The sequence below is a fragment of the Motacilla alba genome, chromosome 5, assembly GCF_015832195.1.
Source record: "Motacilla alba alba isolate MOTALB_02 chromosome 5, Motacilla_alba_V1.0_pri, whole genome shotgun sequence".
Classification (NCBI taxonomy): Eukaryota; Metazoa; Chordata; class Aves; order Passeriformes; family Motacillidae; genus Motacilla; species Motacilla alba.
In genome coordinates, this window is record NC_052020.1 from 851,745 (window position 1) to 1,140,102 (window position 288,358).

The 288,358-nt window shown below is 41.5% G+C and overlaps 2 protein-coding genes across 5 annotated transcripts in view; both read left to right on the forward strand.

Moving 5' to 3' along the window:
- Positions 1 to 20,070: 20,070 nt before the first annotated feature.
- GALNT18 (polypeptide N-acetylgalactosaminyltransferase 18) lies at positions 20,071 to 231,007 on the forward strand. 4 transcript variants are annotated; one of them, XM_038139173.1, is made up of 12 exons: positions 20,072 to 20,172; positions 21,063 to 21,328; positions 113,318 to 113,510; positions 124,764 to 124,930; positions 156,098 to 156,281; positions 157,197 to 157,394; positions 160,176 to 160,290; positions 174,671 to 174,856; positions 179,185 to 179,322; positions 184,401 to 184,496; positions 212,385 to 212,549; positions 230,529 to 231,007. In XM_038139173.1, the coding sequence occupies exons 2-12, from the start codon at positions 21,094 to 21,096 to the stop codon at positions 230,673 to 230,675; spliced, it is 1,824 nt and encodes a 607-aa protein (XP_037995101.1). In that variant the 5' UTR covers positions 20,072 to 20,172; positions 21,063 to 21,093; the 3' UTR covers positions 230,676 to 231,007. The 4 variants fall into 4 exon arrangements, with proteins under 4 accessions (XP_037995103.1, XP_037995101.1, XP_037995104.1 ...); XM_038139174.1 differs by lacking the exon at positions 20,072 to 20,172 and adding an exon at positions 20,649 to 20,920; XM_038139175.1 differs by lacking the exon at positions 212,385 to 212,549 and having other exon boundaries at positions 20,071 to 20,172.
- A 41,511-nt stretch (positions 231,008 to 272,518) lies between these two features.
- LOC119702133 overlaps positions 272,519 to 288,358 on the forward strand; it is a 38,971-nt gene continuing 23,131 nt past the window's right edge. Inside the window, exon 1 of the mRNA XM_038139664.1 lies at positions 272,519 to 272,569. The gene's annotated coding sequence lies outside the window, so the exon portion shown is untranslated. The remainder of the gene's footprint in view (positions 272,570 to 288,358) is intronic.

The window sequence follows — 288,358 nt, forward strand, 5'->3', positions numbered from 1 at the left end:
CATTGCCTGCAGAGGCTGAGGGTCTGCGGCGCTGCTCCTGCAAGACACAGAAGAAGGAGGGCAGGGCATGAGCCCCGTGGCTCTGGCTGCGGCCTCTGCGGGGTTGAGGCGCGCCTGGCCGGGCTGGGGCGGGCAGGGGCCGCAGGAAGGAGAGGCGCGCCCGCGGCTCCCCGGGGCTCAGCGTGGGCCCCGTTGGTGCGCAGGGGCTGAGCCCCCCTGCGCCTCGGGGCCTGGGCCAAAGGGCCGGGCAGGAGGCCCAGGAGCCCCGGGGCCTGCCCGGCTCTGCGGCCCCGTGCCAGCTCTCGGGCCTGGCCCCCACAGGCACCTTGGCCCCAGGCTTCGGGGGCTCCTGGCCCCAGCTGCCCCAGCCCGTCGCTCACCTCTGCCGAGCGTCTCCTGAGCCCCCTGCCAAGCCAGCGTGCCAGCAGCACGGCGCTCAGCAGCGTGGTCAGGGCGGAGCAGGTGCAGCAGAGCAGCCGCAGGCCATGCCAGGGGCTGGGCTCTGGGCCCGCGAGCTGCTGCTCCAGCTCCTCGGGAAGGACAGCGTCCCCCTCGAGACGGCTGGAAGGGTCGAGTCTTCCAGCCAGGAGCAGGAGCACGGAGAGCTGCAGGAGCCTGGAGAAGCCTGGGCCGGCCATGCTGCTGCTGTGGGACCAGCTGCCGCCTCTGCACACTCTTGCCACCTCGCTGCCTCCCGCGTTCAGCCCGCGCTCTGGCCTCGGCCACGGGCCCGGGGACGGTTGCCAGCCACCGGGCTGGCCCCAAAGGCTGTGATGTCACAAAAGCACCCATCCATGGGCTTGCAAGGGCCTTCTGAGGTCACAGGCTCCAGCCTGGGGCCCACGCCCAGCATGGCACCCTCCTGGAGCTGAGCGCTGAGTGCCACGCCCAGGCTTGCCTTGAGCCCCTCCCCCTGACATGGGCAGCCTGTTCCAAAACCCGATTCCCCTTTCTGGGAAAAAGGTCTTCCTAATGTCCAACCAAACCATCCCCTGGCACACCTTGAAACCTCTTTGCTTTGCTTCTGCTCTCCCTTGCCCTTGCCTGAAGAGGGTCCCACGGAGAGTCGTCCGAGTAACGACTATCAAACCAATATGACTCCATGTCTTTCTACTTTTTTCAGCAATTTTGGCATATTTATGCTTCTCTGTACTCTGTTTCAGGCCACCACTGCTTAATGCTCATTGGTTAAATGACTTCATTCACATATACGTGGTATTGACTGATTGATTGTCACGCTCTAGGCATTTTTAGTTGCAATTCTCATATCATGTTTGGCATCTGGCTTCATCCTTGCACAACACTCATTCCTACTTGTTGTATCTCTTAGAGGACAGTATATGGTCTGTCTTGTTCCGAGGACAGTACATGGTCATCAAAGTAACTCTGTAATCTGCAGGCCCGGGTTGTCCACTTCTTGTAAGTGTACAGCATGCCCTTGTTCTGCCAAAAAGTCTTTGAAACTTGCCCTCCTGGCAGAAGTCGGGCACTGACGTGCCGGCAGCAGAGGAGGCTGTGCCAATGAGTGCTGCTCAACCTTTAGCACATCCTGAGGGGCTCCTCTCCTGGTTCTTTCTGTCTGTCCATTACAGAAGAAAGCAGCAGCTCGGCAAAGACCTGCCGGTTCATGTCACAGCCAGTTGGTCCAAGGGGAAAAGGTCAAGAAATAGAGCGGGAAATGAACTTAGGCTGGAAAGTTGAAGAGGATTTCTTCTGGGAGAGCTTTTCAGGATGCACAGCCTTGTTTTTGAAGATGCACTGGGAGCAGAAGACGCAAGGCACTTCTAGGCTGGGGCTGCTGTGGCAGCAGGACAATCGGCAGGCTCCCTCCAGTCCTTGAGCCCTCAAAGCAGAGGAGAATGGCACTGAAAGCAGACAGAACTTGTCTCTGAATGTTACGATAAAAGAGGCGACTGCATACAAAAGGAACTCTATTGCTGCTGCTGCTCTTGCACAACTTTGAGCAGCCCTGTGATGGAAGGGGTGCGCACAATTTGTTCTGCTGAGGAGCAGAGAGCATGGGTATCCCAGGGAAGGATTTGCAAGGAGTGTGAGAGTTGCACGGCAGAAGACTATGTGCATGGCACTGCCATGTACAGCACTGGGCATATTGTTCTTTAGGAAGGAAAGAGTCTGCTTGTAACTGCATGGGAGATTTAAAAAGAAATAATATTTTGGTTTGGTTTTTTTTTTTTTTGGTGAGTGCAAGGCTTTATTTGAAATAGACCTCAATAATTAGTTTCAAGCTTTTGCCTTGAAATATTCTCCTCAGCACTAGTAAAATATGGACTTCTATGTGATCCAAGAAATTTGTGAATTCCGAATGGGGAGATCTCCACTTGCTGGTACTTTGCTGGTTTTTGAAGAAACTCTCAGCTCTCATCCAAGGCTTCCTCTGAGGACTTCCTTTTCTGTTCTTGTGAGACCTTTTCTATGTGCCTCATTATATTTTGTAAACCAAAGGCAAGTCTTTTGGAAGGAGCAATATGTTTGTGCACGAGTGCTGGTGTGGAGCTCTCGAGCAAACCCATCAATCGCTCCATCCCGTCTCGTGTGGAACAGCGAAAGACCACGGCAATGCATGGAAAACCTGAGCTTTATTGAACTCTAAGACTCTTAAAAGCTACAACTAAGGGCGGACGCCACTGCCTAACTACACCTAACTACTAGGAACCCGTTTCCTAACTCCCAAAAACTTTCTAAACCTTGAAAACCTACAACTTCTAAGTAAAAACATTCCTAAAAATAACAACTAAAAAAGAGGGGCTTTAGCACAGCCATGGTGGGGAACGTCCCAGTGCCTGGCGTGGGCCCTGGTCACGCATTCCCCGGCACGTGCCGCTAGCCCAGAGCGGGGCTGGAGCCTGAGAGCCGAGGTCGAGGGCAGAAGCGGACTCTCCTGCCCTTCCAAAGGGCACATCTCCTCTGGCTGCTCTCTCTGGGCAGTGCCTTGTGCGCAGGGCGGTGCTGCAGGCACAGCTCCATCAGGGCACGGTTGTCCCTGAGCAGCCGCAGCAGGCGCTGGCAGCCGCAGCGGCCCCGGCAGCCATTGCCTGCAGAGGCTGAGGGTCTGCGGCGCTGCTCCTGCAAGACACAGAAGAAGGAGGGCAGGGCATGAGCCCCGTGGCTCTGGCTGCGGCCTCTGCGGGGTTGAGGCGCGCCTGGCCGGGCTGGGGCGGGCAGGGGCCGCAGGAAGGAGAGGCGCGCCGGCGGCTCCCCGGGGCTCAGCGTGGGCCCCGTTGGTGCGCAGGGGCTGAGCCCCCTGCGCCTCGGGGCCTGGGCCAAAGGGCCGGGCAGGAGGCCCAGGAGCCCCGGGGCCTGCCCGGCTTTGCGGCCCCGTGCCGGCTCTCGGGCCTGGCCCCACAGCACCTTGGCCCCAGGCTTCGGGGGCTCCTGGCCCCAGCTGCCCGAGCCCGTCGCTCACCTCTGCCGAGCGTCTCCTGAGCCCCCTGCCAAGCCAGCGTGCCAGCAGCACGGCGCTCAGCAGCGTGGTCAGGGCGGAGCAGGTGCAGCAGAGCAGCTGCAGGCCATGCCAGGGGCTGGGCTCTGGGCCTGCGAGCTGCTGCTCCAGCTCCTCGGGAAGGACAGCGTCCCCCTCGAGACGGCTGGAAGGGTCGAGTCTTCCAGCCAGGAGCAGGAGCACGGAGAGCTGCAGGAGCCTGGAGAAGCCTGGGCCGGCCATGCTGCTGCTGTGGGACCAGCTGCCGCCTCTGCACACTCTTGCCACCTGGCTGCCTCCCGCGTTCAGCCCGCGCTCTGGCCTCGGCCACGGGCCCGGGGACGGTTGCCAGCCACCGGGCTGGCCCCAAAGGCTGTGATGTCACAAGAGCACCCATCCATGGGCTTGCAAGGGCCTTCTGAGGTCACAGGCTCCAGCCTGGGGCCCACGCCCAGCATGGCACCCTCCTGGAGCTGAGCGCTGAGTGCCACGCCCAGGCTTGCCTTGAGCCCCTCCCCCTGACATGGGCAGCCTGTTCCAAAACCCGATTCCTCCTTCTGGGAAAAAGGTCTTCCTAATGTCCAACCAAACCATCCCCTGGCACACCTTGAAACCTCTTTGCTTTGCTTCTGCTCTCCCTTGCCCTTGCCTGAAGAGGGTCCCCTGGGGAGTCGTCCGAGTAACGACTATCAAACCAATATGACTCCATGTCTTTCTACTTTTTTCAGCAATTTTGGCATATTTATGCTTCTCTGTACTCTGTTTCAGGCCACCACTGCTTAATGCTCATTGGTTAAATAACTTTATTCACATATACGTGTTATTGACTGATTGATTGTCACGCTCTAGGCATTTTTAGTTGCAATTCTCATATCATGTTTGGCATCTGGCTTCATCCTTGCACAACACTCATTCCTACTTGTTGTATCTCTTAGAGGACAGTATATGGTCTGTCTTGTTCCGAGGACAGTACATGGTCATCAAAGTAACTCTGTAATCTGCAGGCCCGGGTTGTCCAATTCTTGTAAGTGTACAGCATGCCCTTGTTCTGCCAAAAAGTCTTTGAAACTTGCCCTCCTGGCAGAAGTCTGGCACTGATGTGCCGGCAGCAGAGGAGGCTGTGCCAATGAGTGCTGCTCAACCTTTAGCACATCCTGAGGGGCTCCTCTCCTGGTTCTTTCTGTCTGTCCATTACAGAAGAAAGCAGCGGCTCGGCAAAGACCTGCCGGTTCATGTCACAGCCAGTTGGTCCAAGGGGAAAAGGTCAAGAAATAGGGCGGGAAATGAACTTAGGCTGGAAAGTTGAAGAGGATTTCTTCTGGGAGAGCTTTTCAGGATGCACAGCCTTGTTTTTGAAGATGCACTGGGAGCAGCAGACGCAAGGCACTTCTAGGCTGGGGCTGCTGTGGCAGCAGGACAATCGGCAGGCTCCCTCCAGTCCTTGAGCCCTCAAAGCAGAGGAGAATGGCACTGAAACCAGACAGAACTTGTCTCTGAATGTTACGATAAAAGAGGCGACTGCATACAAAAGGAACTCTATTGCTGCTGCTGCTCTTGCACAACTTTGAGCAGCCCTGTGATGGAAGGGATGCGCACGATTTGTTCTGCTGAGGAGCAGAGAGCATGGGTATCCCAGGGAAGGAATTGCAAGGAGTGTGAGAGTTGCACGGCAGAAGACTATGTGCATGGCACTCCCATGTACAGCACTGGGCATATTGTTCTTTAGGAAGGAAATAGTCTGCTTGTAACTGCATGGGAGATTTAAAAACAAATAATATTTTGGTTTGGTTTTTTTTTTTTTTGGTGAGTGCAAGGCTTTATTTGAAATAGACCTCAATAATTAGTTTCAAGCTTTTGCCTTGAAATATTCTCCTCAGCACTAGTAAATTATGGACTTCTATGTGATCCAAGAAATTTGTGAATTCCGAATGGGGAGATCTCCACTTGCTGGTACTTTGCTGGTTTTTGAAGAAACTCTTAGCTCTCATCCAAGGCTTCCTCTGAGGGCTTCCTTTTCTGTTCTTGTGAGACCTTTTCTAAGTGCCTCATTTTAGTTTGTAAACCAAAGGCAAGTCTATTGGAAGGAGCAATATGTTGGTGCACGAGTGCTGGTGTGGAGCTCTCGAGCAAACCCATCAATCGCTCCATCCCGTCACCTGTGGAACAGCGAAAGACCATGGCAATGCATGGAAAACCTGAGCTTTATTGAACTCTAAGACTCTTAAAAGCTACAACTAACGGCGGACGCCACTGCCTAACTACACCTAACTACTAGGAACCCGTTTTCTAACTCCCAAAAACTTTCTAAACCTTGAAAACCTACAACATCTAAGTAAAAACTTTCCTAAAAACAACAACTAAAAAAGAGGGGCTTTAGCACAGCCATGGTGGGGAACGTCCCAGTGCCTGGCGTGGGCCCTGGTCACGCATTCCCTGGCACGTGCCGCTAGCCCAGAGCGGGGCTGGAGCCTGAGAGCCGAGGTCGAGGGCAGAAGCGGACTCTCCTGCCCTTCCAAAGGGCACATCTCCTCTGGCTGCTCTCTCTGGGCAGTGCCTTGTGCACAGGGCGGTGCTGCAGGCACAGCTCCATCAGGGCACGGTTGTCCCTGAGCAGCCGCAGCAGGCGCTGGCAGCCGCAGCGGCCCCGGCAGCCATTGCCTGCAGAGGCTGAGGGTCTGCGGCGCTGCTCCTGCAAGACACAGAAGAAGGAGGGCAGGGCATGAGCCCCGTGGCTCTGGCTGCGGCCTCTGCGGGGTTGAGGCGCGCCTGGCCGGGCTGGGGCGGGCAGGGGCCGCAGGAAGGAGAGGCGCGCCCGCGGCTCCCCGGGGCTCCGCGTGGGCCCCGTTGGTGCGCAGGGGCTGAGCCCCCTGTGCCTCGGGGCCTGGGCCAAAGGGCCGGGCAGGAGGCCCAGGAGCCCCGGGGCCTGCCCGGCTTTGCGGCCCCGTGCCGGCTCTCGGGCCTGGCCCCACAGCACCTTGGCCCCAGGCTTCGGGGGCTCCTGGCCCCAGCTGCCCCAGCCCGTCGCTCACCTCTGCCGAGCGTCTCCTGAGCCCCCTGCCAAGCCAGCATGCCAGCAGCACGGCGCTCAGCAGCGTGGTCAGGGCGGAGCAGGTGCAGCAGAGCAGCTGCAGGCCATGCCAGGGGCTGGGCTCTGGGCCCGCGAGCTGCTGCTCCAGCTCCTCGGGAAGGACAGCGTCCCCCTCGAGACGGCTGGAAGGGTCGAGTCTTCCAGCCAGGAGCAGGAGCACGGAGAGCTGCAGGAGCCTGGGGAAGCCTGGGCCGGCCATGCTGCTGCTGTGGGACCAGCTGCCGCCTCTGCACACTCTTGCCACCTCGCTGCCTCCCGCGTTCAGCCCGCGCTCTGGCCTCAGCCACGGGCCCGGGGACAGTTGCCAGCCACCGGGCTGGCCCCAAAGGCTGTGATGTCACAAAAGCACCCATCCATGGGCTTGCAAGGGCCTTCTGAGGTCACAGGCTCCAGCCTGGGGCCCACGCCCAGCATGGCACCCTCCTGGAGCTGAGCGCTGAGTGCCACGCCCAGGCTTGCCTTGAGCCCCTCCCCCTGACATGGGTAGCTTATTCCGAAACCTTATAAGCTTTTCTAGGAAAAAGGTCTTCCTAATGTCCAACTAAAACCTTTTTTGGCACACCCTCAATTTTCTCTGCTGTGCATCTGCTCTCCCTTGTCCCTGCGCACCCGGCAGAAGTCTGGCACTGAGGTGCCGGCAGCAGAGGAGGCTGTGCCAATGAGTGCTGCTGAAACTTTCGGACATCTTGAGGGGCTCCTCTCCTCATTCTTTCTATCTGTCCATTACAGAAGAAAGCAGCAGCTTGGCAAAGACCTGCTGGTTCATGTCACAGCCAGTTGGTCCCAGGGGAAAAGGTCAAAAATAGAGCGGGAAAAAGACTGAGGCTGGAAAGTTGAAGAGGATTTCTTCTGGGAGAGCTTTTCAGGATGCACAGCCTTGTTTTTGAAGATGCACTGGGAGCAGCAGACACAAGGCACTTCTAGGCTGGGGCTGCTGTGGCAGCAGGACAATCTGCAGGCTCCCTCCAGTCCTAGAGCCCTCAAAGCAGAGGAGAATGGCACTGAAAGCAGACAGAACTTGTCTCTAAATGTTACGATAAAAGAGGTGACTGCATACAAAAGAAATTCTATTGCTGCTGCTCTTTGAGTCATCACTTGCACAACTTTGAGCAGCCCTGTGATGGAAGGGGTGCTCACGATTTGTTCTGCTGAGGAGCAGACAGCATGGGTATCCCAGAGAAGGAATTGCAAGGAGTGTGAGAGTTGCACGGCAGAAGACTATGTGCATGGTACTGCCATGTACAGCACTGGGCATATTGTTCTTTAGGAAGGAAAGAGTCTGCTTGTAACTGCATGGGAGATTTAAAAACAAATAATATTTAGGTTTGGTTGTTTTTTTTGGTAAGTACAAGGCTTTATTTGAAATAGACCTCAATAATTAATTTCAAGCTTTTGCCTTGAAATATTCTCCTCAGCACTTCTAAAATCTGGAGTACTACTCAATTCAAGACATACCAAGAAATTTGTGAATTCGGAATTGCACGATCTCCACTTGCTGGTACCATAGTGCTTTTGGAAGAAACTCTTGGCTCTCATCCAAGGCTTCCTCTGAGGGCTTTCATTCCTATTCCTGTGATAAGTTCCATAACCACCTCATTTTAGTTTGTAAACCAAAGGCAAGCGTTTTAGAAGGAGCAATATGTTGGTGCATGAGTGCTGGTGTGGAGCTCTCGAGCAAACCCATCAATCGCTCCATCCCGTCACGTGTGGAACAGCGAAAGACCACGGCAATGTATGGAAAACCTGAGCTTTATTGAACTCTAAGACTCTTAAAAGCTACAACTAACGGCGGACGCCACTGCCTAACTACACCTAACTACTAGGAACCCGTTTCCTAAAACACATCTACTTTCTAAACCTTGAAAGCCTACAACATCTAAGTAAAAACTTTCCTAAAAACAACAACTAAAAAAGAGGGGCTTTAGCACAGCCATGGTGGGGAACGTCCCAGTGCCTGGCGTGGGCCCTGGTCACGCATTCCCCGGCACGTGCCGCTAGCCCAGAGCGGGGCTGGAGCCTGAGAGCCGAGGTCGAGGGCAGAAGCGGACTCTCCTGCCCTTCCAAAGGGCACATCTCCTCTGGCTGCTCTCTCTAGGCAGTGCCTTGTGCGCAGGGCGGTGCTGCAGGCACAGCTACATCAGGGCACGGTTGTCCCTGAGCAGCCGCAGCAGGCGCTGGCAGCCGCAGCGGCCCCGGCAGCCATTGCCTGCAGAGGCTGAGGGTCTGCGGCGCTGCTCCTGCAAGACACAGAAGAAGGAGGGCAGGGCATGAGCCCCGTGGCTCTGGCTGCGGCCTCTGCGGGGTTGAGGCGTGCCTGGCCGGGCTGGGGCGGGCAGGGGCCGCAGGAAGGAGAGGCGCGCCCGCGGCTCCCCGGGGCTCAGCGTGGGCCCCGTTGGTGCGCAGGGGCTGAGCCCCCTGCGCCTCGGGGCCTGGGACAAAGGGCCGGGCAGGAGGCCCAGGAGCCCCGGGGCCTGCCCGGCTCTGCGGCCCCGTGCCGGCTCTCGGGCCTGGCCCCACAGCACCTTGGCCCCAGGCTTCGGGGGCTCCTGGCCCCAGCTGCCCGAGCCCGTCGCTCACCTCTGCCGAGCGTCTCCTGAGCCCCCTGCCAAGCCAGCGTGCCAGCAGCACGGCGCTCAGCAGCGTGGTCAGGGCGGAGCAGGTGCAGCAGAGCAGCTGCAGGCCATGCCAGGGGCTGGGCTCTGGGCCCGCGAGCTGCTGCTCCAGCTCCTCGGGAAGGACAGCGTCCCCCTCGAGACGGCTGGAAGGGTCGAGTCTTCCAGCCAGGAGCAGGAGCACGGAGAGCTGCAGGAGCCTGGAGAAGCCTGGGCCGGCCATGCTGCTGCTGTGGGACCAGCTGCCGCCTCTGCACACTCTTGCCACCTGGCTGCCTCCCGCGTTCAGCCCGCGCTCTGGCCTCGGCCACGGGCCTGGGGACGGTTGCCAGCCACCGGGCTGGCCCCAAAGGCTGTGATGTCACAAAAGCACCCATCCATGGGCTTGCAAGGGCCTTCTGAGGTCACAGGCTCCAGCCTGGGGCCCACGCCCAGCATGGCACCCTCCTGGAGCTGAGCGCTGAGTGCCACGCCCAGGCTTGCCTTGAGCCCCTCCCCCTGACATGGGCAGCCTGTTCCAAAACCCGATTCCCCTTTCTGGGAAAAAGGTCTTCCTAATGTCCAACCAAACCATCCCCTGGCACACCTTAAAACCTCTTTGGTTTGCATTGTCGTGTATGGACATATGATGACAGTCATAGAAAAAGGGAAGCTTCCCAATAGTTGGTCTTTACAATGCTGTGAAGTGTATGCTTTATTAAAGGGGATAAAATGTCTTGATCAAAAGTGTGGTACCATATTCTCTGATTCGAAATATGCTTTTGGGGTAGTACATACTTTTGGGCGAATCTGGGCAGAGAGGATTTGTCAACTCAAAGGAAATAACCCTAATTCCTGAGGGCCTCTTAAGGGCAGTGTTAGAAGCCTTAAAAGGACTTAAAAGAAATTGCAGTGGTACATATAAAGGGACATCAAAAAGGCAATTCCAGGGAAATGAGAGGAAACAATCTAGCAGATATAGATGCAAAAAGGGCGGCTATAGAAACTTCAGAAAAGATCTTCAAGTTAAAGGAAATGGGAAACGAGGACGATGAAGATAAGGGAAGAGATTCCTATATTCAATGCGAAAGAACAGGAGGAATTACAAAAACATGGTGCAACCCAGAATGAAAAATGGGAATGGAGAATGCCAGATGGTAGGCAAGTGTTAAGCAAAGCCTTAACCAGGAAGGGCCCCCAATGTTGTGATGAACATGAACGAGGCCAGTCCTTCTCAGGAGAAAGAGGCTCTTGTATATTTAAATAGCTACAAGGAAGGGAGTGAGTCACTGACGCAGCGACTCAAAACCACAACAGTGTGTTATCCCCAAACGGACTGGGTTCTCCCCAGAAAACAAGTTTCAAAAAACAAGAGAACCAAGCCCAATGAAACCTGCCCCTTTTATAGCCCCCTTCGAGTCCAGGATTGGTGGATTTTGGATCCTCGCAGTGATTGGTCCATTTCCAGGCTTCTCATTGGTCTTTAACGCTGTTCATTCTTGACCAATCATTTCTCCAGGGCGTCAAACGATTGGTCAGATCTCCTGTCCAATCTTCTTCAACCTCACTCTGCCCCACTGGAGTGTCCTCCACCAAACCCTGGACCCTTCCTCCAGAACATTCCAACAACTCCAACTCTCAACATAACACAATAAATACAATATAATTGAACACTACTCTAACATTACGTGAGTTTTACTTATAACAGCATCTGCTCTCCCTTGTCCCTGCGCACCCGGCAGAAGTCTGGCACTGACGTGCCGGCAGCAGAGGAGGCTGTGCCAATGAGTGCTGCTCAACCTTTAGCACATCCTGAGGGGCTCCTCTCCTGGTTCTTTCTGTCTGTCCATTACAGAAGAAAGCAGCAACTTGGCAAAGACCTGCCGGTTCATGTCACAGCCAGTTGGTCCAAGGGGAAAAGGTCAAGAAATAGAGCGGGAAATGAACTTAGGCTGGAAAGTTGAAGAGGATTTCTTCTGGGAGAGCTTTTCAGGATGCACAGCCTTGTTTTTGAAGATGCACTGGGAGCAGCAGACGCAAGGCACTTCTAGGCTGGGGCTGCTGTGGCAGCAGGACAATCGGCAGCCTCTCTCCAGTCCTTGAGCCCTCAAAGCAGAGGAGAATGGAATTTCTTAATAACAGATGTTGTGTTTGCTTTCTATATTGTATACATGTATAGAGTACAATGACAGAGAGAGAATGAGCTCATAGAGTCAGCTGAGACACTTCTTAAGGAATTTTTCAGGCATGGAACACACACTTTGATATGGCTCCACACACTCTCTATCCTCCTGAGAGAAATCATTTACACAGGAGTTCAACCAACATAGGAGTATAACAATCCCCGTGAGTTTACTATCTGGAGTTGGATTTGGAGTGCAGTAGTTTTGGGCCAAGATCTAGGAATTGGTGCTCTGTGAAGTATGGCCCTGCCTGAGGCTGCCCCGCAATGGCAGGGATTTGCCCAGTGCTTGTGGCAGCAACTGCTGGAGCGAGTGTCACTGGCAGAGGAGGAACATTGAGCTGGACACAGAGCCCAGTGGGAAGGACAGAGCTTCCCAAGGTTGTGGCTGTGTGGAGTACATGCTGTGTTTTAGGCACTGAGCCAGGAGCGGAGCAGGCTGTGGTACTCTGGGAAACTGTATGAAGAGTGGCTGAGGGGACTTGGTCTGTTCAGCTGGAGGAGAGGAGACTGAGGGGAGACCTCAGTATGAGATCAAAATTATATAGACAAAATTGTATGTTTACATTTGTCTTGAAATCTGTGGCAACATAAGGGCAAACGAATCCACAAAACCATGAGGTGCAGGGGTGTATCCCTTGGCCTTGGCTGGATGGCAGGTGCCCACTAAGTCACTCTATCCCTCCCTTTCCCAATAGGACAGGGGAGAGAGTAATATGAAGGACAGCCATCAGTGTGAGGTAAGAAAGAAAGCAATTAGCAAGAATCTGTGTGTGCATAAACGAAGGACAAAAAGGCTATCTTTACTTCCCATTGCAGTGATGTTTGGACCCTTCCAAAAGCAGGGCCCCGGCATGCGTAACGGTTTCTCCGAGAGGCAAAGGTTGAGGAATCACGAATGCCGCCTCTTCCTCCTCTCTCCCATAGCTTATATATCTGAGCTGAACTCATAGGGTGTGGAATATCCCTTTGGCTAATTTGGGTCAGTGCTGTTTGGCAGTAGCCAAAACAACAGTCTGTTATCAACACCTGTCCAGCTACTAATGCAAAGCACAGCACTGAGAGGGCTGTGGGCTTTACCTCAGTCAGAGCCAGTACAGTACAAGGGGTTATAGAAACCTGAACTGTCAGCATTACAAGACCATTCCCTCTGCAGTTCATCAGAGCACCTCTGCAGCAGGGCACAGGTGTTTTGTTAGACATTCTTGGAGCAGTGGGATATATTCCAGGCCAAACCAAATAAAACCTTCAGTCTCCTCTCATACCATGAGTGCTGTTAAAATACCGAACTGGACTGGAAGCTTTCTTGCTGGGGAATCAGTTTTGTTTAAAAATGACACAAGGGCATTCTTTTGTGTTTCAGTGTGGTGGTGGTAATTGTGGTTTTTATGCAGCAAACAGATCAGAGAAAAGATAACTTCTGGATGTCAGCAAATCCTTTAAAAACCAACCAAACAAAAGCACACCCAAAGCCTTTTCATCTGCCTGAGAAAAAGTAGAATTATTTGTTACTAACATACTCTAGGTATTTTAAGGTGAATTGTTCATTTGCTTAAGCTGTGGCTGCAGTATCTGATGAAAGGTGTCATACAGAAAATCATTCCAGCAGTCTCAAATTGTAGAAACTCATGTTTCAGCTAAATTACATATTTGGATGTAAATTTGGCAAAAGAGCATTAACAGAGGCTTTTGTGCATTTACTCTAATCACTGGCTGAAGGACAGCTGGTCAAATCTCATCTTTAACATGATTTGGATAATGTTGGTTGGGAAATGGAAGAGTTAAACCAATTTCAATGGTGTCTGTCCTACCTTACATTAAACCAGTAAAGCAGAATCATACGATTTTTTATAATTTCTGGTTGAACAATAAACTGAACCTACAGAAGTAATTAATTCTTTATAACCAACAATTTGAATTAAAAAGGACAATTACTTTTATGTTCCATTTTCTCTGATCTCCGTTTTGAATTTACAGTCACTTCTGAAGTTCTACCTTTCTAATCCTTAGTAGTGGTTTCATTAACGCTCTTTACTCTGGCATAATGCTCTTGAATGCTTCAGTGTCAATTCCTGTGAAACAGTATGAAGGTCCAAGCCTTCAGAAAAGAAAGAATTTGGAAGAAATAATCACCCCCTGTCTTGCAGAAATGGGAGGAAATGGAGTATAGAAGATTCTTAGGCTTCTTCTAAGGAATTTCTTTCTAGAAAAGTAATTATCTAATGAGCAATTGAAGGAGGTCACTTTCCATCTATTTACAGATTTTTTTTTTAGACATCAGACAACATGGATAATGATGACAGTTGATGTTGGATTTAATTGGTGCTTGGGCTGCAAAGCCTTCCTAGGAGTTTGTTCTCCATTATGCTTAAGGAGAAGCTCCATTCATGCATTAAAAACTGATTAAGACAGAAAGGACAAAGAATAGGAAGAAATCATCTGTTTCCCAAGAGAAGACAGTCATGGGCAGGGGAGGTTGGGATCTGCATTGTTCAGCATACGCAGATGTGATCAGACAGGCATGTAAACACTGAGGGCACCATAGCCTTAATAACTTCTAAAGCCAGCTGCAAAAGGTGGGAGAAGCCATGACCCTGACTGACAAGTTGATGAAACAGCAAAATTACAAAAATTAATTGAAGTATGGAGTTCCTGTCATGTGAGAAGGGGCTGCATTTATGAGACTCACATTGGCCAAGAGCCATCTAAGAAGGGGGTCTGTGATAGGCCTGCTCAGTATGTTCATGTCTCTTTGGACTGTGAGAAAGTACCAGTTCAGAACTTTGTGAATTTGTGATTGCTTGCACAGCTAGTGTAACCAATCACTTGCAATCACTGACACAGACAGCCTTTAAGCCATTAAATTTGTTGAAGCTTTTCCAGGCAAAGCCTGGCAAGAGGACTGTTCTTGTCCCTCAATACTCAGAGCCTGACAATATTTAGAAATAGGATATTTGGCTGCCTCAGTTCTTGTTTGACATAGTACAATGATTTGTATTACTATAGTTAAAGATAGAAATAAAACAGCATTGAGGAATTGTTTGAGAAAACCAAGATTTCTAGATGTTAAAAATTATTTTGCATTTACTCTTTTTTATTTATTTATTTATCTATTTATTTTTTTAATCTGAATTTAGAAAGATTCAGAAATTGAGTGAACTGCAATCTCTGGAAATCTGTTTCAGTTGTTTCCAAAGTTTAACACCCCAGAATGAAGAGACTTAAAGTTGCTTAGGGACAAGGTTGTTATCGGAGGGGTAGGGTGTAGACACATGACAGCTTTGAGGAGAACGGAACATAATGCTTCTCTGAGAAACTGTAGACATGCGACTCACAAAGGACCATATGTTGCATCTTTTACTCCTGCTGGTGAATTGCTGGTCACACATGAGTCACTTGAGATGGATTAACTGAAAGTTTTGAGGCAAGGAAACTGTAAAGTGTAATGCTGCCAGAAAAAAATAAATCACACCAGCGCATAAAAGTAGCTAATACAGCAGCATAGCAGAGATCAATTGCAGAATGAAGTAATTTTTGATGGTTTTGATAGAAAAACATTTTGGAAAGACAAATGGACAAGACAAGCTTGGCAAACACTGAGAATGGAAAATGCCATCTGAAAAGAGAAAATACAGACATAAATTTTATATCAGCTGTATCAGGGAGATGGAAAATGCCTTCTAAGCCATGAATCTGGTGATGGAGAAGACAACACTCACCCATGTGCTCCTAGCTCTTGGAGGTTGCTTTTTAGTCTAATCGTCCATAGATGTTTCAATGTTCTTTCTGGCCCTATTCCGTTCCTTTGCATGAAGTGTTTGCCTAATGTGCGGTGAGAGCTCAGTCCAGAAGACAGGATACAGTTCACTTTCCCCCTTGAAACAGTGTCAGCACTCTTTTGTTTCTGTATCTTCTGTTATGTTAAATCTCTTCCTTTCTGTGCGCAGTGGATGGTTTTGAAATGGTGGAGCCCATGGCTTGGACAGGTGCACTCTAGGCTGGGTTAAGAACTGGACAGCCAGGCCCAGAGAGTGCCAGTGCGTGGTGCCACATCCAGCTGGGGACAGTCACCAGTGGGGTTCCCCAGGGCTCAGTGTTGTGGTTGGTCCTGTTTAATATCTTTATTGATGATCCAGTCATGAGCATTGTGGGCTCCCTCAGTAAATTTGTGGATGATAGTAAGTTGGGTGGGAGTTTTGATCTGCTGGAGGGAGGAAGGCCCTGCAGAGGGATCTGGGCAGGCTGGAGGGATGGGCTGAGGCCAGTGGTGTGAGATTCAACAAGTCCAAGCATCAGGTCCTGTCCTTGTGTCACAACAACCCCATGCACTGCTACAGGCTGAAGGAGGAGGGCTGAGAAGGGACCAATGGAAAAGCACCTGGGGGTGCTGGTCAAGAGCTGCTGAAAATGAGCCAGGGTGTGTCCAGGTAGAGAGTGACACCCTGGCCTGTATCAGCAAGAGTGTGGCCAGCAGGAGCAGGGCAGTGCCTGTCCCGCTGGACTGGGCACTGGTGAGGCCACGCCTCGAGTGCTGCGTCCAGTTCTGGGTCCCTCAGTTCCAGAAGGACATTGAGGGGCTGGAATGGATCCAGAGAAGGGCAGTGGAGCTGGGAGGGTCTGGAGGGTAAAAGCCCTGTGAGAAGCAGGTGAGGGAGCTGGGGGCGTTCCGCCTGCAGAAAAGGAGGCTCAGGGGTGGCTTTATCACTCTCTAGAGCTGCCTGACAGGAGGGTGCAGCCCGGTGGGGATCGGCCTCTCCTGCCAGGCAGCCGGTGACAGGATGAGAGGACACGGCCTCCAGCTGCACCAGGGGAGGTCCAGGTTGGACACCAGCAGGAATTGCTTCACAGAAAGGGTTGTCCAGCATTGGAAGGGGCTGCCCAGGGAGGTGGTGGAATCCTTTTCCCTGCAGGTGTCCAAGAAAGAGCTGGACGTGGCACTTGGTGCTATGGCCAAGTTGACATGGTGCCATTCAAAGGCTGGAATGGACGATCTTGGAGGTCTTTTCCAACCTCAGTGCTTCTGTGACTCATGGATGTTAGTTATGTGGAGCTGCGTTTTGCTGTAGTTGGTGCTTTGCTGAGCAGTCTCTGCAAAGCAGTGAAAAATGAGCAGTCCTGTGTGAGCTACATGAACTGGTGATTGCTAAAAATGTTATGAAGGGCGATGTGCAACAGAACTAGTGTAAACTTAAATGAGGTGATTTTTAAATGAGGAATGGAAAAGATGACAGGAAATAATAGTAAAGGGACAGAGTAGATATGGACCTGAAGAAGGCAAGAGAGAGACAAAGAAAAAATGCCAGAGGAATAATGAGATGAGAATGTGTCCCAGCATAGCAAGGAAAAGTAGTTTTTGTTTTTCTCTTGTCTTTCTCCATCCTACTTTTCATTCATTCAGCTTTTTTTTCCAAGTTTTCTTCCTTTCTTTTTGTTTTGCATTCAGTTCCTATTCATTATCTTACAACATCCACTTACCAAATCCCTTACTCCAAAACCCAGCTCCAGAAAATGCAAAGGCATCTTTGCAATTCCTGCATATGTATTTTTATGGTTTAATAGAAGTTTAAGATCAGTTTAAAATTAGTGTTAGTGATGACTAGGGACAATAGATTCCAAAGATCATCAGATCACTTCCTTGGGAACTGAACACCTGACCTTTATCTTCAAAATACAGAAAGCTGCATCTTTTGAAGAGCTAAAACCCCAGTTTTGTATTTTGAATTGTTGGGAAGATCTCATGTGCAGAAGGGGTAATCTCTGCTTGAGATGTACAGGTCTTGATTTGTGTGTGCAGGCTCAGACATCAGAGCTTCCAAAAAAATTACCTTCCCAGAGTAATTCAGACTTTCCTAAATTTATTTAGTCATCTCTCTCAACAATGTAAAATGCTGTGTTGCTTAGTGAGTGTCTTTGGAATTTTTTATCACCTTTCCAAGCAAAAGCTGTGATAATCATGGGTGAGAGGGAAGAAATAATAGAAGAAAATCTCCTCAGACTAGATAACAATGAAGATTATATCTCCACAAACTAATAGGATTTCAGCTAAGAATCTGAATAGAATGTGATAAAAATAAAGTTTAAAAGTTAAGCTTTTCCACTGATTTCTAACAAGGTGTAAGAAACTTGTTCTTATAAAATGGGGTAAGCATTTTTGGTTCTGATGTTTCCAGCACCATCTTACACGTAAAAATGTTTTGCCTGCATCAAAATGCTGCAATAAAAATACAGTTCTTAAACATTTCACTCCCATGAACTGTAATGATAAGTAAGAAATACTAACTGAATTACTTATAGGTCACTTTACAGCTGCCACTTATCTTGCATTATTTACTAGATTGTGAGGTTAATATTTCCTCAGCACCGTTTGAAATGGTGCTCTATTATAGCAGTGTAGTTGGGGGAAATCCACATTCAAACCTGTAATACATACCTGTTTTAAGAAATGTGAAATAATTATGTGAAATAATTTGCATAGCATGACACAGCACAGTGGTATCAGGACAAGGATAAAATCAAGACACATATTTTAATAACCTGCACAGTAGATTGTACTGCCTCAAGCTTAAATACCTGAAGCAGAAAACACCACTTTCATTGAAGTGAAAATATTTCATAGACCTTGTGTTCCCCTACAATTTAAATGTTCAAAAAAGAAACATTTCAAGGTTTTACCACCTAATTTTCTCCCTGATTATAACGTGAGGCTGGCAGCATTTCTATTCTTCTATTGTTCCTTTTCCTGTTTTTGTTCCCATTAAATTATTAAAGTGACTGCTTATGTATTTATGTAATATGTCACACGAAGGGGTCTCATCTGGACTGTAATACTAAACAATAAATCAAAATTACAAAACCAACCAATTTCTAAATGGCATACACTTAGATACCTCCAACTTTGTATAAACCCATAAAAGAAGACTTTTAAAGAGACCTGTCTAGAATATTATTACCAGAGGCATGAAAGCAAGCACTTTTTTTTTTTTTTTGTGTATCAAAGCATCTGGAGGTTTTGCTATGAAGTCAATTTTAAGAGTAGCTTCAGTAAAATCAAGGCTCAAGTTAGGAGACTAGAGTGCAGCTTTGGCAGTAGGAGAATGTAGTTATAAATGAAAATATATTTTAAACATGATCAGAGAGCTGATGGGAACAAAAGGCTGATGAACTATTAATAGTTACTGTAGGTTAATCAATTATCAACTGTAATAAGCAACCTATTAAGGCTGTGAGACACATTATCCATCTTTTTCCAAATGCTTGTATCACTTATGGATGTGCTTACAGTCATCAGTAACAAGTACTGTTCATGTTTGTTTGTAAAAGCAGTTAGTGCTTAGTTTTTTTATACATTTCCATGGCAATTATCACTTACTAATGCTTGTTACTCATCCCTTACCTGGACTGATTTCAGATCAGTTGTGCTTTGAATTGAGAAGTCCCAGGCTAAGTCCTGGATTCTGCCTAAATTGCTGAAGAATTTGTAGTTTGTGACTGCAGGCAGGGTTTACAAAGATTAAAGGAAGTCTAGGTAACACTATTATTAAAGGCCTCAGCCATAGCACTCAGTTGCTACCAGGAGCAAAGCTGTAACACTGAAGTGTTACACAAAGATAGGAAATAGGAAAATAAATGATGGTGTAGACAAACCTTTATTGCAGACCAAGTGGATTAACTGACTTACAGGGTGGAACTGTTCTGATATATTCTGCCAGTGTTTTGTCTTTTACAAAGCTTGAACTTCTTCATTGACTGCTTTGTCCAGCAAACTTCCCTTAATTATTGAAAATATTTTTTCTTAAAATGTAAATATTGTTTTCTCATTCAAACACCTTGTGTTATATATTCTAATTTCCAAGGGAGTTCTCTTGGGCTCATCTTTTCTAGTGTTACCACAGGGGAAGTATTTTTAAACTGGCCAAAATTTCAGTTTTCAGAGAGGCTCAGAAGACTGAGGGGGCAGTTTGTTTTTTCAGCTTTGTTGGCAGAGTTGGCTGCAGCTTCTCTTGGTGCTGGTTTGTATGTGTCTGAGTACTCGTCATTTTTACTGTTTCTATGGAGTACCAACTGATGGAAAAGAAAAAGTCATTCTGCCTTTTGGCAGGACAGTTGCCCGCCTTCTCTCTTGAATACTGTGTCCTGCTTGCAAATTATTTAAAAATAACAACCTGAAGACCTAAGACAAATCACCTTTTACTTCTCTTAAGATGTTGCAATGTACGTTGGAGCTGTTGAAGGGTTTGGACACTCACATGTTTATGCTTCAGAGCAGTAAGTCCTGGCACCTTGCTGGGCTTTCTGCACACTGGCAAACCCCGGTGGCAGGATCAGTTCTGGAGCGTGACTACAGAGTGCAGTCAATCCACAACATTTGATATTCCTGCTTTCATTGGGTAAGTATTTTAAATAATTTTAGAATGTTAATTAACACGTGCCTCATTGTTTCTAATACTGGATATGCTGGTTACATTTCTGTCTTGAAACTATCAAAAGAAAATGATCTCATATAGTACAAAAGTCCCTATTTAATAGGAATGGAAAAGATTAATCATGTGCCTTCTCTCAAATCCGTGAGATTTCATATTGAGAGGAATTTGCCTTTTGAATGTGTTTTCAAAAATAATGTAAAATGGGAGGTGAAGAGAGGAAAGCAGCAGGGTATGTTGAACTAAATAGTGAGTTACTGATCCTGCCCCTGATACTGAAGCTAATTCTGGATGTTCTCGGATGGAGCGTATCCCGACGGAGGCGGGGGAGGCGATGAACGGATGGACACGGGGCTCGCCGGTGCGGATGCGAGCAACCACTCGGTATTCCCGGCCCAGCCTCGGCGGGGAGCGGGCACGCCGAGAGGCTCAAAGCCGAACGCATCGCAGTGGTGGGTGGTCGCTGGGAGCCCAGGGCACGTCTCCGGTTTCACCCTCCGGGAAATGGACGCCTTTGGGTGCGAGCGGCGGCACCGCGGCTCTCTGAGCCCGGCCGCACAGCGAACGGCACCGGCGGCTGCCGCCTCTGCTTCTCCAGGCTGGGGATCCTTCGCAGGGAGGCGGAGAGGCAGGCGGGCAGGCAGGCAGGGAGGCAGGCAGGGAGGAGGGCAAGCAGACAGGGAAGCAGGCAGGGAGGCAGGCAGGCGGGCAGGCAGGCAGGGAGTCAGGCAGGCAGGCGGGCAGGCAGGCAGGGAGTCAGGCAGGCAGGGAGGCAGGCAGGCGGGCAGGCAGGCAGGGAGGCGCCGGGCTCTCGGTGCGGAGCGAGGAGCAGGTGGGTCCCGCCGCATCCCCGCCCCGCAGCCCCGCGCAGCGCCGCTGCCATTGGAGCCGGGCGCTGTCAGTCTGTCCCGGGCGAGCCCCGCTCCCCGGCAGGCTCTCCCGGCGCTGGGGCTCCGCCGCGGCCGGTGGCGATGGCAAGCGGCGGCGCGGGGAACAAAGTTTGCCACGCTCGGGCGCTGGGCTGCCCGCGTCCGTGATGCCCGGGGCCGGGGGCGCTGCCTGAGCGCAGCGGGCAGCCGGGCGGCGGGCACGCCTCGCTGTCTGCCGAAGGCGCTGCCATCGCAAACTTTCGGCGATTTTCATGTACTCAAAGCCAGGATTCTAATTCTCAGCCCTCCCCGCCCCCACTTCTCCTTCTAGGTAGGCGACAATTATTTTTTGTTCTGTGGATTAGAGAACTTTTTGCATGGAAATTTACTGACTTTCGAGTGGTCTCCGCTTCGGGGAAAGGGGGAAAAGGATTTATATTCATCGCGGCTTATTTTTGTTTTCTGGATCACAGGATTTCTGGAGCTATATGGAGGGATCTCAGGATGGTGTGCACCAGGAAAACCAAAACTTTAGTGTCCACTTGCGTGATTTTGAGTGGAATGACTAACATCGTCTGCCTGCTGTACGTGGGCTGGGTCACCAACTACATTGCCAGTGTTTACGTGAAAGTGCAGGAGCCGATCTCAGAAAAAAAGTTAGAGGAAGACAAAGGGGACACTTTAAGGATTATAGAAAGGCTGGACCATTTGGAAAATGTCATCAAGCAGCACATCCAAGGTACCACCTCACCCCCGCTTGCTCGCCCTCCTCCTCCTCTCCCCTCTCCGCCCGCCGCTCGCCGTGGGCAGCTCCATCCCCTCCCGCCGCGGGTGTGCTGTGTGTGCGTCTGTCGTGTCTGTCGTGTCTGTCGCGTCTGTCGCGATCGGCGGAGCCGTGGCCAGCCCGGAAGAGCCGGGGCTGCGCGGGGCGTGCGGGGCGGCCGGAGGAGCCCTCCCCGAGCCCGGCCGGGCAGCGGCGGGGCCGGGGGCCGTGCGGGAGCCGCCCCCACCCGCGGGGCTCGGCCTGGGGCTGGAGCGAGCCTCAGCGCCCTGCCTTGCCTTCCCCGAGGAGGGGTGCGCGGGGGGGGCTCGGAGCCAAGACCCGCTTCCCATCTCGCTGTTTATGTGTTTTTTTTTTTCTTTTTCTTTTTTTTTTTTTTATTTTTTTTTAATTTCTATGTGTTATTTTTCAAAATGGTTTGATGCTAGTGGAATTCTTGTTGTCCTCCTCCTTTAAGCCCGACTCTGCTAATCCGTGCTGAGTCTCTGTGTTCCTTGGGATGATGGAGGTTTTCCCTTAGTGCCGCTATAGTGCCGGGAGCCTCTTGGGATTATAACTGGGGCGATCTCTCTTTATGTAATGCCTTTTAATTTGATTGCCCTTTAATGGGTACCCTGGGAGAAGGGTTGAAGTGGGGAGGCACTGGGAAAGAATATGATTATTTCCTGTGAGTTTGGGATTTTACATGGCTTATGCTTTACTGGGGGATCTTTAGTGTCTTCCTTTATACTTTCACCATCTGCATGGCATCATACTGCCACTCTCTCAGCCTGCCAGGTGAATTGGATGGTGAGGAGGCTTGGGGGTAGGTGAGAACTTGTACAAAATCTTGAGGAGGAACCATCTTTCTCTACTTTTGCATAACCTCCACCAAATACTCAAACCCCAGTTCTAGTCTCTCCTAAACCTGAAGAAGAAGAGTAGACCATGTGATGAAGGATACCTATCACCAGTGCAAAAAACCTTGCTCACTTCCAAGCAGCTTTGACCAACTGGTCTTCTGGGAATATGAAGCAAATGGAGCGAGCAGGGTGGGTAGCCCCGTATGTGCTGGGCTTCCCTGCTTGTCAATACATGTAACTTTGTGGTGCTATTACAGCCCAGCTACTTTGCTTTGACTTGTGTTAATATCTTTCTAAATATGGCGTATCATCATTCATTTTGTACATGCACTCATTTCTCAAATAGTCTTGTCATCTTGCTCAAAGGACTAAAATGCTGCTTTTAATAATTTTCCCCTCTTTCTTCTCTGGAGAATGGGTTATAGCAGCTTCTTCAAGTTTTAAGATCTATCATACAATCCTTAAGTTTTTCTTGATTCCTGAAATGGATTTTTAAAAGCAAATGTATTCTTGTCTGTGTGCCAGTGGAGTGCACTGTGGAAGCATATATGAAGGCAGGGATTTTCCAAAAGGCTCTGGCTAAGAGCGAGATACACAAAGTTAATTGACTTCCCTTATGAGGCTGGAGCATAACTGCTTAAGGTTTCTTGTTGTGAAACTCAAATAGCCTTGTTTATTTGCAAGGAAACTAACTGTTTTCAGGGAAACTAACCACATTGGTGCCTTTGGTCACTAGTTCTTAGAGAAGTAGAGAATAGGTTCCCTTAAATCAGGGGAGGATATAGCATGGATTAAAGCATAAGCTTTTTTTTTTTTTTGATGACTATCCATAAGCCAAACCAGATGTTTTTTTTTTTTTTCCCTCAAATAATGCTTCTTTTAAATTTGAAGAGGGTCTTCCAAAATTAACTAAGTGAACGGTTTGGTGATAAGTACTAAAGTATTAGGGCATTAAAATAAAAGTTTTGCAAGCTTCTCATGTCTTATTGAAACTACTTAGTCTTTAAGATAAATAAATGAATAAAATAAAAATCACAGATCCTTAGCTCAAAGTGGATTTTCTGTACTTTTATTTGCCAAATAATTATAACGGGTTCTCACAGGAACTCCTGTGGCAGATACTGCAGAATAGGGTCTTACTTTATTCAGATTTTGTTTAGAACTGTGAAATACTGTAAATTCTGGTCACGGTGCAAAACTCACTGAAGTTATTGAAAGAAATATCCCAAGCTTGACTGGGTTTGATTTGAAGGCCAGCTTTAAGAAATTACATAATTGAGAGTTGTTGCCAGAAATTGAGTAAATCAGCTGCTGTAATGGTTCTAGACATAGTTATAAGGGTTTTCTGTAGTTTGCTATTAAACTTTTCCTTGGACCACTTCTTTTTTGTGTCGGACAGAGGTCTGAATAGCTCAGATGTTCTGCAATGCTGAACTGGCATGAAGTTAGCACAGGTAATAGAATTACCTTCCACAGGATACCCTGCAAGTGCCAGAGAGCTATAGCTGCTGCATTTTACGCATGGGGTTACACTAATATTTCATTTTAATTTGCTTTCTGATTGTTTAATTAGATGCCAGCTGGGAATTCCTTTAGTACATAAATTGCAAGCTTGTAATATTTAATCAAGTGTCCTGGAAATGAGAAGAAATAAGAGATGCCTTCATATAAAACCCTTTTAAAAGTATGTATTTTAAAAAGGCATTTTCATGGCAAGAAAAGTATCAGACTGAAAAGAGATTTCCAGATAACAGAGGTTCAGAGGGAATCAGAGCTGGTTTGCCTTGTGTTTGGAAAGAATGATATGGACAGGGAAATCCCAGGCCACAGAAAGAAGAAGCTTGTGGAGCTAAAGCTTGATGCTGAAACTTGAGCTGCCTGAGACCTGGGAATCCTGAGTTCCTGGCTTGTGGCCAGACACAGCTCACAAGATGGTTTTGGTCAAGTGACTTTATCTTTTTGCAGTGATGGCAGCCTGCAGGATTTTCTGTGGCAGGGTGTTGTGGGATTGTGGTGTTAATCACATCTGAATGCTCCGCAGCCAGTACCAAGGAGATTCTCTCCCCCAGCCCAGCTCTTCAGTAGGAGGCATATGCTCCATGCTAGCAGGCAGCCCGCTGAGAGAAACTTTTAGTTCCCACCTCCTTTGGAGGTTGCCGACAGGATGGTGTCTTTGTGGAGATTAATTGTGTGTATGTGTTTATGAGTATGAAAGAAACTGAGTAAAGGACCAGATGGGTAGCTTGATGCAAAATGCAGCCCTTTTCCTGCCTGACAGAGGTGTGTGGCACATGGACTCTGCAGTAGCACTAAGCTTTATTCCCAGAAATGATACTTTAGAGGGCTGAGGTTAACAAGTGTTAAATGGGGTAGAAAAACTGTGTTCTGTTGAGTTCACAAACACCAAAGTGGCTGAAGAAACCCCAGACGCTCTCAGGTTATTAAAATCAATACGAGAGTGCTTCAGACAGATCACAACATATCCTTCATCTTAATAATGCATCATGCATTGGCTCTGACACCAAAAACTCGCCCTAAATCATATGTGCAGTTGGAAGATCAGGGGAGTGAGCAGGCTGCTCTTAATCTGATACTGAGTTTGTATCAGTGACAAAGTGAAAAACACCAGCCAAAAGGGAGAAATGTGTTGTTTTCTACAGCCTCACTTTAGGCCATCATAGTTCATAGTTTAATTTTCCTTGAAAAACTAAGCTATGATTAAACCTGTATCACTCAGAACACCACTGCACATCATCCTGTCTTATTACTCAATGTCATTTTAGTATTTTTCAGCCTTCTTAGTTTTAATCAGATGATGTTTTTATTACGGAATTATCTTAAAAGATTACAGACTATGAAGTCTATGACATGAACTTGCTTCCTTGCCCTCACCAATTCTTCCTCCCAGTCCCTTGGACCTAAACAGATTTACTAAACAGTTAAGACAGAAGCTAGATCTAAATTGAAGTTGTAACACACAGTTCATTTCTGGACTAGCTGAATTTTTAGTTAAGGTTGATGGATGGTTACTAAGATGTCTGTGTCCTAGTAGGACTTTGGTCTTCCATCCTTGCAAGCTGTTGTATCTGTTCTTACCAGTGGAATATCAGGCACTGTGTGGACTTGGGAAAATTTGTGAGAGAAGAGCTGTTTACATTGTGTTTCATTCTGCTGCTTAGAATGATTTGCTGTGTGGATTTACATGAGCTAAAATTAGCTATCCCACAATTGGATATCTGATCACTGTCTGTGGTCAGCTGGGCGAGGGAGAGGTCTCCAGTGTGGGATTCACTCAGTCCCTGTGTCAGGTGTTAGGATGAAATGATTTGCTCTCAGAAACTGCATATTTTGAGCTTGGGAACTAGGTCAACCCACATTCTTAATTTTAGCCTGGGAAAGATATGAGTAAGTAAATGTTGTGTTTCTTATCTACCCTTTATTTCTTGATCTCAAACACAAAGAAGGATGTCTTCTGTCTTTTGCAGCTTGGCTAACTAACTCTAGCTGGGTTCCATAAAGTCAGCTCACCAGGATTCAAATGGCCACTCCACCATGTCTCTTACTCCTGAGGTACTGCCCTTTTGGGAATAATTAATGGCTAAATCCCCTCAGCTTATTTCCCTCAAGCTCAAAAGCAATTAGGCATGTTTATCACTCGTTGCAGCATGTTTATTCTACTGAGAAACAAATGAGCACCAGGCAGCAGCCCTGGGAGCACTCAGCTCTTGCTCCACTGCAGAGGGCTCTGTATTCCCTGTCTCTAACAAGCGCACAGATCTGCTGTCCCAATGCAGTTAATTGCAGTGGAAGCAACTACTTGCATATGTAAGAGAGACAGGATTAATCCCATTATTTTTCCTCTTTAGACTGTGACTTCTCAAGTCATTCTAGATGGCTGCATGTCAGTGCAGATTAATTGGGATTTAACTTTCATGTTCTTCCATGCTTAGGGATGAGCACACTAAAGAAACCTTAATACAGTTATTTCAACTGGAAGACTTAATTTGCTGTAAATTTTCAAGCAACACTGGAGGTGTAGGTATTTCAAGGACAATCTACTGAAGGCTTAATGTTGTTGATTCTGTTGACTACACCTTGATCGTGTATTGTTACTGTTATTAAAATGAACTTTTTTGTGCTTTGAATATCTTCAGCTCCCTTCTAATGATATTCTTGCCAGTTCTTCCACTGAGGATTTATGTCACTGGAGTTATGTCACTGAGGAGTGCTAGTTTGGCCTTACTAAGGTAACTGGATTTCATTGCTGGAAATTGAATGATTCTTTTTTCTTCAGAATGAGGTTTCTTTTTAAAATTTATTTTCCATTTTCCTGATTGTCATCTAGATTGCTCTGTTTCTTCAGGTTTGTACAATGGGAATGGCATGGCAGATTTGAGATCGTTTCTTTTGACAGAAACCAGGAAAGTTTTATTTGGCCATGGAGTGAGAGTGAATGATAGCTTTGTAGTTGGGAAGGGAATTGACCTGGATTCCTTTTCCTTCAGTCCTAACAATTTCTGTAGTACACATGAAAGAAGTCTTCAACAGAAGGTTAAAAAAATCAGTCAGGAGCGGGGCTGTGACTTCCATGCCCTCCACAAATTCCCTCATTGCTGAGCTAGAAAAGTTTGCCTTTTTCTCTGAAAAAGATAATTTTTGTTGACATTTGTTATCTCTGCATAATGTCACAGCCTTTGTGGAGGGAGGGGGGTTTTTAGGGCTGCGTTTGAGCAGAGGATGTATGGGCTGAGCAGGGATGGAGAGAGCTGTTCTGCTCCAGGTTCTGCACTCAGTGCTTCATTTGTGCCACTCTGGTGTCACTCTGGGCTCTGTTGCTCAGGTTGGCACAAGCAGCCTGCAGCTGTGCAGGGGTTCCAGCTGAGGTCTTTCCTGCCAGCTTGTTATGCCCACTTCAGTACTAACGAGTGATTTTTATCTGTGTGACCAGAATAGAGGTAAATACATCTGAAAAGAAACATAAAGCAAGACCTACACAGCTGCTGGGAATTGTGTGTAATGTGTGAGATCAGCTTGGTGCTGGACTCTCTCTGTCTGGCATCGCATGAGGCAGTTTTTGCTTGTCTCCACCTAACATTGCTCTCTCGCCTGTGACAAGACACAGAAGCAGTTTCCTTTAATTCTGCCTTCAACAGAAAGGTCTTGTCATCAAGGTTACACTGTGAAAGTCTACCTAAGTGTGGGGAGTGGTGGAATAAGCTGATGCTGTCTATTTGAATGTTAGACATGATGTGTAAAGAAAATCTATGGTGATTTAAAGGAGCAAATATTGGGCTCAAATCTTGAGACAGCGGTGGCAGTTTGAAGATGGCTTAGCTGCCTCCTGAGGGTGATGGAGGGTCCTTGTTTGTCTTTGGAACAGCCCAGGAACTTGATTCTCAGCTATTAATACATGATGGAATGTGGAAAGGGACACAATGGGACATGAATCCTCTCTAGCTGGTTAATGGCTGTGGTTAATGGCTGTCCTTATTTCATGCAGCCATAAGATTATGTTGTCAGCCACACTTGGCCTGGAGATTGGAGACTGGGCTCTGTGGTGTCTTGGGATTGTCCCTGAGTCCAGAGCAGTGAGGGGATCTACTGGTCCATAGTTAACAAAATTAATGAAGTTTAATTTCTGACTAATGCAAAAGTGACAACTAACTTCATGTTGTAAAAACTAACTTAATTCCTCTGAGGCAAATCCCTTTTTATTCATCTGCTATATGATTTTCCATTTAACTATCTCCAGAGGTATCTTTCTGTGCTGCCCTTGGCCTTGCAGTGCTAGCTCTAGAGCCTCTTCAGAAACTTCTGGGCTCCTTCCTTTGAGGAGCCTGATAAACAGCTCACTAACAAGCTGTTGGATTAGTGTGGACCGATACTCTGCATGGACACTGAAATTCTCAGGTACATGAGGCTTAATGCTTTGACTTCATGGTGCTGTTATGTATACCTAAATCTATTCTACAGTTGAGCACTGCAGATGAATTCTCTGTGAAACAACATTTTGTTTCTGTTTTCTACACAGTTTTTCTCTGCTCAGCTGGTGTTTTCTACTTCAGGTTCTGTTTTTAACATGATATCCTCAGTTTTCTGAGGGAAAGGCAGAGATGTTTAGGAGCTGAAACCCTGGTTGTTATTACAGTTCTCCAGCGTCTCCTTTGCTTGGCTTTGAAAATTAACAAATGAGAACATTCTGATTTCTGATTTAGGATATGAAGGTGGAAGGTCCAAGCTGCTGCCTTGAAGTGTTCTGTCTTTAAAATGCCAATGTGTCTTCTCAAGTCTGTGAGGGATTCTTGCTATATTGGCTGCTTCAGTTGTGTTTTAAAGACATGAGATTTAAAAAAATGTATTATTTCTATGACAACAAGGCTGTGGCAGCTGGCAGGAATCCCAGCTGTCCTGTGATCTGTGCCATATGAATGTGCAGTGGAAGCCCTGACTCGGAGCCTTCATCCCTCTGGATAAGGTCTGCAGGAGCAGGGCAGAGAGCTGCTGTGGCCCCACTTTTACAGACTGCTGGTGGCAGATTTGACTGCTGGAGCTGCTCAGAAGAATCAGACACCAGGTCCCTTCTCCCCCCAGGAAGAGTGTTGAGCCCTGCAGTAGCCAGGTGCTGAGGTGTGCTGCAGTAGCCACACCTGTTGTCCAGAGCCACAGATTTGGGGCTGACATGAACCCTGAAGTATGAGCTTAGATAGCTCTCCCAACATGCAGGTTTTAATTAGCCCTCCTTAAATACCACACAACTGCCTAAATCTCTGCTTGTATGCTGAAAATTCAGCAGCTCAGTGACCTTGTGTTAGTAATGTCAGTAGGAGTGTGGAAATCCTGTTGCGGTTTTGGTTTTGACATTTCCTATCTCCTAAATCAAGCCCCATATTTTAAATGTGAATGTTTGAATTTTCCTTTTATTAGAGCTGTCACAGGTGATCTCTGAGAAAATAGGATTTCTATAAGCAGCTTTCTGAAGAGTATAAGAAAATGATAGTATTTCTGTGGGTTTTTTCCTTCACAGATAAATGATCATTCCAGCCTTCATTTTAGGGAGATAATACAGATTTTTAGACTGTTACTTGCTCATATGTAATCTGAATCTAGCTAAAGATCTCTTTCATGAATCATCCAACTAATGCAGAGAATTACCTGTCCCCGCTTTCATGGTGGATTCAAATTGCTTTGAAGCTTTTCTTTTTGCATCAAGTCATGACTTGCCAGAGGCTTTGGAAGAAGATTTGGCATGCTGGAGGTAAAAGTAGAACTTGTCAGATAAACTTTTCAAGCACTGCAGACTCAGTGAGTCTGTACTTATCCATTACAGGATTATCATTGCATTGAAATGATGGCTGGAGAAAACATCTTCTGGGATTTCTCTGTGCACAGAATAAAAAGGGCTTGCAGAACCGAGCACAGAATCATTTTTAAAATAACTTTGTTCTGTGTATTTGTCTTTCTCTGAGGTATTTGTAATTTTACCAGCTGTATATGGAATAATCATATTATGGCCATATTTCCCTCTCCTACTTGTGCTAACAGGAATATTTTGAGTTGCTCAAGTGAAGGGTGTGGGAGTAGTATGCTGTAATTTCTGTGGAATTTCTGATTAGAAGACGTGTTCACATTTAACAGTTTGAAGGACAAGGAGGGTCAAGGAGGAGAAAAGTACAGCAAAAGCTACAGGCTGCACAAGGATACTTGAATGTTGTATCCTTTCTTAGTTGATATGAAATTGCAGTTATTGAGTAGAAACTCTGGATTCTCCACTGGTTTTACTGAAACTGGTGAAACTAGTGCTAGTGGGTTTCCGTGGAGTGGAAAGAAGCGATGCACTGTTTTTGATTCTCTTCTGCCACTTTCCTGCCACTCTGAAAACAGATTTCACATCTAGTGGACTGCTAAAAATATTTTCTTGTTAATTAGCCCCAAATCTTCAAAAATTGAAGACTTTAATCTATTTGCTTTAGATTATATGGATCTTATACATGTGGAGCACCTTTAATGAAGTAAGATTTTTTTTTTTTCCTGCATACAGCCAGACTATCGTAAGCAAAATACTTGGCCTGGAACCAAAATTGTGATGCTATTGGTCTTAAATATTATAATTGTGTGTTGTTGTTTTGATCCTGCTTTTTCAGAGTTAGAACTCTGACTTTACAACCTGATGTCAGCCATAAAGGATTATGACACCATTAAACTTAGATGTAACAGAACGAGGTATTTCAGCTAATGTTTAGCTAATGTTTTCACGTGGCGGTAAAGCTGTACAAGTTTAAAATGAATGTAAAGCTGTTAGACATAAACCAAACGAACCAGCAATAGAAAAACCCAAACACAAGTTCCACAGGGGTGTGTAAACTTAAACACAATGCCAACCAATATCACCGGTGAATTTAGGCATGAAAGCAGCAAAACCAGGAAAAGCTGTAACAAAATGACAAGAGAAGACTTACGTTTGGGTACATATCATTCCCACTTGCTCTCATTGTAACAGGAATGCTTTTGGTATAGAAATATTTAAATCTCATTGGTTCATTGTTGAACTTCCTATAAGTGCAATTCTAACACACATGGGTTTTCAGCACAGCTTATGTCTTTCTTACATAAAAAGACACGAAATTTGTTTAAAGCACCTTCACAGTGCTGATTCTATTACTCTCATTTAAATACTGAGACAAAATTTTGCATGCAAATGAATATGGAAATATTAAATATCTAAAATATTTTCTATATGATATCTCTCTCTGAAAATATGGTTGAGCTAAGGGTCCATATGTCTCGTCTGGAAGGTGGGAACGAGCTTCACCATTGCCTGACAGGGGCTTACATGAAAGAGTTTGTGAGTGGTAATGCCAGCACCAAAGCAAGAGCTTGCTTAGAGCACGTGGGAGTGTGTTTGCAAAATCTCAGTGTGGCAGCAGCAGCAGCAGGCTCCTGCAGCCTGGCAGTGCAGAGGATGGAAGCATTGCCTGAAGAGTGTTGGAATCGGCTTTTCAGACAGCTGTCAGTGCTCTCTGCAGTAACTGAGGCATAGCTGGTGGCTAGGCTGATCCCTGCCCATTTTGCCTCTTTTCCTGGATGACTGCAGGTGCAGGTGGAATACTGGCCCTCAGAGGGAATGGGGAACCACACCACTGATTTCTTGTTCAAAGAAGTAAGCTGAGGTAAAGCTTTGTGGGCACTGCCAGCTCTTTAGGGTAGGTTTTTAATTGGTCAGCCCTGGATCCATTTTTTCTTAATTAAGCTGCTCTTGGAGAATTTCAAAAATTATGACAGGGTAAAATTCCTTGTTATGAGGAAACCTGGAGATTTGAAAACACGTAAAACAAAATTTAGTGTTGTAATGTGGGAAACATTCCTCAGCTCCTTGCAGTAACAACTTGTCAATATATTTTTGTCTGCTTGACAATATGTAAGAAATGCCTTTGATTTTGTAAAATTGCTTGTAATTTCTCAACATTTCTTTTGATTCTATTGATTAAAGCTTTTCTGCCTGCCTAGAGACATTAAATGGCAAACCGTCTGCTAAAAGTGAACTGGCAACATTCCTGAAAATTAACATTTAAAAAAAAAGTTTAGTCTAAATATATTTCAAAGACTGTTTCTATTTGTGTTCTGAGATGAAGAGGAAAACAAAAGCTTCTGTTAGAGTCTGGCAAAAGGTTGCGATACCTGGTGAAATACCGGTATTGTCTTCACACTGTGGGGAGAGAGGTGTTGTCTGGCAGAAAAGCAGAGAGGTACGAGGAGATGTGGTGCAGAAGTGTAATTACAAGCACTGTCCCACGTGGCTGTGTGTTCACGGTCTGTATCCCTTTTCTCGGGACTGAAGGATAAGCAGCCACTCAGCCCAAAGCACCCTGTGTGTGCCTGTCAGCAGGGAAATGCACACCCTACCTGCAGTCACTAACTCCAGCGGTTAAGTGTAGGTTACAGAGTAATCCCCAAGCCCCAAGCGTTGCTAAAATAGTGAGGTGGTAAATACAAAACTGGGGCAGTCATGGAAAGTGATTTTTTTTTTTGGATTATGCTGAGTTCTACTCACCAGTGATTTTCTGATTCCTGTTTTTTACAAAGATCCTTGTGTGAGCAGCTTTTGGGCTGAGTGGCTATCCTGAAGTTCAGAACAGAATGCTTACAGGAACAAGAACTCTCAGAGTGTTTGAAGTGTTGGGTCACCCACAGGGAATGTTTCTTGGCAGGTTAAGGCAAAAACCTTGTGCATTTAGCCTGGCTTTTGCCAGGTAAGAATGCCATGTAACTTTCTTGAAAAAATTCTTGATCTGTTTAGGGAAAGAAAGAACAGAGAGAAGGAATTATTCAGTGTGCTCTTTGTGCCAGCACAGATTCAGTGGAAGATAATTCTGGGCACTTGCTTCTCCAGCAATTGGATTATAATTTCTGACTGTCCAGTTAAGACCAATTTTAAGTAGTAAAGTCACCTCTGAAGGCACTGTGCCTTTACACTCTTTCTTTTACTGAAAAAAAGATACAAGGTTTTTATTTGAAAATGAGAACAAGGAAGTCCTGGGAGTGACTGTTCTAAGATTTTTTCCTTACCTTTAAAACATTAAGATATTGATAGATATTAAATTATTTTTTAGGCTGCATTCTTCCCACAGAAAGAATGTAACAGAGAGCCCCTGGACTGAGTTCTCAGACAGAGTGATTGCACTCAAAATTGTGACATTCACATTCTCTGAAAAAACCCCTTCACCCAGGATTTTCTTCTGGGAAGCTGAGGAGCCGCAGAGAAAAAAGAAAACAATTCTTATCTCATTTGCTTCTCCTGTGTTGTGCTCATGTGGAATGTGTTTGGAGATTGTTTACCCACAGGTGATTGTTTCATTGGGTTCTGGTGTGAGTTGTTTTCACTCTTTGGCCAATCAGTGCCAAGCTGTGTCGGGGCTCTGGAGAGAGTCACGAGTTTTCATTATTAGCTTTTTAGCCTTCTGTAAGTATCCTTTCTGTACTCTTTAGTATAGTTTAGTATAGCATTATTTAATATAACATAGTATCATAAAATAATAAATCAGCCTTCTGAGAGCATGGAGTCAGATTCATCATTCCTCCCTGCCACGGGGCTCCCTGCAAATACAACACAAAGTCCTTGCTCTAAAATCTTATCTCTGTTGGACTCCCATAAATTGCTGTCGTGGCCATGCTGCAGTAGTTCGTGGATCTGAGGCACTGTGGGGCTGGGGAGGGAGCAGAATGATCTGTCAGAGCAGTATGAAAAGCAGGGACTCGCTCTCTGTGCACTCTGCTGCCCCAGAATCCTGCCCTGGATTACCCCATGGTTCATGTGTGGAGGCTCTTCCTCACCTCACGTCTGTGGAGTTGCTTTTTTCCTTATCTCCATGTAAGCCCTGGGTCTGAAGCATGAAGATGGGCAAGGGAAAGAAGAATCGAAGTATTCACTAGCATAAAAGATAATGTGATTATTATAGGAGTGACATAAATACTGTGTGAAGTTCCAGGCAGTGGCAAATGTTAACCAGTGTGCTCTCTGCTGCCTGTGTGTTTTTAAGGCTTGTGCTGAGCTGGCAGCCAGGCTGTTCCTGTGTGGCAGTGAGTGCCATGGCACTGTCTGGCTGTTTTTACTGTGAATGTGATGCAGAGAGTGGGAGGGGTTTAGCCACAATGGCAACTTGTGACTGTGAGAGGGATGACAGGACAAAAATGATAAAACAACAGCGTAGGATGTAGCCATTTTGCTTTGCTACATTCAGCTAAGAAAAAAGCGTATTTTTACTTAAAAAAATATTTTTAATGTATCTGTTTTGCTCTCTGTTCAGTGTTTATGCTACACATTTATTAAGAGTGACTCTGAATTTGCTTTTCTGCTCTTTGATGAGAACAGATGTTATTTTCTCCCAACTTCTTGACACCTGTAACTGTCAAAATTCCCCATGCTCATTCTACTATCATCCAGCAAGAAGGATTTATCCAAGCAATTTACCTAGAAGGGCCAATTCAAAACAAGATACCCTTTTCACTGCTATTAAAATAAACTCAAGAAGTCCTGTTTATTTCATTAATTGGAATGGTGAGCTCTGTCTTTTAGATTAAAAAAATGAAAATAAAAATGCAATTTCATGGAGTCACCTAAGACAGCAGTGATAACAGTGGGAGTAGAAAGCCCAGCCTGAGGGAATTGGCACGTTTACATTTCCCATCTTTCAGTTCCAGTATTTTAAAGGGAAGTCTTGCATCCCCCTTAAGTGGACAAACATAATTTTCCTACAGGTAACTCTTGCTATTGATACTTGAGACCTGAGCATGGTGTTTTAGCCACATTCCTTTTCCCAGCTCTGAGCAGGACATGCTTTCAAGTTCTCTCATGTCTAGCAATGTTTTTGTTTTAGCTTGCCTTTGCAGCTCCAAACCCAGAATGTGAACTAAAATGGATTGACTGGAGATACGAGGAGGTTGCAGGCAAGCAGTTAGAATTTGGTTGCAGATTTAAATAGTTTAAATTTGGTTTGGTTGCAAATTTAAATAGCTTTTAAACCGCTGCAGCAGTGTCTTGTGGCAGAATGTGCCTGAGGCCCCGTGCAGAGCATGATGACTTTTTCCCCTCTCCTTTTTTCTCCCTGTTATCTAGTTAATATCTTGTGTTTTCTAGGACTCATTTCCTGCCTCTCCCATCGTTACCCTGATTATTTATAACTTGTGCCCCAGTGTTGTAACGAGATAGGAGTTTTCAGTTGGTGGACTTTGGGAACTTATAGATAAAAATGGTGAGGAAAAGATGAGTTTTGCCATGGGATGTCTGCTACAAATGTGCAGGGACTCCCATGCTGCCTGTCTCTTGGAAAGAGATTTTTGAAAACCAAGTGACTGCTGAAAAGGTCTTTGCTAAACTCTGTAAGAAGCCAAATTTCAGTGAGTACTTAGAGTGCAAAATAGCATAAGGGGGAATGAAAATTCATTTTTCTCTAGCAATGTGATCCACTTTACTAAAAAGCCACAGAAGGTAAGGTTAGTCTCCTCCTGTTCTTGTTACAACTTGTTTTCCAGAAATGTGGAAGCAGCCAGTTGGCCAGCATGCTTGCTTTCTATTTTCTCAAGAATGCCATTCTTTGACTGCCTCAGCCTTGGATCCCCACGTAGAATTGTAAGAAGGGCTCCAGGGTCTGAATGCAAGTTATTTCCAGTTGTTCAGTGTGGGCAGCTTCTTGAATGACTTTGTTTGTTGATATATACATTTTAAATTGGCTCGTGATTGCTGTGACATGGTTTGGGCACTGCCTCTTACCTGACACAAAAAGTGCAGTCAAATCATTAGTGTGAGTAAAAACCTTAAAATTAGAAATGATGACAAAACACACAGCTATCAGAGGAGCAGAATTTCAGTAAAATGTTTTTGAAAAACTTTCAAGTCCCATTTCTATAGGTCTCTTAGATTTTTTTTTCTGTGAGTTAATTTGAGGCCTCCAGTGCTCAATCTCCTTTAGTGTGTATTACCTTTCCAAGAAAAAAAAATTAAATTGCTTGAGGCATACCTCAGAATTTTCCCACAGGGAACTGCAGGTAAAACACCAGCTAATAGAAATTCTGAGGAATTCACACAATACATTTTAGTTATTATGTAATTGCTTAAAATTATTACCAGTAATGTTGGCATTAAAAGGAGGAATCAAGATACCTGCTGGGTTATCTCATAAGCTTTCAGGTTTGTATTTCTGAATCTGAATTATTAAGAAAGCAATCTGTCTACCTTTCTAGTAGCTTTGGAACCTAGCAGTCAAATAATCAGAGGTTAAAAATCTTGGAAATAACTATATCCAGATAAGTCTCCTCCAGCTAATAGAGGGAGACACTGTAGGTACTCTCTTGTGCCAGCTGAAAAGCTGCATTTATTAATATTCACTGTCAGACAATGTGCATGGGAAAGAACACTCACTCGTTCCCAGTAATTTCCTGAACATTGCAAAATTTTCAAAAGTGCTTGATTAACCCCAGAACCAAGTCCAAAGGAAAACTGGCATTATCTGCTCTTGTTCTCAGTGATCTGATATATTTAATCATGTCCTAGGCCCTTCCTAAGCTTTTGGGAAGCATTTCTGAGCAGAAATGAGTCTATTTGTTCTGCTAAGCTGACTGCCAGGTCCTGGTCTGTGCTGCGGCGTGTTTCCTTTCCCATCATGGAAACTGAATCCTGATTGCAGATGGATGAGAAACTGGGACACAGCAAAATTAGCAGCAGTATTAGTAAATGAGACAGAAAGTGTACTTTGCTATTTCCAGATCTTGTGCAGAAGATCATCTGAGCTGGCTGTCCATTTGCTCAGCTTGATGGGGTCACATGGGCTTTCAGGGCTGGGAGAAGGAAACAGAGCAGCTGTTGGAATGCAGCATCTCTGGGAGTGGGACAGTGAAACATGAGGATGAGGCTTCACCACTCCAGTCTTAATTTCAGGAGGCAATTGTCCCATTTGCAAGGATAAGAGAATGTAAAAATAAGTGAAAACTAGATGGACAAGTGCCAGGTTGCATGTGCACAGAGCTTGGGAGCCTCAGTCAGTGGGAAGGGCTGAGCTTTTGACACGTTCTGGTCTTTTTTATTACAAGCTCAGCAATGTCAAAACGTACACCATCCCAGTGGGACAGATAAAGTTTTCAATGTTTGAGGAGGGTATTTTCTGTCAGTATCTGAAGATTTTTCCTGTTTGCTCAGCATGTGTGGTATCCTCCTAAAAGAAATTAGCATTTTACAGCAGAGGGTGGTGGTTTTGCATCCTTCAGAGCACTGGCTTCACCGCTTCAGTTAGCCAGTTGATTTTTACATAATCATTTGCCCTTCTGGAGGAACCTGAACTTGAAAACAAATCATCAGTAAAGTTCTTTGCCTCTGAGAAGCAGGAGATAAGAATGTCAGTAAGATCTGCTGGTGGCCAAGCTGCAGTTAAGAATTTTGGTGAACTGTTCCCTGGCATCTGTGTTTTCTAATTATTCTTAAACTAAAGGCAGATTGCCGAGACATAAGATACTCTCAGTGTAGTGAGAGTATCAGTGTAGTGAGCACTGTCTTCACTCTGTATTCAGGGGCAGACAGGCCCCTGAGCCCATCTGTAGGGAATTGCAGAAAGCTCTCCCAGATTTCCATTTGGACCTCTGCAGCCATTGGGGCAGGATCATTATTGCTACTGGGATGATCAGTTACAGGAAAGGTGAGTGTCTGGTGAAAACCTGCCTGTTGGAATAGCTGGGGTCCAGAGTAATTCTTTCAGTGAGTGGTGCTGCCTCCTTGGGATGTTACTGGTGGCTGTTCTGTTACTGGTGGGGATGATTTTTCTTCCATTCTGGCACAGGTGACACATTGAACTTGCCGAGCTGATTAATATCCCTAAACAAAAGCTTCAGTGTTTGCTGTTCTAGAAGGAGGCTTGTCAAATTCAATCAGTCATTATATTTACATGACAAATTGTTTTTGGGATATATCACCATCAGCCTGTGTATGAATATTTTTCTGAAACAAAGCACAGAAACTTAACGCTGTTTGGGACCCTTTGCAATGAAGAAGATGGCTAAAAGAATGCTTGCAGCAGGAAGATAAATGTTGTTACATTTTTAATAAGTGTGGTTTTTTTTCTTCCATAATGAAAATTCTTCTGCTGTTTTTGTTGGGAATCTTCTTTGTCAGAGGACATATTTATCTCCTCTTGTTGAGGCTCAATTTATATGCTAACTGCTTTGGTTAAATGCCAACTGACCTTGTGACAATTTTGTACACATTGGGACTGGGGTCCTTGTGGTGTTTGTTTCTGTCACTAGTTTGGATGCAATTCCTTTTCTTGCTTTGCACTGCACAGGGAATGCTGCCTATACTCTTACATTTGTGAAGAAGGAATAGAGATGTGCAAGGAAGGCACTGTGTTTCTTTTTGGGAACAGATTTTTGTGGTGCAGATATAGTTTCCAGGCCCCTTTTTGAAATGGTGTGCTGTTTCAAGGTGGCAGAGCAGGCACATTTGCAGGTTTACCATGTTCATTTCAGGAAGAAAAAAAGAAAAAAAGTGCAGTTTGACCTAGCAAGGGAGATTCTGATAGTCCATCAGTTGTTGGTGCTGTCAGCTCTGTACCTTATATTACCTTGGCAAAATTTCAGCTAGCAGGCTTTTGTAGAGTTATGGACTGTCTTTACAATGACAGAAACTTGTAAAAAAATCTTATTTGATGGCTACAGCATGGTTGCTTTGTAAAGCATGTATTTTCTCTGGTTTTCTGTAATGTAATTTAGTGCTGTAGCATATGTTTTATTCCTTGTTAGGAGAACTTCCCCAAATGAAGTATGAAAATTTACTGTAGAGGCAACAAAGCCATTAGAAACTGCAGTAGTGCTATACATGAACAAGAATTCCTGTCCATTATGGTGAACTGATACTTTGACAGTAAAACCTGCTTTAATTCATGCCTTAGTAAGAGCTGCCTAGCAGCTCACTGACAGAAGCCAGTTGTTTTTCTTTTCAAGTTTCACTTTCATGAAGTTCTTTACACATGGATTACAAAAACCCCTCAAACAACAAAACCAAACCACAACCCTCAAAGCAATGTAATCACTTAAATCTTTCTGTGGAAGAACAATGAAGACAATTCTGCTAGGTAACTAGGAGTATTTTGTGAATTATTACAAGCTTTAAACACAACACTGTAAGGAACTACAGTGTAGAAATTCACGAGTTTAGCATTAATTTGATAGAATAATGACAGATAGGAGTGATATAAATAGGGTAATGACAGATAGGAGTGATATAAATAGAAATTCTTGTGTGTGAATACAAAACCTCTGAAACCCCACATTTGCCATTTTTTAAGGAATATCTGATCTTAATGTATGTTATTGATTGGTTTTTCCACCCAGAAGCTCTGTTTAATTATTAATACATCTCTCTCCAGGAATCTCCAGTTTCTAATGTGTGTTTAGAAGCAGAACCTGTTCCCTTCCTCCCCCTGCCTCTGAAAGCCCTGAAACGCTGGCCCTTGTGCCTTAGCCTGCCTAAGCTGGTGTTTGCTCAGAGCTGCAGTACAGCCTATAGAAGAGCTGGGTTGCCATTTACTCTGTTAATATCTTAATTTCATTAGGCATGTGCAAATGGCCTCAGTGCCGTGAACACTTTCCTTCTAGTGGAGCTATTGATTCTTGGGCTGGCTTCATTGCCAGCCTTAAGGGACAAACCCAGGTGGGGGCAGCTCTTTGTTCTGCAGGTTTGCTCCAGAGGTGCTTCTGGACGGGTCAGGAAAAGGATTCCAAGGCAAGCTGCCTACCCCTAAGTTTCACTGAGTTTTAGGTGCTCAGCAATTTCAATAAGGAGGCTTTACTGAGGCAGGAGTTTGAGTAATGGAAATGCACATTTTCTACATCCATTTCCTCTTCCACACAGATTTTCCCATAATGACTCTTTAGAATAGAAGCATCCAAGGTTTGCATGTTTGATTTTTCTGATCTTGAGAATATGTGCTGCCTTAGATTAATTAACCTCCCAATTGCCTTCTAAAAGTTACTTAATTATTTTTTTTCCTTCTTTTGGAGCTGGAGGTTTTCCTGACAAAATATTATATTTTCTGAATTGCATAGTGGTCTACTCTTTTTTCTTAATCCTAATGACTCCTGCAATCCTACTGGCTTGGTCTGCAAAGCCACAGTCAGCATGAGTGACACGGATAATCTGCTTCACTATGCATTTTGATAGAAATTAATTCCACCCTGACCCTGTTGTTTTTCCAGACCAATCTGTAGCCTGTTCCTTGACCAGTTTTTGAAAACTATGGCTGGAGCAGTTGCTGTTGAGTTTTTACGAGTACAGAAAAGCCCAAGTGGTTCATTCTGTATATTCCAGACTGTTACGAACATGGAGTATTTTCTTCTTACAAGTTTTTTGGATTTTTTTTTTTTTTTTGCTCAGTCATATAAGAGTAAGAAAATGTGTGTGCGGAACATCAAAATTTATTATGGCAGTCAAATTGATGAGTTCAGCTTATCCCTGTGTGCCAGTTAAGATGGAGAGGGCAAATGTTAGTTATTCACCTCGGGAAAAATGCATTTATTCCCTTGCAAAAAAAGTCCAAGGTAAACTTTGAAAAACATTTTTATGAAATAACCATCTTGAGAGAGAATTTCAGTGCAGCTTTTCTATATCTTTATTTACTTGAGCAGCTGAGAGGAAGAAGGGGGAAACAAATCCCCCACACAAACGTATTTGTACAACAAAACAGAGAATAACATATACTAGAAGCTTGCTTTCTTCCTAGTACATTTACTGATTCAGTAGTTTTACTGTGATAACTTCTAGAATTTTGCCTGGGGTTTTTCTGTTGATCACAACTTGAGGGGAAAAAATAAACCCACACCAAATGCACAAACTTGGCCAAGAGTCTGCTCTCTTGGACTTGTGGTGGAGGGGCAGGATTTATTTTAAAAGCATGCTTAGTCTGGGGGGCTGGCTGTGACCTGAACTTGTGCCTGGAGTGCGTGTGGCAGGGTCGCTGTCTGTAGCTGCCCAGAGCAGGGTGCTGGGCATGACATGCCCTGCACATTTCCCCTTCGTTTCTTGTGCACGAGGTTCACGGGGTTTGCTGTTGCCGGCAAATGCTGAATTAAGATCATCAGCAATTAAACTGAGTAATTAATTATCTCAATGTCTACATCTTGTGGTGTGTCCAGAAAGAGGGAGGACAGGGAAGCCTCAGTGTTGCAGAGGGTCTCCTGTTCCTCTTACATTTCTTCCTGGAAGTTTCTGTGAGACTGAAACCTGTCTTAGAGCCACTCTTTGTAATAATGCTCCAGTGATAATTCAATGTATTTGGGTCTCTTGCTAATTCCTTGTGCAAGAATGCTATCCTAAGTGGCTTGATTTTGCATGAAAGCATAGAAGATGAGGAAAAGTCATAAAAATGATTAAAAAATTATTGTTTTCAAAGAAAAACAAAAAGCCAAGAACTTAATTTTTAAAGAAAGGGTATTCTTCACTGTTTCAAATTAATTCTGATGTAATTTTGATTGGCAGTTTGGGTGACTTGGTGCCTCACTAACATTTGACTATTTTGCTTCACTTGGGTAGCTATCTTGCATGATAATTTAAAATTGCTTATTTTAAATCAGTGCTTTACAGGAACTCTTCTGAAACATTCTTTCCTCTGCAGAATGACAAAGAGCAGAAGCATGCACAAAGTGCATACTTTCAGTGAAGATATTCACAGGTCTGGTGTGAGATCTGCTTATCTTTCTTCCTGCTCAGAGATGCCTTTGTTCATAATGAAAAAGGACTGCACTTTATTGAATTGTTTTGCCTTAAATCTTGAGCAACACTCTGGTTTTCACTTCCTTTCCCTATTGTGACCTTTATAGAGAATGGGAGAGGGATTTATCTGATGGAAAGGTTGTGTCAAGGCTCCCTGTAAAGGAAGAGGCTCCACTCAGCCCAGTCTAGAACATTCCATTTCTCCATGGAAGCACCTGCTTCTCTCCACAAACAGTAGAGGGACTGAAGCTTAACAACCCACATGCAGATCCTGCTGTAAAAGGAGCTTCAGCTGACTCACCCACATGCAGATATCCACCCTGCAAGTATTTACAGTCAGATGAGATCAGCCCCACTTTCAAGGTTTGTCAGTCTAAATCTCTGGAAATCAGTGGAGTTAATTATGCGAGTGAGGTTGGCCAGTTTTAAGCTATGTATTTTAGCAAGCAAAAAAGCCTTGCTTTTCTTCTCTGTTAAACCAATATTTTGTTGTGTGTCATCTTAGACATTCATTCTTCTTACGAGGTGCTGTGGCCCTTTTAGGTTGGCTGTGTCAGCCATGTATGAGGTTAAAACGTACTGTTAAAATCAATGCAGTCCCAAGATGTTTATCTCAGTATTTTAGCACGAATAGCATCGTCTGTTGTATTTGTGAATATATACATAAATACATTGACATACTGGCTCTTTGTTCTGGTTGCATCTGTAATAATCCCCTATTTCACTGGTAGTTAAATCTTCATTGTATTGAGCCTTTTACTGGGGCTGCCCAGGCTCATTCAAATAAAACAGTAGACTTAGGATGTATTGTGCACAGTTATAGCAATGCTGCAGAATCTCAGCCAGAAATTAATAGATAAGGCAGGAGGCTAGTAAGCAAACAAGGTATTTCTGTGCAGACCGAAGAGATTAATTTATATATACAAATTCAGGAAATTATTTCTGCTGCCATTTGGGAATTTTGAGTGACAAGCCATTATGAGTACTAAAAACCAATTTATAGCAGTGCTTCAGTTCTAGCTTTTCCTTCAGGCTGCTGCTTCCACTGGGGACTGGGAATATGAGACTGGGTTCTTTTGTTTTGTGCAGATTTCAGTGCAGCATCACAGAGATAACACATCATGTGTAAGGCACAAGTTCTGACTTTTTTTTTTCTGTTTTCCTCTTTATCTTGAAGTATTACAGCAGTGCCAGGGTCACCTCAGCATACCCTGTTACAAGCTTGCAGTTGGGTTACAGCTTATCTTAAAAAAATCCTACTATTATAAAGAAGCAGTCGTGCACAGGAAGGATTTGTTGTGTTTTGTTCTTTCTTGTGGAAGTTACAAGAACAGGAAGGGTTTTGCCTGTGGTGCAGCAGGACCTGCTGCACTTTGTGGCTTGGAGCTGAAGGGCATTTCCCAAACCAAGGGGATAATTTCTCCTGGTCAGGAAAGTACCTTCTCTGATAGTGTGGGAAAAGTGAAAATGGAAAGCACAAGGGATTGAGACCCTTGGCTTCAGTGGGAAGTGGATGCTGGCTTTTGGGGTGTCCTCGGTGCAACTTGGGTGGTTGCCAGCCTCTGTTTATCTAACGGGAAAAGGAAGCCACACACTCTGAAAACAGTTTAATTAGACTTGGTTCTCCAGGGCTGCTGATCTGGTGCCTGTCACAAACACTAAAAGATTTCTTCATTTCATTAAAAAGTGAAGGCAGGGAAATAATAAAAATGGGAGCAAAAAGAATACTTTCAAATGCTGCCAGTTAGAAGGAATTTGTCAGGTAAAGGTTATGGTATGTTTTTAAAGACTTTATCTTAAGTCCAAGATTTGAAAAAAAAAAGTTGAAGTATGAACTGTTTCACAGGTAACCTGAACCTCTTTTAAGGTCATTTTAATATTTTGTGTGTCATCCCTTATCCACTGGAGATCCAAAAGGGCATCTGTTCTTAGAGCCAGTGCCATATGCCAGCATTTGAATGTGCATATTGGTTTTTAGGGAGGATAAGCCCCCACAAAACAAAGATGAACTAGAAGCAGCTGTGATAGCATAGTTTGAAATTCTTTAAATAGTCTCCAGCTCTCTTGAGATCAAGCGAGAAATAGATTTGAGTCTCGGTAGCTGAGGACACGCCGTGCTCGGTGCATTGGGCACCAGGGGCTGTGCTGTGCTGCCCTGTGCCTGGACTCACCAGAGCCACCCCTGCCCCTGCTCCTCCAGCCGTGCCCTGTGCTGTACCAGCCCTTCACAGCCAGGGTGGGCTTCTCTGCTGGCTTTAAATGCTCCTTCAGATCCGTGCAGGAAGGGTGGTTCTGGCTGTTACACTGCCACTGGGGGAGCCTGGGTTTAATGCGAGCCCCTGGGTACCGCTGTGCTCTTCATCTGCACACAAAACAACCTAATGAGCTGGACTGGGTAATGACAAGATGAATATAAATAGCCCTGTGCTTCAGAATAGCATAGTGTTATGCATGGTTGTCACAACTTGTTACCTGTCTTGGCGATGTCACACTACAGGTTTTGATGTGTTCATGACAGGAGAGAGTCTGAGGGTCATGCAGGTCTCATCTCAGTGCTTTTTTATTAAATATTTACCTTTCATATTTTTCTTCTTATTTCTCTGAGGATACCTTTTAAAGTTTTTTTTCTGTGTCAAATTAATTTTGTTCAGTATATTTATTTGCTTCTAGAAGGGCACGGCATAAAAAGGGAAGATTCAAGGCAAAGAAGAAAAAAGGCAAACGAGCAGAAGACTCGTGCACATTGTGCATCTTGAAGTTAAATGGATGCATAATTTGAGGCATCAGGCAAATTAAAGCTGGTTGGTTCTGTCCACTTAACTGTGGTTGTGTACAAAGAGTTCAACAGTTGCTGCTCATTATATGTAAGTTACTAATTAGGGTGCTTAAAATGTGTGTGAAACAACATATGGTATGTTATCTCATAAAGGAGGTTTTTTCTGGTTATAGGATTCATTCATTATCTGATAAGAATATTTAATTTATGGACATCACAAAATGATGTAATTCAAATTAATTTTTAGACTCTTCTACAAGCTTTTTATATGTGTCTGCAGGGCAGGTGATTATCCAGTGATTGTCATCTAAAGTTCAGTCTAAAACTTTTGTGAGTTTGCAGCCTTCGACATTTTTTTTTTCTTCAGTACAGGATTAGTTCAGTTCATGGTGTTCCAAACTCTTAACACTATTAGATCAGTCATGATGGTTAGGAGTGAACTATATTGTTTAAATTCTACTTCTGATAAAGGAGCATTTGTTGAATTTCTTGGTTTGGCGGGGCTGGAGCAGCACAGGGTCTTCCTGAGCTCTGAGTGGAAGAAAGTGGTAGTAGAAGGCTTTTTGTCCAGAAATATATTATGCCCTTTGCATATGGAATTGAGGAAGAATAGCTCTTCACCTATGTGGCCATAGATGACAGAATAAAATTGTCTCAAAATGTGACAGGGACTCCTGAGAGTATTGTGATACAAGTAAACAGCTTGTGTTAAAAAGTTAATCGGCACAGTTGGGGCTTTTCTAGGAAAATCTTGTTGAATTGCCAAGTTTTGGTAGACATTTCAAGGCAACAGCTGTTTCTGGTTTTTTTTTTTTTTGAGGCTGGTAACTGCAGTTGTCTGGGACATTCCAAGAGCTGCTTATCACAAAGTGTTTTACCTTCTGCCAGCCATAAAAGTTGTTACTGAAATGAAAGATGTTACCAAGATTCATCAGGAGATTTACAGGGCTCTGACTTTATTGAATTTCTCACCTCAGGCAGACAGTGACCGATGTACTGACCTTGTCTCGTGGGATTTTCTGTAGATTAATGTCTTCTGCACTTCTCCTCCTGCTTTTGTTCTTCACCCTTCCCGTAAGTCCTGCTGGCTGGCTGTCAGTGCCTGCAGGTATTCATGGATGATAAGCCCTTGAAAGTTTTATCCCAGCAGCACCTGAAAAACAAGTACAAATTCTGAGTTTCCAGCTGATGTTCAAATCGAATGAATGCCCCTATGGACCAAGTAAAAGCAGTGTTAGCTTGAAACCCGTGCCCTTTCCAGACCCCTCACTTAATTAAACAAGCAAGGCATGAGCTGAGAAAATCAGGTTTATTTAGATGCCACAGTTTTGGCGGACTGTAAAATCAAATCCTTCCCATTTGCAGAATGGGCTTGGGAAGGGTGTGGCTTCTCTAAGGAAATAATTCAAAGCTTGAGAGGTGTGAATCCTTCAATGGCATTGATTATTAATGAAGCCAAGGGGAAGAAAACTATGACTACATATATTTTTTTAAAGGAAACTTGATTGCAAAATGTCACCACTATTCTTACTAACTGAATTGGCACTTTTCTTCTGGCAGCTAAGACTGTCTGCACAAAAATAAAACCTGAGTCCTAATCGTGCTTCTAATAAAACAAATGTCCCCAGTCAGTGTCTGCCAAAAGTTGGTATTGCTGGAGTGCAAATCAGTTAAATCTCTACATGCTGCAATATATAGATTATATGCAAGGCTCCAGGCTCTTACTTCAGTAACAGCCAGGACTTAGCAATGACAGTTTTCTTTAAACCCTGCATTTTCCTGTCTTTGTGCATGGTCTTCTTATAGAGTCTGGTCTTGCAAGTCTTTCAATTAAAGTATCGCTGTCATCCCCAAAGACTGATCTTTTAATTTGTAGTTTTAAAGCAGTCTCTTTTAATGAAGTAATAGGAAATTGCATATAAATATGAGTATCTTTTTGTATAACTGGGATGATGTACAGCACTAAACCTAACAAATGTTTCCCTTTGTACAGACTACATGAATATTTTATTTATGAACATTCAAAACAGAATGATCTTGAATTTATTAAGCAGTGAACAATTAAAGGAAATAAGCGCAGATTAAATGTAGGTTAAGTGATTTGAATTGTAAAGCAGAAGAAAGAAATTCAAGGTAGTATAAAGTTTGAGTTGAGGATCCTTTCCTGTCATATGCACACATTGAATTTGGGAGCATAAGTTCATGTTGAGTCACATGTAAATTAAGGCTGACATTATATTGTCCTGTCTGGCATCTCTGAATAATTAACAGGGGAAAGAAAGAATTGTACAGTAGATCTTCTGTTTGGAATTCCCTAAATTTAAATATCTACTTCTGGATATCTCACTGAACATTCCACTTCCTCTCAGTCTCCTTACAAATCCTCTTACATCTGGTCACCACCACATAAAATTTGTATTTTCACGTAACCCTACTCTACAAGCAATAGAGTGAAACTCCCTTAAATTTAAATGCTTAGCAAATAATTTTGTTTCACAGGAATCACAGAGTAAATTGCAGGGCAAAATTAAAAAAAATCAGTTTGTCTGTATTGTATAACATTAGTCCATGGAATTGTTCTAAATTTTACAGTGGGTGCAGAAACTTGTTATTCAAAATATGTTAATGTATAGGTGTACAGATATATTTTTCATTGTGATGGCATCAGGTGGGACCTTTCTGGAAGCAGCCCAGCCTGGTAGGGAAATGTATCTGGGCTGTGAGAGTCTGTCCCTGATGCAGCTGGAGCAGAGTGCAGGCTCCTCTTCCTGCTTTGGAAGTCCTGACTCAAAGCTCCAGGACTAATCCACCTCTCAGTGGGAGATCTCTCTCAGCTGCAGTACAGCTCCACATCTTACTGTCTTGAAAGTAAACTCTGAATCTCAGCAAAAGAGGCTGGAAAGTGGAGCATCCTCCTGGTCTTAGGGGACAGATCTGCAGTGGGAACTTGTAAAAAAGCTACAGTGAACAGAAGCATAGCACATCACTCTTACTGCATCTGCTCTCCAGAACTTTTATATGAAACATTATTTTGTTTTAAAATGTCCCTTATTTCGGCCAGAATAATCTCTTTAAAATAAGGAGGGTTAAAGAATTGGGGCTAGACAAACTTTTGTTCTGCAGTGGCAGTAGCTGCTGAGTTTTGCACTGCAGCCAGGAGCTGCTGACAGCTGTAGTGTCAAACATTTTAGTCATTCTTCATTCGAATTCATTAGAATTTTTTTATTCAGTGAAAAATACTATTTCAGCCTAACAGTCAGTCTGAGGTGAAAACAAATCATATTTGTGAGATAAACAGTGTTTACAGAAAAAGCAATTACTGTATGAACCATGTTTAGTTATCAGTACCTACCTGAAAGGTGGAAAGAGACAGCTTAGATGAGAAAGCTGCTCAGTAATTGAGAGAAATTTAACTTGCAAGACTGTTAGTTTTGGGGTTTGGTTTCTTTTTGTTGGTCATAAAAAAACCGCAGGCTTTGCCTCTGAGAGGTATGGAAAGCTTTATGTCAAAAATCTTCTGTAGGAATTAGCACAGAGGCCTTGAACAAAATTTTAAAGGAGTGATGTCTTCAATGGCAAGTGATCCCTTTGTCTGGTCTTGGTTTGCTACAAAAGAGTGTGCACTGGAGTTTGCCAGTGCTAGGAGGATGTATTTAGCTTGTATTCAGCCAGCAATCCATTTCGAGATACAGATGGCTAAAGGACATGCTAATTCAGTGCTATTTGTCAAAAATGTGTACTGTACCATTTTTTTCAGGCCTGTCTTTGAATTTACTGAGATATTAGATCTTGAGGGAAAATGACAAAGTTGAGAAGACCTAGTGGTTCATTTCATGTAATTGGAATCTATTTAAGGCTCTTCATTTTCTCAGCCAGCTCTGGTAGAGATGTACCTTCTTTGGAGTGCATAATGCCTGTTAAATCACCAAGACTTCTGCTCCTTACAAATGAATACATTGGAGCTTTAAAAAGTGAGCTGCTCCTTGAAAATGCTGCATAGTCTTATGCATGGGTTTTTCTGCTGCATGATCTCTACTCTGCTTAAATTACCTTTTAAAAGTTTCTAACTTACATTGAATTTCAGTCATCAAGAATTTTTATTCAAGAATGAAAAGAATTCTTCTGTGTGGTTCAACAGGTGCTGGATCAGATCTTAGACATGCCAATTCTGCCACTGACTTCTGGGTTTGCTACTTATTAGCAAGAAAAGCTTTTAGGTGCCTTGTAGGAAAGTGATAATTAGGAAAAAAACCCCAGGTGTGGAACAATACTGTTTATAAATCAGACCCTTAACACCTTTTGCAGTTCCTGTGGTGAAGCAGAAGTTTCAGGTGGTTGTGGTTTCGTTGTGGAGTTCTTTGAGGCAAGTTGATCTAGAGTTGTGCCTTTTGGGGATGTTTTATTGCAGCAGTGCCGTTCATACTGATGGGCAGCTCCTCTGACAGTCCCTCAGGCGTTTGCAAGCAGTGCCTGAGTTGAGAGCTCGGAGCAGGGCAGAGCTGGGGCAGAGCAGAGTTCCAGGGCTTCCAGAGAGCAGCTCTGCCTGATCTCCCTCCTGCACCGATTTGCATTTTCATTTGCCAAAGTCCTTTGGTTTCAGGGATTACTGGGGTGACTGCTCTGTGTAATTAGGACATCACATGCCTATTTTTCCAGAGTTTTGATTTGAAACGTGCTAGCTGTTAGGGAATCATCAATATATTGCCTCTGAGATCTCTTCACATGCAAATTTAAATCTCACACGTGTCTGCAGTAATTTGAAAAAGAAGTGTCAGTATTTGACTTTTCCAGAAGTATTACCTCCTTTTCCTAACCTGTGTTGGAATTTGATGCAGTTGTTCTCTTAGTGCAGGTTTTCAGTTTCTAATGAGAAAAGGCGGGTGAAAAAGGCGTTTAATGTAGCAGGCTTCATAGTAGCTATATCATCAGATATCTGTGAGTGGCTTTGAGAAAAAAAGTCATACGTTCCATAAGTATATGAGTGGGGTGGTTTTTGTTTCCCATTGAAATCTTGGTGTTTTCCATTGTATTTGTTCCATTATTCCACACCACCAGTGAAGGGTGGGAAGGAGCCATCAAAGGAAAATATCTTTCACTAGTAGGTAAGACAGGATCCTTGAAAAGGATTTTGACCTTGTTCCTGTTGGGTAACTCCTAAAAAGCCTTTAACAGGTATTAAATATGCACTCCCGTAGGCTTGCAGACTGACTGAAGGGACAATGCAGGAAGATTCGTGTCACTTCTGGGTGACAAGCTTTCCTGGCATCTGTCAGCAGCAAGTGCAGCTGTGCTTGCTCTACCACGTTCAGGTTAGCTGAAAGGAGACGGGGCTGTGTTCTGGAAGGGCAGCTTTGGAGGCAGTAGCTGAAGCAGTAATGGTCCCTGACTGCTGTGGAAGTCACTCTGCCTTCAGCAGGGATGGGGGAGGAGAGGATATCTCCAGAGCTGAGAAACCCAGGCTCTGTGGGGCAGCAAGGGCTGGCAGAGGAACATGGCAAACAGCTGGCTCTCTCAGGAGTGTGTATATATATATATATATATATAATATATGTATATTTAAAACCACCTCATGTCTGTGAGATGGTTATACTCCTCTGCAGGGGGACTGGCCAGAGGAGTTCAGGTGATGCTGGAGACTTGGACCATGTGGAATTGTGCCCTGTTTTTCGAGGCACGGTGCTGCTCAGCTGTTGGAGGTGCGGGAAGGAGAGGAGCCGTGTGTGCACAAGCTCAGCCCTGGCTCTTCTGCCAGCGCTGGGATGTGTTTGCTCCCTCTGCTGTGGTGTCTGGGCGCCTCAGTGTTTGCAGTGTGTTTATCCTCACAGCCCTGCCCTGGAATGGGAAGTGCTGTTCATCTGATGGGGAGCAGAGATGGATGGGGCAGATGTGTGCCTGAGGGTGTCTGTGAAAGTGCTGCAAATTGAATCTGAGTCTCTGCACTCTGGGGTTGATACATTTAATTGCTGTCACATTCCTCCGCCTTAGAGCTATCCTGTGTTGTGAAACCATAATTGTACCGAAGTGGGCTTGTTTTGCTATTGCTTTCTAAATCTCCTGCATGTATCTGAGCATTGCTGAAGTACTCTCAGTCAAAGAAATGATTCATGCCAAGGTGAGTTATCTGATTTTCCACTTTTTTCCTGAGAACCTAACCTTGAAATGCACCGTTTGCACTGAGCTGAGAATTTTTTTTATGAACTTCATAGATTCCTACTAAACTGCAGAACTTCTGACTGGTGAAATTCCATTTTTTTTCCTGGGATGTAACTTATGTCTTCACCTGCTTTATCTTCCCAGTTGTCAATTTAGACTTGTATTTGTTTATATCAACTTGTAAGAGGTTTTGGGGGGATTTTTTAAAATTAGGATTTTAGCCTATTACTGTAAATGGAGGAAGCTTCTCAAAGTAATGTCTGAGCAACCAATCTTCTGCTTGGGTGTGTGAAGCTGCATCGATATTAAAAAAGAAAAAAATATTTCCATAGCAACCTGTTAGAAGCACGGGATGTTTTTGCTGTTAGGGTTTTTATAGTTGAAGTTGTTACACCCTTACAGTGGATATTTTTGACTGCTGTAACCAAGCCATATGAAAGTAGCCAGTAATAGCACAGCAACATTTGTTTTTCTATTTAGGACTTTGTTCTGCATATATACTTTTATAAATAAATGTAAGCTGTTATTAATGACATTATCTCAGGTTTCTAAACCAGCTGCATGTTTTCCCCACATTATCCAGCATTTCTTTTGAGTCCTGATGTACCAGAATCAACAAACCTGCAGAGCAGGCGATGAGAAAGCAAAAGGAAATTACCCATCCTGTACCACAGACATGTTTAAACAGCTGGATGAGCTGTTTTCTGTTTCCCCAAAGAAGAGCCATGCTTTGGCATTTATTTTCATTAAGGGGTGGATGTGTGCCCCACTGTAGCTGTGCTAGAGTACCTCAGGATAATGGTGTGAGCCTAAATGTTCAGCTTCTGCTTTGGTTACATAAGGGAGTTGCACATTCCCTCCAGGACAGCCCTGTTTAGTCCTTTTTGGGTGCTGTTCCAGGGAATTTGCTGTCATTATGGGTGGGCAGGAATAACAAGGAAGGCTCCAGACTTTTCCAGTCCTGCTTTTTTATGTTGCCAGATTAAATAAAGTCAGCAACTATACTGCACTCACCTTCATAAGCAGAGTGACAAAACACTGCTGCCCCTTGTTTCATGTCCATGTTGGTTAGGATTCCTGATGCATGATGAGGAACTTCTTTTGCCAGCTGGTGGGCTGAAGGCTAGGAGGGAGGGAGGGTTTCAGGCTACTCAGTCTTTATTATTATTATTATTATTATTATTATTATTATTATTATTATTATTATTATTATTATTATTATTATTATTATTTCTGCATTTAAATGTCTGTGTCATAGAGGAATCCAAGAAAACTCTTCTGGGTTTTTTAAGCATCTTTTCTGAGAAATTCCATATCTGCTCAGCATTGTCTCTTGCTTGTTCCCATGTTAAGAAATCCTTTGTTTCCTGTCTTGCACCTCTTTGCAGTGTCCCAGTATCACTGCAATGACTGGATTTACATCTCTTTGCATCCATAGAGACGTGGTTTAGTTGTGGACTTGGCAGTGTTAGGTTGGGCTCAATCTAATGGTTTTTACAATCTAAATGATATGAGGGAATAATGAAGAAACAGAAGAGGCAGTATGTAATTCAGAAGCTTGATTTGTTTCAACAGATACACAAAATGGCATTTATTTGGCTTAAAGACATTATTTCTTTGTACATTCATCTTACTTTGGTAGTAATTTCTGGAATACTTGAATTTTGCCCCGGGACCTTGCAGCTGATCTCTCTGCTGCCCTCTAACCCTTTTACCTTTGTCAAACTTAATAGCTTTGACTAAATATTGAAGTAGATAGTGAGTGGTGCCTCAGAAAAGTGTTGATTGAAGAAGTGGGGCCTCATTTTACCTGTGGTGAAGGAACTGATTAGCAAAGAGGATTAGAGGGTAGGGGCTGCTGCCTTAATCCTGTCACTTCCATGTTATGATTTTATAGACTTGCTCATTTAGTTCAAACTGATCTGTTTTTTTTTTTTTTTTTTATTTAATGTGATGTCACTGTTTATCTAGTTAAAAATGCTAAGGGGAAGTTCAGAACAGTTGGATTCACTGCATGGGAATGTGCCTGTTTTGCACCAATTTACTCAGTACCACTGAAAGGTTGTTAATTTGTGTTGCGCACTTCTCTGTGGATTCACAGGCTGGTAAATTTTGAGACTGATACAGGAAATCCATACCTGTCACTGCTTAGCTTGGCAGTAATGTCACACCTCTGGGATCAACCAAGTGACACCACATTTGTGTGCCTGTTTGCTTAGGAAAGCCATGGTGATTGTGGAGGCTGCTGATGTGGCAGTAACATTGTGGTGCCTGTGTCCTCACTGCTGTTTGCATACTGCTGTGGCTGACAAGATGCCTGCATTAATTACATTTAGAATGTGATTTGGAGGGTCTTACTGAGTTTATGTGAAAAATTGCTTGCAAACTGCAGGAATTTGGTCGTGTATAATTTGCTTTCCTGAGCCTTGTGGACAGTGAGCCTTCAGGCTGAGAGAGGTAGCTCTTCTGGTCAATTTGTGAACCTCCAGCTTAACTCAGCTGCTGTGGCTCTTGTGGGATTGGTGTCCAGAGGCCTCTTGGAAGAGCTGTCAGTTTGCCTGGCAGGTGTTTATTCTGCAGTGCTGTTATCTCTGGGCACTGCTGATCCCTCTTTCAAAATAGCTGTGACACCAGTAAGCACTGAGGCTAACATTTCTGAGAGTAACTTCAAATGGCTTGATCCTAAAGGCTGCACTGTTGAAGGGAAAACCTGACTTCTGGTAGCTTAATGAATGGCTGCCATGCCCCAGAACTCCATCATCCACAGTTCAGTGATCATCTCCCATTTACTTGTAAGGCTTCTTCTGCCAGAAATCCTGGTATCCTAAAGCTGCCATCAACATTGTGTCATGCTGAGAAACATATTTTCTTATTTCTGAAAGAAGAGTTTACTTTCCCAACTCTTTAATCTGAAGATTTTTTTTTCCTTCCCAACACTTCTCTCATGGTTACTTGCTACTAACAGATTTCTTTTATTATGCTTTTTAGCACTGGAGTGGTTTGTTGCTAATAAGCTGCATCTTATAGCTGGAGTATGTCCATGTGCCTGACCCCACAGGTCATAGAGGAATATTGAAATTAAAATGCAGTCAAAGCTTTGTTCCTCTCTGAAGAGATTTTACTCATGTTTTGAGCACATTAGTTTTTTCAAGGTGTTACTCTCCTTTTGTGCTACCTTTCAAGGCAGTGAAAATGTGTTAAAACTGAGTAGACAGTGTACAGATATAATTTCAAAAAATGGCATTGCTTTATAGATTAAGCACCTGAACTTCATCCCATGGTGAAATGCACACTTAGAGAGATTTGAAGTGAGCAGAAACCAATTTCCATGGCTTTGCAGTTCAGTTAGTGTAGCATTTCATTACAGTGACTGGGAACCCTCTCCCTTCTTTCCTCTGAGTTAAATCCAGACTCTTCTAAGGCTCAAAGTGATGTGTACTTTTTCTTGTTTTATCTTTATTCTCAGGCTTTGCTAATACTCCCACAGCTGCCTTACAAGTCATTCTGTTTTCCTCAGAGGTATCCAGGCAATTCCCCCTTTCTTCCCCTGTGCTCTGAAGAATTTCAAAGACCCAAAAACAGAACCCCAAAGATTGGTTCAAGAGATGACAGAAAGAATATGTTCAGGTTTGCGTGCGTGTTCTGCTACGAACTCTTGAAGTCCTTGATCCCTCTGCCTGAAATCCCCACCTGTGCAACTCTGGCTTGTTTCATGAGAGAATGCTAAATTCTTATGTGATACCCTGAAGGGACTCACTGGTGTGCCATTACTTTGGTTAGCTGCTGCCTCTCCCCTCAGTTCTGTGTTTTCACACTGCCACTCAGACCCTCAAGCCTCCTGGCTGCTCAGAAGTCTCTTAAATCTGGTTTTGGTTGGAAAAGAGCAGGAAAGATGTAATGACTAAACAGGATTTTGCTGCATGCTACAGGCAAATCTCTTTGTGGTTATCAGGAGCTGTGTTATGACCACTACTGGGGAGTGAAAGAGTTTATTTGTAATTACAAAGTCTACTATGTGAATATTGATTCACCTACAGTTAAAAAAAAATAAATTGTCTTTTACATTTTGAGGAAGAATCCTCAAGAGCCCTGTTGTGAATGTGTTGTGTTGATGCATTTTGTAAGAGTGAGCGTGTTCCCGCAGCATATCCCACCCCAAATAAGAGACATGCCAGGTTGTTTTTCATGCCTGTCAGTTATTGGAATGTAGCAGATGTGAAACTTGAAGGCAGACTGCTGTGAGCAGCTCCTGTCCTGCCCAGCACTCTGTGTTGGTTAATGATTCCTGTGTCTTCCACAGGTGTGTGAAAATGAGTAGAGCACCAGCAGCACTTGGAAGTATCTAGAAATAGCAGTGCTGGGTGTTTCAGATGTGCCAAAGGTTGGAGGTATTTGAATCCTGATTCAGCTCCTATAGTTTGAATGGATATAAATGATATTTTCAGGTATAGATTTTTTTACTTCTAACAGAACCTGCTTAACAAAATTCTGCTCCAGATGTCTCTCCCATCAGGCAAACCCTGTGAGTATGAGTCAATTGTACATAAAACAGCACAAGTACTCCTCTCCTAGTCCAAATGGCTTTTAAACAACCTATGTGAGACAGAATTATGGATTTGAATATTTATATCTATTGAGTATCACAGTTATTTGGCTCAACACTGTATCTCACCTAATTCTGAAAGGTTTATCCAAAGCTCTTGTCTGTTTCCTTGTCTGTGTAACTCAGCACAGGCAGAATCCAGCTTCTGGAATAAACAGGATCTTGAACAAGTGAGAGATGGAGAACTTGAAATGCTGAGTTTAGTCATACAAAGTCCAGTAACACATGCTGAAGTTGAGATTGATCCTTCTCCCACTCAGTGGTGATGAGACAGCTTTTCTGTGGGCTAGTAGGTATGTTAAAGGATGTTAAAGAAGGAGAGCTGGCCAGCAGATCTTAACGGCTGAGTCCAGAGCTTTTCCTCAGATGCTTTTTGCTTAGTTGCACGCTCCTAAACCTTGCAAACCAATGCAAGCTGAGGATATCATAGGGGTTCTTTGTTCCTCATGCTTCTTTAATCAATAAGTTGCTTGAGATGCTTCTGTGGTTTAAGGTGACTGGCCAGTTATTGCAGAATTTTATAGCAGCTCTAGCTAAAACCTTTACAAAGTTATGCTGCATGACCCCTTCATTTCAGTCAACAGGGCAGTTGCTGACATCTCTTGGGGAAGCAGCATGTGCGTTTTTTTTTCCCCACAGTGAGTTTGGGAGGGTTCCCTTCCTCACCATCTGTGGTGTGTCAGCAGGAACCCCAGCTCGTCCCCATTGCTGGTCTCCTTTGGGAGCTTTGCCTGCACAGTGGGCATCGCTTGTCTCTGTCCTAATTCCCGTCTGACTGCAAACGAAACAGGAACATTTGCAAAGAATAAACCTTTTCAGTGTATTGACAAAGCTGCTTCCGTAATTGTGTTAGCTGAAGCAGAGGATGAGCTGAAATCCTTTGTGAATTAGGGTTTATGTAACTCTAACCCAGTTCCTGGCTAAGCCTTGCAGCTCATCCACAGCAGCGAGCACTGACAGCTCGTGGGTTTTGCTGCAGTCTGAAAGGTGTGCCTAACACACTCCAGCTGAGGCTGGAATTGTTCAGTCTGCTTCTTCAGCTTGGGTCTGCCCTGCTTCACAGTCACTTCCCTGTGGCAGTGTCACCTGGAAAGAAGGAGAAGAGGCTCAGTTGTAGCCAGGGGTGTAGTCATTTCCAAGCAGAGCAGGTTGGGATGCGGGGAGGAAGCCAAAGGAATGTGGCTGGCTGTTGGAGCAGCTTGGTTGTTGCTGCCTGCAGAAGCTCCGCGTGGACAGGGCCAGGCTGGCCTGGAAAGGCACAGTCCACTCCAGCATGCCTTTGTCTGAAAGCACTTCCTGCGAGCACAGGGTGCCTGCCTGGAAGGATGGAGGGGTCTCACCTCTCACAGGTCTCTTACAGACTCAGGAGTGAGGGACAGGTGGCATAGGTAAAGAGCTGGAAATTCTGTGTGTTCTTCTATAACTATTTAAGGTGCTATATGGAGTGAAGGCACAACCAAGTTCATTGGAAGCCATAATTACGCCGTGTTTCAAACCAAAACTATGATCAAAAGAAGTCCTTCCAGGCCTGCACTGGATATTAGAAAAGAGGAATTGGTGGATGACACCAAAATCTTAATGGGAGTGCAAACAAGTAGCACATATTATACCAATTATTTGAGTTTTGTGCTAGATAAAGATATTTAATAAGAGGCAAAAAGAAAAAAAAGCTTTCAGAAAGACAATCCTGACAAATCTGTGTTCTGCATTTTATAGACTTAGACATGTGTAATTAAAAAAAAAATTAAATGATCAGGCCATTTTTTAGTTTTCAACATCTGTAAAGGAGTAGTAGTTAGGACACTGGATTCTTCCTACTGTATTTATTTGGAAATATTACATGGTAGACTTTGAAGTTAGAGTAAAAAAAGGAACTTCATGCAAAACAGGTGATATTTTTCTTGCCAGACATTACTATTTAACTTTCTTCAGTTCTGGATCATGAAAATTTCAGTACAAAGCAAAAAAACCCAAAACTATTCAGCTTCTATAAAAATGTTAGCACAAATCCAGTGGCATTAGGTTTTGGACAAAATTTCTGGTAAGTAATTAGTAAGATGAAAATCAGCTTATTTTTTCACTCAAATAATATTTGACTCTCAACTAAAGATGAGAGAGCTCCCAAAAGCTCCCATAGTCTGCATTTGAAGACTAGTAGTAAACTCCCTATTGGATTATGATGGTGGCTTTTCAGCTTCTGAGGAAAGAGGGGATTAATTGAAAATGTCACGTTGGGTTTGTTGGGTTTTTGAGGGGGTGGTGGAAGGGTGACAGGGTCTTTTCATTTCCTCCCACAGTTCCAGAGATGAGAGTCTTCCCAGATATGAGTGTAAATTTGGAGCGGTGTTCAAACTGATCCTTGAGATTTACATGCATAAAAGATTTTCTCAGAAGTCATTCAGAAGTCTTTGGAGTTGAATGAGGTTCTAACGGGAATTAAACTGGCCATGCTGGGCAGCACCTACTGGCAAGATACTGCTCAGGGAGAAAATGGAATGGAAAACTCCACCTGGACTCCTGAACAGTTTTATCCTGTGGTGACTGAATCTGTACTTTGAGCTTGAGGCTGATGATGTTTTGTGATAAGCATTAGGAAAAATACTTATATATTCACATTGGAGGCTTAAAGAAGGGATGTTTAGTTTATTTTTTAAAATCTTTTTTCATTTATTAGATATTCTGATGAATTACTCTCTAATCCTTTTGACTTGCTGGAAAGCTGACTGTCTCAGACTTTGAGTTGCAAAAAGAGGTGCTGTAAGCATGTTTCCCAAAGGTTTACAGTGGGGTTAGGTAAAATATAGCCAGTCTCTGACAGGGCTGGGGAAGACAAGTCAGTCCTTGTTTTCGGTGGTGCTGGACACTGACAGCTGAATGTCTGTGTTAATACAAGGAGCTGCAGCTCTACTCCATGTGCCTGACAGTCTGTCCCCATTGTTTTGACAAAAATTATTGATTTCCATATTCAACCTTTTCTTTATTTGCAGTTTTTCACACTGCTAATCAAATGTGATGGTGTGAAAAAATGTACTGGTTCTTTCTTTAAGACTTCTTGGGGCTTGGTGCCTTTTACCTGCTAGGCTTTTGCCTAGAAAACAACTGTTTGTAACACTGCAATTTCACATCAATTTTCATCATGCTACCCACAGGTTTTATTTATATTTAATATATAATGCACCTATGTATGGTGTATCTCTAAATATTTACATCTAATTTTAATATATATATTGCATGATTGTACTATACAGATATTAGATTATATTTGTATAAACATATGATGTTTTTTCCCATAATAGGCACATTTTGTCATGTATTTCCTTGAGTTTCTTTGCATTTGTGGAGATGTATACATAATTTCTATGAAAAATGACAATTGTTATGCATTCTACTCTTGAGTTGCTCTGTAAAGAGTATCCAGAAAAATTACCATCTATATGGAGTATTTCCCAATAGTAATTTACTCTGTAGTGTATAGCCTGCTGGGACTTATTATGCAAATGCTATATTTGTTGGCTCAACCCCATATTTTTCTGAAAGAATGGTTTTTTCATTGCTTTGGGAAAGAAATTTTGACAAGGTCAGTATTCAGTTCTTTCCTCACCTGTTATCCCTGTCCTTCCCTTTCAAAAAATTAAAGCAGATTACCTCCTGTTGGTTGTATAAATATGTCCTAATTGCTTCATGCCCGTGAAAGCACTGAATGCCCACATGCAGACAGAATAAGACACTTGCTGTGGGGATGAAAAAAGCCCTGCAGAGGTAGCCCTGAGTTTGAAAACAACTTTGGAGTTCTCATTACAAGGTCTGATGCTTCATTCCTTGGCAGCAGTCAGCTGGAGACAGAAACATGGGAGACAGAAACATGGATCTAAGCATGCCTCTAAGCTGAGGCACGCTTAGATCCACGTCCTTTGGTCATGTGCATTGTTTTGCTTTGGAGGAGCTGCAGCACAAATATCTGAAATACAGAAGGAGATGCTGCTGATGAAATAGGAGGCTGAGGAAAGTTTCTATCTTCCAATATTTTCAAATTACAAAATATGTGGACTAATACTGCTCAAGATTATATTGTAGGCAACAAATGAGTCTTAAAATTACCCTAAACCATGAGACTTTTCCCTTCTAAGTTTCATAATAATTTCTTGTTATCACTTTTTAGTTTCAAGCTGAGGAGCTCAAGAGCAGCTGCTTCAAGTAAATGCAGTTACTGTGATCTTGGATTTTTTTTGTGGCTTCATTATGCTCCAAATTCATTCTTGATTTCTGTATTGTCATAAGGATTTTGTGGAACTCGCCCTTTTCCCAGTGTATCCACACACAGGGCTAATAGAGTCTGTTTGTAAATTCACAACTCCCTAGCAGGGGCACCATTCCTGTTTGTTAAAGTGCTTTGTGCTGCTGAAGAGATGTGTAAATGCCCAGGGATTTCTTTATCTCTCTGTATTTGAGTGTGACCAGCCACTGGGACTGGTGTTGGGGTATTGTATTTGCAGGGAGCCCCGTGGCAGGGAGGAATGATGAATCTGACTCCATGCTCTCAGAAGGCTAGTTTATTATTTTATGATACTATATTAAATAATGCTATACTAAACTATACTAAAGAGTACAGAAAGGATACTTACGGAAGGCTAAAAACATAATAATGAAAACTCGTGACTCTCTCCAGAGTCTCAACACAGCTTGGCACTGATTGGCCAAAGAGTGAAAACAACTCCCAGCAGAACCCAATGAAACAATCACCCGTGGGTAAACAATCTCCAAACACATTCCACATGAGCAAAACACAGGAGAAGCAAATGAGATAATAGTTGTTTCCCTTTTTCTCTGAGGCTTCTCAGCTTCCCAGGAGAAAAATCCTGGGAGAAGGGATTTTTCAGGGAATGTGGATGCCACGTCGGGGCAGCCACAGGGTTTGACATGCAGGTGTGAGATCTGTCATAGTGCCTCAGCTGTGCAAAGCCCCTGCCAGGGGGGAGAGCAGGAGCAGGGCTGGCACAGAGGCTCAGGCCACGGCTGGTGCCAAAGGAGGTGAATCCTGCTGGGCTCAGCTGCTGCTCGGGTGTGGCTGGGTCCTGCAGTGCCCGCCAGGTGGGACACGTGGGTCCTGTGGCTCCCAGCCTGGCTGCAGTGGCAGCTCAGCTTCTGCAGGGGCACAGCCAGAGGCGCCAGCTCCAGGGCTGGCACTCTGCTCTCCCAGGGCATCCTTCCCGAGGAACAATTCCCTGCCTCGGGGGTGTTTTCCTCTGGCCCAGGAACCAGGTACTGCTTTGGCTCCCCTGAACTCTGTGTTTGTAAAAAGGGAAGTGCAGGAATGTGACCCCTGTTGACAGAGTGACCAAACTATCCTTTGTCTCCTGAAAAAGGAAAAAAGCCCAGAAGCTTCTCTCCTCAACAGGGTAAAAAGACACCTCATAGGACCTGGGGGACTTCACCTCAAACTTTCGGATAGCCAATTGGACAGGAGCCAAAAAGTCCCACCTGAGCAATTCACTAGAAAAAGAAGAGAACAAAGGAGCTAATGACTGTTGTGAGGTGTTTTACCAGGAGCAGGAGCCTCTTGCCCTGGCTCGGGTTTTCTCTGTAAAGAGCTTTGTTATTTTGCCTTTTATAAAAACTTTTCTGTTTCCAACACTGTCACAGAAGCCATCCTGCTGATTTTATGCCTTGTAAGGTAGCTGGGCTATCTCGGATGTGATACAGGTCTCCAAGAGCTCGTAAGACCTGGCTCGAGGAGACCCTTATTTCAGGGAAGGGGAGGGAGGGAGGATGAAAGCTGAGTGCGAAGTTTGGTTTATTTTTTATTGTATTTGGTCATGGGTGGCACTAAGTGAAGTGAGATGAGGAATTTTCTTTTGGAAATACTGATAACCTTCAAGCTGTCAGTGTTATCTAGAATCCACTGACCTTTTTCTGGTTTTAAGCCTCTTGCAGTCCTTTTCCCTCTGATTGAAGCATTCTGGGGCTTTAATGAGGCTGCTTTCAAAGCTTTGTGTCTGTCATTTTCTTCATGTGGCACACAACTCTTCTCATTGTAGTAGCCAGTTTTTCATAAACAAATATTGCTTAGTTTCACCACGTAGGTGCTTCTTGCTTTCCAACAGCAGACATCTCCTTTTACTTTTAAAATACTTTTTTTTCCCTTTAAGTGTTAAAAAATGACAATATGGCAGAGGATAGACTAGAGATCTGAAAAGGAGCCAATTTTTTCCTTCTGTGGTTTCTTGCACTTACTTCAGGCAGGTGTATGGAGGATATTCAGAAAAGGAAGAGAAAGTTAAAAACTGGCAATAATGAACAGGCCATGTAATATTCCCCTTTCTGCTCACTTAATTATTTAAAAGTATGCTAAAAATTCAATGTATGACAGAAGAAGATGTACTCACTTTTATGCTGCTGGAAAGAAAAAGTTTTGTGTGGAACTGGAGTGGGCGTGAAGAAAAACAAGAGCACATTGTGTTTGGGAGGCAAATCAGACAAGTTCTCTTTAGCCATGTTATTTTTCAGCCCTTGTGTGCTGGAGGATTGGTGAATGGTTTTCTGGGGGATCTGCTCCAAAAGATTATTTGTACACACATCTCAGAGTTAGAAAGACAAAGGGAATATGATTTTTTGTTGTTGTTGCACTGAGAGCCTAATTCCCCTCTGCTGTGCAGCTCTCACTTGATTTCACTGGAGAGTAGGGTCAGTAACACCAGTTCTGGGAACATTTTGTGATGATACATTAATGTAAAGCTGTTGGAATCTGATTCTGCTTGATAATATCCTAGTGATACAGCACAGATGAGATGTGAAGAATAATGAGGACCAGAAACTTAATGAAATTTTGAAAATATTCCTAAGAAAATCTGTTCAGAAATCTGAGAGCTATATGAGAGAGCAGTACTGAGTTGTAAGTCAGATTTAGTCAGCGTGAATTGATGTTGTTTCACAAAGACAGATGAGGTTAAAGGAGTCCTTATTTTTTGCCCTGGTATATAGGAAATTAGGCAAATTGGCAACATCTCTAACATTCTAAGAATATCACCAAAGCAAGTGGAGATGTGGCATCAGCAGTGTTGTTGAAGTAGCTAAATTTTGAACGGTGTTACTTTGCATCTTTGGTATATTATGCTGAAAACCAAGACATGTGGCAGGAAGATTTTCTTTTTCCTTAGCCCCTGAAAACGCAGCTTTGCTGTGATGTGCTTTAAGGGATACCACCACAGTGTTTCTACTGTAAATTGTCTTTTAGCATTCTGATCAGAGACACAACAGTGTTGTTCCCTAGCTGATATTTTTACCTATTTCTCGGGATATAAAAATGCCAACCCAGAGCGAGATCTGAGGGAACACAAAACCTGGACTTTTCTGTGAGCAGTCAAGCAAACTGTAGAATACTGGAGTTAGAAGTGCTGTGAACACAAGGCTACCAAAAGGAAAAGAATCCTCATTTGAAGCCAGTGGCAGCAAAGCTCCCCATTTGTTAGGGTGATTCCCTGTTCCAGTTTCATTGCCTTTGTACACTAATATGAATTAAAATGAATTAACGCTGCCTCAGGTCTACAGTTTCCTTTATAGATGGAAATAGGAGAGCCCTTTTCATGGATCTACTGTATTCAGGTAGCTGAAGCCAAAGTGGATCAACAAGAGACATGGGAGAGAGAAGCAAACCGGAGGAAAATGGGGATGTTGCTGGAGATGATGAGCATTCAGTTTAAAATGAAAGCCAGACTTGGACTTTTAATGCAGTTGATACTTGTTACTATAGAATAAGTGAAGCTGCAGAGCATGAACAAATTGCCTTTCGGAGAAAGTGAATTTTAAGGAAGGACTGGAATGTGAGCCATGTAGCCATGTGTCAGAGGCAGAATCCTCCTGCGCTGCTGGTCCTGCTGCTGCTCACTGTAGGTCTGGTGCTGCTCTCGGAGAATTGACATTACTAACATGCCCTTGCCCTCAGCTGCTCTCCTGTCTCACTTCCCACCATTTCTGTTTGGGTGGAGGCCAGGGGCTTGCAGGGAATGCTCCCTGCCGTGTGGAGCCCTGTCAGTCAGGGTTCTCACCCTGAACGATTTGCACTGCAGCAATCATGGTATGCAAGTGAAACCAGCAAGTGGATGGGCAGGAGGACACAAAAGAATGTAGACAAAATTAGAGACTGCTTTATTATTGGTCTGACTGTGTGCACAATTCCTCTCAGCAATCCCTTTAGCCCACAGAACACTCTTATCTGTCGCTTCAGATGGTGACAGACTGAGGCCAGTTGAGGTTTGTCATGTTGCCACCCAGTTTCACTAGGTGTGGAAGTGAATTTTAATCAGATGTTGTTTTCCACGTGGATTGTGCTTTCAGTAGGCAGTGGTATGGAGGTCTTTGTAGCATCTCTCCAGTCTGTTTTCCTGTTACACCACTTCTTATTACCTGACAGTACTGGGTCAAATAAGTGATGTCCTGTCTTGAGCAGCAGCCATAAACAAGAGCAGGGCAAGAATGCATGATAATATTTTCCATTCCCTTCTGAAACATCAAGCATTTTCACCCCATGGATTTATGGAGGTAGGTGAGGTCTCAGTGTTTAATGTTCCCTGTGGTTTTCCACGCCAATCCCTCCATTTCCCCTTCCATCAGTATGATCTTCTGCTCCTTACCACGCTGGACAAACACTTCCAAAGCTAAGCATTCCTTCTGCCAGGTCTTTTTCTTGGAATCTGTGATGTATGGTACAGATCTGATAGCCTGACTAGCAGACAGTAAAAATGCACATCACTGATCTAGTTCACATTAACTTGTGAAAATGGCTGAGGTAGAAACAGTTTTATCTGGGCTTTTCTGGTCACTCTTCCATCCCTGTGACATGTGCATCTGACCTGTACCTATCCACATTTTGCTCAGAGACACTAATTTAAATGAATTTCCTAATTATATCTTTATTTATATAACCAATGGTAGCATTGATAGCTAAAGATAGCAAAATAGGGTGACTCACTCATCAGTGTGACTTTTTTGATGATGCTTTATTTTACATAAAAATTATATTCTTGTTTCAGTGGCTCTTGAATACATACTGAGTACTCTGAATTTCTCTGTCAGAATTGTGTGTCTCAAATGTCTTTAAAGCTTAGGAGTGAAGAGTAAATGAAGTTAAGATGCAGACTCTCCGAGGTGTTGTTAGACTGTAATTTAAAATTACTATTTTATGGCTTTAGTTTTTAGGATTCATTGTTTCTCAAAATTGCATTTCTTCACATACTGTTTTCATATAACCTGCACTCTGACACAAAGATTGAAAATATATTTGCTAAAAAGGTCAGCCAGAAAACTAATAAAACGGGGTTTTTTTTTGTTTGGTGTGGGATTTTTTGATTTGTTTATTAGGGTTTTTTCCTGGTTTTTTTTTTTTTTTGGAGGAGGGTTTTGTGGTTTTTTAATTTAAAATTGTTGTTGTTGTTGTTCTGTTGGGTTTTTTTTGGTGAGATTTCACTACAGAGGGGAAGATAAAGCTCCATGCACCTAAAAGGTTTCCTGTAGGGAAGATGAATGCCTGTGCAGGAGGCACAGCCTGCTTGAGATTTTGCTGTGTGATGCCCTCATACATATTTCATCTAAATGTACATAAAATTTTACAAATAACAGCAAAGCGAGTAACAAGTAGGGTGATTGAGGAGCCAGGCAGGTCTGCAGGAGGAGGCAGGTGGTGTCATGCCACTTGCCTTAGGCTGGTGTTAGTAATGTGCTGCCCTTCGTTCATGGAAATGAATGAAGGTGGAAGCCTGGGAGCACTGGCTGTGTGACTCTGGGGGTCACAGGGGCCGTGCAGCCTCTGCACTCAGAGCTGTGTCTCACTGCTGCTGTAGCAGTGCCAGCTTTGCTCTCCTCCTGCTCATGGGGGATCTGTTTTCATTAAGTATGGGCGCCTGTGAAGGAAGACAACGCTGGCTCTTGGCCTGTAGATGTGTTAGCCTGGGAGGAAAGGGTGTCACGGTTCTTGGAAAAACCCCCAAGCATTATTGTGGCTCTCCAGTGACTGTCATCTGATATCCCAGGTGAGATAAGAGAGATGTTGGAAAACATTAGAAAACCTTCAAACCCATATAGTGGAACACCTCCAGATGAGCCTTCCAACAAAACCTGTGGCTCTTCTCCCAGAGTGGAGAACCTGGGCAACCTCTGGCAGCAGCACTGCAGAGAGTAACTGGTTATAGATATTGAAGTAAAGGCGTTTGAATAATTAGCTTTGATCTAGGCCTGCCTTGATCTAGTAAAATATTTAATGATTTTCATTCTGAGATAGAGCTGAGCACATTTGGTGACTTTAACTGTGTGAGCAGCTTATGAAATGAGGCTGCTATTGAAGAGCTTTATGGACAGGCCTAGGCAACAATGAATGAACAGCATTTATTAATTTAGTGTGTAACTGCTGCTCTCTGGTCTCGCTAATTACCCTTGTGCTGTATGTGATTTGCTTTGTGGCTTTCCCCCATTCTAAGGAGTTAAGAACAAATTTTCTGAACAGTGCTAACTGCAGCAACGTGCACAAGGCTCATCCATGTCTGTCAGTGTCTGCAGGGAGCTGTCAGAGCACGGCCCAGGCTCTGTTTGGTCGTGCTGAGCAAGGGCACAAGAGGCAGGGGCAGAAACTGCTGCCCAGGAAGTTCCACCTGACCATGAGGAAGAACTTCTTGCTGTGCACTGATCGTGCCCTGGAACAGGCTGCCCAGAGAGGGTGTGGAGGTTCCCTCAGTGGAGATACTCCAGAACCTTGTGTTCACAGTCCTGTGCGCTGGGATGGCCCTGCTTGAGCAGGGAGGTTGGAGCAGATGATCCTCCCCTGTGGTCCCTTCCAGCCTGCCCCAGTCTGTGATTCTATGCATACCGAGTGCTACTTAAAAACTGGCTTCTTTTAATAATGGGGAACAATCATTTGAGCAATTATGTGTTACTGAAATCTCCTCAGTCTGGGAAGTCACAAGAAATAGCATAAGATCTGCTATAAGCTCAGCACATGCCTTCCTTTCTCTCTCTGTTTCATTATCCTTTCCTGCAAGTCCTTGTCAGTGATTTGGCGGCAATGTTAGAAGTGGAAAAATCAGCTAAGAGTAACTGTCACTAAGAAAAAGCAGCTTGTAACATGAAGTGGCTACTCAAAATACGTATTTTTATTGCTTTTTTTAACGCATTCCACATTTTTGTTGCCTTTCTGGATTAACGGGTTACATGGAATGCAAACATGAGAAACCGTGTGGGCAGATCCCTACAAGTGATGAGAGCTGTGTGAGAAGGACACCCTGAGGACAGTGACCTCTGAAATGCTCATGAACTGCAGGAGATGTAGTACTCAAGTGTTGTGATTCACAGCACAGGCTGACAGACCAGATTGTTTCTATTTCACGCCCCTACTCAGCTCCTACAAAATGTACTTGAATGGGGGGCTTAAGAGGGTCTTCAGGATTTATTTATGGTGCCTCTCGTAGTAAAACTTATTTTTAGCTTACAAAAGAGCAGAGTGCATTTTCCAACAATGTCATCTCTCTGTCATTGTTAACTGTTTCTAACCAGACCTAGATTAAAACAAGGATTACACTAATCTCAAGGACCATGAAAAATGTAGCCAAAGAGTTTTGAGGAAGAGTGAACTTCTTGTACTTTGAATATACCCTTTTTTTCCTGCTTGTTGTTCTGAAATTTCTACGCTTTCAGCATAAATATAGAAACGACATTCCTTACTAAGGATGGAGCTCAGGGACCCTCAGGTGCCCAGTGAGTGGTGATGGAAATGCTGGGAGCAGATTGCAGCCACCCGTACCCAGGTGAGCATCCCTGGCTGCAGTAAGCTGAGGGGAAGGGGAGCAGTGCAGGACCTGTTCTTCACCCAGCAGCACCGTGTGCTCTCAGCAGGAAAACTTTCTGTGCTAAGTACCCACCAATCTTCCTGGTCAGAGTTCCCTTGCAGTTCCCTGGGTATCATGCAGGCTGGGCTTTGCTGTGATCAGCAGGGTGTACCCCTGCGTGGAGACACCTTTCATAGCAGAACAGGTTAGACCTAAAACACTGTAATGATATTTCATGGTGGTCTGTGGGAATGGTTCAAATTCAGAGTCAAATGATGATCTAGCAGTGGCATGGCAAGTCGAAACACTTTTAATTTATTCTCTTTTCTAATAAAATATAAACAGTCTTGGGTTTAGGTTGGGCTGAGTAGGTACAGGAGTTACCACTGTACAAGCAGGGCTGTCAAATCTAGTGTGCATATGTAGACTTACTCATTTAATATTGAATCCTCCATTGCCCTTTGTAAATGCTCTTAAAAATAGACAGTGATCACATCTCACAGGTCAAGCTAGCTGCATTTATTCCTGTTTCACACAGTCTCGCACAAATGCACACCCACTCTTTTATTTTCTGTGCATTACAGAATTAATTCATGCAGGGGCTGCAGTGGAAGCTTTGCATTTAAGCTGTTGCCGAGTGGCCTTTTTAAATTGACAGAGATTTCTGTCACTGGTGGCTATGCAACTCTCCTGCTTCCCTTCTCTGTTTGCACTGCAGCAAATCTATTTGCTTCCTGGCATACTTAGCGGAGGGGAAGAAACTGGCTTTCTGATTTTATGACTTTGTTTTGTGTTCTCAGCACACTGCTGTCAGCTCGGTGGCTGAGCTGTGCATTTTCGCAGGTGGGGTCTCAGGTGTGGGACCCCCAGTGCTGCAGGAGTGAGGAGTGCAGCAGGAATGAGTTCGAGGATTGTCTCTTTGTTAGAGACAGCTGGGAGCGTGTGCATCGTAACCACTGGTTTTGTGACATGCAGCCTAACAGGTGTAATGACCCTTAAAGTTAGGCTCGTGTTTATTTCAGAAGTTGTGTCAAAATGTCTGAGCTTCTCTTTAACTTTTTTCCCTCTTTTCCTCTTGCTTTCCAAAAGGAGTGTTGCTAATGAGTGCTCCTTTCAGCAGCTTGGTTCTGGGCTTTTCTTGGAGGTTTCTGATGCCAGGGGAGTTGCTCACACGATGAGTGCTATGTCCATATTCTCGAGCAGCCCACAGGAAAGACGTCTGGCAAAGCTGGAATGCAAAATACAACAACAAAGTCTAAAATTGTAATCATTATTCCCATTAAATCATGTTATCAAACAGTTCTTTACAATTAGTTTCCCTTGACGGCTCTTCCCAGGAAAAAAAAAACAAATCCTCAAGATTCCTATCCACTGAACCCAATCCCAGTGCAATTATTCCCATGTGATGGTAGTGAAAGGAGTATGACTGCAGAGATAAAACCTGAAAGCAAAATCTGTCTCCATGGTTTTGGTCCAGAACTGAGGAAAGTGAGGGCAATTAGTTGACCTGGAGAGGGTTTACACTCAGTCCTAATCTGGTTTTTGGTGTCTGCTGCAAAACAGTCCTGAAACCTGATTCATTTACAAGCACAGGTAATGAGCAGGCTGGAATTCTAAAGTGTGCTCGTGAGAGCTCCCTGTAGCAGCCTGGGTTCCTGCCCACAGGCAGTCAGTCTGGGATTAAAATGTCCTTCTGCTTTCTTGTTATTGTTTGTATTGTGAACATGGGGCGGAAATGCCACTCATCACTTAATCTGTGTGCTAGCTCCCCTTGTATTCAGCTGCTGCAAAGAATCTCACTGTTTTTAAGATGCACAAATTGGCAAAAGGTTGTGGCTCTTACCCCAGCTGATGGATCTTTACAGAGGTCCCCCAGACACTTCCTATAGAAAAGAAATGCTGCAGAGAGGGAGATATTTATGATGCAGTTTCAGGAGGCTCATTAACTTCCACAACATGGATGAACTTCAGGTAAAATAAACATTTAAAGGGCAGCCTAACATTTTAAGGGACAGGTGGCAGGAATAATTTGTATCTGCGGTAGTATTTATAAACATGGCATTTAAGAATCCTCCGATGCTGTACAAAAGATTGTCACTATTTGGTTGGTTACTGAACAGGAGGAAAAATTGTTAGTAATGAAACCATGTGAAAATAAGAGATACCTAATGTCCTACCTGAGGAACAGAAATGGATTGTTTGTTTCCCAGGTCAGGGTAAAACCAACAATAACAGCAAAAGGACGTTTCTTTACTTTCCTTCCTTAGGTTTTGACTTTAATTTTCTCACATTAGGATGAGAAATCCTACAAGCAAAGTGGGATATTTTTGAATTGCTAGGAAGAGATTTTGGTGGGTTTCATTGCCAATGCTGACTGTGCAGTGGGAATATCCACATTCCTGTAAACTGAAGATGATAGTGATACTGGGTTACTTTTTAATTTAATTTTTGCTCAAGTTAGTTCTGCATCATTACATCTGTGACTTTAAAACAGGTACTGGGTTAATACCTTTGCAGGTGCTGCCAGTTGTTCCTTTTAGGAAGAGAAATCATCAGCTGTTGACACTGATGTCCTTGATTAAAGTTAAAAAGCAGCTGCTGACAAAGGCCAGCAGTCTGGTTTGTTTCAGGTGAGGTGATTCTTTGTTTCTGCCTTGGTGTCCCCCCAGTGTAAATGCTCAGTGATAAAAATCTAGTTATCTGTTTTACTGAAGAAACATTGGTCAGTAGAGAATTCAGTTTGTTTTCTCTTTCCAGCACTGGCATTGGCTTTGGAATGCTAGCAGGGAAAAATAAATCCAAGTCAGGCTTTTCATTTAATCTTGTTTTCTCCTAATCCATGCTGTCAGGCCAGTGACACATGAGCAGCTGTGTACTTGCTATGCGAGCTATTGTTTGTGAAGCTTTTTTCTGCAGGGTGAACCTGTGAGATCAAGGTTGGTTTCTGTCAAATGTTTTTGTTTGCTCTGTTGATGTCCCAGGTTACCGAGGGGTTAGACACTGTGACTAGCAATGTCTCTTCAAGTCAGAGACTTGAAGTCTATTTTTTAATTAAAAAACCCCCAAAAACAGATTAAAAGCTGGTTTTGCTGTCCTTTGCCTGTGTTTAATGAGTGAGGAGTAATTGTATGTTCGTTAGATAGAAACATAGCAAGATGCAAAGGTTTTAACCTTAGAGTCAGTAAATTCAGATTGAAGACTAATTTTTAGTGATCAAGTTAAATGACAGAAGTGGGTTTTTTAAAATTCAAATTTAGTCCTTAATGCTTTCTGTTCTAAAGCAAAGCCTGACATAGTTGAATCATTGAGTTTGATGTGGAATTTACAAACCTAATCTGGATTAAATTTTGGAAAGACTTGTGTGAACTGTGAGTTACTGGGGTAGAACTGGGTGAGGTTAGAGAGCTCCTGTGTGGGAGGTGCAATGTCAGGAGCAGTGGGGCTTTCTGCCCTTAGCCTGTAGATGCAAAGAACTCCTAAAAAATTCCTTTGGGCATGAAATTGAAGTGTAATGTATTGCAGGTATAGGGGGGTTTGGGTCAGTGTAAGGTCATCAGTTACATTGTACCAAGTAAGTTAAATGTTGGAATAATATCATAAATTAAAGTTACTGCCTTGTTGTCCTTCCATGAAGAAGTTGAATGAGGAAATTCATTTGTGGTGAATTTAATGTCTGGCTAGCCATTAGAATGGCTCCAGTGCAATTACTTTCATACATTGTAATAGTCTTGAAAAGTAAATAGTTTAAAAAAGCAAAAACCTTGAAGGGAATTACAGAAGGCATAATGGATTTTTGAGAGGCATGCCTTTGCATCCATATATGCTTTTTTTAAAATCCAACAAAATTAAATTGGTCTGTTAGTTATTTCTGCAATATTTCTTTGTCTCCTGCAATCCAGAAAATCATTAATGAGTGTTTTTCCAGTCAGACAGTGGGTATCTTGATTGTCAGAATGTCTGTTGGAGGGGAGGAGGGTGTCCTCAAAGACTTTTTTTATTCTCCTCTTTTTTTTTTTAATGTAACAAGAATTTTAAAAGAGGAAAAAAAGAAGGTTAAATAAAAGTCGTTCTCTGCTTGCAGTTGCTATGGCTGAAGGGCCCCCACTTTTGTCATTTCTGGAGGCATCAGAATTGTCACTGGCTTTGTCCCCACTGCAGGCAGTGACAAGGGGTGAAAAGGTACCACATCCTCTTTCACAGAATTGGGTGCAATGAGCTGTAGTTGCAAAAGATGCACCTCTGAGATCTCCACAAGCTTTTTTTCCTGTGTGCCCTCACTTTTCCTTTTTGCAGTATGATTTATGGCTCATTCTCTTAACCACCTTGTTTTCCCTTTGTTCTCCCGTGACTCTCTTGCTCTTCCCATGTTCTCGGTTCTCCCTGCGCTTTTCTGGCACGCTGATCTCACTTGCTGAGGCAGAATCATGAGTTTCCTCTCTCTCTGGGAGAAGATTATCCAGACAACTGGCATGGGAAGTGTGAAAAACACCAACCACTTGTTTTTAGAATTTTAAAAGTCTAATGGTAATAAAATGGTCATAAAAAATAGCAATATCATTAGAGTAATAAAAATTTGAACAATTGGGATTAGGACAATGAGAGACAATAAAAACAAAGAGTTATGGACAGTCCAGGTACCTTTTCTGGGCAAAGTAAGCCCGAAAAAGGACACAGGTTAACAGAGGATTAACCCTTAAAAACAATAGCCTGTTGCATATTCACACACCTCATACATGATGCATAAATTCCATTCAAACAAAGGATTCTGTCTGGGCAGTGTCAGCTTCTTCCTCTGAATCCTGATGGCATCTTCAGGGCTGAGTGAGGTGGGAAGAAGTTAGTTTCTTCTGATAATGGAGCAATAAATTCTTTTTCTCTGAAAGATTTAGGTGTCCTCTGGCTGCTGTCTGGTGCGAGTCCTCTCTTTAAAAAAAAGTATCTTACATGGCATAGTTTCTATTTTAACATTGTTAAAACCTAAAACTATATTTAACACATTACTTAAGAGAATTAAGCATAACTTTCTAACATAACACATACAATATTCGTGTTAATATTTGTGAAAAGCCAATCATGAAATGGGCATTTTTCACCTGAAGTGTCTCTGGAAGGTGGGGTGCCCAGAACATTCACCAGCTCTGGTACTCAAAAGTTAGCTGTCACCACCTCAGCTGACCCTGAAAACCTTGTTTGATCCTGGATCCCAGCTCCTCTGAACCAGATGTGTCTGGGTACTGCTTCTGCCCTTACCTGTCAGCCTCAAACTGCTCGTGATGCCCCGAGTCCCAGCTCCCCTCAAGTTTTCACACAGCTGCTGTTTAATCTGCGAAGCTGAGAGGGACAGTGGGGGAAGGCAAATCCATAAGAGGTGCTTAAATGTCTCTAGGAAAACAGGCATGTTGCTCTTACAGAACTTTTGGGATACAATTTTTAGGGTTTGGCTATTCCCAGCTGTGATATAAGATATTTCAGGGTGGGTTGGATGATGTGGATAGTAACTCTCAAAATGTGGATGATGGGTGGAGCACAAGACCAAACAGAGCTTGTACATTCTGGTCTTTTCCCCAGGCTTTCCTTTCGTGTGACCTTCTCATGACCTGCATCTTACCTTGCTCCGTGTGCCATTAGCACATGCTTTATAGCTTTATGTTCCTTGTAACAGCAAATTCAGCTTGCTGTGGGGAGCCTTGGATATTATAATAACAAACAGGAGTGGGTAATGCACTGCAGAGATTAGTGTAGAGACTTGGCCTCACTCCACAAATCACCCACCCATTTATGTGCTGGCTGTTGTAATATTTATGTGAAGGTGCTGTATGAATGTATTTGAGCATTTTTATGTCTGTGCATCTCCCCATAATCCATTCTTCAGTCCACATGGGAAAGAAGCCTTCCAACTTGGGTGAAATCCAAGGGAAGAGTCAGTGTGTTAATCAGTCTGCTGGATTACAAGGATTGTCAAAAAACCATCTGATTATTTTAAACTTGTAATTTGAAGAGATTTCCACTCTCTGTGAAGCTGGAGAACTGAACGTGGGAAGATGTATGTAAATCCACTGTTGAAACAATGTGCCTTGTGAGACCCCAGCTTTCCGTGAGAGGCACAGGGACCCTCCAATGCTCACCCAGCAGCACGATGTGTGCTAAAGCTCCTCAGCCAAATCTGTATTTCTAGACCTGTTCTGTTGTTCAGAACAGTAACTGGCTTTCAGTGGGGCTTCTTGCTGGGGCCACTGGTACTGGGAAACAAAATGAGAGCAATTTTCCTTAGCACCTTGATGTGGCTGTTTTGGTTCATGATTGTGTTCTTTAGATTGCATCATGATTCCTCTAAGCTGTGACCTCCACCAGACCTGTTAATCCTTGAAAAGGCTGCTTGAAAGTATTCAGCATTTCACTTCTGTGAGGCACATAATATCACACTTAGGAAGAGTATATGCACTGGAGATTAACTGTGGAGGAAGTGTGTTATTCCCAGTGTTGAGAGAGTAATTAATCCTCGAATGAGTCAATTTATCAAGCTTTGTAAGTCCATAATGGAGATGTTTTAGCATCCAAGGCATGCCAACAAGAATGCCTTTTCAAGGCTTTGGCCAAGTAAATGTTTAAAGTTATGGTGACTTTGGTGAAACTGTAATTTTTTTTCTTGCCTCTACCAATACAAAAGATGGAACAATTCTGTTTCCTTAGATGCACAGAAGCTATATTTCTGTAATGCTTTTCATACTGAACAAACTGACAGTATTTCCTTGAATAACTGCAGTATTTCCATGTAATGAGCTGGATGAATGAAAAGATTTAAAAAAAAAATCATAAAATGGGCAGTCTGTTTTTCATCCCTTTGGCAGGTCACAGTATTATAAAAGGTCATTGACTCTTACTGCAGCCAGTTTTCAGATGGCAGTTAGAGTTGTGTACAGACATCAGATTTCAAGTTCTAGTTACTCTTAAAAGGACAACTTCTGTTCCTGTCCATGCAAGAAATAGATTTTATGGAAACAAATAAAAATCTATATTCCAAAAGCCTGTGAACCTCTTAATGTGGTGTTTGCTGTCCAGTCAGGAGTCACATTTAAAACCACACTACTTATAAAGTTAGGACTGTCCTTTTTCCTGATACGGATGTAAACTAAGGAAATGCTTATTTATTTGGTGTGCAGATAATACAGAGATGTGGTGCAATTTTTGGAAGACAAGATGCGTTTCTTGAGTGTTTTTAACTCCATCAAAATAGTGGAATAATTGATTTGTGCTGCAGATAGGCAATTCTGTGATCTGTTTGTAAATTTGAAAGTAATAAAGTATTTTGGGATTGAAAACCCACAGTAAGACATGTTTAGGCAATAGAAGTAAACAGGGAGAGATGCAGGGCTGCCTCCATTGTAATACATGGAATCTTTCTATAGCTTTCTATTAATTTTTTTTTTTTTTAACAGTAGAAGGTGCAGCAAACAACCTCTGGAAAGCTCTTGCTTTTTTCTCTTGTGCTTGGCTGGTCTGAGTGTTGGTTGGCTTAATGCATGTGCTGAGGATGTGTGGCTGGACTGCCTGTGTACCTGCCCTGGCCTCTCACAATGACTGACTTCCTTTAAAAGCAGTGTAAGTCAATCAGAACCCTCTGGAAAAGGTGATTATACCCCCAGTTATCACTAATGCTTCAGCAGCTCTTTTCTCCCCTGCTCCAAACTCTTCTGTGTGCAGGCTTCTTCAGCTGAGCACAAACTTAGAGTTTAGTGGTTCTGTTTGTTCCATAGTCCAGCTATCCTCTTGGTGGACAGAAGAAAATTTGCCTGCTGGCTTCAAGGCTGATACTCTTTGGAAATAATGTGCTGTGTTCAGCCTTGATCTAGGACAAGATGTCCCTTAAGCAAGGTTGGGGTTTTCTTTCTTTCCTTGTGTTTTGCTTATTTTAATTTTGAAATGCTGATATTTGCATTGTAGTTTAACCATTATTAAATAATGCTTAATTACCATGAAAAGAGCAGACCTAATGATTTCTGCAAGTGTACTGATACAGCCTTCTCTTAAATACTGACATATATTTTGTTGTGTGAGATAAAAGCTTGCATTGCTTTCTGTTATACTGGTACGTTGCTTTTAGCAATGCTCATTTGTAGCTGTATTTTAGTGGTTTTATCCAGGTGTAGCTCAAATGCCTAACAACATCGTTGTTGTTTTACAGGCTATAGAGTGTGTGGAAATTCCCTGTGTGTCACTGGGGGAGTCTTGTCCTCTGTGCACACAGGCTGCCTGGATTCCTACAGAATGGGTAGGGTGGCGTTGCAGATGTACCTGTGGGGTGCGCAGGCTGGATTTTGGGGCTGCTGTGCAGGAGCTTCTCTGTGGGGTGTTGGAAAGATGGCAGACAGGGTGTGTAAGTCCTCTGAGCCCAGGGCCAGCCACCGCTTGGATGTGCCAGGAATGTGTGACAGAGGGGATCAGGCAGGGCAGTCCCCAGCACGGGTGCCTTTCCTCTCTTTGGGCTCTGTTGTTGTCATTGCTGAGGCAGTGGCTCCCATTAGCAGAGGCAGTAATTCATGGAGGGCAGGAGTTACTTACAGCACAGCTGTGCCGCTCTGCTGGTGCCATCTGCCATCCATGGGTGGGAGCCAGCTTCCTGCAGGCTGCACATTCCAAGAGAAACTTCCCTTAGGACACCCAGGCGTGCAGGGAGCCTGCACGCCCCAGAAAACGTGGGAGCAGAGGAACCTGGGGAGCTTAGCTGAGATCTGCATCTTCAGACTGTGGTGCTAGGATCTGAAATAATTGTGTCTAATTGAGGTGGAATTATCAGAAGCAACCCTGCTGGCCAGTTTTCATTTTCTCTCCTTTTGGATGAACTGCCTAATTCAGCTTTGTAAGGTGCAGCCAGCCATGTCTGTCAGGGCGCAGCTAGAAGAGTGAAATTACAAATTGCCATCTAAAGAGATCACCCTCTTAATTGGAGGAGGCCTTAATTCACATTCCATGGGTGTATTTTTGCATTATTGCTTAATGGAAAAGCTACTGGAGCCAGATATTTTGGTGGCTGTACCTGTGTCCCAGATCTCTGCTGGTGTTTGCTGTGTTGCTGTGAGGTTTTCCAGCTCTGTTAAGGGAGGCAGTGCTGCCAGCTCCTGTGTCCCAGCAGCTCCCTGTGTGCAGGGCAGGCAGAGCTGGAGAGGAATTTGCCTTTTGCTGGGCCAGTGGGAGCTGGGGACGTGAAAGCACCTGCTTGATTGATGCTGCCCTGTGCACTGGGGAGTGAAAATCTTACTGGAGCCAGAGGGCAGTGCTGATCAGAGTCACACATCACACCAGCACAGAGGGGAGCTGGGGGCTGTGACGTGCTGACTTTGCAGCAGAATAGGGGACTGTGCTCCAGAGGGTAGATCTCAGAGACCTCTTGAGCTATACAAATCAAGGGAGATGTTTGGACATAACCTAATGTACAAAGCAAGTGAAAACTTGCCTGGTCTAATACATGGGAAAATAATGGGAAAGTAAGTTCTGCCCAAGTCTGTGTTTCAGAGAAAGCTAATGAATGTTTTTATGTTTTTAATAAAACTGTGCTAAGTACTACTTTAATTCATTCCTTATTTAAAAAGAAAATAGATTATTTTAAGAAAGTTATATCTCATTTTCTGCACTTAGAGTACTGAGAGTTTTCCTCATAATTTGGCAATGCTTTCCTGGCTTTTTCTGTCAGCCGGTATTTGCTGAGCAGGATTGAACTAGGTAGGAAAGTTTTCTCTGAAAAGAGCTGATTGATGAGTTTTGCTCTAAGTACCGTTCACTTTTTTTTTAATGCATTTTTTTCATTTTTAATGGATTTTAATGTATTTTAGCCTCTTAGCTATAACATTGCCCACTTTGCTCTTATTTTGGACTTAGTGCACCCCATGCACAGCGTGCAGAAGGGCACAGTGCCTGGTCTCAGGAATGATGGTATATCCTTGCATGGTACACCTGCCTTCTCCAAATCACTGCAGTTGCAGAGCTTTCCCAGTGGAATGACATTCTGTCTGTGGAGAGAAATCAGCACAGGGAGTAGTGACAATTCAACTGGAGGCCACTTAGGTACACTTCAGATGAGCACTGGTTTTCTTCCTAAGAGTGTCTTTGCTGTGGCTGGAGCTGTTCTGAGCATGGCAACTCCTTCAGGCTTTTTTTTTTTTTTTTTTTTTTTGTAATATTCAATAATAATCCTGACACTTGTGTGAGAGCCATGTCAGTTTATAGTGACAATCGACGTCATTAATAAATGGCAGCTATTTGCCATCTGTCCCTTATATCTGAATCCATATGCAACTTGGTTGAGTGGATTAACTTTCTCTTAATATTTTTGCAGTAGCGAGCAACTCGTTGTTCCAGTTTAGTTTCATGATTCTTTTTTCTCCAGATGTGCTGCTTTTATGAGAAAAAAGAAAAAAAAAACCCATAAAAAAGGTGGACACCAAGCATGTGAGCTGTGTTGATGACTTCAGTGGGACTGTTCATTTTCCAAAGCAAAGGGCTGTGGTTGTCCAAGACGGTGAGGAGGGGAACAAATGAGACTCCTGTTTCCAGTTTACTGTCCTGTTTGGCAGTAAAACACAAATTCCCACAAAATTTGTGTGGAATGGGGACTACTGAGGTTGCTTGCCACTGAGTGACTCCAGAATGGCAATTCAGCTGTTATGGAACAGCTGTTGGGAATCTGAAAACAGCTCAGAGGCATCAGACCTCTGATTTCCATAGAAAGTTTTGATTCCCTTAGTTCAGTGAGTTGCAAACCTATTTTGGATGGCCTCTGTCTTGGGTGTCACATGCCAGACTGCTTTTCCTGGAGCTCTGAACCACTTCCAGGGCTGATTAGGCACTGCCTCCTCAGCAGTGTGATTGCAGTGGCTCGGGATTAGGGAAGGAAGCGCAGCTGAATCCTTCCCAGAAACCCTGACACACAACGCCCTGGGATAGCTGGGAGGTGGGCACAGCTGGCTTTGAGGCTGCAGCTGATGCCTCACCCCAGTGATCTTTCCAAAAGGAGACTGGTCCCACATGGCCACCCAGGAGCCCTCTTCAAACACGAGCAGCAGCCCAGCTTAGAGCAGAGCTCAGTGTCCCTGTGGGCACTTGTGGGGATTTCAGCAAGCAGAAATGGGTATAAGAAGCAGTTATGATAATGGATGGAGCTCTGTTTAAACAGAGTGGAGATAATTGAGGTGTGGCTGTATTTATGCACATAGGGATATCAGAAAGCAGTGTTTTATTCAGTCTTCAAGGGCTCCAGCCTGCACTGCTGGTGTTAGCTGTTCATCACTTGCCCGAAGCTTGGCATTGCTTAGCCTGGTGGTCTCTGAGCAGCATCAACTGAAATGGAATTGCTGTGCTGGGTAAGTTTTAGAATAGATTTCTGTGAGAAAACGGAAGGAAAAGAAATTCTGCTTTAAAAAAACACCCCTAAACTTGCTCAGTTGCATAAATGCAAGGGACAAAGTAGTGTTTTTCATGCAAAAAGTATTGTGGTATGTCAGCACGTTGGCACTGATGGTGAATAAGCTGTTTTAAGTATACATCCCAGAAACAGGAAATATGCTGTGATATATCAGTCTGGGAACCTATCTTAAATGGAGGAAAAAGGACACAAAATGTTATCATATAGTTGGAATTCTGGACATTATTGAGAAGTAGATAAAAAGTGATTGTGAACTCTCTCTGTAGGCAGCTGTTAAGCAAGTAAGTTTTTAAATATTTCCAAAAAAATTTTGACTAGAAAAGCAGCACACTGTGGCAGTAAGAGTTTCAATGTCAAACTTTATGCATGAATAAATGTATAGATATATTTTAATGGCATTTCTGAGGTTGATGTTGTAATAGCTGCCTTCATTAATGATCTGTCAAAGCCGAGTGAAGGCATTGTTACAGAGATTAAATCAGTCTCCAACAGCACAAAGGTAATACATAGGTGCTGGATTTGGAAGGCTGTTTTGGAGAGAGACCACCAAACAGTTCTTGGAGATGGTTGTAAAAATTTTGTAGACTTAGAAGATGATTTCCACTGTGTCTGACTGCTTTCCAAGCAAGCATAAATGTCTTGTCAGAATCAACCTTGCTGGAAGCAGGAGGCTGAAAGTTAGGGGAGGAATTAATTCTGTAATATTTGTTCCTGAGAAGGAAAATAGAAACAGAGAAAGTGGCCCTGTCTCCTGTGAAAACCTTTTGTTGTCCAAGGTGAAAGCTGCGAACATTTTGAGGCTTTTTCCTCCTTTCTTTGTTTTTTGTTCCTGGTGCCATTCTCTTTCCCCCAGCAGCACTCAGAGACTCTGTGATATGAATCTTGCTATTTGTCCATAATAGCTGGGTTGCCACTAACAGCATCAAGCTGTTAAACAGGGAGAGAGAGGGCCTTTTCTCCTTGGCTCTTAGCTCTGGTGCTTAATTCTGATTAAGAGGACAGACCAGAGTAGTGTCCAACACAACGTAAATGCATGCACATTAATTTAGTCAGGGAACAGGCTTCTTGGGAAATCAAATTAATTGCCCACTAGATATTAACAGCTACGATTTTGCAGAGTAATTTAGCACTTCTGTATGACTGAGATTTATCAATGGGATGTAATGTATAAACTAAACTGCACATTCCTGCCTTTTCAACAAGCACATTCTCCAGGCTGTGTTTGAGAAATATTAAAAGAAGTTAAATTAGAAAGTATGATAACACAGGTCACTGTTTAAACTATTTTAAAGTTTTTATTGTAATGAATAAAAGCAAAGTAATTGTTTTTAAGCATATTTAATTTTTGTGAGAATAGGTACTCAATTACTCTTGTTTTAGATGGTGTAGAAATGTATTGCTGTTTCATAGGAAGTGCAGAACTGTTGGAATATTTATGTTATGACTACTCAAATCTCCTGTCTTATGAGGGAGTGAAACCTGGGCCAATTTCCTGAGCAACTTCAAGAGGGACATTAAGCTTTATTGAAAGAAGTAATGTTTGTAAACATTGAAATTGTGACATTCCTTAGGAGTGGTTGTCTGCAAGTTGTGTTGTTTTCTTTCATGTAAAAACTGCCCTTGAAATACAAAAATTGCACATTTTGAAATACAGAGCTGTTTCCAGTGTTTTGGCTAATACTTGTGGGTTCCAAAGCAAGGAAATGCAGCATGAGATGCTGCAGTATGAGCTGGATTGTCAGGCCTGCTGTTTGTCGTGAGTTTTGGATAGATTAGTTTTTCTTTCCTGAAAGTTATTTCAAGGTCTGTAATTTGTGCTGATTTTCATTCCTGGTGGCTCTCATCAAACCAGTCTTTGGTTGGGAAAGGATTCTACCTGGCTGATGCATCCAAGAATAAATAAAAATGTGTTTTACCTTCCCACTCTCCCCCACCAGCTGTGGTTTCAGTGGGAAGGTAATTGATAAATTCAAGAGTAGCAGGAATGAAAATGATTTTGCAAGGAAAGACAGAAGTTTTCACAGTAGCACGTTCAGAGATGCAGTGTTTTTACAAGCACAGCTGTAAAATGAGTATGAACAAATGAGCTGTTTTTTTCCTCTATCACAGCAACACACATTCTCAGTAAATACCAGGAAGGAGAGCATTACCAGACAAAACTACCATGCTGAAGTTCACCCTAGGGATTTACTTATGTTCTGCTTTAATTATGGAGAGATTTTCAGTTTTGAAGTTGATTTTCAATTCTCACTAGATGCATTTCTATAGATGGAATAATCCTTCCTTCATGAAATAGAATTATTAAAAATATGTTAATAATGCAAACTGAAGAATCTTGACATGCAAATGTTCCTAATAAAAAGAACTCTGCGCAGAGTTTAGTTAGCAGAGAATTCAGCTTCAGAGTTTAGTCTTGCTCTGGAGTGCAGTTATCTGAAAGTAAAATGTATGAAAACAATCAAATACAAATATGATATTTTAGGCTTTTGGGGGAGTTTTTGTGAAGTCGGGCAACTTAAGTGGGAATATTTTAATTAATTTTTTGCAAAACCACTCATTAAGACTTGTAAGTGCTTAACTTAACAAAACCTTAATAGAAAGTGTCAGAAGTGATCCGTGGCTGCATTGCAATTTTCTTCTTTATGCATCATTTCCTTTGCCATTTAGTTGGACACCAACCACTGCTCTGACCTATCAGTTCAGACACAAAATGTTCACCCTGGTTTCTTTGTGCTCTGTAAAAAGAGTTAGAATAGGCTTAGATTGAAAAAGATGGGAACTTTCTTGGTTGGGTTCTTTTCTAGAGAAGCATCAGTGTTCTGATCAAGTGGCCACAGGACAGTTCCATGGAGGCAAAAGGCTATATTCCATGTATACTCTTTGTATCCTTGAGTCTGATTTATTATTAAAACATCTCTTTATGAAGGGTGAAAAGTACTTTCACCTGCCTCTGACAACAGCTTTGTTAAATCCAGATGTCTGTTGTAAAATGGATGACACAAAATCCTTAACTGGCATAGATAAAGATAGTAATCTAATCAACTGGTATTGTTTTTAATTAATTTCAACCAGTGTATCTTAATTACTATTACATAGATTTTTGTGTACAGGATAAATAGTTCTCAAAAAAAAAGTTATTTTTGATGAATTTTTGAAGTGCTACTCACTTTGTGAATTTATGTAGCAAGAGTCATTTCTAAACTCACTTTGGGTAAATGCATTTAAAACCTTTTACTCCACAGTAATTTGCTGCTGACTTAGAATGGGCTCTCACCATGCTCTGTGCAGTTTTCCAGATTTAGGTTCTGCTCTGTGCCAGGTAAGGATCTGCACTCACAGCAGCAGAGCAGCCACACAGGCCCAAGAGAAGGGTTTTTCCCCAGAAATCCAGGCCTCTGAGAACACTGATGGAAGCTGACCTTCTCTCCCATTATGCTTGTGGAGAAATGGTACATAGGAATATAAGAAGCTGTTGAGTAATCCAGTTTATTGAATACATTCTTGGGGCTTTCTGGGCCTTGATGCCTTCCTCTGAATCAGCGGTATATCTTATGATTGTCTTGCAGCCCACATGGCAACACCAGGGCAAAGCTGATTTTAGCAGTTCCAGAAGGAGTACAAGAAGTTCTTGTGTGCCTTAGAGGCAGTCAGGCAAGCTTGCCCTGTGTTCACCTGAGCTACTTTGCTCTGTAATGGTTAAAATTAGGTGTGAAAAGTTTCTTTCTTTGAGATACCAGCAGGCAAGACAAGTCCTCACAACCCAGGAGAGGAAATTTATCTGTTGTATCCTCACCCTGCTCTGCTTATCAAAATGTTTTCAAAGACACATTCAGATATAAGGGTACTTTAAAGGGAATTCCCCTGAGTCTTGGCCCCAGGTAGTCTTTCTCAGGGCAGTATAGGATTCATCTGTCCTATGAAGTTGACAGTTCTGTCAGTTTACATCTTCTGTTCTGAAGTCCCTCTGTGTTTTAAAGACAAAAAATGCACGATCATCTTTCACAGAAAAAAAAAACCCAAACCTTTCTGGTTGTCTCTGCAGTGAGAGGCAAAGAATAAGTTTTGAAAAAAATATAATAATGGGAATCTAGGCTAGCAGGGGAGATTCCACTATGGTATTTTACTGGGAAGTGTGGAAATCAAAGGTTTGAACCTGAACAGAATGCGAGTTAATTTCAGCCCTTTTAACCCCAGTGGTTCATCAGGTGTCTGTTCTCATCAATTAATACAATCCTCCATTTGTCCTCAGACATGGTCCTGTACCACACAAAATCCTGGACTGTCAGAGGCACTGAGAAATTAACGCCAACCACAGTAAACACTAGATCCAGCTCTCTTTGCAAATTGTGACTCTTACAACAAATGTCATCTGGACTAAAAATAAACCCCACTGGAATATGGGATCCAAGGAACTCGGATCCTAGAGAAAACTGAATATAGAAAAGCACTGTGTAGTTGGATTTCTTTTAGAGGGAGGTTGGTGAGTGCAGAAAAAAAAAAAGAAAGCTCAGATCAGTAATTTCACATTCTGGCAGGAAGATGTGTGTAATAAAGTCCCTGGGCTATAAAGTGTTTGGCATGTGGAGTCCCATGAAAAAACCTGATAGTCATCTCTGTTTGCCTGAGAGAAAACAACCTTTAATGTATAAACCAAGCCTAAACTGGGAAATGAAGCATATTGCAGGAATATAAACTGGGTTTTATGACTGTTTTTAATGGCACTGAATGGAAAGCTATTTATACAACTCAAGCAGCACATTTGTGTGTGTGACTGCCCTTCCTTGAGGTTTTTGGCTCTGTGTATTTCTTAGCTCATGGAGGCGGGGCAGGTTCACTGACACGCCACCTCTGAAGGGTGCTGCTGTTGGTTCAGCAACGGCCTTGGGGTTGCCACAATGCAATTTATTCATGAGAGTCCTCCAGTGGGCTGCTATCCAAGTAGGAGGTGAGAGTTCCCTCGGAAAACAAGAGGTATCTCACATTTGCATCCTTAAGAGGTTGTTACTGAACTTCTCTTTGGACCCAGGGAATGTTGTGTGCAGCAAGGCACAACAGCGAGTCGCTGCTGGCTCATGCTGAGTGCTAGCACACCAAAGTGACACAGAAATTCAGTAAGATGTACTGGCTTGGAAATCTATCCTATTTATGCTGTCAGTGGCACTCCTTGTGAGGTGATGAGCTGTGCTGAGTGCCTCTCCCCTGCCTCCTGAGGAAGCATTAATCTGCAGGAGCCCCACGATGACCGTTCTGGGTGTCACGTGGCGGAGTCACTGCAGGCAGGTCACTCAGATTAATGTAATCTGTGTTGATCTCAAACACCACAGCTCGTACTGCACATGAGTTCCTCACTCCCAGATTACAGCTGACCTCTTTTTCTGACATGCCCTTACGTTTTACCTTACAAAGAATGTAAGGCACAAAGAAGTGTTGTATTAATTTCCCTCTTTAATGCCTGTCATGCTTTCACCTTTTGGCAAAGGCTCACCAAGAAAGAGATCCAAAAGGATATCTTGTGTAAAACTGGAAAGAGATCTGCTTGTTTTGCTTTGTTACTAAGGCTCCCATCAATAAATATCTCACTGTTATGAATAGTTCATCCTTTCCTTCTCACTAAAATTCAGAATAACAGAGGTACTGCTACATTTAATGCAATGTAGTAACTCATTTCTTCAACATTCCACACCAACAGCTCTCCCATTTCAGATAAAGTGGTGGAAGCATGTGCATTTTTATTCAGCCTCTTTCAGGCCATTGCACAAAACTAGAAGGTTACTTTTCTGAATTAAGTCCTGCAAATACCTGCAAGTGATGTGTTTCATTCCTGCATGACCAGCATGACATGAGAAACAAAGGGGCTTGTGTTTCTCTGGCCAGACCTTCTCTTGGTGAAAATATTGTTCTGGGACTTCAGCTGCAGATTTTGCATATCTGACCCTTGGAGTCAAAAAATGTGTTGATTACCAAGCAGAAGCAGAACAAGTTTCTTTTCCCAAGTTTCTTTTTATTCTCTTACTTTTTAAAAACGCCTAATCCCACATACTTCATAGGATCAGTTTGCTGCATGGATTTTTGGTTAATAAGTTACATTGCATAATTACCTGCTTGAGGAACTGTCACTGTGTTATATAGGACATGTGTTGTGTAATGAGCAGCGCACTGTATGGTGCATAATTCATGGTATAACGTGTGTATTATATAATGAATATAGAGCTACTCAGAGGAATGTTTTTCTGCTACGTTGTCCTGTCTCTGGCAGCAGCCTGCATATGGAGGAAAGAAAAAAAAGAGGTGTTGAACATCAGCTTCCCTTAAATATTCTCCTGGCCTTCAGCAATTAGTACCTCAAGGAATTGCAGAGATGGTTATCATTCCAGAGTGAAAATAAACCCTCAGTGATCCTGGAACTGTCTTCTGCTGGTGAATCCATGTCTACTGTGTGTCTAAAGCAGCCTGTGAAATGAGCTGTAGGACACAGGTTACACTGCCCTGGCACTGATGCAGCTCACTGGGCAGGAAAATAGCAATAAATAGGTAAAGCAGGGCCACCTGTTCCTTACTGAATGATCCCACAGGGCAGTGGGATGCACACCGTGTGCTTTATATCACATGCAGTAATTTGGTCAGCATCGTCAAGAATCTTAAACTTGTGCAAATTAATTTCTTCAAAATTATAGAGGAAGAAGGTAAGTAAGTTTGGAAGTTTTCTCATCGAGTTTCGAGTTGCAGTTTTGAAATCAAAATAAATAAGCTTTCCAGTAGACTGGTCACAGTGCACCAAATACTGGTAAGTGTATTTTATGTGGCAGGCATGCTCTTCATTATTAGAGTCCCATAGGATCTTCCTCACACGGATTTAGATGTTGGGCAATAATATAGTTGTATGGAAGTTTCAGAGTCCTCAGGCTACTGTAATAGATATCCCCAGTTCCTTGCAGAAAAAAACAAACAAACAACAAAACAACAAAAACCAAGGCAAGACTTTGTATGTTTCATTTAAAATTAGGCAGACTCCTTCAAATGGATTACTGCAGTAATAAACAGAGGAAAATGTAAAATTTTAAGCTTTTAAATTGGTAATATCAATTATCTGCTGATGTTATGGGAAAAGAAAATGAAGTAATCGTGTTTTAACTTCATTTTAGTGCTAGTGTTTTCCCTTCCTTTTCAGGTCACAGATACTTTTCTTACACTTTTAATATTTTATCTAGAAATATGTCAAAGAAAACCTATGAGTTTAATTCATGTTTTCAGGAGTTTATTCCAGTATTGTCTCTTTCCCAAGTGGTAGAGAGATCTCCCTTTTTGTTTAGACATTTGGGAAAGAGGAGGAAGAAATAAAAAAGATTCAAAATGGGAAAATGAAAAACACTAATGAAATAAATATGTGATTATGCAGAGAAACAAAAGCTATAGAAAAGAAATTAATTTGTGAAAGTACCTGTCTCTCCAGGTATAAATTTATAAATATCTACTTTATCACAGAAGCAGTGTTTTGAAAATCTGTTCCCCTTTTCTTGTTTTGTCAATACTTTAATCCATACGTATGTATCTGTACTGTTCATGCTGACTGAAAATGAGATTTTTTTTTTTACTGAAAGGTTTAGAGAACCCCTTATATTCTGATTTCTTGAGATTACAGATTCCTTTGAAGCAAAACAGTTACATTTAGAACTGAATGCAGACGTTTGATTCACTTGAGTGTTCACTACGAGGATCTTCCTTTCTCCCATCTTTCTAGCTAGGATTTAAGGTACAGGTGTGATACGGCAGAGTCTGTATAAGTTTCCGCAATGACAGTGAAATTCCATTAGTTCTCTCCCAGTTGCTGTTCCCCAGAAGTGTAATTTTGGCTGTGAGGGGATGTTCTCTCGCCCTGCAGTCAGCGGGTTTGGTGTCTCACCCAGCGCAGCTGGGATTTGCTCTGGCAAACCAGCAGAGAGGGGCTGACTTGTGATGGTGGTCAGGGCTGTGCGATTGAAATGATGCCCTGTTGGTGAAAAGGCTGTGTGAGTCGTGGCTCTGAATAATGGCAGCGTGGTGTGGATTAATTTATTTGATCATGCAACTGTGAAGCTGCTGGCAAAAGAAGACTACGTGCGTTCGGGAAGCAGAAGAAGAGCTGTCGTTGTTGTATTAAACTGCAAAGGCAGCAGCCAGGCTGCCTGAATAGAAATTCGTCTTTCAAATGGAAGTAAAGCCTACATTCAATGGAATCTTACGTTCAGGGGGCTGGTTCACAGCTGGGCTGCAAGGTGCAACTCAGAATTTGCCTGAGGAGCTGAGCTTTGTAGGGCGTGACTGTGGTGACAAATCCTGCCTTGCAGTGTCAGCAGGGTGTCAGCTGGTAATCCAGAGCATCCAGAGATGGCACCTGGTGGGTTTTTACCTGAAGAGAGCTCATGCATTCACACCTTGCATTGCTCTCAGGACTCAACCCCTCCTAAGAAATTTCCCAAGACTTTCAGTGGGATTTGGATCCAGTCATCCTCTATGATGCAACACTCTGATGTTCAGATCAGGGACTTTTTAACCTCTACGAATCCTTAGTAAGACAAAGGACTAAGGCAGTACATACTCAATATGAATTGTAAACAGTCATCCACAGGTATACATTAGAGCTATATTACAGACAAAGAATTAACCTGTTGTGGTATGCTTGGATGAATATTTGTGTACCTTTCAAGGAGAGCCTTGCTGCTTCTCCTGGGTAATTGGAAAGGTGCTGGTGTTTAACAGACTTCCTAAATTGATTTATGCTACTCATGAGCACCCTGTAGCAGTGTTTTCCATGCTTTGGAAAGTAGATAATAATTGCTAAATTAAGTAATTCTATCAAATCTGACCTGGAGGGATCAGGTGTTATGTATTGCCAGAAAATTTACAGAAATTCTGCTTTAGGTCCTCAGAAAATTTGAGATTAGAAGAAAAGCAGGCTCTGAGCAAGAGTTCTGTGAAACTACTGTGATTTGCCTTTTGTAACTATCTCATAAAGTTAGATAGTTCCCTCTCCTCAAGCAATTAAACTTAATTTCTTTATATTAATTTTTATTCTTATTCAGAGAGTTTTATCTCTTCATTACATACTCTAGCTCTAATTTAGCTTTTAAAGCATTGCTGATTAAAAAGAGATTCATTTCACTGAGCTAAACATTATTTTAAAATGGATATAGAGGTATCTGCTAGCACACCTCCCTCTGAATATTGTTAATTATATGAGCAGAGCTATCTAGAAGTCAATTTTGTCATTATCAGATGCTTTCAGGGATTGTAAAGTTTTTCATTTAATGACTTCCAAAGAGTTTTTGCCATTTATCATTAAAAAGGGACTGGAGAATAGGTTGATTCTTCCAGTGGTAACCAATCAGTAGTCAAAGTGCTCATGTGGGATGAGACTTTGAATCTCTGATCTTTCTTTTTCAATTCTTCCAGTTGAAGGTTTAAATAGCTTTTTGGCACTGTGGAAAATTTGACTTCTAGAGCTCAGGATTCACCCTTGACAGAGTGACATGACTGAATATATTTCAGCAAGATATTTACTTCTTTCTGGTGACTCATTGTTGTCTTACAGTAATTTTAAATTTTCTGATAGGCCAGAGTTACAGGTAGAATAGCAGCTTATTTATTTGCTAGACTGCTTTAAATATTGCATGAAAAAAGAAACTCCACAGATGTGCCTTTCACTTCAGGAGTATTAATGGCTTACATTTATTTTTTATTTTAACTTCTTTTGTGTGTGTGGTGCATTAAACGGTCTTTGTGTTTCATGTTCACATTTTGGAAAGATCAAATTAATCGGAGACTTGGCATTTAGAAAAGGAAAATGGATGCAACATAGATGTAGCCTGAAGGTTTGTTTCATTTATGTAGTCCTTGGGGAGGGTGGTCAAATCAGGAAAACCAATCCAAGCTGCATAGTCTGTAACAATTTATAAAATTAAAAAATTGACAAGGCTGGATTTCCTTATGATGTCTGCCTCAAAAAACTTGGTGTGCAACATGAAATTTAGCACTTGGCTATGAACCTGTGGAGAGCATCAAAACTGAGTTAAAATGAAAACTGAACTGCCAGGTATGTAGTTGAAATTCTAGACTTTTATAGGAAAACTTTTTGATTACTTGAATATATCCAGTATCTTACTCTTTTGATAAAATGTTGAATTTTAGCATTAAGAAATCCCCTTGCATGACAGCAAGATGAATCAGTAAAACAAGTAATGCTATTATCCATGAGGAGTGTCAATAAATATCTATTTGTACCTCCATCTCTATGATTACCATGCTTCGAATATAAATCTACCACAATGCCTTGTTATATATGCTGGAAAACTACCCATGGAAGATTTTTTAATGAAGAATTATTTTGTCTTGTTAGAAGATATATCTGCGGATCATTTCCTTTATAAGGGAAAATGAAAGGTAATTAAAATGAGCACTTTACTAACAATATGTCATCACAGTGGTTTGGTATCTTCTCTTGTGCTTTAAGGCCAGTTCTGTCTCTGAAAATGAACAAAGTAAAGCATTTTATCATATCTTGAGCTAAGCTGTGTGATGGCAAGTGATTCTGCATCAATCATGCAATGGCCACCTTTTCTTCCCAATTTATCAAGTCCAGAAAGAAAAAAAAGGCATATTGTGTGGAACCCCGGAGAAAAATCATAAGCTGTTGAGCGAGCTCATGGCTACGAAGCAGAAGAAGCGCAAGGTGAAATATTGCCTTGTTTACAGACTCAGTGTCTCTGCTGGAACACTTGTGTGACTGTTACCAAAAAGACATTACTGAAGGCTTGGGGAGCCCTTAGTGCTGCTCTCTACATCTTGGGCCAGGTTTAGCTCCCGTTGCTCGGATTGGAATGCTGTGAAACATCCTGTTTGGTTGGAATGTTTGAGTTTGGGAATCACAGAATCATTAAGGTTGGAAAAGAGCACTGGGTCCAACCTTTGACAGAGTAGCACAGTGCCTGCTCGACCACACTGTGAAGGGCCACGTCCACTCATTTTTTAAACACATCCAGGGATGGTGACTCCCCCACTTCCCTGGGGAGCTTGTTCCAATGCTCAGCCGCTCTTTTAGTGAAGTCCTTTGTCCTAATACCCAACCTGAATCTCCTGTGGCCCAACTCGAGACCATTTCTTCTTGTCACTGGTGACTCTGTATCACACCACACTGCACAAGTGCAAGGAGCTCTTTAAACCAGAAAGCTGTGGAGAATCTGGTACAAAGCTAAAATCCAGTGGGATACCTTTGGTTTACTTGCCACGATGGTGTATGAGTCACTAGTAGAATGTTATCTCCTCAAAGACAGTCTGTCCTGTGCGTCCAGAACTGCTTGTCCTACTGCGTCCCCAATGACAAAGAACCAGGTGGAAAATCGCTGTGTTCTCTTCAAATGAGCACACAAGTATTGACTAAAATGAAATGGGGACTGGCAGAGAGGAGAAAAAGATTATTGCAGTCTTGATCTTGCCACAGGATGCCCTCTGTGCTTATCCTGAGGTAGGAGATAGGGCTAAAGAGAGGGCTGGCGCTGCTGGGGACGAGCAGGGGAGAATGAGGCAATTGTGGAGACACACTGAAGTTTGTTTCTTTGAAGCAAACCTGTCATGGATAAATGAGTAAATAGTCAAAATGACAACATGTGATGTTTGCAGTTAGCAAAACTTGTTTGTTACATTCATGCTCTTGTTTAAAAAAATGAATTACTTTCTCTCGAAGGAGGAAAGGGACTGCTTCACATCCCAGTAATGGCACATTAATGCTGAGTACTGTGCTAAAAGCTAAAAGTGGCTTCTGGAAGGAGTATAGTTAAATTTTATTTCTTTACAACCTATAATAAAATTTGATATTAAAGTGTAAGCACTTTGTGTGCCAAAATGAAATACTCTAATTAAGAAATACAGCATTATCAAGTCTAAGCATTTTTAACTCAAATACCTGAATCACAAAATTGGCCAAGAGAGGTGTAATTTAAAAATACTGAGTTTCCATGATGCATTTCAATTTTTTAACCTCATTTTAGGGCTTGCAGATTTGTTCTGCAGTCAGAGTGGTCGAAATTTTATTTTCTTAAGGAAAGCTGGAGTTGTCAATTTAAGTGTTTGTGGCTAAAAGAAACATTGGTAAGAAACAGAAAGCTAAAACCAACAAGAATGGGTTTTGTTATATATCATACATTGCATGCATGTGAAGCACTCCATATGCTCCATTTCCAAGCTGGAGTGGAAGCTATCCCCAAGGAGTATGTCAGCTGTCACACTTCACTGTCATCTGTGATGTGCAGGGGTCACGTTATCTGTAGAATTATTGGGAATTGGGCTGTTTCTGGTGCTGGAGAAGTGGCAGTTTCCAGCAGATGAGAACCCACAGGTGTGGTTTTCCAGTCTGTAACTTTTGTATGACTGTATTAACAAAGGGTTACCTGTAGAGATGGGGTGGTTTGACAGCCCTCTGAACGGGTCAGATCCTTGTTTCAGGCATCTGTGCTCTTTTGCTTCTCTGGAAATCTGCTGTAGATCACATTACTTGGTTGTAATTAATTTTTGACACTTAGAAAATAAAAACAGTTGAAGGGAATTGCTTCTGGGACATAATTCTATCAGCTGTTACCAGTAACATAAATAAAAAAGTCTTCTGGAATCAGTTGTGTGCTCCCAGTTCAGGTGAGTCAACCAAATTCTCTTTTTTGTCATAGCTCAGTGAATTCAAAGTGCTTTGCACTTAAGCCCTGCTGCCAACCCCTGTGAAGTCCTCTACTTGAGGGAGTTCTGCTGCCAGTTGAAAAACATCTGAACAGTTCCCCTGGGGTAAAAGGTTTCTGAGCTGGAGTGTAGAGGTCCTTTCTTTCAGAACCCTCTTAGCCATTATGCACTGGTGCTTTGCCTTTCCTTCCTCACTGGGTTGCTTCTGTGCAGGAATTTTTAACTGAGAACTCATCACCCCATTTTGAGAGAGAGACACTGTCAATCAGCAGCATCCCCTGACCCTTTCCCATCAAGTCTCATGATGAGCTTGTGCCAGAAGATTTAGCTGGGAGAGCTGTCACGACTCACTCACTTTGCAGTGATCGTTCTTGGGGAAGTTACAAACTGCAGCTCAGTGGAATGCCACAGTTTGATTTTGTGTGTTGAGAGAAAAACAGCTGTGAAACTTGGTGAAAGACCCTTAGGAAAAAAATTTTTTCCCCCGCCCTTTCTTCTTGCTTCATCTTGCCAGTGGGAAGGAGTATAAGCAAGTGGCTTGCATGATAATTAAGTGCCAGATCTGGAACTAACTTCTGGTCCCTGGAAAACCTCAAGTATCAAAGGAAAAGAAGAAGTCTGAGTTTTAAGTGTCAGGCAGAACTCCACTGAAGGGCTGCAGATTTATTGAGTGTTAAATGTCAGTACCAATGTAATAAAGATGGTACACAGTTGGTGATGAGAACTTTTATGAAGAAAAATCCTTTTCAATAAGTTGTCAACATGTCTGGAGTTGTGAATGGTTATTAAAAACCAAAAAGACAGGTAGGGAGACAATGGAAGCACCTTCTGAGCTGCTCAGATTTCAGAGGCATTTCTGCAAGCTTAGTCCTACATTTGTTATTTTAGAGCATTGATCTGTTTTGATAATGAACTGCTTTGGGAGGGGGCATATCTTATGTCTGTCATGCTTCACAGGTGCTTCTGTTCCTGACCACAGAGGCCTGGGTGAAGCACAGTTGGAGCAGAATGCAAGGCTGTGTGTATAATGTGGTCCTTATTAAGCAACACTGTCTTGTTCAAAGAGCGCTCGAAGCGCTTTTTCTATGGTATGGTCTGAAGAAAATCACAGCAGAAAATTCTGTTGTGTTCTCCTGGGGATGGGAAGTTATTTAAATGTTATGCTTTGGATACTGAGACGTTTAAGAAGATGTGTATGTCGTAGCTGGGAAGGTACTTTGAGAAGTGAGGGTGGGGAGTGCACAGTTATGGCATGAGTGGGACTGGAATCCCCTTCAGCATAACAAACAGCAGCGTGCTGCCTCTGAGGCTGGCTGAGTATGGATTTTCAGTGGTGTAGGAGCAAGCTCAGCATTTGCTGGTTAGGGCCAGGGAGTCTGGGAGAGGATGCAGCTCATAGATGCCGTGGCTGGGTCAATATTGCAGGAATCCATTTGTAGGAAGGCTTGCTGAGTGAGGCTTCCCATTACCGTCTGTGGCTGACAAGAAGCAGAGCCAGAGTTTCTGTTCCTTGCAGGCAAGGAATCTGATTGAGGTTATTCTTCAGTGTGTAAAATCAAAATAACTGTAAAATTTATAACCTCCTCTACCCACAGCCCGCTTTCCATTTTGTAAACTCTCTGCAATGATGGTAATCTTTCTTGAGGGTTTTTTATTATTATTATTCCATTTGATCTTCTGAAAACTACAGCTGGCAACGTTTAAACAAATCCAGCATTTACAAAATATGTATGAATACACATTGTGTCAACTAAAAAACTGATTATCAAGTATGGTGGGTGCTCCTGGATTTTTCTTTAAGGTGTTAAATTTTGCTTTGACAGCCTTGCCGAGTCCGCAGGTGAGAAGAGAGCTTTTGGCTAGGTACTGCTGCATTATGCTTGAGGCTCTTTCATTTCAGTTGCTGTATCTCATTTACTCTTTCAGCATTTTTTCTCTATTTTGGGTCCCAGGCTAGTGTTTCATCATAAATAATAGGAACAAGGAAAAAAACAATTCAAAAAATCCCTCTTCTAGACCATAGTAAAGGTGTTATTTATTCAAAGGATTTAAATTTATTGCCTTAATGCCAATGCCTCGTGCTAATTATGAGCCAGTTCAGCAGCAACTGCAGACTTCATTTATTGGAAGACTTTTTCTACTGCTTGAGGCTGATGACACTTCTGTGTTTTGATCACTTAGAGTGTGGGACTCACATGCCAAACGTACCTGTAGTTTTAAACAATAAATCTTGAAAAGAATAAAGAGCTCTTTTTCTTTATCCGAGTGCCTGATAAATGATGCTTTAACCACTAAAGAGCCATAAGCAAAATATTACAGACATAGAGAGCTTTCTATTACAAATGAAAAGTAAAGTGGCATTTTATACCATGGAGTGATGAGGTTAATAACTGTAAAGATGCAAATGTCTTTCTGAAGATGAAACTGGGCAAGAAGCTGAGGCAACCTGCTGCTATTGCCTGAACTGGAAAATCAATGTCTTTGTTTTGCTGTAGGGAATACTGGCTGAGGCTGTGCATTCTCAGCTCCCAGTGGGTGTCATTAGGAGCACAAGTACAGCTCAGCTGTACAGAGGTAGCAGGTGTGTACATCTGATGGAGAGAAAGTGAGAACATCTGTCCTGATGCTTGAAACCAGGAGAGAGCATTGGAATCTGTTGCTCCTTAGAGCACTTGCCAAAATGCATTCCTGACAAGTCACTGAACAGTGAGGATTTAATAATGCTACAGCTAATGAGTGATTTCAGCTTTGTGTGTGAAAGTGGAAACATTTTGGTAAAGCACTAAACTTGCATTATTATTATGGATGGGTTATGTTTGAAAGGATTACAAACTGAACGCAACCCAGCAAATCTGACTTACACAGGGCGCACTTGTGTCAATTAATGATCTCCTCTGAAAACAAGGCTGCTTGTTAAATGCCTGTGCCAGGACCTCCTGCTGCTGTGCTCACTGCTGTTGCTCCCTGTAGGAGGATTACCCAGCTATCACAACACCTCAAAATCACTGTGGGTATTTGGTTGACCTTCAAGATTCTTTGGAAGAGGTAATAGGTTATCTGTCTGCGTTGGCTGCTTCTTCCACCCATCTGCCAAATTGATGTGATCAGCTTCACGAGCCAGGTGTATCTCATGGAAAACAACTTCATCCTGCTGTCACTTTTTCTCAGCTTTTCTCGGTCTTTTTTTAGTTGGACAGTACATTCTTGAAAGCTTTTGTTTGCTAGCCAGAGTGATGGCTATGCAAAAATGTAAGCAGATAATAAAATATGGATCATTTCCCATCTTCTGAATCAGTAAAAGTAGTAAATTTTAAAACTTTTTGCAAGTAAGCACAATTGATAGCTGATCTCATAAAATGCAACCAACTGCTCTTAACACTGCATTTTATTCAATACTGGGCCCTGTTTGGCATGTCCTGTGGAATTTGGCAGAGAATTTTAACAAGCTGCACTGTTTTCAGAGTGGTACCCTGAGACCTCTGTCCATGTGTGAAAACAAAATGTTCTGGTAAGCTGGGCAGAACTGGGACCCTGGCATCACATTGGCACTCCTGTCCTTGTCCTCATGGTGCAGTGGAAGTTACGGCACTCCATTCCTGGAAGGAGGAGCTGGAGATGGGATGAATATGCAAGAGAACTGAACCCCCCCCACCCCCCACCAGAGCTGTTTTCTCTGGGGGTTCCTTTGGGGGATACAGTGCTCACAGGAGACAGAGCCTGAAGGGAAAGAGAAGCCAATGTGTCTCTCTGCCTTAATTTACACGCTGAGTCTTGGCTTCTCTTTGACCTAAAATGATCTCTAAGCTGGATTAGTCTGAGAGTCCCTTTGTCCTGGGAACAAAGGATTTATCATCTTCCTGTATTGTTTTAGTGAAATCTCCCCTGACTCTTTCCAGATAAATTACATCCGCAATGTTTCTGGGCGACGTACAAAGCAAGTAGAGGTACCAAAATGAGATCCTGATCTCCTCAGGGCAGAACAGGCATCATTCCAAAGGAGACTGGAAACCTGACAGGGGAATCAAGGAAAAGAACCGTGAGAAAGCCAGTCTAAATAGTGATATGTGCCCCAGAGAGGACTGTTGGCAGAACAGTGTTTGTAAAGAGATGAGCTTCAGGTGGAGGACAGAAGTTCAGATGGGAGGAGAAGGAAGTTTAAAAGCAAATACTGTGACTGTAAAGCATATCTGCAAACTGAAGAGTAGCTGGGGGATCAGTGGGATGAGTCTTCTGTAGGACATGTGGGAGAATAGGCTTCTTACTAACATATTCAGAGCTGGGGAGAAAATGGGGGAACTTTTCACTGAAATGTCACGACAACAAAAGCAGCTTTTCTGCTTTTGGAAAGGAAACTTATTTGTTTGAAACTCCAGGAAAGTAACAACATACCTTGTGTAGTGGAGCTTTGCTTACTAATTACCATGTCAAAGCTTTAAAACAGTATGAAACTTATTTTTCATATCCATCAAGTAAAATTTCTAGTCAGAGTTGGGCTTGATCAGTATCAATTAACATTAATACTCCTTGGAAAGCCTGTTGTCATTAATTGCCTTCAGGATAGGTAATAAATATGGTAAAGGTTTTAACTGCACATCAAGAACATCACAGAGCTATAGAAAGATTTCTATTGGCAAAGACTTTTAAAAAGAAGCAAAGCATAGCTGCAGTTGGAGAGTATGTGCTAATTAGTAAGCTGATGTGTCAGCACCATCACCAAGTTGCTCAGTATGGGGGACCATAGTTTCACAAGTTGCTTTATGGGGTCTTAAAAAGAAGCCTAAATAGAATAGTCAAACCCATGGAAAAATGCTTTAAAAACTTTTCTTCTATAGATCACTTTAATTTTCATAAGGTAGAGGATAGATAATTGCGCTCAGTGACTACTAAAATCAAGTAATGTTTCCCTGTGTATTCTGGGGAGTGCGTGCACATCTGATAGTCCAACCTTGCAGATAAAATCTCTGGCGTTTGCGTGTTTTGCATCTCTCCTAGCCATTGACATAAAAGCCATTATCAGTAGTGTGTCACCAGAGAGCATTCTTGACTGAAAAGCTGCTTCTTCTGAGTTACCAGTTGGTTTTCCAAGCTGGATTGCCCTGAGCTTGATAGTGCTGGTGGCCATTAGGAATGCAAACGGCTTCCCTGACTTGAAGACAGAATTCTCAAGGCTAATCTAAATTCTCATTCAATAGTTTCTCGTTGGCTTTTCGTGAAGACTTCCATTTATTAAGAGAGCAGTTTGGTATTTAATTTCACAGAAAGAGTAATGATCTTTCTAAAAGTTTTTGAATTTTCATCCAAGTAATTAATCTCATCTACGCATAAGCTAAAAGCTTGCATGAATATATTTACTTCAATGAAATTTAACTGATTAGAGAAATGTTTTCATTGTAGAAATTGTGGGAATGCTGCGCTGTATTTACTCTTTACTATTCCAAAAAACATTTTTTAAATGTAGGTAGCAAAATTTTCTGAAGTATTAAAATACCATGATAGATTATGATATACCTAAACAGTAAGGCATAAATTAATATGTGTTTAAATTGCTATATAATAGACCTCCAATACATGTGCCCTTAAAAATTGAGATTTTTTTTTTTTTTCCTTCTGTAATAAGCCCCAATATTTCTTGTGGCTCTTATCCATATCTTTTTTCTTCAGTGTCTTGGTTACAATAGTTTCTTTGCTCAGAACGAGCTCCCTGATACCTTCCTACTGGATGTTCCTTTTTTTTACACATTGAGAGCCAGCTGATGCTCACTGTTGATGGAAACATGAGAGACCCAGAAGCTGACATTCAGTAGGCCATGGCAGCCTGTGGGATGTAGGAAAGGCAGCCTGGTAGCCACATTTCTCTGCATGTCACAGACTCGCACGTGTGTAGAATCGCAAGCTGCACGTTTGCAGTGTCACTTTCTGTAAGCTCAGTACAGGTATGGCTGGGCGCTGGGACAGGCTTCCCAGGGAAGAGGTCATGGCACCAAGCCTGCCACAGCTCGGGAAGCACCTGGACAACGCTCTCAGTCATGTTTAGTTTTAATAGTCCTGCCAGGAGCAGGGAGTTGGACTTCGTGGTGATCCTTATGGGTCTCTTCCAACGTGAGATGAAATGTTCTATGATTCTGAGAAACTGTTTTTAACCAAAAAACCCCAATATTCTCTGACTGCTATGGGAAAATGTATCTGAGTCAATTTTTCATTAAGCACTGAATAAAAAATAAGCTGTGAAAATTATAAGTTTGCATATCAAAGACTGTTTAAATGGAAACTGGAGATTCACGTGGCCCTTGTGATTTTGTTTTTGTTGCTAAGATGAAGACTGAGGGTCAGGTTCTTCTTTGTGAAAACAGAGAAATTGCAGACATTTTAGGGAGATTTTTGTCAGCTACAGAGTAATTTGCTTTCTTGATCTGAGGGAATAAATTATCAGATATGACTTTGTGTAAATAGGCATTAATCTTAATAATATTGTACAGTGGCCTCCCTGACCTTGGAAAGAGTCCTGACTTTGCCTGGATTTATCATGGAGAATCAACAGCAACTACAAGGAATTTGCAAATGTCCTTGTGGGCTCTTCAGTCCTCCAAAGCTAGTTTTTCACAGTCTTACAGGATAGATATTTAGCTTCTAACACTGATTTGTTTGGAAGCTACTCTGAGGAGGAAGAGGGGGAAAATGAGATGGAGGGGAGGCAGAAAATGCAGCTTGATTTCTTGGCTGAGGTATCCATATGTGTTTTCATGCTCAGTTAACTGTGCTTATACTCCTCACTCTAATGTAAATACTGGTTTTATCTAATACTTAGAATATGACCTGGGCAGCATCTGAGGTAAAAGAAATACTAATGATTTTAGATGCACAGAGCTATTTCCCTTACAGGAGAAGACACTCTTTTAATATTTGAAAACATGAGAAGAAAAAAGCCCCAACAATTTAACCTGTATGGTTGTTTTTAAATAATGCATATGGAAAGTATTACTAAAAGCTGCACAGAAACCTATTTATGTTGGTTGGAAACATCCTCCTGAAAATTTGGGGTGCTGCTTTTTACAGTGCAAGTCTTCTGCCCTGCTGTTTTAATTTTAATAACACTTACCCCCCCCCATATGCTGGAGGTGGTTCAGATAGAAGATGGGAAGAATAAGATCTTACCAAGTGGGTGCTAACAGATGCTGAAATATGATCATTACCAGCTGTTTGAGATTCAGTAGCTGTAATATGTTAATGAACTATTAAATTATGCAGATAGAAATCACTGAAAGAGGAATGACATCAAATGGAATTATGTGACAAATATGACAAAATCTCATTCCTCACTCTCCTGTTCTTTTTTAATGGGAAATATTTAATTTAAAAATAGAATTCTGTGTTTATACATTGAAATTCTGTGAAGAAGCTTGCATAAATCCAAATGAATTAATTTTCTTTGTCAACTATGGCTGAAAGACAGATGATGATGTTAAAAGGTGGACCTTAGAAATCCAGTTAAGCATTGGCAAGACACGATCATCCATCAGCCAGTCACAAGTGAAACAAAGTTTTGGGTTATCCCTCCCTAGTTTGCAGTGCTGTTTTCTTCTGTCAGTATGTCTTGCTGCCTCTTGAAAAGATACAATTTTGTATGTCCTGTAGTTTGAATATATTTTATATAATGCTGTTCAATTAACTGATACTCGGGAAAGCATAACTCAGTTTCCTTAAATATTAAAACAACGTTGGAGTTACTGTTTCAATGTTCCTTTATGTTTTATCTGCTCCATTAAGGAAGGCTTGCTTCAAAAGTGTGGTTTAGCAATCAGTATCTAAATTAAACATTAGCAAGGGCTGAGTTGGTCCCCAGCAGGAAGACCTGAGTAGCCACTGCAGAAAACACAAGAAGGAACAAAACTATGGTATGTAAAGTGTCCTTTTATTCCAAGAGAAAAGAGATTTACATTGACTTTTTTCCCTGCTGCATTATTTACTGCTTTCCACTCAGTAGCTCTGCATTGCTGGTCGGAGGGAATGTAATGAAAGTGCTTCCTCTTCTTGCTCTTCCCTGTCCTCTGTTTCTACTGTTACCTACAATGGCAAAAATATATTGTAAGAAAAATGTTAAGAGATATCCCAATACTCAGAGTTATGCTGAGATTAATGTTGATAATTGGAAATAGAAGTTTTAAAGAAGTTTGAAAGTTTATAGAACATGGCTTTTTTTTAAGTGTTGGAAGCTGTGAGCATCAGCATGTGAGAGCTGCCAGAAGAAAATAAGAAACTCCTGTGAGTCTGTTGAATGTATTTAAATGAGGGTTTTTTTCCCCCCAAAACATGGAAAAGGGGGCTCTTTTTATGGGACAGGTTTTAGCTTTGGTCAAAAGTATGTCTTTGCTCTGGTTGCAACACTTGTTTGAGGTTGAAAAGCTGCACTTGTTCTTTACATCAGCAGTATTCCAAGTCAGGTTATGTCAGTGTTTCTCCTGTAGTAACATTAAGTTCTGGCTGGTGCTATGACCTTATAAGTAGCATCTCAATTAGATAAACCCTTGTACATTTACTAATTTAATTTTAAAAAAATAACGAGAAGAATTTAATGTGAATCTCTAAACCAGATTCCCAAAATACAATCTTAGAGAAAACAGTGTGAAAATTTGAAGACAGACATTTTCAGAGACTCTTGAAATAATGCTTTGGTGTTTTGTGGGCCAAGGATGTATCTTTTGACTCTGGAATATTCCTCTACATGTAGATGGAACATGTAAATTCCCATGTAAAGTTTCTTTAATTATTCCAAACACTTAAATTTTACAAAAAAAAAAAAAAAAAGGTGATAAAATAAGTATATGTTTCTCCACTGTGCAAGTGTTATGAGAATAAAATTTTAGTATCTTTTCAGGAACACTTCCGAGAAGTTTTGAATGCTCTAGCATCATAAGAATAAATCATAACACTTAGTAGCTGGTACTATTTACTGTTTGGTCTCCCAGCTTTGGTAGAGTCACTTTCAGGGAACAGATTTGCAGATAGTTATTAGACCATGTTAACTGCACAGATGGTTTGCATTCCTCTGAGCAAGAAAAAACAAAAATAGGAATGGGAAAAGAGAGGGGTAAAGCAGGCTGTGTAATTAAGCAAAGAAGTGCATGTGTTGTTAGGGCTAAAAGATACAGTTTAAAGGAGGAATTTTGCCTGAATAAAATTATTTGCATGCAGTATATTCTAACCTGCTGTATGATTAGGTCAGCTGGGAATGGAAATCCTCTTGGTAACAACTGTTGTTCACAGAACCAAATTTTTACCAGGCTGTAAGACAACAAATATCTGGGTCCACGTGACTCTTTGCAGGGAAAATGGTGCGACTGAAATATCTAATATTCCTCACAAGCCACGCTCTAAAGAGGTTGGAAAAAATCTAGTAAATCTCCTTACACACAAAACCAATCCTCTGATACTAGTTAAAGGAATGGAATTATAACATAAACATCTGCTCCTTGTAATGCAGGGAGTGTTGGAGCCTGGTGGCTTGGAAACAGCCAAACCAGCATTGTCAGGATTAGCTCCTGTGGGACAGCGAGCAATTGAACATTGGGGCTGCTGCAGCCTGTGTGCTGATGCAGAGGAATTTGTGAAAAGTGGCTGATCTTAACGTCTTTGCTAATGAGAAGAAAGAAGATTTTTATTGGTTTTGTAAGCATCTCAGTGATGGCTGGTGCTGAGCAGCTCTGAAGTGTAGCTTTGTTTTAATACTCCTGCAAGGCAGGGGATGTGTTGCTATTCCTGTTTTACAATGGCAAAATGAGATCCGTGGGGAAAACGTTCTGGCTTTTCTGTGAGAGCTCAGCTGTGCAGAGATAATCAAGGAATTATTTTAGGAAGAAAACCAAATCCTCTTTTTTTCCTTTACCACTGTTGAAGGGTACCATGAGCAGCAAGAAGAGAAAAGTAGCCTAAGTGTTAGTCTAAGTTCCCAATTCAACCATCACCCTCTACGGGAGGCCAAAGGATGTGCTGCTGGCTGTGGACAGTTGGGCTTGTGAAGATTGTGTAAAATTAGGCTGGAGAGTATACAGCAAAATACCAATGACAAATCTTCCACTGACTCTAGGTGATGCTGAGGACCTAAATGAGTGGAAATCTGATGTCTGTGGTTCCCCTGCTTGGAGTATTGGAGAACTGGAGAACCTGGTGGTAAATGAAGCCAAAAAAGTGGTGATGGAAGAACAGACACCCCTTGCTTCACAGCTTGCTAGGTCTTTGGCAGGAAAGTGCATTAACAAAGAAATGTTATCAATGCAAAGGTCTGAAGGGACAGAACCTTCTGTAAAAATATTTATTGGAGAAGATTTGGCTCAATTCTCTGATTCTGATCAGCCCACTCTCGTGTAAATCATAACGGATGAGCAAGATCTCATCAGTGTTTCCTTGCATGTGTTTTTTAGACTCCTACATTGGCAGAGGGGCAGCTGCAGGGAGATGCTGATAACAGTCAGAAACACTGCTCTGCTGAACCTTTTAGCAGGCTGCTCTTCCCAAACTAGGATGGAGCCAAACTAGAGTAGGAGTTCCCTTGGTCGGTTCCTTTCAGGAGTGTTTCAATAAGCATTGGCAAATTTTTTGGCCCTGGGTAGCCCAGCCAAAACTTGCTGGGAGCATTAAGCTCTTAATAAGCAGATTATATGTTTTTCTGTTAAGTGAACTTAACATGCAAAAGCAGTTTGGGAGTTAAATCTCCAGCTCTTGTGCACCTGCTGACCTCTTTAACACAATGACCATTGGCTAAACAGGGAAAGAGATTGCACAGGTGCATTTTAGTCAGGTGGACAGGGACGTAGAGGCATTACAAAATTCCAGCCAAATTGTGGCTCTGCTCACGGAAGAAGCTGTGCCTCCTCAGCAGGTTTACCAAATCCTCTTCATCAGGGACAGGAAATAACAATATTGGGGTTTGGGAAATTCCTTCTGGCTAAGGTTTGGAGTTGTTTGTTGGGACTAAGGCAATGAAGCTTAGTTCTGCTGCCAGAGAAATCCCCTCCTGCTTAATAATTTGCTTCAAATAATCTCATAATTATTTCTTTTTATTGGATGAAAATATTCCATATTCCATTTTCCAGGTAAAACATTTAATTCTCTGACATTGCCTCAAGCTAGGATTTGTTTACAAAATTTCTGGAGCCTTTACTGCCATTACCTTTACTTGACTGCCAACTGTGTTTAAGTGTCAAAGTATTAAAGGGCAGCTTTTCTCCAGGAGCAAAGATTAATTGGAAACAAACTGTTAAGAAACTTCATTTGCTGTTAGACAAAATTACTTGTGCTTTGAATATAGAAAATCACTGGTTTTATTGATGAACAGTTATTTCAAAGGAACATCAGCTTCTCCTTAGTCTTCTGTTCAGAGCTGGCTGCTTCTAGAACTTCTTCCTTCACTACTACTGTGCAGTTAATATCCCGACTCTTATGGTAAAATGATTATTTAATTCTTTTCTATTTCAAATAGAGTTTGATTAGCCCATCCCACCCCAGTGACTGATCAGTAATTAATTCGCAAGCCCTGCTGATTTCAAACACCTGCAGGGCAGGTGGAGCAAATGAAAAACCCACTACTCATTTTGGACATAACCTCAGGATTAATGAAATCTGGTATTGTGCTTAACAATTCCTAACAGCACTATATAAATTCAAAATTTAATATCTCACTATTCTCAGCTGTTTTACCAGAATATATTCTTCTGGTATCTATCCTAAACAGTCTCTACTACAAGTAATGATAAATAATAAAGTCCCTGATTGTCTAGTACTAAAGATATTCTACAAAACTGGTGAAATTCTGTTTTATTACACTTTTTTTAGGCATTTTGCTGATGTTTGCTAACACTCCTGGATAATTCTGTTTCAGTTTAGAGCAGCTAGGATTAGTAAGGGATTATGTATATATGAGCTATCTCCTAAGTGCTCTCCTCTATTTATTGCACATTAAATCTAACTGTGGTATCCTTCTGCAGCTTTTAAAAATAAAGGAACCTCTCCTCCTGTCCATTTAAATATAGCTTAGATGAGAATTTTACCTCTGGTAGAATATTTTAATGCTCTTCCAGATCTTTACCTGGCAGAAATCAGTAGGAGCTCCTTTGTTCCCACTCACTTGAGCAGCTTTGCTGTGGATGCCACTGCAGCTGTACCTCTTACCCCTGCACACAGTGACTCAGGGGCAACTCATGAGATGTGCATGTTTCTGTAGGTGCTGTGCAAGAGGCAGAGTGCTCCTTTGACCCGGACTAAATTGGGATGCTGTGCTGGTGAGGGCTGGAACCATTCTTAACAAGGACTCTTGATTGTTACCCTAGACAAAATGAACAAGTTGATTTTCTCTTCAGGATGCGTGATACACAGGGTTATTAAAAAAAATACAAGAAAATTCTTGCACAATTCCAAAAAGGTGCCAGTAAGGGATGGAGCTTTTTTCCCTCTCATCCTTTTTGCTTTGTGGGTTTACCAGAAGCTCATCATCAGGTCTGGGGTGAGGACAGGAAGAAGAAAGATGTGTCTGAATTTTACCAAAGTTATGTTGCAGGAGAGGTAATAAATTTAAAACCTTAGAAGATGTTTCTTTTTCTCTTCTTCTGTGTTGATTTAGCACATTTGCAAGAGGTTGATTTGTGAATCTCAGACCCTTTCAATAATGCTTCTCACACTGAAGTCACAGAGATCTTCAGGGAAATCTGTAGTCTTTTGATGAGAAATTACTAACCAAATTGCCTATTGTATGTTGCAAAATAAATTACATTTTCCATTATTTTCATTTAATTTCCTATTTTGGCAGTAAGTCCAGTTTTTCTTGGCTTCCTCGTTTTCCCTCTTGCTTCTTATTTCTGTTTAAAACTGTATTTCTAGCTTTAAGTTTGTTTCATTCTCTAATCTAGCTGTATTTTGAGTTTGTGGTACTTTTTGTCTTGTTTTGTTGGGGTTTTCTTGTTTCTTTTTTCAAATTAAAATTCTGACTGGACTATAATGACTTAAAAAAAAATCAGACAAGAAAACCCAAAAAACCAAAACAGAAATAACCAGCCAGCTAGATGTTCCCATTCTTTACATCACTGAAGCAGAGGAACAATGCAATTGTTCTAATCTAATGCGATTTCAAAATTTTTTTAAGTTATTCTGCTTTTTAAATTTGCAAAGGAAATGCAGAATGCTGTAAGTTTGAAGCCATTTTTTTTCTGCCGTTCTTAAATTAAGACAATAGAGGAAAATTCTCAGGTAATAGATATTTCTCCAAGTTCCTCATTGCCGGATAGAGAGTGAGCTGAGAATAATAGCAAACCAAAGTATTTGCTGGGTGCCATCTAGAAGTTTCTCTTTGCCTTCTTATGATGCAGCTTGTCCACAGGATTCCTTGTCTCCTTTCAGCATGTTTTTGACTCACTGTCCTATTTCCAAAATTAAGCTAAAGTATCATCTCACATCATTTACCCAAATACCTGCAAAACCAGAGAATTTAATTTGATTGCATCTTCCTTCATTTTTCCTACTATGTCAAGGGGACTTCGTGGCATCTTGATAGGCTCAGTGTGTTATTGATGTTAACATTAGCACAAACCATTGACTTGATATCAAAGATGGGAGAATGCTTCTAATTTGTCATTCATGCTTTTCTGCCAAGAGGAGAAGCTATGTTATATTACTTGACTTTTAAAAAAATTTTTAATAGAAGTGTTGTTTACAAACCTTTAAAATATACCTGCTCCCTGCTGCTGCATTTGACTACATCCAGTGCTCTAAGCATGAGCAGGGCAGTGGCACCTGAGAATGCAAGATGCTTTTATAGAAGAGCATGCTGGCTCTTCAAAGCAGCCCTGTTCTTCATACTTCTTCAGGTTCCTTTTAAAACTGAAACTCATCTCTGTCTCTTGGGGTAGCTTAGGGAAGTTCCTGGGAGTGGGAAGTAGCTCCGCTGTGCAGTAACGCCTGTAAGCATTTGAGAAGCACTTTTTAAGTAGGAGCCCTGTCAAGCAGAGAGGCCCACGTAGCTAAGTGTGCTGCAATGAGGTGCTGGAAGGGGTGGAGCGGCTTACAATGTCTAATGTTGGAAGCACTTAGGAAAAAAGGAAAGGATGTCTTGAGTGAGGGAGCTGTTGCTCTCTAAAACTTCTGTGTTTGCGAAGAAGTGGCCAAACAAAATTCCTCAGAGGCCTGAAAGAACTGAATGGAAGTTTTTGAAGTAGAACTAATCTGAGGGAGCTCAGTACAGCCTGGCAAGCAGAGAAAGATCTCAGTTTGTGTGATTACTGAAAGACGAAGCCTATTTTCAGTGCTTTGAGTTAGGTGACTGTAGAAGAGAGTTCTGTTTCCTTGTGTGAACTTTACATTTGGTGTGACTACTCAGCTCTGTATAAAAAGAAAAGCTGTATGTATATGACTAATTAGCTGTGTCACAGCCTGACAGCTCCTGGCAAAATAGTTTTCAAAATGGTTAAATGCCTTTCATGTTTACTCCAGGTGACACAGATTTGGGTTTATGATATAAAACATACGGAGCTTTCAAAGCCTCTCAGCTGCACTGATGCAAACGCCACTATTCCCAAAGAAAAATGTGGTCTGCTATTCATTAAATGCAGATGAGTTTCCTTTTTTAGTGAGCCCATTAGCAGATGCCTAAATTTAGGAGCACGTGCAGTTACAATCAGTGGAATATTCTGAACCTTATCTCCTGTCTTGCAGAAGACTCCCTGTGCTGTGTCTTTGAGAGGTCTCAGACCCCAAGCCCTGATGTGGAGCCTGGTTTATTCCGTTGCCTTTGCAAACTGTACTTTATATGTAGATCTCCCCTGTTTCCACTTATTTCTTTCACAGTGATAAGGAATTGAGGAAAGTTGTCATTAGAAATTCAGCTTTGTGCCTCAGCATCAAGTAGAAGCAATCTCAATTTTTGGCACAGCTCTGTTTCTGGAATGCAAACTGGTCTCTCATCTGCGAAGTTCTGTTTTCTTCCAATCCTACATGGAAAAAATACTCATTGTAATCAATGAACCTAATGAAAAACTGTTGGTTTTGCAAAATTGGGGTTTAATTTGTACCTTCTTTTCATTTGTACAGCGTTCACCATCATAAAATTTCCTGGGCATTTTGAAAATATTATCACGATTAATTAAAAGAATGGTGGTTATGTGTGATGATAACATGATGTCTTTTTCATCCAAGACAGGAAACATATTAGGCCAGTGCAATAATTCTCACAATATTGCACAGATCAGAGATTATTGGCTTAAACTGGTTTAGCATTTTCCTTGACAATCTAATCTAATGACCATTGCAGGGGGGTTTATTCCTCCTAACTAGAACCATGACCTGAAACAAGGCTGTCACTCTGCTTGTCTGAAAAATTAGGGAGGTAATTGGTAATTGTGTCCATCTCATTCTTGTCTTTCCTTTATTGGTACCACTGCTAGTTCAGGCACTTGCACTGCAGTTTGTGATACTGAGATTTGTGTATCACAACTGAATAAATTCACCAAATCAATTTTCAGGCAGTTTTTGGCAGATTATTATTGTATTTTTAGACTGTTATTCCAAAAATTGTGGTATGTTTGGCTACAGATCAGATTTAAGTTAATGCCTTAAGTACAGAATTATTTGAAATGAGAAAAATAACTTTGCCATTAAAAACCTTCTTCTTTTAACGAAACTTTAAGTTATAGTCAGTAAAAGTAATCCTTTAAGTTATGGTCAATACATAATTATTCTGACCACCCTTTATCTTGGAGGTCTGTATTTAAGAAATTATATGTTACTTTAGATGAATTGATACTGTCTTGAAATCTGGTTTCCAAGTAGAAGGCATGCAGAGAGGTATTGCTTAGGACAAGCTGAAAATTGTGTTTGAGAAAGTCTGAAGGCTTGGAACTTGGTACTCCTTAGTTTTTAATATCCTCATAGTGTGTTTTTTGAAAATCCACCTTTTACACGTTGGAGAAAACAAAAATGTTCCCTGACAAAATACTGATGTCAATGGATACAGAAAGCCTTAAAAGTGCAGTATTGGTACCTGTCAGAGAGTTCTATGTCTTCATCTGAGGGGAAATGGGTTGTACTTGCAAATTTGTATTTCTTTAGATAATCCCATTCCAGTAAATTAGAAGCCTTTACTCTGTTTTCAGGTTGTCCAGGCTTGTAGTAACTTTATGTTAACTTTGCCAGCATGATGCATGGACTTCTCTGGCCTGATTCATATCCATGGCACAGTTATGGCTAAAGGGGAATTTAATAGGCTGGTAGTGAGAACATATCTAGTAGGAACAACACTGCCCAGGATTTATAGTGTTTTAAGATTAGAATAGGCCAGATGGAGTGCATGCAGAAGAAATATAGAGCCTTTAGAAAGGCCTTATTTCTATAAAGTGTTGTTTGTGTGTACTCACATCAAATAGTTTAGCATTGACTCAATAACATAATAAAAATTTCATTTTTCTTACCCATAGTAAATAACCACTATAATGGAATTTGCAGGTTAATTAGTAGTTTATTGCTTTGTGGTTCTGAGAGCTCTTTAACAAGTTCTTTAGAAGTCTCAAAACCCTCAGATTTCTCATAAGACCCAGATTTTCCTGTTTCTAGCGCTGAGCACGTTTTGAGAGTCATCTCCTGACATCTTTCTTCAGTGTTAAATAATTTTGTGTGATGACTTTTCAGGAGCTGTAGGGTTACGAAAGTCTGCCAGGGCAGGAAGCATCCACCTCCTCTGCATGAAGGTCTGTCCTTGTTGGGTGCCAAGTGCTGCAGCAGACTTCTCAGTAGGGGTAGAAATGAGCCAAGAAACAGACTCTCATTTAACAACGTGGAAAGGGGCCCAGTTTATTCTTCTTTACAGCCTAGCCATCCTGACTGACTACAGCAAGCTCCTGCTGTTGGTGTCTCTGACAGACCCTGACTGCTGCTTATTCCTGCTGGAATATGACTGCCAGTATTTCCTTGCTGCCTCTGGCCACAGGCTTTTACCTAGCTCGACTGCGAGCACAGGCTCCAGCAACGGGCCCTAACTCCATCAGACCCAGCCTGAGCTCACAGCAGAGCTTCTGAAGCTGCAGCAACTCTCTTCCATGTTTTGTTCCTCTTGTGTGTCTCTCTGGATCATTCCTTGTTCCTCTAGGTGCTCTCCCTGACCAGCCAACCCACCCCTTTTATCACACTTATCTTTATTAGTCACAGCTGGGACCCATTAAGGGTAAGGCTGTTCTTCTTCTTTGGTAATTAGTACAACTGTGATTTATCAGTGCGAGGTCGTTTGTAATCCCTTCTTCTACACCTACACTAAGCAGCAGAACTATACTGAATTTCCACCCTAATATGCACAATAAGCATGGGATTGTTTATCAGAAAAAGCAAAACAAATGAAAATATATGTTAGTAGCATGCTAATAGCTTATACCATTATGTGTGTGTATTGGCTGCTTAAAATGCAGTAAAGGTAGCATATAAATTAATAACATATAAATTGTGTTTCAAGTTCTAAAAAATTTTGAGATTGAGAGAGTTTTAGCATTTTGTTTTATATGTGCCATCATACACAGTGTAATCCTTAAAGTTTTGTCTGATTGTATATTATTCATTGTGTTATCAGGATTTCTTGACAGCTGTTGAGGAGAGGATTGCCTTTCGTTTGTTGGGGTTTTTTCCCATTCCCTGTCTGTCTGATCTGTCCGGTGTTTACACTAACTACAGAGTGTGCTGGGGTATGCAAAGACTGGATATGGAGCTGAATCCTCTCAGGGTGGTTGTGTGTTTTGTATGGAGTTCACATCAGGTTTATTTTTTCTTAAGATTAGGGCTCTGCTGCTCTGTCATCTGTGCAGACAGAGTCTGACAGGCTCTGTCAGTCTCTCTGAGGAGCCCTGGCAACTTCAGTATGATTTACTAAGCTGTAAGTAAGCAGAAGTAGCAGGATTTAACCCACTTAGATGTTGCATTTTTTCTTAGGAGCACTTCTGCTGAAGTCATTTCTTTGGGAACAAGACTAGAATGCCAAGAGGAATTAACTTGAATATTCAAAACAGTGAAGTTCACTTTTTAGCACAAAGCTATATTGATGTTGACACCTTGCCAGCAGTATTGTGATTTTTTGGGGAGGTGAGAGAATAAGTAAAATAACTTCTTTGAGGGAAGATCTGTTGCTGTAACTTTCAGTTTTTGTCTTCTGAGTATACTTTTCTCCATGGCTGATGCAGTGGTGCATCTTGGTGAGCTGCTTCTGCTGTTGCTTGTCAGTGTTTCAGCACACCATGCAAACAAGGATGTTTTCATTTAGAGGTTCACTCATCTGATACAGGATTTATAGCAGGGTTCTGCATGGGAGCAGCCTTGCAAGACAGGAATTGTCAAACTGCAGTTTTTGAGAATGCTGATAAAGTGTTTTCATGAATTACAATAGCTTTTAAAAGTGGGATTTTCCTCTGTGTATCTTGCTGTGTGACAAAGTTTAGGTGAAGTTTTTCCACTTCTGAGCACTGTATCATGGCTCTGTGATCCAATGCCAGTCTGGGATTTTTACCTGTCACACCGAATGGCCTCTGGCAAGAGGGTATGGATTGCCTAACAGATGAAAGGCACCTGTAGAGGAAAAGGATGAAAAGATCCTTCCTTCCATAGAAATCTGAAAGGCTACTGCCTGCAGGAAATAGAATATAGATCTTTGGAGTGCTGGGAGCCGGAGCCAGAGTTTGAGGCCATTGGGCCTCATGAGAGAGCTGAGCTTTGTTTTGCCTTTAATGATAGTCTGCTTAGATGCACACCATGAGTCCCCCTTGCACGGTGAGGCAAGGCACAGCTGCGGCATCACCTCTGTAATCATGGCCTGTTCCTTCCTCTCTGGGCTGGGAAATCAGAGGGTCAGGCACTGGAGAACATGATCAAAGCCCTTCCTCCTACTCTCTGGCATAATTTCCAGCTCATTCTTCTTTTTGTGAGCAGCCTGTTCCACCTGAGCATGTATCATTTAGTGCAGGTATTGATGTCTTTAGCTTACATAGAGGTATTTTTTCAGGCAGGGTGGTTGTGCTGACTTACTGTATCTACCTTCTTGTTACTGCCATTTAATGAAATCAGCAGATAAGGCTACACTGCAGGCTTTGTATAGCAGTTCTATTTCCTTGGAAGGCGTTTTCACAATGGCTTAGCTTTGATGTGAAACACTGCTGCTTTTGTGAATAGACCTGCAGTCAAATAAGGGATAGAACCAAAATGAAACTTAGGTACTTGTGAGAGCAAACAGCATGTCTGAATCTGTCTCTGCAACTATTTTTGCAACCCTTTCTGACTTGATCCTTTCTCTTGATTGTGAACCTGTTAATAGTAACTTTCCCTAAGAAGAAATGTTGAAATCTAAATGGAGCTGAAAAAATGGGTCTCTCTTAATGAGTTTCAAAGGCTTTCATGGAGATTAAATCAAAGTTATTAATTGATTGTGTTAATTGGTAATAAATGAAAAATTTGCATTCTTCAGAGGTCGTAGAACAAAGCAGCAATCAGACAACAAAATGTCTACCCCTTATTATCTCAGTGGTGTCTTTTGATTTGGTGTCTCTGACTTTGTACAATGAGCAGTAGGGAGAGTGAATTTCTGTTTTGGCAGCTGGTCACAGAGATCAGATGAAGCAATGGATTTATATAAACATTAATTGCATAACTGGGAAATTTATAAGCTGAAGAGATGCAGATGATTTTGGAAAACAAACTGTGGGGTTTGTGACTCAGGTAAGCAGTGTGTGACCTACTCCAGGCTGATGCCATGATCAGGCAGTCTTCTGGAAGGAGACTTCTTTGACCCAGGTGTGCAGCCAGCTGACATCTGTATAAAAAAACCCTGCTACTGATTGATTTAACTGCAGGGAGTCAGTCTGCCAGGAGTTAATACCAGGCTCGTGTCTGGGTACAGCTTTGCATGGTATGTAAAGTGAATAAAGGGAGGACCTCGGGATAACATCTGCAGTGATGTGCTGCAGGTAGCAGGCTTTCTTCCCACAGGAGAAATGGAACTGATCTTTCCTTTTTGGTACAAACTGGGCAGATGAATGTGCCTGCCTAGTGTTGCTGCAGGCAGTACTGCTCATGGGTCACCTTTGGACCTTTGCTCCCTGCCATCATTCTGCAACTGCAGGAGCAAGTGGGAAGGAGGCCTGTCTGTGGGACTTCAGGCCGTGACCTGTTTACTGAGGACAAGACATCAAATGCACTTGTTGACTAGTCAAAAGGCAGCTGATGGTCTGTAATCATTAGTTTTATTTCTTGTAAGAGACTGGCTGAAGAAAGTTGCTTCTCCCAAGAGTTTTCAGCTGAATAAAGGAAAGAAAGGCTTTGTCATCAGAAAGAAAGGCTTTGTCATCAGAGATGCGTGCTTAATTCCATTGATTGGAATTGTAATTGAAAGTTCCTGCTAATGTTGTTTTTTCCTGTAGAGCAATGTATTGAAATAACATGTTTGCTTAGCTTACAAAAAAAAAAAATTACTGCATTTGATAAGTGGTTTAGTAGAGCTTGTAAACTAAATTCACAGATATCCATTACTGGAAAATCTTAAAGTGAGATACAACCTGGATTACTGAGCACTTTTTCAATCATAAAACAGCAAGAGATTCACAGATCAGTTTAGGAAATACTCTCGCTCACAAAATCATTAGATAAAATTCAATATATTCAATGAATGTGTGAGTCTGTGAAGGTAGCTGTTTCTGGGACGGCTCTTCATCCATGAAAAGACAGAGACATCGGTGACCTCCCATGCTGCTGTGATTTTTGAAGTGGTATTCAAATGCTATTCTGCCTTTTTCAAGTTAGGACCTTCGAAAATGAGCTGAGTTTATCCAACTTGTGTAGTTGCCAAGCTCCTCTCTCAGACATTTATCGGTGTGGCAGCAGGGCCTCTCAGAGTAGTTTCCTCCTTTGACTGAGGGTTTAGTTTGTCTTTCATCTTTGAAGAGTTGGAGCTGATTGCCGAATTCAGGCTTGAGACAGTGCTTTGACGAGTAAAGAAACATTTCATGTTTACAGAGGTTGGAACATGGTGTAGGAAGCAAGCACCATTAGTTTCCTGTCAATGTTTTCAGGAAAAAAAAAGGAAGAACATCTCAAACAAATCAAATAACCTAGTCTTCTCAATTTATGTTATTGCATTTTGGGTTCTTTCTAGTAGGAGATCAAAGGATGCTTCCTGGCATTCTTTGGGAATCAGAATTCTGATGGCATATTGTGCTAGTGCATAAACTGTTGTCTTTAGGTGTTTCCATGAAGGTTAAGTCAGCTCTCAGGCCTTTAGGTGGCTCTGGGTGCTGAGGAGGACTCTGGGGACAATTGACAGATTTTCAGAAGATTCACTTTAATTTTTGTAAGTCTCTGTGTTTGTAAGTACAGAGTACAGCCCTTTAGAAAGGAGTTTCCTTCATTTGGTTGAGTCAGTATTAATGTGATTGCTGATAAATAATAATAACTTCCAGAAAAAGATTTTTTTGTGTGTGTGTGTGTGGCTCTGGTTCATGTTGACAAATCGGAGTCAGTTAAGACATTTGATCTTGCTTTACTGGTGTGCTGTGGATTGTAAAGTGCTTACAGAAACAAGGGCTTCTCTTGGTTAGATTATGTGGTCAGCTGTGATGTGTCTGTCACTGAGAGCTCACAAGACACCTTGAACAGACTTTATGTGCAACTAAACATTGAGAATGAATTCTGTGATTTCAGTGTACTGGAGCTCTTCTTAAATTGAGTTCTAGGTATGTCTTTTCCCCTCCTCTCTGTTTGGCATAACAGCCAGAGATGTGGCCTTGTGAAATGAAAACCTTTTCTAATCAAGCAAATACCTCAAAGTGATGATCCCAGTAGCATCATCGCATGCACCTAAATATGGACTAAAAACTCAAATAGGCATCATTGGTAAACTGGAGCATAAAGTTATTGCGTGACTGAAATTGGTTTGCTATTTAGACATGGATGTCTAGTATGGTGAATTTTCTCTGTGTTGAATATGTAGTTTTAAAGAACTTATTTTACATACAAACTTTGGCAGCCATTTTGTGCACTATGTACAGATGCTTTTTTTCCCCTTCAAAACATCAGTAGTTTCCTAGCAAGATAATCCAGACTGAAATTAAATATTTCATCTTAGTATATAAAAGCAAAATAGCATTCTTTTCTGATAAAGCTCTTCCTGAAATTTAATTCATTTAGATTTATCAGTCCTGGTCTTTAGTCAGATTGTGATAAAAAAGAATTGTTTCTACCTAACTTTATTTGACTGTTAAATTTTGAGCCTTATGTGCCAATAGTTACACCGACACCAGAGTATGTGAGGGCATGTCATAGGAAGACTTACAGGCAGCAAGTGGAGCTAAAGTTATACTTTTAAAAATAGCAGATCCTTACTGTTTCCTTTTGTCTTTGTCTCTTGTAGAAGCTCCACCAAAATTGGAAGACAACCCTGCAGAAGCGTTCACGGACTCGTCCCTTTTTGCTCACTGGGGGCAGGAGCTGAGCCCTGAGAACAGGCGGCTCGCCCTGAAGCAGTTCCAATACTACGGCTACAACGCCTACCTGAGCGACCGCCTGCCACTGGATAGGGCCCTGCCGGACCTGCGGCCCAGCGCGTGAGTCCTGGGGTGCCCTCCTTGTGGGCCCACATTGCGGCCTTCCAGCTCTTCTCCATCTGTGGGCCCACACTGCGGCCTTCCAGCTCTTTTCCACCTGCGGGCCACACTGTGACCTTTCAGCTCTTTTCCATCTGTGGCCCCACATTGCGGCCTTCCAGCTCTTCTACCCCTGCAGGCCCACACTTCAGCCTTCCAGCTCTTCTCCATCTGTGGGCCCACATTGCGGCCTTCCAGCTCTTCTACCCCTGCAGGCCCACACTTCAGCCTTCCAGCTCTTCTCCATCTGTGGGCCCACATTGCGGCCTTCCAGCTCTTTTCCACCTGCAGGGCCACACTGTGACCTTCCAGCTCTTCTCCATCTGTGGGGTCCCACAGGGCGGCCTTCCAGCTCTTTTCCACCTACAGGCCCACACTGTGGCCTTCCAGCTCTTTTCCATCTGTGGGGTCCCACAGGGTGGCCTTCCAGCTCTTTTCCACCTGCAGGCCCACACTATGGCCTTCCAGCTCTTTTCCACATGCAAGGCTTACCTCCTAGGTCTGGGTGCAGGTAACGGCGTAACGAGTAATGTCTATCAAATAGATGAAGGCTCTACGTTTCAATTGTCCTCTGAAGCACTGCTGAGCCCAAAGTCAGTCCTGTAAAAGTCCATTGAGTATTTATTAACATTTCTTCAGCATCTGTTGGAAGCTTCTTCTCACTTCCAATTTACATTAGATAGCGGGTGTGTTTTTTCTGCTAAAAGAAGAGCCTTTTAATGCCAGTTTTCAGTTTTATCAGATAATCTGGCTAAATAAGAGCTGCTTTCTTTGAAAGCACAGAACTGCCTGATTAAGGTCAGCTGGCAGGTGAAGCTGGTGAGTTTTAGTGGTGAAATACACCTTTGAGCCAAGCACTGAAAGCCTAGGGATCCTCCTTCCCTGGGCAGGTCTCTGCTCGCAATTACGCGTGCCGGGCAGGATGAACGCATCCAGGGTTATTCCACAATGGCCTGGGGAGCTGGGTGGGACCAGGGAGGGAACAGCCTTCCCTTCAGTGCATCTGGGGCCTGTTTGGGCAGCACTGTTCACACAGTTTGTGCTCAAACTTCTTGAAGCGTTTGTGATATATCTGGTGCTTTGAACAAACAGCAGCTCTGGAGATGGAGAATCAGGTGGAGTGAAAATTGGTTTTTTTGCAGCTTATTAAAAAAAGAAATAATTAAAATAAGTATGCTGGGTACTTAGTGAATGAAACATGATCGTATTCACTTATTCTAACCAAATATTTTAATAACTAAAGCAGTAGTGCATTTTGCTGCACATTAAGTTGATGATAGCAAAAATATATATGAACATCATCCCAGGCAGCACTTTAGCAATATCTATGCTAAATGTTATTATACATTGCATTGTAGAAATATTTTTGTTGCAGATTTGCTGTAATACTGACTTTAAAGAAATCAAAGTCCATGCAATTGTATTTGTGTTTTGGTTGAATCAGTTTAGCAGTGCCTGTAGGGACAGTCTCTTTTTTGTTTTTTAATTGTAGACTGATCTGGAGGAAAAAGAAATCTTTTTAACTAGACATCAATGATAGAAATGTTTCTGTTCTTATAGCTCTTTTGAAATTACTCTTCTGAATGATTTAAATATAATTTTTTTTGTAACTCTGTGTTTTAGAAATTAAAAATATGAAGAAAATGAATACTACTGTAGCTGAAAATAAATTATCGTCAGGATTTTAAAAGAAACTCCAGTTAGAAATGAATCATGATCCTAATTCCTGTGCAAGTTTTGATCCTTTGCTGACTGTCTGCCAGAAACATGGCAGACATCACGGTGTGTTTAGGGACACATGCATACAAAATAATGGCCTAGTAATGGTAGCTCAGGCAGGTTCCCTGCACCCTTTAGGCTGGGGAGCAGGCAGGGACTCTGACACTGGGATGTAGAAAGTTCTGACCCTGAGGAAATTGAACTGTGTTGTCAGGCAGTATGCAAACTGTTTGCTGTATCTACAGCACCCTGTGGAGAGCAGAGTTACAGGTGTTCTGGAAGTCCTGTTGCTGAAAAAAGAATTCCTGCTCCTGACAAGCAAATTCTCATCTGTGTGAGAGTGCACGCATGAATGTTGTGGGGGAAAAACTCTACCCTGTGAAAGCATGTTTCCAGTGTAATAATCAATTTTTGGGATTTCTAGCACCTGACTTTTAAGCCAAGTGCAGAAGTCACTTCCCAAGTCTGTATAGCTGTATTTAAATTATCCTTGGGCAGGTGCTGGACTCAAGCAGCATAGCCCAAAAGCCAAGGACAGCACGGTGTGAAGAGAGCCTGCAGCAAGTGACGTGGAGACCAAGTTAGTCACCCTTGCTGGAACTCAGTCAGTTGTGGGATTTCTGTTCTGTATAGAAATGCATGAGAGCATAGATAAAGGAGGTACCACAGTACCTGGACAGAGTCAGCCAAGGTGTAACCAAGCTCCTTAGCCTGGATTTAGCAGTGATTCTGCAAGAGTCAGCATGGCAGTGGCATCCCAGCAAAGGCTTGTGACAGGTAGATAAAGGAGTAGAGCTCACATAGTTCTGTCTGGGCTCAGTGGTGGTTTGTCATGTGTATTCAGAACCTATTGTATGAAGTACAGGAATTTGGGAGGACAGCAATATTTCGCAACTGAGACGTAAGGAAATTCATTAGCCCCAGTTGAGAGCGGGAGAATTAAGCGATCTGCCAAAATTGTGATATTACTCCTTTATATCATACTGGTATGACTCAGCTTTGACCTTTCTGCCTGAGAATTCACATCAACATATCTTAGCGGGGGAGCTCAGCATGTGTTTACAAGGTTCTGCAGAGAGAAAGGCCATTCCATGTGTGTAATAACACCAAATTATAACATGCAGCATTTTCTAGTGTTGAGATTGTCAATATTAAATGCCATGACAAAAGAAGAGGACAATTATGGATTGCTGAGGCACAACACAGATGGAAGAGAGGGCAAACATCCAGCCTTGCCCGGTCCTTCAGTGTGGGTGGCATGAAGAGGCAGTAGAATACATTTAGAAGTTAGGGCAGTGCACTCTGCCCAAGCCGCTGAACTCTGGCCTCTCTAGAAAAAGATTATCACATTGATTGGAAACATCCAGCAGAGCACAGCTGGGTCAAGCTGTGGCAGCTGTCACACCTTTCAGAAGGATCTTCTCAAGCTTTAGGTACTGCAGAGTGGTTTCTGACCCTCTGTACAGCCATGAACCTCCTGTCCCAATCTGAATTTTGTTCCTTTTCACTTTGAGTATTTTTGCTAGCACAGGGTGTCTCCAGCACAGTCCAAAATAATCTCTTTGAAGTAAAGAAGAGATGCCCTGGATACTTTAACCTCCTGAAGTAATCCTCACACTGTGAAGTGGGCTCAGTTTTTGCAATACTCAGTAGACAGTGCAGGGTTTATTGTGGAGTACTGTCTCTGCCAGGGCCTGATTTTGTGCTGCTGAAGTTGGGTGCTGTGCTGTTCCCCACCCTTCTGTGCATCTGCTAGCCCACCACCTATCTACATCACACACTGACAAATTGCTCTTATGAGCTTGGAAGCACTGAGGAAGGTAGTGTTGCCCTTGCTGCGTGCAGGAGCAGAGGATAATAGTTCTCTGTTAGTTATAATTCTGTTGTGCTTATTACTTTTAGTAGGGCAGGCAGTTTTGAGTGAAACGTGAATGAAACAAGCTCATGCAAAAATTTATTATAACAATTTAGGTTGTTTAGGGGTCCTGAAACTGTCTGCCAAACTCCTTTCCAATGGATGCACTTAAGATTCTGCCTTGTTGGCTTGTAAATTTTTGTTGCCTGATCCATTGTGCTGAAGCACACATGGGAGAGGGAGGTAATACTCTTCTTTGATTATGTGTTGAGTGAGGGAGGCGTAACAGGAAAGAAGGTTTGCAGCAGGATCCCAACAGAGGAGCTGTTTCAAAGCATCTGGCTCCTGCATAGACTGTTTGATTTGAAGAAACCTGGCCAGTAAATGCAAAGCAACCGTTCCAGTCAGTGTGACTGACTGGAAGAAAGCAAAGAAACAAAAGAAAGAAGCAGAGGCAGAAAGGGTGGAAGGCAAAAGAAGCATTTAAAGCTCAGATGTTTTAATTCTTTGGAGAGTGTCAAATAGCATGGTATAGCATATGGCTTGCAGCAGGTTTGCCCTTTTCCTGGCTGAAAGCTTGTCATCTGGAAAGGTGCAGCGGAGAGGTCCTGTTTCCTGTGCAGAGAAGGGCTTTGGCTATTTTGTAGGCACTTCTTTCAAACAATTCACCGCTCCTAAACTGATTATTTAGCGGCTCAGTTTGGCAAGGGACAGTGGTAGAAACCTTGAAGACAGCAAAATTAGGTTTGTGATGAAGTGGGCACAAAGAGAGAAGGTAAGAGATCCCCTGAATGCAGATAGGACTACAAGGAAGAAAAAAATCAAGCATTGGATAGTTGAGGACAGTGATGTGGTTTGGGATAAAAGTTTTTTATGTGTGTACACCTGTCCAAAATGTCCATCAGTCTTATGGTGGCAAACACAATCCTGGATGTAGCATGCATCAGACTTCTATAATTTTTTTTCCTTTATTAAAATTGATATAAGAAAAACCAGTTATTTTAAAGAATGAGGTTCAGGCTGGGCATTTGTATGTAATCTCTATTTCTCCCCAAAAGCCAGCTCCTCCAGAGTTGCATTCCATAAACCATTGCCCCGACATGTCCCTGTGAAACTGTTCTGTTCTGCTGGTTTCTGTTAGTGATGGATACGGCTCCTTTTGTTGCTCGTGGTAAAAGAGAACATTAATATTGCTTGTTGGTTTTGATGTTTCCAAGGAGTCATTTAAAAAGAGCACATAAGTCTGTAATGCATTGTTTTGGACAGAAGTCCTAGAATTTCCAAAGTCATCAGCAGTCTTGTTAAATACCTAATCTTTTATGCTGTCCTATTTCATGCTCTCCTTTACTTATCTCTCTACCTCTGATCCTTCTTTTTCTCATCTCACCTTTGCCGTCGGAGTGGTTCCCAGCAGCAGTGTGTACTGCCTGAGCAGCCACCCCCTGGGATTCTGAGCTCAGCTTCGCTTTTCCTGTTGAGATGTACCTGCTCAGATGGCTGCTCTAGAAGTGTTTAATATCACTGGCAGTGATAGCAGTTCTGCTGCAGTCTTCAGGCTGCTGTAATAACTCAAGTTAACGATGATGTACCCTTGTACGGGAAAAAAAGACCTTTTTGTATGCTGTTCAATGCCAACCTGGTTAGCATAGCTCAGTTAGCACTTAAAATACTGAGCATAGCAAAAGGAAAAATGAACTATGATCACACAATGAAACTATAAACATAAATACAAAAATAGTTGTGCAGTAGTTCTTGCAATGCTGGGATGTTGGGGGACACAAGACAGATGATGGACTTTGGCCCTGGTTAACATAAGAGATTTGATAACAGGATGCCTTGGCAATTTGGCAGTAGCAAACAGAACTTTGAGGATTGCAAGAAGATTCAATCAGACGGGTTTACTGGAAAAAGAAAATTACATCACATTTCTGCAAGCAAGAGATGTTTAAAATCCATAAGTTTGTTTATGTGATTATTAACCCAATCACTGTAGTAAAACATTACTAGCCTCCCTAAAATAGAATATAAGTGTTTGAATCCCACAATAAATCAGATTCTGATCACCAAATCAGTCTTCCTGTCTCTCTTCATCGGCAACATTACAGTACTCAGTTCTTTTGCCAGAGTCTTACTGCTACTTATTTCATTTATGCCAGAATGTTGTTTTTTTTTTTTTTTTTACTCCAGTGTATTTTGAACTTCTCTTGGCCATTTTGGCAGTGGACAAAATGTTTCTAGTGCTTGAAGAAAGTACAATTCTGTTTTTGCTTGTGCTTCTGAGAAATTCTTACCCTGTTGGAACTAAAACTTGCTCCCATGGATGTTGCTAAAACAACATTTGAACCCCAAACATTTTTAGTAACATCCTTATTGCATCTTGTATTAAACAAAGAACAGCAACAACAACAACAACAAAACCTCACCAAAAAAACCCACAAAAACACCAAAACAAACAAACAAAAAAAGTGGAATATATGCTGCAATTTTTTTTTCTAAACAAAACCATGGGGTTTTGCTGTTGTTTGATGTGATACTCTTGGTGAAAGTTTTTCAAAGCTTGCAGAAAATAATTGGAGTTCATAATTATGTGCATATTTGTAGACGGTCTCAGAGATAGGTTACTAATACAGGAAATAATTTTTTGTTTGCTGCTTTAATGCATAGTTATGCTGAACTAATTTTAATGGGTAATGACTGGCTAAATTGAATTATCACAATGCATAGAGGAACAGAGTTGTCTTGTGGACAAATATTTGAGAGAAGCTTCATAATGTATGCTGCCCTCCATTTACCAGAGCTGTGCTTGAAATAGAGCACCGGGAGTTTCTCTAAATTTCTGGTAACCATGGCAACTGCTGCTTCGGTGCTATTAGCCCAGTGTAATTGAGTGGAGTGGGTTGCTGGCGGTAATTTTTAGCTTTGCTGGGGCGATACTCACTCTTGCAGCTCTGGGCGCCGCTCGGAATGTTTGCAGTTCGGTGCCACGCTGGCACACTGAGGCCGTGCGCCTCGTGGGCTGTGAGTTTGGGAAGAGCCTGCCCGTGGGAGAGGCAGAGCCGAGCCGGGATGCGCCCTTGGCGGGGCTGCCGTTGGCACCTGCACCTTGTGGTTGCCTCGCAACAGCTCCCTTCTCTGAGCTTTACGGAGCTGAGACTGCTGTCCATACAGTTTCCTCTCCTCTGCCCCTCTTCAGCATATTTTGGGCACTTTCACACCCCTCCTCTCTCTCTCTGCAGGCTTTTTGCATTATTTCCTATCACTATGGAATTTTATTCCCAATAAAACTTGGCATAAAGGTGATGACAGACATACTTGTGGAAATGCACAAGTGCTTTACATTCTGTGCAGGATCTGGGGCTGAGTTGATTCTGATTTGTTTAAATTAAAAAAAACCCCAAAATTGGTAATTTTTAGTATCATCAGCTGATATGAAAAATTATGTAGAGAGGAAAAAGTGGGTTTTTTAAAAAAACTACAGACACATTGAAACAAAAAGTGAATTTGAGCTGGAAGTAAAGATAATGAATGAGTCTGAATGGGAAAAAAAACTCCAAAAAATCATGAACTCAGTTCAGGGATGTACCCTCCTTGAAAATTAGTCTTCTTGAAAAGACTAAAGAAATTAGACAAAACAGGAGTCTAATTCTATTATCTCTGTCATCTGTAGTTATCTTTTAAGGCATGGTGGTGCAAAAAGGGAATCAAATTACATCCACAGGATTAAAAGCTTTGCTCTTGTCTGTATAAGTTTATCAGCCAGCAATGAAAAATTTTGTCCAGAGTGATAAAAAATTGCAAATATGTAAGATGTAAATTAATGCAGGTGGGAAAACCAATACAAATAGTTTCTTTTAAACGGATGGAAGCATCATCAGAAGCAGAAATTTTGTTTGAGCATGTCAGTTTATGCATGGATTTATGGCAGGGAAGCAGTGTATTGGGGGCTGTTTTGTCATCAAGAACCTTTTCGGAATATAATTTGTCACTAGTTTATTGCAATAGTATATTTTTCATTTATCTCAAGCTCAGCTTAATTGACAGAAGAGAAAAAACGACCAGTATTTAAGGAAACAACTTCTTTGAACTATGTTCAGTATACTTTTATTGCCATTTAAAGTATTTTCAAAAATCCCTCAGTCTTTCTTAATTATTTAACAGGTACCATATCTTACCAGACAGTTTCATTTTTTGCTAGAGTTCATTTTATCTTCTTTGTGCATTGTTATGGCTGAAGATAACAAATATTACCATGCCTAAGGTAGACAGCTAAAAGATGCATTGGCTGTAGATTTGTTTGCTGGACCATTTTGTATCTGTTCATTTTGGCTGCAAGCACATCACTAAAATAACAAGCATTGTAGGTTCTTTAAAGGATAATACTGAAGATTATTTTAGTAGGTTTAGACCTGTTAACTAGTCCATAGTCTATTTGAAGACAAATTTTCAAAACTTGGATGCATACACACCATTTGGCATGAACAGGTCTGTTCTTCAAGGATCTGAATCTGTAATGGTTTTGTCATCTTTTGGAAAATTTGAGTGTTAGTATTTAAGAATTATTATGTGATTATAGGTAAAGAGGCCTCCCAGCCACTTTGAGCATGAAATATGCACATTGGAAATCCTTTTGTCAAACGCCACTTAAACCTGATGGTCCCTGAAACTCACATTTGTCAAAGATTTGCCTCAGGTTTGACAGTGCTCAGCCCAAGTAAATTTATGGCTATTTCAACTACTCAGTCGTCTGGGCAGGGCTTTTAGAGATTGTTTTAAGCAGGACTTTCAGAGATTGTTATCCCTGAAGGTGATCTTTTTTTAAGGAACAGTTTCAGAGGTTAAAATACTCACTCTAGGGTACAGGAGGCAGGTGTGGAAACTATCTTTTCTCTTTAAGAAGATGTGAAACCAGTGCATTATCACCAAAGGGGTATTGGGAGAGCCAAAGGTGATACAGAGACTCCATCATCAGAAGACATGAAAAGGCACTTTATTATCAGAAATCTACAGTTCTTGTGGAAACAATGGTGTACCTGAGACCTGATTGGCCTTTAGGAATCTTCTCTGACACTACTGGTGAACAGCACACTCTAGAGAACCATATCTATAAACAACAGTTACAGAAAGAGAGATAATTGGTTTTTAATTCTTTCTCTGAGCTTTCTCACAGATTCCCAGGAAAATCCTGGGACAGCTGTGTCTCTCTCTGTTCCGAGGATGTGTGATTCCCACAGTGTGTGTCTGTAGCGTTGGGACTGTTCAGCCTAGAGAAGAGGAAGCTTAGAGGGGATGCCATCAAGGTGAATATCTGAAGGGAGGCTGCAAAGACGGCAGAGCCAGGCTCTCCTCAGTGCTGCCCAGAGGCAGGACCGGAGGCAAAGGGCACAAACTGAAGCACAGGTTGTAGAGTCTCCATCATTGGAGGCATTCCAGCCCTGTCTGAATATGCTGCTGCCTGAAAATGCTGTTCCTGGGCAGCTGGCTCTAGGGGACTCTGCTTAAGGAAGGGCTTGGACAGGATGCCCATTCCTACCTCATCCATCCTGTGATTGTGTGGCATTACAGTAAATTTCCCTGACACCTGACTTGCAGGCTTTGTGAAAATGACTTTGTTTCTTCAGCCAAATTGTCACTAGTGAAAAGGAAATAATAAATATTATCCTGCAAAAGAAAGAAAAAAGTGATCACAAGAATTTTTGTGGCATTATAATCTAGAAGATTTGACAGAGCCATGAAGAGTAGAGTTTAGGGTTTAAAATGCACAAACATCCATTTGAACACGTGCTGCAGATCCTTCCTCCAAGGGATTTACCCTAAACATGAGGTTAGAGAGACTTGGTATCACTCCAACTTAGTTTAATTGCTCCACAGAAAATGGAATGACCCTGAAAAGGGGGGACTGAAAATAATCATACCAAGCTGGCTAGTGGTGGGCTCTCTGGGGAGATCAGGGAAGATTGAACTCATGCTCCCTCTGTCCTGGCTGAAGGTTTTAACTCCTGCACTATTGGCTAAAAGAGAAAAACAGTGCTGCCTTGCACTTCTTCTGGAAGAAAAGACAGCTCCCCTTGTCTCTTACAGCAGTGCTTTATTTTGCACAAAATCAGCTCCTGGATGCTTTAAAGAAAACTTTTCATTCTGGTGCTGAAAGCTGTCTTACCAATGAATAGAGGATTAAAACACAAACTGATTTGGGAAAGAAAGTTTTGGCTTCTTGTGCCACAGAAGATCAAGCCACAAGTGGAAATCAGTAAATCCAAGCACCATTTTAATTATTTCCCTCTGGTGTTGATGCCATGAAACAAAAAACTGTGAATCTCTGCAACAATGAGGCTTCATATTTGTTTCTAAAAGGTATATGAACCAGGTTATTAAAAAATACACTGGACACTTTTTAAGACTTGAACTGTTACTACTTTTTCTAGACTCTATTTTCTGTTTTATATCTTTTGTATGGTGACAGAGATAAATGTACCTAAAATATTAAATAGCTTCTCTCATGTGATTTCCATCATTTTCAGACCAATGACTGAATTAAGAAAATTGGTTGATCAGCTGAATTTTGTATATTGTGCTATCTCAGTCGGCTTGGGTGTCATGTGTCCTGTGCACTTTTTTCAGAACCTGTAAAAGCATAGAAGTAAATTGATCGTCTTGATTGAACTTAATTTTTGTTCAACATCCAGCACATGAAGAGGAATACTTTTGTGATACTCCTTTGTATTTATTTGCTACACAAATTAAAATACAAAATCCTAAAATAATTTTTCTCTTTGAACTGAAGAACAGATTTAGTTAAGGAGTCATATTCAAGCATGATGTAAAAATACTGAATCTATCCATGCTTTCTGTATGCAAAACATTGGCTGTTATTTATGATTTCCACAGTTTTCAGGGGTCTTGGATGTAGTGAATCCTGGCATCTGGAGAGGATAGCCACTCAGTGTTGTCAGGAGGTGGAGAAAAGCATTAACATCAATCATTTCCATCTACAAAGTCTATCTAAAAATGCTGCTTGAGTCAGCCTGTGCCTAATTTCATCCTGATAAATAGTTTCAAATCTGAGAAAAAGCTAGAATTAATGGTTGTTCAGAAACATTGCATTAAAATACTAAAAGTTTCACAGAAAAATAATTAGTTCCATTTACTCAATGAAGTTCTGGCTTTATTAAAAAGCAAATATTTTGCTCACAATTTTAAAAGGTAAAGTGGTTAAAGAGCTTTCTACTTATATAATTGAAAGATTTGAATCCTTTTTGGAAAGAAGGAGGTGAAAAAAAAACCCCAGTAAAACACTAAGGAGCTTTAAAGTTGTGGGCAGCACTTCCATACTGCTCTGTCCGTAAGCAAGTTGGAATGTGGCTGAAATATCTATTTTTGAAAAAGGAAAGAAAAATGCACCAGGTTATGAGAGTATTCCTCTTTCTGATTAAACCCCTTGACTGTGCTTACAGATAAGTTTTCCGCTTTTTTATGTGGTTTTTCTGGCTGCACCATCTGTCTTAGCTTTAGGAGCAGGATGTTCTTTATGTATCTTTTAACGTGTTCTTACAGCTGGGGGTAGATTTCTCTGAAATAGTTTTCGTTTGCATTGCGACTACCAAAAATGTACATATTTTCTTTTCTTCAACCTTTCCCTTCAGGTGCAGAAACCTGACGTTTCCTGAGAGTCTCCCCGAGGTCAGCATTGTGTTCATATTCGTTAACGAGGCGCTCTCGGTGATCCTGCGCTCCATCCGCTCAGCCATCGACCGCACTCCTGCTCACCTGCTCAAGGAGATCATCCTAGTGGATGATAACAGTAACAATGGTAAGAGCCTTTGGTTCTTCCCCCTCCCTGCCCTGAGGCTGGATCATACAAGAGAAACCTTGAGTTCTGGCTCTTGCTCATCCTTTTGGCCTTTCTGATGTTAAGGGTGGGTTTTCTCCCTTCTTCACTCCACGCTCTTGCTGGGCTGTCTTTAACTCTGCACAAGTGGGGCGTGTTTAAAAGTGTGTACAAAAGAAAGAATGTTTGAGTGTCTGGTAGGCACAGTTTTGAATGTAGCAATAGATTAGACCTAGCAAGTTTTACTCTTGGTGCTTCAGAGGGTTTTCAAGCTCATAGGGTTTCTGCACTGCTATTTCCACTGTATGATTCCACATGTGTACTCTCTGTTGTGTATAAAATGTCTTTCTGTGTTTCTTAGACTTCTCCTTTAGATTTCAAGTTCTCCTCTCCTCATTAGCAGCACTTACCTTGCTGCTTCTCTGCTGTCTGTACTCAGATGCTGTGCGCCATGATCTGAAGGATTGCACTGCCCATCTCTGATGGTGCAGTGCTTGCCAGGTATTTGTCAGTGAGACCATGCTGGGCACTATTTGCAAATCTTATTTTCTAGGAACTTTAGTGATAAAATTTTAATAAGCACAGAATGCTGAACATAAAGAAAAATTCTGCTGGGCTGGGGGTTTAATTCTGAACTGCTAGAAAACAAGGAGAATCTGAATTTATCTTGTTGAAGGAAAAAGCTGAACAAAGGCTTCTCTTATCCTTGCCATCACAACTGCTGTTATCTGGCTATATCCCTGTAGCTAAATCCTGTGACTTGCTGCTGATCACAAGTGTGTCTCAGATTTGTACAGGGAAGAAACTTATTGGGAAGCAAGTAAATAAGTTCCCCACTCCAGGCTATGCACGTCATCGTAGCCTCTTCTGCTGGCTATGAATGAAAGAAAAACTGCAATCCTGACTCTTCAAAGTACACACAAAACACAACAACTTGGTGTAGGCCTGTGCCCTAAGTTTTGTCTTTTCCCTTATGCAACACTTAGCAATATGATAGAAAGAGCACAACATTGCAATACAGCTTTGACTGGTGAACTGGGCTGCGACTGTGTGAATCCAATCCTGCACCTTTCAAATGGGAGCTGAAAGAATCTGAGTAGCTGCTGGTGCTGCAGGGCCTGAGGGCTCTGGACATTGATGAACTGGCCACAAAGCAGACATAAAAGGAGAAAAATAGTCTGGTGGAGAAAAAGTGGCTTCTAGAGTTGGAGTCTGATATTGTATGGTTTACAGGCAGTTACTGCAGTGGGCAGATTGCAGAGCAATGTCAGAAATACCAGTGTTTCTGAGGGCCTGTCCTCACTGTGATGAGCTCACTAACAAACACTCTTTGCACTGTGCTCTACACACTTGTCCAAATTATTATTTTTCATTATTTCATACCTGAAATAGAACAGAAATCACAGGAAATACTTCATCTTTCAGGAAAACCTGCCCAGCCACATTTTGTTGGTATTACTGTACTGTATAGTATTTTTATGATTTGCTGGGCCTTTTATTTAGGCTTGCCTTTCTTACCCTCCAGTGCCTTAAATCCTCAGGTTCCTGGCCCCAAGCAGGGAGACAGAAATTGAGAGGAAGGTAACCTTTGCTTTGGCTGCCTTGGCTTGGTGTTACATGTCATTTTATACAAAATCACACTGTGCAGAGCTATAGTTAGTCTCAGAGAAAAATTCAACCCTCTACAGGATTTTATGCTACTCCTCTAACCCTTTCTCTGGCTTCTCTTCTCTGCAGAACTAAATTAGATTTCTACAGTCCTCTTTATCCCATAATGAATGCTGAAGACCTGGTAATAGGCATATGTTTGGAGCTGATGGATGTTTGGAATGGGAGAGATTGTAAAGATGATTTATGGGCTTTCCTACTATTAGTTTAAATCTTGAAATATTTATTTTAAAACTTACTTTCCCTTTTACGATATTCTATTTTCCATTTTTTTCTCCCTTCTAGCATTGCTGAGATGAATCCTTTATATTCAGTGTCATTCTGTGTTTTTGTTAGTAGCTCTTTAGCTTGCAGGTGTTGCTGCTTGTAAGATAAGTGGGTTACTCTGGGTTTCCCTGTAATGTTACCTGAGGGGGCAAACACTTGGTTTGTGCTTGCAATGGGCTCCAGCTCTGCTTCTCACAGGGATCTGTCAGAATCCTAATTATAAGTGGTATTTTCACTCTGCAGCATTCGCCAGGGATGGCAGCTTCTCTTAACTTGATGCAAGATTTCTTTCTGTGGTGCCGCAGCCATGGGCTTCACAGGCAGGAAACGTCACCCTGTGGGAAGTGACTAGAAAGAAAAAGTGAGACCAGAGATCTGGCAGAGTCCAAATGGGCACGTTTTAATGAATCCCAAATTTCTGTAGACCTGTATTTTGGAAAAGAGCAGTGCAAGAACTGGATGGGTTTTTTTTTAAAATTCCAGAAGGCTGATTTCAGAAACCATTAATTCAAGTATAGGGCCAAAGTCTGTACATTTGTCTTGAACAAAATGTGCTGTAGCATTTTATTTCATGTACTTCAAGGGGTGTCAAGCAAATTATCTATGACTTTCCCTAAAACCTTGGTGCAGTTTTTCAAGTTCCCAATTATGCTTCAGGAGACCTCAATTAATCTCTTTGTGAAGTTTTCCTTTTTTTAAAATAAGTGTTTGGAGTTAGAAAACTGTGAAAAGGCCAGTGTGTGCCATTTAAAAGTGGAAAATAGATTTTGCAGGTCCTAAAATTTCGATCCTTTATTTAATAAAGCCGTTTGCATGGCTTAATGTGTGTATTTCACCATACCATCTTTTCTGGTGGAATTCTGATGAAGATTGCTCTGCATTGTTTTATAAATGCTGATAGGTACATTAGTAGTAGAATTTAATTTGATTGAAGGATAAAAAAGGCACATTTCAGTGACTATTGTATGTTGAGAACAGAAGTTTTATTAAAACAAGTAAAGTATCAATGTTGTTTATTTGAGTCTCATTTGGGTCTTAGTCATGTTGGTGACTAAGCAACTGCACAGATTTCAGGTGTTATACTGTATTTTTTAGTGTCAGATCAGACTCTTTCTCGTTCTCCCCAGTAGTGCTGTTTGCTTTGCAGAGATAAGGTACAAGTAAGTTTACAATTTGGCAATATAATTATTTTTTTTATTTCAAAAGCAACAGAATTTTATTTTTATTTTCAGAGAAGAGGCTTAAAAAATGTGACCACACCCATGACTGCTGGTGTTTAATTAGACCTTAGAAACATATTTAAAAGCATTGCCTGAGCTGTAGACTGCTGGCATTGTGGTTTATTCCCCCTGGTTTGTGGCATTCTCCCCTCTGGGGACAGGGTAGTGACCTTCTGACCACTGGAGCCCTGGTTTGACTTTTGAGTCTTTTTGCTGGTGTTGAGCACCACTGCATTACAAAGTACCTCTTGAAGGTATTTTCAGATGATTTGAAATCTCTCTAAAAAAGCTGGTTGTTAGCCATGATGAGTTCAGCTTCGTGGGGAGGCAGTGGGCATTAGTGTGTCCAGAGTATGCCTTGTAAAATTTCATACTATAGCAGTAATTATCATGCTCTAGGACATTTTTATTTCTCATTACAGTTAATAATATTGCAGTAGAGGCTCATATTTTGCAAGGTTCATTCCTTTTCCTTGAAGCATTACTTATGAATTAAATATTCCTACATGTTCAGTGTAATAATTCTCATTTTGTCCTGAGATTTCCATGAATACAGCTATTGAACTGCAGTAATAATGCTGGATATCACAGGATGTGAATTTTATGTCTTGCACTGTTGAGAATTAGCACAGACTGGTAAAAAGTGGGTCAGGTGCAGCCATATCACCTGTGAGAGGTTGTCCTCAAAACACTGACTGAAAAGAAACTTTTCAAAAAGTATCCAGAGCTTTTCATTAAAAAGTTATATTTCTGTGGTAATTCTTAAGAGATATTTGGGAATAGAAGATTGGCTGATTTTTTTTCCTTTACAAAAGCAGCGATGAACTCAAGACTACTGTTCAAATGCAAGCCTGATTTCATAGCACAGCCGAGTTTGAAGATGGCTTACTTGCAGATCATACAACTATGAAAAACCTGTTGATAGCAATCTCCTGGGGAAAACCTTTGGTCTTGCTTTCTCTCTGTTTGGATTCTTGTTCTTCCCTTACCTGAATGTCAGGAAAGTGCCAAGACAAACAGAAATATCTGAAACCAAGGAAATAGGCCAAGTTTATCCAAACCTGCATTCATTTTTGGGCTGTGGTTTGTGCATCGGGAAGGCTTTACTTTATCTGCCTGCATTGATTCTCTGCATTAGTTAATGGTCTTGTTGCTGAAATCATTATTGCGCCGTCTTCACAGAAGCAAGCTCTCAGAAGGGTTGACAGGGGATTGACATGAAAAGAGGGCTGTGCAGTGCTGGTTAGGAATCAAATGCTAAAAAGCATATATTTATGTATAGAGCAGGAAATCTGTTCCCACTGTGGATTTGAGAAAAACGTTGGCTGTCGTTACAAACTCTGCCTTTTACTTTAGTAACATTTAGGGCTGCAACTGGAATTAATGAAGGCAATTCTTTGAGCATATGTCTGCTTCTGCGTGTCGTGGGCTGTTGCTGGGACTGCAGTGAGGTGTGCCAGCCACTGTGGATGCATCTGAAAAGACAGAAGAAGGAAATAACCGGAGGCAAACCCTTGTCCTCTGCCCATCTGTTCCAGTTGCCACCAGAAGTTAGAGCATAATGTTCTTATTCATGTCCTGGCCATGCAGTTCAGAATTCTGGTGGGAAAAAATATGAACTACTAATGTAAATAGACTCTGAGATTTTTGTGAGGACACTGGATCCTGAAGATGACGTCCTGGACTGGCTGTGGACTGTTGTCTCCTCTTACTTGTAAGTCGTTGTGACAGTGAATTTGATTCCTGCTTTAAAGGGGAGAGGCTGTGGAGTAGGATATCACAATGAAGTGTGAAACAGAGCAGAAAAGAGAAGCACACTGCTGATGAATAAGGCCATTTATCCCAATCATTCTTCCCCCGTGTGGTTTTTTTGGGGGGTTTTTTTTGTTTGTTTGTTTTTGTTTGGTTTTTGTTTTGTTTTTGTTTTTGTTTGTTTTTTGTTTCTTTTCTTCTGTATTGGTTGGTTTGGGGTGGGTTTTGTTTTGTTTTTTTTTAAATTTTGTTTGTTTGTTTTTGTTTTTTGGGGTTGTTTTGGTGTTTTTTTTTTTTTTATTTTCTTTTTTTTGTGACTCCTCACACCTTTTTCTCCTCCTGTGTTCATTGGTTCTTCTTTTCATCCAGGGGTGATCTTGTTCCTTGGTCTTTATTGTCTCAGCCACTTTCCTTGGATTCCTTCTACCCTGGCAGTCTGCTCTTTTTGAATGCTTACTTCCTCACTCCCCATCCCTACAACTCATCCTTCTTTGTGAGCTTGTGTCCTTCAGGTGGGGTCTCCATTTTCCATGTTCTCAAGTTCCAGGGTACCTGTGCCTCTTATAATTGCCTCCATCCCAGCATTTACTGCACTTTCTCACAAACTGCGTTCCTCCATCTCCCCATCTCACCATTCAGCTTTCCCTCGCTTTTAGCTGCAGTAATTAAACTCCTGCCTGAATCATCCCTCCCTGCCTTCCTCCACCCCCAGTAACAGTCTGGCCCTTCTTTTTTTGGGCATATTTTTTTCATTTCTCGCTTTCTTCCTTTCTCTATCCATTGCCTCCTTTTCCATTTTCTTTTTTCCCATTTTCCATTTTCTTTTTGCATTCATTCAAGAACAATTATGAAGTATACTTTTCAGGCAGCTTTCCTGACTCCCCCATGCCTGAACTCCATAGTCCATCAGATTCAAGGACTGACATTTCATCCCACGAGGGGGCAGGGATAGCTTCCCTTTCTGGAGGCAAGGCTCTGGGTTTTGTGTGCTTGTCATTATAGTTGTTTGAAAGCTGTTTGTTACGTTGGGAACCATCAGAGTCTCCTTTGTTTACAACTCCAGTGGAAGGTCCTTAGCCTTCCTTTTCTGGGCAGTTAGGAGAGTTCCAGTGCTGTGAGACCATTTGCCTCTGTGGAAGCTCTGTGTGCTCCAAAGGTGTTGGCAGTGACAAAGTGGCCTTTTCAGCAGAACAGTTATTTCAGTCATCTACAATGCACCATTGTTCAGTCTGTTGGTATGGCTGGAGAAGCAACATTTCCACGTGTGTGCCAGCTGACAGCAGAGCCTCTGTCCACATCAGGGGGCAGCTGTGCAGGGCAGAGCTTTTATTGCAGTCTCCTGACATCAGACTTTATGACTCAAGCATTCAGATAATGCTATGAATTGAATCTTCCCTAGCCAAAAGGGGCCAAAAGTTAATGTATGGTCATCTTATCTTTTATTCCATCTGTGAGGCGATTTAGCTTGTTCAGTCCTGATCCACTTACAAGGTAGCAGTCTGATGAATACCTTTTCCTGTGTCAGATTCAGCACACAAAGTCCAAGAGGACTGGCCTTGTTTAATGGTGGCTGTTTTACCTTGAACCCCAGTGTGCCTTCTCATGACACAGCCCTCAGTGTGGGCATACTCAAGTGTGCCCTCATGTTCCTGGTCATAGCAAAGCCTGAAACAGACGAATAAATTACAGTTCCAGTTTCTAGGTGATGATAAATAGCTGCACGCTGGCACTTTGGAGTATTCTGGAAGAATTATTTGGGTCATCTAACAGAAAATAGCATCACCTGTGTCAGGTGTGATTCAGAAGCCTAATGTGACCACACTTAGAAGCTGCAGTCACATTCACTGAGAGCAGGCTTGGTTTAAGCTCTTCTGGTGGTGATGAAGAATTCACCCTGTGTGCCTTGGAGGTGCTCTGGGCTGCTGGCATCCTGGCTCTGAGGATGCCAGCACATAAATACTGCCTTGGGCACTTCTCAGTACCATCACTGTGATTTTAGCCTTAAAATTAATCTCTAGAGAGCCCTGAGAAATTGCTTGGTTAAAAAAACCTGTTTCTTTCCCCCCCTCTCACATTTGTCAGATTATTTTGCCTTCAAAAATGCTTGAATGGTTTCTGTTGATAGTGTTCTCAAGAACGTGTCACTAAATTCAAGTAGCAGCCAGAGGTATAGATTTGGTGCAGCAAAAAACATTCATGAGCAAAGTGCCAATATCTGTTGATGTCAGTAAGATACTGTGCTTTGATCAGATTATTTCCTTTTGACGTCTTTTCCCATGGAGTCTTAAATAGAAATTGTATTTGAAATATTCTAGTAATGTGAGCTCTTATGAGCCTGAATGACTTCTTAAAGGATTTCTTCCTCTTTCCTTATCAAAAGAATGGCACTTATAATTGAAAGAGTTTGACAGGGCGTGGGGAAAATACTCTGTAATGTCAGACAAAGGAGTTAAAGGATTTTGTCCTACAGAAAGTTAAGAAATGAAAATTGCTTTTTAAATGAACTTCGTTAAGATTTACCTTTTCTTCTCAACCCAAGCATACTTTTCTTAAAAAGAAAAATGAATAAAAAGAGATCTTTCATAGAATCAATGCTGAGTTCTTAACTTTAAGTAGTGGTAATAACACTTCCTTCCAGAGCTGACAATTTCAAACACTTCAATTTCTTTGTGATAGAACCTCAAAATTCTTGATGTGCTGAAGGGCCCAAGTCATGGTAAGAGATTTGCCTGAAGAAGTATTTAAGAGTGTTCAAGCATATCACTAAATGATAAAAATCAGTTAGCAAAATATATTGATAAATTACAGATTAATCTTTGGTCACTACACAGAGGCATATTTATAGGCATTGCTAGATATTTTAAAGACATTGTGGAACCTACTCTAAGTCTAAAGTTCAAGTACAGAACATTTTAACAAAGGAAATGTGAATTCTAAAAGAACTAAAACAATTCATGCTGGCTTTTCTTTTGGCCTGCTTTTCTGTGGATATGTTTGGCATTGAGTTCTTTGAAAGTGTTCTCAAAGTATATTCGATGGCCAAATTTTAAATTACTCGACTTTACTTCTTCACTGCTAGTGATTTCTGGGGATGTTACTAAAATGGTGTTCCTTCCTTTCGCCCTGGAAAAGCAACCTGTTTAAAGTCGTGTGCTTCAACGAGCAGCCTGGGAAAACTTTGGGGAAGCTCAGTTTAAAACTTTGTGGAAAATGTGATGAATGTGAATAAAAGCTAAAACTTTCATTTATGAGGATGCAAGTACCAAGGGAAAAATGAGGATTTAGGGGTTAGGCTGTGAGAGAGTGAGAATTCCTGCTTGTTTTTCCTCACCTGGTTTATTTGGAAAAAAAAGGTTTTGTTTTCATTGGGCCTCCGTGGCCAGAGTTGCTGTTAACACCACTTAGTGGAACTCTGTTGTGAGAGTCTGGGGGTGCATGAGTTTGTATGGATGGAGATACAGGTTATATGCTGAAAATACAAATGGTCTTCATGTTCTTTTTGGTTTTCACAAGCGTCTAGAGTCTGTTAGATTTTTGGTAGGTTCTGCAGTCAATTTCCTACATGACTGGGCAACTCTTACTCTCCTGGCTGTCTGACTGGGGACCTGTGTGGAGCTGAATTCTTTTGCCACATCCCAATGGCATTTTGCAATGGAGTTTGTGAATGAAATGAAGGTTTTGGTTTTATTTTTCTTATTAGTTTCCTTTCAAACATAATCTGAGAGCAGTGGTAGATGCTTTTTGGTACCAACTCAAAGGACAAATTGTCTTTCATTAAATTTAAAGGGGTTTGTCTGCACTGCAGTGTGAACTTTCAACTGAGTAATTCGGAATCATGATGAATGCTAAATAACATGGCAGCATGAATCATTGTTGTTTTTGTTTGGCAGCAGGGAAAACCTTGATGGAATAGCTAAGTGCTTTCAGTTTTCTCCAGATAGCTCAGTGTCGGCTGCTGCATTGCTCCTTTGCTCCTCACTGACACTCCTTTGGCCCAGTGCCTGTCTAATCATTGTTTAATGTTTCAAAAGCTGCCACCTTCTATTTGAAGCAATCTTTTCAAGCAGTACAAATACCAGTAGATTTGCATACAGTAGAGAAATAGAAATAATTGGAAAAATAAAGTATAAAAATAAATAAGAAATGAGATGTTAAGAGCATTAATGTTTTATGAAGGTGAAAAAAAATCTGCATAGCTAATCAAATTATGGTGAAATTTAAGGAAGCCTGAAGATATTTCTGTGGCTAAATAGATGATCTATCAGTCTTGCAGGCTATGGAATAATTATTTCTCCCCACCTATTGCTCCTAATCTCAAGCTTTGCTCATGTACATGAAGTGGAAGGAGAGCAACAAGGTCTTCTAAAATGAGAAACAAGTTGCAACTCATTTGCCAGCGAATAAACAAGTTGACAACTTATCTGCCAGCAAATTAACCATGATTTCTGTTTTTTGTTACCATGAATGACTGCAGTGTCAGTACTTGAAAAATGTATTCACATTCCCTTGTCAAATAAGTGACTGTGGTTCCCTGCCTTCTGGTGTTATTATTACTGTGCAGGCAACAAGTTTGAAACATCTCCCCGTGGTCTGCTTCTCATATGAAATGTCTAGGATTACATTTCAGTGATATTTGTGCACTTGAAACTTCTCAGTAGTTCATAGGCTTTGACAACCAGTTTGGAACATGCAAGTGAAGCTGAGTAGCACTGGGTCTGGTTTTGTGTGTTCTCTCATCAGGTATCTCTGTTTCCAAGGAAATGGGGTTTTTTTCTCTTTACCAATCTCTCCCCCCCACAAATTGATAAAATGCAAGGAATGTCGAGGCAAAAGTTGTGTGACTGTGTGTATGGTTAATGTCTCTTGTGTCCAAGATGGAGACCTGCTTGACTCTGAAGGTTCCTGTTCATCTAGGAATAAATCTTACAGCATCTGAGCTTAGAGCATTAGTCCAATATGTGAAAATAGACTTCAGGAAAGCTTTTTCACCAGAAAAATTCAGCTATAGCATAGCCAAGAAAAAAAAAAAGGAAAAAGGTAGGTTGGTTAAAAAAAGGGAGATTTTTTTTGACTGAGAAGTAAAGACTTTGTGCAGAATTTCCTTCTCCTGGGGAGCCCAAAGACTGACTAAGAGCAAGAGAAATAGTCAAGGTTTCTTTGGTTGGTTGGTTGGTTGGTTTTTGGTTTTTTTTTATATTGTCTAGATCTGCACACTGCTAGAGCTATCTGAAGTAAGCTGCATCTGACATCTGACTTTGGAAATTTTCATTTAGTGTGTCTCCATGCTTCAGCAATTACATCTCCCAGAGGAGAAGAACATCACAAAATAATGAAGTTAGAGGAAACCTCAGTGACTTGTTAAAAGGAGCATCATCACACGTGGGCACAGAATGATCACATAGATCATAGGAAGACAATTTCATATTAAATAAGAGAATTTGTACTTTAGTTTTACCCTACAAGCCTGAAAAGATCAGTTGTACACAGTGATACAGAAGTACTTTACAGGTTGCCTGATACTCAGTTGACCCTGAGCAGTATTTTACGTAACTCCAACTAAACTTTCACTGATCTGCTCTTCTCCTGAAATCTGAGTAAATGCCTCTATAACTGTATGCCCCAGTAGGAGCTCTGGGAAGAGTTTGATAGCAGGGAGTGTTGGTAGTTCATATCCTTGAAAACACATTGGGCATGGGAACTGCTCGGTGTTTCTCTCTCTGATGGAAATACAGCAGCCTGGAATCCTCTGCAAAGCTTCAGACATCATGTGGGCAGAGCACTTCTGCAGGAGCCAGGTCAGTAAATCCTGTGCAAAGCAGTCAAAATTACTGTTTTACTGCAGGCTGCAGAATGGGATTTTTGGTTGGTTTTGCAGATGTGCAGTCATAGTCCCTGAGGTGAGAATGGTACAATAATTTAGTGTTCAAGCTTCCATCACAGACAGCTCTTGGTGCTGGTGTGCTGCCTCTCTCAAATGATGCTGAGATTAAACTAAGCATGATACTAAATCTAAAGAAGATTAGATACATGAAAGCTTTCTGTTGAAAATTGTTTTTAAAAACAAAAGGGAAAAAACAGGGTTTTTCAACTGAAAAAGTTTTAGGGTTTGTTTTACTTTTATTTTTCAATAGTTTTTTTTATCCTTATGTCAGTACTCCATCTTTACCAAATGTCTAAAGCTTTTAAGTTTTATTTCTAATTTGTGGACCAATCTTGAAAGGTGCTGACTCTTAGAACTTAATTTTTCATTAATAGGCTGTGTTCTGCTGTGTGACATAGGTTCTTTCTTGTGACATAGAAAAATATTATCCATAAAGTTGTATGATTAGTCCAGAGGAGGGTTACCACCAAATGAAGGAAATCCAGTCCTTCAGTGGTGTTAGGTCAGCTCACATAGCCCATCTCCTCAAATGAGAAGTGGTTCATCACTGAAAGTGTTGTCTGCCTGAATGGGGGCAACTGAAACCTCTGTGATCCTGTCAGCTCTCACCAGAAGTTTCAGCTCCTTGGAGCACCCATCTGAGAGCCAACAGAGTCCACCAGGAAGAGGATTGCAAAACTGAGCCCGAGTCACTTCCAGAGATCTGTAATTCATGCTGCGAGCTCGGCACAGGTTAGACGTGTCCAATATTTGTTCTTTTTACCACTCTTTCAATAACGCGCAAAAATTAGGAAGTCAGGGGTCTTTTAAAATATCTAAAAAGAAAAACCTTAGGGAAGGTGAATTAATAAAATGGTCTGTTAAACTAACCATCATTTTATGGCCCTGAACTTGAAACACTGAGAGAAATTATTTAGGTGCAGTAAAATGGAAAAAAAAAAGGAGGAGGGTCTAATCAGCTTTCCTTATAATGGAAAACACCCTAGAAAAGTATGCCTGTTGCTTCAGAGTATATCAAACTGAGTTTAATCAGCTGTGCATTACTGCATAATAGCTCAATCGACTTCAGGTGAGCAAGAAAGAAAGTAGAGGAATTTTTCAGTAGAACTATAAAAGAAGATGCATGTTCAATAGTTTGCTTGACTTCCTGGGTTTGGATTATCATAGTTACCAAAGTAACATGAAAAACAGCAGTGCATGATTTATCTAGCTCAGGATCTTATGCATCAAGACTTGGCTCTGATGTATGACAAAGCATATTTCAAAAATTTTATGAATTTTTATGGTGTTGCACAGTGTTGTGTGCACCCTGTGGCTTAGAGTTCATATGGAATATTTTCTAGAAAATTCTAAATTCTCTGGATGGACTCTGCTCCACTGCTATTTTGGCTGTCTTTCCCCATCCTAATAGAGCAGTAGTGGGGTGATTCATTTAATATAGAACAATGATCACTTAGCTTATTCCAAATGCAACCTGAGTCAGCAAATCTGTGTGCTGGAGGTAGATTTTATTTCAGTTAAGTTTCCACACTCAGAAACTTTTAATCACAGCAGGTTTGTCTGGTTATCAGATCCAGGCTTTCTGCAGGTTTAACTTCCCCAACCTGCCCATCTCCAGTTGAACTAAGTGGATTTCTGATTCTGGTCATTTCTAAAGGTTTGTATCAGTGTGAAACTGCATTTCTGTCTGTGCCATACGTACCCATTACAGAAGGAATTCCTGTGATTTATATAAATGGCTGTGGCAAGGGAATGGTGTTTGCTCTGCCTTCGCACTATATTTTTAAAATGTGATGCCACGTGCAGTTACCTGTGTAATCAGTTACTTGTTAAGTGGTTTCCTGGCTGATAAAGACCTATAAAAGCAACAGTAAATATAAAATAAGTATGTTTCTATTTTTTAATGGGTCCTTTTAGAGATGGAAGGTCATTCTCTGTGAGTTTTGGATAATTTGATTAAAGCTACTGTTGAAATTGAGGAATAAACTGCCTGCATTATCCTATTACCAGCAGAACCCGTGTTGACTAAGCTTCTGCCCAGACACTCAGTAGCATCCCAAAAGGGGATTAACTAGTGACAGCTGAGAAATAGGTGAATTATAGAGAATAAATAGCCAGTTTTGAAGGGAGCAGTGAGCAGATCTTTGGCCTGTCACTATAGGTACTGCACAGCAATCCTCAGAGTACCTGCAAAGCTGCCTGACAGTTCCACATCTCTTCGGTAGAATGAAGCACCAGCAATGCCCTGTCTGGCATTCTTCTGGAAAAAAAAAAAAAAAAAGTCAGATTTCTCTGTAAATGTTCTGCAGGACATACTTTCACACAATTCTGATTCCAACTGCTTCCTCTCCCCAGGAGACAAAACTTTGTTTCTGTCAGTGAAGTGCCTGCCGAACAGGACCAGGAGTGCTAGGGCTGGATCTGCTTGGAATAGGTGAGCCTTCCCAGGACAGGCAGGAGTGACAGCAGGTTGGTGGTGGGGCCATGCAGGATGTTTCTGCCTTTCTCTGTAGGGAACAAATGCCTCTCCAATGTATGCCAAGTCACAGCTCCTCTGGAGAAGGGTTGAGGAATTACACTGCTTGCTCAGGTCTGTCCCTGGTGTCTGATTCCAGGTTCCTCAATGTGTTTACTTGGCATTTCTTTCAGTAGACTCTTTTGCTAATGTGCTGTTACTGACACAGATACTAAAATAGGAACCAGTCTGCTCAAGAAAATCTCACTTAAAATTTAGTCCCCTTTTGCAAAGTATCTAACCCTCGGATCTGTCCTGGTTTGTGCATTATGGACTGAACGCATAATCATGCAGCCACTTGTGTATCTTTTAAGCCTGATTACTTCTGTGATTTATGTTATTTTGTAAGCTCCCACGTGGAAGCAGGGAGGTATTCCTTGATTTAGGTGCTATTCAGCAATTAGATGCATAATGCACCCCATCCTCCTTGATGCCATTGCATTCAGTGAGATTATTTGTATCATATGGTACCAAAATTCATGAACAATGAATTCAATCTCTTGGCTTCCATAAACAGAGTAATTATTCATCACAGATTGGATATACACATGGAAAAAAAGTTTAAAATCCAGTGAACTGTATGTATTGTGACAACTATCTGGAATATTTATTAGGCAAGTTACAAATTCTGTCATCTTATTATTCCTTTTAACATCGAGAATACATTAAATAACCAAATTAATTTCTTTCTGAAGGGAGTTCTGTGCAAATCACAAGACAGTTGTAGACTTTTTGTCTTAGATGGAAGATGAGTTTCATTTGTAATCAGCTGACTTCTGTAAATTTTGATTTTATTTTTTTTAAAGGGCTGTAAAATACTTTTCCTTGAAACAGTTGTGTCCGTGGTGAGATTTGAGATATTTGATGTTTTTCTAGTTTAGCTTTTAAGACTTAAATTACTTTTTTTTTCCTTCTTTTATTGCAATTGATAGCTTTATATCCTAACACCTTCCCTGTATTCCTCTTGCAATTTTGTATTTGCAGTGTTTTTTCTCAAACTAGTACTTTGCTCTTTTTTGATTGTCTTCAAGTGCTTTTGGCAGTGAGCAAATTTGGATAGTTTTTCCGTGTTCTGTATAAAAGCTAGTTTTTAAATGTTACTGATGACTGTGTAGGGTTCAGAGCCAGCTCTGTGTCTTGCCAAATCCTTAAAGCTATCATCCCCCTACAGGCTGCTGCTGTGACTATCCAGCATTGCTCGTGGGAGGATTCTCTTGCAGCTTGGTGATGGGAGATAGTGTTATCTGTCGTTTCATTTCCCCTGTCCCAGGGGTATCCTGAAATACCAGCTTGAAAACCAAAGTTTCTACAATGAATTTGCCATCAGAAATATGTTAATATTTATGAATGTTCAAAGGGGCTTGTTACTGAAGAGTAGATCTTGGTCTTCAGATTTATGAGGAAAGGGTATTCTTGTCCATGGAGAGTTGCAGAAAGAGTTTTAGGTCTTTTATGCCAGTTTTTTGGCTTTATGGCTTATGGCTCTTGTAAGTGGTTAGCCTGAAGAAAGTTATTTTTATAGTTTCAAGTGCAAATATCTAGACTTAATCACTGCAGGTTTGGGGTTTGTGCTTTTTAACTGTGCCACACAACAGACTGAGGTGTACTGTTAATATATTTGTCTTTATAGTGTGCTTCATTTGATCCATCCATAAGAAGCATGGGACAATATTTTGCTGAGTAAAATTAAAAGGAGATGAGACAAACTTCGATCAGGATTAATTGGAACAAATTTCTTTCTGTGTTGGGGCAAGGAGAAAGACCAGATGATCTCTCAAAATCCATTTAGTGCTGCAGTCTGATGGTATATTTGTCAAACTGTTTTTGGTCTCCTAGCATAAGAGCACTAAGGTGAAGTTCATAAACATTCATTGCTTCATCAGCATGTGGATTTTCAGGCAGGGATTTCATATTGAGAGAAACCTCTTACAGTTCTGGCCAGCCTTAAAAACATTTCAGAAGCTGTTGTTCCTGTTACAGGGAAGGTGGCAGGGTTGCAACCAGCAGTAGAAACTTCTCTCTGTATTTGGTAGGTTTATTTTCATTCTACTGTAAATAATTTCTGACCTCAACATTTTGTGAGGCCTGGAAAAATGTGAAAAAATTAGATTCTCTGAAAGCCCTTAATAGTCCTGTGAATGTTCTTCTGCCAACAGGCAGAGCTAGAGATACCTTTAGCATCTCTCATGTTGTAATGTTCAAAGTATTTGGTCACCATTGACTGTGTCCACATGAAAAAATGTTTTTGAGATGTACTTTTAAACAGAGATCCCTGTTTATGAAAGAAAAACCATCAGGCTCTGCAATCTGTTTGACTTATGTATGGAGAATTCACATAAAAAGGCTCACAGCTTGTTCTTTGCATAACAGCCTGTGGTGCCTAAGATCACCAGATTCCTTCACATTAATGCTTCCTCATTTACCATCTGCAAACAAGAAATTGCAGAGCTCAATTTCTTTATCAAACTGTTGCTGTTGGAAGACCTGTGACACAGAACAGCTAAAGCTTGATTGGTACTTATTAACTGTTGTTACATAGATTTTAAGTGGAAGTGTTTTAGAACTTTACTTAGTCACTGGTAGGCAGAGTTTCACAATGAAACAGACTCCATCCCATTATTTCACAACTGGTGAGCCCCTTTGTTCAACTGGATGCTGTAGTGTTTAGTCCCTGCAGGTCAGTGAAAATCAGGAGGCTTCTACTCAATGACCTAAGCAAGGACTAAGGAGTCAAGCTTTGGACATGTGTTTCAAAAACCTTGACCTTACAGTGTCAGAAACATGCACTTAGTTTCTTGGCAGGGTTTCATTTTATCTAGGAAATGGAAAAAATATTGTTATTAAAATCAGATTCTGTAAAATTTTGAGTGGATGTTGCAAGCTCACAGAAGGGCCAAATCAGTCACATCCCAGTTCCTGTATTGCTCTCAAACCACCTACTCAGTGTTGTAATTTTTTCTGTGTCTGCCTGTTTGTTTTATCAGAAGATGGGTGTACATCACAAGAGATGAATGTGTCCTCTCCAAGGCAGATGTGAGCTCTGTCTCAGAGTCACAGCGTGTCTGAGGTGAGAAGTGACCCCTGAAGACCTTCTGGTCCCACCCACCTGCCCAAACTGGGTCAGCTAGAACAAGTCACCCAAGACCATGTCCAGTTAGGTTTCAAGACCTCCAACCTCAGTCATACCTTTCTTACACTAGTTAAAAGCGTTGAAGGTGACTGAAAATTTAAGGCAGAAATACAAGTTTAAAACTTAGAAAAGTGTTGACTGCATTTTGGCATGTAAACATAATCACTTTTGATTTATGAGCCCAGCAGAGCCTCACTGACTGTATTTATTTAATTCAGATGCTGAATAGCTCTCACCAAAGCTGCTCTTGTCATCTTAATTCATAGAATTATTTCTGATGGCCAGATGCTAAGGAGTTGTAAAAGTGCCTTCTCTTCAACAATTAAAAGGATTGAGCTCCAGAGCAACCTCTCATATGACTAAAAGACTGTGGTTATTAAAAAGCAGATTCAAAGGGGATAGTTAGTATTATTTTAAGAATGCTGTATTGGCACTGAACTGCAGTTGCAGGACAGCAGACCTGAGGTTACTGTTTGGTACCACGGGGGGCTTGGTACCATGGCCCAAGAAGCTCAGCCAAGCTGTTCCTGATACCATGGCCCAAGATGCTGAGCCAAGCTGCTCCCAGAGCTGGAAGTGACACATCTGCACGGTGCTCCACGTGCTGGGAGCTGCCGTGGCTCTGTCCTGGGAGGCCCTGGTGCCCTGTCCTCACAGGATGTCTTCACTTGCTGAGTGGCAAATCCCAGTCATGTATGCCTGATAACACTGAGATCATGGATTTTTTAGCCTTTCAGACAGAGAGGTTTTAATGGTGGTGGGTCATGCAGTAGTGACACACAAAGTGTTCATGAGGAGGATGAAATGATGGGATTTTACTGAAGGGAATGACAGGATTTCAGTGAAAAACCTTCCAAGAGGTGTTCTCTGCTTCTCCTGCTGGTTTTGTTCATTACAGTGCAAGTCAAACCAATGGGATCAATGGGTTCCAAAACCCAAGTAGCAGATGGGTGGAGAAAAATAAGGCATTGTTTGATAAGGGTAGGTGTTATGTGGACACAGCCAAGAGGAAATGGAGATGTAGCTCATCCAACTACTCATGAATTTTACATACATTTGATCCCAGCTTGTTCCGGAGGGATTTGTAAGTGCTGGTGCATATCAAATATCAGATCCATTTCACATCATTAGGGAAGGATAGTCTTGATGAGAGCAAAAGGATGGGGGAGATGAATTCATTAGGGAATGGTCACATGGAAACAGTGGTGGCGTGGTTTAGTATTGAAGGGACATGCATGCTTTTGAGTTTTATCCAGGGATAACTAGTACCATGCTCCCTAATTAATGTCTTTAGATTGACTCCCTCTCTGCTAAGATATGACTGGTACGTTCTTTGTTTATCCACCTGAAGGGATTAAATAAGGCATGTACAAGATGAACAAATCTTTATTAGGATTTGATACAAAAAACCTTTTCTGGAGCACGATTGCAGCGCAGCAATTTTAATTAGCTTTCACAAATGCTTCCAATTAACACATACAATGTTAGCTTTTCAGCTACCAAGAAGATTCACTCACATTGCAAATAAAAATAAGGAACTCTTGACATAAGCTTTCATGTGCAGCTTAGCAAAAAGACGGAGAAAATTTTTATGTTAGAAGCTGGTAGTCTTTTTGCTTTTCAGAAAGTTATTTGCTTTTGCTGTAGGTTTGAGCTTTTTGTTCTTCTGGATGGTAATAAAAAAATAGGCAAAAGAGAAAAACCTCACCTGCCATGTTTGTCAGAGAGATGTTAGGAAACCTACTGCTTCTCCTGATTTGTCTGTGGTGAAAGACAGGAACATTGACTAGTCTCCAATTTGTAGTATTTGAACTGTGACCCCTTTTTGTGTGCCTCTTCAGGCATTTTGTCATCTCATGTTTATGGCATTTACTGCAGTTACTTTTTTGCCTGATTTGAATTCCCTGATTGGAATTGCAGCATGTGGTTGAGGTTCTTAACATTATCTGCTATTGTAGCTCAGGTAGCAAGCCCTGCCAGCTCCTTTGACAACAGCTTTACAAGCAGCTCTTCTGAGGAGTCTTCTCAGGTAGAAATACTGTGCAGAATGCAAGTGGCTGCATTTGATTTTTTTATTTATGTCAAGCTCCTCCATGGAAAATGCTGGATTATCTATGTGGTACTGCCATGACACCAAAAAGTTAGTGCTTAACATGATTTATTCAAATAATGTTAATTTGTCTTGTTTCCATGAGGAGAACCTGGCTTTAAACATACTGGATTGTATATACAGAAGATATAAGGAGGAAATTAATTACACTGTGTTTAGGCCACTTAACGCTCTCAGTGTCTCTGGGATGGCTGTGTTTGCTGTGTAGGGTACAATTCACACATTTTAAACTTAACATAGAGCAGGTTCAGAAAGTGGGGGTGATGTGAGAGCCTTGGAGTTGGAGGAGCCACACGCCTCAAGAAGCTTCTTGCTGTTTTTTAAGGTTTGGACATTAATTATAACTCTGAGTTTAGTACCCATGGAAGCAACCTCCTCCTGTGACATAAGAGTATATCTGTATAAACGCTCTGAGGTTAACTGAGATGAATGCTATGTAGGAAAATGAGATCATTACCCAGTCCAAAGTTGTTTGCAATGCAACATATTGCAGTATGCAGACAAGGTAGAAATTTAATGCTCATAGATGGAGGGAATTGAATTGTGGAATTCCATTACAAATTTAGCTGTTCTTTTGAAGATGCTAAAGGGTTTAAATCTGAGAAGTCAGGCAGTAACTGTTCTGAAAAATGTGGATATAATGCAAATCAAACTGCAAATCATTGCAAATAAAATCCAGTGCAAGGAAATTAGCTATTATCTGTGCAAAATCATTATTCACAGTGAAAGGTCAAACAGGATACTGGAAGAATTGAATAGGAGGTAGTTTCAAGCCTTTGGATATCTATAAAAAATGGAGTCTGGTAGGTTTTCTGCAAAGATACAGACTACAGAACAGCTGGCTGAATGAGATACAGTTAGTACTTAATGCTAACAGTCCTTCATAGAAAGATATCCTGGGGAAAAAAACCCCTTTAAATTTCCCAAGTAATATTTTATGTCAATGTCAGGATTCAGAATTTTAATGTGTGAAAAAATAACAATGTCAGTAAAAATTAAGCTGGGAGCTCTTATGGAAGTAATTTAAGTAATTTAAATTTGCTGCAATTTATTGAGAAAATGAAGCTATTTGAAAAATGTGGTGGAGGAGGGTCTGGATACAAGTGCCCATGTGCACAGCTTTTCCACATGAACAATCAGTTTCACACATCCTGAGTTGTCCTTAATGGGCAGTGACTGATGGGTCCCAAGAGTATCTCTGCTTTGACCACAGGTGTTCAAGCCTTGCTTCAGAAGGTAAATTCTGAAGTAAAAACTCTTGTTTGCCTAATACTTAATGGAAAAAAAATGAATAAGCTTTTAAAATGCTTTTGTCAAATTTACAAATTGAGGCACTGTCTTCACCTGTGGAACTTTTCTTCAGTGAGATCCCCCAGGATGTGAGGCATTTCGGTGCCCCGGTGTTGTTTTTGATGTCAGTGTATTCCTGTGCTGGAGCTGGTGGGATTCTGTCCTACTTCAGCACAGTGCAAACACACCTCTACTGCTTATAATGTAAAAAATAAAATATATTTGCTCTACTGCCAATTGCTTCTAGGGAGCAGGAAAGGCAAGGCTGGTGTGTGCTCTTGTGTGTGCATGTTTTATGCAGGCAAGGTTTCCACCCTGCTGGGAGGCATACTAACAGCCAGATTCATTTACTTTAGTTTTAAAATAACATACTCTCACTTAAGCAGGATTTAACCAAACCTTTCCCAGACTGCAGTAAGATGCTAATATCAATGCTGTTACTGTGTTGAATTGAAAAGGTATGTTGAATTTTAGTTCAAGGTACTACATGGCTTATTTTTAATGCATTGCCTTTTTTTTTTTCTGAAACCATAAGGATTGCTGCTGCTGTCCTTCACATGTTTCTGATGCAAAAAGGCAGGCCATAAAAAGCAGTTGTAATATAAAAATTAGAAATAATGGATTGATTATGATTAGGTGCTACAAGAAATCTTCTATAACAACTGATTAAAGGTTTGGAATAATTTGCTACATGGTGATATATTTAAAGATGCAAATTCTGTAATATTTTGTTTGGGGTTCAGGATTTTTAGGAAGCAGTGGATGATACAGTAGTGTAATAAGAAGTTTTCTTGGAGATCATATGTGCTGGATTTAGAGATTTTCCACAGGTACCAAACAGTACCATCCCATCATTGTGTTGCTCCTAAGGAGTAAGCAAATATGCTAGGAAAGAAGCAAGACAGAATTTGTTGCTTTAATTTGAACATGTTCATAGTTGTTTCTTCCAAAAAACCAGATTCTATCTGTAGCTGAAAACAAACCCTGTGGCTCTTACCGTATTCAAGCCAAATAATTTTGTTTCTTCCAAAAAATCAGATTCTATCTGTAGATGGAAACAAACCCTGTGGCTCTTATCATATTAAAACCAAATAATTTCTGATTTGAATGGAGGATTTACAGGCATAAAAACTACTTGGATTTTATCCATACTTCAAAAATGAGCAGTTGTAACTTCCAAGTTCTTCAAAATGATGTGCATTAAAAGCCATGACTTATATAGCACAATAGCTGCTTCCCAAATTGTCCCAAATAAACTTGGCAGTGTTGCTGAGGTGACATTCCTCAAAGGGTTGTAGTGGAAGTGCACTCTGAAGGCAGCTCTTGGCTTGCTTAGAAGGTGATGGGGTAGGTCCTGCTCCTTCCCTTTATGCCAGGTGAGCAGGATTTGGTGGCTGTGCAGGTAATAAATAGTGTTTGGCAGAATTTTTCAAGACTGTATGATAAAATAAGAGGCTATGTGAGAGCTGACTCTTAAGAGGTGTGATTTGAACTTGCACTTCCAGTGACATCACGTGTGATGTTGCATTTGGGGCCCCATGATGGGCCCCAGACATATAACAGTGTTTTCTGAGAAGTTCTCATTGACTTCAGTGACTCCAATATTTCCCATTTACAGTTTTTGCCTTCAAGGGGTATTACCTGATCTACGCTGGCTGTATTGCCAGAGATGTATTAGCTATTAGAATAACAACCAAATTTGCTTATATTGGGATAATTTCCTTTCATTTTTATTCTCAGAAACATCCTGTGTGACAAACATCTTGTATCTGCAGCTCTGCTGACATAAAACAGTCCTTTTTGTGAACCAGTCCCATCTGCTGAAAAGAGCCCACCTGCCCAGGCAGGCTGTATTTCTCCCTGGTGGATTGGGTGCTGTATTGCTTTTGCTGTGTGAATTGCATTCTTCTGCAAGGGCCGTTGAAAGGAGAAGATAATAGCAGGTCACACACAACATGATCACTGGTAGCCAAGAAATCAATCTTTCTGGCTTGGAATATGGACAGAAGAGTTTGCATCTGATGTCTAGGAATTGTCTGGTACAGTAGGAGTCATTCAGTCAAAGTAAAAAGCTACCAAATGTAACTCTGCATTTGGGCAAGGTTAAAGAAAAAGAAAAAGGCGCTGTGAAATAGTGTTATTGCTGTCCTGACCCTCGGGAATGCTCTCATAGTATCAGTTTTTGTGCATGTTGGTGTGCTCCCAGGGAAGGGATTCTATGCAAGAAATATAAAGTTAGACTATAATATCTGATATCAAGTAAGATTTTAATAAAAATCAACATGGTATGCAAGGCTAAGTCTACTTATTCAAATCAAAACCTTTTAGTGCTCTGTGTCATTCTTTTAAATAACTGTTTAACAGTGAATATTACTTCAGATTGTTTACTTGGACCTGTTTTGAGTAAAGGATTGGATTGCACAGGTCCCCTTCCAGCAAGTATTCAGTGATTGCTTTCTGTTTCCTCTTCCTTTTATAGTCCTGTTCTCAGAGAGAGGTTTGATCCAGAGAGGAATATTAGCAGCTCTATTTCATCCAGTTCTAGCTGAGTATTTGCATATTCCATTTCTAATGCAACTTTTGTGACTAATTTCCTCAGAATTCGCTCCAGAAATAAAGTAGTTACACTGGAACTAGAGTGTTTTAATTGGCAGGGTTTTTTTTCCTTGTGAATCTGTTATCACAACATGAAGTGCCACGCTGTTTCTTGGAGTCAGGATTATGTATCAAGTTTACAGTAGAGCGAGCAGCTTGCTGCATCTTATGGTTATGAAAGTACAAAGGTTTCTAATGTGCTCTTTAGATTGTTTTTTTTTATTGATTTATACAGTCGGATCTGGCTCTGGTTAGGCATTTAGTTTCTTTTCTGAATAGTGATTTTCCACACACATCCAAGAAATAGTATAGAATTAAATGCTGAATATTAAAAAAAAAAGAAAAAAAAAAGTGCTGTTTGGATTACTGGAAACAGCTGGGACTAGAATACATTTCTCAAGCACTTCTTTTAGCATTTAAAGGTCATTTTACAGATGAATCCAGGAACACCAAGGAATGAAATGATGAACTCAGAATTTTGGCTGATGCCATTCCAGCAGTGTGTTATATCAATGTGTCAGCTCTAATGCATGGTCTTGGTGCTTGTTATGCCCCTCACTCTACAGCCCCTTTCTAAAACTACTGTATCCACATAAACATCAGAAGAGATTGTTGCATCAGATGTGATGTAAGTGTCTGACTTCAGCAGCAGTGCTTATTCCTGCCCTCATTATTGTGGTCACATTATTGCAGCCATGATCCATGCAGTAACAGCCCCTAAAGAGGAGGCAGTCATGCACTGAGAGCTGGAGTGGGACAGCATTCCTGCTGAGGTTAATGCAAGCACGCAGCAATCTGGACATCGAGTGGAACCATTACGTTTATATAATTAGCTCCGTATTTAAAGGTCCTTTGAAATGCAAGCACCTTTCTAGGATTCTAGGTGTGGCCCTGAAGGGGTAGATGGCAGCCTCTGTCCTTCTGGTGTCTGTATGGCTGGTGGCACTGGTGGCAGCCCTTGGCAAGTCCCTGTTCTGTGTTTAGCTGTGTTTGCATGTTCCACGCGTGCACACCTGACTGGCAATCTAAGAAAAGACATTTTGTGCCTTTTTATTAGTCCTGCCGTGCCTCTTAAAGAGCTGGAACATTGACCTGAGAGGAAATTTGTTTTCTTTTCCTCTCTAAATGCTGACACTTCCCTTTAGTAAGCCCTGCTCTGTGCTCAGAGGTAAGCATGTGAGTCTCCCATTGCTGGTGGGATGGAGAGGCAGTGTTCAGTTCCTTTGGTGCAGTGCATTTCTGTTGACATTAGGATGATCCCAGATATCAGCTGCCTCTTAATTCTGGCACAGGGATGTGGAAGAGCCCTTGAATCTGCTCTGAATCAGAGTTCTCAGGGCTCCATGTGGGCCACAGCTCAAAATGCAGAATTGCAGCCTTAGGGAAAGAGTGCGGTGTTAATGTGCAGCCCTGGGATTTGGGAGATCCAGGTTCTATTCTTCCCCTTCTGCAACTTCTGGTGTAACCTTGGAGATTCATCTGGCGTCTCAGTTTATGTCTCTGTCTTGCAAAGTGTTGGGAGATTGCAGCTACAATGTGGGCTTGGTGATCCTTAAGATGGGATGCACCTTACATGAATGCTGTGAAGACAGATATATACTCAAACAATACTCAATAAATAATAGGAGGGAAATAAAAGGGACTTACAACCCTTGTAATAAAGACATTACCCCAGAAGATTAGTAGTAACAAAAAATAACAGCTGTAATATTTATTTCTTCTGTATCCCCCTCCTCCATAACAGAGTGTTGATCTCTCAGAGTTTCCAAAATATTATCTTCATAGTTATTTCCATACTTTTTTGGGGATTTATTAACACACAGCAATATTTCTATGTAGGACTTAATGATCTGAAGTGTGATAACCTATTTTCATGGCTGGGATTGGAAATATACGACATTTAGAAAAAAACCAAAATGAACCTAAGTAGTGAACGTGTCTGCTAGATGGCTCAAGGAAGAGTTGCTGGCACAGATTTCTTCTGCAAAGCCTGTTTTTTGTTGGAAGCTGTTTAATTGCTGATTTGAGGCGGATTTTTTTGCTGTGTGTTGTCCTTTTGCTGTAGGATTCCCAGGACCTTACACAAGGATTCAGTGAAATGCAGAGGGGTGTTTGTGAAGGAGCTGAGAATGGATCAAAGCAGCCCCTATTAAACCCCTTGAAAACTTCCCATTCCTCTGTTTAGATTCTCCTGGGCAATTCATAGAATGTGTGTGTATGTGTGTGTGGGGAGTAAGAGGGGAAATGCATTTCTTTTCCTGGCCTGTGCTGTGGGAGAAGGGTGCTGTTCATGTGCTGAGGAAACCCTTGGCTTGTAATCCAAATTGTGTAATCCAAATTGTGAGCTGTAATAGATTGCTGTAGGCAATTTGTCTTAGTAGACCTGAGGAGGTCTGACAGCAGCTGGGACTTGGGCTTGCTGAATGCAAAGGTTGTGACTGTAAAAGTTCATTACACTCTCTGTCTTTACATGTGGATAGCCTAACTTCTGAGATTAGACTATGCATCTCTGTCAACAGTGCGAGTTAGGCATGGGAGTGGAGGAGAAGGATTGCGCTGCTTTTTTGTTTCTGATGTCTGTCCAGATCAATTCCTTGCATCATGTTGGTAATTTCCCCTGGGTGGTTTATCTATTACCAGATAACACAGGGCTATTAAATACGTGTGCACAGCAGGCCGTCCTTATCTGCTTGAGCCTTGTTACCCTGTGCTGCAGACATTCTCTGTACACATGTGCATTAAAAATGACATGCCTCTGTCTGGTTATAAATATTTTCCATTTGGAATTATCTGCTTCTGCTGCAGAGATGAGAGGTGATCACTTAAGCATGACAGATAAGGGACCAGAGGTAAGAAAAAGAAAAAATGGTGAAGCACTGAGCTGCATACGAAATAAGTGATGTAATCCACATATCCTGTTAGATAAAGTGCAACAAAACAGGTTCTCTTATATGCCTAGCTGCTGCCATGAATTCAAGTTATTGCACGAATTCAGGCTGGTTGCCTACAGAGGGACTTAGGGGGAAGAGAGGAGGGGATTTGCAGCAAACCTGTTACAACAAGCTTGCTTTATTTGCCAGAAAGTAAGTTAGCTATGTTAATACATGTTAAGGTTGGAAAGGCAGCTCTTCCTGTTCCTAAGACTCAGAGCCAAAAATAATTGGGTAAAGAAGATGGAAAAATCTTGGTTTATTATTAATTGGCTTGTGTGAATTCTGCCTTTTTGCCAATTTACTGGTCTTTCATGCAGAAGTAAGATGTACCAGATGAGACAGATGTTTCCAGTGTGGCAGCAGCCCTTGTGGTGAAACGACTTCTTGAGCTGTGCCAGGTGACTGTTTTGCCTTCCTGCAGGGCAGTGATCTCGTTCTGACCTGCTGCACAGGGAATTCAGGAAGGCTCTGGGATCCTTCCCAGAAGCAAGCTGACCAGTGGTCTCTTGGCTCCAAATGCAGGCATAAACTCCTCCTGTATTCTTGCAGGTGCTCTAATAATCTGTCTTTAAGAGTGTCCTTTATGATCCAAGGAAATGTCCAACACTTTCCTGTACCTGGGGACCAGAATGTGCCTTCTAGGCAGCTCAGTGTACACACAGAGATTAAAAAATGAATTGGCAGGATTTTATCCCTTTCATGTGACATGTCAATCTGCTGGTTTTGGCACAATTGTTAATTTAAACCTAGTTCTGTACTGAAAAGTAATTCTTTCCCTTCGCAGTAAAAGAAGCCATGTCTGTGCCAAGGGCCAGGGTAACGAGGGACATGCTAATTCCCAGGCCTTTGACGTGAAAGTAAATATTTCTCTAAAGGAAAAGCACAAGGTTTGCAGAGATGGCAGCAGCACACAGCATGCATTGCTGGGCCAAAGTCAGCAGGGACTCTTAGGCTTTGGAAAATGCAGAGTGTTATGAGCGTTGTTTTATTTATGTATTTGTTATTTTAGCTCTTTTGGCAAAGTTACAGCTGAGAAAAAGGTCAGTAAAATGCATGTCTCAGCCAAACATAGTGTGGGGCTTCATAAACGTGGTTGTTCTGAGAGATGCAAGCTCATTCAAGCGCTCGGAGTGGGAGTTTGGTAAAGTATGAAAGTTACTGAAAGTTAGCCTTAATTAGCTGTTCTTTTAGCTCCTTCTCCATGACTGTGAGGCAGTAATTTGTTATTTATGGCAAGGCTGTTTGTATTCATTACTTTGAAATTTGAAGTCTGGGGCCAGACCCACAGCTGCTGTAGGACACTAAGGGGCTGGGACACCTGACAGCATCGAGCCCGCTCACTTCTCAGTTCATTGGGGACAGAGGCTTACAAAAGGTAGCCCACTTCATGCAGCTGGATGAAAAGCATGATCTGTAGATGGTTTTCCATTCGAGAAAATGGGGTGGATGATGCCTTCTGACTCCTCATGCTCTGTCACTGTCATATTTTATGAAAATCCCTTTGCCAGGATTTTTTCTCCTGAGAAGCCTCAGAAAAGAAATGTAAACAAGAGCTATGTGATGGCTGTGGAATGTGGTCTGGAGATGGTTTACCAACAGGTGCATCTTTGACTGGTCTCATGTGGATTGTTTTTTCTTGATGACCAGCCATGGTCCAGCTGTGTCGAGGCTCTGAGCCGTCACGAGTTTTTGTTATTCATTCTTTTTCATTCCTTTCTAGTTTCTGATGTCTCCTTTCTCTCTATTCTTTTAGTACAGTTTTAGTATAGCATTTTAAATACAATATAATATCATAAAATAATAAATCAGCCTTCTGAAACATGGAGTCAAGATTCTCATCTCTTCCCTCGTCCTGGGACCCAAAAACACCGTCACAATGCTCCTTGCTCCATCCTGTCCAGTTTCTGCTCTTTCCTAAGAAGGCAAAATTGTGTGAATCCTTTAGCACTGCTTTGTCATGCTGAGTGGGGGAACTTGACAAACAAAATCTTTGTCAATTTGTTAAAAATAAACAAACAACCTCTTAGAAGAGTTTGAACTTAATTATGTTAATATTAAACATAATTATGGCACACTAATTATGTTTTCTGCATTTGTGAGGAGAGTTGTGCTGTGCTCTCCAGACATCTGTACCATATAGAGACAGGTGGTAGAGAGCAGCATTTCCAAGTGCCATTTTCCCATTCCATATATGGCTGCTCTTTCATTCCAATTGCAGAGCCTCATTCAGCTTAGTCAAATTGAGTCCTTATGTGAGAGATTCTGCGCTGAAAGGCAAATGTATCTATCTTTATAAGCCTGTTTGTTTCCATAATTAGACACTGGATCAACAGTGTACTGAAGATGACATATTTGCTTATTCCCTGTCTTCTCCCTATGGTAACGTAAAGCTGTGAAGCACAATAATTAATGAAAAAGCATGTTTATTATTCAGGCAACATATCTTGAAGTGGAAAAAAAAAGAACTTGGTTTAAAATGATGTTGCTGAAGACCATCAGAGCCATAGCGAAGTGTATGAATAGTTCTGGGGGGAGAGTCCCATCATTCAGGCCAGTTGGACTGGGTGCTCTAAAACTGTCAAATACAATTGAACTCCGATTTCTCATGTAAAACTCAGGAAGACGTGGAATGCATGGGAGAAAAACTGACTCAACTCTTTTGCTAGGGCATCTTTAAAGTGTTTTCCAAAATTGTGACTTTCTAAACTGCATTAGCATGTCGTCTCTGTCCTGTGGCTGAGTGAAAAAAATACATTTTTTTCACAGCCTTATCTTTTCTTCTGGGAGAATCTGCCCAATAGTTCTTGCAAGACAAAGGGTGCACGTAATACTCTGCTCAGCACTCTGCCTTTGTAGAGCCAAGCTGATCTGTTTTAAATAACAAAGGCCAGAAAGTGCCTGACTGCAAACTACTGCTCTGTCTCCTGAGGTGATCCTGAAAGTCAGGGGATGGTTTCTCCGTGCTGACTGACCACGGGTAAGCCTTCAAGGTTCCCCTGAGATGCTCTCAGGCCATCCACTTCATTTGCAAAGAGCTGCAGGGTAACCAGAAAATCAGAAGCGTGGCTGCCTAGTAAGTGTCACAGCTCTAATGTGCAGCTGAAGTCATGCTGGTGGCAAGCCGAGGTTTGGGTCCTGTTCCATTTCCATCTCTTTCCATTTTCCACCTAGGCATGAAATAGAGTTTGTGTTTACTCAAGCTTCTAAAGTCAGTCCACATTAGGAAATGTGGAAGAATAGCCCACTTACTGAAATGGAGTGACTGAGAGAGCAATGGCTGTGTCAAGGCTACTGATTTTCGAGTCCTCGATTAGAGCCTGCTTTCCTTTCACGTTTTATCCTCAGTGGTGATGCTGCATTGTTGTGGCAAATAAAGCCTCCTGGTCTTGCAAAGCTGTGAGCAGCCACTTACACCAAGAGCAAAGCTTTAATCCTCATGCTTTGATATTCACCCTCTGCAGTGTTGCATTTTGGGAATAGAGAATGGGTTTGTACTATTTTTAGGTGCATAGAATTGCAGTAACGTAAATGTCTTCTTTTCAATTAAATGTGCTGTTAGCTAGTGGTTGGTTTGATAGTTCTGTGCTTGCTACAAATCTCTGTGTGTTAGGGGGTGAGCAGTAAGAACATGTGGTTTGGCACAAGCATGAAAGAAATTAATGTGGGTTTTTTTTTACTTTATAAAGGAGAAAAAGCGTATTGATCAATAAGCAGCAAGTCTAATACAAAATAGAAGAGTGCTCTATGCTATGTAAGTGGCTCATATTGTTTATTCCAGGTGATGCAGTCACAGACAGACAAATTGAATAGATACTGGCAATGTAATGTGGAAAATTTTGGGAATATATCCAATCAATTCCTAAAATATTGCTGCAGTTTAAGTGTTGTGGTGGACATGGTCAGCTGACTGTTTCTTTTTAATTCTTATTTTTATGAAAACCTGTAAGTATCAAGACTTTTCTGTGGTATTCTGGGTTCATGCAGAGTTCATTGACACAAAGGTACATGGCATGCACAGTCCTGCAAGGCCTGAGAATCCAGCTGCATCACACCTGGGGGATGTCCAAGAGTCTTTACAAACAGGGATGGACTTTAGGAGTCTTTGTACTTGATGAGCTCTGTTCTTCTGTCAGCTCTTGAGAGGACACACCCACCTCCTTTCCAAGGACGAACATTTAATATGGCTCATAAAGTGTGCTTGCTTTTAATTTTCTGTGCCATTACCCATTCCAGCACGCTGGTTGTCCAGATCTGTTTGAGGTGACCAGCTCCCAGACTGGAAGGCTGATTTCTCAGTTTCTCAAACTGCCTGGGCTCGATGGCAGGACACCCCAAAATTCACTTGAGAATGTATCTGAGAGGGTTGTCCAAATGCTTCCTGCACTTAGGCAGGTTTGGTACTGTGACCTTTTCCCTGGGGAACCTGTTCCTCAGGAGAAATTAAAGGGCTCCTGTTCCTCAGGAGAAGTTAAGTGGCTTGCTCAAGTTTTCACAGTCAGGATTGGGCTCTAATGCAGATTTGATAATGCCCAGTATAGCATTATAGCCACAGGAGCATTATTCTGCATCACAGCAAAGACATTGCTGGATTTGTGGAGAGATTCGGAATAAAGGGAATATATTGTCCCAAAGGGAATTCTGAGTGACACCATAATGTAAATAGGACATAGGAGTGCTAATAAAGAATAAAGTGAAAGTGCTTTCAGTTAATAATAATTGTGAACACAATATTTATACTCCACATATTGTATTTTCTCATGCAGTGGTCTTTAAACCACAGAGATAATAGCTGTTTACCTAAGAGTTACTATCTTTTAATTAGGAATGATTCTTCTCTAGAGCTTTTACTGGTCTTTGCTCTAAGAGCAAAAGTTGCTGAACTTTTTAGTCAAGACAGAAACCAGTTGTCGAGGAAGAAAAATGGAAAAAAGAAAAATAATGCATTTTATTCTTACTTCTCTTATTTTCTTGAAATATTGGTGGAGAAGATTCATGGAAGATACTTAGGCTTTTTATTTTTTTTTTTCCTGGAAATATAAGACAGGTGCCTTGTTTATTGTTACAGTTAAATAATATGCTCTTATGTGGCTATGACACTTCATTTTGTGGCATTTTACTGTTAAACAGTGCCAGGATTCTGATGGCAGTCATGTAGGCTAAATAGTTGTATCTGAACTTTTTTTATTGCTAAATAATTCATGGTCCTTCTCCTTTTTGTTTGCCTCCTTTTAGTTTGCCTCCTTTTAGGCTGACTATTTGAGAATTCTGAGTAGCTGTGTGAAGGCTACTCCTGTTTTACTGAAAGTGTGGTATTCACATTACAACAGAGAGAGATATAATTCTCTCTCCCAGGATTTTTCCTGGGGAAGGCAGTGAGAAACCTCAGAGAAGAAGAGAAGGCAATTCATGTCTCCACTTGCTGCCCTTGTTGTTTGGCACGTGTGGAACGTGTTATGGAGATTGTTTACCGAGAGTGATGTGTTAATTGGACACCGGTGAGGGTTGTTTGGATTGATCGGCCAGTTGGGTCAAAGCTGTGTTGAGACTGTCTCCAGACAGTCACGGGTTTTTCTTTAGTAGTATTTGGTATCTCTTTAGTATAGTTTTAATATAGTATTAGTGTAATATAATATAGCTTAATAAAGCATTTGTTCAGCCTTCTGGAATCGTGGAGTCAGAGCACATTATTCCCTGGATGGGGGTCGCTCATCTACAACAGAAATAACAGATTTTTACATCTTGTCAAGCTGACATCTCTTGCTAACACCTAATTCCTCCTCTTCTACAGAGGAGCTCAAGGAGAAGCTGCAGAAGTATGTTGATGAGGTGAATGCCCACAGGCCTGGTTTCATCAAGGTTGTCCGGCACAGCAAGCAGGAGGGGCTGATCCGGTCCCGGGTCAGCGGCTGGAGAGCAGCCACAGCACCGGTCGTCGCTCTCTTCGATGCCCACGTGGAATTCAACGTGGGTTGGTATGTGCCTCCTTCAATTTCTCTGACCCAGGGACCTTTTCCAAGCACTGGTGTTAAATTACTGACTGGCATTCCTCTTGCATTTAGAGGGTGAGTTAGAATTCAGAGCTTTTTAATGAAAATTCAGACATAATCATGGACCCAAGCAGGAAAAATGTGTTTGTGCTGCGTAATATGATCTAGATCCATTTTTATGGTTTGAGTAATCTGCTGATCTAATTACAACGTAGTTAAATCATATTAGAAAACTGCACATATAAAAATCTCCTCCAGTAATGTAGCCGTTTGCCCATGAGGGTGAATGTATCTTCTATTCATTAAAAAATATTATGTTTCTTTTATGTTCTGCAGTGTAAACAAAGAAGCGTTATTTTGACCACTCTGCAAGAGTAAACATAACTAAAATAATGCATTTCAATATGTTCAGTCTGGATTTAATATCTCCCTTGCTCCTTAAGTAAAAAAGATGGTAAGAAGGCAAGAGCTTCTGTCTCTAGGATAGATCTGTTATTAACTCTGATCCTGATGTCCTTGATAGTGGTGAGAGCCTGAAGTTATTGTTACTTGGTAGCAAGGATATAAATTCTCTGTGATATGCAGATACTCATTTCTTCCATCCACCAGCTCAAATCAAGGTTAACAACAGGGCATCCTTGAGACTATGTTGCAGTGTGTTATTTTGGGGCAAATCCTGCACTGTCAAAACTCCATCTCGAAGCAGAGAGGGCTCTGAATGGGTAACAGCTTTAGACTTTGCTCTTTCTGAAAAATACAGCATTAGCTGCTATATTGTTTATCTGGTGGTGGACTAAATAATCTTTAAGGGCTCCTTCTAAACCAAACTACTCTATGATTTCCGTCAGTGCTATGCTTTTACTGGTGTAATCTTAACACTGTATTTCTTTGTTTTTTTAGGGCTGAACCAGTGCTCACCAGGATAAAAGAAAACAGAAAAAGAGTAATTTCTCCATCATTCGATAACATTAAGTATGATAATTTTGAAATAGAGGAGTATCCCCTCTCAGCACAAGGGTTTGACTGGGAGCTGTGGTGCCGCTATCTGAACCCTCCTAAGTCCTGGTGGAAACTCGAGAACACAACTGCTCCAATAAGGTAACGTGGCCTAAATTACAGTGTCCCTGGCAAAGCTCAGGTGTGACAGGGGCGAGTGGGCTCAGCTATGTGATAGCTTTTCCTGACTGTAAACTTCAAGTATTTAAATGTCCTTGTTGCCTACACAGTTGTCAAGAAAACTCTTGTTTTCAGTAGATATTTTTAAAGGTTTTTAAAGGAAACTTTTGTTTTCAGTAGATCTTTTAAAATAGGATTCGTGCCCAAGTGGAGTGGTAGGCAGGGCTGCTCAGCAGCACTGCTTTCTCCAAGTGTCTTGCCTGCTAATTTAGTGCTTACAGGCCAGAAATGGAATTTTCTTTGTGGTTACATTATATAAGCAGAGCTGATCTGACAGCTGTATTCTTGACAATGTTGTCACATAGGTGTGCTGTGTCCTAGGAGTTAAGGTTTGGTCACTGACACTGTGAGCAAAGGCCGTATCGGGCCCTTGCTTTGGGTCAATCTGGGTCTGCAATTTCTTATCATGTCCAGAGTGTTGTTAGGCTGGTACAGAACAATACCTTTGTCTCAGGGAGGGGAGCAGTAGCCTCTGAACCCACTGAGCAGCTCTGCTGAGATTGCAGGCCTTTCTTGTAGATACACATTCATTCCAAGGAGGTCACTGGTACCTGTGCTCTAGCTCCCTGCAGAAAGAAAGTGTGAATGCTGTTTTCACCACCTGAAAAGCAGAACCTCAAACTGCACTGGCAGCTATTTTTCATCCAGTAGCTCTGTCTTTACGGGCAGGCACTTCTCTCAGGTTCTGTCAGTTTAACACTCCCTGAACTGCACTGACCCATGAACAGAACCTACAGTTGGAAAGCGGGAGATAAAAATTACAAGTTTGCCACAGACAAATGTAAAAAGGGGTGGTAATTTCCACATCATTAGAGATAGTTAATGCTGTTAATGAACTCTGTTAACACTATAAAAGTGTTCCTATGAAGACAGATTGAGAGAGTTTGGGTTGTTCAGCCTGGAGAAGAAAAGGCTCCAATGAGATTTACAGCACCGTCCAGTACCTGAATGGTGATTCCAAGAAAACTGGTAAGGGACAAAAGTAGGTAGTGATAGGACAAGAGGGAACAGCTTTAAACTGACAGAGGGCAGGGTTATGTTAGATATTAGGATGAAATTCTTTACTGTGAGGGTGGTGAGGCACTGGAACAGGTTGCCAGGGAAGTTGTGGATGTCCCATTCATGGAAGTGTTCAAAGCCAGGCTGAATGGGGCTCTGAGCAACTTCATCTGTTTGAAGATGTACCTGCTCATGGCTGGGGTTTGGAATGAGATGATCTTTAAAGTCCCTTCCAGCCCAATCCATTCTATGATCCTGTGATTAATTATATAGAGTAATTATCATGATTTTTTAAATTAAAAGTAGTTGAAACGAAGTAAGGAGCAAATATACTTTTCCATTTTACCCCCAAACTTTGTTCTACATGAAGACTGGGGAGTGAGTGTCCTTTATGAATTTCAGGTTTGTTCCCTAGCTCCTTCCCTGGCACATTTTTTTATTCAGTGCAATATGCTGCATGTGTGTGTTGGATAATTAAAACAAACACACCAACAAACAAAGCCGTGTGTATTGATGGATGGTTTCTATCATGCCTCCATTATCCTTTCAGAATTATAGCAAAGGGAAGCAGGTGCACCGAGAAATACTTAAAAACAACAACAAAAGCAGAAGTACCTTATCATAAAAGCAGCATAAGTTTTGTATTGATGTTAACTGCTATTTTCTTCATTAATAAATACATCAGAGATGGTCTTTGTTATATATCAGGTACTATAGCACTTGGAGGCATTAATATACAGATTTCTGTAGAACTGTACAATTTGTGATTAAGACAGCCTGTGATCTGTTTGAAAGCAGATGTGTCCACTAGCTGTAGCTTGAGTGCTCTCAATAAAAGCAGGGTGATTTCCCCTGTACTGCTAATTAATATCCTGTCATTACCAGAGTGCCTGATAGCAGCGTAATAATCTGAAAAGACATACTTATTTCTTGCAACTGTGGATTATAAGGTAGGAGAAAAATGAAAAGGCTAAATGACTCTGTATCCTTCTCTACTTATAAGGTGAAATTGTACCCTCTGTGGCTGAACTCTTACCTGATTAAAATTGTTTCTGTATAGTAAAAGTTGGTTGGTTCACACCATGACATAAATAGAGCTTACTGATCCAGTAAAGCTATGTCATGTGTTTAGATTTGGCTCAGGACAATGGACTAATGTTACACTACGCTGGTAAAGGCAGACTTTTCTTGATTCTGTATTAAAAAAAAAAACTTATCTGGATGGTCCTCTTCAAGAAATAATGTCTTTTTTTTTAGTTAAGCTTACAGACACAAGTTTTTTATCTCTAGCTGAACCTGGCTTCTAGCTAAACACACAGAACTGCACATCAGTGGGTATCACTTGCAATTGTCACAGACAAGAGACTTGAGGACTTAGCAAGGACAGAGACTACTCTGGCTGGTGCCTCAGAAACAAAATTGGGGCTCCTGGATCTCGCAGTACTGGCGCTGAAATCCTTACTGCTCTTGTGAATATTTATGTCCAGTAATTTGACTCTAATTTTCTTCAGTGGTGTTCATTTCACTTTAGAATTAGGAATATTAGAAGGCAAGGCTCAGTAAAACTCTTTGAGAAATACTTTCTTCAGAATCTGTTTTGCTGCATCATTTTGCCTAGCAATGATAAATACAATCTGTGTCTGAATAATAAAATTCTTCATCATTTAGCTGCTAATTTTGGTTGCTGATGATTTATTCTTCCAGAAGTCCTGCATTGATTGGATGCTTCATAGTAGATAGAGAATATTTCCAAGAGATTGGATTACTGGATGAAGGCATGGAAGTATACGGAGGAGAGAATGTGGAGCTCGGAATCAGGGTAAGGAAAATAATTAGCCACTATTGGTGACTTACATTTAAAATATAGCTTGCTTCTTATTACAGGGGGGGAAAGCAGTCCAAAACATGGATGATGGCATGAAAAGGAGATCCACAGCTCTGCAGACATGTAAATTTATTTAAGGAGAGAGGAGGGAATAAAGAGCAATAGCTCTCTTTACAGAACTTAATCTGGGACAAGGGTAGAAGCACAGAATTTAGGATTGTTCTTTCAACAGCGCTAGAATTTTGCAGAGTTGATAGCTAAATCTCCCTGCTTACCTGGGAGCCCATAGTCAGTAAGGAGAACAGCTTCTCACAGGTGTGATGGGAAAAACCTTTCTAGATTACTTGGTTTATTTAAATTAGGAAAATCACTGTGGAGCAAAGTAGATTATAGAGGCATGTATGCTGCCTTCCAGACAGAAGGGAATTAAGGTGTTCATAATGTGCATAAGTTCATTTATTTTCTTTTTCCCTTGTACACTCTTCACCTGTTTACTATAATGCAGTATTGTGTGTGATTTGTGTACTTCTTTCTGTATCTCTTCACGGCTAACACCTTTCTGTTCTCTTTGAGAATCTCTCAGGTTTTTGATAAGAGTGGAATTGTTAGGTAGATAATGGTAATGAAAAACGGTGTGGTGTGTTATAAAACTAAGTTCTGAACCCTGCTAGGAAATGTAAAGGGGAGGTAACATTGTGTTTTGAGCCTTTTAGTTGCCAGAATAAAAGCAAACTGTTGTACAATAGCAAAAAAAAAAAAAAAAAGGGAACTTACTGTAAGAATACAGAATTGTCTCCTGAGACAGCAAAATATAACAAAAAATACTCATTTTTATTTCTGGTTTCTTGAAATTCTTTTTCTTCTGCCTGTTAGAGTTTTTTCAGCCAGAGTGAAGCACAGACCTCCTTTTAGCTACAGTAGGGCACTTTTTCAAGGAAAGGGAGAGAGAAATGCAAGACTGCATCTTTTAATAACACTGTTCTTCTCAGTATAAGGGCCAGAGAGCTGCCTTCTGCTCCCAAAAACTTATTTTGCAGCTCAGTGTTGCAATGAGTTGAAAATTAACATCACTTTGATTTTTCTGTTCTTTTTACAACTGACAAAAAATGATTGTTTCCTCGTGAGTGCAAGGGGCTTTCTCTCAGTTTGCATCATGAGATGTACCCTGTCTGGTCTGCCATACTTAGCCTTGGAGGAGTTGATTGTTGGTATGTTGATAGACAAGACAGAGAGGCACAATCTGTGCATAATTGAAATTTTGGAGTAGGCTGGATCACTGGAATAAGGCCTGACACTGCTCTGATTTCCTTATGGCTTTTACTCTGTCTCCAGGGAAGCAGTGCCTGACCTACATAAAATACTTTCATCTGTAACAGATTGTAGTGTGCAAGGTAGCATAATATATGCTGCCTTATCTGAATTTATGTTGGCTTGGATCTGGCTGTATGAAAACAAATTACAGAGCTGTAATAAACAGATTGTTTAACAGTTTCTTAACGCTCTTCTCACAATCCTCTGTGTGTCTGAGATCATACAAGGATGAGACTCAGGGAGGGGATTCCTCATTGTGGTCTTCAATATCCTCATGAGGGGAGGTGGAGGTGCAGGCACTGATCTCTTCATCTGGTGACCAGTTACAGGACCTGAGGGAAGGGCCTGAAGTTGTGTCACAGAAGGTTTAGGTTGGGTATCAGGAAAAGATTTTTCACTCAGAGGGTGGTTGGGCCCTGGAACATCTCTAGATTACTTGTGTTGCTTTCAACGGCAGGACAGATGATGAATGCCTTAATCAAAAGAGTCATTGTTCTACAAAAAATACATTATAATTACAATATTAGTGAAATAAATAATGTTTCCATTTTAAAATGCAGCTCTCCAGTCTGTGACTATGTACTACTCACTGCGCCTCATCTTTCATTGTCATTTTCCTTTTTTTTAAGAAGTATTTAGATTTTTCTAGTATTCTGCTGCGTGGAAAGCATTATCATTCAGGATAATGGACAAGCAGACACTGTCTGTCCAAAATGGCCTGCTAGGGAAATTTGATGCATAAGCTTGTAAGAGCAAACATCTAGAGGAACTGGAGAGTTTATTTTTGACTGCAGAAATAGCACGTGTTAGGATCATTTGAGCTAGCTGTTTATCTTAAACACAGTAAGCAGAACATGGTCCCATGTCCTTATATCACTGATTTTGTTCCAGAGGATGTAAAACTACTGTGAGGAATTAGACCCTGACAAATGGAGACTTTTCCCACTGTCCTCAGCCAGGAGTTATGTTTGTCACCTCATCATCTGCACAAATATCTAGTCATTGGTGTTACATGAGTGCAAGAAAATCCCCAACTATTGGAAACTGTATTTGAAGCATCCATTGTTGGTAAACCATAACAAGCCACAGAAAACAGGACTTTGGAGGATTATTGTGTTGATTCTGAATTTGTTTCAGAGCTGCTACTCAGCTCTGTTGGTCTCTCATTTGGAATACTGTTTTAACTTCTAAGATTTTTACCTTTGTCTGTGGATTTGTAACAGCATTTGTAAAATACTAAACATATATTACTAAATAAATATTAATAGAGATCTTTTGCCTTGAGCTAGAAGCTGGCAGATGAGTTCAAAATATGAATGCATTTGGTTCTTAGAAGAAGCTCTTTATTTACTCTTCAACCAAACGTTTTCTTGTAAATCTATTTATTTGCCCCATAAGACAAAAAAGGCAGGCTGGTTGATGCAAGACTTGATAGAATCCTCTTTGAGCAGTTCAGTCACTTTAACTGGGATTTTAAAAGATTCATTTACTGTGAAGAAGCATCATATTTATAAATTCAGGTTAGGATGAGTGGTACTTCTTTTTTGTTCAATCATTCCTAATTGAATGGACTTAAGTGTGCTTTTAAATTACCAGGTTGCATTTAGAGGGCAAATTGGAATCACATTCTTATCCATGTGACCAAGCAGGAATGTTGGTTTATTTAAATTAATGCTCTGATTTTTTAAGTTTTTGCTAAGCCTTCTGATGTTTGCATTCTTATAACAAACCTTCTCACACACTTTATGTAAATAACTTATTGTTTTGCATTCTTTCATGGAGGAGGAGAAATTTGATGGACTGTTGGTTTGTCCAGTGTCATTGGAGAGGTGGCACTGTCACCCTCCAATCCACTGTGACTTTTGAAAAACTATAGAGTCAGAAAATAAACTTCTCTCTTTTTGTTCACCTTGAAAGCAACAGTGTGTGTGTGTGTCGTCGTTTCGTGTCCTATAGTGACCAGGAACTGTGTTGGTAACTGCCTTAAAGTGGAAAAAGAATGTAAGGCTGGTGTTTCTCAGTGTCACTTGGGCTCAGCTTCGGGGTTGTGCCTGCACCAGCAGTTCTTGTGGCTGTGGAAGACCCTACAAATCCTCTGCAATCAGTTGGATGCATTCAGTCAGATTCTGCTTTGGATGGTTCAAGTCTAGTTTGCAGTAGGCTTCTTAAAGGCCTCTTCCAATTCCTACTGAAGTCAGAAGAAGATTTTCTATCAAAAGCAACCCTGAAGCAATTCTTTTGTCTTTTAAAGCTCCCGAATATCTGTTACAAGAAGTTATTTGTGCCACTTTTAGGGTTGCCCTAACAAATGCTCAGTGATTTGCCACAGGTCCCAGACTAAGTCATCATCAGAGTCCTGGGAACGCAAGCCCAGGCTCTGACTTAGAGTAATTCAGAGGGTCACAAAGACTTCATGCTTGCAGATGAATTCGTGTGCACAAGGATATAATGGCCCTGGTAAGTGGGTAAGAGGAAAATTTATTAGAAAGTAAAAGCTCTTTAAGGGAAAAGGATTGGGTCTTGTTCCAACTGAATGGTATATCAGGACTTTACATCAGCTGACCCAGGAGGAAGATTGCATTTGTAGTTAGACTGAGTGTGGCACACTATTTTTGTACAGTATATTGCTGTAGTGAAATTAATTGCTTCATTTCTTGCTAGTCTGGTGGTTTGTCTGCAGACCTTCTGTGAAGCTGATGCTGTTTCTGATGGTGAACTGGAGGAATGCAGTTAATGAATAGAGATGGAGAAATTAGTTACTTGAGCAGAAAACAGTCCCAGTGTTCTTTGGGTATTTTCCATACGTTAGGGTCCCTCTGTGGCAGAGCGAGCAGATGTGAAGTCTATCACGCCTCTCTCTGATCTACTGTTTCTTAAATTCCAGAAGTTATTATTTGTTTGTTAGTTTTGGGCTGGGTCTTGGTTTGTTGTTTGTTTGGGATTTTTAAATGTGGTTTTGGGTCTTACCTATCTTGGTTTTTCTTTAACCTCCCCCCCACAACATCCTTCTGGGGTCATGAGTTTTCATGATAGTGTTCTTTTGTTAATAGTGTTCTTTTTTTTAATCACAGGCAAGTGAAGATACTTACACTTGGACCCAAATCTCAACATTTATATGAAAACATTTTACCCTCTTTCCTCTTTACCTAGAAGTTTCCAGCCATTTTACCTGTCAGTGTTCCTAACACAGGCCATAAATTACAGGAAACTGTGACTATATTGCATGTAAATAGATGTGTGATTTTATTAAGGAAAGCCTTTGCACAGCTGTCCTGGGCATGGCTGGGGTGGAGGTAATTTTGTTCCTAGAAGCTGGTACAGTGCTGTGTTTTGGGTTTAGGATGAGGATAATGTTAAACTGCACCAACAGTGTTCAAGCTCGAGTGATGTTTCACAGCACATAGGCTACACTGGGTTACATTTTCTCCTTCTCCTTGCCATGCTCTTGTTCTAATTCTTGCCATGCTTTTGTTCTAATTCTTGCAGCAGCTCACCAGTGCTTTGGCCCTGCCAGCACAGTGCTCTGCCCCACACCTGCTGCCTCTGAACACCTCTGCTTCAGTAAACGTTTATTTTCTTTCAAATGCAGGGTTAATTTTAATGTTAATCAGTCAGTGATTTACCGTGCTGCCTCTCCTCTCAAACTGCTTTGTTGGGCAGATTGACGGGCTGGTGTGCCAAGAGGTAGAACTGTCAGGAAAGGAACAAAGAGGATGAAGGGATTTTTCACCAGACTGCTGTGTTGGGGAACTGTTTGCATGGAGACAGAGTAGTGGGGTGTGTCATGTGTGCCTGGTGTCCCTTTCTGTCCTTGCTGCTGGGCCTCCCTTCATGGCACTCCACTGAGCAATGTAGATCTTCCCCAAATACGCCTCAGGAAAATTAATCAAGACCTCATTCCTCATTCTTGCACTTGCATCTATCATCACTTCTTGTAGTCTTAAAGCCATGTTTTTAGCTTGTTTTCAGTAAGAAGGCCAATATCCTTTGCCACTAGGGAATGATTTTCTCTACAGAAAACATCCTCAGTACGTGATCGCATGTGCTGCTCAACAGTACAAGGTTGGTGATGTGTAAAGGCAGAGGGCTGAGAAGTCCAAAAATAGAAATATCCTTAGCTGTTACTCTGAGATAACTTTTAAATATTGCTTTTTCGTATAATGATTTCTCTTTAAATTTGCATTAAAACTTTAAATGGAGAGAAGTTTATTTTGCTTTTATCCATTTGGTGAATTAAGAGGAGACTATTTCTAGATTGAAGCCTCAAAGAAAAATATTGTAAAGACTGACCAAATGTTACTTCTTACAAGATGTAGCCAAAGCTTTTCATAGCTCACACTTTCACCAAGGCAAAAACAATTCCTTAGCAGTGCAAGTATGGCATGAGGACTTGCCTAGCACCCTGTGTAACCAGCAGTGGCTTATCTGTGTGCACAGAATTATTCCTGAGGTTAATTTTGTTTTGCAAAGTACCTCACTGTGTCAACAATTTGAATCCCAAGATGACACAGACTAAAATTCTCTATTTACAGGATTGTTATTCCAACAGGTCAAAAAAGAAAGGCTCTATTGAGAATAAAATAAGCAATTGTCATGCCGCCAAATTCTGCCACTCATGACATTACTGGCTTTTATTGGCATGTGCTGGTTTCAGTCACTCCTACATTGGAATAATTGTTTTTCCCTCTGTTCTTCTCATGAGTGCCTCAGCAGGTAATCTGCAGCGACAGCATGTGTAATTATACATTACCAGTGAATCAGTTTTGTGGGTTTGCTATTTCTGGGTAGAGAACATTTTATGAGCTGCTCCCACAGGAAAGAAAAGTATTACAGCAGCAGCTAACACAGGACATCACTGTACCCTACAAGGAAGGATGAGGAGGCACTTGGAGATTTCTCACAAATGTTTTTTCACCAACTGTGCATGTGTAGTTGCACATGTGTAGTTTCCAACTGGGAAGTAATACAGATACATTGATGTTTGATGAGAGGAAACTGTTGTTTATAGTGGTATGGGAAATAGTAAAACAGTTTAACTCAATATAGGCTTACACATCAATGGACTCAGGTGAGATGCAAGTTAATTAGTGCATTATTAGCCTCATGTTTAATGCTCTCCTGCACTTTCTAGTTACAGTGTCATTGCCATTGTACCTTCTGGTATTCCAAGTCTTCATGGCCTAAGCTGGGAAGATTCCATATTTGTGGCTTTCCTCTAGAATTTAATTTCATTGAGTGATTTTAATAGTGAAAGACTGATTTAGTAATCTAACAAAGATAGAGGAAGACCAGTGAGGGAGAGCAAGGCATTGTTGTGGTGGTACAGAAGTGAGTAGATGACTGAGATGGGTTCACCAGGATGGATCCAGCATGTTCAGGTCCCAGGTGTGAAGGCCAGATACCTTTATGTGTGTGACAGCACCTTATGTTGTAAGTCAAATGAGTGAGGCAAAAGACCAGCCTGTCTGCACAGGGAATTCTGCAGGAGCTCTTGCCTCAGTTTTTAATAACGCTGATAGAATTTGGGCTACAGCGCTGTGGAAAAGGACCTGGGGGTGCTGACTGATGGCAAGCTGAGTATGGGTCAGCAGTGCCCTGCAGCCTGGAGGGCCAGCCCTGTCCTGGGGTACATCAGGCACAGCCTCGCCAGCCAGGCAAGGAAGGGATTGTCCTGGTCTGCTCTGAGCTGGAGCAGCCTCCCCTCGAGTGCTGGGGCAGTTTTGGGTGTTACTCTATAAAAGAGACATGAAACTGTTAGAGAGCGTCCAAAGAAGGGCAGTGAAGATGATGAAGGGTCTGGAGAGGAGGGACTGAGGGCACTTGTTCTGTTCAGCCTGGGAGGAGACTGAGGCTCACTGCAGTTCCAATTTCCTTGGAAGGGGAAGAGGAGGAGCAGGCCTGACCTCTTTTCTGTGATGACCAGAACCAGAACCCAAGGGAATGGCCTGAAGCTGAGTCAGGGGAGGTTCGGGTTGGCTATTAGGAAAAGATTCTTCATAGAGGGTGGCTGGGCACTGGAACAGGCTCCCCAGGGAAGTGGTCACCACACCAAGCCTGACGGAGTTGAGGAAGTGTTTAGACAATGCTCTCAGACATGGTGTGACTCTTGTGGTGTCCTGTGCCAGGACAGGAATTAAACTTTGATGATCCTGGTGGGTCCCTTCCAACCCAGCATGTTGTATTCCATGATCAGGTCTTTGGGCACGATACAAGATTAACAAGACTGATCAAGCTAAGTGTAGCTGTGGGAAGGGAGAGGAAGGTAAAGCCATAAAAGATGGCCAGCACAGTACATTGCTCCATGAATACTAAACCAGTGGTGGCCCTGACTCTCAGTCTCCTGCTTTTGTGCTTTTTGAGACAAAAAGTGATTTCTTTTACTTCCTGTTCTTAACTTAAACGTGGCAACGTAGTGAGTGATGTGTGGGTTATTGACTGTGCCTGGCAATGAGATAGACACGCTTGGAAGGGAACTGAATGGCCAACTGAAATTGGAATGGCAACTGGAAGTTGGAATGGCCAACTGAAAAGCCCTTAGTGACCCTTGTCACCTCCAGGTGACACAGGGGAGAGTGGTTCCTGCAGCTCAAAGCAGCAGCACCCCGTGCCTAGTTTGACAGTACACTCTAACACTTTCATAGCTCATGAAGATACATGCAAAATTAATCCCTGCAGAACAAAACAATTTAAAAAGTACATAATGAAGCAATTAGCTAAAAGAGGAAGAAAAGTAATGACAATTTAATTTGGGAAGAATCTTTACATGTATTAGGTTTTCAATGAGAGGGTTTTATGAAGGCACAATTAATGTAAAATGAGGCCTGTGAGGCAATTAATGATGACTTCAAAAGTTAGATTTAAGGGATAATTTACATTTTAAAAATGAAGAGCAGCTCTAGTTATGTTAAAGTCTTTTATTTTCCTTTAAAAAAGCCTTTTAGGTTGTAGGGGGGTGTTTTTATAGGTTACTTACAGTTTCGCATTAATATATCAGCTTGGTTATGACAAAAGGCTGTTCTTCCATACAAATAAATAAGTTTACCTGAAAGTATGACGGGATTGTGTGATGATCAGAAATATTTAGTAAAGGTTATCTGAATTCAGTGGAGATATTACCTAAATAAATATTAACATATTTCATCCAGGGGGTATAGTTTCTAGCTCTGCAGAGACAGATACCCAGCAAATGTGCACAGCAATCCAAAAACTTCCAGGGTGTGATCAAAACCCCACTGATAGCAACTAGAAATATGAACACCGATTTCAGTGATCTTTGTGTCTGACAACTATCTCTGTCCCTTCTGCAGTCACCTGTCAAGATACCAAAATAAAAATGCAGATTCAAAATGGTTATGGTATTGAATGAAAATAGCTTATTCGTACTTGTCCGTAAAACATGAAGCTCATTACTGATTATCAGTAAACAATTAAAGTAATGACAAAGGCTGACAAGATTCACAAGTAGTTTTTACAATAAATTGTTTCCAAAAATACTTTTCAAAGATACTGGTAACTGATTAGTTTGTATCCACAGTAGTAATTAATTTACACTGACTGTTTTTTTAACTTCGGGGCATCTTTAATGAAGACTTCAAATTTTGTAATTTGCAACCTTCACAGAAGCTAGAAATTACTTCAGCTTTTTAAGGAATCACTTAATTATTAAAAGGTTTTTGTTTGCAGTCCAAATGAGGTGATGGTATCAAACAAGGTCACACCAGCTCTTGGAGAAACTGCACGCTTTGTGTAAATTTAATGAATGCAGTACATGCTAATAAACTGCTCAATGACTTGTAGGGGTTTTTTTTTTATTAGATTAAAGTTCTATAACATAAAAAGAACACTCAGTGATTAAAGAGATAAAAAGAAACTTCTAATGAAGAAGTGTTATATCATTTTATAATGAAGTATAAATTAAATATTCGAGAAAGGGATCAGCTTCAGAGTTGAGAGAGTTTTGATTAAATATGCAAATTCAAATACATTTAAATGAAATTGGGGAGGATTTACTAAATAATGTAGTGAAAGTGGTTTTCCAGATGTGACTGGAATTTGCTTGTAACCAGAATGATTTGGGTGTTTGTAAGGAAGTGTGAGTGACACATGGCTCTGCAGTGCTGTGGGATGCCTGGTGGGAGTGAGTGAGGGCTGACAGGGGTTTCAGGACTTCACAAGTTGCTCTGAGAAGCCGCTTGGTGTGTTCCTGCTCCTGTAGCTGCCTCACTTGTGCCATCCCCCTGGACTGCCCCATGCTCAGGACCTGTACCCCTCCAGCAGAGGGGGAGTCACAGCTGAGCTGTCATGCCACCACCTGTGTCCTCCCGTGGTTTTAAGTTGCTCTCCTGGCTCTCAGTGTGGAGAGCCTGTTTTCTGTTTACTCTGAGGTGCTACTTTAACCTTGGTGAACATAAATTCTCACAGATTTAGGGCTACAGTTATAACTGTGCCAGTAAACATTCAGTAAATTAACAGCGTGAAGTGCTTCGAGCTTGGACAGATTGTCCACAAGCCACAACAACTGAAGATGCAAAAGGGAGTTTCCCCTCCTTTCCCCCTCACCCCCCCTCCAGCAGATTCTCTGTACTCGTTTAATGTCCCTGTCATCTCTCCTTTGATTTGCTTAGTTTAGGTCGTGGGGTATGCTGATTTTAGTCTTTCAGCTCTGTAAGTGTTCGCCTTGGCACTGCAACTGTCCCTTTGGACCTTGAATTTTTTTATGGAATTTTACTAATTTGGGTAGTGATGAAGGAACAAGGAACTCTTTCAAGAAGAGAAATCTCTCTAAGCCCTTCTTGGGGCTGTACCAAATATATGAACCTCCTCAGGAAATTCAAGAATAAAGAGCCCTTTCTCAGGCTCCCTTGGAAGGGAGCATTGAAAACGCACTGAAGTGGGCTCAGAGCTCTTTGGAAGGGAAACTCCAGTTGCTGTGTTCTGTTCCTGAAAGACTGTTTCTGCAATGTAAACCATCAGGACCAGAACCTCAGGAAGTTCCTCCAGAGTAAAGCAAACCTTTTGCCTATCTGAGACTCCAGCAATCATGGAAAGTACTCCCAAAGATACATTGATCACACTTCAAAACTTTCTAAGTCTGAGGCCTGTTGGATGAGTTTTGCAATTGATGCTTTTACAGCATGGCATGTGTATTACTATTTATTGTGTCACAGTGATGAAAGCATGTGCTGCTTTTTACAACTGCATATGTATAATTCAAGATTTGGCAGGACATTGAGATTATTGCTGGTAATTTCCACTGCTTGCCTATCATAGGTAAATTATCTTCATGGGCAACAGGAAAAGTTGCTGAATTTCCTTTTAACCATGGTTTAGGAAATTATTCAAGTTTTTTCCTTGCAATTTGTACAAGTGAGTTAGTCATTAAGTATTACTGATTGCAGCCACAGTATGCTCAGAAATATACCATTTTACTTCAAACCATTTCGTGTGGTTTGAGAAAGTCTTTGAAGCTCTTATCTTTGACTTCTTGCTAAAGCAATGGGTGATAATTTGAAAAAACTGTACTGATTTTTAACTTTTGTATGTGTTTATAGCTATCAAATAAAATAGCAGTCCAGGAGAACTAGAAGGGTGCTATTCAGTGTGGATAAAGCCTGAATAAAGATTGCTAATGACAGCAAAAAATAGCTGCAAAATCCACAGGGGAAATGTGTGAAGCTGCAAGGAACTAACCCCTCAGTTGCTATTCCTGCTTCTCTACATGAATTTTATTAGATGAAGAACAGACCACTCTAAAAGGCTTCTCAGCTTCCCTCTGAGTTGAGTCTTTGAGAAAATGTATTTCTTGGTATTAAAATATTAATTTTAAAAAACCATAAAAATTATATCTGACTGAAAGGTATTTAGTCAGAGTTATTAATTAGTCTTTCCTGTGCACTTCTGATGTGAGATTTATGCCATCTCAAAGTTTTTCTCTTGAAAAACCATCCAGCTGTGCACAATAGCTCCAACACCATGGTTAGAGCACCAGGGATTAATGTAAATGAGTGACATGGATGGGGGGGGAGGTAGGAGTGGTCAGATTCAAGTGGACATTTGATCTAGAAGGGACAGAAACTGCAAGAAATTCCATTATTTAAAATATAACCAGGGAAGAATTTAAAAGAAAACCTGATGGTTTTTGTAGCAATTAATGATGTTTATTGTTTAGTATTCATCCGTGTGGTTCAGTGTAGTGTTTAGTGTATGAATAGCAAAGCCCTTCCTTCCTTGGCTGGAGATTTTGCATATTTTGGGAGCTGAGGGATCCTGACTTCCATGAGATTCCAGGAAAGCATAATTTCATTTGAAAATCCTACTTTAATGCCTGCTACCTACATTTCTATTTGATTTTTTTAAACAACTTATCGCTCCCTAAATGCAATGAAACACTTGGATAAAAAAAGAGATTTCTTGGCAGAATGTAATCCCACTGGCAAAGAACAGTGGGAGAGAGAAGGGAGAGAGAAGCTTGTCCCAGATGTGACCAGCTGAGTATGTCAGGATTGTACTTTCTGCCTTTTTAAAGCATTGTCTCTGCTTCCACTCAGCAAGGTTTCATAGCCTCTATCTAAGGTCATGCTCCTTGTTGAGTGCTGTAGCTAATTTTTGTGCATTTTAGGAAGTTTTTGCTTGGAAATAGTATGGTTTTGAAACTGTTAAATGAAATTTAGCAGTTCTGTTTTGATAGCTAATTAGTTGATCGAAATTAATTAGTCTTTGAAAATAGAACAAAGACTGGCAGCATCTGGGAGAAAGGAGTGGCCACTGGAATTGATTGGTTGGTGTTTATTCAGGTAGTGGGTAATTTTTATTTGCAAACTTTTTTAAGGACATGGTCAGCTCAGGTTGTTTTTTGAAAACATCTCACTTCATTGTTAAGTCAAATCATAATTTCATGATAACTGAATCAATGCTGAAATTATACATGACTCTGCTCTTCCAAATTTCAGTTCCTGGAAATTTGCTTGGAATTTCAGCTTATTGTAGACTGCGAACTTTTTGGCTCCACTTGTTGTCAAGACAGCATTGAGACCTAACTCTGAAAATCCCACAAAAGATTTGGTGTTCACTTGCTGGCCTTGGCTCAAGGCCATCCCTGGTTGGAATGAGCAGAGGCTGGGCAGAGAACACAGTGCATGTGTATTGGGAATTGCCCTGTCCTGGGCTAAGTTATGACCATCTCTGCATCTTCCTTGTCTTTTTTGATACTAATTTAGGCAGTGTACAGTGAGTAACTCTGAAACAATTTATAGCTGGATGTCCATGCTCTACTGAGAAATTACTTGGACTGAAAGCAGGCATTGTGTGAGCACAGCCTGGTGGTATTTCACATTTAATCTCTATTAGGAGGTGTAGCTGGACCATTTATAATTAAATGTTTGACAAACCATTGTTTTTGTTAGATGGTTAATATGATATTTAGAAAGACAGGACACAAATTTTGTTTCCAGATTATTTTTTTTGGTGCCAGATCAGTTGCATATTTATTTTTAAATGTTTATGATCATCTCAGTTTTGCCCTGAGATGATAATGGTTATGTTTATTTACTCTAATGGTCTTCCAGGTTCTGGACACGGAGATGTGCTGAAGTCTTTTCAGCTCCCTGTTTGACTGTACATCAGGTTCATGGGTTAGCTCCCTTTCCACAGAGCTCTGAAAACCAGGGCTCTATCTCTTCCCCAGCATATGCTGAATGCAATTAGGCACCAGTTCAGAAAAAAGCTTTGTAAACATTCTGAATTCATGCCACATTTTCTGGTCTCAGGAGCTGCCAAATGCCTAAATGCTGTATTCAAGCCAGATGTCTAAATATATAAAATGAATGACTGAACAAAGTGCCTCCTTAGCAGAGCATGTGCCTATAGGGTGGACAGATCTGAGGGGCCTGAGATCAGCTCCAGAACAGGATGTTTTTCCAGCCCACATCCCTGGCCACCAGGAGGGAGACCAGAATATGGCCCCCTGGATGAGTGTACGAGAAAGAAGCACCCTCGCTCTCGTTTTTTGCTCTCTTAGTATGAGGTACCAAGCCTCAGGAGTTTCTGCTGGCAGTTATTCAAAGGCAAACTCTGTCACTTCTCCGTGAGTACGCCTGCCTCTGGGACACCCAGGTACTTGTTCAGCAGAATCAAACAGTTTGGGTACATCTGGTCTTTCACCTGAGCAGCGTCCACTCAACCATTATGAATGGGCTGCCTTGATCTTGTTAGGAAGATTACATGATGCTAGATACACAGAAAAAGAGCTGCTATGTAAAATAACTCATGTACTTCACTGACTCTTAAGTCTGCCAAAGTGCTTTTCTCTTTTGTTGAAAGCAGAAGGAGTAAATCAGAAATGAAAGCAGTAATTATGATTAATATTGTGTACTTTAGCTCAGTTGTGGTAGTGGGCAAAACTGAAATCTAATTGAGCAGGTAGAGTAACCTACATAAAGAAGCTGTTATAAGAGTAGTGTCTGATTAAACTGTTCACACATTTTCATTAGGCAGTCTCAGTCTTCATCTCTCCTTCTCAAAAGGAATAGAGCTGATCCTTTATCAACCGTGTTTAAAGTAAAGCATAGGGTGCATTTATATTCCTATTCTTCATGGAACCTGAAACTTCAGCAGTCTTAAAAAGCTGGTTGGCTTACTTTCCCTCTTATGACAAGCTGCCTAGTTTGAGTTTCTGGGTAGTGCTTATATGGTCTGGTACGGACTGTGCAGAATCTCAGAGACAAGTCTTGCAAGGCTTAAAACTTGAGCCAGGTGTTACTGTTTTGAATACCCTCTAAATAATTTTATTAATAATCTTGAAAGCAACTGAATTGATCCAGGCAGAGTGTGATGAGAGGCTACTGGTAATGTAGAAACTCTGTAGTAAGGTGAAGTGGCAATAATAATTTATGGTTAAGGCAAAGCAATAACCCTCCCCTCACAACCTCTTTATAGTCCAAGAAGTCTTCAGTGGTTATTCTCCTTTCTAACAATGAAATAAAACAATTCCAGTGTGGTTGCTGGAGGCCAGGAGTGGTGCAGGGAGCTGCCACTAGCAGAATGTGCTTTTATTTTTCCCTGCTAGGTGTGGCAGTGTGGAGGAAGCGTTGAGGTTCTGCCTTGCTCCAGGATCGCCCACATCGAGAGAGCACATAAACCATACACGGAGGATCTGACTGCTCACGTCCGGAGAAACGCTCTGAGGGTGGCTGAGGTCTGGATGGATGAGTTTAAGAGCCATGTCTATATGGCCTGGAACATACCCCAGGAGGTGAGTCACAGAGATCAGTGCTTCCAAGCTTTGGCTTTAGATCCTTTTCATTTTGGTTACTTGTCACAGTCGTATTTTCTGGAAAAATCACTTTGCCCAGGATTCTTCTCCTGGGAAGCTCAGAAGCCTCAGAGAAAAAGGAAAACAATAATTGTCTCATTCGCTTCTCCTGTGTTTTGCTCTTGTGGAATGTGTTTGGGGATTGTTTACCCACAGGTGATTGTTTCATTGGGTTCTGCTGGGAGTTGTTTTGACTTATTGGCCAATCAGTGCCAAGCTGTGTCGAGGCTCTGGAAAGAGTCACGAGTTTTCATTATTATCATTTTAACGTTCTGTAAGTATCCTTTCTCTATTCTTTAGTTTAGTTTAGTATTCTTTAATATAATATAGTATCATAAAATAATAAATTAGTCTTCTGAGAACATGGAGTCAGATTCATCATTCCTTCCTTCATCTGGGCACCCTACAAATACAACAGTTACTACTCTGAATTTTGATTTTTTCTGGTAGGATTTTATTTGTATGTATGTATTTATGCCTCACATACAGGCATAAGGTATATGCCCATACATACACAATTGCATATAAACTTTTATATGTACTTGTGTCTTATTCCAGAATGATTGTTTTGTCTTTAGGTCCCTTAAAAATTATTTTCTTGTTGAGTTTATTCTCTTCACTGATGACTCTTCATGAATATTTTAAACTAGTAGCTGCAGAAATATGGGGGGAAAACCCATCAAATCTACGTCGCGCATCTTAATTTGAATTTTAGTCTCCTATTTACCATCACAGGGAGCTATAATTCCTTCAGATTTGTGAGGAGAGATCTGCCAGGGGGTGTTGACATCTATTGATGCAAGTGTGGGGTGTCTGATAAGTATTTCACATCAGAGTGAGGGTGGCTTGGCGGGAGGGTGTCATGACATGTTGCAGATTCTTGCTGCTACTCCCCACTGGACTGTTTGTCCTGATTTCTCTTCCATGGATGAGTACTGCTTGGTCCACTGTGTTGAAGAGGTAATGTCAGAGTCCAGTTTGATTTTAGGTGTTCTTCATTTCTCCTGTCAATGGTATTTAATCTGTGAACAGCTATGAGCTAAAGGGCTCAGAGCAAGGGGACTGTACCTACTCAGAATCTGGGTGATTGTTTCCACATAGAAACTGGGAAGCATGGTTCTGTTGAATTTGGAGTTTAACTCAGAGGACAGCACTCATCATTACAGCAAAAGCAAAGTCTAGACTTAAATGAAAGGGCAGATTAGTTTTTCTTTAATAAAAACTCTCTAATTTGACAACGGTTCAGAGAAACTGGTTTTGCTGCAATTTCTGTGTCAAGAAATAAAATGCTGTACTTCTCCTTTGATTAGAAGAAAATGTTAGAAACAAAAAATCAGCTAAATACATGAAAGCTGATGTTGGTTCAGCTGCTCTCAGTAGCTTCTTGCATCTCTCGTGATTAAAACTAGATAATTTTGGCAAAGTGAGGAAGTCATTGTCCTATTTCAGGTTGCAGCATTAGCCACATAATTTGCTATGACCATGAAAAAAATAATCTATAACCTGATATAGGAAAGGACTTTTCTGGAAGTCCTGTGTTCAGGGAATCCAAACTGCCCTCTGCATGTCCCTGTTTTGAATAGTTGCACAGAAGTCCATACAAGAATAAAGACTGTCCTGCACAGGATAGAGTTACTTATTTTATGTCAAAGCAATTCCAAATTAATTTTATTTGTGATTAGCGTGGTAGATTTAAATTTCAGTATCTATTTCATATTGTTAATTATTTTCTTGAAAATTGGTCCATCTTCGTTGATTGATCCAAGTTTTAATTTTCTGACTTGCAAACAAAACATTAACACAAAACTTAGAAATTCCTTTTGCTAATGAGGGTGTACAGCACTATACACTGAATATTAAATAATAATAACAATAACAATAATAATAATTTACATCTTATTCATCCAGAGGTGATGGTGGTGATGCCTAATCTTATGCAAATTTCAGATCTGAATGCAATTAGAGATCAAATTTATAAAGAATGCAAAGAGAAGTTGCAGCTGGACAATTACAGGAGCAATTCTCTATCTGGAAGCTAATGAATACTGGTAATGGACTGTGTAGGTAATAGAAATGTATTTAGTTACAATAGCCTGGACTTTCCATGAAATATGTTATTCCAAAGTGTTAAGCATGGGACCTGATTTTTTCCATGGAAGAATTCCTAGATCTCTGAGAAGTCAGATGTTTCCAAAGGTTTTAGTCTTTGAGCAGTCTTTTAGTCTTTTATTATTATAACAATAATAATAATGATAATAATAATAAAAAAATAGTCCAAAGGAGTCAGGTGCATTTTGCAGTGTCCTGTGACTGCCCTCTCCGGATCTCTGTGGGCTCCTCTCTGAAGTACTGAGGGCTTCAAATGGAGACCTCCACTGCCATGGTGACTTCTGCATCATTGATGCTTGGATAAATAGATTCAGAAAAGCACTTGAAACGCTGAGGAAAGATTCTTCCAGTGCCAGAATCAGGAACCGTGCTTTCCACGTGTTCTGCCTGTGCTTCTGGTTTTGTTGGTTGGGTTTTTTTTTTCCCCATGATATTCTCAGCTTTGGGGGGAGCACACTCTCTTATTGGTGGTGATAAATCCGGTGTGCCACGTGTGAGCTATTTTTCTTTTCCAGCTGCATGAGAGGATGTGGTTACTGAGGCCATTAATGCTCTCTTGTACTGTGAACTGTGAGGGAACAGGCACTGGAGCCTTCAGGGTTGCATGAAAAGGGATTTGGGAGGCAGTGGCCCAATGTAGCACTTGATCTCAGGAAGCCTTGTTAATGCCTGAAGTGGAATCTTGTGTGCTGGCACCCTCCTTTTCCTTCACACAAGTGTCAGATACACTGGCAAGTGCAGCCAGAGTGGTGCACGAGGGGGATTTGTTCACAAGATCCATTGGTTGTCTTTCAGCACACTACAGCCTCTTTATTTAGTAATTTGCTGCAAAATTCAGGAAAAAATTGCCACTCAAGGAGTAGTTCCACGTAAAGTTTTATGGGTGATGTAGGGCTTGTGAAGGGGAGTCACCATTTTTAAAATTGTTATGTCCAGTCTGTGTATGCTAGATCACTGTTTCCTACTTTTTAGCATACTTTGCCAATGTGGAAGTCAATTTTACTTTAGTTAGAAAATGCTTCCATAATAAAATATACATGTTCCAGATTAGCATTAATTCAGTGCTTTGGGATGCAGTGGTTGTTTCAGCAGCTCAGAAATACAGGTACTTACACAGATACATTTTTTTCTTGTGTAACTAAGAAAATTCAGTGCTTTCAGAGTTTTTTTAAAATCTTTTCAAAATCTTTCGGGTGTTCACAGCCCAGTAAAGTCTGTTGTTTAAGGAGATAGATTATAAGATTTCCCTATGAAAATGTATTTGTCCTGTGTTTTGCTCTGAGGCAGAAGTCGTTGAGCACAGCGTGGAGCAAAATGTCTCATTTTACTTCCTGTCAAAGCAGCCACAGATTTGCACTTAGATCCGTCTCTAAAATTTTCCACTGTGTGATTTTGATGTGATAAATTTTTGATTTTTATACACAGGGCCTTTATGAAAGTCATGTTTTGTGATCTGCTCTTATGAAAAGTAGAAACTGGGTTAGCCACAAACATAAAGGAGAATAAAAATTACAGGACAGAATATTCAGCAACTGCTTTTAACAAAAATAACAACTTTTTACATCATCAAAGAACTTTAATAAGTGCCATTTCAGAGAGGTGAGCAGAGCTTCTGCTCTTTGCAGTCAAGCAGTAATCCAGACTTCAGAACTGGCCAGAAAGTGTCATTCACTATTGATTTGCCACAGTGGGACACCAGCAATGCCCATGTTTCTAGGGCAACTTGCTAGTTCCTGCCAATTCCTTTTGGATTTGGAAAGTGCCAGGAAATTAGAGAACAGCAACGATATTCATTGGAAACTGGATCTAAACCCCACTGGAGTCAACAGGAGTAGTCCTGTTCACCAAAGCAGCCTGTGGAAGGGACCCTGCCATGGTGAACTGTATCATATTTAACTGGGGCACTTCTGGGGTATGTGTGGGTAACAGACTCACTTCACAACCAAAACCTATGTTTATTGTCATAGGTCAAAATGATGTTTGGCTCTTGGGGATGGTGCTATGCAGGGCCAGGAGTTGGGCTCGATGATCATGACGGGTCCCTGCCAACTCAGTTTAGTCTGTGGTTCTGCAATGAGGGAGATTCTGGGTGTGTAGTTTACACAGAAGTGTATCACTGATGTCTCTATGGCTTTTTCTGCCCTCTGTTTCATGTGCAGGACTCTGGAATTGATATTGGTGATGTTTCAGAGAGGAAGGCCCTAAGGAAGAAGCTCCAGTGCAAGACCTTTAGGTGGTATCTTGTCAGCGTGTATCCAGAAATGAGAATGTACTCAGATACCATCGCCTATGGGGTGGTAAGGATCCTGTTTACATTTCCCATTGTACAAGAAGGGGGGGGAAGGTGTAATAGTGGAAGTAATTAATGAAGACAATGCCTGACTCAAGTAAAAGAATCAGATCGATTTAGAGTCACTACTTAAATAATATGGTTTGTTGACAGAGACAGCTGCTCTGCTCTCACTTGTGCTGAGATGTCCTAAACATTACCTTCCTCCCTGATTTTTTGTTGTTTGTTTGTTTGCTTCATGGCTTGCGTTCTGCACAGAAATACTCAAGGTGTGATTTTGCAGACACATTGGAGCTGGCAGTTTTGTGGCAGCAAGGGAATTCACAAAATAGACATAGTATTTCAATTGCAACCTTCTTAAGATTGTAGCCAGATCTTAATTTAGAATCATGGAGTCATTTAGGATGGAAATACCTTTAATATCATCAAATCCAACTGTTAAAGGCAGATGCTTTCCCTTATTAGACTTTTAGCCACTTAAGGGAAATCCTGATCCACCCCAGAAGAGGTATCACAATCAAAGACTAACATTCCAGGTTAACCAAATCTCACATAGCTAACCCATGTAGAAAGCACCACTAGAGAGGGTGGAGAATTACATTGCTCCAACAGAAAGTGCAGCTAAATCCGTGGATTTTGGGCTCATCATTCATTACTTGTGGGACAGTCGTGCCTTTGCCTGTGTTGCAATCATGCTTGAGTTGCATGGTGCTAATTAAGGCAGGAGCAATTCTTGCCCCTCAGAAGCTGGCAGGGCCCCAGACAGAGAGGGCAGGTGTGCATGGCATGGAAGATGAGCAGAGTAAATTAAAACAGACCCATAATAAGGTGGTAGACCTAGGATGTCCTTTTCACATTTTCTTCCACTGTCATTTTCACACAAATTGATTCCTTTGAATTGAATTTTTTCTTTTTGTAAGACACTCCTAATTAGAAAATGTGAGAGCAGATCATACAAGTGAAAGGTTTGTCTTCAAAAAACTGAGCTGTGCAGTTGGCCAGGATGGCTCTGGAAGAGCCCTGAGGGTGCCATAGAGCAGCTGCTGTGTTTTGGCAAATGAAGGGATGGTACATCTTGTGAAGTTCCATGGCCCCTCTGATGATGGGTTAAAATAGCTATGCTGGCTTTTCATACAATCATGCAAGAAAAGCACTTCCAGCAAAGGTTTAGGTCATTGCTATATGCATGACTTAATGGTTACCTCCCAAATTAGTTCAGAACAATGCCAAAATCACATCTGTGTGCAAGGAGCCTTTGCCACACACCATGGAATTGCCCTCAGTGATGCTGTGATCCAATCAAGCGTGGAATTTCCTGAGGAGAAGGAGGCATAGCAGCTAACAGCAGGGTTCTGCTTGTAGGTGGCTCTGGACAAAAAAGTCTTTTCAGGTAGAAGTGATACTGTATGAATAAAGGATGGGTTGTGGAAGAGCTAAAGTACTCATCTTAGGATCAACTTCACATTGTGCAAGTCAAAAGGAAAATTAGCAAAGTGATTTTATACTCTGCTGAGAGATTTTCATCAGTCAGAAAGAGTAAGAATAGTGTTTTACAGAAATACTGGGTACCGTGGTCAGCCTGGAGAGCAGAAGGCTTCAGGGAGACCCTAGAGCAACCTTCCAGTACCTACAGAGGGCTAAAGGGAGCTGGAGAGGGACTTTTCACAAGGATGTATAGTGACAGGACAAGAGGGAATGGCATTAAACTGAACAAAGGCAGAGTTAAATTAGATATTTGGAAGAAATTCTTTACTCTGAGGGTGGTGAAGCACTGGAAGAGGTTGCCCAGGGAGATCATGGACTCCTTGTCCCTGGAGGTGATCGAGACCAGGGTGGATGGGTCTTTGAGTAACCTGGTCTAGTGGAAGGTGTCCTAGCCCGTGGCAGAGGGGTTGGAATGAGATAATCTTTAATGTGTCTTCCACCTTGTCTTGGTTTACAAGACAAATGTCTGCTAGGGAAGGCAGAAATCCCACCTTGGAATGGAGCATGCAAACCCCCTCCCTCCCAATTATTATAATTTTGAAATTAAGGGGGCTCTCAGGCAAGGATATGGGAATAGGAGTAACAGCTCTTTAGGGTGATGGGTCCCTCAGGGCTGAGCTCCAGCAGTGCTGGGGAGTTCTGCTCGCAGCAAGCGACAGCCTGGCCGTCCTCCTCCATTGCCAAAGAGAGAGAGCAGCTGCCCCCAACCCCGTCTCCTTTCACCTGCCCCATTCTCCTGGTAACCCTGCCTGCCTCCCCCCAGAGAAACTCCCAAAAACCAAAGGAGTTCCTCTCAAGCACACAGCCATCAGTGCTTCTTAGCAACTCAGTGGGAAGAAATTCCACAGGTAACAAGGAAAGAACAGAAGAAACCCAACCCCAACACAACCCAAGCCATTCTGTGATCCTGGGATTTAGGTACTGCCCACTAATGCACGTGATTATCACCAGCAGAGAGAGATGTGAGGAGCAGGCCCTGTTTGTACCATCACAGAGGAAGTAGTGGACAACTATGACAACAGATAAAGAAGGCACGTTTTATGAAATACACAGCTCACTGTTTTATGAAATACTGTTGGATGACACAAGATTAAGTTCCCCTATCCTTTCAGTAAAAGAATCACTTGGATGTCTGATCTCCTTTTTTGTCTGCTTTGTTGTTTGCTTGCACATCTTACAGCAGAGAAAGGTGTGATACTTCAAAGCAAGTCGTCTGCTTTCTGATTCTCTAAATCCTTCCATTCATCAACTGGCTTAATTTTTTTATTTTTTATTTTTTTTAGAAAATAGAGATGCTGCTACTATTATTACCAATTTAAAAAAATCCTGAGTAATTGAAAAAGCTGTAAGAATGGGGGTAAAGGTTAAGATAAAGGCACCTACAGAGACACCCCACATATTTATTTCCTAAATCCTACATTTCCTCATGTTCTGTGAGAGTAGGGAAGTAGCTGCAGCATTCAGGTCTAGCTTATGCTGTGGAATATAGCTAGGGTTGGGATTGGTGGCAGAGTAAATATTTGGAAAGCAAACTTCTTTCTAAATTGTGCAGTACCCTCCTATTTAGAAGAAAGCAATGTCACTGGGCCAAAAGCTGTTGTATTCAGTGTAACAATAATTATTTCTGGGTTTCAGCACAGGGATTGTCTTATATTTTGGATTGTTTTGAAGATTAGGTCTTGGTAGGCTAAAATTGCATTACTCAGGTTAGTTGTTGGCTGCCACAAAGCCACTAGATTTTGTAAAGTGATTGTTCCTGAGAATCTGGGCCTCAGATTTTGAAACAGCATCATTAGTTAACAGGTCAGTGGCTGTTTTGTTTCTGGCTTTTTGCTTCCTTTATTATGGGGGTTGCTGTGGAAAAGTTTATAACATTCACACCAGGACAAGCATTAGGATTGGAGTTGATGGAGGAGGTTTTGAAAACACAGAGGTAGTGTTATCGATGGGTCGTGCGAGGGCTGGCTCTCACAATCAAGGGATGACTATTATGGGCATGTTAAGGCAGGTTTTACTGGTGTGTAGTTCTGTTACTGTGATATGTTCTCCCCATAGCCCTCTTTCCCCTCCTGCTTGCATTGCTGTCACTGGATGGCCTTGGTAGTTGGGCATTTGCGGGGAGGGCAGCTGGGTTCTAGGAGGGGTGGCATGGCAACACCTGACCTCCAGCCAAGGTGCAGGGAAGCAGTGGAGAAGAACTGACTGACAGGCTCTGGGAGGGGCCAGGGTTACCTGATGGAACAGCAGTGGTATAAAAGGTAGAGCAGCCACTTCGTGGGGGAGCTCGTGGTGGTTTAGTTCTGCACTCCCAGTGCTGCTCTTTCTCGTTATTCAGTCATTTGTTGTTTGTTAAGGCTTAATAAACCTTTGAAATTTTAAAGTGAGAGATCGTTTCTCACAGGTAGGGATAGACCCAGGCATGAATTAATAAGGCTGATACTTGTCATTGGTTTGGATAGAGAGGAGTGCCTAGACATCTGTTTGTGATTAGAGTCATGGCTATGGTTACATTATGAATAAGAAATAGAAAGCTTTGAGAGAGAAGATTTTATGTAATTCTCAAGGCTTTAATTCTTGAGAGTAATGCCAGTATTTATACCTAATGCATATTTTCTCTCTAGTGTTGAGATGCATTCTGTCCATTACTGGAATTAGAGTTAGGTTTAGAGCTGGAAGTCTTGTAGAGATGAGTTGATGGTTTTGATTTTATTCACTGCCTGGCTTCAGCCTCTGGCCTGTCCACTCTTCTTACATGCAGTTCTGGGCTTCTTTTAAAGATATTAATTTGGTTTCCTCAAAAGAGGCCCCTGTGCACAGCTGACAGAACTGCCCAGCTAATCACAGGTGGCTGCTGACACATCTCCACTCCATCAGGCAGTTGTCTCCTGTTCTTTGAGCCAGTCATTCACCACTGAGACCTTTATACACATCCATGGCTATGCAGTCCACATCTCTGTCCTCACACTCTGAGCAGACCTCCCAGCTATCTGTGCCCACTAATTTAGCACTTCACTTTTAGAAAACTCTGTCTCAGCATAGCCCAGGTTTTTCACAGGGCTTTGTGCTGGCCAGGGCCAAGTACTTTGCAGTCTGTTCATTGCTGTGTGTGGGTTAGCCCAGAATAATCAGGGGAGCTGGTGCATAACAATTGCCCTGAAGTCTCCAGATGTCAGCTGAAAGCAGTTTTTTGAATTATTTCCAGAAATCAGAAGACTCTGATAGTGATGCTTAAAAGCTGTTTAATACCTCATCTGTCTTGCTCAGCAGGATACATTCAGGTTCTGTATATAGTGTGTACCAGAGACTAAATATTTTTCAAACATATATCAAAAAATTATTGCTATCTCTGAAGGCCTTAGGAAATATACTCTGCCTGAAACTTTGTGCAACATTATTGAAATCAGTAGTGCTAGATTATCTGCAAGGAAGAATTTAGTCCAGATGCTTTCTCTTCAAGAGCTTCACTGCAACATGTTTTAATTTTGCATATGTCCTTCCTCAACTACATTCGATTTATTTTCTCAAAGAAAAGAAAGTAATCACACCATCTTTTTCTCATGTAAAACTTGCTTGATTTCTCTTTCTTTCTGTTTGTTTTAGCTGCAGAATTCCCTGAAAAGTGATTTGTGCCTTGATCAAGGGCCAGACACAGAGAATATCCCAATCATGTATATCTGCCACGGGATGACACCACAGGTTAGTTTGTCTAATGATCTCTGATTTTGCTGCTGCTGTTAGCAGATTGTGTGGGAGGAACCATCTTGTACCTGTCATTGTTTTCCTGCAACAATCCCTTGGTAAGATGTTTAGTAGCTCTTTTATAGAGAGGCAGCATTATTTCTGCTGTAAATTGAGAATAATTCTTTGACAAGGAAGTTGATTTATTAATTTTGAAAGAATTTAAGGCATATGAGAGTCAGCACTGACCCAGATTTGCTGATAAAAGCTTTCATTTCTGATCCTTAACTGTGCATCTCATATGAATGAAGCAATGCATTTTAAAACGTTTTGCATACATACATAGGTATACTCGTAGTTTATTTATGCATTATCTGAAGATGCCTGCTTTTTTACTTTATTTACTGTGTCATTTCCATAAATGTGGAATGCACAGCCACCTTCTTCACACCACAGAGCTGTGTCAAATTCCAAACCCTCTTCTTGTGAAAACCCCTCCTATAAATCTCCTTTTTTTCTTTCTCTGCTGTTGTCCTGTTACTGTAATATGTGCTAAAGACTCAAATTACCAGAACCTTTCCATTTTTGTACATTACAGCTGGATTTACTAACTTGGCAGACAAGAGGGATAAGACCTGTGTCTCCCCAGCTATGTACATGGGCTTAAGTGAAAGGGTTTTGAGGCAAATCTTGACAGGAAAAATAACGTTGCGTGGCCTCGAATGTGTGTGTCAAAGACAGATGGGCAGATTACTTAACCTTAAAAGTAACATCTGCAAAAATGACGTATAGGAAATGTGGGAGTGACCAGAGAAACTGAAAAATCCCGCCAGTTTGAATGATTTTTCTATCTGACTACATTTTATATTTGCTTTCTTGAAAGGACCCCATAACACTCCACCCTGTGGAGTAATGGGATGTGGTTTTACCCAGGAGCTGTCAGTTACCTGGTTTGACTATACAGCAAATGAGTCCTCGCAGTATCTCAGAATAAACACAGAGCAGCAGGGTGGCCTTGTCCCCTGTGCCTGGACCTCCGAGTGAACTGGAAACATGAGTTGGGTGAGCTGCAGATCCGATTCTCTGCTTCCCTGCCAAGCTGCACGTGCTGCAGCTCTGTTCTGCTCTGGCTTCCTTCGCCAAGAACCTTTAATATTGATCACTAGTGCCATCGTGCTTGAGTAAATTACGGATGAGGAAGCCAGAAATATCTGAAAATCCCATCCACCAGACTCACTCACTGCATGGGCTGTGCCTTATTAGTCACATCATGATGTGGGAACCACTGCCTGCAGGAGCTTTGCAAGAGAGTCCTCGGTGTTTGCAAAGGAACTGTGCCATTCCCCCCGAGCCAGAACCATTGTTCCTCATCCCCTGGCAGGGCACCGTAACTCTCCTGGCACCTCATCTGTAAGAACACACTGCAGGCATGCCTTTAAATTCCAGTTAGAAACTTTAATTATATTTGAGAGACAAAGAACAATAACAAAAGTCACTTCAATTAGCTCAGTTCAGTATTCACCAGATAAAGAACTACCTTTGAATGTCAGCTGGAGTTCTGTACAAATGAGATATCAGCAACGAAATGACTGAGGAGAAAGAGACAAGGGAAACTTTTCTAGACAAGACTCTGCTTCTTCATAATTAAAATGTGGTGTCTCCTCCCCATTACTATGTATTTCATTTTGTAACTAATGTTAAAAACAACATCCAAAAGGGCCCATATTTGGGTAAGGTCCCAGTAATGACTGAGAACTTTTTCAAAAGAGAATTAGACTTTTTCTGTGTTAGGGATTATGGTTTTAAGAGGGAAAGAACTAACATCACTCAGCATACTTCTGTGAGATTTCCGCTGCAATGTTGCATCTCTTGCTTAAGCTGAGCTGCAGCCCAGCCATGTACTTATTCTCTTACATGTTGGAAATATTTGTATAAATATTCCTTTTAATCTTAGTGATCTTGCCAATAGCCACAAAAGATACTGGTAAGATGTTAGTTTTATTCTAGCAGTGGTGAAATGCTGTATAAAGCGGGCTGTTTTTCCACCTGGCAGTCCTTACAAAAGCAGATTAGTGCTTTTCAGGACTGGCTAGTTGAGTGTTTGGGTGACTCTGTTCTTAGCTCAGATGCAAAGTTTTTCTGTTGTAGCTATTCCGTTTACAGTTTTATTGCTGCCACTACTTGGCACACTTGCATCTAGATGTGCAATAATATATCTGACTGCCAGGAACCACTCTCTCATATGCAGTTAAGTTGCTATTATTAATTACTACTACAGCCCCTCTTCTAAATTGGATAGCTTCTTTTTTTCCCCACTAACTGCTTTCAGATGTTTTTTAATTCTCATATTTTTGCATGAAAAGTGGCTTAGACAAGGTGTTTGACATCAAGGAATTGTTTTACAATCATAGGTAGAGCTACTGTTTCTTTTTAATATGCTTTATATAGGAAAGATAGCGTCAAAGTCAATAAAAAGGGAACTGCGTACCTGATATTAAAATTCCATGCTCCTTTTATTTTAGAATATCACAGTATCACAACATGATGTGTAGCTTCATAATTAAAAGCAGTAGAAAATATCCTAAAATATTGCAATTAAATGATCAGCAGTGTATTTCCCCGTGGTCTTTCTCTTTCATTTTAAATAGAATCAGGATTAGTGATGCTAAGACTTCTGTGATTGAGATTTCCAAACCTTTGCACAGTCCACTGTGTGTCTACTGTAAGTAACACTGGCATATTCACAGTTCATTCCTGCAAGCATCTTGGAATGCTATATAACTGTGTGTATATATATATATATATATATATATATATATATATATACTTCCATTCTACAGATAAACTGATGCAAATCTTATGTGTGGTTAAATACTAAGATGGAATAGAAAATCAAAATACAATCTGTCCGTTCCTCTAGTCCTCTGATACTACTAATGGGAAAGAATTCCTCACAGCAGGGTGTTTGGCTTGGCCTGAAAAGACAGAAGGCACGTGATAAACTCCAGTCTGTGATGAGGTGTGTTTCCTACCCTCCCTTCATGTTCAGAGGGTGCCTTCCATGGCAGCTGTGTTTTGTCCTGGCCCCCAGGACACTTCAGGAGTTACGGTACCATTCAGTGAGTGGAGCACCTTGAATGTTTGACTGGTGGAAAAAACAAAAAGGGTGATGATCATGTAATGCACTCACATGAATTTGGGGGAGGAATTGCTATTCCTTTACCTTTGGTATGAATGAATTCATTACAAAATGCTGCCCAGAGAATTAGAGTTTCTGTTGGGAGGATCCTTGTCTGAGTGGTGGCATGTGAACAGCATGGCTGTCTAAGTAGCTCATCCTCCCCTGATTCTTTTGCTGAAGAATATTTCTCCCTAAGCATCACATCTTTCCGTTCCTGCCTTTAGACAGTCTCTGCCCAAACCAGCACTGTCATTTCTGCTCCATCTGTACCGCTGCACAGTGTTGGCATAACTCCCCAACTCATGTGCAGGAACATCGCCATCACACCTGCGCTGCTGCTCAGGCTGCTGCTCCTCCAGCCACCACAGCACCAGGCAGCTGTTAGATGTGCACAGATCAAAGCCATCAGGGGGTTTGTATCTCTGATGTGCTGCTGGCCACTGTTTGTGAGGGGCTTTCAGTGTCTGTGTTAGCCTGCCACATCAAGCCTCTCCTGCCGTGCAGCTGCTGGACAAAACCCGGCTTTTGCAACTGTTGAAACAGCCAAGAAAGTAAATGCAGCATGGTCAAATATCTAACTACAGGAGTTAAACCAAGCTCCTGATATACTGTTTAGTGATGGTAGAAATCATGTTGCTTTCATCACATAAGATCAGCTCGGAGGGAAAACACAGCAGCTCCCCATCAGAGTGATGATTAAGGGAATCGGGAAAACTGGGAGATGAGGTGGCAGTGAGAGGAGATAAATGTGAAGGCAGAAGAACAGTTCTGGCAAAACAGTAACTAAAATACAGAGTTCATGTGAGGCTCTGGGGGTTTTGCTGAGGTTTTTTTTTTTTTTTTTTTACGTGGTTCACACAAAAGATGATAAAAGTAGTGTTCTAATTCTTGTTAAAGAATTTTTAAAGAACTTGTTAAAGTAAAGCAACAACTCAGTCCTACATTTAGGTCTTAGAAGATCTATTTCCTGCTGTGCCCCTGCCCTGCATGGAAAAGATGGTTGCTGTAGTTGCAGTAAATACATGCCCCAGGCCTGACTGCATTCCTTTCCTGGCTCTGGGATCTGCCCGAGCCTGGTTGTTTGTTTTTGTTTAAGACTGCTGTTTAACCAGGTTTGTAATCTTGAAGGCAGGCTGATGACAACATGTCACTTGCATTAAAACTGCTCCTGAGTGATACTTTGAAAGATTCTTCTATGAGAATGAAATACCACATTATTAGAGACTTTATTATATAATAAATAAGTAGCATCAATCAATGAAGTGATATTTTAAGTAGAGATTTACTTTGAAAATTGCTTGTGACTGAGGGGATAATGGGCAGTTCTGTTCCCTTGTTCAATAGCTTCTGGCTCATATAATTCTCAATTTATAAGCAGTTAAACCCCAAAGCTCATGTGAAAGTCAATAGAAACCAGTTAGATTTTGAGGAATTCAAGCTGAGGACCAGGGTCAGAAGACTAAATGGGGAGTATCACTAGAAAAGAAATGCAGGTGAGAAGGGACACCCATTTATATAATTTCATATTCTTGCAAGAGATTGCAGAACTGACACCAGTGACTACAGCCTGCCTGGTATGAATTATTGCATCTCCACTCAAGGCAGTGGAAGAGAGTCCTGCCAACACCTAAAGCTGTGCCAGTTCACACTGTACAGCACCCTGACCTCAAAGCATAATGCATTCTAAGCACAATGTCTGAAGTACTTGGAGCCGTTGCAAAAAGCTCCCAGAAACTTCTAAGCACTCTTTGTATGGTCCATGAATGCTTCTTTTAAGGTGCTTATAACATGTATTTTTATAAAAGTTATGTTTTCTTCTATCATGGTGATTGTTCATACACAGGTATTTTTCATACATTTCAGAAAATATCTTCTGTTATTTAGAAGTTTGTTAAGTGTGTGTGTAAAACACATAAGCATTGCAAACTGAGACTCAGTGCAAGAAAATAGTTTACCAGAAGGCCCCACATGCAACAGATATAGACTGTCAGGGAATAAGGGAGAAAACAACAAAACCTGCAGATGGATCAATGACAGGCCCTTCAGAGTTGAAAAATCACTGCCTTGAAGTGTCCACAATAAAAACATTTCAGGCAGCCTTTTGCAGGCAGTAAAAGCACAGCAGCTGTTTAACAGCCCTCAGTTACATGAAAACTCAGGGTTGGTGTTGATGTTTGTCTTGGAGGCAGATGTTCGACACATTCAGCAGCTGCGTACAGGGCAGCCTGACCTGACAGCACCACTTCTTTCTACCATGTTAGGCTGAGCTGGGCCATCACTCCTTGAGGGTGATCCTTTCATGTGTGCAGACACACCTGAGCTGTACCAAGCATCCAGTTCTGTCCTGGTCCAGGTACTTTTTCAGTGAGCAGTCAGACTGTGAGCAGAGCAAGTCCTTGCTGTGGCAAGGACTAGGTCTGCAGCTGGTTTGCAGCTGGACTGCATGATCTTAACTGTCTTTTGCAGCCTAAATTGGAGAGTTTTCCATGGCAGGTGAAGATCAAAGGTGTTGAATTTTTAGCTTCTGAGTGTGGATCTGAGGGATTTGCACCCTCCTCTCTTAGTGCAGCCACGGTGAGCCTGGCATTATTCCCATGCAGACAGGCAGCCTGGCTGGGCAGTCTGACTCCCAGGGATGTGCTCCTCTTCTTCCAGGGGCTGCATCTGGCAGCACTGCCAGCCCATGTTGTCCTACACTTTTATATGCACTCTTGTGGAATGATCTAAGCACTGGGCCTAGCTCAAACTTTTATGTAAATGCTCTGGTAGCAAGGATGCTTTTCCACAATAAATAGCCTTTTTTTTTTCTCCCCCCCCAGTCTGGGTTGCTCGGTTTGGTAGGTGCCCAAGTAATAGAAGATAATGTAGAGAGTCAGTGAAACTGCCTGGCAAGCATGGTTATCAGCATTATTAAATTATATTTTTTATTTTAAACATATTCTGTAAATTATTGTAGCAATTAATGTCTTACATAAGATACTCCTGCTGAGTAGTTCATTAAGTCTATTTATATTTTCTGCTGATTTCTTTTAGTGCATAAATCCTGGTTTTGATCATAGTAAAGTTAATAGGAATTGTGACCTTGTTTGCAAGGGAAGCAAAATCTGGTGTTAGTTTTTTGCAATCCTTTTCAAAGTTGACTTTTCCTATGTGTACCTGAGAAGATGAATTCAAAGCTGCAGCCTCTAGAATACATGACAGGGAGCTACAGAGATGTTTCAAAGGCTTCCAAAACCAACCAGTCCTTCTTGGCCTAGCATAGGCACTGCAATGCTTTCTTCTTGGAGATGTGTTCTGGAGGAAGATATTTCCCATTATATAATACTTTATTTCTTTAATCTTTTTTTCCTTAAGTTTGATTCTGTCCAAATTCTCATTATTTCCTTCAGTGCAAAGTTTCAGAGGGAAAATCTGTTAATCTGATTTCTGGGTTTGGAGCAGTTTCATACTGAGCCATTTGCCATGAGTGATTTTTTTCTGTACATGCTGTGGCAGCATTAAGTTTGTAGTTGGACTCAAAATTCTTTTCCAGCCTTAATAAGAGAGTTTTTCCTTGCAGGTGAAGCTCAGTGGTGTTGAATTTGTAGCTTGTGAGTGGATCTGATGGGTCTGAGGGATTTGCACTCCATTTTGCAACTGAATAAGAGTCTTCATAATATAGGACAGAGACCATCCTGCCTCTTCATTATGACAGTATTAGACATAATGAATGTCATTCTCTGTTCAGAGGGTAAAAGGCACTGGAATTCAAAAGGATCAGTACAAGAGGTCCTTCTTTAGGTTTCAGACCTGGGATAGGACTTTTGTGTGTTACACTTCACTGGTTGAAAACAAAAGCAGAGGGAAAAAGCTGTAGAACTGCATTATTCTGTATCAGAGGGAATATCTTTTACATCCCTCAATTTGGAAATAATGGAATGGATATTTCTGCTTATTTATTTTTGTGTTCAAAACCACAGTGTGAAAACATTGCGTGTACCTGTGAGAATTGAGAGAACTGATCACTTGGAATTGAAACTCCATCCATGGTGAAAGGAAAGAGTTGAAAATAATCTTTTTTTTCCTAAGAGTATTATTGATTTTCTCATTTAGAAGCATATAGAATTTTTGTAGCCTTGGAGAAATGGTTTTGTTTTGAAGAAATTTTATCTTTGTTTCAATAGAATGGTCTAGACTGAAAAAGAACTTTAAAATGTCTTATATGCTTCTGAAATCTGTACTCTTCCCTAGTGTACAGGCTCACTGCTGAAAGTGAGCATGAATAATGAAAAAGGAAAATACCACTGTAAGGTGAAATTAGTGATCTGCTAAAGCACTAATCTTGATGTTGCAGTTTGAGGACCTGAGCTGAAGTTAAAAAGAAAGAATTCAAAAAGTAGTTAAATTCTTTTAAGTGCTGTGAGGAAGAGTATTAGGAACTTGAATTACTTCAAAACTTAGAGCCAAGAAGGCTCTAAGAAGAAAAAAAAAAAAAGGCCAAGTATTTTTCTGATTGAGAAATGACTGCTCCAAGCAGAGATGCTGCAGGAGAGTCAAAGATAACTTGGCCAGTGCCACAGAAGACATGTGTTTGAAAAAGCAAATAAAACCCCTAACCACAAAATGTAACAGGAATAAGAGCAGTTGTCTGTAATATGCTGTATCTGTTCACTCATCCATTCTTCTAAATAAGAGGGAAATGCTCATCTTAGAGAATGGATAAGAGCTCTTTTATGATAGCAGATCTATTTAATATTTTACAGTAGAGGCACTGGTGTCATTTTCCATATATTAGAAGATGTGCTGAAAAGATAGAGAAGCATAAGTTAACCTTTAATGGGAGGGAAAATTGCAAATGCTGATAGAAGCAATGTCAGAAGGGTGCTCAGGAAATGCTATCAAAGACATTCAGTTCCTCAGCTTTTGCCTAGTAAAGCAGGATTTCCATGGAGATAATAGAAACTTCAACTGGCAAAAAATCTGGTGGAATTTACCTAGACTTGATAAACTCAGCTTTCATCACATTACTGCAGAAAAGAATAATGCATTGTGTCAGCAAAAAATAGTAGTGAGGGAGCTTGTGGAGTGCTCAGAGCAGCACCCTGGGACCGCAGAGGATGCGCCTGTGGAGAGACAGTGGGATTAGTCAATTAATCAATTAACACATCTGTTCCCCTCTGTTGGACCACATGGCTTAGACCGGGGACTTTCACACTGTGTGATGTCTTTGGGAGGGGGTTTTTTTATTGCTTTTTTTTCTTGAATTCTGTTGCCTTTCTGTATGACTAAATCCATCTTTATCGTCTTTCCTGGATATCTTGTCCACAGTTGCTATGTCTGTTATTGATATGGAAGGAGGGAGGCATATGTCTGCTGTCTTTATAGTTTGACCAGAAACAATTTATTCAGCATCTTGTTAAATAGGTGAGGCTGGTGCAGGAAGAAAGCAAATGGAATATAAAGCTAATTGATTTCCAAGCTATGTAATGCCCTCTTCTGATGGGTTTTTTTCATTTTACATTATTCAAATAATTATTATTGAGCTTCTCATGGTCACTGTAAGAACTGTCGTCCCTAGTTTACATTTTTAAGGCAATTTGCCCAGAATATCTGTAATTAAAAAAAACCGCTGCATTGAAAATGTAATTGAAAGAAACTGTTCAGAGCAACTGCAGTGCCTAAGAATTTAAAATTATCAGAGCATTTCAAGCTCTCATGTACTTTTTTAATTTAGAAGAGATAAGAGTTGTTGTCCTGAATATTATACAACAGTTTAGAACTGTTCTCATCTAGGAAATGAAAATGCACATACATTTCCAGACTTCTTTTTTTCCTTGTGCTATTCTGTAACAAGTGATTTTTTGGTAAGGCTAGTTTGGGTCAAATTGATTTCAGCAGGTTAAAATATCATAAAATGTGGAGGCGAAATATTGCTGGGCTGCTAGGTGATAAGCCTGATGCTAGATTTTGGGTTTGGATTGAGAGCTGTGGGCTGGTGCTGAAGGGCTTTGGAGCCCACACCCCCAAAATACTGAGGGTGTCGTGGTTTTGGGGCTGCTGCCACTTTCTGCAGAGCTTGGTTGCTGCTCTGATCTTGGGGCCCAAAGCTGCCCCCCCCCCAAGCTCTCCCTCAGCCACTTTGCAAACGTGCACTTCTGGTATGAGACAGTGTAGTACAACCAGGAAAGGGGGAAAGGGCTTTCCTTTGCTAGTTTGGAAATGTTTTTATTTCACTCTCCTGGAGAAACAGAGCAGCTGTTTTGGGTACCTGCAGTCTGGTCTCTTAATCTAACACTGTGGGAGCATTTCACATTTTGTAAGTGCATTAATTTGAAATAGATCAGAGTTGGATATTATGTGGCTATTATTAGAGTTATCCATATTTTAACGATGTCTCTTCTCATTGCAAATTGGCAGTTCAATCAGCAGTTTTTAAAACCAATTGTTGCTTACAATCTAAATTCAGCATAAAGCTAACAGTTATGGGAGCGCGTGTAGAGCGCTTGGAGATGGATGATGTAGTAATTGTGGGATGGTTGTCAATTTAAACATTCTTTTGATTAATGGTGCGCTGTCTCTTGTTACTTCATCAGACACAGAAGTTCTGAAGGTCAGATTTTTGTTTCTCAAATTCTTAGCAGTATGTTATTAACTATTAGAGAAGGTAGTTAATACAATAGATGGAAAAATCACTTTATAGTTACTTTAGTTTTATTGATAATTTTATTATGTCAATCCATTAATTGAAGTCATCCACTGGCTCATTTAAAATTCATGGACCAAGTTCAGTTCCCATGAAAGCATATTTAACTCCCTCTGTAACTACATGAGCCATGTAGCCTTCATTCAGATTCTGATCAGCAATTCAGCTTCAGCTTAGGTTCTCCCTGGTATTGTTCTGCACTTGCAGAGTGTGGTTATTTGCAGAAATGTTTATGGAATGATTGTATCCACAGCGTGTTTCTATGAATAGGGGATTTTTTTTCATCCTGCTGATTAACCATCATTTGTCCAATTGGGAAGCACAGAGAATGTCAGAAATTATTTGTTCACATAAAATGTTGATTGAATATTTATGAGTAACTCTGGAAAAAGAAAACCTGCATTGATTTGGAAGCCAAGGAAAGAGTTTGTCAGATAATTTATTTGAAATCAGCAATCAAACTAGCTGTTAGCAAGAGTTGAGTTCAGGCTAAACATGAATATATTTACAAAGTGGATGTATTTTTCCCAAAGAAAATATGGGATACTAGAGATTCTAATCTAGGGTGGTTTCAAGAGCCTGTGGCTAGAAATTAAAGCCCGTTGGATGCCCATTAGGAATAAGGTGCATATTCCTGTCAGAGCAGGTCAGTGGCCATCACAGGAAGTAATTGTTGGCATCATCAAAGCTGACACAACTCTGGAAACTAATTTAATACAATACAAATCATTGCTCTTAGAGGTAAGCACGTGGAAGTACAGAGTTCGTAGCATATGGGGGAGCAGAGTGAAAAACTGATGATTCTTTTTGGCTCATGAATCTGCTGACATGTCAGCCAAGGGGCAATCACTGCTAGGGCTTCTTGGAATTCCAGTTCAGTTGAGAGGGTTCAGAAATAACACTTGCTTGTTACAGTGGATGAACGATGGTATGCCTTTAAAGAAATTGGGGGGTGGGGCTTTAATGTGTTTTTCTGTATAGCTTTAAAAATAGTTGTTGAATTTCTTGAATTAATTTTCCTTTTTTTTTTTTTGTTTTATTTCTCCTAAAGTGTGATTGCACAAATTATACAGCATTAGCAGTGTTATGCCAAGCCTGTCTGCTCAGCTGGCTGTCCACAAAGGCTCAAAGCAATCAAGTGGAAAAGCTGAGGAATGCATTTAAGTAACTCTGATGTTACTACAGAATTAACTTTGGGGTTTTTTGGCAGGGAGCTGCACTGATTGTGGACATTGGAGCTTTGTTGCTCTTGCTGTGTTAAAGACGTAGTGATTTGTTCAGCATGCATATTCCATTTCAGCAGTTATTTTTGGTGCTTTCAAGCTCTCAAATTAGCCTTAAAACTGTGAGGTCTGCATTGATTGACTCACAAATGGAAGTTTGGGAAGTTAAAAATAGCAACACAGCTCATGAACTCATTAGTTTTGGTAAAAAAAACCCATGAGGTTTAAATAAAAATTTTAAAAAGGATAAAACTGAGGTTACTGCATTAAACCTGGAATTTTTTAGATAATGCCTTTGGGATGGAGATCTGTGACCAAAAGGGCAGGGACAGAACTCGGTATGGAAGAAGTACATCATGATAAATCAAGCTGTAAATCTCATGTTGGTTTGGGGCTTTAATCTGTTCTTCTGTTTTATATTTACACAGAACCAAATCCTTAAATTTTTTACTTGTCCTTAAATGTGTTTACGTGAGGAAATCATCAATTGTTCAAATAGAAATTATCAAATACCATTGCATTAGAGGGATACAGTGTGCTAAAAAGGTTTCCTTTGTTAAATTGTGCCTGCATGTGCTTTCATTATATGGGACATATTTTGGGTACCAGCTGACCTCAGGGTTGTGTGCTGTCAGCACTGCTGGATCAAATTATCAAATTATTATCAATCATAATTTCATTTATTTGTGTCCGAGGCAGTCACAACACTTAGTCCTTTCACCTACTGCATTGATTTAAACATCTCATCGAGTTTAACCTCATTCTTGTTAGCAATTATGAATTTGGGGGCGGGGTTTAAGCATTTCTGCAGCAGGTTGTTTTTTTCCCCAGATGGCATTTTCAAATTCAATATGATAGTAGCGAGAGTAACTGTGAGTGTTTGCGTGAGGATAGACTGAGACTCTTGGGACCTTCTTGAGCACTCAATGCACATTTAAATCTGAGCTGTCGAGCGGGCTGCATGTCATTCTGCCAGATGTGTGACATCCATGTCAGCACTCTGAGGGACCTAATTTCCCCACTTTCAGCAGGAGCCACACCTAATGGTTATGGAGTAACTGTGTGCTGCAGAGCGCCCATTTCTGGCTTCCAAATATCTTCTAATATCCTGTGTCACATGTTTCCAAGTAAGTTAAATCTGCCCTCTGCAGGTTCAACTTGCTGCACATAAATTTGGAGGAATTCTGTGAATTGATCAATATTCCCTGAGATAACACTGTAGTTAAGGTCACTAAGAAGAAACAACACCACCTACAAATACTGTGTCAGGTTTGATGTTTACTTCAGCTTCTTTGGCACTGCTGAGACTTCTAAACATCAATACTGATTAACTTTTTTTGTTAAATAAACATTTACCTCTTAGGATTCGTCCTGTCCCTCCAACTTTGTTGCTCTTCAGCAGTTTTCAGCCTTATTCTTATGGGAAACTATTTCCCACAGTCACAGAATGTTTGAGGTGGGAAGGGACCTCTGGAGTTCATCTGGTCCAACCCCCCTGCTTAAGCAGGGTTAGCTAGAGCAAGGAAAATATCTCATGATATTTTATTTTCCTATTCTATTCATAAATGCAGATGAAGCCCAGTTTATCTTGGGCAAGAGAAGAGTCCTCTGTGTGAGAAAATAATTCAATCTCTTCCCAACTCCAAGTTCCCCAAATTTGCTAACTCCAAGACAAATATGTTGTCTGGACAGGGCGGAAAAAAGATTCCATGATCTAAGGCCCATCACTTCCCCAAAAGGCTAAAAGCTCTCCAAGAATTGAGATAGATATAAAAGAAACTCTGGTATTTCTGACACCTTTTCTTTAAAGGAGCAAACCAAGCATTAAAGAAATAAGGTAACTATAACCAAATAGAGTAACCCAATGAAATGTTTAATATTCAGTACGAAACAGTGGCAGCAGTGAGTCAATAGTGTAAATAGCAGTGGGGATGGAGCCCCTAGCTGATCATGGAGGATAAACTCTGGGTGCTTTGGGATAACAGGACAGTGACTAAAGCTAATTTCAGCAAGGCTGGCCCCAGGATTTCAGTCAGTGCCTAATGAAATGCTTTCTGGGTAACAGTTATGAAATGGGCTTAATTAAATAATAATTAAATCAATAATTAATTGCAGTAAAGCAGCTGCAAACAAGTCTGAGAGATACTTTGTGCAACAGGAGAGTAAATCTGGTGCCCCATGTGCCATAGAGAATGTGAAGTTAGTTTTATTTAGAGAGTGCTCAGCACTATACCAGGATCAGGTAGGTTAGTGTTATTCAGCATCTCAGATGAGGATGTAGCCTGTCACCTCAGCTTCCCATTCATCTCCTGAATTGTTCTATGACTGTTGAAGGAACAAAATTTTCTGGCACCTCTTTTTAGGGCTGGTGCAATTTAATTCATGAGGAAAGGGCTCTGTTGGCTTGAAGCATGTTAAGAGATTTCATATTGAATGATCAGGACTGTGGGTAGTGTGATTTTACCTGTTCCACTGTCTTCCTGCAGTGGATCTGATAGGTGCGAGTCACAGAGTGAGTTGTACTGGAGACTGACAAATTTCTGCCCCAAGATTCTGCTTAAGAGGCTGACAGCAGTGGGCTTGGAAAGGAGCATGCTGAAGGAATAACTTGTAGCTGACTGTAGTTGAGTCCTGCAGGTGTGTACCAAGGGGAGATCTGGACCAGCAGTTGGTTGACTGAAAATCTGATGCTTTACTTCAGTCTGGTTTAGTCTGGGGGGAAGCTAAATACAATTAGTGTGGTTTTGGGTCAAACCTAGCTCTGCTCTTTCGGGGTTTTGCCACACTCAGTTCATGTCACAGGTCATGACAGCCCGGTGGGACAAGGACAGGGTGTGAGCTGCCTCTTTCCTGAGCTCCTGCACAGGCTGTCTGGGCCTTGGAGCTGTCTCTAGGAATTGAGAGGGTCGCTGTCCTCCCTCTGTACAGTGTGGAGTGGATACCTGGGGCAGGACTGCAGTGATGTTGTCTCCCCTTGGCAGTGTCCTAGCACAGCATTCCCTCTGTTGTGGACATGGTCCAGTGTCCCCGGGAAAGGAGGGGAGAATTCCATTCCATTCATTGTTAATTAATTCCCAAATCACTATTTCTCCAGTGCATGCCTCTGCCACCCCTGCCCTCTGAGGGAGCATCTAGCCCTAGACGGCCTGTGCAGGGGCAGAGATTTGTGCTTTAGGGACAATCTGCACAAAATAATACAAATCACTAAATAGTTTATTGTACTCTAGACAATTGTAATAATCCTTACTAGTGTTCCTATTCATATGCAAATTAAGAAGCTAACAATAATAATTGTTGTTGGTTTAGAACAATCAAAAGGATATTGTAAAATTAATTTACTTTAAAGAGGCTTGAAAGAACTATTATTTGTATTGTGAATATTCAGTGACTTTTAATTATGAGTGACTGATGTGCCTAGTTTTTGTATTAATCCTAAACAGCAAGACAGCAGGCTTTTCTTTAAGTCTGTGTCCTGTTGATACTGTTAGGGGATAATCTACTTCAGATATTAAAATAAAGCCTCCTAAGACATGCAGAAAATGCAGGGAAAAAGCTGACATAATCTGTCTTTGGTGCTGAGGGCGGCTCAGCGTCACAGCCCAGTGGTATCTCGGTGGCCTGGAGCTTAGCAGAGCCATTTTAGCTATTCAGTGTTGTACTTGAAGGTCATTTAAACATCCTGGGTTTAGAGCTGTTGGTTTTATTTTGCTGCCTCATCCATCTGATAAGCTGCTAGTCAGAAATCTGAGCCTCTTCTGCTTAGCCTGTGAAGGCTGAGTTTATATCTAGCCTTCACTGTATGACCGAGTGGCCTAGAAATGAAATTAAATGAAATGAATGAAAATGGGGGGAGATATCATACCATTTGCACGATTAAACAACATGCCTCTGCATATCACAGTATTTGCAGTTTCATTTCTTGCCAAGGTTTACAGCCTGTTTTGTGCAAAGGGCACAACAGAGTTGGCAACGTTTGCAGTTGTAAGAGAAGTGAAGCTCACCCAGCCAAGCACAGTAAGGCTTCCCTCACAGCCCGGGCAGTTGAATTAATGTCCTCCTTGACATCAAAGCAATTTTCTGCTTTTTGAACTGCTTTATTTGTTTATTTGTTCCTAGTTTAGAAAATCTTTTAAGACTTAAATACTCATGATAAGAAATCTTGGTGTATAGCTGCTTCTAATGGCATTATTCTTTTCCGTATTTCCATTAAAAATGCCATTAGCACAAAAAGTACATCTAGTGATAGAAATATATTAGGCGATGCTTTTTTTTGCCCTTCTCTTGGGTGCCAGAAGAGCAGAAGAAAAGAGGAATCTCTGGGATATGAGCGCAATATTCCAGCCCGACACACATCTCAATCTTACTTGCAGAGCCTTGTGAACTTGGCAATTTATTCATGAACACAGGCAGGATTGAAGCTCCAGCTTCTGCATGAGGTCATAGTGTGCAGGATCCTCATTTACATTCTAGATGTGACTTCTTTCTCTGAATGTCATTTGCTGTCACCCTGAAAACAGTGGAGCCACTCCTTCAAGACATTTGGCAGGCAGGGAAAGTGCCTACTCTAGTAAGGCACATATATTTGTCCACCTGCCTTGGAGAGCTTAAAAGTATTTCAGGGAAAAAAATTTCTTTTAGGATACAGTTGGGATGGATAAAACTTCATGAGCTCCTCTCAGTCAATGGAGAGAGACCCAACAGTAAAGAGTGAAACAAATCAGTTGAAGTGATAGGCTTTATTACTTGAAATACATTATCTACAGCTAAGGCATAATATTTTTACTTTTTGTAGGCTATTGTGATTAAGGATTTGCTTGGATTTTGATGCTGTCCATTTAAAATAGGAGAAATTATTTTCTTCAGCTTAATGGGCTTGACGTGGTTTAAGAGGAAAAATACTCCTGAGTGTACCCAGGTGGGAACAGAGTAACTTTCCTTTGTTCTCCATGAAAAGGAGACTGCACCAAGCTGCACCTCTCACCCCTGCCTGCTGAACAGCCACACTGCAGCCCCCATCAGCACAAACCCAAAGGGAAAGAAAGCCTTTGTTCTTTTATAAAAAGAGAAAAGCTTAACTGTTGATGACAGAGATAATCAACAAAAAATGATAAATGTGCTCTTTGCTTTGGTGGTTATCAGTCATGCCTGCAACATCAGAATTCAAGCTGTCTCGTCCATTTAATACTCTGTTGTGAAGTTGGCTGTTAAGTCATGTAAGTCGTTTAAAGAAAAGCACATCACAGCACAGACATCAGATGTCTGAAATTTTATTCATATTATGACAAAGCATGCAGCTAAACCTGACAGAGATCTCATTTGTTACAGTTTATTAAAAATAATGTTACTGAGCATGAAACTAGGCTACATATAGTATTTGCCTTTTCTGTCAATGTAGGCATGTATGACATGATAACCTGAGGCAAATAGTGTCAGGTTTTACTCTGAAAAGTGACTAATTCTAACCTGGGAAAAAACCTACAGAAGTACCCACTGAGCAGCTCAAGTGGCAGAGCTTGATACAAAAACTGCTGTTTGTCACTGGAACTGCAGCACTGAATGTTCTGTGCATGGAAATGCACAATGTACCTGCAAGTAATGAGCCCTTAGAATGGTGTTCCCAGATGGCAGTATCTCAGCTGTAAGACAATTCCTGAAACTACCTGATGGACAAAACACTGAAGAAGACTGTCTGTGTGATTGCTGTGCATCTGTGCTGAGTTTCTCTCACATTCTTGAGTTTGAACAAAGTGAAATTCTTTTTCATTCTTTTTGTTTTGGTGTTTGAGGCCCTCTGCTGCACTGCAGGGGTTTCTTTCCCTCCTCACTCTGTTGGAACACTGGTAGTGCTCCAGGCCACTGGAGCTTCTCACGCTATGGGTCTCCAGATGGGTTGTGTTCCAACTTTCATAATATGCATAATAAGACTTTCAGAGTATAATTATTTCGGAGAGGTTAGGAGGTCAAGGGGGAGGTTAAAACTGCTGCTGAAGGAAGCACTGCTGATAGGACTAGGTGGAAACTTCAGAGCTTCATTTTTGTCAAAGTGCTCTGACACGCTGGGATGTTCTAGGTTATTATTTCAGTTTTAATTTCCATACTAATTTTGGCATTGCCATTGTAACTGAAGTCTCTAAGCGGGTTCTTTGGTTGCAGGTAGTTTGACATTTCAATTTGGCTTCTCAAAGGTGCTTGCATGAGGGTCACTTTATAAACTTAACTCTGGCTGATGAACTCTTGTGGTTGTATTGTTCTTTGGGGTTTCCCTGTGGGGGAAGAATATGTCCTTGCTAGTAGTGGGAAAAAAAACCAGAAGAGAAATTGTCACTAACCAACTTAGGTTAAAATGTGTTCACTTCTGTGTAGAATTTTTAGTGTCTTTATTTTATTGTCTTTAGCACAAAAAGTAACTGCATTTTAGAGAATTTTTTTTCTTGAATTTGCATGTGTTGGTGTCAATGTAGTACCTCTGGAAAACTGACATCAAATGCAGATGTGATTCTAAGAATGGGTGAGACTGGCTCATCTGATCTTAGAAACAGATTTGTGATTCCTTTCAGTGAAGCCAGGAGAAAGAATAGGCCTGTGTGTTAAGATATACCTGGAGGGAGCTGGGGATTCTTCCAGAGTTGTGCAGTAACTACCTTCCTTTGTTGCTGTCACAAAATGATGAAAAATTACAGCACTTGGGGAACACAAGAGGAATTAAAGGACCTCTGTATCCACAGTCATTGCTCACTGCCATACAAAATTAAACATGACAGGGCTGGATTACAAAGCAAAACTAAATGAATCTACAAACTGAAAACCTCAAACAAACAAGCAAGAACCTCAAAACCCTTGAGATCAAGGTGTTCACTCTAGAGCATCTTAAGAGGGTGTGGCATTTGGTTGTAATTTGCCTTAACTTATCCCTTGTAGACAAAAAAATTCATCAAATTTAGTTTAGAAAACATAATAGGGGTAGAAATAATACAATTTCTTTTTAGAAAAATCTCAGAAGGTTATACCACTAGAAGAACCACTTTCTGAGGAGTGGTAAGCCACATGATACATCCCTGGCACTGCATGTTTTTTATTGTTATGCTTATTATTGCAGTTCTAGGCACTCCAATAATTACCCAGATGTCTTTTATATCAAGTGCTCTACAACCTCAGAATAAAACCTACACCCTTGACTTGAAGAGCTACAGCCTACAAACAGAGTATTAGAAACAGGAGATAGATTCTGGGAGAGAGGAGAAGGGAATGCTAGGACCTACTGACAGAGCATTCTTGGATTAATCAGAAAAATTAAAATTACTGTTTTATTTTTTTCTTTTTGAACATTTGGGAAATTCTGTGGAATGAGCAGAGAACAATGAAGGCTGGCGATTAGGAGCTGGATGATAAGCTGGTGGTACTTGCTTGGCTGCTAAGTAACATGAAAAGGGTTCAGAAGGGCTTTGAAAATGAAGACAGGCAAGTTTAAGCAGTGTGGAAAACAGAACAAGAGGAAAGATATACTGCCTTTCAGAAAGGCAGCCTGAAAACCGAAATTCAGAAGCATTCAGGAGGGATTTGAAGTGGGCATGAATCTTGACATCAGTGAGGAAACCAACAAGGGTCAACTTTAAGTGGAAAAGTTGTATTTTATTGCAGGAAAAATAGTCTGTATGGCAAGATGTGATGATTGGGAAGAGGTTCAAAGTGAAGATGTGCATTACATAAACACACAATTATCTGAACATGACTGTGCCTATTCTAATTTGGAGGTCTAGCTATGAAAAGGTATAAAAACCTGCTTTTAAAGTTATTGATGCTGAGCTACCAAATGCTTACACACAGATGGCAGTGAACTAGCTCAGATTTTAATTTGCCTGGAAGTCAGCTCTGCTTTAAAGGATGGACCAGTGAATCAGCATGTGGAAACAAAGGCTGTTTGTTTCCTGGTGAGTATGTGTTGAAGGAAAAGAAAACAGGGTAAGAAAGACATGAGGCTCTTTAGGAATGCACAAAGAAAACTGTGAAGGTTAAAGAGAGATTAGTGGGAAAGGGTGAAGGAAACTGCAGCTAGGTGCAAGTCACAGGAGCCATAAGACAACATGTTTTTAAAAAAGCAGGACACAGATGCCAGAATGGTTCTGGATTTTTTTGCTGCCTTTTTTTTCTTGTGGAAGAGATGTAGAGTTCTTGTGTAGAGAAAAGAGCAAAACCCAGAGAAACATTTGGAACCAAATCAAGTAAATTTTAATTTATCCAGGTCCTGTTAATTCTGTGCTTACCAGAATTAGGAGAACTATGGCAGTAAATACTGAGGGCATATATAAAACCCATGATTGACGGCTTTATTCAATTTAAAAAGTGGAGCTTAAGTAATAGGATTTTTGTTTGCTTGTTTAAAATAAAATCAAAGCAGAATACCAAATTAGGCAACACCAGAATTAGGTATTCCACTGCAATATGAGTTCATGAATTTAAATTAAAAAGAAAAGATCTGGCACTTAGTGCATGTCTATTTTCTATCAAAATGTTAACATATTTGTGGTTTTAGGCCTGTATTTCTAGCACCACACTGTATTATTTAAAGTTTCTGAGCACCTTGGTTTTATTACTATCAAATATTGTCACTCTGAGTTCAGGTCTGAATTAGTGCATGGACATGAAGGAGAGCAAGTAGGTCAGCTAATCAGTATGCTGGTGACTTAATTCAGGAGATACAAATCTGAACACTGAAGTGAAATAGTGAATCTCACTTTAGTACAATTAAAATCTAAGTTAAGGTGTTGCTACACTTGGTGTACCAGAGCTGTTTGTCAGCTCTTCACTAAGGCAAGATTCTAAGTTAATTGATCCTCAACATGGATAAAGTATCCTCATAATGGTTTTAAAGTTGAATCATCAGGTTGAAAACCTGCCTCCAAAACCAGCCTGAATCTTCTGAGGGTTGACCTGTGGCTTAGGGGTGACTTTCTATGATTCTCAGCCCGTGTTCTCATGTATTTCCTTCCTCAGCAGTGTTCTAGGGCAGCACGAGACACAGAGATGCTGTTGCTACAGGACAGCACAGCCTCTCTCCTCTGCCACTGCCTACATGAATAGTAAATGGGAAAACACTTGATTTTTATCTTAGTGATGTATATGTTTGTGTTGGTCAGAATGAACTTGGATTCTGTTGGGCATTTTCTAATCAGGGTTGGAAAGCTCTTTCTTTCTGATGTATTTACGTAGAAAGAAATGCCAGAATAGGAATCAGGAGCAATACAAACAGCCAAGTAAAGGAAATGGGAGCTAAGTCTGGATTTACTGGAATCCACCAGACTGCTCCTTAGCTGGAGTTACAGTCAAGTATGAATCTGCAATGAGACTTTGGACCTAGTATGTTAATATATTAATCCTGACAAAAAATGACTTCGTGGATTCATTTGGAAAAAAATATGGTTCAGAGATGGAATAAAGCAGTGGTGAATCAGGCTTCTTATCCCTCAGTTATTATGCCAAAGGCAAAGTAGCAAATAAATACTTCTGGTGGTGAGCATTAAGTTTGCTCATTATAAATGCAGAGACATGTACCAGTCTCCAGTGTGATTTCATCTGGGAACACTGCCATAAGGATTACAAATGGCTTTCAGCCTGAAAATTGGTATGTATTGCTCTAAACTTACAGTGGGGAGTTGGCAATTTATCCTTCAGATAATCATCTTGTGTTAAGTTGAACATCTAAGTGTAATTTTTTTGCTACATGATAAACCAGCTCCTATGAATAATTTACTGCAACTGGCAACCCACTTCAGCTCTGAAGTCTTTATGAAGTCTGGTGGCTTTTCAAAATTTAATAACAAACTTGGAGCCAAAAATCCCATCACACTCAAAGTCAGTGGAATTTCAGTGTTAATTGCAATGGGAATCACAATTTGACCTCTTAGGGCAAACTTCTCAAGGACAGAAGTTCTTTGTGACATCATTGAAAAGGCCAAAGCTGTGCATTTGTGTCCAAGTAAGCAGAGCTCATTTACCCTCCCCTGTACTCTACAGCATCATGGGCGGCTGTGCAGATTTTATCTTGTGTAGGTGTTTGAAATATTTTCACTGGGCAAAAAAAATGTTGGTTGAATTACCTTGGGTTTAATTTCTCCCGTGGCAGATTCAGGTGTGTTCTGCACTGTGCCGCTGCAGCACAGCACACAATATGTGAGTGTTGCACCAAAATTATCCCTCCAGCCCTTCCGGAAACCTGCCAAGGCCATCAGCTTGGTGATTTTCAGAAAGAGCAGCGGCACCTTGCAGTTTGGCAGGCCCTGACTGAGTGGCTGATCTGTGCCAGCGAGGCCTGTCCCACCCTTTTGGTCTGGCTCTGTCTGACCAGGCTGGGCCAGAGCTGAACTGCAGGAGGGAATTCTGTGGATCGTGCTTAGCATCATCCCCCTGTGTAAAACAAAAACAACCAAAACTTCTCATAGATCTTTAATATCAGCAAAGAAGTATTCCACATGCATGTGCTAGGTTCCATCTACATTATCTCAGCTCTAACCCTTTATAAATCACTAACTCTTATTTTCTGATTTTGAGCCTTCTTGCTCAGCTGTGCTTTGTGCTGTGCTCCCTCCATGCCCCCTGTGTGTGCGCTGTGCAGGGCTTTTCAGGGAGCACTAGCAGAGCAGAGGACAAACTCTTCGGCAGTGACAGGGCTGTGCAAGTGATATTTCAAGATTACAGCCAAAAGCAGAATTTGTCTCGGAGGAGATGGGTGGAAAAGAAGGACCAAAAGACCCTTTGTTCTGAATGTAGCAGCTGAGATTTAGGGGAGACTGTGACTCCAAGCATAAACTCTCAGTTTTCTTTTCCCTGCTGATTTGCTACATGAGATTGCATCAGGAGAGAGGGGAGTCCTGGCATTCCCCAAAAATGAGCAAGGGTATGGCTTGGTGCAATGACAAATAAAGGGTGAAGCTGCTTCTCCTTACTTCTGGAGGTGGTCTGAGTAGCAGTACTGAATGCAGCTCTTCTTTTCATTGCAGTATTGTAAGCTTTCTTGATAGTGCAGCAAACTCTTAGAAAATGTTAAGCTTAGAATATTAAATAGAAAAAAATAACATGGAACAAACTAGTTCACCTGAAATGCATGTGTAGAGAACATTTAAAACACCTAATTTTCTCTAATAGTTCCTAATTATTATGATGATTTCCTGAGAATCCTGTGCAGCTCTCAGCTACCACTCATTCATGTTCTCATGAATCCTTTAGATATCCTTTAGATATCTTTTTTTTCAGGACAAATAAATGTTTTTCTTAAGAAAAAAAGATAAATTGTTTAACAAAAACAAGTATGCCTTGACTAAACCTCACACTTTCACCTCATATGAGGATTTGGGGAGCCATTTTATTAGTTTTAATTATGTGATACCAATCTCAGTTTTCTTGTCTTAATGTGAATAGACAGAGAGATTATTGGGTAGAGCAAAATGAAGCGATGCCTTTAGATAGGACACTTCTAGTAAAATAAATTCAAGAGATCTACAGACTAATTGTTCCTTCAGTTGGAAGGTGTCAGTTTAGAGATAAAAGGGCATTTGCAAGACAAGTTTCTCAGCAGATATTAAAAATACTGGAAACAATTTACAAGAAATCCCCACATTTTACAGTCTGGGGGAAGATTATTTATGAGGAGTTTAGTTATGAGAACACATGGTCTTTGAGATCACAAAAGAGACTGGAACAGAAGCCTCGTGGCAGACACCTCTGTCATGCTCTGAAGGCAACCAGTGTGCTTCTCTTCAGACCCAGGTGGGAAACCTCTGTTACTTTATTCATTTGCTTGCTGCAGACCTTTAGATTGATAACCCAGGGGTTTGTTTTGAAGAATTTCTTTCCCATCACTTCAGTCTGCTGCGAGCCCCAGGCTCCCAGGGAACGTTTCCTGAGGTCTCTGAATGCAGCTGGACCTGCCCGGAGCAGGCAGCCCGTGGCAGCCTCCAGAGTCAGCCTGTCCCCGTGTGCACGGCACTCACCCACCTGGTGGGACAGTGCTTGAAGGGGAGGTGGCAGTGCCAAAGGCTCAGGCCACACATTGAGACTTTGTGGATCACAAATCCTGCCCAGGTTTTTACAGAGTTTCTCACTGACAGTAATGCTGAATCCTTGCAGCTTCACTTTTGGAGAAGGTAAGAGCCTTATGTCAAACCTAACTGATTTCCTGAACAGAAGTGCTCCCTGCCAGGTGCCCAGGGGACATGGTTGTACATCAGTGCTGCTGGAGTGAAAAAACAAGATGGGAATATGCTGTGGGCTAGAACAGACTAATGAAATGTAAGGAGGCTTATTTTGTTACAGACGAAGGGAGCTGCTACCTGGTGCTTTGGTACCAATATTCAAGCAGGATTCTTCCTGTGGAAATTCAGTAGCTCCTCTGGGACTATGTGTTTGATGGTGATGTGAAAATGTGTGCTTGTTTTGCTAAGGAGCTTGGAATGAATGCTGTAAATCAGCATACAGCAAGTGTCTTGACTTCAGTGGATCGAAATAAATTTTTGGTGAAGGTCTAGTCCCTTGAACAAGCACTGCCTTGACATTTTCTGTTGTAGCTCAGATGAAAAGTCCAAGTTCTAAGTAAAATTTTCGAAGTTACCCCAGCAATTTAACAGTTCATATTTAGTGTTCAGTCATTTGGACTTCTAGGACAGTACTGGAGTGGTTGTTCAACAAATCACTGCCCTGAATAACGCAGAATTTCTGTCCTGTTGTGTTGGTTGATGGCGATGTTTGCTATATTGTAGAACAAATGTACTAGTGAAATGCATTTCACCTGTGTCTTTTCAAGTGTTTTAAACAAGAGTGCCTCAATTGTCCATTTTGTGCTGAAGTGCCCTGCAAAACAGCTTGTGTGCTTGTTGATGCTTCTTAAAAGCATCCTCCTAAAGAAGGAGGATGTATTTAACAGCTTGTTTAAATGACAAGTGCAAGCTGTGTGTTTATGCAGCTACAGGATGTTAAAGCATGAGCATGGTTTTAATCTGTAAGGCTGTACTTTACCTGAAGGCCAAGTTAAAATATGTTCGAAAAAAAGGCAAAGTGCGCGTAGCTAACCTGTACATTTTGAGAGGGTGATTCAGTTCATGTAACTCAGGTAACCTCCTACAGCCTGCTCCAGACAACTAATTTGTGTACCATCCTTAAACAAAAAAAACCCAAACAAAACAAAACAAAACAAAAAAAAATCCCACACCAAAAAAACCAAACAAAAATGCAAAACAAAACAAAACAAATAAAAAACCTTCAGAAAGTATTTTGGAAAATGCAAGTAAGCAAACAGAAACAGGAAGGTCTTGTATGAAAGCAATTAAAGTATTTTGAATATATGAAATTGTTTAAAGGGAGGCTTTAGCATGGTTTCATGTTTAGTAGCTTTAGGTTTCAGACTAGAAAAGTAATCAGTAACAGTTAATTCTCTTTTACCAAATGGATCTGCTCCCTTCATCCCAACAGAATTATTGTTATGTTCTCTCTGTGCAGGGACTGTTTAAGTCTCAGGGTGGGAGAGAGGAACCAGGGGCTGTTGGTAGGTTTTAAGAAAAGCTTTCTGGCCAAGTGCAACACAAACCAGTACCTTCCTGTTGGCTAACATGTGTTACTCTGATTTTTTAAGACTTTGCTAAGCCTTCTGCTGTTTGCATTCTTATAATAAACTTTTTTACACACAATTTTATAAATAACTTATATTTTATATTCTTTCATGGAAGAGGAGAGAATTGATGGACTCTTAGTTTGTCTAGTGTCATTGGAGAGGTGGCACTGTCACCCTCCAATCTATTGTCACTTTTAGAAAACTATAAATGTTAGAGTCAAAAAATAAAAGTCTCTTTTTTTGTTCACCTGGAGAGCAGCAGTGTCCGTGTCGTCATTTTGTGTCGTATTGCGACAAACGTGCTGCTCAAATTGAATTTTTAGAGGTTGTGTGTTTTTTATTTGATTCCTCCAGTACAAAAACACAGCGGTCAAGCTGCAAGGTTGTGCTACGTTTTAAATTCTGAAGTGAAATAAGAAATTGATTTATTGTATAAGAGACTAAAATGTTTGTAATGATACATAGAACAGTTAAATATTGTCCACATTACTGGATAAGCAAAGCAACATCTTGGAAGAGCCTTGCTGCACAGGCTGCCATCCTGCCACGTTCTGTTTTAGTTCGAGCTTATGCCCCTTACCGAGCTGAAAGGTGCCTTTCCCAGCACTAGGTGAGAATTCAGGATTTCTCACCTCTTTTTCTAACTGGCCCTCAATGAAACACACAGTTATATTAGCAGGTAGGCTCTCTTAATTAGCAACCTGCTAATCAAATCTGTTTGATTGTTCTGCTTCTGTACAGTTCTGCCAACAAGCAGAATTGAGTAGTTCCTCCAGCCAGAGCCACGGTTCTGCTTGTGCCCAGGAAGAGCCCAGGCTGAACCATTGCTGCCCTGACACCAGAAGAAGCTGGTAGAGCTGTAGTATGAGCTGGGTTTGCTCTGTCCCTCCAGAAGGTGAAACTATTACCTGCAGCCTTTGGGCCATGCTGCAAAAGGCTGAGGTGTGTGAGCTGATAAAAATAGGTCAGCCACAGGGGTTTGCAGGCACACTGCTTTCTTTGTGCAGACCTTAAGCCATAGAATGCACCTCTCAGAGTGGCAGCCAAGCCTGCTCATTTGTTTCCAGTGACTGATATGTATCATTAAGGAAAAAAAAAACAAAACAACCCCCCCTTTATGTTCTTGTGTCATGTTTTCTGTAGTGGCAACATGCTGAAATGAAATATCCCTTCCTATTAGTTAAAAAATTTAAATAACTGACAATTTCCCTTTGTGTTTCCTACTAGTAATTTCAGGTAAGAGGTAAATGAGCTGCAACAAAAAGTTCATCTGTGGGGCGTCCTAACAATCCCCTTTTAAGATCATCTTGATCTTATAGCCTTGCTCGGTCACTACCTCAGTTTCTCAAAAAACCTTGTCTGAATAGATCATACACATGTCTAAAATAGTTGCTCTTGGCCTGTCTAGAAAGTGCACTCTAAATGTTTATCAGTTTTCTAAGGCATCAGTTCTGTTTGCAGGAATGTTAATGACCTGAGTTGTGGATGCAGAGTGATCTTGTTACAGTTCTTACAGTTTACTTCAATCCTTACTTCAATCATAACCATCCATTCTTGAAATGTGCTCTGCCAGTTCCTTTTGTTACCCTGCTCTCCTCCTGTAGGGCATGACTGAACTATTCAGCTTCTCTCTGTTCAACCTCTTAAAACTTTCACTCACCTCACTTCAGCCAGCTCAGGCTTGTTGTTGTTTCTGTGCGGTGAAAACAATGAAACTTCATTAAGGGGGCAAAACCTTGGATTAGTCTAAACCCTTAATGGGAATTTAATTAACTTTAATGCAGCTCTGGCAGGTTACATCTGCCCTGGCAGTGTTACAGGAGGGTAAACTGGGGATGCAGTCTTGCCCAAAACACCATTTGTTGTGATTGTATTCAATCCCTGCATTGACTGCTTCCAGCATTCCATTTATTTATTTATTTATTTATTTATTACGTGAAGCTGGAAAATCTTTCATCAGACCTGGCTTGTTCTGCTTTTCTGCTTTCTCTCCTATTTTACCAGAGTTTTCACGAATGAGAACACTGACACATAGAACAATTTACAACACCAACAATGAACAAATAGCAGGAAAATCTGGGCACCAAGAAGATTCCCAAACACACCCAGCATAATTTCCAGTTTCCCTTTGGTTTCAGACAAATAGAATGGCTACAGTAAATGACAGGGGCATTAATTTGGTGCTTCTGTCCTCTCTTGTCTGTTGTGACTCTGTCACCACTGAGTTATCGCAGACTTAACACCTACAGCATGTTCCCATTTCATCTTTCTCATGGTCCTTCCAAGAAAAAGGTCTGATTTCAGCAAAAGAAATTCTATTTGTGATTAGCAATCAGGCAATCCCGGCATGGTCCTGTGTTACCTTCCTGGGCTTGCATGTAACCTGCCAGTCTGAAAGAGGACATATCACCTCCATCCTTCCCCTTCTTTTTCTTTCTTCTAGAGAAACCTTCCACATATCTTTGTAGTCAAACAGAGTAGAAAGAATTTGTATAACATAATGAACTCATGTCTTTGGTCCCAGCTGTAATCCCTGAGGCCACTGAGGGCCCTTCTTTGCTAGAAATACAGAGCAGCCAGTGTCTGTCCCTTTTCCTTGTCTCTTGTATCTAAGTGTATTGACATACAAAATGTAAAATGAGAACAAATGACTTGAAAGATGGCCATTCTGTTCTAGCTCATGCCTGTATCTGTCCCCAGCTGCTAACAACTTTTTTTTTCTATATAGTAGCTGCTTCAAGTCTGGGTTTTAGCATTTGTTTGCAGAAAACCTTAATTTATCTATCTGTCCTATAAAAGACTGAGATGCTCTGAACTCCTGTGCTGCTGTTCTCTTTTTTTACCTCTCCAGTGAGGTATTACCCTCAGATGAAATAGTCTAAGCAGAGCTGATGGCCATATTCAAGCCAATCCCAGGGTGTGTATCTTCCTCTTTGAAGACACTCAGCATGACCACAGAAAGCAGAAGTAAAAATGATGGGACAATAAGCAGTTGTATTTGCATATTTCTTTTTAAATACTTAACCAGGATTTAAGCAATTAATTGTTGATTTAGACCAACTTTTAAAATGTTGTGTTGCTTCCTGCATGAAAGGAGATAATTTAAAAGCCACTATGGGGTCAGCCTGCTGCTATTCAGCATATTTATCTTTGCATTGGCTTTTGGGTGAAAGTGCTGCTTCTGTGTAGAGGCCACAAATCCTGTTTGTGCTTCCTGTTGCAGAATGTTTATTACACAAGCAGTCAGCAGCTCCACGTGGGTGTTCTGAGCCCCACGATCGACGATGATGACAACAGATGCCTGGTGGATGTGAACAGCAGGCCCAGGCTCATTGAATGCAATTATGCCAAAGCCAAGAGAATGAAGCTTTACTGGCAATTTACTCAGGTAATTCTTACCCGGCAGCCATTTCAGAAAGTTTTAAAGCTCTGTTTCTGTGTTGAAGTGTGAGTAATCTGTTTATTAACAGAACAGAACCAGATTTAGCCTCGTTTCCTTTGCACAGAGCCAGGAAGCTGGTGTTCAGTTTTGATCCCAATGTCAGCTACCTCAGTAGGGTACAAAACTTGTATTATATTTTCTGAGTTCACCATGAATAACTTGTTTCTAAGCAGAGTACTGTTATGGAGGGTGGGGAAAAGGTTATTTCAGTAGAGTCAGATGCAAAGCAACCTATTTAGGAATGAGGAACATAAATCTGTTTCTTTTTTTTTTTAGAAGTAGCTACTCACAAATGGTGGTAGTGGATCACTGGTGATAACAGCCTCATAAGGAGCTAGTTTTGCAGTTTCTTTTTTAAAAAGGCTCATGCTTTTACACATGAGTGTGAGAGATGCTCAAGGAAAGGCTGAGAGGTGCTTTCATAGGGATGAGGATGCTGACAGGACACTAAGGCCAGGCCTGGTGTCTGCATTCATAACTGATTTAGAAACATAAGGGAGAGTAAAGAAGCCACAAAAGTTCTGGGGCTAGAAAAGGTGCTCTAACCCTTAGGGAGATCACTCTGGTTTAGCTGAGAGGAAGTGGCAGGGTGACTCAAGGCATCTCAGTGTTTCCACAGAGGGGTATAGGTTACCCTGAAGACAAAACAGGTTCCAGTGGTTGGAAGCCAAAGGCAGTCAAAATCTGTTTTTCAAAGAAAGATGAATTTTTCCTAAGGTAAGTTTAACACAGTGGAACTTTGCCATGTCAGGTGCTGGCATGCTGGTGAATCAATGAAATGGAATTACATTACTTTCTAAAACCACATGCATGATGTAGCTGCTGGGGCAGATGTCATAGCTAGTGTGAGTTTGCCTGGTATCACCGTTGCTCCTCCGCAGGTTTGAGTAACTAGTTGAGTACTCCAGCCCACAGGCTGAGGCTCACCATTAAAAGCAATTTTTTTTCCTGCATTTAATTTTTCTGTAACATCCACGTGGATTTGCAAATATCTTTTCTGTCAACTCAGTGATTTCTTTAGTAGCCATTATCCATATACTGTAGGACATTTGTAATACAGTTAGCATCAATCTTGGTGCAGAAAGTATCTGGACATTAATCAGTAAAGCACAGTTTTAGCTTATTTTGTATTTATACTTGAAAGTCATCTAGGACTTTAGGAGGTAGCTCTCAAGCAACAGATGTTAAATCCCTAAATTGGCCACTCGAGGGCAAAGTTTTAAATTAAATCTTCTCACAAATTTTAACACTAGTCTTTTCATTAAGGGAGCCTCACTGTATCCATCTCCGCACTTGATTTTTTTATACCATTTCTAAAATGTATAACTGAAATTGAAGAGTATTTCAGTAACATTTTAGCATGGTGCACCTATCCAGTGATTGCACTGTATACCCCAAAGTTTTGGTGACAATTAATGGTTTCTACTCCAGGATACTACTGCTATTTCATGATACTGATTATGTTAGATCTTTCTTTGGGGGCAGGGGGCAGCAGTAGAAGGCCTTGCTAATTTAGTAATTAAAATCTTTAAAAACAGGATTTAGCAGTATTAGGGGTGTTGCAATTCCATGTTCCAGCTACAGTCTCTCAAGGAAGGTGCAGCCCTGGTAAACTCGACTCCATGGCCTCTCTCTTCCTTCTGCAAAGGAACATCTCCCTGAGAGAAGTGAAAACTAGTTAGTTGTTTCTTCATGATAAATTAAGAGACAAATGAAAGAATTAAAAGTTTTCTGTTCAAAAAGGATTTTGCTAAGACCCAATACAATTAAAATGTCATTACTGCTCAACAGGGTACATTCTGTAAGTTAGAAGAAAGTTAATGAATGTAATCAGGGCTTGCCAAGATCAACTGATGAACTCCATGTGAAGTGCACCCATTTAGTCTGGTGAAATGATGTATTTGTGTGACCATCTTGGAAGTTCTCTCTAAAAAGACTCTTTTCATTACTTTTTTAAAGCTCTGGTATTTCTTTTCCATATGTGCAGTGAGCAGGACTACTGTGAGTATCATACTGATGCTTATATTGCTTTGAAATTCGTGAGCTATTAATTAAAATGTAGATGCTGGTTGTAGCCTTTTGTAGCACTTTCCTTTAGCTGCAGCTATGCTCTGACTTCTTTGGGCTCTTGAGCCATTCCATGGGAGTGTCTGATGGTGTGGGTAAGTAAAAATACAGCAGGGCAAGTGGGGAATTGTCTCAGAAGGGAAGCAGGAAACAGACTGACCACCCAAAGTAGGAGAAACCAATTGAACTAGACTTCCCTGACCAGCACAAAAATCTGTATTTTTAGTGCTTTAAAGACATTTATGGTAAATTAGTTTGAATGGTTAAACACCATAATCTGAGAGGCCCCACAATAGTCTGTGGTGGGACATGGACAGCAGTCTGGTTGATAGAAAACTGTATAGCTTTTAAAAAAAATATCCTTCAGGTAACACTTTCATCCTCCTTTGTACTGTGTAATGATGAGTGAATTCCACAGGACAAAAGCAGAAAATAGGGTTATTCTCAGTTAGGGGACTCCTTGCTTCTGTAGATCTATTAAAGAACCATTTAATTAATTATTAAGTCACATCTTTTAGATCAGAAGTGTGTATATACACACACACATATATGCTTGTGCATATATATCAAACTTGATTTATTTTTTTTTTTAATTTTATCTTTTACTTTGGTTTTAAAATTTTAAATTCCCTGGCTATCTTCAGTTGCAGGCAGTTGGAGTCAGGCAGCCAGATGTCCACTGCTACTTTGTGGACAAAATTGTGGTTTGATGGGCAGGCACTTGGAGGGAATCACTAGCTCTGGTATCTTTGTCCTGTACAGAAACTTGCATTGAGCATTCAAAGCTTGTAGTATGTGTTTGTATAATCAGGATCTATCTGAGCCCATTTCCATGCTCCACAGTTTTGTACAGCTGCCAAATGCAATGAGACCCAATAAAATGTAAGCTTTGGTGGCATTCTTGCTTGCAAAGCTTCTTCAAGTGTTTATAACAGTAATTATGTCAAATTATGTAAATTAGCCCAGAAAAGAATCCCATCAACTGGGTGGTGTTCAAGAATTTTATTGTTCAGGCTGTTTGTCAAGTCTTCTCTTAGGGAAATGTTTGTTTTGGAAATACTTTTATGCTGGAACGTTTTCTAGGTGTTCGACAGCTCACCTAGTTCAGTCTGCCTCACCACTTGTTCATTTAATCAGAGCAAGGTTAGAGCTTGTAGCAAAAAAAACCCAGAAAGTGATCAGAAATAAGACAAGGCAGAGAAGATAGAGGCAAGAATTACATGGTAGAAAAAGGTCAGAATTCTCATAAAATATGATTTAAAACATGGTCCCAAGGATGCTGCTTTGGCATGATGAAGCATGAGGAAAGGAGAAGCTCAGGCTGTGAGCAGGTTTTGGCGAGGAGCAGCTGCAGACACTGCTGGCACCAGCAGCAGCTCCTGTGGAACCAAGTGCTGGCACAAAGCACCAGCTCAGCAGCATTTGTCACTGTACCCAGTGCTCAGTGTCACTGTACCCAGTGCTCAGTGTCGCTGTACCCAGTGCTCAATGTCATTGTACCCAGTGCTCAGTGTCATTGTACCCAGTGCTCAGTGTCATTGTACCCTGTGCTCAGTGTCGCTGTGCCAGTGCTCAGTGTCATTGTACCCAGTGCTCAGTGTCACTGTACCCAGTGCTCAGTGTCACTGTACCCAGTGCTCAATGTCGCTGTACCCAGTGCTCAGTGTCACTGTACCCAGTGCTCAGTGTCACTGTACCCAGTGCTCAGTGTCACTGTACTCATTGCTCAGTGTCATTGTACCCAGTGCTCAGTGTCATTGTACCCAGTGCTCCATGTTGCTGTACCCAGTGCTCAATGTCGCTGTACCCAGTGCTCAGTGTCACTGTACGCAGTGCTCAGTGTCACTGTACTCATTGCTCAGTGTCGCTGTACCCAGTGCTCAGTGTCACTGTATTCATTGCTCAGTGTCACTGTACCCAGTGCTCAGTGTCACTGTACCCAGTGCTCAGTGTCGCTGTACCAGTGCTCAGTGTCACTGTACCCTGTGCTCAGCGTTGCTGTGCTCAGTGTCACTGTACCCAGTGCTCAGTGTCACTGTACTCAGTGCTCAGTGTCGCTGTACCCAGTGCTCAGTGTCACTGTACTCATTGCTCAGTGTCACTGTACCCAGTGCTCAGTGTCACTGTACTCATTGCTCAGTGTCGCTGTACCCAGTGCTCAGTGTCACTGTACTCATTGCTCAGTGTCGCTTTACTCATTGCTCAGTGTCACTGTACCCAGTGCTCAGTGTCCCTGTGCCCAGTACTCAGTGTCATTGTACCCGTGCTCAGTGTCGCTGTACCAGTGCTCAGTGTCACTGTACCCTGTGCTCAGCGTTGCTGTGCTCAGTGTCGCTGTACCCAGTGCTCAGTGTCTCTTTTCCCAGTGCTCAGTGTCACTGTACCCAGTGCTCAGTGTCACTGTGCCCAGTGCTCAGTGTCATTGTACCCAGTGCTCAGTGTCACTGTACCCAGTGCTCAGTGTCGCTGTACCAGTGCTCAGTGTCACTGTACCCAGTGCTCAGTGTCACTGTACCCAGTGCTCAGTGTCGCTGTACCAGTGCTCAGTGTCACTGTACCCTGTGCTCAGCGTTGCTGTGCTCAGTGTCACTGTACCCAGTGCTCAGTGTCACTGTACCCAGTGCTCAGTGTCACTGTACCCAGTGCTCAGTGTCTCTGTACCCAGTGCTCAGTGTCGCTGTACCCAGTGCTCAGTGTCACTGTACCCAGTGCTCAGTGTCACTGTACCCAGTGCTCAGTGTCTCTGTACCCAGTGCTCAGTGTCGCTGTACCCAGTGCTCAGTGTCTCTTTTCCCAGTGCTCAGTGTCACTGTACCCAGTGCTCAGTGTCTCTGTACCCAGTGCTCAGTGTCGCTGTACCCAGTGCTCAGCGTCACTGTACCCAGTGCTCAGTGTCGCTGTTCCCAGTGCTCAGTGAAGCTGCTGGGGCTGCAGTGTGATGCTGCTACAGGGTCTGGTAGGTGGCAGAGAAGGGGCTGTGGGAAATGAAGGCCAGAGCACCTGGCCAGGTGAGGCCTCAGGACCTCTGTTGCTTGTGGCCATCATATCAGTTCTCTGCCATGATTAGGTTTGTTGATGTTCTGGAGAAGCAGTACATTCTCAGTGCTGCAATCAGGTTTTTCAGAGGACAAATCCCCAATTTGCGTGATTTTTAGAAGTCTCTCAGTCTCCAATCTGATTTCCCAGGTTTATTGCTGATGTAGAGTCAGTTGTGTGCCCTACAAGTGAGATTTGTCTCCAGGTACTTCACCTGGGTGGCAGCAGATGAGTTAGAAAGTTCACTTACCTCGTTAGGGCTCCTCCAGAGGCATAGCAAAGGCAAAAGGGGGAAGTTTTTCTGTAATTACTCTTTATCTTGAGCTGTCCTGTTTCTGTTTAGTTGGACAGGGATGTGACTATTCCGTTCTATCCAGACGAGCCACGCTCTCACTTTTTGCTGTTGTGAGAAACGCAACAGGGGAGAGCTTCGTGTAAAAAGAGGCAAAAGAAAGGACACCAGCCTGAGCTAAAAACCTGGAATTAATAATTTACAGCTGCTTCATACTTAGTTAATTTAAGTAATTCAGCTTCCAGTGTGGTTGCCATGGAAAGGTAGGAAGAATCTGTGTCTCTAGGGATGGGCACTCACCACATCCTTCATGGGAGGGAGAAGATGTGCAGGGCCTGCTCTCAGCACCTGTCCTGCTCCCGTATCTTCTGATAGCATTGCTTGTGCATGGTGTGGAGAATTGTAATTCTGGTCACTGCTGAATGTTCCCACAGGATGTTTTCCCATTCATAAATGCTTGGAGGGAGTGGTTTATGCTATGGCCGGAAACTGTAAATAAATTTTTTTGCTGACAGCTGTAGTTACAATATGTATTTCCTAAATGTCATAATAGGAATTGCTCGGGAAGGAAAAGGGAAGACAGACAAGCATATTAATTACTGAGTTGTTACAGGTATTCCTCAGATAAATATGATGATTTAGATCTTACTTAAATAGGTATTAAATAAGGAGATCTGTTTAGCTGTATAAAGAAAGAATAAAAAATTAGTGCATTTAGATCTTGTTCCTCCTGAAGCCTTTTGCCTTTAAATTACTCTCACCCACCTTTATCTAATGAAAATGAAGGGAGTGCAGTGCTACGTTACCCACTGCCACAGCCAGAGAAGTACAGGAATGCAGCTGCATAGCAAGATGAAACTGGTGGGCGGGGAAGCAAGCAGAGAATCTCTGTACCAATTTCAGATGCCCCCTTGCTGAGCACACAGCATGCAGAAGCAGAGCCCAGCACCATTATACAGCAGCCTAATTCTGATGTCCACTCCTGCTTTCATCCCATCCATTAGCCAAGAACATCAGCATACGAGGGGGATTCATCTCAGCAGAGCTCTGTGTGTCTAAGGGAACAGTGGCCCCCATCCACTTCATCAGATCTTCCACTATGAGAGCCACAGGCTGGCAAAGCAGCATCACTGATTTATCAAGGGTTTGGATTTATGTGGTATTTCTAACCACAAGGGATGCAAATGCTCTCAGTATGTCTCTGTAGTTAAGGCATGCTGTACTGCTGTAGAACTGTGTAATTAGGCAGTGCTGTTTGCCTGGCAGCTCAGAACAGAAAGGGATGGTGCTCCTGTTAAAAGAGATACAGACTTTGATCCTGCAGGAGAAATATAAAGAAAAACAGAACCTAATTATTCCATTGAATGAGCCAATAGATTAGGTTAAGCCCTGTATTTTTAGTGAGGCAATCTGATTTTTAAGTAAGCAGTGTTGCCAAGTGTGGCGTTTTGAACCTCAGACATAAAAGAACACTTCCACAAACCCCATGGCTCAGTGTTGGTGTAGAGGTCCAGTACATCAGCGGCATTTCTGTATTTAGGTATTCTTTGCCAATTTTTAAATCAAATATTACCCCAGCTTGCCTGTACTTCATATTTGAACTAACTGGATAACAGCACAAGGCATTACAGCTGGAGGATGAGGAAGCTGAACCATTGTTCTGCTTAGACATGAGGAAACTATAGTTAATGTTTCAATTTGCATTTTTCTCTCATAAATTTGTCCCTAAATGTGTAACTTAAATTCTTGTCATACTTTAATATGACAATATAAATTTTAAAAAAGATGTATTAAAATACTTCTTTTTTATTCACCATGAACCATGTCTTACTAAAAGCCTGTAAACATTTTAGTATCATTTATGCAGAATGGAATGGAGAAGTACAAAAATCTAAATGCAAACAGGCTTTCTCCATTTTGAATACTTGACTGCAACTTAAATACGAAAATGTATATGGAAAAAACACGCACAAAAATATGGACTAGCAATATTATACAATATTGTGTTTTAACAACTGATGTTAGATTTGCTTGGCAATTATTGCCAACTGATGCCAAATTTACTTCTTAATTATTGCCCCAGCTAGTGGTAACCAAAATTTCATTGTATCAGTTCAGTTTTCAATTTGGAGTAATTTTCTAGCAGAAAGTTTTAATCTTTGCAAATTGGTGTAGAACTTGCCAGCTAGAAAGTTGGTGTGAAATACAGCAGTAAAACGAGCTTTTAGTGGGTGCATTTCAGATCTTTTCTAGCATATCACATTATGCAGTATTTGCTCTCCTGAGAACTACATTTAAGCTCCAAAGACACTTGTGCTGAATTAATTTAGAAGAAAGTTAGCACATACCCGTGCTTTTCGTTCAAAACAGATACCCTATTTGCATATTTTAGCATCTAATTTTAAATGCCACATTTATTTACGAAGAAATTATTTGTTTGAGTTGCACATGATTCTTCCTAATTTCAGCAGTCCAGATAGGCTGCATCCAACAGTTGCAGCTGGCAGCTGCTGCAAGGCACTGCATGGCATTGTCATGTCAGGCAGGCAAACCATGGCCAAATCCAGAATGTCTCCTGCAACTGGAGTGACAACCAGCACTTACCAAGTGAAGGGTCTGAGTTTCAGGAGGTCTGAACTCTGCTTTTGGTTCCTCCTTTGCATCACTGCACCAGTCTTTGCTTGGCTGCTGCATTCCCCAGCTGGGGGAGGGATGGAAGGAGTTTTGCTGTTATTATTGCTAAATTCCCAGCTGAAAACAAAACTCTGTCCCTATCAAGTCAGTAAGAGTTGCATCTTTACTCCCAGTGGAGACAAAAGCAGTGTGAACGTAAGCAAGATGTGGCTACCAAGTAATGCTCTACAGTCGGAGATAAGATGAGAAAAATGTTCCTTTGGAAATCACTTAAATCAGGATGAAAAAATTGACAAGAAAAGACTATTTGTTATGCAGTGGAATGATCAGGCCATCAAGTCTTGTGTCCTGAAACCAAGAGTGGTGACACTCAGTATATCAGACAAAAAACCAGATTATTTTCATTACTGTCTGAGTAAACTGCACAAGGTTTGTGCTGCAGCAGCAAGGACATTACTTTCCCAATATCAGTTATAATCAGATTTGTGTGGTTAGTGGGGAAAAAGGCATTTTCAATAACTAGACACTATGATCAGAGTCCCAAGGAGCTCAGCCTAAATTCCCATGTTAGAATATGCAGATCAATTGAAATCCTGGTGCAAATTCATTTCCTAATTTTCTTCACTTTGCACTCAATTTATTTCTTAGGCCCTAGAGACTGGTTTAATCACAAGCATATAATGATAAACCAAGTAGTTCAGTTTCTGGGTTAAAATGCATTAAGCCTCCTTCTTGCGGAGCATTCAGATTAGAAAACTTAGATTAATTAAATACAACGCACACACAAAAGAAATAAAATTGTCATTCAGTATTTTTGTTTTCCAAGGGAGTTATTTCTCACAATTAATCTCATCCAAACCCCATAAACCTTTGGAAATCTGGTAACACATCTGGGAAAAATATAAAAATCTTGGGTTTCCTAGTTGTGCTGAAAGGAGTTTCTCATTTATCTGGCTGAAGAAGAGTAACGAGATATAACCTGTGCTAAGGCTGGTAAATAGCAATGTGAAGTTGCATTCTTCACATCAGCTGTGTGTCTGTGCTATATTAGAACAATATTTTCATCCACAGAGAGAAAAAGAGAATGAAGAAGGCAGTGAGGTGCTCCTAGGCATGAGCTACAGCTGCAAGATGTGAATGCGTACAGGTTTGGACCCCTCGCTATCAGCAAGACCCTGAGATGCTGGAATGTGTCCAGAGAAGGGCAGCAGAGCCGGTGCCAGGCCGGGAGCACAAGGCCGAGGGAGATGGGGGTGCTTAGTCGGGAGAAAAGGAGGCTCCTGGGGGCCTCACTGGGGGCCTCACTGTTAAAAGTGTAAGACAGAGACTGGGGGCCTCACTGCTTTGTGTGAGCGGAGGCTGTAGCAAGGTGGGTGTTGGTCTCTTTTCTCAGTGCCAGGACGAGAGGAGATGGCCTCAAGTTGTGCCAGAGGAGGTTTAGATTGGGTATCAGGAAAGGGTTATCGAGCAGAGGAATAGGCTGCTCTATTCCCCTATAGGGAAGTGGTGCAGTGCCCATTCCTGGATATTTAAAAGACACCTAGAAGTGGCACTTAGGGACATGGTTGGTTTGGTTATGAAACTGATATTGTTGAATTAATGGTTGAACTCAATGATCTAAAAGGTCTTTTGCCACTGAAACACTTCTGCAATTCTATGTACCACAGTGATATTACTTTTATTAAAGCCAAACAGGAAGGCAAAACCTAGGAATATGCAATTTGCTGCATCGCAGATCACAAAATCAATTAACTGGATTAATTACCTCATCCAGAAGATGAGGTAGTGGATTAATTACCTCATCCAGAAGACTGCCCCAGGCAATGGTCAGTGCTTGCTGTTTCACAGAAATGAGCTCTGTTGTGAGCCAGCAGTTCATTTTAAGTCCAAGAGGAGGATTTCCTTCTTGACCCCGATTCGCTCTTTTCGAGAAGATTGAGGCTTGATTTGTCTGAATGATCATCTCAGAATGCCTAAAAAGAGTTATCAGCACTCTTAAAATTCAGCACATCAGAAACATCTAGTCAGTCCCTGCACATTGATGTCTGAGACAATGAATTCAACAGGTTTTCTATGATAAATCACCAGTAGTCATAGCAAATTTTTAATCGAACACTCCTTTTTTTCCTTGGTAGCTTTGTTTACCAGTTCTTCACTGCTATTCACAGCTATGGATACTTTTGAACACTAAAGGCAGGTCCCACTAATTTTCATTCCCCTATTCAGCTAAGTCCTGTTTTTATTTCTTGTTACTATGTTTTGTAACTCCCCACCATCTGAATAGTTCATCACACTTCAAAACGTCTTTGCTGCCTTTCTCTGTCTTACACTTTTAACATCTTGAAGCAAGCCTAGATCACAGCAGATGAATCAGGCCTGAGTTGTTTGCAGAAATAATTTATGTAATCTCAGAATGAAAAAGGTAACTTTTCTGAGCTTTTCACAAAATGCAGTATTAAAACAAATAAAGCAAATGTCTCCAGCACTCCTGCTTTTTTCTTGGTCGTATCTCAAGGTATATTGTGTTTCACTACACAAGCAGCTGTGCATGGCACAATAAATGAAAATAAAGTAAAGAATTCTGGGTTTTAGTTAGAGAAGAATTACCCTGCAGAAGACATTGGGCAAAACATTGATTTTGGATATTTTCTATAGGTTGAGTCTCACACACGACTCCAGAGGTGTTTAAAATGCAGGGTTTGCCAATATCCAACTCTTCTCTTACTAGAGGGAGTATAAAATGTAGCAGCTGTAGTTGTTGCTGTGAGCTGACATAGTTTAGAAACAGGTCTTAAGTTCTAATTCAGTACTTGAGTATCAAAGTAGGAGCACTAAGTAGCCAGGGAGCGCTGAATGTGGTGAGTTCTGCATATGGAGTTTTCTGAATGCTGCCAAGTAGGACAAGCAGGCAGATTAGGGCAAAGGAAGACACAAAAGCCAAGTGTGAACATCATCCCCTTTAGTGATGAGGAAAGTAAAATCAGAAATCTCAATCTGTGAATCAGCCCTCTCCAACATGCATCTCTGCAGCTTACTCCTTTAAGTTCCCAAAAAGGCAATTATTTCTGAGTCCTGTTTCTGGTTACTCAGGACAGCTGTGGTCATCATCCTCAACTGCAGAGCATCAAGCCAGTTCTTCCTTTTCCACAAAGGACTTGCTAGGTAATCCTGGCTCTCAGAAGATCAACATAACCCACCATCATCTGGATTTGCTGCCAGATAAAAACCAAACAATGCATGCAGCTGTAAATTCTGCATTTAGCCATAATTATCAGAGCTATGGGTAAAGGATGCCCTTTTTAATCTGCTTTCCACTCTGCCACAGCCACCCCCCACCCCCGAGACAGTGTTCAATAATTAATTACTAAAACACATCAAACACCTAGAGTAGTTGTTTCTGCATGTTTTTCTAGCATGTCAGGAAGATTTTCTGGCCACTGCTGATAGAGAAATAATTCATGTTTACTTTCTGAAAAAGATCTTTGTCTGGCTAATGTATTCTTCTCCAAAACTTCTCGTTTTGTGGTCTTATCCCAATTTTCTGTAGTGAACCACATTTCCAGCTATCATATCCTGAAGAGCTTCTTGGTATTTCAGTGAAGGCTTGAATTTAATTATTTTCAAGTTACTATTTTCTTAATCTTGCTATTAACAGGATGGCAACCTGTTATAAATCTGCGATCATTTTTTTAAATATATGTGGAGAAATGTTAGTGATAGGTATAGATCCATGTGTTCCATTTCTGATTTTTATGCTGCATCTCTGTAATTTCTTTTCTATTCCAATTACATTCTCTGTATGAAGCTGCATATCCTTGTACCAGGTTTAATTGCTTTTATTTTGATACCTTAATTAACAGTATAGTGTAATTCTACATCCTGGAGAGAGTAAGCAAATCAGATCATCCAATCTAGAGTAAACAAAACAGAAAATGATTGCACAGCTGTCTGGTTACTAAAACCTGCTCTGGACATACAGATGAGGCTGCTTCAGTTGGTTTGTCACAGCTGCAGTATTAAAAATTTAGTGCAGCATTACGAAAATTGAGCATTTATGATCATGTAAAACCTGAACACTCAGATGTCTTGGGAAAGGAATGAGACAAAACTGTGATGTAGACATTGAAGTGGTGTAACTGTTGAATGGTGTGTCTAATCCCACTGTCAGGGGATGTTTCACAGTATTTACACACTGAGTACCAGCAAGTGGATGTAAGTGCTTGGGTGGCTACCTGACAACAGAACTTGAGTGCAGGAGGAGGGAAAAAATTTACTTTTTCCTAAAGAAATGGTTTGGCTGATCCGTATTATAACACTGCATAAGTTTACATTGTACATAATAATTAGTTTTGTTTAGTATTGGAAAAATAAATTCACATTTCAAGTGAGTGTTGTAAAAATTCTCATGTGCTTAGCTGCCCTTTAAATAAAGATCCAAACAGCTGAACAGATAACAATATATTTTTAACATATAAACCTGCTGTATATGATATTTCATACACATAAAAGCAGTTAAATGCACCTCATTTTCAGAGTACTCATATAAAATATATTAGGAAGCACGTCTTTGAGTAAGGGCAGCTATCAATATACTTCAGGGAGAAATATTTAATTTAAAATAGTTCAAGTTAATTGATGAAAGATTTGAATAGCAAAAGATATGTTACAGAGCCTGCTTTGCTTACAACACACCTGTTAGACAAAGAGTTGGAAAATTTGTCATACTTCTTTGGATTCAAGAAGAAGTTAATCAGTTACCTCTATATTATATTTATTGATGTCCTTTATACAGCTAAAAAGCATAAAATGTAAGCTGAATAACATCATCCAGTATTTCCAAGAAACGGGCAATACTGAAAATGCATAAATTACTGGATGGGACTTCCTGTGAACATTTTCTTATTGCTTCGACATCCATACAGAAGTGGATCATACAGAGGAAAAAAATGCCTTGTATAATTTGAGTAATTTTCTTTAGGATTAAATTTGGTGTACTGACAGTCTCTGAAAATTTACCCCAGTATTCTGGGGAAATGCAGGAGGAGATCAAGTGCTCTGTTTGAAGTGGAGATTGTGTCATACACCTCACCATAATTCTTTGATTCAAATGTATCAAAGCAACAGTAAAGATAAGAGTTTCTGCCTCAAAGGCAGAGTGAACATGTAAATATTTGAGGCCACTGATTGAGGTCCAAATAGAAAATTAATAGACTAGAGAATGCAATGATCTGTACAGTGTATGTGATGGGAGGCTGGATATACTTATTAACCTTTTAAGACCTTTTTCTGAAATATCCATGTTTAGGCAAGCATGTTTTTTCTCTTTCAGATAGAATACCACGAGCTTTAATATGATGAGCAAAAAGCAGGTTTAAACTCGGAAAGGAAAAGTGTTCACTTTAGAGTAACTCATTAAAAATAGCTGTCAGTCTGATTTGCAGTACTGCTGGCAGCCTCCAGTGCTCGTTTAACATCCCTCTTCTCTGCAAGTGACCAGGTTTACAAAGTGATCAGCTTTGGTAACTGTGCATCTGCCACCCCCAGTAAACCAAAAAAGGTCCTGTAGAACAGCAAAAACTGTCTAATGACTTTGCACAGCTTGGTACTGCAAGGGTTTGCAGGCACGTCAGATGTTCTTAAGTGCCACATTATTGGATAAATTCTGCTTCAGTGAAAGACTGGGAAGGAAACCCCTTACATGCAGCAGAAATGCAGAAAGTGTAATAACACTAAAGGAAGTCAAAAGCATTGCTTTCCACTCTGTGTGCCAGGATGCTGACTTGAGACAGTGTTAACATTAAAAGTACACTTAGGAAGCGCTCGATCAGTTTTCTGTGTGTCTGAGTACCAGCAGGAGCTGAGAATATTTGTGCTTCTCACAGGAATTGCTTCAATTTGCTTTGCAAAAACCATGCAGTTTTCATTCAAACCTGTTAGTGCTGACACATTCAGCCTGTTTCTTGCAGAATAGTTGACCTGGATGCTTATTTATCCTCTTGAGACTTCTACTGCCATTGAGCTGTCGCTCATCATCAGTGATCTTAATCCTAATTCTGTTCAATTGCCCAGAATTCCTCTTGAAACTTGGTTCAGCCTACAGAATTGTGTTTAATGTTTCATGATTAAAGACATTACTCTAGGCTATCAATTTTTGCCTTTAAATTGAAAGTACAGATCTTGCCTAGAATGAGGAAAGGAACCCAGGTGGGCAACTCACCTTTCACTGAGCGTGAAGTGTAGTAACACAATAAGCCCTTTTGCCAAGCATGCACTAAATCCAATTATGAGGGTTTTATACAAAGTTTGGATAACTTCTTACTATAAAAAAAAAGGCAAAAAATAATTAACTTAAAGGGCACCTTTGCCTGCATTTGGCTTTAGGGTTCCAAATGCTAATGATGACAACAGACTGCAGAAACCATTCAGGAATGCTGTAATTTGGAGGCCAAGCCAGTTAGAGGAGCAAAAGACAGTGTTAGCTTTTGATGCCTCAGTCCTGCCTGCTCAATTTTTTCCTGGAGTTACTCAGTTTGTGTGCTTTAATCCTTGCACAGCTCACTAGTTCAGCCCTTGCAACCTGTATTAGGTGCACTGTCAGCAACCCAGAGCTGACAGGACAGTATCACTGTCCCGGGCTTGGACTGGGCATATTGAAGTGGTGAAAATGAACACAGTTAAGGAGAAAAATAACAGGAAATTTCAAGGAGGTACCGTACAAACCTTCCTCGCTGTACTTCAGAGCATTTCTCTCATTTCTGTGCCTGCTGAAAGCATCTAATGCTGTGTACCCTGCACCCACTCTGAGGGCTGAAGCAGTGGCTCTGCACAGGCCTCTCATCTCTCAGACACAGAACAGCTTAGCTCCTGACACGGCTTGAGCCTTCACCTTTCCCTTTTGTGGTTAAAAAAAGCACGTCTTGCTAGAAGCATCTGTGCTCTCTACAATACTCAATTCACACATATTAGCCACTGCTTAATTTCGGTGTCTCTTTATATTCCATACAGCAGCTCCAATGTACTCAGCAGGGTGGTTCTCAGTAGCCAATGCAGAGCACTTTACCCACATCAAAAAGAGCTTCCTTGGCTTTTTATCTCCCAATTCACTTGTTCCTGTTAAATAAAAGCCAGATTTCACATGAGGGCACTTCAGAAGGAGTGTGAGGGGGCTTTTTATATGTTTTTGGGTCGCTTACTTGTTTTGTTTTTCCTTAGGAATGGTTTGCACTTTGTTTGTGTAGCTGCTTGTATTAAAGTGTTTCTCATAAATACATTTACTATAACACCTAGGTCTGCTCTACAAAATTTAGAAAAAAGGAAAAAATGTTGTCTCCACTGTGAACATCCTCCTTCCTCTACCCCCAAATCCACATGGCATTTGGGCCCATTCAAGTGAAAGAAACCCTTAACCACTAAAGCAATTGGGAATTAAGCAGAAAAATTCCAGCTCCTCATGGCAGTCTTTAAGTCTTAACAATGTGCCTTCCTCTACCTAACAGAGCTCCAAGTTCTGTATTCCACAAAAAAAATGGAGAGAGGGAATTCTGTTCCTCTGCTTATGCCAGTAAGTTAGAAATGACAGGAGAAGCCTAAGAGTGCCATGCACAGAGTCATATCCCAAGTCCAGAAATCAGGCAAGTAATGAACCCAACTAAGTTAGTTTTCTAACAAGACAAAGTGGGAGTGTCTAACAAGACAACTTTCCTCAGCTTCCAGTGCAGGTTCTGAGCTGAGAAGGTCTCAAGCACCAAAAGTCAGATGAGAGACAACCGATAAATGAAAGATGCACAACTAGTTTACATAACCAACAGCAACACAAGCACCTCCAGCATCAGTTGAAAACACAAAGAAGTTAATCTCGATTTTGGCTTTAGGCAGAAACACTTGTGAGGTGTAATTCCCAATTCCCAGTTAAAGCCAAGAGAGCTGACCCTGAGTGCCATGCAACACTGAGTCTACCCAGTGGAAAACCACACTCTACAGCTTTCATTAAGAATAGAAAGGTCATATTATTCTAGGAGAAAACAAGACAGCTGTTCCTTTCACAATGAGAAAATATCCATTACTTCAGAGTTTTACATGTGAATAACCTAGTTCAGAGCTGATTAGGTTAACTTGGAGAAAAAAAAAATCAACCTCACTGCAACGACCTCTAGAAGGGCAAAGTAACCAAGGGGATGGGGGAATGAGAATTAGTGGAGGGGGGATGTAGTGCGAGTGTCTAGGATAAGACAAGAAATGGCATATAAAAAAGGATTGACAAAATTTTCATCCTAGTTTCTTCAGATTTCTTGTATGTCATGCAGTGTTATTGCTTTTGGATAGTTTGGAGTCTATGCTCCCACCAGACAGCCAAATTTAACTACTGTTATTAATACAAGTGTCAATAACAGTTATACAGCAGTGGGAAAATACAGTTCACTCAGCATTTCATTATGGAGGTGTATTTAAATGCCTCTGCAAGCCTGTCTGTCTAGTCAAGTAAACAGTGGAAATTTTATCAAGGCTGCACATAGACCTACCAGGAGGATTTATGGGAGCCACACGGTTAGAATTTTTGTGGATTATTCTAGAAATGGTCCCTCTTATCCAAAGCTTTATTTAAAATGTGGAGCTTTCAAACCTAATTCTGTATTTCGTTAACCAGGCCCAAAATGGTATTTTAGAAGTCCCATCTTAGAGAAGTTTCTTGCTGAGCACTACTGGTGGGGTTGGAGGGGACCCTCAGCCACCTGTGTGAATGTGTGAATGTGTGAATGAAGCAGAACCTGCCCTGAAAGGCACAAGCTGCCCTTGTCTGGGGAACAGCCTGCTCTGAAACAGCACACAGCCTTGCTGTGGGGTTTATGCCAACATCCTTCCCAGTCCTTCCCAGTCTGTGATGACTTTATAATGCAAGGTGTAACACAGACTTGAACAAAACTCTGAGGTGGTGGGTTTAAGTATGGAATTGGGGGTTTGGGTTGGGTTTTTTACCGCAACTATTTTTCCCATTGTACATACAAGCAATGTCAATACTTCTGCTCTTTCCATACTGCAGGTGTACCAATCTGCACCAGCTCCATTCTTTGATTTACAGATTAAGCCAGTAATTCTCTACACATGTCTAAGGTCCTTTAGAGAAAGCCACTTTCAGACTTCTGTGCAATTACTCTGTGCCTCTCCATCTATCTTGGAAGAAACCTCCCAGACACTGATGTGTACAAGTGATCTGTTGCCTTCCTTAGACATGAGAAAGGAGGAAAGAACCAACTGAAAACAGATTTAAAGAGGGGGAAATGTAATTTGTGTCACCTGCATGACAATTTAATTGTAATTGAGGTCTATAGTTATTTGTGTGATAGCAGTGATTTAAAGCTTGATGCAGCTCAAAAATGAAGGCAGGGCTTTAATAAGGCAGCATTAAGCTGGGAATTTAACAGAATCAATGATGACAATAAGCAAGAAAAAAATATAAAAGACATTTCAGTATTCAAGGAAAAGAGTGTTTTTGCATTTTATCATTTATGCAGCATACCATGGCTGTCTTTTGCGTTAGTTTGGTGTTCAGAAGTGCAGCAGAACCACAAAATCAGGAAACTCAAGCAAACAGGAAAGCTTTGGCTTTTTTATGGTTAAAATGCATGGGTAGAAACACAGCCCAACTCCAGAAATCCCATTTGCTGAAATGGAAACCAAGCCAATTGAGACCATTGCAAACTGCATCAGGGATTAAACCAGCCTGTGACAAAGGAGCCTTCATTCCGAATCCAGCACTTATCTTGTCTCTAACTGGAAAGTTTTTCACAGTAGACGGACACTGGAATGTTCTATAACTTATATTACCCCGCAGTAGCAATGTAACAAGGTCCGTGTTTAACACAAACACTTCCTTTTTCTTTTTTCCCCAATCTTTCCAGGGAGGTCCTATCCAGAACCGAAAATCCAAGCGCTGCCTGGAATTGCAGGAAAACAATGAAAATGAATTTGGATTTCAAGTGGTCCTTCAGAAGTGCACTGGACAACGCTGGTCCATAACAAATGTCCTGAGAAGCTTGTCATTATAGCAGACTAAATTTTGTACCCATTTCTTTTGCTACTGTGTAGCAAGTACTGCATTGCCGCCTGCTGTACTGTATTCCTCCCACTCCCCGTCCCCCCAGTTCCTTCTCTCCCCTTTTTCTGTCTCTGATTTGATTTTGTGAGTGTGTGGAAATAGGGTTTATGGGCTGGAAATAAGAAGTTTTTATTTCACAATGATGTTTTCACGACATTTATAGAGATGCTGGATGACAGGTGACGGGTAGGCTATCCGAAAATATTTTACAACTGTAAATATTAAGCAAATGGAGAATATTTATATCTCAAACTTTTATTGAATAAAAAAGTCCAAACACTATTACTGTGTAGGTGTCTCCATGGAAATCAATTTGGAAGTTAAGTGCTGGTTTCATTGCTTTCATTAACCCAAGCCTGATCTCAGCATGTTGCTGCAGAGCATCAGAATTCTGCAGAATTTAGATTAAAAGTTCTACCTGCACACCAATAGCTACAGCAAGGGAGGATTTTCTCCATTCTCCCTCCCCAGAGATCTGTCGAGGCCACTGTAGCTACTGGTGTGCAAATACAGGGGAAAGGTCTGGGCTGTGGAGGTGTTATGTCCCCAAGTAGTTTTCCTCTCCAGTACCACTTAATAAAACCCCGGAGAGAACCCCAGGGCTCCAGTGAGGCAGGGAAGAGAATTTGTTAAAAAGAAGGGAAAAATATATCCAAGAGAAAAGCAGCAGCACCGGAAGAAAACTAAAATATAAACCCTGACATTTCGCAGTGGGTTGGCCTCCATTTCAGTGACTGAACTTTCCTTCCAATTCTTCATTGTTCTTACTAGTCCTTTTTTTAAATGTATCTGTTCCCTGGGTACTGCAGACTTGGGTGGAAATGGCTCCATCCAAGAGAAAAAGGTATGAATTCACTCTGCTTTGCTCCCTGCCTTGAAGGAGGTGTGAATGCAATTCCATATCACTTTATCTCTGCTCAGACTGGTGAGGAGGGGAAATTTGATGAGGTAAACCAGAGCACTGGGATTACTAAAGTCTATTACCACTTGCTTTTATTTGTATGTAAATTCCTTCTCTTTTATCTCCTTTCTCTTCTCTATTTGTTCTTTTTATTCTGTTTGCTACCTTAAGCAACAGTCCTAACCTGTTTTGGAGCTGGTTATGTGCCAGACTGTCTTTTACAGACTGGCTTCACCTTGAGGATCAGCTCACAGCATTCCTTCCTGGGGCTGTTCTATGAGCCTTGGGGCACATCAATTTAAGGTATTCTAATTTCTGCTATGTATATTTATCATATAGATAGATGCACAGTTACCATAAATCTGCTTCTCAAAGAGGAAAACCCTGAGCCCTCCACAGGAGAAAAGTCATAGAGGTGGAGATGGGCTGAACACCTGACCTTTGACTAACTTTGGAAGCCCCTCAGCCTTTTTGAGTAAAAAAACACATTAAAATTAGAATTAGAATGCAGAGTCCTTTTGAGCACTCCCTAATTCAGCCATTCCAGATGAACGGGGAAGAAACTGTGTGTTCAGACAGAGAACTGTGTTCTCTGCATGTGTTCTGTGTGTTCACACAGAACACATGCAGAGTAGCAGGAGACAAACTGAGCTTCCTTCCAGCCAAGATACCGAGGCTTTGGTGCATGGAAATAAGGAAAACACAAATGCTGGGGACCAAGCAGTCTCCTCTTGATTTCTCCAGGCTTGCTGATGTGGGCCTTCACTTTTTGGTCTAGGGATGTTTTTTTTTTAATGAGCACTAGAAGGAGATACCTAGCAAAGCCTTGAGAGAAAGGTGCTGAGCTCTGAATTGTTATACTTAATACCATAATGGGTATCCTGTGTCTAGAATCTGCCCAGAGAAGATTGGAGTTACTCCTGATCACATTGCAGCAGTGTGCTGATGCCCACTGCCAAGTGGAAAAAAAAAAAAAAAACAAAAAACAAAAAAAAAACAACCAAAAAAACCCCCACACCCTGTTTCTATAGGACACAAAATAAAACAATACACATGCTGGAACCTCCAAGGTAAAAAGAAGGGAAGTTTATTTTATGACTCTAACATGTATAGATTTTCAAAAGTGACAGTGGATTGGAGGATGAAAGTGCCACCTCTCCAATGACACTGTACAAACCAACAGTCCATCAAATCTCTCCTTCTCCAGAAAAGAATGGAAAACAATAATTATTTACAGAAAAGCGTGTGAGAAAGTTCATTACAAGAATGTAAACATCAGAAGGCTTAGAAGAACAGGATGACAACACCCCACTTAAGTGAACTGCATCATGGTGCCAAACCAGAGTCATGGAATGGTTTGAGTTGGAAGAGGCCTTAAAGATCTCTAGAACCACCCCGCTGCCATGGGCAGGGACATGTTCCACTTGACCAGGTCGCTCAAGCCCCATCCAACCTGGCCTTGATCCCCCCAGGGATGGGCATCCACGTCTCTGGACAGCCTGTGCCTCACCACCCACACAAAAAGAAAATTCCTCCATCTATCCAAGCTAAATTTCCCCTCTTTCAGTCTGACCCATTGCTCCTTGTCCCAGCACCCATGTTCTGTGCTATACAGCTGAGCCTCCCTGCTGCACACCAGCTCCAAGGCTCTGCTTCCCTGATTGCCATGGGGCCTGCACTCAGGAACACTTTTCTTCAACAGCCTTACAGGGAATCCCTCAGTGGTGACTGTGGATTTGAGCACTGCAAATCTGGTAACTACAGCAGAAGTACCAGAATAAAAATTCTTGGGAGGAATCCCTATAAATCTGGACTTGAAAGATTACTTTATACTGCAGCAATTTGGCTATAGTTAAAATGCAAGATTTAGAATATACTTTTCCCTTTGTTTTTTTATCATGGAGCAAACATTTTTATGTGATAACATAATAAAAGGGAAAGGGGTTTAAATCTGTGGGTAAGCCTACAAAAAGGGTACAGTAAAAATTATGAGTGTACATAAGCATTAGCATTATTGTGCTCTGAGACCTCAAGTCTCTGAACAGCTTCTCAGAAAAACACAACAGCACAAGCAGAACTGAAGGACGTGGCTGCATTTCACTGGACACTCTTAGAAATGGACTGCCTCATCACTATTTTTTCAGCTGCACAAAAATTATACAGATAGAGGAGCACTGCCTCACACTGTAAAAGAGAAAAAATAATCAAAAGTACCAAGTGGAAAACAAAACTCCACTTTCTGGAAAACTGTAGAACCTTATTCAACCATCAGTTGCCTCAAAAGGTAAAATACATTCCCTAACAATAGTTGTTTGTGTTTGGGGGAGGTTTTGATTGTTTCAAGGAGGAAAAGCTAGCAAAGAATAGCATTCCAGAAGTCATAAAACTCCTTAACTGAGTCTAGTCAGAGATGAAGATGACCAGAAAGATCCAGTCAGCTCCCTCTTCCTCCTCCTGCTTGACAACTATTCCCATATATTGTGATCAGTTTTTCTTGACAAATAACAGTACACCTACCACCTCTACCAGCTGGTAAGGATATACTGACAGTTAAAGGAAATATAACACTTCAGGAAACCCTAAGCCTGCTTCCTACAGTACTTGCGTAAATATTTATGGACAGCAAATATCTTCTCAGATATCATTCCCTTGTACCAGGATATTACCCACAGTGGCTTCCCAGGGTTTCCCACTGTGTGTTCTCTCACCACATTAGCACATGGGGCAAGCTACCAGCACCGAGGAGGAAAGAAGCTGTGCTGGTGACGTGAGGACAGAACGCAGAGCATTTCCACATCCTTGGGGAGAAGGTGGTAGGGTTTGGCTGGGATCAGAGATCCCTAGGCAATACTTTTGGAGATGGGCTGTGCAGTCTTCAGAAGAGATCGGGTTCCAGGAATTTATTCATTTATATGTTTATATACTTACTTTTACAAAGCTACAGGTGTTCAGGCGCACGGATTACCAACACCATACCCATTCATTCCCAGCTGGAACTATGACAGGAGAATTCATGATTATCCTTGCCTGCCTGATCTTTCCAGGCTGGCCAACATGTGCTGGCAGTGACTGTGCAGAATATGGTTTAGGATTGTCCTCTTTTGCTGTGGAAGAGGCAGGTTTTTTGGTTTCATCTTCCTGAAGGACCAAAATTTCATCCTCCAACATCATGTGTGTTTTTCTGTGTCTTTTATAAACAGAAGTTAATCAGTCAAAACTAATCACTGAGCCTTTTTGTGTATGTTAATCAAGAGGTAGTTGCAAAAATTATAATTAAGCAAGTAGCTGTCATATGTCATTTTATAGTGGGTAGCACTGAATACTTACTTAGCTGGAGATATAAAGGGAAACAGATTTTAGAAGGTCATACTTACATTTTACAATCAATGTAAAAACGTATCTGTAAGCACAATTTTGCTTGCAGACCTAAATTATGTGTATTTGTGTGTATATATCTCTACATGATCAAATAGATGTAACTTTATATCTAAAAGATAAGCATGTACACAGACAGCTTACTGGCCAACCACAACAGAAGAAAAATTACACTAAAGTGCACTTTATCCAACTACAGTCTTTTAAAACATGCAGATAAGACACCAAAATGTCAGGTTTGGCTCACAATTACATCATTGCTACACAGAACACCTTCAGCACTACAGCTATTTTTAGCGCTGACAAAAAAAGCAGAACATGTGATCCTTTTTCAACATTTTTTTCAAGTGAATGTTAGAAGTTTTCCACAATAACTTCTCCAACCAGAATACAAAATAGCTGTGTTAACACAGAGGCTTAGGAGGCAATTAGCAAGGCTTTTATCTAACGGTGCATCCTCTACTGATTTTCTAAATTTTCCCCCTGCTGCACACCTTGCTTTAAAAATACTTAAAAGTGCAATAATTGAGTCTCAGGTCTGTCATTCATGGCTATATTCTTAAACAGCAAAGCAATGTATTGTTGTTTACTGGCTAACTTTAGCTTTGCATTGTCAGATGAAAGTGAGGATTTTACCTGAATTCAGTCTTGTTCTGAATAGTCTGAGGGGATCTTTGTGATAAACTCTCTGAAAACTTTTGAGCACTATAGAAAACATACTTTTCATGATAATACATTGTTTCCAGTGGTCTCATTTGAGGTGCATCTATGATAGGACAGAATTTTTCAATTAAAGAATATCGTTTTAGGATATGAAAACAACAAATACCTATTAGTTGCAGAAGGCCAAAGGTGCCTGAAATTTTCATTCAAATTTTAAAATGAAAGAAACTGAGTATTCTAAATAAACCAGACCACAGTTTAGAAGGTGGTGACTGCTCAGACCTAAGAGTATTAAGAGTTCAATTCAGCCTTTAAACTCCGCTGACATTCTAGATCATAAGTCTGTGCAGGTAGTAGTTTTGGAGTTTTTTTAATAAATTATATCAGGCAAAAATTTTAAAATAAAGACTCTTTCTTACTCTTAGAGAACCAAAGCTCCTATCAGCACACAAAAAGAATGTTGTGAGCCTCAGCTTGTCATTGGGACTGATATTCCCTTACCTTCTCTCATTGCTAAAATCACTTGATTCCAGTGTTTTATTTCCCCATCTGCTCTAGAAGTGGCATACCATCAGCAAACCTCAGGAAGATCTGCCCATTTTCTGCAAACACAGATAGGAAAGAACAATATTTAAGTGCCCATAAGTGCCAGTTATTCTCATACCAGTTATGGATACTTTGCTGCAGATGAAAAGTGCACTCATTCCAATTCAAAACAAACGACCAAAGGTTACATTCTTATTTTCAGCATCTGTTAATAAGGGTTTTCTGTGCATCGTATTTTTGCGATTTACCATTATTCTATAGTGTTCTATATTCTCCTAGAGATTGTTCAGCTATTAGAACAAGAAGTATCACTTGAGTTAACTGCTCTGGAAATGCTCACAATTAAGGAGGAGATTCTAAAAATATGTCCCAAACACATGGACAGATCACCTTGAATAAGCACTGACAATCACAAAAAGGATCCTGTGCACAAAAAGGATCTTGCCATCGAAATTGGATGCTGAGACCTTTCTAAACCATAGAAAAAGTGCAATACAAGCAGTGCAAAGACAAGAATTAAAAGTTATGTATGGACAGCGCTTTCCAAAACAGGTCTTGTGCTTAAGGCATTTTTGCTGACCACATCTCATTAGATCTGGCAGCCATTCAGTGAGAGCTTCTTTTATTAAGAGATGAAGAAAGATCATCACACTAGAGCAGTGAATTGCCTTGACTTTTGGTGTTCCTCACATGCTTTGATATTGAGCACTTTTTACCTAGGTACGCATTACACGAGGGAAAAAAATACCACAAAACCTGTATCAAAGAGAACTTTAAATTTCTGGCAGGTACCACTTTTCTAATCTGCCTTACTTTCCTATTCTTAGAAAGCAGAGTCCAAACTTCAATTGAGTAACTTGGAAGGGACATTGGCAGACTGACTATGTGTGAGATACCTAATCCTTCTGCCTGCAGCTGAATGCAATGTGTACCACCTCCTTTTTTCTAACCTGTGTGCATTGTGCCTAGGCACTTAAATTTACATTTCTGTGTATTTAGCAATCAACAAAGTTTAAAAAAAAGCTTCTCTTACACCAAATTTTTTTAGCAGAGAGACAGAAGTATTCAAAGTGTCAGTTCAGACTTGAACCAGTTCATATTTAAATAATTTTATTGTTCCATAGCATGACTTCCTCTACTTGGTCTCACAATCATAACTCCTGTCAAGGATGGCAAATTTAAATAACTCTTCTTGAAAGAAAAGCTTTCAGGTATTAAATCCTTGACCGAATTTTCCTAGGAGAGATTGAACCACATGGAGATTGCATCATCTGGAATGATCTGAAAAGAATACTGTGCATCATACCTAAGCTCCCACAAGTCAAGTTTTACTGGTGTCGTTTCAGAAGCCTGTCTGTTCACTTTGACTTCAGATTGTCTGCAGAAGTGGTCATTTACCTTATGGAAAATATTCATGAAACATGAATATTTCCTGAGTCAATTTATCTTGAGAGCCATAATTTTCTCTTGTATATCAATTTCTGTGGGGCAGCTTGCAGTGAAACACTTTCCAGGAGGAACATGGTTATAAAAACCTGCCTGTTGATTATTAATTCCATTGTGGCCTATTGATCCATGCTGTTCTTTCACCCCAGAATAATACCTTGCACTGTTAAGGGCACAGTGGAATCAACAGATTATTAAAGATTATTACACGAATGAGAGGTACAGGAAAATTGAGTTTTCCAGCAGATTTTGCTGTGCCCTGTATTTTACCCAGAACTAGCACCTGTATAACTCTTCCTTTTAAAAACTGAGCAGAAATTCCTCTGGCACGAATGATACTGCCAGCAGTTTCCCATGAAACAACAATGGTCTTATGCAACACCTTTCTGACCCCTCCTGGGGCTCCACTCTTAGAGTAATACCAACCACCAAAACCAGCGTAAAACAAAGTTGACAACTATGAAAAGGAACAATGAACTGGTACAAACACATCTTGGAAAAAATGAGCTCGAGTGGAAGCTTGGCTTGAGGCCTAACAAACACTCACGAGTTTGCAGGAAAGCTGCAGGCAAATGCAGCCCTAATTTCACAGCTGGAAGATGGGAATGTGTTGGACTTGAGGGAGTACTCAAAGAGATGATACAAACCTTGCTGCAGAGTGTTCTTATCTTACCCATTAAGACACAGGCAACAGCTCCTGTATCGAAACAGGATGACCCCCATGGCAGGGGGGAATGATGAGGAGGACTGCACCTTATCAGAAGGCTAATTAATTACTTTATTACACTATATTACACTGTATTACATTACATCTAAGCTGGGTCTGCCCAGCACCCAACTCTGCTCGCCCTGCAGAATCTCGCGGCTGTCAGCGACAGTCCCGGCACACACACACACGCTGGGCCCTGACAGGCCCAGGGACCAAAACACATCACTCTGGGTAAGCAACCTCCAGAGTGCATTCTGCTTCGGCACAACACAGGCACAGCAAATGAGATAAGAATTGTCCTTCCTTTCTCTGAGGTTCAGAGAATGTGGAACCCAGAAATAATCTTGGGAAGAACTGTGCCTGGCTTTCTCTGTGAAGGGAAATGTGGTGACACTCCTGTGTGCCTCCCGTCAGGTGTTTGGGTGGCATCACCAGACACTGGATAAATGACAGCCATCACCCTTCCCTGAGAGCAGCACACAGATTTGGCTGCCAACAGTGATGTGTAAAGCAGCAGGCTGTACTTGCATCCAGGCCTTCTGGGTACCCAGAGCTTTGGAAAAGTGTCCTGGTGCTTTGTCTGCCTGTGCAATCTGTCTGCATTTATGGGCAGCTCTTGCTTCCCTCTCCCCTAGAGAAGGGTGAGGTTAACTTAAAGCACATTACTACAATCCTCGTCCTACTCCTCAGCAATGGGACATCTCAGTCTCCCTCCCATTACTTCAGTCACATGCAGCTGAGCAAAAGAGATTTATGCTCCTCCCAAACAGTACAATAGAAATCCCAATAAAGATGTTGCAATAGTTGCCATAACAACTGCTTTTAACAGGAATAGAAGTAAGGAATACGATTTCTTTTTGTCCACAAACTAACAGTGTGCTCATTATTGCTAAGCAGACCCTTTAAAGAGCTGAATTCTTTTAAAGCTGTTACCCTTGTGTATGTATTTTAGATCTGCCTTTCACTCTTCAGAATAATAACAATTCTAATTAACACCCTAGGTTCTGGTATATGCTTCTCCAACTTCCTGCCCACATATAAAGCCCAAGATTGTTTTCTACAAAATTACTGAAATAGAGATAACATCAACTTGTCTGTAGAAAACATCACCTGCACTTCACAGGTAGTTTGAGTCCATGTTTGTCCTAAAGATAAGTTGTAGTGATCAGTAACATCACAAGGCAACAGTGACCACAGAGATCAAAATATTTTTCTATATCTCATTATTCACCAGTCTATAAAAAGGGGACAGGGGCTCAATTTTACATATGTTGTCATTTTTGAAGACTGCACTTTTCAGAGATTCACTTGTTTCCAATCCACTCTACACTAACAGGGAAAGCTACAACAGCAGCTGGTTTGGCCTGAAACACCTGCTAGAGACGAGGAAGGGACAACCATGTCCAGCTGTGGCTGCAGACACTTGTAAAGGGCCAGAGAGAGAACAGAGAAGAGAAAAAGGGTTGTTGGCAGAGGGTGCAAGACACACAGGGGTGACAAACCTGTGCTTCAAAGAGCAGCACCATGCATAAGACATGTGGAGTGACAGACTCATAGATCAGAAAATGATTCACAATTCTTAAGGTAGGAGGGATTCTCCAATTGTTGAGCCTTACCTCTTGCCTAGCAAGGCAGGGTGCTGAAAGTACAGAGAGCATAAGGTAGGAAGTCCACTTTAAGGTTTAAAACTTCCAGCATATGGGAGTGTCTGGTGGAGAGAGGAACTGCGCACAGATGCTTGCAAGTCTTGGGAGAACATAACGTGTTTAATAGCTGGTCACAGAGAAATCAAGCTAGCACCGCATTCTGGTTATTTATTATGTTGTTTAAAGTCCCAAATGCAATTTTCTGTAATTATCTTGCAGATATTTTTAGTGCTGCACTCTCTCTATTCTTAGCATCTTAGGAGACGAGTAATTCCATGTCCCCTAGAAACTGCAAGCACCACAGCCACTGGCTATGCACAGGGGGGATCCAGCTGGTACTGGAAATAGCAAATGGCACAGTTCTGCAAATATCCATTCTGACAGCTCAGTAATTTGGGGCCAGCCCTGATCCCCCACTCCCACAGCTGCTCTGATAACTTTGCACCAGTGCTGCCATTCCTCACACAATAGAACACCATTTTCATTTGTTAATGTTTTCTGAAAACTGGTAATTTTACACAGCCTATGCATTCAAGTAAAACTTCCTCTAGGAGAAATTCCCCAACAATTCCCCCCAAGGAATTTTTTTATGGGCTACATTAGAACTTATCACTGGATATATTTACACAAAGCAACTGCTGTACCCGGGGAATCGTTCACAAAGGTGTGTGGAGAGACAGCACTGCAGGCTGTGCGAGCCATGGTTTCCTACAAGCCCTTCTTCCCAGCAGCCAATCTGCTGGACACCCAGAGCTGACCAAAGGCTCCTCAGCTGCTCTGGATCTGGTCTGGCTGCTGTCCTAGGGGCATTCACAGGCCAGACTGCTCCTGCTGTTGCCTGCTACAGCAAGAGCACTGCACAAATGCAATTCTGTGAGCTCCAGCCACTGAGCATCCAAAATTACCTGCTTCTAAATCCTGCTCTGGAGCGAGGCATTCAGAGCAGCAAAGTCAACAGAACTATTTGCAGCTCTCTCATCACATTTTTACGAGCAATCAGTGCACAAATTGGTGTTCTGTCTTTTCCTAAAGACAAACTGGGCAAGAACCCAGGTTGGATGTGAGGATTCCATCTCTAATGATATTACATAATTATGTCTCTAATGATGTTCTAAAATTATAAGATAAAGCAATTATAGCTATTTGAACTTGGCAATCATTTACATTTTCAGAACTAATACCTTGTAATTGCTGATCATTTTGTCACAGCAGCAATTTCACCAAAATACTAGCCTTTATTTTATACTATTATAATGAAGTATTTACATTTACCATAAAAATAAAAACAAATTACCATTTACCAAACAAAAAAAAAGGGCACATGTCAATGATTCAACCTTGGAATTAAGAGACTGGATATAATTAGGCAAAGGCAAGAAAAAAGGAAAAATAGCTTTTTAATCTTTCCTTTCCAACATTAAGACTGTTCATAAAACAGCAATATTATATGACATTATATGGTTTAAAGTATTTCTGGAGAAGCACTAATTAGGTCTCACAATTTAAAAATAAATAAATTAATGTACAATACATTATCAAACTAACTGTTTTGAATTCCTTCTCAGACCTTGACAGGTGCTCATGCTCCTTGACTTTTCAGACACTTTTCTACTGGCTAACATTGCTTCGCAGGCTTTCACTGAAACAAACTTCTGACACTTGCAAGTGTTGCTTTGTGGAAATTGTTAGCCTAAAAGGGGTTTCAGGGAAATTGCAATGAAAAACTCAGTAAAAGTTATGATAGTACATTAGGAAAAGAAAAATTTGGACTATTTCAAAGGATCTGAAGTGTTTCATTTCAGTCATTAGGTGGATTAAACACTGAATCCTGCCATGATCCAGGTTTTGCTTAGCACATGATCTTCTTTGTAGAAAGAGAAATATCTCTGCAGCACCTGGCTCCTTTTTTAAGCTTCAGCTTCACCAAAAATTATTAGGTACAGAAGTATGGGATGTAACTCCTGAAGATGTGACTGCTTATGTTCTCTGAACCCTCATATAAGTTCAGTCACTACTCAAAACCAGCAGGATGAGAAGGTGTGCCTGTTTTCCCTTTTGTCAGCAATTAACACCACTCACTCCGAAGTGGCAGCTACATTAAATAACCTTCTTTCCCCGGGAATAAAAGCCCATTTTCCCCAACTTTCAGGGGAGTGATTTTCCTAAACAACACCTTTTTGAAGTAGTCTGGTAAGGGTTTTTCCTCTCTTCAGTGTACTTTATCACAGTGTTTCTAATTTATTGCCGGGGAACCATACTTCATGAAGAAAAATTGGAGCTGCTGCTGCCACCAGCCCTGCTAACCCACAGGAGCTTGGTGCAGCACTTTATCACAAGTCAGAGGTTTCAGGGGACCCACTTTAAACACAGCAGCAGCATGTTCCCATTGTTACCATGCCAAAACGTCTGTTCTTCAACATTGCTGGTACCCTGCAAACAACACAAGCTGGGTAACAGATACTGTGGCACTGGCAGGTGGAGTGCTGTGCTAGAGATGTGGAAACTTCTCAGATGGTCTTTTTACAAAGGCTAATTTTGCCCAGAGAAACAAAAATCCATGCTGAGGGAAACGCCCCTCTCAGTTACAGGATGGTTAATTTGCCCCCTTTCTGTTGACTGTGAGTGTTCTCAGTCCTGATCCTCTGGACATCCACTAAGGCCCTTTGATACGGTGCTTGTCAGGCACCATATCTAACCTCAGTCATGACTGGAGTGGCTCCTGTGCTGTGCATACAATGCCTTTTAAGTGAGCATTTAATAAGTTATTTTCCCCTCCCATTCCAGTCAGATGCTTGGCTTGGATTTCTAGCTGAACATTTTGAAACAATAGTACCAAACTTGCTGACTTTGCAGTTTCTTTACCATACACTGGGTGGTTGCCACCTAAAAATAAAACTGTGAAGAATTTCACAGAATAAATCAGTATCACTTCTAAGGCAAGTGTGGATCACATCCTCAGCAGACATCCAGTTCCCTGTCAAGTAACTTAAATATAGCAAAGGATATAATAATTAATTAATAAAATTTATATTTGAAATAGAAAACATCCTGCATCCTTTTCATGCAACAAGAAGCACAGGCATAAACGTCTTCAAAAACCATCATATGACCTGCAACTTGAATCAACTCACTGATAGGGCCCTCCTTGTCAGAGGATTTCAAAGCTCTTTGCAGATTAAATGCCTTTGAGTTACATCACTATTCTTGCCATTTGGCTGAGGAGTTAAGCAGCCTCCCCCAGGTCACATGCAACAGCAAATCTCTGCCACCAGCAGCCAGTGAAACATTTTCAGAGACTGAAATGGCTGCTGTGTCCAAATACCATTTGGCATCTGAGTATCTTCACCAGTAATACTTGCCACCTATTTGTACCAGTGCTTTAAAATCCTGCCTAAATAATTTATTAGTCTTTGTAACATTCCCATGAAATAGGTAATTTACTTCTATTGTACAACAAGTTAAAAGGAGGCATAAAGAAATACTTTGTCCAGCAATCTATGAACTATTCCAATATAAGGAATGGCTAGACCATGATTTTTGAAGTGTATGTTCATTTTAAAACACCATGAATACCCTACTATTTCAATACTCTCTCCAAACATATAGGTGCTGAGTTTCATATACAAGCAGTGAAACGGGATTTTAAGGAAAAAAATTGTCAAGGTAATCTACCTGACTACTAAAATACATGCGTACTGTATTATGTAGCTAGAAACATTAATAAAATTATACTTTGCTAGGAAAAGAGGCAGAGAAGTTCATCCAAATCCATTGCACTGGGGAAAAGTGAAGCAGCACAGACTGATGATATACCTCGTTGTTAATGGGGATTAGAACCAGGAAGGAGTTCAGCACTAAAATTTGGCAAGTTTCTCCTGAAGAACATGGAAATTTGTACCCTAAACAGTTTTTAATTTTTGTTTTCTTCTGGGGGGAGATGGGGGCTTGCCAGGCCTGGGAGTGAAGCAGCAGAAAGAATAGAGAAACAAAGTTGCGTGCTTGTGTGGTGTTTGGGGGATATTTTTTTTTTCATATTGCCATTTTCATTTTTTCTCTCCTAGACCTAACACAGCAGAGGAAAGCTTTTAAATTATCTAAGAAGTGGATGAAAGCTGGATTTGCACTGCAGACAGCCCAAGTTCTGGGCAGCTTCCACTCATCCGTGCCCTCCTGGCACTGGGTGCTTTGTCACAGGAGACTGTGTAGCACTGTGAGGGGAGCCCTGCTGGCAAAGTGGGATTTACGTGTGAAACACTGATCCGGAGAGTTCTGGTAATTTCCAGAAGGGACAGCGGTGTATTATTCATGAATTTTGTCTTCTCAGGGCATTCAGTCCAAGGAGAAACACTTCTAATAAATGTTATTGCAATACCACTCACAGATCACCCACTCTTCTACAAGTGCATAAGGAGTCATCATCCCTGCTCTGAGGAATTCACAATTTGTAAGGCACATAAAAGCAGAGGGAAAGAATAGCACAGGCACAAATAATGAAGGGCACTGGCTGATCCCAGGAGTTCTCTGCATGCAGGCAGGCAAACACACGCACAGGAAAAAATCATCCCTGCACCTACACTTCTAAATAACTTTTATCACCTGGGAAATGGAATAAAAACAGAAGAGTATATCCAGCCAAGATGGTAACAAAAAAAAAAAAAAAAAAAAAAAAAAAAAAGAACCTTTGGGAAGGTGTTTCAGGTTCAAAAAGAAAGGAAATTATGATTGTAGCAGCCTGCCAAGAAAACAGTAGTAGTTCTACTGAATGTGAGGAGGACTAGCAGAGACAAAGCTGGCAGCACCAGCCTGACAGAATCTAGAGGCACTTGTGCATTAACAAGTCTTTATCCTGAGAAAGTCAGGCTGGAATACAAAGACACCACCAGCATTAAACCAGGATGAGCAGTTCAGGTACTGGCATGATCAAAAGGAAATTATTTTTCTCAGAGTAGGCCTTTGGAAGAAAAGGTTATTTGTGTCTGCTGCACTGGGGTGACAGGCCAGAGGATGAAGTGAAAGAGAGCTTAGATTAAAGTTCTCTGGTTTCTAGGGATACAGGAGAAAGACAGGAGAGAAAAAAGCTGAAAAGCAGAGGGAGAAAATTCTTTAGTTCCAGTCTGCTTTTGTTGTTGTTTATTATAGGTTTTGTGGGGTTAGGTTTTTTTTTAAAAGATGAAAAACTGACAAGATGCCACTGGTTCTTAAAATAAAAGATTCCTTTTTCCCTCTGGTTAAAGCCTGCATTCAAGTTTCTGTATGTTTAAAAATTCCAAACTTGCCCCAAGACTGCCCCAATTCTGGGCTTCTGGCCCCAGCTGATGTATTTGCATTTGTACTGGGTTCAATAATCAGCTGAAAAATGGAAGAGCAATGTGAAGAATGCTGGCCAAGAATGCACAAAATTGATGGCAAAAAATGTAAAGAAAATGGAAAGGAGCTGGAGGTGAGTAAAAGGAAGCAAAGCATGGAGCAACTACAGGAACACAAGCTGCTTGTCCCACAGAACAAGTGAGGCAGGAGCTCGAGGTGAGGGATTGGGCACAGAAATCTGTGAGAGCTGATGGTGTTCTTCTATGAGAAAAGAACAAGGTTCTGAGGGAGAGGATGGCTGCCCAGTCTAGAGGAAACATTATAAACAAGATTTTTAAACGTTCAAAAGAAAATAAGTAACAAATAAATGTAGTTCAAAATCTAATTTATGCCACTTTGTAGAGTTCTAAGTGCTAGGAGAGAACTTTCTAAGAGGTAACTTTGTGCTCCCCAAATAAAATTAAATACCTGATTAGTTTTTTTCTTTTGTCTATACACAATTGCTAGCATGCAAAGACTTGATAGGACTGAAGGGGAAAAAAAAACCAAACCACAAAAAATAAATCAAGAGCATAACCGCAGTGCCATGGTCCACTCACCCCCTATTTTCCCATTTGTACAGATCCCTAGTAAGTCACTATGAAAAAAAGCAAGCATACAGAATTTGAAAACCTACTCATCTACAAGCTTAAATGTTGTGCGATGCTGTCTCTTGAAAGCAATTGCTACTTATTATCCTGAATAATAAAAAATGCAGGTACAACAGTATGTTCTGACACATAAATGTTGCATGGCACAATACAATGTCCCAGGCTGCTGACAATGTCTGCTGACATAAAAATATGCAACTGGAGATTCTTAAATCATACAATATCAATAGGAGTCCAATGAGAATTAGTACAAGGACATTGATTTTTTTCTGATGGATTTTTTTCCTCTGGGGTGAGACAATAAACAGTGACTGGGGTACATAATCTGAACTCTGTTATAAAAAACTAGTTTCATGCAGTTTAATTCCCATAAGGATTATGTTGAATCCCAACACTAATAATTAGAAAATACAAAGCTAAAATGGATTTCAATATTCTTTTTTCATGTTTTCTGTTGTTGCCTGCCCCGGAAAGCCAGAGAAGCAGTGTTTATAAGCACCACACATTCTCATTTGTTATGCTGTTCTGCACAGCCATGAAACAGCTACAAGATAAGAATTCCACATTCAAATTATTCTGTCAGCAAATGGCCTTTTTCTTTCCTTTTGGAAAGGTTTGCCAAGCCCTCTGGGATCAAAAGTGATACCATTAGAAGATGGATGGGAGAATATGGATAAATAAACAGAAAATTCAGTCATTTTCCAGCCTGGTCTACCGTAGGGAGCGTTAAGAGACTTCTGCCAAAATTATTGTATTGCTTATACCCCACCATAACCCCTCCAAACTACACTGGTGGTACAGGTGCCATCTAATGTCAGGGACAGGAGCAAATACATGGCCACAGTTTCTACCAAAGACTGTACGTGACCTCAAAGATGGTACAAGGCTTATCTTACCCCCAGCTGCCACATCTTAAGAGAGAGAATGAAAAGATCTCTCTCATGGTTTTGGAAATTAACCCATTACAATTCCCATAGGGTTGGTGGATGACGGGTCACCACATTTTGGAACACCTCCAGGGATTAACCTGGCGACCTGCAGAGCGGACTGCAAGTTTACCAACTGAACTCAGGAATTATTCGTTTCCCTTATTAGAATCAATAATAGATCCATAGTCCATGAACAAACTCCATATATCAGTGCAAGCTGCAGTTCTTGTGCTCTATTCTGGTTAGTAGCTGCAGAGGAACATCAATAAGGCAAGGACAGAAAAACTGATAGTGAATGTGCAGTGCCTGATTTTTTTTTAATCCATTGTTGGGGGACAATGACAATCTACCTGCGGAATGAATTCTGTCTTCTGCTGTGTTTACCATCTCCCAGATAGTGTGATCTTCCAGTTACCACTGATACTGGCTTCTTCAAAGTGTTCTTTTTATGTGTAGAAATACCCATTTCTCTCTATCTGAAAAATCTAAAGTCTTCAAAGAATCATCGTTATCAGCACTTGTCAGTCTGACTCAGTCCTTTCAAAGCTGACATGGCCTGTCTGGATTTACAAGGAACTTCTTGCAAAGAAATTATATTTACTCTTGCTTCCCTCCACTGTTGAGGGAAATGGGATTCTCGTTCATAATTACTGATCTTTGAACTGCAGCTTTTCACAGCTCCCTGGACTCAGAAGATAAGCCAGATGCTTTTTCCTGCCCCAGAAGAACTCAAGTTTTGCAACTCAGTGCAAGCCTAACTAGGACAAGCATCAGCAACACAAACCTGTAAAGCATTTCAAACCTCCAGGAAAACAGCACGTGTGACTTACAGGTGTGACACGTGGGAATTGCCTTGTTTGAGTCCAAGACTGTCCATAAATGACTCCCTGGGGTTCTCCAGCAGGGATCCAGAGCTGGTGCCAGGACAGAAGCTCACTCAGCCAGCTCAGCGTGTTTGTTGGGCTGTGCCCACTTTCCAGCATTGTCTCTCTAACACAGTGTGCCCAACAGGAATTCCAGCTCCACAAAACCAAGGTGGAAAAGCAACTTTCCCCTCCCAGCTTTTGTATAGTGAATAATTTGGCATTAGGCAGCTCTAGCTTTACTTAGGAAAGGTAATTGCAGGGATGAAGGGAGACAGCAGAATCAAGAGATAGTGAAACTATAACTCTGAATTTATTATTTAGGCAAACCCACACTTGCAAATGGCATGCAAGTTTTACTTGAAGATTATCTCCTGTCTATCTACTAGTTAGAGAGGTTATACTAGCCATCAAACTGCCTGACAGACAGGGGCCAAAGACAAACCTCTCTGAACTACAGTGTATCATACAATGCATATACAAAGGCAATGCATATGACTCTGGGTACCATAAAGCTTGCTGTATCTGACCAATCACAGCTTTTTACAAAATAAAATGCCAGATCATGCATGCAAACAAACTTCTTAAAAGCAAACATTATTTATTTTTACGTTAGAAGGAGTTTTTAATTTGTAGTCAGACCTTTACCACACTCCCTTGATTTAATGTTTCAAGTGAAGGGAAAAAAAATTAGGTTGAATGAAGGTTCAAAAATGGAGCACTTAAACCCCAGAAATCTACTAGTCTTAAAATGCCTGCTGGATACATCAGCTGTGCCACAGTACAGAGAGATTTAAACATTTTGAGGAAACGGTTGAGTTGAAAAATTTTGGCAAAGGTGGACTTTACTTAATCCCAGGTAGAGAATACTCATGTGAATAAAGATTTTACAGTTGCCTCCCTCAAAAACTTGATGTTCAAATATGGATCAGGAACAAAGAACTCAAACTGAATGTTGAAAACTCTTAAGGAAAATCTGGTGCTGTAGGTACCAGCTGTCATATTTTGATGAGGCATGGATAAAGCATCTCAAGACTCATCCAAGTGTCCCAAGTTAGATTTCTCAGCACACTGAAGTTTTTTTTTTTTTTCACCTGCACATTTTACCATGGCCCTTTTACTGCCAAGGAGTAGCTATGCTTTTGATATAATCTAAAACACATGCCAGAGGGGCAGGAGGACAAATAATGTTTTACAGCAGTTGTGGTTTCTATCACACTCATCTAAAGGAAAACACATCTTAAATTTGTTCTCCTTTTTTGTACCAATAAAACCCACTGAAATATGTGGAAATGCTCTGTTTTACACAAACAGCATGTTAATGAACTTTGTGTTTTACTTCAGTTCTCTGAAAGGGCCGGCCAAGGGTTCTAGCAAGGTATTTTCTCTGAGAATTCATTACATACAGGGAAATCTGACACACTGCAGCCAAGACACAAATCTGGAATCTCAGATGTAATCAGGACAGAGGGGGAGCTGAATGCATCTGACTGGTGCCTACAGGATTGTTCATCTGCACACAGGAGCTCAGGATGAACTTGGTCTCTATTGGCTCCCTGTTGGCCTTGCTGACATTACCAGCCAGAGAGAAAAATCTTAAAAATTGCAGGGTTTCATTCCCTTTTTTCCCTAGGGTTCATCTTATTTACTCCCTCTTGAGAAAGCCTCTTTCTTCACACAACATATTTAAATGATGGAAGGGACTGGAAGTGCTGTACAACTCCATCTGTGATTTCAGAGCTCACAAGCAATCATTTGAATATTCTAGAGCTGAGCAAACGGAGGTATGGGACAAAAATAAGTGCCAGTTCTGGGCTTTCCATTGCAAGCAGCTCATAAAACACTTCTATTTGAAGTACAGAGCATCATTCTTCAAAGATGCTTTCTCCATTTACAGCTGTGCACTCGGAGTACAATCTCCAGCAGCACTTTTATCTGCTTTTTGAACACAAATACCAGTGACTGATTTTCTTTCTTTTTTTTCATCTAAGTGAAGTTTCAGAAAGGAATTATTTGGGCATGATAAATGCTTGATGAACTCATCAGCATTAGCAGTTCTTTAAAAGCCATGACTTTTATGGAGAGAAATAATCTAATTTCTTTTCCCCATTGAGGTGCATTGATGGCAGTAGACCTCTGTTGCATGAAAGAATGAACTTCCCAATTCCACCTCAGAAATAGCTTTCATGTTAATATGTACTATCTGGGTAATCTTACTAACAAGAAAAATCATAAAAAGTGGAACAATGCAAACCTAATCAACACAAATGCCTACTAAATGAAAAGCAAACCTCATTAAAAACCAATAGCAATTTGGTTTGGAGAGAAAATTTTCTTAGTTGCCTTGTGCTAGGGAAATTGTTGGCAACATGACACATACTGATGCAGATGAGCTACTCGTTGTTACCAAATTTTTAAGTACAAACAGGCTTTCGTGCGTGAGAAATTAGGTGACAATCAGAATCAGCTGTGTATTCTCATGAGTGTCACCAAAAAAAGGACCAGATTTCATTTGTCCAACTGGAAGCTCAGAAAAACCACTGGAAATTGGTCTTGAGGACCCAACTTTGAATGACTGGTTAACCAGTAGAAGAGACAAATGCAATTCAGAATTAATATAAAACAATTAAGTATAAACACAATTCAGAATAATATTAAAAATTTAAAGTATTTTTCTAATAACTTCCTCTTCTTTCCATTGTAATAACCCATGGTAAAATGCACTAATATAATGTTTACATGGAAACTGGCTAAACAATTGCTGGAATGCTTTGATCTTAAAATTTCCAGATGTTTGTTTGAATGATTTATGCACATAAATTTTCTTTCCTGCTAAATACAGTCTTGTCCTGCACAGTCTTCTTGAATGAAAATCAGAAAGGAGAAACTGGTTGGTTAATATAAAACTTCCTGTCATCAGACAGGATTTCCTTCAGCAGAAGTAATGGGCATTATTAATAAAGAATTGAAAGGCACCCCCAGAGTCTCAACTGTAGTGAGCTTGTTCTCACTATATATTGTGACTTTTTTTTTTCCTATATTTGAAATTTGCTTGTGTTCCATCCAAACAACAGGAATGTGATAGGGAAGGTTTTAAAGTAAATTCCAACAATTTATTATTTACGTGGCTAAGAGCTAATTCTCAAAACCAGAGTTCTTCAGTTTAGATTTACAGCACAGTGGTAAACCTAAAGATAAAATAAAAGCACGCTCTCCCATTTTGGAGTCATTTGTCAAACACAATATGCTGACAGGGGACCTGCAAAAGGAATTGTCAAAACTCCCTGGCCTTCATCCATGTGCTCTGAATATCTCTAATTTCCAGACCTACAAGGTTTTTTTTATTTAAAAAAGAGAAGGAAAAAAGAAAAGAAGAGAAAACAGAACCAGTATTTTTCCACCATGCAAACTGTTATCCTTATTTAGGTTCTAATTTGAAGAACAGAACTCACTTTCCTAAGTAATAGAGTAAGGGATGGAAGCATTGAAAACCCCAAAAAACCTCCATGAAGAATTAACAATATAATATAAGCTTTGGCCTGACCCAGTTTTTCCAGCCTTGTCATAGCCGAACTGGAAAATCCTCTTACAAGCTCAGCTTGAGCAGAATTTATGTTGATTTCACGTGTGTTTTACTTGAGGAGGCTGCATATTCCTCCTCTCCACAAGATTGAATATCCACTGCAATGACTTCCAGAGCAGTCATCAAACTTGGAAGATTTCACTGTGAGTGAAATTCACACTTAAAAAAAGACCCCAAAAACAGTCTTCCTTGGTAGTAGGACATTTAAAGTCATTGTCATTGCTTGATGAGAGGCAATAGGTACGAAGCAATTTCAAAAACAGGCTTCTAATTTACCTTTCTCAAGTGAAGGGCAAATTGCCCTGATTTCTTGGCTCCCATCTCCTGTCTGCTTTTTGGTTTGGATTTTTTTCTGAGTAAAGGATATAGGGACAAAACTGGGTCTAGTGTGAGTGTTATTTCAAGCAAGGTTAGTAAGGCAAGAGGCAACGTTACCTTGACTTAAAGATGCCATAGGCAGGAGCAGACAAACTTTAAGACATGCACGTCCCTCACCAGGTGTGTCTGGGATATGTTTGAGAGAAGAGATAATAAGAAAGTGAAAAACATGAGCACAAAAATGAAGGGAAGAGAGGAGTAAGGCAAACGTATTATAGTCCTTCCAGATGTAAAAAAAAAAAAAAAAAAAAAAAAAAAATCCATTCGGAGCTGATTTGCCCTATCACACACTAAGCTTGGTTCATTCAGGTTCACTAAGGTTCATTCAGGAGAATTGAAGAGAACTGAAAGAACAGACAACTGAAGCTTGACATTCCAACAAGTGAAGAGTGTTTCCCCCATCAGAAACAAACTTCTGGGCTCTGGCAGAAGAGAGAAAAGGGATACAAGAGAAGTCAGCTCTTTGCTGGAGCTGCTTTCTACAGCTGACAGAGGATCAACCCAGTTCTTGCCCTTTTCCAGAAAAAGAAACTCAGTGTGTACACTTGTAGGGGGTAATTCATGCCACATGCCCTACTTCTGGCATTTCCTATCTCCCCTGAGGAAAAGAGTGTCAGGTGTGAACATATTTCCCTTGCCATTTAGCAGAGCTCTTCATCACAGGCTCTATAGCTTGTCTTTCATACCACCCAGGAATCCCATCATCATCACTACTGTTTGCAAAATTCCACATCTCTTATCTTCATCTAATGACACAATTCTCTTTCAATTTGCCTATGAATCAGATACTAAAATTTGCCTTTTAGCCTTTGGAAAAAATGGCTCACCTGTGAAGCTCTTTGAAGCCTCAGCATACAAAATCCCTGATTGTTACCCTGATGTTCTGTGCCCCTCATACAGAAGCAGGCCTTTCATCCGTCAGCATCATTTTCCACTTGCTTTTTAACATGTCCAAAACGCTGCAGCTGGACTGATGACAAATCAAACCAATGGAATAATCACAAAACCAATCGAATAATCACAAAACCAATGGAATAATCACAGGAACATCTCACATCTGTCTTCTGCTGTATTGTATCACCTTCTTAGCTCCTCAAGCAGCATAAATGTGGCACCAGTTGGCCTCTATCATCTATGACTGGGCTCACTGTCTTGATTTGAAAGGACAGGTGTCCTCTAAGGAAGGCAGGAGCCTTCCTTGAAATGGAAAATGTAAACCCCCTCCCTCTGAATTATTATAATTTTTGAAATTAAGGGGCTCTCCAGGAGAGGTATGGGAATAGGAATAACAGTTCTTCACTAGGAAAATTAAAAAGAAATACAAATACAATAATACAAACAAAAAAACCCTACTGACAGAGTCAGAATCTGACCTGACCCCCTGTGGGTCAGGGTGGTGGCAGCAGTGCCATTCCATGGTGGCTCAGCCCTCCTGCAGTGCCAGCTGTGGTTCTGCTGGAGCAGGGATCCTGCAGAAGGGTGGAGTTTTCCTCTGAAGCTCCAGGGCTGCTGGAGATGGGCCTGGAATTCCTCTGGGAATGCAGGGCAGGAGAAAGCTGCTCCTCTGGGAATGCAGGGGGCAGAGGCTGCTGTGCTGTTCCAGGGTCAGATTGGATCCAGGTAGGAATGCTTGGCTCCTGCCCTGGGCAGAGCATCTCCCATGGGATGATGGAATTTGATCAGCCATGCAGGGACACTCAGTGGCCAGGAACAGAAGATAATTAATAATTAATGGCCCATGAACAGCAGAGATCTCCTGGAGGGAGGATTGGTTGTGGAAGACATAAAGAAAACTGCCCAATGAACAGAAGATAACTGCCCCACCTCTAAGAGACTGGAAATATAATACCCCCAAACCATATCTTACAACCCATGACACTCACTAACTTCTAATACAGTGTAAAGAATTATTCTGTACAAATACGCAGTAAAATCAAGTCATCAATTTTTTTTCTCTTTACTTGTCAGATACAGAATAGCAGGTACAGTGTAATAAACTAATATGATGGGGTTAATGAAAAACAACACTATCTCATATAGGGCATGAATAGCTTTTTATGCAGTTTTTCCCCCTATGAATTCAGTAGGAATATATCAAATAGGACAGCCTCTAATGTAATCTAGATTTTGCTAGAGGAATCTTAAGGAACAGTGTTTTAGAGCAGAGTATAGGCACTGCTGCTCCATAAACAGAACACAACTGCTCTCTTCATCTTTGAATTCTCTGGACTTTATTTCAGTGAATCTCTATCAAAAAATAGCCAACTTAGTGCTCATTCTCAATCAAGTAAAAAGTTGTGAATTCATCAGTGGTGCACAGGTCCTACTGAAGCACACACCCTTGCGCACCTCACTAGAAGTTACATGATGTATTTGAGCCTTCATCCATGGGGGTCTAAGAATCACCAAGCCTTAAAACTTTAGTTAATAATCTTTTATGCAGATAAAAATCAGAGCTGGGACTTCACTCACAGCTTAAGAAGAATCAAATGATCATTTAACTGAGTGATTCCAGAATTTTTCAGAAATAGTCATAATCCAATGAATGTCAAAATTGTAGGGTTTTAATCCTGTGTATCTGTTCTCATGACAGATTATTGCACACGTGTGGTAATTTAGGAGAAGCACCCTTTTTTTGTCTACACCTCAAGAGTGTAGACACCTGTGGTGTGGCATGAGTGTTTCCAGAATATCTAAGTTAATACACAAGGCAAAAACCTCTTCCACTGTGTACTGGAAAAATCTGTCCACCAAAAATCCTACTGTTTCTAGCAGAAGTAGGATATCATCCTGGCATTCACCATCCTGGCTCAGTGCATGTTAACGTAGTGTGCATGCCTGCAGTCATCCTTTGAAAATAAATGCCACTGGATAGAAAGGTACTGAGCTTACCCAAAAAAAGCTGCAAGCAAAAGTACGCCATCATGAGATATACTGTAGCTAGGAATCTGTGGTGCTGCAGTTCTGGGGTTTTTGTTGCTCTGGAGACCACACCAGAGAATAATACTGTGGGGATATTCAGGGGAGAAAACACAGGATGATGAGACCCAGCAACAAAGAGACAGACAGATGACACTGCCATCCCCAGCCAAATGCCTGCCAAATTAAAAAAAATAATAAATTTAAACATTATATGAAAAACTATTTGTTGGTATAACTTCTCTAGCTTCTATATATTTTGATGAGATTTCCCCAAATAGTTGATATTTTTTATTTAATAATAAATAAAGAAATAAATAACAGATTTTTAAAAATGAAAATTTGCTATTTCAAAACTGAGACTAAAATAAAATCCTTCTTGCCACAGGGAAGGATGATACCTGAAACATCATGGGACCTTACAGAATGGAAGGATCCCAGGGTTTCTGCTGGCCTTCTGCATGCTTTGGCAGTAGATACTTGCACTCAAATGTAGTAGAGGGTAGTTTGGGAAAGAAATGGTGGATACGTGGAAAGCCAGCAAAGCCAAAAGAACTTTTATCCAGAAAAATTGGAAGGAAATAAATCAACCTTAACTTTCATGCTCCTGTGTGAATATGTATGTGTTTATGTATAAATATATAAATGTTTTCAGTGTGTAATTCTAAAAGAACTGGGGGAGGGAAGACACATGAAATGCATTTAATCCTAAATGTTTGCTTATATAAAGCAACAAGATGTCAAGGGTTTATTTACTGAAATTTCTTTCACTGGCATTCTTATTGTTTATATTTTTTTAATTTTAAAATCATGTGCTTTTTTTCTATTCATTCTTTAGCCTGACCTTCCTAAAATGACCAAGCTGATATTGTGATTAATGAGCCAATTATTTTCATCTGAGACATGGAACAAAACAAATAGCCTATTCCCCTCCAATTTTCTTTTTTAATAAATCGTGCCCCCGCCTCCTTTTTTAACCACTGAAAGTTTATTATGTATTTCCTATGCAACTCATTCCCTAGATTAAGAGGATCTGAACAGGGCAGGCTAGAAATGTGGGGTTTAATTACCTTTGCTATTAAAGCAGATGTAAATACAACTTTACTGATCCGAAGTGAGAAAGGCTCAGAAGGGAGGCTGACCACAATGCAGAAAGGAAGAAAACATGCACTTTAAAACACTCACCCTCCCTACAAGAATAAGTGAAGGTGCCAGCTTTCTTTCCTTATCCTCCTGAGGCAGGTTTTCACCCTTTATTCAAAAAAGTGCCCCTGAAGTATATATAAGAAAGGTACAGTTGCAATAAAAGAATATGGAAATTCTTTTTTATAATAAATTCTAAGCCATGTGGGTGAACTGTACATTTGTAAAAGGAAGGAAATAAGGGAAAGGAGAAAAAACCTCAAAAATCCAATGACTCTGTGGGAAAAGATTTCTCCATCCAAGGAGCACCACAGTTAAACAAATAAATGCACTGGAAAGGCATCAAGGGGAAGTCATTACATTATACTCAAGAGACAATTTAATAGCAATAATGGAAATGGTTCAAGGGCCATGACTTCTAAACTACAGGTCCTGAGAATCTCCTGCCTCCTCAAACAGCTGCAAAACACCAGTTCCTAGTTCAGCCGTGGAGCCTTTGGCAATCTGGGGTCTCCCAGTGCTTGCTGCAGAAGGACCCCAGTGCTGATGGCTGCAGACAGCTCTGAGCCTACCTGTGATAAGGCACAATTTGGTATGCAGAGTAAACACTTTGCTTTCCTTCAGCATTTCTCTTTCTTCGGGCTAGGAGTTTCATTTTCTTTTTGACAGCTTACGAAAGGCAGGAGAGAGTGGCACTTTCAAGGAAGTGGAGATAACAGTTTGCAACTCCCAATGCAAAAAAAAAAAAGAACTTATTTTACTCTGTGTACTGCTCTGAGTACCAGGCCCTCAGCAAAGCAGCCTCGAATAATGATGATTAAAACCCTGTCCTGCAGCATTTCGTTTGAGGATCTACTTCTGTGGTCCTGTGGTGCCTTCCACTGGAAGATTTCCCTTTCCTCTATGACCTAATAACCAATATACTTGACAAGGATCAGCTTGACAAATACCCAAAAAACACCCCAAATCAACCCACTCAAAAAAAAACCCCAAACAAAAACAAAAAAGAAAAAAAAAAAAAAAAAGAAAAAAAAAAAAAAAGAAAAAAACCCAACCAAATAAACCCCAACAAAACAAAACCAAAGGGAGGATTATGAAAATACCTTGCCCAGGGTGACTCATCAAGTTTGTCAGACTCAGCCTGAACTCGAGTCAGACACAAAAGTTCCTTTCCTCATGCATGTAGCTCAGAGGATCTGTTTGAGCAGCCAGTGCTGCTCTTTGTACCACGTCACAGATGGGAGACCAACACACTGAACAATCCCAGGTCCCTCAATACAGTGGATGCAAACCACACAGGGCACAAACTTTAGAGTTCATATATTCAAAGGGGTCACTTTAGAGTTCATATATTCAAAGGGGTCACTTCCCCCACCTGTTTCAGAATACAACAAATATTTTTTCCCTGTTTGGTGCTGCAGATTTCTTGGACAGCAAATTAAAACATCCAACACCTTTCTGTGACCCCCAAATCACTTCCATACCTGTCTAGGTGGGGATACAGATGCTTGGTCCAGCAGTCAATCTCTTCCTGGTCTGAATAAACACCAATTTTAGAAAGTACTCAGAGATTTAAGACTTTTGGTTGATAACTGCATTTGGATTGTGCATCAGCCTAAAAAGGATGAAGAATGCAAAGTTGCTGAAACATGTTTTAGAAAACCTGTATCTTACAGGAATATTTTTGCTTCTGACACATACAATTAATTTTTTATGATGGATTTCCAATCTAATTCATTCCCTGTATTTCTATGAATATTTTAAAATACAGAACTTAGGTTTCATGTGCCCTCTTTTACTCTTAGCACTTCATGAAAATCCACTATTCTCAGACCCTGATCTCATACCAGTGGCTACCTAATTCCTAAGCAAAGCCTCAAAATGGTATTTAAGGAATTCTGTTCATTAATAGTTTTCCTTGTCAAGTAATAATCAAGGCCTATATGCTACAGGCCAGCCTGTGCTATTAATGTTTTACATTTGTCAGTGTATAAACAGTCATACTTCCTCCTAAAAGCTTAAGAAGCAGAAATATTTTATACTGAAAACAATAACGATTCCAAAAAGCACACACAGAGATAAGAGCAGTACCACAGCACTCAAATGTCTCCAGTGCGGAATGCAGAAGAAAAGAACTTGCTACAGAATACTAAAATATGAAGGAAAATCCTCATAATCTTTGAAGCAGATTTTTTTTTTTTTGATCTTCAACTGAAAGCAATTCAACTGTTCTTTCTGATGAGCTGCAAAATCCTATAGCTGGAATCAGTCACGCATAGTCTTTAGGAAATGAGAAAAGAATAGTTTGAACTTTGGAATTCCATACGGAAATTAGAAGACAAGTCATCTTAATGGAAAGTTACTTTTCAGGATGAATCTGTGCTCTGAATTAATGCTGACTTTTGAAGATTTCTGGAGAAAGCTGTGCCATTTCAGCAAGCACTAACTGATATTTACAGAGTGCCTCTGAGTGGGGTTACTACCATTTCAAACCGCCCCAAAAGTCAGACAGATTGAGTACAAATTGAGGAAACCTTCTCTTCTGTACTTCTTTGTTGATGCAAATGAAGTTAAGGCTCTGAAATCACTTCATTTTAAGAACTACAAAAATAAGAAAAATACCAGTAACTGTCTACACCACCAGCAATACTGAAAACTATCCTGGATTTGAGAAAAGGGAGTCTGCACCAGGCTGTCACAGACCACCTTTTAAAAGTTCCTTCCTTCTCAAACTTTCCATAAAACTAAGGCATTTATGACTGACCCCAAACATGGAAATCAAAGTGACCAAATTTTCAAAAGAAAATCTGAAGTCATTAGCAATTACTGAAAATTTGAGCCACAGCTTTAAATAAATAAGTGACCCATTTAGGTCACTCAATTAGAGTTTGCTAAAATGCTAATAGATGTAACCCTCTTCTTCACCCTTCTCTCTCACCTCCTGAACTCCTTGAAATGCACTAGCTGAAAAAGTATTACTCTGAATCTCTTATTTTCTCTATTCAGTATCTTCATTTAGCACTCTCCCAGTACTCAGAAAGAGCAAACATTTTGTTCTCAGGCATGGAGTCTCCAATAACACTGCTTGTGTTTTATTTGGAAGAACAAAACACAAGTCATCAGTACCAAGAAAACAAAAACAGACCAAACAAAAGCCCCAGCAAAAGCCAAAAACTCAACCCCCCCAGTTCTGAATTTCCACGCTAAACGACAAATGGAAAAACCTATGAACACATTCTGGTGACAAGGATAGAATTTTAACACAGGATATGGCTTAAGAAAGAGGTAAGACAAAAGTGTGTGGGCATTGATTCTGAGCTGCATGGGAAGAAAAGAAAAATGTCAGTAACTGCCCAATAGACTTAAGAGTTTCACATAACATCACTGCTCTTGTATTAACAAGAACAAAAAATGCATAATAACTGAAGCAGTACAGAATTTTCTTCAATATCTGCCTTTCACTATTAGAAAAGGAGAAAACACCCAGAACTTGAATTTATGGCAGAAGGTTGATAGGCAGAGACAAACGACAGCTAATGTATCTTTCAAAATTAAGTCCCAAAATAGAGAACTTAATTCTGCTGCCAGGTAGTATAGAGTATTTAATTTGTTGTAAAACAGGGCCCTTGCCTTGCCAGCTTATTATCTGAGATGTGCCAGTCATGGTAGCCCAGTCTTCCCCGGGGCTTGAGCTACAAGCTCAGATCCTCAAAACCTTTTACATTCCTTATTTATGAACTGATACACTTTGATCAGCCAAGCCAGTTATTCTTTCCTCCTCTCTATTTTCATCTTTCACCAAACTCTTGATAAAATTTTTATTTCAGACAGGTTTCAGAGCAATGTTATACTTGGGGTAATTCACTAAAGATTATTTTCTATGTTAATTTCAGAAGCAGATAAAAATCAAATATACCCCATTATTGAATTTTCCTGACAGTCCCACTCTTCTTGCAGAAAGGCACAACCACACTGTATAAAGATTAAACTAAATAACACATCCCCCCCCACTGGGAGAAAATACTCCTCATCTTTCAATAGACTAAGAGTATGTAGGAAATGGCATAAGCAACTTCAATAAATACTATAAGCAGATAAATTTAGCTGCATATTCAGGTACATTTCTTGAGAAGAATAGTAAAAGGCAGTTCTGTAAGCAGCTGGCAGATTTTCTATTTAATTTAGTGTGTCCCAGGTGATGGGGTTCACTAACAGCGTGACTGAGGCTTTAATCAGGTGGCAATCAATACTGCAATCAAAACCAGCATATATGGAACATAGAAAGAGTATGAAGTGTACAAGTGCAGTATTGAGAAACCCTCTGCATCACACAAGGAGGAAACAGGATGCTCTGTAAGGCTCCAGGGATTTTTAAATTATTTTATAATACTGCATGTTCCTTAGGGAGAATGAGAAACTGTGGAGTTAGGTATATTTCAGAGGTAAAGGGCTGAGAAGAATTTCTCATTTCCTAAAACTTTCCCCAGTTAGAGGCAGCAACTGTGGATACTCTTGTCTCAGAGACCAAAAATGGACAGTTTTTTTCTGGTTGCCCATTTCTGAGTAACAGCAGCACAAAAGGCCCAGTTTTAACTTAACAAGAAACTGCTCAGTTATTCTACTCATATTCAGAGATAAGGAAGAAAAGACAAATGAACTGTGGTTACTTCTGTCTGTTGCTCCTGTACAGCTCTCAGTGCCTGACAGAAATTATTTACAGAAAAGCCTTTCCATTTTGAAAAGAAATGCCGTGGATCTCAGCTGTGAATTTTAAGCTTCCAGCATCGTCAGTGTTTTTAGATGGGGAGAAGGACAGAAAGTTGAGGAAAATAAGTTTCAGTTTTGTCTCCTGAAATGGGAAGAACATTTCTTTCCCAGCCATATGGGTGAGGGGATAAGTAGGTTAGAGACATTTTGTGCTCTTTACCTCAGTGCAGCTTCTGGGAAAGTTGGCACTGGCCCAAGAAAAATCAAGGTAAGTCCATTTCCACTTACTACATACTGAATGACCTTCTTATTGTCTTCATTTCCCTTTTAAGTGTCATAAAATTAAACAACAAAAATCCACAGCTCCGTAACAAAACTGTATCTAAACTACCACAGCCACTGGTTTGACTACCAGAGTAAATGTCACTACAATATTGACAAGGCATGATCCTCTTCATTACTTAAGTTGGCAGTTTTATTGTAGTGTCACACTTTAAAATGTCTTTTCATGGATTAACTCCAGCTGGAAGCCAAGCCCCACACAGATGCTCACTCACTCCACCACACTGGGATGGGAGAGAGAATCAAAAGTGAGTAGACTCATGGGTTGAAGTAAAGATGGTTTAATAAGCAAAGAAAAAGCAGCACACTTGAGCAAAGCAGAGCAAGGAATTCATTCCAGGCTTCCCATGAGCAGCCATCTCCAGGAAAGCCGGGCTCCATCACGTAATAGTGACTTGATAAATCAAACTCCAGCACTCTGAATGTCCCCTGCCCACCTTCCTCCTTGTTCCCCCAGCTTTACACCCTGAGCATGACCCCACCTGGTGCGGGATGTCCCTTGGGTCAGCAGGGTCAGCTGTTCCTGCTGTGCCTCCTCCCTGCCTCCTGTGCACCCACTCCCCTCACTAGTGGGATGAGAGGCACAAAAAGCCTTGACACTGCTCAGCAGCAACCAAAATACACCTGTGCTACCACCTCTGTCTTCATTGAAAATCCAAACCACAGCCCAGTGCCAGCTAGCTACTGTGAAGAGAAGTAATTCTATCCCAGCCAAAACCAGCAAGTGACCATTTTCCTCCTATGGATGATGGGCTGTCAAAATCTTCAATCAAGGCTCACTTGTTACAGTCCTACAAGCTTTATTTGCTGGAGTCGGTCTAGCTCTAAAAATTGGAATTCAATGTTGATGTGCTACAGCAGAGTAAGTCGATACACCGTTCACTTCACTTCCTCGTTGGAGATGCTCCACAGAAAAGGAGCTTTCCTTCTGTCACATCCAAAGAAATACACACTACATTGGACAGGAAGGATGCACATTGCACAGGAATGTGGCCCTTAGGCCGAACAGATGTACTAAAGGAGACCCAGTACGTAGATTAAGACAGGAATTTTGGCTTATAGAGTGTGGTATTACAAGAAAAATGAAGAACATTGGCAATACCAAAGTTTCTATACTATTTGAAGTCAGACTGAAGAATCCACAGACCAATCTGAAGATACCTGTTCACTTGATTAAAAATCTCAGTACTCAAACCCTAAGGTTTCTTAAAAAACTCAGTGCTTGAAATCTAGCCTTTGCCAAGATGTTTAAGTAGTCACCATCAGTATGGATTTGGGAATGCAGAGGAATACCTGGTTCAAAAGAACTCAACATATATGGCTCACATCTTATAAAACCAATTCCTCATATTCTATTAAGTTATGAAGAGAAAGGAAATCACTTTTGCCACATCAAGGAGTAAACCCTCTTTTAGTGTTTTTGTTGAAATTGATCCTTTGCTTTAGGAAAAACCAGCCCTTTGCCATATATTTAGGCCAAATTTCTCCCATGATTGTTTCCATCATAGCTTTCTCTGTCTTCTTCATTTCTGAAGTTTCTAGACAATGCTACAGTTTTATGCTATCAGCACAGGATATTTAACAGTGCTCTGTTGTATTAAAACTAGAGGTTACATTAATATGGGGAATAAAAAGCATATCCAGAATATTTTCTTATGTCAAACAATAACTTCTGTTGCTATTATTTTTTAAATAAAATTACAAACCAAAAAAACCCCTTGGTCATACTCTGCCACGCAAACCAAGGCAGGGTTTGAGAGCTGCAGAAATAGAACAGGTGCCAAGCTGTTTCCCCAGGGTGTAATCGAAAGCCAGCTTGGCAGGAGCTGTGTTCTACTGGAACATGACAACTCACACTACTTGTTTAATCTTTGCCATCACCAATACAACTCTGCATCACACAGCTGGGGACTTGGGGAGGGACCAGTGCTGCTGCTGCCACTGAATGTCCCTTACAACATCAGCATCACAGAAGGAAACCTGCTGCTTCCTTCTGAAGTAGCTTGGAATACTGATATCTCCAAATAGAAGTGTGTTGTTTTGGCTGGGGAGGGGGCTGGATTGGGGGATTTTTAATGCTTCAGGAACTCACAGCTTACTGTAACAGGCAAATAAAACCTGGATGCCAACTTGGAAACCAATTGGGTTAATAAATCAAACTGCTGCAATACTGTATAACAGCATAAACACGACAAGATCAAACACTACCACTGGACATTACTGCATGTCTTTAAGGATCCTAAAAGATTTGCTACTCAGAGAGGATTGGAACCAAAATTCACTAAAAGCAGTTGAGATCTGGACACTTGTTTACATTCAGCTGTCAATGCTTCCAGTGAAGAACAAAAAACAAGCCAGCTGACAGCTAAATCTAACAAAACGTAAATGTGCCTGGCCAAGGTGAAAATAATGCTCATTTTAACAATTTATAAACAGGACATTAATAATTTCTTTTAGCTTTCTGCATGCACTTCTAGAGGGGAGCCCGTCTGCTGTGTTTTATAAGCACACCTTAAAGTGAAGTTAATAATGCAGTCAATAAAGCAGATAGAAGCAAGGCAGTCCAGCAAACGAGTTAAGTGCCTAGATGTGAACCCAGGAACACCATTAATTGCTACCATTGTGGTAGCCCAATCCTAAAACATAGCTTTTCCTTTACTATGCACATCACAAGAAAAGACCACATATAAAAGACAACACTATAATCTGTCAGGAGTTTCACTCTGAAACATAAGCTCCACTCTCTCAGTTCCACTGACAGTTTAATTTTCCTCTCATTCACTTTGAGGAAATCATAGTTTCAACCTCTCACATCACATCTGGAGCAGCTTTTTGACCCTCCAAGCACACTTGTCATCATTTTGAAAATATAAAACAAACCAAAACTATTCTCAATCACGTGAAACAGAGCTATTCTGGTCAGTCCAGAATACAACATGTCCCAAATGAGTAATATCTCCCCAAAATCCTAATAGTTATCTCCAGTACATCAACTGAGATTTCACAAATTGAGCTGGTTCCCAGGACATGCTGAGCACGTGCACAGATGTGTCTTGTCATTGCCCTTGGTTCTGAAGTGCTGATGTACCATTAATTAAACCAATTTCTCATGTAAACTGAAGAGATAAGGGTTCTGAGAAATCAGTTCCACATTTTGATCAATCACACTGATAGCTGGGCCTAACTTTGCAGTTCTGGGCAGGGGGACTGGGGCAAAACATCACTGTAGAAGAAAAGGGACTCTAACTCCAGTCATGTGCCAGTGCAAAAAAAGGATAACTCAATCCTCAATGCAGATAGCATTACAGCTAGCCTTAAATTTGCTGCCACAACTCAAAACCATACTTGAACTAACGTGACATTTTTTGGAGGTTTTTTGTTGGGGTTTTTTGTTGGTTTTTTTGGAGGTTTTTGTTATGTTTTGCTGGTTCATTTTAATTCTACTTGTTAAGTACAAAAATGCTGAGATCCTCCAAACTCAGGAGGTTTTTAAGTTCCCTTCAGACTCAGGGCACTTAAAAATGATAGGTTTTCTACACAGCAACAGCATTTTCTTAGCCCTCTTAGGATCCTGTGTGTCCATCTGACCCTGCTTTCCTTCCCTGAACTGCAGCTCTGCACCCCAGAGTGTGCTGACCTAGCAAACCCTTTCTCCTCAACTCTCTCTGTCCAGTCAGCTGCTTTCCTCTGGAGATAAAGGCTGCCTCAACAAAAAGACCTTCTCACTGCACTGTGCAGAGTGTGAGGGTCACCATGAGCACATCACCAGCTGAGCTTACATTATACACACACACACATCTAGGGGAGCTATTTTATTTCACAATCCTGACAATTTAACAGAAATGAACCTCAATAAAGACATATGCCACATCCCACAAAGTGTTTTACTGTCCCGGCAATTCCAATAAAACATTTTCAAATTAGAGAACATGCTCATGTTGAGCTACATATAATTTTCAACTGTTGCCTTCACTCATTTGAATCCCTACTATATTTGATTTTAAGTGCATATTACTTCAAATGCAGCTTCTTACTATGGATAGCAAATGCTCTTATAGAATGTTCCAAGGGCTGTACCTCAGCAGTTTATTTCCCTCCATTTAAGAGCAGTAAAGCCATTGTAGAATTTTTGGTTGGTGTTGAATATGCAGGATAGTAATCTGTTAAGAAATGCCGTGCAGGGCAGTCAGAGAAAAGTTACTGATGGACTTGGAAAACACAGTCTAGCCTCAGGATACTAGAACAAACTCCTGTCACACTGACTATCAAATTAGTGAGCACATATTCTTCCTTGCCTCTAACTACCATCTTCTCATTCTAACTTTTACAGCTTATTGGACCACATCAACTCCATGGTTCAATTTTTTCTTTTAAAACAAAGAAGACCCCAAACTCTTCCCATAGTGTTTTCAATTCATTTTCCTTACCTCTGATTGGTATTATAATGCATTTTAATTATGTTTTCCGGCTAGACTCCCAAAACATGAAGTTAAGAAAGAGGAGGTAGACCCCAGCTGTGCTTTTGGAATGCAAATAGCGACCATCTACCTCTGTTAGTTATCAATAATTAATACCCAGTTACATTCCACTACTGATGCTGTGACAGATGGATCAGAAATATCTTCATGCCACATTCTGGAGGAGAGGGAAAAGACTGTAACAAGCTATTTCATCCAGGTGGTTTTGCCCCACACCTTGATACATTTCATGTCCTCGTTCTGGCCTGCTTCCCTGCTTTTTTGACAACAGGTGCTCCTATCAGTAAGTATAGTAAGATGATATGAGACAATCTTGACGTTCTCTTAAAATTAGCATGGTCTCTGGAGTTGGTACTTAATTTGCAGTATTTTGCTTGCTTGCTCTCCCTGGCAATCCTTGCAGTGTGCTCCTTCCTGAAGGATGTTGAGCTCTAGAAATGTGAAGGCTTTTTCAAGCCAGAGGCGGTTGCTCTTAGTTGCACTTCTCACATGCTCTCTCTTGTGTTATGAAAAAGAAAGTTAACGGAGAAACAATAAAAAAACCCTCACAAAACAACCATTCGGAGCCATGATATTTTATGAAAATCCTTTTGTTAGGATTTTCTTCTTCTGAGAAGCTGAGGGCCTCAGCTTCAAAATGTAAACAATTATTATCTGCTAGTGTGGAAGGCAACAGGTGCTTCCTCGATTGGTCCATGTTGGATGTTTTTACTTAATAACCCATCAAGGATGCAGCTAGCTTAGACTCTCTAGTCAGTCACAAGACTTTGTTATACATTTCATTTTATTCTTGTTTTGCCTTCTGATGCATCTTTCTCTCTGTTCTTTTAGTATAGTTTTAGTGTGGCATTTTTAATATAATATATATCATAATATAATAAACTAACTTTTTGAAATATGGAGTCAAGATTTCTCCGTCTCTCACCCTTATCCTGGCTGCCCTAAAGACCACAACCATTCTTTTTTTTTTTCCTTTAACCCACAGGCTGAGCATCTCTTTTCTCAGAGCTCATTCCACATAAGTTTCTACCATCTTTAACTACAGTCACTAAATTGAACCAAAACCATCCCATCTAATAATTAACCAAATTACCAAAATAGCCCTATAGCACTATTAAAACAAGAATGATTTTCCAATTCAAGAATTTAAAGTTTATGAATTCTTCAGCCATAAAAACGTTAATTCAGGCTGTGTGCAAAGAAACTACAAAATACCTTCCCCCTTATCAGGACAGGCCTTATGTTGTTAAAAAGCTTTAGTCTGTTGCAGGTTCGTATCTTTAAGCTTTTTCATTCCTAGCTACAACTACATGTGTCAGCTAGTCTGTGGGACTGCATGCAGAGTTTAGAAGTGCATGAAAATTTAACTCCTTCAAGTTAAACAGTAAACAGGAACCTTTGGTTAAAAGGTTTCATTTTTTGCAGAAAAGCAGGAGTTAGAGCTCTTGTTCTCAAAAATCCACTTCCTTCCCCTTACTCCTAACTCTTCAAATGGGATCCAAAGCATCAGCCATATAAACAGCAGCGCTTGATGACTTCACATCTCTTGCTGGCATTCCTGAAGATCATGACTGAAATGGATTTTATTGAAGTGTGTGACACTGCAAAGAGAAGAGATGAAGTGAGACTGAATTTGCAAATACCAACATACACTTAACTGAGCTCAGAAATAACCAAGAAAACAGATGCCTCGATTCTAAAAAATGAGCATTTCAGAGGTGCTACATGATATTCACAATTACTTTTTTTCCTGTTTTCTTCTTGTAAAATAACAGTGATTCCTGTAATATGTTTCCTCTTCTTTCTCTCTGTCAGGAGAGTTGCATATTAGACAGACCAACTCTTTCTCGTCAGGGCACCAGGACTCAGGGATGAGTAGTTTACTACTGCTCAAAGGCACTCCTGGACATTTTCTCTGGTGTCCCATCCCCCAAATAGATATGCTAAAAAAATTGCTTCAAGAGAACCTTAATGTTCCTAGAATCTCTGACTAAAAGAAAATCCCTGCCTCTTGTGAGCCTTGCTTGGCAATTTAAATCTGCTAGGTAGGTTTAGAGAACTGCTGGAACAGGCTACAGGGAGAAAAACTCAAGTTTAACACTACCTTGAGCAGTTTTTGTTATTGCTGACCTAAAATAACCTGTCTCTGATGACAGTGAGAACATAATTTGCTCCACTGAATAAACCACCAAATTCAGAAGAGCAACAGAGAGTGGAGCTTGCCATAACCAACATAAAAATACAACCCCTGTGGCAGCACTAACATTTAAGGACTGAGTCAGTCATATCTTGAGGTAATGGGGAAATGAATAAGTTGAAGCCTTGGACCCATTCACTTTCAGTGTAATTCAGGCTGCACCTTTAAGTAACTCAGAGACTCTGCTATAAGCACTACTTAGAAACTACTGAAAAAGAAGATGGGGAGAGGTGAAGCTACTTTTCCCCACTCCCCCATTCCTTTTTATGTCCTCGTGTCTGAGAAAACCCATCTCCTAGCTGCTTGGAGCAAAAATTCTGCTGGTTTGTTTGTTTTTTTTGTTTTTTTGTTTTTTTTAAGGGTTTTTGATGATCTCTCAATGGGAAACTGAGCAAAGTCAGGTCCCAGTACCTACAGTGTCAATCAAACTGAAAAGAAAAATGATTTCCTTAGCATCTTCTTCTTTATGTTTAATTACTCCTTGTACTTTCTCACAAGGGGTTAAACTAGGCTGGCTTATACCAGAGGATTCGCAATCTTCAGGTCTTTGACACAGAATTTGAAAAACAGGTCTAGTAAAGCTCAGAAAAGCAGTGCATTCTTTTAATAAATGAAGCTTGAAAAAGACATTTTGCTCCTTAAATCCCGGTCCTCAATGAAAGATGGAAAGCTGAAGGGACTGAGTGCATGTTCCTGTTTTTGATGTATAGAATTCTATGCATCTAGTCTGAGCCATAATCTTAGAAGATTACAAGCCCATTCTTCTACCAGCAGTAGGGCTCACCAGCTGAAGAGTTTATTTCCAGATTCCAGCCAGTGAGTAACAGTCACCAGCTTCTCTTGTGCAACCTGTATCTACGATTCCCTATTTCATTTCCTGTTTGTATCCCTTACTCCAAATAATGCTTTGAGGACCAAGAATATATTGCTTGTTTTCTGCAAATGGGAAGTACAGGGCACAGTTTTCTCTAGATGTTAACAAGATACTGATAACCCGAGTCAGTGGTACCACTTGATACCCATCAGATGAAGACATGCAAAGCTGTGCTTTCTCTCTGTTAAGTCATTCATGTGGAGGAGAAAAAAACCCTAAAAAATAAACCAATGGATTTACCTGCTGACTGGAGAACTCATCATAGAATACTTGTCCAGTCTGATGCTGAAGAAAAGCCAGATATGAGGTATCACCTGTTACTAAAAGCAGTGGCAAACATAAAACAGAAATCAATGAATCTAAAGCACCTAAGCAACAAAACCCTTGGATAAAAAATATCATGTAATTGCTTCCAGGATTATTTTAGCTTCACTGTGTTTGCAAATAAACACAAGCATTACTGTGGACTATTGAAGAATCTATCAGACTGTCAACAGACTCTTCAATAGCTGAGAGTCAATTTGACAACTCAATTACCTGAGAAAAATCTACTCGACCATTTAAATCCTGAAATTTCATATTTACAAAGCAGCAAAGTGAAACTCAGCCTCTTGCCACCATTTCAGCTCTAAAAGCTTCTAATATAAAATCATACTAAGGGGAAAATAAAATCTCCTCAGTACTCTTTAAAACAAGAAAATTAGTACAAAATTAAAGCAGCAAGTTTTGTCTGTATAAGGCTTCGTGTAGTATCTGCACACATTAAATAAAGTATTTCAAGCTACATTCTGAGCAGTTGCCTTTGCAAATGTTCTTTCAGAAATCATCTAAGATACTGCTCTGCAGGATGAAGAGTCTGACTCCCTGAATTGAGAGACACCATTGAGTCATGGTGGCTGAGTCATTTGGTAGTTATGTTTCTATCTAAAACAATTTTTTAATCACTTGAAGATATGCAAAAAAGTAAGGATTTCAAAGGAAAAAGGAAAATATTAACTCAGAAATGCAGGTTTTCCTTTTACACAGGTCCCCTTGCAATAAAAACCACAAGGACATATATAAGGAAAAAAGTTACATAGACGTCAAATTTTGGAAGTAGGAAATGTATAGAAATGGAATGCTTCCCAGATATTTGTACTAGACAGCTGAAGTTTTAAGCATAGATCAACCACTGTTCTGCTACTTTTCACTAAATTTCATTTATTTGGCAGCCTGTACAGAGCTATGATTCTTTTCATCATTACTGTAACAATGTCACTGCTGATAATTCAGTTTTTAAGGGGAACGCATGCCACTTTGTGGGTATAATTGATTTAGAGTCAGCACTATCTCAAAATAGGGAAAAATAAAAAATGAAGAGAGCTACCAGCCTGTTCTTCCTGACTCCAGCTTTGTCAGTCTTACATCTGACTTCATTGCCCATTAACAACCACTCTTATTCTGAGACATTTTACACACTTTTAATAGAATATTACCTTAACCTGCTACAGCTCTGAACAGAATGAGAGAAAAGCAAATGGTCATCCATTGATTTTAGCACTTAGAAAATATTAGCACATATTAGAAAATATTCCACCTAAGATTTATGCTTCATCTTATAATGTCTCCAAACAGTAGGAATATTCGATACCAAAATCAATGCTAGACAGAGATGAGCAACAAAAATGCACAGAAATCTGATTCACTTCTTTCATCTCTTTTTTTATAAAGAGGCCCATTCCTCTGATCTGAAGCAGAGATGTTATAGTTTTAATGGTTTCTAGAGCATTTATAGTATTCCTTATGGTAATCCAGCAACCTTCTTTTTTCTGATACTACTACTCGTGGCTTTTTTTTTTCCTCCCCCAAAGGATCACAGCTTGTCCTCTACCCCAGCAACAACAATAAACCCCAAACAAACACAAAAATCCACAATCAGACAAAGAAAAAAAGGCAGGACTTATTCCCAATCACTGCTAAATTGATTAGTCCATAGTATTTTTCTCACCATCTTTTACCTTCACTTTTCCCCCAGCTATATAAAAACAAAACAAATAAAACAAACAAACAAAACTAAAACAAATAAACCCCAATGCAACAAAAACACACACCCCTCCATCAACCCCTTCTGTGCTCAAATCTCGACTGAAGGTATTTATCCATGAGTTCTGTCAGTTTAATTTGAATTGTCAACTTTTGGAGGCAAGGATAATATCTTATATAGTTCTTGTAAGCTCCATATTCTTATAACATTCTTCTTATGCTATTACTCATAAAATTTTACAACTGTATGACTAAAAGGAGAGAAATATCTAAATTTCTCTGAAGTTCAAGACAATCTGACACTGAATGCCCATTTCTCCACTGAAACAATAAGCCATTGTCCAAATGTAGATCCAGAAGTTAATTCAGCTAAGGGGTACATTTTCTTCTTGGTTTACTCCTTCATTGCCACTTACTGATACTAAACAGGTAAATTTTATGCAGCTATTTCATGGCCTCAGTGAAGCATAAACTTTAAAAATTTAGAGATTTTAGAGAAGCTAAGATTTTAGTTAAAGATAAGCTTTGTTGAAGCTAATTAAATAGGTAGGTCTTAATGAAGTTAAGAGTTAGTAGTTAACTGATAATTAATTGCTTGTCAACATAATGTTTGGTCAGCTGAGTTTATAATGAAGAATATAGAAACTGACAAATAGCTTTGAGGAACATAAGACAATTGTGGGCCTCCTCTGCTCTGAAACCAATTGAAGATAAGGAATGGGAGTTCTTCCAAGGGTTCATTTGTCATATTTGCACTGAAAAGGTAAAAAGGTCAGAACGAGGAAGACTACATTTACTTCTTAATTTTGGGACCCCTCCCCATGTAAGGGACCACCGACCCATTTCAAGGAACACGCTGCGCGTGCTTAATAGCTTTTGAACTAATTAACATATGAAGCGGGGGAATGGGATGTACCAAAATCATGAATATGTATTTGTATTTTGGGTATTTAATACTGGCATAGATAGAAGAGCTTTGTAATCACCTGTAAATCGCGGTGTGTATTTGGGAGCTATCCCACACGCTGCCCTGCGTCGCAATAAACACACACTTTCTAACTTTAAACTGTTAGAGAGTTTTTGTCCGTCACAGTTGGATATCGGTATTAGATCAATATCCATATTTTAATAAATCATCTGGCGAGCCATCCAGGAGGACTGCTCTCTCTGGCCGTGGGGCCAGTGGGGGTCCAGGACCCCTCTGGGCGCCCACCCAGATATTCCTGGGAAGGGGGATCCTGCGATCCCGCTGACTACCCGGGGAAAGACCAGAACCTGCTGGAACTACGGACAAAAGGTATGTTTATATTTGGGGACAGGTACCTTATTACATAAGCAGTTAATGAGGTGCGAGAGACGTCCCGCCTAAGTGGTTTGGTAACCCGTGTCCCGTAGTGGGGACCCAGGGGTCTGGTAGCCCGGGTCTCGTAGTGGAGACGACGGTGGCGGTGTTGTGGAGCATGGGTGGCTCCCGTTTCAGTTTGCAGTTTCAAGGTGCACTTCAGTAATCCATAATTTGTGCGGCTAGTCCGAGCTCTTGGGACGCGAAGGGTGCCGTTGTGGGTCGCAGACGATCCTGGCTGTGGCCTCTCGCGCTGTGTGTGTGTATTGTAAGCGGATCCGTGTTTGTTTGGTAGTTTTGTGATTTTGTGTGCTTAGATTGTGGTGGAAATTTATTTGTGTGTTGTATATGTAGTGGTTTGTAAAAGTTTGTGTTGTAAGCATTGTAATTTGTGTGATTTGGCGTGTGTTATTAATTTTTGTAGGTGTTTCTGAGAGTTTTGTGAGCTTAAAGTTGTAAAAGGTTTTTGAAATTCCCTCCTGATTTGCGGAGGGATATTTTTGTTTGGGAGAGCGTATTAATTTATAGTGTTTATATTGTGTTTAAATCGTATGTCAGAGGAGAATTAGGTTGCGTGTGTGAGTTTAGGTAGCCTGTGGTTCTGGCTGTAAGATTTTATTTGATGTATTGTTAAGGTGAAAAGGTTTTGTATGAATTGAAGATGTTTATTTTGTAGTTAAAAGAGCGAGTGAAAAAGCCCAAAACTATCTCGGTGATCAGGGAGTCATTTGTTTTCCCAGGCAACCAGAGGGGAGTTTAGGCTTTGTAGCCTCGGGATATGTTTTTTTTCAACTCCCTGTAAAATCCCCGATAGAGTTTGGCAAGTAAGTGTTTTGACAGTTTTTGGTGGGAAAGGTTTGCTTTTATTAGAGCGTGTAGTAGTATTTTAAATTGCTGGTGGATTAGTGCGGTGCTTCGGCCGAAACTTGTGTGATTTTAGCAGGATCTGGTTAAAACAATTGTTAAATGTGTTTGAGGCCGGGAAAAAACCCCTGGCTGTTTACTTTGTGAGCGGCTTTGATTGGATGCAGAAAGCAGAGATCCCAGAACTAGTGGTAGCAGAGGTGGCAGAGGGACCCTTTTGGTGCCGAGATAAGCAGCTGAGCTCTGTGTTTCATAACATTTTTGATCAAAGGGTGAGAAAGATTTGGTTGGCAATCCGAAAAGCTTTAGAACAGGCTATAATAGTGATTTACACAGCTCTTGGTGCCGCGTGGAATCGGGAGATATCTGCCGAAACTCGACTAATATTTTGCAAAGTTTTCATCTGTCCTTTGATTACAGCACGACAAGGGATACGCTTGGCATTCAGCTGCACACTTGCTGCAGTGTATAAAAGGTCGCTCACGATTTTTAAACGTATTTTAGCAGCAATATACCCGGAGCAAAGCATAACAGAGGACCTGATTTAATAAGTGATTAATAACCTGCAGCCTTGGGTATAGTGCCTGGTTTTCCTTAGATTGAATAAAAAGGAGTTTCCCCCCCCCCCCCCCCCCCCCCCACTTTTGTATAATTACAAGCTTTTTTGACAGATGTTGTTCCAAACTCTGCTTTTGAATTAACAAGTTGTTTTTTCCCTTTTGCTTACTAGCACAACTATATGAGCAGGAACAGGAGGCACAGGAATCGAGAGGTTCCCTGCCCAAGGAAAGATTGCTGCTGTAATCCATGGATTGTGTTTTGGTGTGCAGTTTGTCAGGGCTCATGGGTCCAACAAGGGTATAGGTGGCTAATACCTAAACCTGGAATTTGTGCTCTCTACTATACAAAGGAACTAAAGGCTACCCAGATAGCTATACGAATTTCGTTGGTAACTGGTCAAGAGGTTTGCGATAGTAATAAAATATTTGAGCTGTTGGAAAATGGAGTTTCAGGAACCTTAAAGAAACCAGTGGAAATTCTTAGAGTTGAGTGTGGCCAGTATATTTTTGTACCTAGGGAATACCAAGTAAAACTTAAGAACTGGGATAAGATCAAAAGACGTTGGGAAAAAGAAAATCCTATACATGGGGGCAAATGAGAGTAAAGAGATTCCCAGGGGAAGCCCTTTAGGGTATATCTTAACACACTGGAAAGAGCTGGTGGGCTATGGTGGCAGTGAAACTAAAAGGGAACTTGTCAAATTTTCCACGCAGTGGTGGCCACTCTATAGACTTGATGAAGGAGTAAAGTGGCCAGCAAATGGCACACTGGATTATGAGACTTTATTACAGTTGATGCTTTTCCTTAGGTGTGAACAGAAGTGGCAGGAGGTGACTTATGCTGATATGTTTTTCAGCCTTCAAAATCACCCTGAGTGGCAAAGGGATTGTGGAATTAGGCCACCATCTGATCCACTGGTACTGGCTCTTGAGAACGATAATAAAGCTAATAGGGAAAAGCTTAAACGGTGTTGTAGCACATGCTTGGTAAATCAAAGGTGCTCACACCCAAGTAAAGTGTATCCACCAGAAATCTTAGAACAGGAGACAGTAGAGGCACTTTTACCACCCCCTAGAAATCAGGAAGGAGGGAGGGTAGAGGAACCCTCATCAATTTTAGCCTCCCCTAACTTATCTTCTGATTCATCTGCTCTGGGAAAAACAGTAATTGAGGTAGGGGTTTCCCCATCAACTCCTGAATCACGGGAACCATCGAGGCTTTACCCACCGTTGCCTAGTAGTGATGGTGAATGGGAGGAACCTGAACCAGGTCCCAAGCCTTCCCCACAAGGTCCAATAGCATCAAGGACCCGAAGGCAAACCAGAGTGAACTCACTCCCAGAAACAACTAGAAAGCAAACTAAAGGAGTCATACAAGCACCCTTAAGGCAGGCTATGACTTCTGATGGGGAGCCAAGGATGATTAAGGTCCCCTTTTTCACAATGGATTTGGAGGCTTGGGAAAGGACTGCTAAGGGTTATCAGAATGACCCAATAGGGCTTGCTAAAAGATTGAGGTTTATGACTAAACAACATTTACCTGATTGGGCAGACATGCAGTTACTACTTGATGCCTTAACGGAAACAGAGAAGCAGCTGGTTTTAAAGGTAGCCAAGGATTTAGCTGAGGATGCTTGCGCACCGGCACAAGAGGATATTAAAAATGTATTTCCTCTCCAGGATCCAATGTGGGATCCCAGGGAACCAGATGAATTAGCACAACTTAAGAGATACCAAGACTTTATAGTGAAAGGACTTGAACGAGCAATTCCTGAAAACATAAATTGGTCAGCCTTATATGCTGTTAAACAAGGTCCCTCTCAAACACCTTCTGAATTTTTAGATCCACTGCGGGACGCGATGCGGTGATAAACCACCCTGGACCCTGGATCAGAGGAAGGGACACAACAGCTAATAAATTTATTTTTAAGACAATCCACGGGAGATATAAGGCGGAAACTTCAGAAGATCCGGGGCTCAGATAGCCGCGACTTGGAGACTTTAATGGATGAAGCATGGAGAGTCTTTAGTAATCGGGAGGAAGGATATAGACAAGGGATGAAAAAATTAGTAGCAGTAGTAAGGGAGGGAGAAAAGGAGAGGCATGAGCAAGGCCCACCGAGACAAGGACCACCCTGACTGGGAAAAGATCAATGTGCATTTTGTAAGAAATTTGGACACTGGAAAAGCCAGTGCCCAGAACTAAGAAGGAGTGACAAACAAAGAAAAGGCGGTCGGGGGGGAGAAAGGGTGGTTGCTCATGTAAAGGAGGATAAAGGAGGACTGAGGAGGACCAGAGGGCCCTACCCTAGGGGACCCTCTGGTTATAGTTAAACTAGGGAACAAAGAAAAGGAAGTGGAATTTTTAGTGGACACAGGGGCAACATTTTCAGTGTTGAATAAGGCCCTAATACCCTTAACAAATGATTATGTTATGGTAAAGGGGGCTAGTGGTCAATCTGAAAGAGCATATTTTTGTAAACCATTAAAGTATAAATTAGGACAGCAATGGGGGATTCACCGATTTTTATATATGCCTAATGCTCCATCTGCACTTTTGGGCAGAGACCTCCTAGAGCAGCTGGATGCAAAAATAATATTTAAGAATGGGGAAATTAGCTTGGAGGTAAAGGACCAACAATATGTGGAGTTGCTAAGCCTAATGTTAATAACCAGAGAAATTGAAATTGGGGGGGAAGAAGAGAAAAACTTCAAGAAAATAATGGATCAGGTATTTCCTGGGGTATGGGCTTCTAACATACCAGGTAGAGCTAAGAATCCATTACCCATACAAATCAAGCTTAAAGAAGGGGAACGACCAGTAAGGGTTAAACAAAATCCCCTAAAGAAGGAAGACAGGGAAGGGATCAGCCCAATTATAGAAATTTTTTTTCAAATAGGACTATTAAAAGAGTGTCAATCTTATTTTAATACTCCCATTTTGGCAATCAAGAAGCCTGATGGGTCATACAGGCTTGTACAAGATTTAAGGGCTGTTAACAAGGTGACTTAAGACTTGTATCCAGTAGTTGCTAACCCTTATACTTTGTTAACTCGTTTAACACCTGAACTAACCTGGTTTACCGTTTTAGATTTAAAGGATGCTTTCTTTTGCCTCCCTCTCCATGAAGCCAGCCAGAAAATTTTTGCATTTGAATGGGAAACCCCAAAACTGGACGGAAAAACCAGCTCACATGGTGTGTATTACCACAGGGATACAGAAACTCCCCTACTATATTTGGGGAACAACTTGCCGAGGATTTAGAGTCTTGGGAACCTCCACCAGGAGAAGGGCAGTTGCTCCAGTATGTGGACAACCTGCTGATAGCCACCCAGGCCCAGGAGACATGCGTGGAGTGGACGGTAAGCCTCTTAAACTTTTTGGGCCTGCAGGGGTATCGGGTATCCCAGAAGAAAGCCCAAATGGTGAGGCAGTCATTTACCTGGGTTATGAAGTGAGTGCTGGACAAAGGACCTTGGGGCAGGATCGTAAAGAAGCAATATGCCAGACCCTGAGACCTCAGACAGTGAAAGAACTGAGAACCTTTTTGAGCATGACAGGATGGTGCAGGCTATGGATCTATAACTATGGGTTACTTGTTAAACCTTTATATGCCCTGATCACAGAAGGGGGCAGAGACCTTCAGTGGACGAAAGGAGCAACCCAAGCCTTTGACCAACTGAAGAAGGCCCTCATGTCAGCTCCGGCTCTAAGACTTCCAGACATGAGTAAACCATTTTTCCTGTTTTCCCAAGAAAAACAAGGGGTTGCTTTGGGAATATTAGCACAGAACTTAGGCCCGTACCGGAGAGCAGTGGCCTATCTCTCCGAACAGCTGGACACAGCAGCTAAGGGATGGCCAGGGTGTCTCAGAGCCGTTGCAGCAGTGGCAGTGAACATTCAGGAAGCACACAAATTCACCCTGGGCCAGAAGATGACTGTGCTAGTATCCCACACAGTGTCTGCAGTCCTTGAGGCAAAAGGAGGACATTGGCTCTCCCCACAGAGGTTTCTGAAGTACCAAGCTAATGCCGCTGGCTGGGATACGGGGTGTACCCAGGAGCTGCATCAAAGCCGGATAGCATAGCTCTGAGGGGGGCTAATCAGCCCAAGCTCTGGCGGTGCCCCTAGCCTATGCCTTAGCAAGCCTTTAGTGATTTCAGCTCAGTGATTATCAGCTCATGAGTGATTTCAGCTCTTTGGGCTTGCTAGGCTTGGCTGGGGCACGCAGCAGGCACTCGGAAGACCAGGAAAGAGAGGAGAGCGCTGTGTGAGGTTCCAAGACGATGTCTTTATTGGTCTTCTTCGTAGCTCTTTCGCGGGGTGTCTCGAAGGGTCTCAGGGACAGCGGCTCCAACGAGCCGGGCAGAAACAGGGGTTTATATAGGGTTAGGGAGGATTGAGAATTGTCCAATGGTAAGGGTTAAAGGAAAGTGACCTATAGCTTTACAGAGAGATAAGCAAGGGTCCGAGAGCGGGAGAGAGGGGCTCCTTTTGTCCAGTCATCCTGACTCAGCATTCTGTCTCTGAACGCCAAGGCAGGTTTGCAGGGCCTGTGCCTGCTACAACTCCACTTTCTGTATTTAGAAAAAAGGCACTCCCTATAGCTCTTTTGAAACAATGAACAAGACATGAGAACATGGCTAATACAATGACAATCACAAGCAAAATCCACAACATTCCCTTAACCAAAGATGCAACCCATCCTGTTAATCCCCATTGACTGAACACATGATTAACCCAGTCCGGGTTGTTTTCTACTTTCAAGTCCTTCACAAGGTCCCTCAGTTTCTGGATGTTCGCATGGATGGATTCCGAGCGTGAAGAGAGGTTGAAGCAGCACATCCCTTCGAAGTCCTCGCAGCCATGTCCGTGGGCCAGCAGCAGGAAGTCAATTGCTGCTCGGTTTTGGAGCGATGCATGTCTTATGGTTTCTTCTTCCTTTAAGAGATCGCTCAGGGCTGCAGATGTAGCATTAGCCTGCTTACTGAGCCAACACCCGAGGTGATTTATTTCACCTAGGGCCTTGGCTGCAGCTACCCATGGTAGGAATAGGGAGACAGCAATCTTTTTTGGTTTGTTCCAATCATATAATCTGGGATCACAATTTTCATCAAATTCTGTGTATGACCTTTTGCGGCGTTTTAATTCACTTTCTTTTTTCCAATTGTGTAACAAGGTGATATTTGGAGTCAGGGTAGAAAGTCTCCCAAGGGTACAGGGACCTCCCTGGAGTCGAGAGGGAATCCCGGCCCACACTCTGTCACCGCAGATGAGAAACGTTCCCTTGGGTAATACTTTGGGATTGAGAGAGGACACAGAAATCACACGAGCAGTGTAATTACACCAATCAGGAGGGTTATAGGCTTTGTTAATGGGTGATATGTCTTTTCGATATGTGTTTTTGGTCTGGTCAATTTCTGGCCAATTATTTTTTGGGCGCCTGAAGTAGAATTTGACGCAGTATGTTGCCTTGGAGGACCCCAGCAGGTCCAATTCTTGGGGTTCCTCTAGAGCATTGGGCAACATTTTTGTCCACTCATCCCAAGTATCTACCAAGTTGGGTCTCTTACCTGTGGTGCGGAGGAGCTCTGTGTTATAGACGGGCCAATCATCGGCTGCGAAGGGAATTCCTACTAGACATGTGGAAAGTGGGTTATCAACACTTCCCATGGATAGACACATGTTATCCTGTTTTAATGTTTTTGCTAAGGTTACCCAAACATTATGGCTAGGCTGTGGGCTAATCCAACCGATGGCATACGGTACGGTGAAGAGCATCCAGGCAGCAGTAAGGACAGCACCAACGGAGATATTTTTCATCTTTGGACAGGAATGGGGCTTCTGATAGGGAATATAAGCACAATTTGTTATCTTTATGACAAGAGGGTTAGGGTTTTCTCCCTTGTTCCTTCCTTCCCCCCCCCTTTTTTTTTTTTTTTTTTTTTTTTTTTTTTTTTTTTTTTTTTTTTTTTTCCTCTAATAAGCTAAGGATAGGGGGGGTAGGTATAGGTTTTTTTGATAAGAGGCAAGAAAAGGGAACAGTAGGGTTTTTAGGGCACAGAGGGGTAAAAACATAAAATTCTAAAATTCAGAGAACAATTTTGTGTTCAAGCTATATCTAGCTTCTGGCTAAATGCAGCAGAACGTTATTCAGCTTTCTGTTTTGTCTGCTGTCGTGTGGTGGGACGGTCTTTCCCTATGCATGTGGAGATTCGGCGACGTCTTCGTCTCCAGGCAGAGCTTGTTTGGTTCTGAGGAGGACTTGTGTTTGACTCAGGAGGATTCTTGTCAGTGTTTGTAGCGGTAGTGTTTGCAGTGCCTAGGTATGGTTTGATGTTTTTTCCTGGGTACCATCTCGGACCTGATGGTAGTAGAACACACGCATATCCTCTTCCCCAAGTGATCAGTTGGAAAGGTCCTGTGATTTGATGTGTTTCTGGGTCCTCCACCAGCACAGGTGGTTTCTCAGTGAGCTTTGCTTGGGTGGTATTTGCAAAGTGCCGAAGTATTGGTGGGTCAGGCTCTGATGTTGTACAGTTTAGGAAGTTGATGACATAGAGAGCCTTGCAAAGTCTTTCAACTGGAGATATGGCTCTTGTTTCTCCTTGCTGCTGATTGAGGACTCTTTTGAGGGTTTGATGTGTCCTTTCTACGATGGATTGTCCTGTGGGGTTTGCAGGTATGCCTGTCTTGTGTTCTATTCCCCATTCACTGAAGAACTCTTTTAGCTTACGAGAGGTATAGGCAGGTCCATTGTCTGTTTTGATCTCCTTTGGTACTCCCAGGGTAGCGAAGGCAAGGAGGAAGTGCTTTATGGTGTGCTGTGCAGTTTCTCCTGTATGTGATGATGCAAACACTGCTCCTGAAAATGTGTCGACCGATACATGCACGTATTTTGACCTTCCAAAGGGTGTGAAGTGAGTTACATCTGTCTGCCACAGCTGGCAGCTGTTCAGACCTCGGGGATTGACTCCTGTCCCCATGGATGGTATCTGGTAGTTTTGACAGCTCGGGCATGTGGCAACAATAGCTTTTGCCTGCTCCTTTGAAAGCTTGAACATTCTGATAAGGGCAGGTACATTCTGATGAAAAAATGCATGTGACAACTTTGCCTGGGCAAAGATGTTAGGAACATTAGCAGTCTCTACTGCCATGGCTAGTGCATCCGCCCTCCTGTTCCCTTCTGTGATGATGCCTGGGAGGTCGGTGTGTGACCTCACATGCATTATATGATAAGGTTGCTTTCTGCTGGAAATAAGGCGTGTTAATGCAGAAATCAATTGGTGTAACTTTGGATTGGAAAGGTCTTTGAGAAGAGCATGTTCTGCTCTCATAGCTATACCAGCAACATAAGCTGAATCTGTGACCAAATTGAAGGGTATGTCTTTGAATTTCTCAAAGGCTCTGACAACAGCTGCTAACTCTGCAATCTGTGGAGATCCCTCCACTATTTCAATATCAGATTCCCATTTTTGGGTATTTGGGTCTTTCCATGTCATTACTGACTTGTGGGATGACCCTGAGCCATCTGTAAAGATGGTTAGAGCTTTGAGAGGAGTCCTGCTTTGGACTAATTTTGGGGTCAGATGAAAGGTCACATCCCGATTAAAAAGTTTGTGTCTGGGGATATGAACTGAAATTTGGCCTGTATAGCTATCTAGGGCAAACTGGAGACTTTCATTGGTCTGAAGCAAATGCTCCAGGTCCCCAGTGGTCAGTGGCAAGTATATGCATGTGAACTCACACCCTGCAAGAGAGCGGAGGCGAGATCTAGCCTTTTTTATTAGATGTGCCATGATCTCTTGGAAGGTGGTAATTGTCTTTTTAGGTTGGTTATTTGTAAAGATCCACTCCAGGATCAGCAAAGGGTCTCTAAGTTGAGTGTCCCACTGGAAAATCAGTCCATAAAACCGAGGTGCTTTTCCCAAAATGACGAACTGGAAGGGCAGGCTGGGTTCAAAGCGATGGGCTTTGCGTGAAGACAGGGCTTCTTGGACCTTGGTGATGGCATCTCGGGCCTCTGTTGTGAGAGTGCATGGAGAGTCTAGATCCTCGTGGCCACGGAGAAGGTTGAACAGGGGAGCGAGGTCCTCTGTTGTTATTCCTAGCAGGGGACGCACCCAGTTGATGGATCCACACAGGCTGTGTAAGTCCCTCAGGGTCTTTGGGTCGTCTCGGATGGCGAGCTGCTGGGGTACGATGGTCCTTTCCCGGATCTGGAAGCCAAGGTAAGTCCATGGGTTGGTGTACTGTATTTTGTCCTCACGGATCTCGAATCCTGCCTTTTCTATGGTTTCAATAGTCTTTTTAACTGCTTTGTCCAGGTAAGCTTTTTCTGATGCACAGACCAGGATGTCATCCATATAGTGGTGGATGATTGCCTCTGGGAATAGCTTCCGAACGGGAGACAGGATGTGAGCAACATACCACTGGCATATAGTAGGACTGGACTTCAGTCCTTGAGGCAGAAAACGCCAATGATATCTTTTAAGTGGAGTCTCTCTGTTAAGGGATGGCACCGAGAAAGCAAACCGTGGGGCATCGAGAGGATGCAGAGGTATGCTGAAAAAACAGTCCTTAATATCTATGATAGCAAGTGTCCAGTCTCTAGGCAGCATCGATGGGGAGGGCAGGCCTGGCTGTAAGGGGCCCATGTCCTCGACGACTTCGTTGATTTTGCGAAGGTCGTGGAGGAGTCTCCACCTGTCCGTTCCAGGCTTTTTCAGTACGAAGACTGGAGAGTTCCAAGGGCTGGTGGTCTCAACGATGTGGCCTTTGGTTAGCTGTTCTTCCACGAGAGCTTGTAGTGCGCACAGCTTTTCTTCGGAAAGGGGCCACTGCTCGATCCAGATCGGGTCATGGCTTTTCCAGGTGAGTTGAGGAGTATCTGGCAGTGCGCGCTCCTCAGTGGCCCCAGTTAGAAATCCTGGCTGGGAATACGTAGGGAGGCCCCCCATTGGGATAGAATGTCCCTTCCCCAAAGGGTGATGGGGGCCCTTACCACGAATGGGCGGATGGTTGCCAGCTTGCCTTCAGGCCCTTCGACGAGGACGTTGTTCTTGCTCCGCATGGACACTGTGGCTCCACCGATCCCTGAAATCATGCCTGGCACTGGCTGTAGATCCCAGTGTGCTGGCCACTCTGAGCGAGCGATGATGGTCACGTCAGCACCGGTGTCCAGCATCCCTGGCAGGTGGAACTTTTCTCCTCTGCAGGCGAGACCACACTCAATGGTAGGCTTACTTGGTCCCACAACTTGTGCCCACATTGCTGTAGGGTTGAGAGGAAGCTGCTCCCTGTGATTCTTTGGGAGTAGAAAAGCCTGTGCAATTGGAGTTCCCTTTGAAAGAAAATATGGTAAGTCCGTGCAGTACACCTGGACAAAGATTTCTTGTCCTGAGTGCACTGTTTGCACCTCTGGAACAACGAAGATCTCCTTTGGGCTATGGACAGTGTCACCTATGATTAAGATGTTAGAAGGACCGCCTTTTGGCCCACGTTTGCCTGTGGGAACATGATAAACATCTTTATTTTTAAAGTCAATGGACAGAGCAGTTACCAGCTGGCGTCTTGTTCCCATCGGTGTCGCTCCGTGTGTTGGACCCTCTTCAGGTGTCCTGGAATCTCCCGGGGTGGTGCGTGGATGGGTCTGGGTGGCCTTTGATTTGTTGTCGTAGCCCGGGGCTCCACCGGGCTCCGAGACCCGTTTCCCGAATACAGCTGGTAGCGTGGCTGGTGCTGGGGCCTTCGGTAGGTGTGGCCAGGGTATCGGGCAGGCAGCCTGTCTGGACAGTCCCTCATAAAATGTGTCAAATCACCACAGTACAGGCAGCGAGTCTGGTCTTTAGAAGCCATAACTGCATATGCACCAGAAACTCCTTCAGCAATACCCTTAGAAACTGCTTCTGCCACTGTATTTTCACTGGACAAATGACGTGTGCAGCTTTCCAGCATTTGCTCTATGGTAGGTTCTGTGTCCAGGGGTAGAGCCCTCAGAATTGTTTTACATTTTTCATTAGCATTACTCATGGCAAGTTTACACAATAGTTCTTTTCTTGCCTCTGTGCTCTCTATCTGTTTTTCTAGAGCATCTTTAACTCTGTCCACAAATTTGATAAAGCTTTCTTCTACTCCTTGTTTGATATTAGAAAAATGTTGGGAAGGAGTGGAATCATCTGGGGTAAGAAGTAAGGAGGTTTTTGCTGCCATAGCCAGGTCCTGCAATGCTTCCTTAGGTAAGGTATCAGCCTGATCATTAGGTTTCTGTAAATCCCCTTCACCGGCCAGCTGTTCAACTGTAAGATCTGGCCTATCAGCATTTTTAGTATATGAATCTGATAATGTTTTCAATTGTTTTTTCCAATGCCTTTCCCATAACATATATTCTGCTGGGGAAAGGAGGCAGTGGGCCATATTCTTAATATCGTGGGGTACTAAGATATGTGCTGAGAACGTGGCTTCTAGGAAATTTCTGAAAATATGAGAGTTTCTGCCATGTTCTTTAGCTGTGTTCCTTAGCTGTATGAGTTCCTTATTTGTTAGAGGTTCCCACGTTTTTCGGGTAGTGGCCCCCCCCTCTTTTTCCTTTTTTATAATCTACTGGGAAGGCAGAAATTCTCTGTGCCATTTCCCAATCCCCTGCCTTTGCAGCTTCGAGCTTAATTTGGGCCCATGCATCAATATACTGTGTATCAGAATCAGAGTCACTGTCACTGCTGTCCGAGGAGGAGGAGGAGTGAGAGCGAGAGCGACCCTCATGCTTTTTATGTTGTGTTGGAGCTGGCTTTGGCAGAGCTTTTTGGGACTGGGGTGGATTTGAGGAAGCACACGGCAAGGCTTGGCTACAGGGGGTTTGCAGTGGCGCTGGGATGGCAACAACTCGGGTGGCACAGCACGCACAGGATTGAGGCACATGTGGGGGTGGGGTGGTACCGTGGGGGGTTTCCGAGGTTCCGTGCGAGGGACACTGAGGGTGGGTGGGTGGCTGGGAAGCCGGGGGATGGGGGCAAGGGGGGTGCGGGAGGGTATTGGGGTTGGGGGGGGCTGCCGCGGGTACAGCGTGGTTTGCAGGGGCTGCGGCAGCCAGGCGGGCAGGGAGACCTCCTGCTGCAGCACAGCTGGGGGCAGAGATACACGCAGGGGCGGGGGGGGCTGTGTTTGAGGGGCCGGCAGGGACGGCAGGGACGGCGGCAAGGGAGATAAGAGCACCCGTGGCAGGGGGGGAGGGAGCAATCGCAGAGGTAGGGGAGGGGGTGGGGTGCGCACAGGATACCGCGGGTTGCACATTACACGGAAAGGGATTCGTGCTTCCCGCGACCGGAGGGGAAGGCGGGGTGAGGGCGGGCCGCGCGGACCCCGCAGGCGCGGCGGGGAGGGTAGAGAACGGCGCGAGGTTTGTATTAGTAGTTCCTGACAGAGGAGTTAGTTGTGGGTTGGGATCAGACGCCGCAGTAGGACCCAGGGAAGGAGAGGATGTGACAGCGACCTTATCAGCACAATTTGCATTTGGAGGGTCTGTTGGGACAGATAAGATCGTATCTCTGGTTTTCCCTGAGGTGTTAGTAGGAGAAGAACTTTTGTTAAGTCCCTCTACGGCTTTTGTTATAATATGAAATATAGGTATAAAGCGAGCTACAGATAGATCCTGTTTGGACTGTAAAAGATAGAGTCTAGTTCCAACCTGATCCCAAAAAGAATCTAGCGTTAGAGTGTTTGTAGTAACATCAGGAAACTGGAGGATTATCCATTTTATAAACTTTTTCAGAATAGATTTTGAAAGATTACCTTTAGAAAAAGAGAAGTTGTTAGTAGATAGGATTTCTAGGATTAGTAAATAAATTTCTCTCTTTTTATCCTGGGATCTTGTACTAAGTTTGGATCCCATTAATCCCATTCCCTACCAGCAAAAAAAAGAGAAAAAAAAGAAAAAAAAACTAAAAAGGGACCCAAGTGAATTTTTTGCGCGCAAGAAAGGCTGATTTTTAAAACTTACACTTTTTCAGCCGGATGGGGTCAAAAATCTGCTGGTAGGTGGTCTCCGTCTCAGTCTCCTCGGACAGTCGTCCAGCTGTCAGGGTGAGGGTCGACTGAGTCCTTCCGAAGCAGACCTTCTAGAACGGAGGCCTTGCTTCTTCTGGGGTTTGACGATCCGAAGGCAGTTACTATTTCAGGAAGAAATGCTGCTCTCCAGGGTTTCAGGTCCCCTCGTTCGGTGCGTCAGTTAATGCCGCTGGCTGGGATACGGGGTGTACCCAGGAGCTGCATCAAAGCCGGATAGCATAGCTCTGAGGGGGGCTAATCAGCCCAAGCTCTGGCGGTGCCCCTAGCCTATGCCTTAGCAAGCCTTTAGTGATTTCAGCTCAGTGATTATCAGCTCATGAGTGATTTCAGCTCTTTGGGCTTGCTAGGCTTGGCTGGGGCACGCAGCAGGCACTCGGAAGACCAGGAAAGAGAGGAGAGCGCTGTGTGAGGTTCCAAGACGATGTCTTTATTGGTCTTCTTCGTAGCTCTTTCGCGGGGTGTCTCGAAGGGTCTCAGGGACAGCGGCTCCAACGAGCCGGGCAGAAACAGGGGTTTATATAGGGTTAGGGAGGATTGAGAATTGTCCAATGGTAAGGGTTAAAGGAAAGTGACCTATAGCTTTACAGAGAGATAAGCAAGGGTCCGAGAGCGGGAGAGAGGGGCTCCTTTTGTCCAGTCATCCTGACTCAGCATTCTGTCTCTGAACGCCAAGGCAGGTTTGCAGGGCCTGTGCCTGCTACACATTACCAGGTCGTGTTCAGCCTCGTATCCACCAACACCCCTGAGTCCTCCTCAGGGCTGCTCTGATCTATTCATCCTCCAGCTTGTGTTGACCTGACCCAGGTAAAGCACCTTATACTTGGTATTGTTAAATCTTACAAGATTCCCATGGACCCACTTCTTGAGCTTGTCCAGATCCCTCGGGATGGCAACCTATTCTTCAGGTGCGTCAATTGCACCACTAAACTTGATGCCATCTGAAACTTGCTGAGAGTGCACTCAACTCTTTGCCTACATCATTAATAGAGATAGGAAATAACACTGGTCCCAACACTCTCCCTGAGAGACATTTAGCAGAAAAGAAAAAATAATATTTTCATTGTATCATCCCAGCAGACATCTGTTGCACAGACTCTGAAATCAAAGAATTTTAAATGTTTTGTTTGTGTACTAAATTTTCCTTTTTTCTAGAAAGTCCATGAACATGAAAAAGATGAGAAAAATTATCTTAAAATAGATGTTTTTCAAACAAATCTTTCCTAAAATAAATAGTCATGTTACCACACCAATCTGACTGTCTGAATCTTTCCTAGAAACTGTTCTAAGTAGGGGAAGAAAGTTATTTAGATCATTCTTATTACCATCATCTAAACCACAATAATACTTTGAATAGCATAAAACCATTCTTCCTAACTGCATACAAACAAATAACAAGGAAATTCTCCCACCACAAAGAACTTGCAATATCATTATAAGACGATAGACACCAGATGGATGCAACAAACAGATGGAGGAAGAATAAGGTAGCAATGAGATGATTATAATCAGCATGATAAGCAGTGATGCATACCAGCAAACCGGCTGCCTAGCCATTATCTATGTGTGTGCGCACGCATGTAAAATTTACACAAATACCATTGACGTGATATTAACTAATTCAGAACGTCTGATATTGTCAGTTTATAACAACAAGAAATGCAGGCTCTGCCAGTAAGAGTTGATACCCTCAGGTAACATTGGGAAGAAGTATTCCACATGACTGATGGTATTAACTAATGAAAGGGTGGAGAGTACTTTCAGTCAGCAACTGGTTTGCTGAACTTTAACAAAACTGTCATTTCCATGTTACTGGGAATTATAAGGTGAGGAAGGGATTTCAGGGGAGGAAGATCATCTTTTAAGGTTTTCTTTCCAAATCAAATTAGAGACAATGAGTTCTAAAGAGTAATGTGTTTTGGACAGGAAATGTGCCGCTTGAGGAAGCACAATCTGAAAGGCTTTATTGCTAAACATCTGAGGCCATTTTGTTCAACATTAGATCAGAATTTCAAACAGAAAATTCTACTCATAGTAGCAGAATTACTTTAGAAGACACTGTAAGATCCCTGGGAAGTATGTGGTTAATATTTTCTCTTCGACAAAGAAAAAATTTTAAAGTTTCTTCCAACATTTTTGACCTAAATCTCCACCAATATTTAGATAACAAATACTAGTGGAAAAATATGGTTGTATCTAATTCTCTTTGTTGCAAAGAAAGATGTCTAAAGGTGAAAATATAAATTTAAATGTAAATGTATATTTAAATGTAAAATATATGAAGCAGATAATTCTGCACTCTCACTTGTTTTCTGTGTGTTACACAAATAACTGCGGGGAACATTGAGCTGCAGCCACCCCTGGCCTCATGACAGCTTTTTTATCGCAGGATGGCTGAGCTTCACAAAATGTTATGAAAATGACAAAGTTCTGCAAACTGCAGCACATATTTTTGTAAACAATTAAACAGTGAAAAACTAAAGTGCGCTGCAGAAATTGTTTGCAAAAGATGTCCCATGCCCAAGTAAACCTCATTCTTCCCAGTGTGATATTTAAGGAATAACTTGAAGGGTGTTACTTCTATCTTTTTTTAAATACCTATGCAAACATTAAGAATGTGCAGTAATGTGAATTTGAAACAGATCTTCAGATGATGACAGTATTGCATTTGCATTTCCAAGAGGGATTGCAATGAATAGAGAAAAGTCTATTTTTAATTTTTCATGCAATTTTAGTTCTGACTGCTTAAACAAGTATATATTTCTCATGGGTACTTTAGAACTCCGAGTGTTAATGCTGTTGAAATTCATTCAGTTTCTGAAATTAATTCAGAGTTTTTATTTTAAAAAATAATATAAGGAAATGGACTTCTAATCCATTGCAAACACATTAAAAGCAAACTTTCCAAATAGATTGTTATTAATATTCTGTTAATAATGTAATTTATTTAAGAAAATATTTTATTTTTTTCCTAAGCTACTTTATTCAACAAATTTCTTTTTTCCACACAATCTTTTTCATTTTAGGTGTAGATTTAGGTATATCTGTGGTCTTAATTGCTGTAACTACAAAGAAATTATTTTCTTCAAACAAAGGGACTCAAAAGATATGTCACTTTATACTGAAGT

Excerpts from the sequence above, each read along its gene's own strand:
- GALNT18 (XM_038139173.1), top strand. The coding sequence starts at position 21,094 with ATGGTGTGCACCAGGAAAACCAAAACTTTAGTGTCCACTTGCGTGATT. Across the intron at positions 156,282-157,196 it reads GTGGAATTCAACGTGGGTTG|GGCTGAACCAGTGCTCACCA; the intron begins GTATGTGCCTCC and ends TTGTTTTTTTAG. Across the intron at positions 160,291-174,670 it reads ATGTGGAGCTCGGAATCAGG|GTGTGGCAGTGTGGAGGAAG; the intron begins GTAAGGAAAATA and ends TTTCCCTGCTAG.